This window comes from Leopardus geoffroyi, chromosome A3, assembly GCF_018350155.1.
Source record: "Leopardus geoffroyi isolate Oge1 chromosome A3, O.geoffroyi_Oge1_pat1.0, whole genome shotgun sequence".
NCBI classification, from domain to species: Eukaryota; Metazoa; Chordata; class Mammalia; order Carnivora; family Felidae; genus Leopardus; species Leopardus geoffroyi.
In genome coordinates, this window is record NC_059336.1 from 3,296,673 (window position 1) to 3,544,077 (window position 247,405).

The window sequence follows — 247,405 nt, forward strand, 5'->3', positions numbered from 1 at the left end:
ACTTCCCGCAGAACCAGCAGCAGCAAAGGCAGGGCCTTCCTGAACGTTCCAGCCCTACCCCCCTCCAGCCCGCCCACTGTCGGCCTCCCGCACAGGCTGCGGCAGTGGCTTCCTCAGCAGATTCCAGCAGCTTCCTCCGTTGCCTGGTTTCGGGGCAGCTGTCCCACCCCGCAGCTTCCAGACGTCTCCACTCCAGCAGCTGTTCCTTCCTGCTTGAAGTGTCTTGACCGCTGCGTGCCGAATACACAGGCCTGAGTGGAGGGGGAGGGACAGTTTCCAGAAAGTTCTTCTCCTCTTGGAATACCTGCTCCCAGGCGGACGCCTGCAGGAGGCGAGGCTGGCATCTGCCTCAGGACACAACCCACGGCTTCTGTGTGCTCTGCACAGACCCGGGCCGTGGATATTCCGGATGGGCCCAGGGCCAGGTGCTGGTCGGCACACGTTCTCTAAAGGTGCAACGAAGCAGACCGTGCCAGAATGCTCTCAGAAGCTGCGACAGACGGTTTTCAGAAGCAGCCTCTCCCTCTGTCACACCTCTCCTGGCGGCCCTCCACGTGGCACAGGAACAGAATCTGTTGATGTCGTGAAGCCAACAAACCTAGCCTCACCTGTGCCAGGATGCCCCCTGTTCATCTCCTGCCCACCGTTTTCTCTTCTTCTTTTTGTTAAAGGTGACACAAAGAAGCAGAAAATATTTAAGCTGCTGCCACACCATTTGTGTTTTTAATTTGACAAGAAAACTTGTGCAGTTGCATGGAACATTTGTCTTATTTCTGCAGAATTTCGCTTTCTACTATGAATAACAAGCAGGTGCTGACGGCAGAATTACCGCCACCCCCCGTCCCCAGAATCGAGCCCTGCCTCCTCTCTGCAAGACCCTCACTGCATCTGCGTCCACGGTTGCCCCGCGCACCACCAGGGACCCCTCCGCCGGCACACGGCAGGTACTGTGCACGCTCTGAACCGGCAGTCAGTTCACAGCCAGAGCCCTGTGCCCAGAACACAGATGAATGGAAAGACATACTCAAAATGCAGGGAGAACGGGGCCACGTGACTCAGGAAACAGTGTGCACACACATTTAGACAAGCGAGCCTCCCTCTTCAAGAGAGAAATGCATATGAGCATGTGCACAGACCTGCTGATGCCTCCCCTGCCCTGCTGTTGCCCACGCCATGCTTGGGACTGGAGTGACTTTAGTCCCCACCCCTCTTGTCTAAGGAATGCCACCCATCCTCGAGTTCTTCTGCAAATCACAACTTCTCTAGGCCGTAATTCTCCAGATACTTTTGTCCATCCGCACTCATCGGTCACCCTCGTGCGCGGCACACGACAGCAACAATGACAGCAGGGTGATTCAGGACCTGCTTCGGGCTGGGCGCAGTGCAGGCTGTCCCTTGCATTATCTCATTCAGTCCTTACAGCGACACTGTGAATGCAACACTGTTGTAATCCCCATCTGACAGACGAAGAAACCGAAGCATCCCGCGGTCAGTGATGTGACAGGCTTTTAGGGAACTAAACTAGCATTTGAACCCATGACTTCAGAGTTCAGCATTCTTGCACTGAGCTAGAAAGTGCGTAGTAAGAGACATAATGAACAACATAAATAAGCACCAAGTCTATGCACTGAGCTACAGAATATTTAAAATAAATGAAATGTATTGTTTAAGTCAGCAAGCGGGGTAAAGCATTCACGTTATTCCAGGTTCAACCTGCATCCTGATGAAATGGGCAATGAAAGAAAAGCATCCAATTAGGTTTATAGCAGGTTGAGCAGTGCCCAGAATCAGTTTCTCCCTTCCCCACACTCTGACTTTGGAATTTCCAGTGCAGTCCTTTCTACACCATAAATATTAAATGTGGGCTCTTAAGTTCCATCTGAAAGAGTTCTCAAATTCTCATCATTATTCTTCCAAATAACAACCAATGAGCAAGAACATTAACTGGAGGGAATTTTATTTAGGCTCATTGAGAATGTGACCCATGTTATACAGCCATGCAAAATCTTAAGGAGAAGTGTTTTACTGCCCACTTTTCCTTATTGATGCTTATCTAAGAAAGAATAAGAAGATAAAATCCTTCCAATGGTAAAACAACCATACTATGAATTATTACTTCAACATAATTTACCTTCTACTCGTTGTGGTTAAACAATACTGAAAACTGAAAGAGGCCGTCACTCACTGCTGAAAACTCAGACAATAGATTTATCTAGAGGTGGCAAGACAGAGAAGGAAGCTATTGGGAATATGTTACAACAACTCAATTTTTATCTAGGTAAAGCTTTACAATAAACTTGGAACTCTTTAAATTGTACCAACCCCACTGACAGTTAGAAGTCTAAGAAATAAGCCCTATATGACCCGCAGCCAACCACGTGTTACCTCACACGGTGACAGCGTGCCCGCAGAGAGGCTGATCTTAGAAGTCAAAAACCCAGCTTAGCAGGGGATGCCGTGACGCCAAGCTTGAAGAATGTCTAGAACGTGAGAGTCCGTCTCAGAGAGCATGAAGGTGTCCCAGCCGAGTTGAGTCGATCCCGTTGTGTCTGAATTTAGCATGTGGCATTGGCTCAATAAATATTTGCTAAGCAAACAGCACAAAGGAGAGCTAGGATGAACGCCAGGCGCCTGCCGTTATTGACTGGGGGATGGCGTCACCACTGAAGCCTCGGTTTCCATGTGTGTAAAATGATGGCGCCAGAGTAACCTCCTGGGGTAACCGAGCTGAAAAATGGGTGGTGTGCAACATGGTCTACCGTCTCCGTGCTCCCTAGCAGGGAAGTGCTCCGAGCCCCCAGCTCATCAGGAAACAAAGCAGTGTGTGTTGCATGCCAGGCAGGTTTTACTGGGAAACCATATAGTTTTCCACTCTTGTCCTTTGTTGATTTATATAATAATATAACTTCCTACCGGAGGTGCCCAGACATGATAACACATTACCCTTAAGGGGTCCAATAACTCCAATTCGTTTATACTCAGCCAGTATTTTGAGTGTCTCGCATGTATCCGGCCGGATGCCGTGCAAAGTAAGGCAGTGACACGAGAGGAAATGCCATAGCTGTGGAGCTGACCCCCGAGTTCAGTCCCACTGCATCTTGGAGCTGTGTCTCCCTGTCTTCTCAGCCACCGGACAGTGATGCGCCTCCTTTAGAGGGAGGACACAGTGAATGAGATGATGTCTAGGAAGCGCCGTGACAAGACCTATGAGAAGATGCCCGGACAGAGAGAGAACTTTGTTACCAGAAGCAATGGTGCCATGGATGATGATGACTGTCCCGTTCTGGAGAAGACTGCTCTGGAGGAAAAGTAGGCACTTAGCCAGTGGCATTCCAGGTCGGGCAAGTGGCCTAAGAGAAGTGAAGATCAGTGTTGAGTGCTCTGGTGAAGGAGAGATGACATCAGGGTGGAGAGCCAGGACAAAACCCATGGGGGTCGGCAAGTACTAGAGTGAGACTGGAAGGCAGGGCAAGAGCTTGAGGGGAGAGGGCAAGACCTGTCCAGCAGGGAAGGCCAACAGCTGGGGTCCACCCGTTAGTCTCTTGCTGCGTCATAACCCCATGAAAACTCGGGACTCCTGGGCTGATTAGGGGGCTTGGCCAGAGCTGGGTTTAGCCAGGACGCCGTGACTTCTCTTCACATGGCATTTCATTCTAGACATTTCACATCCCAGGAAGAGGTGTGAAGCATCAGGGCCTCGCGAGGCTTCAGTTTGGAGTCACTCTCACTGCATTACTTGGGCCACAACAAGCCAGGAGGGCAGTCTGCATTCAAGGGAGTAGATGAACGGAGAGGGCCGTGGCGTCACAGCACAAAGAGGTATGAGCCTCCACAGGAGGAGTGTGTGACCGTATTCTGCAGCGTATCACGTAAGAAGTATCTGGAAGGTTTATTCTGTGCCACAAGTTGGGGGACGCTTTGGGAGTTGCTGCGTGGAGCTGAGCTGGGCTTCCTACAGATGTGCTCTGCGGCATGGGGAGTGCAGGCTGGGGTAGACCAAGGCAAACCTGGTTTCGGGCTCCTGCTAGAGTCTGAGCAAAGACTAGAGGGAACTCAGAATCCCACTCTTGGGTAGATACCCAGTGGAAACGCGTTATGCGCATCCACCAGAAGCGATTTGTAAGGATATTCGTACGTAGAAGTAGTGGTCAAAATAGCCAAAGTCTGGGACCAGTCCAATTGCCCGTCAGGAGTAAGATGGATAGATTGGTTTGGTATTTGCATGTGGAGGAACACTATACAGAGATTACAAGGGGGAAATGCCACTATAAGCAATGGAAGGGTGGATCTCACAAACAGAAGCCATACACAAAAAGCAAGCGTACCGTATGGTTTCCTTTATACACAGTTCAGAGAAGGCAAGACTAATGTGGCACATTCAGCATTGAATGGAGGTTATCTTTGGGGATGAGGGCACTAGTACCTGGGAGGGGGCACAAGGGGGCCGGCAGCGTGTTATCTCCAGACTTGGGTGTAATCCCATGGGTATGTTTGCTTTGTGAAAACTTATCAAGCTGTACATTTATGATTTATTTTTCTGTGTGTATGTTATACTTGAATTAAAAACCAAAATAAATCCACTGAAGAGTCAAGACTCTGTGACTTAGCATCTGTCAGTCGAGGCTGGGAGCGGGAGGAAATCATATAGGACACTAAGGCTCCCAGGAGTTGTGGAAGAGGTGGCCAGACCAGACATACACGTAGGAAAGTCTCAAAGTCACCAGGTCTTGTGAAGGTGGAAGAAAGTGAGTTAAGAGAAGTGAGTGATGCCAGGAGCATGCTGCCCTTAAGTTCCAGTAAGATTTGCAGGGGTGGACATGGGCGAGCAGAAGAGACATTCTCAGCCTTCAATGCGTGCGTGCCTGCCTACACCTAGGCATGTACACGCACACACGCCCACACAGACACACCTGCCACCCACACAGCAAAGCACGCTTGCACACACGATCATGTGTGCACATGTTCATACATTTACACGTACACACTCATGCATACATGCAGACACATACATGCCGTTCAAATACCCAGTCACGTGTACATGAAGGCACACGTATGCACATATGCACACACTTAAACGTATACACTTGAGCACACATGCTCACACGCAAGTGTGAACACACGGACAGGCACAGGATCAGGTGCACACATACACACTTGATCATGCACACACAGACGGACAGACACACACACACTCAGCTCATGCAAACATGCATATGCATACCCTTACAGACACACAGACACACACACATACACACACTCACACACAGACACAAGGAGAGCTTGGCCACTTGCCTTCTGAGACCCTGTTGTGACGGATGTATGTGCTCTGTGTGTTAGAGAGTAAAATTTTGCAAGTAGGAAATGACTCCATCCCAGAAATCAAATACAAGGAGACAGCGCATTGCCCAGGTCAGCTCAGAGCCCGCTCCCCCTGCAGGCCTCCTCCTTATGTCCTGCCTTCCTGGAATCTCCCTCCTGGCCGCACTGGATGCCCTCATGGAAGCTCAGGGAACTTGCCTCACTCTGCGGCCCCCCAGGCCCCTCAGCAGCCTGCCCCCACCCGCGTGCCTGGGAAGCTGAGGCCTGAGCTGCCTCCGTGGGCACCTCCCTGCGACAAGAAACAAAGGAAGCCCTCAGCAGTCCGCCCACTATTGAGGATGGCAGCATCCATCCGGTGGGGCTCCATAAAGACTCCCTGGGCTAATGAATAAACCCTCAAAGCTACCAGCAGAGCATTTAAGGGAGAAACGAGGGGCCCCAGAACCTACTCAGCTGTCCCCAGGCTACTGCTTTGGGCCGGTTTATCGGGCATCTCCGTGCGTTCCCAAGAAGCCGTTGGAGCTGGTCATCAGCCAGTTACTTCTGTGTGTCAGACCCTCTTGGAGAAGGAAAACCACCTCGCCCCGTAAGCTGAGCTCCTTTCTCCAGCAGCAGCCAGAGTAGAGTCTCTGCCGGCATGCAGAATGTAACCATGAATTATCCATGGGCTTCAGAGCCGTTTGACAGGGAACGCGAGAACCGCCGAAGACAGGTTGCAGGCAGTGGGGACTTGGGGTGCTAATTACTTCTCACTGTCACTTAGCGATACCCGCGCATCTGCTGGGGGAGAGAGGGGCCTTTGCCTGTCGTGCTCGCGGAAGAAAAGAATGTATTCAAACAAACAAACCAGGATTCCACAAAGCATACAGAGTAGCAGAGCTGAGCTAGTGGAGCTGTTTAATCGTAGGGAGGAAGCGGTTTGGGCCAAAAGATTCTTCTAACAAAATGGCTAGAAGGACATTTGGCCGAAGCGGAGAGGCAGGGGAGTGGGTGCAGGGCAGGTGGATTTTGCGTGAGCCCAACTGGCATTGCACAGCTGGCCATCAGCGCCCTTTAGCGGCTGACTTCCGCTCTCTTGCCTCAGTGTGCTCATCTGTGACGGGGGGAGAAGGACGGGGCCGCACGCACGTGGCTGAGAGCCTGTGAGCCCTCAGAGAGCGCACCCAGCCTTCCGCACTGTGGCTTTTAGTTTGCATTGCCTGCTGCACAGGACACTGGGTGCTCCACCCAGACCCCCAGCCCCACCCCCGTCCCTTTCACCATTTCTGAGCCAGGCCCCCACTCCCTCTGGCTTCTGTGCGCTTTTACTTGTAGCCTCTTGTTACTGCGCCTGTTTCCAGGGAGGGCCCAGAGGCTCCCGGATCCCCTTGCCTGCACTGGCTGGGAGATGCCTGACGGCTGTCCCTAAGGCAGTGACTAACCACTGTGGATATGTGCGAGCCTCAGTCTGAGAAACCCCTCCTAGTGGCCCTGGAGGGCCCTGCTGACGCCACCTCCGTGGAACCCTGGCCTGGCTTCTCTCTACCTTTCGCATCCTGTGGCCCTCCTCCCTCCCCAGTTTTCCTAGTAACTCAGCCTGTGCACAAAGCCTGTTCCCAGGACTGGTTCACATTGGCATTCGGTAAACATTTGTTGCAAGCCCGAAGCGTTCCCTGTCGCCCCTCCCACTTCCGAGGACGGTGAGGACCAGCCTCACTGGATAGCCCCACGCATAACAGTTCTGGCTTGTTTTCCAGATCTTCCAAAGCACATCTTCAAAATGCACAATTTTTCCAATTACGAAGGCTGAGATTAGTTGTGAGCCCTCTTCGGGGGGATGACTTGACCTTTATTACTATTCTGAATCTTTGCTCACCTTTCTCTGCTGTTCTGTAATCCAGCAGGGAAAAGATAGACCTATTCCAGCCTTTTCTTTCAAATATATGGCGGAATTTTCCTTCTTCTTATGAGCTAGGGAGAGGAAGGGGGTTTGCTGTTGCTTTCCAAATAGTGTCCCAAGATTTCAAGGGAAGGGTTTCAGAAATGACATTTGAGTTAAAAGAAACTGTTTTAGGGTTTTTATGAAAGCAAAGAGACGCATTCAAATTTTTCTGCTTTTCTTTTCATATGAGGAATTTATAAAATACCTCTCCCAACAACTTTGAAAGAGGGGAATGCGTTTGCAGTAGCATTGACCGCTGACGTGTCTGGGGACTGAAACGGGCAGGGTGTGTCTTCCTCCCTAAAACACCCGCTTGAGAATAGCCCTCAGACAAGCTTTCTGTGTCTGAAGCCATCAGATCGTCTCCAACTGGGTCTGTGTGGACCCAGGAACACCGAGTCTTAGGGGGAATCAGCCATCTATGTATTAACTTGGGACTGGGGCCGTTTATAGGTTCTTTGGTCAGAGGTGTTATGCTGTTACTTCTGAACACTCAGTAAGCTTGGGAGTGGACCTTGGTCTGCTCTCTCAGAGGTTTAAAACTCTAAAGAGAAAAGAATACAGGCAAACATACACCCCTGGAAACAGCACCTGGGTAAACACCTTGGAAAAGCCGCTGTGCTCCCACAGCGCAAGCTCTCCCTAGAGAATTTATTTACAACCAAAAAAGAAAAAAAAAAAATGCTCCTTTATCCCTGAAACTGCATCCTTCAAGTCTGGGAGAACTGAAGATAAAGCTATTTTCCTAAGAGCATTGGAGCAAAACGGAAGACAAGTGTAACGTAACTAGTGACATTTTCCCAGGAGGTGTCTGCTTTGAGTGTGTTTCCATTTTAATGTCATTTGAAAGATCTTTATCAAAATTAGTGGCACAAACACTCTTTTTAAATACATGTGCATTATTTTACGTTTCTTTAAGAAGGAGGAAGCTCCTTTCTGGGCTTGGCTGCCTCTGGCTTTGCTCATTTGCCATTTGGTCATATCTTACCCTCCTAGTCACCTCCCCACCGCCCTTTCCAAGACCATCATCCACGCAGAAGGCTTTCCGACAGGCCCTTCAAGCCACTTACTATCATTCACTCCTTGTCTCCTTTAAAAGCATAATGTTGCTTTACAATTCACCTCCTGCCTATCAAAGGTGATGTTTACCTGAAGGCCTCTGAATGCATTTTGCTGGGATCAAAAGTAATTACTTTGCAAAGTTCATTTCCGACTTCCGTGTCTTCTTTGCCACTGAATAAATATTTCATAAGTCTGAAATTCAGAGGCTGTTTGTTTCTCTTAGTTTTTCAGGGTTTTTTTTTCTTAATTAGCCAATATGCCTGTATTTTTTTTCCCCTAGATTTCTTCATATAATGTTACAGAATGAGATACTTTTGAAATAGATCTACAGAGTTTTCCCGCAGAATACTAAAGATGTCAGCACACAGGGGAACAAACGGGGAGCCGGGCATTTGCGTGAGCTAACACACGCTGATAATTTATTCAGCGTTCATTCAAACCCGCACGTAGAGGGCCTGCCTGCGAAGGGCGTTGGGAATGAATGTTGGCCCACAGTATTTCTGGGGACTCTGGTTCTTAAATAACTTGGAAACTTTTGAGATCTAAGACCAAGTTTTGGAGTGCATCATTAGAAAGGTTCTAAAACTCCCTAAGACAGTAGTGTATGCCACTTGCTGCCTGCCTGCCTGGTGACAGGAATATTTGTGGTGGCAGCCAATGCTTCTGCAAAATCCTGACTTCAGATAAACAAGCTGGGGCAGCTGACTTGGAACTGACAGTCCCTTCTTATCCAGCTGGCAGAGGTTGGTGACTACAGTGAAAAGCCCGTAAGAGGAGGGCAACGTTGAGCCACAGGGTGGGCAGGAACCACAGGCCATGTGGGGCTTGTGGCATTTAGCATTTTGGCTGCCGGCATCTGGATTTACTTGGGGACATCACTGCCCACGCCATACTGAGGCTTAGGGCCTCTCAACAAGTGCACTTTACCCTCCCGTAAGGAACGGGCTGGTCACCCAAAGCTGGAGGGACTTGGGTCAGGAAAACACCAAGGCCATCAACTTGCCTCCAGTGGTAATGCCCACCAAAGCTCAGCTCTGCACTTGGAAGGCGGCTTCCCTGGTTTCCTTCCTGCTCCTGGGCCTAATTCTTCTGCATCTGTCTCCACTCTGTCTACATACCAGCCATCCGACAGCCATCTGGTAAGTTCCTTCGTGGCTCTGAAGAGCCTGAGATTGTTTCTGTTGCTTGCTACCCAAGAAGTCTAAATGATTCAGGGCCTAACAAGAACCCAAGGTGGGGGACCAAGACCTCCATTCACTTGCCGTCCATCCCCCCACCTCCTCTGTGCATTTACGCAGGGCTGCTTTCCAGACCCTCCCCTGCAGCAGCCCCAGTGAGCTCTGGAGACTCAGCAGGGTTAAGGTTGCAGACTGGTGAACGGGCATTTAGATCTGACCAAATCTGTTTGACAACAAGGTTCCACTCTCCAAGCTTCCTCTGCCTCCAAGAGTAAACAAGTTGATTTTCTCTTTTTAAATAGTTCACTCCAACTTCTCACGAACAGACCCTCCTTCTTTGAATTAATGAGTCATTTTGTGTTTTTCTCTACCAAAATCTATTTGGAATCTCAAGTTACCAAAGCACACAGGAGAGGGGAGGCGAGGGCCGGCACCCACGTGATGCCTCCACCCTGCAGAAGAGGTCACCATAGCCCCTCCAGACCTAGCAGCCAGACATGGGGCGCAGAAACTAGCACTCTGAGCAATTGGGCTTTTTCGTTAATTCAAATAGGACCATGCTCTCTGACCTCAATCTGTTTCCAATCACAGGGTCTCATGAAGCTTAGAGATGCCAGAAACTTCATGGAGCCACTCTGTATTTCTCTCCTGTGTCAGCTCAAATATTCAGTTTCAAGCTCCTATCTGACCCGTGTTCCTTAACTGAGAGCCGTTCATCTTCTTCATGTTTAGGAAACTGCAAACTCAGTATAAATGTGCCACCCTCTAGTGTCTCTTAAATTCTGTCTGGAAGAATGCCACGGGGAAAAGGGTTTAGCATATCTCCTTAGGCGTTTGGGGGCTCAGGATTCGGATGGAGATTAATGCCTATGCTGTAAATCATCGCGAAGAGAACTATAAATAGAGGGGCCTCTTTCCACACGGCTGAGGATTTTCGGGTCTAACCACAGTACTTTATAACCCAGATCCCCACACAAGGGCAAGCGTGAAAATGACCGTGCTCTGGGAGTGGATATTTTATGCATGAACTGGTTTCATTTCTGGAATCTGTAAGCTTTTAAGATGTAAGAGTCATGGAATATTCCACACTCCATCCACGTCAGACCTAGAGGTTCATCCAGAGCACCTATTAGCATAGTTTGGGGTCATAAATCCTGAGGGCCTTTGGAACACTACTCCAAAGGCACTGGGTGATTTTTCCTCAAAAGATGTGCCTCCTATTTGAAAATGAAGTCACTGCTTCGAAGGTGCCTCTCTTTCAACAGAAAACTGAAGCAGATCGTGGGGGCCTTTTTCCTCCTTCCCCCACCTGGCTGCCTATTTTGTTCTCCTACTTCCCCTCTCCTAAAATCACCACGTGCTTTCCCAGGAGCCAGTGGCCCTGTGACCTTGCCCGGTGATTTCTTGTACAGCAGGCTTGTCATTTTCAAGGACTGAGCAAAAACATGATTTGGGTGGAAAGACAAAGGACCCTCAGGCAGGACCTTGAAAAGTCAGGGCTTTGTCACTGCGGAAGTTCAGTGGCATCAGCACTTCTCAGCCGTGGTGACTGTCACCATTCGGGGCTGGATCCTTCCCTGTGGTGGGGCTGTCCTGCGCATCGCAGGATGGGTGGCCGCGTCTCTGGCTCCCACCCAGGAGGTGCCTGCTACCCTCCTTCAAGATGTGACAACCGGAACCTGTCTCCAGACAGCCGTCCCCGGGCAAGGGGATCGCTCCCAGCAGAGAACCCCTGAGCGAGGTGTCTATGTGGTGCCTGTATGACTGTTACGAAAGTAACCTTTCCTGAGCTGAGTTCGGAGACCTTCTGAGAACCGGAAACAATCCTGCCAGCGTGTCTGACTCCCTCTGAGATTTCTCAGCTCTCACAGCTGTTGCCCAGACCCAAAGCTCATGTCCAGTGACATCTCAACCCCTTTCCACCCGGCAATCCCACTTCTGGGTATTCATCCAAAAGAACTGAAATCAGGATCTGAAGAGACAGGTGCCCCTCCACATTCACTGAAGCCTTGTTCTCGGTTGTCAAGACGTGAAACAGCCCATGTGTCTGTCAGTGGACAAACGAGTACAGAAAGTGTGGTTTGTGCATGCGGTGGAATGTTATTGGGCCACCTGCAACTACACGGGGGGACGTGGAAGATCCTATGCTAAGTGAAACGAGCCGGACTAACACTGCAGGATCCCACTTATAGGAGGACTCTAACATGGCCACGCTCATAGAGTTAGAGGATGGAATGAATGGCGGTTGTCCTGGACTAGAGCAGGAGGGAGATGAGTCTCTGCTCAGTGGGTATGAAGTTTCGGTCATGCCAGATGAATGCATTCCAGAGGTCCGCTTTGTCTCCAAAGTTGTGCCCATAGTTAACGGCAGGGTGTTGCTCATGGGAAGATGTGTTCAGAGGGTAGAGCTCATGTTACGTCTCTTACCACAGTGCAAAATAAATGCGTGGATAGATCATTAGATGGGAAAAGAAGGAGGGAGGGTAGGGCTCCTGTTCCTGAGTTCTGAGTTCTAGATGGAGAACTTGGCAGTAAAAACGAAGCCTCGGGGATCACCAACAGTCACGACCTCTGGTCCCCTCCACCTCCCTGCCCTACCATTTCTAAACGCACAGTCAGCTGTCCGGCCCGAAATAAAAGGTTTATGTCGAGTTGTCACATGGATTCTTATGGCAATAACATTTGGAGCCTTTTACTGGGACATAAACTGTAAGCTAAAATGTCACCAGATTTTATTAGACAATCTAAACTTAATTGCAAATAAGTTGATGTACTCATAAAAGATGATGTAAGACCGCCATCTCAGCAGGCACACAGGGACCAGCCAGGAGCACGAGGCAGTGACTCAGTGCTGACTTGTCCTCCACTCCAAAAGGCACTGCTTGCTTCCTGAAGTACAAAGAGGGAAGAGTGATGTCGGCAGGAAGCGACATTATTACTTAATAATCACAACACAGAGAGCCAGAAGTTAAAAGAGGTCGGTGTGAACCATGTTCCAAGACCATTTTCTCTGGAATAAAATTTTCGTAAAGAGCTCTACGTCTTTTTTATGGCCAGCGAGAACGTCATTGGGAAATTAATGATGGATCTGAATGATAAATCTGCCTTCATATAGAAGGGTCGGCTTTATGAAAATATGCTTTGATGCCTCGAAGGCTGTAAATGAGAGCAAGACAAGAATACATCCAGAAGGATCATTATTCCAAGTCAGGCCACCTGTCCTACTGCCCGATCCCGTCAACTTTATTGGAAATAAAAATACACATTGGCAAAAACCTACTTGTCATGCAAAGGTCCGTAGTTTTCTTTTTCTTTTAAGCTAAAATATGCTTAATATTGTGAAGACCCCATGGCTTGGGTCAGAATCTTGTGTTTTCACCATATGGCTTCCGGAGGATTCACCCAGGGTAACACTTTGCGAGAAAGAAATCTTAGGGATGTCAAAATGCTCACCAGTGTGCTGCAGAAGGCCATTTTTCTTAATCATTAATTCACCTATTGATCGGTTTTCAGTAAGTGGTTGTACACGTGTGTTGCCGCTGCTGTAACAAAGCGCCACAAACCCGGTGGCTGAAAACAACAGACATTGGATCTCTCACGGACCTGGAGGCCGCCGGTCTGAATTCAAGGTGTTCGCAGTCCTGCCGTGCTTCCTCCAAGCCGCTGGGGGCAGGTCCTTCCCGCCGCTAGAGCGGCTGGCCGTCTTGAGCATTGTGTGGCTGGCAGGCACGTCACTGCACCTTCTGCCTTTTGTTGTCACGTGACCTTCTTCCCTTGCCTGTCTACGCATCCAGATCTCCCTCTGACGAGGACACCCGTCATTGGGCTAAGATTCACCCTACTCCGGCAGCAACTTCGTCTTAACTCATCACATAATGCAAAGACCCTATTTCCAAATAAGGTCGCACCCTGAGGTCCCCAGTAGACATGACTTGGGGGAGAGGAGAGAGGACACTATTGGACTCGAAGAATGCTAACTAGACTATCCATGGTCGCTGTCACAAACTCTCTTTCTCTGGATCGCAGGTTCAGGGCACTGCCAGATCGTCTTTGTAGCATGCTGTGGCTGTGGCCGTGGTGTCCCACCCTGCACCGCCTCCCCCCCCCCCCCAGCCTGGCCCTCTCTCTAGGCCGTCTGTTAGTTAACATTACCTAATTAATTAGCTTTCTGTTTTTTTTTAATGGACTCACATTTTTTTTTAACTTAACGCATTCTTAGGAGAAACTTGACATCGCCACCTTAAAGAAACATGAACCTCCTTTGCCTGCGATACCAGATGAGCTGGGGGGTCCGTTCACAGAACCCAGTGATGTGATGCGTCCAGCCGGTGCCCTGTCTGCAAGGCTGCTATCTTTGTGCAGAAGGAAGATTGGCAAGTGGAAGAGAGGCGCCCGAGACAACATCACACCTACAGGTGTCCTTTTGCTTTCTGTGCTCAGGACCGATGGTTGGAAAGGCCAGTACTCACCTGTCTTATGGGAGTGTCACTTGGTGCCATGTCCCTGGGCCACCACAAAGCATCTTCCAAACACATCCAGATACTTGGGAAATCACTGTCAGAATGACCACAGCCACTCTGTGAAGGCAGGCAGACATGGGTCGACTTGAGCAAACTTGACCTTCAGATTCCCCTTGGTAAATAGGATTTACTGCTACAGATCCAGCAGTCCGGAAAGTGTCCCCTCAGTCTCCATTCTCCCCTTAATGCTGTCTTCTCTTTGCTGCAGTTTGACTTAGACCCACCAGTCACCACGACAGCCTCTGGTTCGGGCCGATAGCCATGCTTCTGACCCTTCTTAGCCACAGAGCGACAGTGACTCGGTTGACAGAGCCCTTGGCTGGCTGTGCCTTTGCAGCTGGGCCCCAGCCCTCCTGGACTCCGTCCTGCTTCTGGGAGCTGCTGCTCCCCTCCTGGAGGGCACGTCTTCCTCAGCCCCTTGTGCATGTTGCCTCTCTGTCCGTGGCCTCTCCCTGTTCACCACACACATTCTCAGGGCAGTCCCGCCTTCCAAGGCCGCTGTCCCTACCTGCACACCTGTGCCTCCAGTTCCAGGCCTCTGGCCCCGGCTCGCCAGGCTCCAGCATCACTAGCCAGTCACTCGACAACCGGTTCACCTGGCTGGTCCCCGCTGGACTCGACTTCCCGCCCAGCCCCCCCCTCCCCCTGGTCAGCTTGCTTCCTGGGGCTGCTTGCGGACCCTGCACTTCCCACGGGAGGACCCCACCAGCTCTTATGATCTCCCATTTCCCCTGTGCCAGGTCCCCGCGGGGTGCTGGCTGTTCCCAGGCAGGTGGAGTGTGCGTCCTCACACAGCGGGAGCTCTACGTGGCTGCTGCTCATTATTCATTCATCCATTTATCGAGAAAACCAGTGTGATGAGTACCAACCATATGCCGGACACTGAATCAGATGCTAGGGATCCACAGTGAACAAAACGAGTGGTCACCCTCTCCCCCTGGCTCCAGTGGCATTTGCAGTCGTGGGAAGGGAGACTGTAAGTGAATACATATCAAGTATGTCACCAACAGGTGACAAGCGCCAGGACACGAGACCATGCCAGGCAGGGTGAGGGGTGACGGGCCTGGGCGTCCTCTTCAGAGGTGGTGAGGAGAGAAGATGAGCTGGCAGACGGGTCTCCGTGGAGAGAGGGAGCAGCCGTGCAGCCATGTGGTTACTGGGGGGCCGGGGGCACTCAGGTGCTGGAAAGGAAGGGTCAAGGCACCGACAGAGCTGGAGCGGTGAGCAAAAGCGAGAGCAGCAGGTGAGGAGGGCCCGTCTGTAGCACCCTCTGTGGCCACAGTCATGGGTCATTACCTTGCAGTCGCCTCAGCTGGGCTCCTGAATGAGGGGCTTGAGCTCCATCCACCCGCTGCCAGTGAAGGCGTGACGGGTCAGATAAGCAAGGTTCTAAGGCTGGCGGGGTGCCTTCCAGGCCCCAGCTCCACACTGCACACACCGGCAGCCCTCCCCGGCCTCCCAGACCCCGGTGCCAGGTCAGCCAAGAGCCCACCCAACTCTGAGCAGAGGAGCACTCCTGAGAAGGAGCCACTGCCGGACTCCATGCCAAGTGGTGCAGCGAATCAAAGCCTGGCTGAGTCCGTGGCCCACGGTGTGTGCTTTGCATTTGCAAGAAGGCAAGTTCAAGAAATAGAGGGGGACAAGTTCAGAAGCTGATGATGGCTTGCTGGTGTGGAGAAGTTCCTCACTTCCTAGCCTCCAGGTAAAATAAATTGCTTCTTTTAAAAGGTCTTTTTTCAGGCAGGTGAGGATTTTTGTCCGGTGGTCGTCCTCAGCATAAATTATTGGTTTCTTTCCACATGGTTTATTTACTTAGCAAGTAAATTGGGTTAGATCATCACTGAATTTCGCCATTTGGCACATATGATATTTATGCACTTAATAGCTTCATTAAGGAGGTTTCCGGGAGTATATTACTGAGCAAGCCTATAGATCATCGGGCAATAAATCTAGAGGACTCTCCTTAGCATGTATCTAATTTGGCCATGGCTTTAATTAAGTGTTTCAGCTAATGATTCCCATTTATGTTTAATAAAATTTATTGTGTAAAAATAAGTTATCAAACCCCAATTTATTCAAGTTCATCCAACTGATGTGCGGCCGAGAGCAGCATGTGCTAATGGGTGGCAATTCACATTTAGAGTCTCGCCAGCTCTGCCAGAGGCATCGGCAATGGTGTCCAGCCGGCGCATCGCCTTAAAAGCCATTTGCCTTGAGGGAGAGAAAGCTGTGCTTAAGTTACCCGTGTCTGGGCGGCAGAACTAACAGAGTCTAAGTGCTTGTGAAAAAGGGCCGTGCTTGGAGATGGCTACAAAAATGCAGGTGCGGCCCTCGCTGAAGATAGCCAAGGCTTCAGCCTGGGGTTCTCTTGACAACGTCTCCTCCCTTTGAAATCAAGCGATGCATGGTCTTCTCGCTGGACCACCTCCAAGCCCGTGACCCCTAGAGGCCATCTCACATGCTGCCTGTAGGACGTGTGGCCTCCGAGGGTCCTTGGGGCTCTGCGTCATGACCCCACCTCTCTCTCCATCCCTAGGCTGCCCCGGGTGTGGCTGGTGGCCCCAGCCGAGTGCCCACCCCGGTACCTCTGCCTCCTCAACCCCCCTGGGATTGCTGAAGACCAGCGCTTAGGGCAGCCCACATTCAGCGACCGATTGATCTGAGTGCAAACACCCAGCCCCACGGCCCCAGCTCAGAACAACTCTGAAGAGCTGTTTCTGCTCCAGGGCTTACCCCCAAGCATGGGAGTGACTGGGGCCTTGGTACAACTTCATCACATCCAGGGTCCCCCCATCCAGTCCACTCCCACTGCCTCTGCACCCCAGAGGTATGGATCACTCCCCACTCAACCGTCTCAGAGCCCCCTTCGCAGGGACCCCCAAAGTGCCATATCCTATGGCCTCCTAACAGTTTTGGGGGATCCATGCTGACCAGATACATTGTCATCAAAGTTGTGTGCAGCGATGTCCACATTGCTGATTGTGTGAAATACTGAAAACCGTAAATCAACTGAAAGGCCCAGGGAGGCTGTATAAGATGTGGAACACTTCTGTGGCACCAACGCCTGCTGTTAAAAGGGCTTGGTGGGGGGCGCCTGGGTGGTGCAGTCGGTTAAGCGTCCGACTTCAGCCAGGTCACGATCTCGCGGTCTGTGAGTTCGAGCCCCAAGTCAGGCTCTGGGCTGATGGCTCAGAGCCTGGAGCCTGTTTCCGATTCTGTGTCTCCCTCTCTCTCTGCCCCTCCCCCGTTCATGCTCTGTCTCTCTCTGTCCCAAAAATAAATAAACGTTGAAAAAAATAAAAAAAATAAAATGGCTTGGTGGGTCTGCATATGATTACACAGAAAACCCACCAAGCTATGTTGAGTTTGAAACAGTGACAAGAGGGGCGCCTGGGAGGCTCAGTCGGTTAAACGTCCAGCGCTTGGTTTCGACTCAGGGCATGCTCTCATGGTTTGTAAGTTCAAGCCCTGCATACGGCTCTGCACTGACGGCGGAGGGGGGGGGGGGGGAAGCCTGCTTGAGATTCTCTTTCCCTCCCTCTCTGCTTCTCCCCTGACTCATGTGCACTCGCTCGCTCTCTTTCTCTCTCTCGAAATAAATAAACATCAAAAAACTGAAAAGAAGCAAATATGATGATGCCCTTTAGCTCAAAACAATGTTTTCAATATTTTCTGTGAGTATCCACGTGCAGATAGATGATAGCTATCTAAATGCATAGAACATTCTAGAAGGAGATGCAGAAGTGCTGACAGTGGTTTTATCTGAGAAGGGGGCAAGGCTGAGAATGAGTGGTCAGAGAGTGGGTCAAGAAGGACTCTAAGCTTACCTGGAATCCTTCCACTTTCTTCTCTTTTTTACTTTTTATCAGAGTATTTATGTATTGATAGCTAAATTAAATATCAATTGCTTTTTTGGAAGCTGGACCATATACTTTTTGCTGAAATCTGTACGGATGGGACCATGTATAAGGATGGAAAGGAAGCACGTTAGAAATACTTAGATGCCAGTTAAGTGTCTGCTTTTCTCCTCAATTAGAGAACAATAATTAGGTTACTTTTATTTCTTTAAGACTGTATTTTTTAAGTAATCTCTACGCCCAACGTGGAGCTCGAACTCACGACCCCAAGAACAAGAGTATCATGCTCTACTAGCTGAGCCAGCCGGGCACCCCCGTTACTGGGTTACCTTTAAAAAGAAAGCAGACTAAGAAAATATGTCTAATCCACTACACCAAGCTGTTACCCATTTACAAGAATCTTTTTTTTAATGTTTATTTATTTTGAGAGAGTTAGAGAACGAGCACATGCATGAGTGGGGGAGGGACAGAGAGAGGAGAGAGAGAATCCCCAGGAGGCTCTGTCAGCACACACCCTGACACGCGGCTGGAACTCTTGAACCGTGACACGATGACCCGAGCCGAAATCGAGTCGGACACCTAACCAATGAGCCACCCAGGCACCCCTCAAGAATCTTTAAAAAGCACTGCTCTAAACCTTAGGATTTTCCTGTTGAAAATTCCCCATAACTAGGTGGTCGCTAAGACCTAAGTAAGGCTGGGCCCCACCAATTCAGCTTTCCATTCTGGTAACGGAAGTTTTTCTTTTTCTTTAAATTCAGTCACTTTTTAATACCGGTACAGTTGAGGCAACTTATATTTGCGAATATCATCATGTCCATAAACTTGGTACAAGGTACAGATGAATTTTCACAGCCTCACGGAGGCAGACCTCATTAGGAGGAGAACATCAGAGCAGTAACACCATTGAAGACCATGTCACCCAGTCCCATCATTTTACATACAGGGCACGGGATTAGAGACGGCAGGTGACAAAACTGTTCAAGGGGAAAGTCAGCCTGAATCATATCAGTTAGCACAGGCCACTGCAGCGAACCCTTGTGTGCTGTTGCCTTGGCTGTATTCCCCCTTTTCCTAGAAACACTCCAGTTCCCATCTATGACTGGCTACACGGTTTGCAGAGCCCAAAGCCAAATGGAAGCATGGGGCTCCTTGTTCAACAATTGTTAGGAATGTCCAGATGGTGACAGCAGAGCATTAAACCGCACACGGGTAAACCCTTCTGACCGCGGGCGCAGACCCCAGCCGCACACCTGTGAAGCCACACTCGGCCAAGTGTGAGCAGAGGCCACGGGCGGCCACGGGGCCAGAACGTGTGGCCCCAGTGCCAAGCCACCACTGTGTCACACTGCCCCAACCACACCGAGTGGTTCGGGGGGAGCATGTGAGCCAAATGAGAGCGGGCGGCCTGGGCTTAAGCGATTCCTGGGCTTGTGCCCAGAAGTTCTTCTCCCCTGCTGTGGACCGGGGACCACGCAGCCACCTTTTGCTGGTCGCAGCCTTCCCGTGACCATCGGGAGAGACCAGCCTGAAAATAGGGCACATGCACAGCAGACAGCAGGGCTGAGCCAGGACCCGGACACAACCAGACTCCAAGAACACCTGTGATGTCCCTCCAGCAGACTTTCCCTTCGCACAAGCCCTTTTGTTTTTATCCGTTTCCACCATTTCAAGTGGGGTGTTCTGTCACTTCCACCCAAAAGCATCCTCTCTGCTCTGAGTTCTCACTGATTGTTAAGAGTATACGTTTTTCACAGCCTTTCTGTGGATGGCAATTTGGCAATGTCAATTAATATTTAAAATGTTCGCACCACTCGCCCCTTGGATTCTATTTCTAGGAAGGAATTTATCCTACAGAAACCATCACCCAATTACGCAAGACCTTTTTTTTTTTTAATGGTCTCTGCAGCATGGTTTGTAATAGTGAAAAATTGGGAACGACGAGATCTCCATCAACACGGGATTGATTAATTAAACTATGGCCGTTTCGTCGTTTGCAACGAAGAGAGAAGTTAGTGAGGCTGAGATGTACTTCCCTAGAAAGCCAGCCACGACTGGTTAAGTACAAAAAGCAAGTGTACAAAAATGGTTTTGTTTGCTCTCATTGTTGTAAAGTAAGTTAATAAGATGCTAGCATGTATCCACAGAGAAAATAAGTTGCTGGAGAATTTGGGGGATGAAACGGAGGGGCTTTCGCTTTGACAAAACACATAGAAATGCAGACGGTGTGAGATTTCAAAGATTCCAAAGAAAAGCCACGTAACTCCCAACAGTGTGACCTGCCTTGAGGTGTTTGGCCCCAAGTGGCCCCATGATGCTAATGTTGAAGAGACACTTACGACCCTGTCTACCACTGCTAACCCCAGCTTCTCATGCACATTCTGTCCTGGGTGAGGACCACTCCAGAAAGCTCAAGAGTGCGTGTGAGGGCCATTCTGGGCACGCAGGATTCACATTCAGTGCCAGTGTTAACGCTTGTTTCCTGTCTCGCCCACCCCCCCTGAGTTGGGGGCCTGTCTTCACATGATCATCATAATCTGTTTCGAATGTGCCATTGATACAGGAGTTGCATGTTTCTAAGACACGGTGGGTGCCCTATCTTTCTAGCTCTCAAGCCTTTATTTCTCCATGAAGAAGTGACTATTTATTGAGCAGCTATTATGTGCCCCACACGGAGGTGGAGGTGCTGAATATGTCGGTCATGGTTGTGTCCCCCTGGAGACCCGTGGGGACGACAGACATTGGGAGTGCTGGAGAGAGACATGGAGCATCTTGGCCACGTGTGCCAGGCCGGTGTAGCTCCTGGGGCCACAGAGGCTTCCAGAAGGGGTAAGAGTCCACCAGGGTGCGTATCCACCTGCCAGAGACACTCGCATATGTGAAGGCCTTTGAGGGAAAAGGGAAAGGAAGCAGAGAAACTGCAAGGCACCCAGTGTGTCTGAATGTGGCGAGTTAGCAGGAGAGGCAGGCACTTGGAGGGGAAGTGCAGGGGGCCAGGCCTTGCAGACGGTGGTAAACATTCGGTCACTTCTCTCAAGAAAAGATGAAGCACTAGAAGTAAAGCAAGGAAGTCGCAATGGTGTTGGCACCAAGGAGACCCTCCAGCCACAGCATCGGTGGTGGGTGGTAGAGGGACTGATTTGTTTGGGGGGGGGGGGCCGGCATAGAAGCTGTTGAGCAAAGACAGTGGAGGCTGCGGGGCGCCTGGGGGGCTCAGTCAATTGAGCGTCCGACTTCGGCTCAGGTCATGATCTCGCAGTCCGTGGCTTCAAGCCCCGCGTCGGGCTCTGTGCTGACGGCTCAGAGCCTGGAGCCTGCTTCACATTCTGTGTCTCCCTCTCTCTCTCTGCCCCTCCCCTGCTGGCTCTCTGTCTCTCTCTGTCTTTCAAAAATGAATAAACATTAAAAAAAAAAATTTTTTTTTAAAGATAATGGAGGCTGGGGGGGAGGTTCTGCAGGGGGAGCAGACAAAGCAGTCGGACTCACCCGGGGTCAGGAGGACAGACCGGCTTGGGTTGGTGGGGGAGATGGCCTGCTCCCCTGGCCTGGCACCCCTGTTGCACTGCCGTCCCCAAAGATGGGCAACCTCTGTAATGCCCCCCTACTTCCATACAGCCAGCTCCATGCTAAAGACCACACCAGGCTTTGCAGGTCCCCCCCCACACCCTCCAACACCCCATTTGATGCATGATGAGACACAGGGCCCAGTGACCCCACCAGCCAGCGTGCAGGATCAGCCACAGAACTTTCCAGATGTTACTAGTGCAACATGAAAGCATGGGCCCTTACTCCAAAGGTACAGAGGATCTCAAGCGGGACAGCAGTGTTTCCACGGGAGCACAGGGCCCCCGTGAGCATCCTCAGCACGGCCCCCCCAGTGACGCAATGTGCAGGACTCCTGGGTCGTGGTGAGGGGTGGCCCGTGGGCGGATTCCACCACGCCAGAAAGGAGGGACCGTGGGGTACCATGCACACACGTGGTTTCTCCAAGCACATTAATGGCTTGAAGCAGTCAGGGGCAAGCTTTCTCCCACTTGAAAAGCAAGCCTTATCAATTAAAAAAAATACTTAAAATCTATACAAATGCCTTCCTTTAACGCAAGCAGTGGCTGCTTAGTGGCTTCAAGAGCCACTTGGCTCTCTGCTGGCCGGGCCACCTGGAGAATTTGCACGTGCACAAGAAGCCACAGCCACATCTCCCTGCCTCAGAACAACAGATTAATATATTCAGGCACACCCTGCGTTCGCTTTTAATTTTCATTTTTAAGACCATCTCTGTTCAAAGTGAATACCCTCCAAGACCTCCATCTCACAGAAGGAGGTGCCCGCTGGGAGTTTTAAGCCTTGAGGGATTCTCTGACCATGATCCTAGATCGAATGCAGCTCGTGTTTTCATTGCCATTGCTATCTTTCTGTGAGTGCTTCGGTTCCAAAATTCCATAGGTTTGGAGAAATCCGTCCTGACCCTTTCTTGCCCATAGCCCTGTTTTGCTTTTAATTGCTGTTTTGTTTTGTTTGTTTCTTAATGCATGATTTCATACAACAGGAGGGTTTCCAGGACTGTTTGTGGAACATGATAATAGAAAGTCCTGTGTTTGAACTTCGGGGAACCCCTCAAAGGGGTCAGATGACATCCGCAGGCAGTATCGTCACCCTGTCTGCACAGGTAAGAGCTGGGCTTTCGTCTGTGTTCTCGCTGCCGCCAGTCACGCTCTGCCTGGGTGGCTGTCCCTGTATCAGGGGACTCGGCCAGGAGATGAGAAGACAAGCACAGGCTGAGACAGGCAGGAGGGCAGCCCACTGCAGAGTGTCCACATTGCTCTTTCAGGACGAGCAACTGGAAATAAAATCCACAGAAGATGGGCGGGTGGTGGAGAGAAGGAAAAAGCAACTCCAAGGATAGGGAAGAGTCTGAGTCTTCAGACATCAAACTTCTGATCCATATAGTAACAGACCCCTGTCACCAAAAAGAACAGATGGATCACCAAAAGCAAATGTCATTTATGTGTGTGTGTGGCTACTGAGTGCCTCACCCCTGCGTCTCTACACCTCCACCAGCCCTGAAGGCGAGCAGTGAGCTGGCCTCCCCTCTGACTTCCCAGAAGAGGAACAACTCTCCTCCTCTGCTCAGAGCTGGCCCCCAGGGCCTCCCCCAGCACCTGGGACACACCAAAGGACAGGAAGCCCTCGGCAAATGTCTGCTCTCTTCGGACACTGATACCGAATACCAGTAAGAGCTCGAGAGCTGTTGTCACCCAGAGCTTATTCTGGGCTAGACACCAAACCGACCAGTCGACTGCAACACCACCCACCTCACCCAGGAGGGCAGTGTGTCTCTGATCCACACCCTAGACACGAGTGGACTAAGATGCAGAGGGACGACGTGGCTTGTCCACGGAGGTGGCAGTGCTGGGGCGGAGACTCGGTCAGATGAACTCACCAGCCCCTGCTCTGACTCCGTCTGTGAAAGTGCAGGTGGACACGCCGATTCCCACCTTGCAAGGTCAAGATCATAGATCCCGGCTTCACCAGCTGCAATCCTGGAAGGAATGCAGAGCCTGAGGTTCCCAGGGAAAAAGGCTTTTACACCTGTTGGCCCCAAGCAGTGTTTCTGCTCAAGACCCACTCCAGTCTCTGTGGACACATATGGCTTTACTCCTGCACCTTCCTCTCTGATGCGCCGCATCGAAATCCTTCTGCCCCCTCCCCCACCATCAAGAGCCAACAGAAGCCACCACCGATTCCAGGGGCTCGCTTTCAGGAGAGTCTCAAGTGCATTAACAAGGAGGTAACAGGAGCCCTTTGATCTCAACAAGGCACGTACTGTTTCATCCCATGGTTTATGAAACAATTTTAGACTAATTATTTCTGACAACTTGCAAATGTTTATAAACTTCTTCAAGGAGGAAAAGGCACAATTAGGTGTTTCTCTGACAAACAGAAGGGTTTCCTTTGTGCCGTGTGGCTGATGTCTTTTCCCCCAGGAGAGTTCTGAAACCTTGATCTTCTAAGATGCTTCGATTTCCGCTGAGATACGGAATTAATCAAACCGTCCTCCCAGCTTTTTGAGTTAAATTTAACTGAGCAGGTGAGAAGCGGCTGCGGTCAGGCCCCTTTCCCAGTGGGTTACGTCTTCTGCCAGGTGGTTGTGGCAGTCCTGGCACTGGCCTCGCCGCTCTGACGGCCCTTTGTGCAGTTTCAGTGTGTCTCAGCCGATAACTGCATGGCTGGCCATGAACAAGCCTAGCAATTAAGTGGAACCTGGATTCTTAATCAACTTCGCCATTAAAGAAAATTACCCCACATCATGGCTGTTTGCAGTGTGCCTGGAAGTGTGGCTTTCAGAAGCCCCCAGACCCCTGGGTGTTATAAATTCAAAACCACAGAATTCCAGTGAGGCCCAGTGGACCTTGGTACAACAGAAAGATGAGTACTGGGCTGTTCCTCTGTGGCCCAACTCACATTTTAATACCCTTTTGATTATTTACCATTGTTAATTCAAGAATATGCACAGCAGGCAGGTAGGAATATTGCAAAGTCAACCGGCCCTTAATCCCTAGCTAATCCTGGTCAACTAACTATATCCTTCCTTTATTAAAAAAAAAAAAAAAAAAGAAAGAAAGAAAAAAGAAAAGGCATTCTGAATCTTTTGTTGAAAACAACTTGCCAACGAGAAGAAAGACCTTGCTCTCCTCTTGAGACCCAAGCATGAACTTGTACAATCTGGCCAATAAAAGAGATTTCTGTCCCCCCTTTTTTCACATACTGTGTCAGGGCACCAACAAAGCTCCCATTATTTCCAACATAAATCTGTTTTGTCATTTTTGAATGAAAAATTCCTTTTCACCCCTCTGACTCTAAGAAGAAATTCTTAATACTCACCATTAGGAACTGGGCACAAAAGCAGCCATAAAAAAACAGAAGCTTTGCCAAGCCGGTTTCTTTCCAAAAAGGGATCAAAGACAACCTCCGAGTTCCAAGTTTTTAAACGTGAACACGAGTGGATGCAACAGTATTTCTAACATTACCTATCGGGTTGCTTCCACCTGGGCAGGCATGACACGTGTCTCAAGGTGGCTTCACGTAGAAGGAAAGAAGGCCACTCCAAGTTGCCCAGAAAGGAACTTATTAAGAGGAATCTGGGGGCGCCTGGGTGGCGCAGTCGGTTAAGTGCCCGACTTCAGCCAGGTCACGATCTCGCGGTCCGTGAGTTCGAGCCCCGCGTCAGGCTCTGGGCTGATGGCTCAGAGCCTGGAGCCTGTTTCCGATTCTGTGTCTCCCTCTCTCTCTGCCCCTCCCCCATTCATGCTCTGTCTCTCTCTGTCCCAAAAATAAATAAACGTTGAAAAAAAAAAAAAAATTAAGAGGAATCTGTCGGAGTCCAAGAAAAACGCAGCAGCCAGTCTGGGACAGGACAGGCAGGAAACAGGAGTCCCCTAGGAACTTGGCCACCTCTACCTGGACACCTGGGTCCCTTCCCACCAGGCCAGAGTCCCCCTGACACAGCAGCCAAAGCTCCCCACCCCCATTGCCCCCCAGCTGATTCTGTTCATCCTTCCCAGACACAGTAACGAACATACCAGCACCACAAGCTTTACCCCCATCTGTACATCACCTGCACTACTCAGCTCCAAATCTTCTCCATAAACCTGTAACGAATAAAACAATTAAAAAAAAAAAAACCCATAGCCCTTTGGGAGGCAATGCCCATCAAAATTACAAGTGAACACTCTCTTTGACCCAGAAATACCTAGCAGTGCTGACTCCCAGATAGCTCACACGTATATGGGTTGATGGAAGTCCAAGTTCTTCCCAATTGCACAGTGCCTAATATCAGAAAATCAGAAGCAACTTCGCCGTCCGTCCGCTGGGAGTGAATGAGTGAACTAAGGCACACCCACAAAAATGGAATTTCGTGCAGCAGCACAGAGAATAGGGAAATTCACAGATAAGGAGAGATCCACCAGGGTACGGTATGCAAAGAAAGGATACAGGGCGGTATGTGAAATGTCGGAGGAGAATGCATGCTGATACCAGGTGGTGTTTCATTAACTCTTTGGAAGACTTTGCAGAACTAGGAGTGATGACATAATGTGGGCGGGAGCTGGGCAGTAAGAGGCAGGGCTGGGAGGTGAGGCAGGATTTTTAATACGCACCCTTGTATGCACAGCTGTTTTCCAGCCAGATGAGGGTCTCACCCAGCCAAAAATAAGCAAGTAGATGATATATTGAAAGGAAGTAAGGAGACGCCTGGGAGGCTCAGTCGGTTAAGTGTCCAACTTCGGCTCAGGTCATGATCTCACAGTTCATGGATTCAAGCCCCGCATCGGGCTCTATACTAACAGCTTGGAGCCTGCTTCGGATTCTGTGTCTCCCTCTCTCTCTGCCTCTCTCTCTGTCTGTCTCTCTCTCTCAAAAATGAACATTTAAAAAAAACTTTTTAAGGAAGTAAGTTGTACATTCCAAAGAACATTCACTCCTCTAAATGGAAAACTAATACCACTTTCCTTAACTGGTTGTAACCTTAAAAAGGAATGAAACCCACCAGTGTTGCTAACTCTTCAGCCCAGTTACTTGCAGGAGCATCACCCCAAGGCCCCCTCTGTCTGCATCAGAAACAAAGAGGGAAGTGTGGTGGAACTCAAGACATCTGGCATCAGCCGAGACCTCTTATGTGAAGCCATCAGGTCAAGAAAGAGCTGAACCGTGGACAGTGGCAATGTGTGATGTGATGCCGTCTCATGCCCCGTCTGTGACCCTCCACCCCCAAGACGACCCTGCGTGCCGCACTTCAGGGAACTGACCCAGTCCATGGCCACAGGTTTCTTCCCCTTCCCCTCTCTCCAGAGGTCAAGGTGCCATACGAACCACAGCAGCAACGTGGTGGCAGCAGCTGTGGCCATGCGTCTGTTGTGAACGCTGTAGTGGTCGGACACAGCCCTTGAACTGCGTGTGTCATGAGTGGCGTGGTAAGTGCACAGCCATCTACTAAGCGTGCCACGGCCCTTGCTCTGCCCTGTACACTCTCCAGGGTGAACACAAGAGATGTCAACAACTGGTTTGCGATGGTGTCTCAGAGCAGTGACAGGTCAATATTTTATTTTTTTAGCGGAAGCTAACAGTCCATCTAAGCAGGTGCCTCGATCTGCTTTCCACGGACAGCTGCCCCTTGGCCTGTCCATGAGTTCTAAGTGGAGGATAGACAGGAGCCCACACTTGAGGGATCCTGCACCAGGCCCGCCTAGAACCAGAGGCTAGACTTTCAGAGTTCTCCGAGCAGTGCACGGGGAACCCCGTGTGGGAAGCCGGGTGAGGACACTGACTGCCAAGCAGCTCTGTGCCCAGTGACAGCATAGGGCCCCTGATTAGTGGCTCCCTCTGCTTCCTTTGTTATACCCATCAAGGTACTCTTGACAAGCAGCCCAGCGAGTGTGGATTTGGGCTTGTGCATCCTACAAATGGAATATTAAACACGTTTTACAGCAGGCTGCCAGGCCAGGGACACTTGAGTGAGAAAAACAGCTGAAGGATGAATTCTTTCCAGCAGTTTGGTCGGCTTGTGTGTCGGGGGGCACGGGGAGGGTTTGGTCACGGTGTGACCAGCTCCTTGGCTTCCTGGTGACTGCTCTAACCTTTGCCCGGCACCCCTGTAACCCACAGGCTGGCCTGCTTGGGGACACAAGGGCTCTGGGATCTGGCCCCACGTGAGCACAGAGCACCATCTGGAGGGAGACAGAGCTTTGTCTCCCCAGTGGCCTAGCACAGCCCCAGCTGTCACTCAGGACACACAGGCGACAGCTTTCCACCTTTGAACAGTCACTGCAGCCTGAGGCTTGTCAGAGCTCCCCCGGGGGTTGGTGGGGCAGAATTCCAAGCCCACGTCCCCTTGTACACACATCACACACACCCTTCATCGTAGAGAAGTACCACTGCACTGGCCATGAGCTTACCATCTTCAGAATCCCACAGCCTGATATCCTCACAGCCTGACCAGGAAGTGGGCATCAGGACAGAGAGAGAGAGAGAGAGAGAGAGAGGAGTGTGCGAGAATGCTGTTATTCCGGCCTGAGGAAAGAGAGGGGCACTCACTCCTAAAGCCCCAAAAGAGTGCAGAAGTCCACTCCTTTTTTTTTTTTTTTAAGTTTTCCTTATTCTCTCAGCCCCCAAGCAATCAGCAGTGGTACATAGGGTACCATAAAAGCCAAAATTCTGAGAGGAAAGATTCTCCCAGTCAGTGAACTGTGGTCCCCAGAGGTCTGAGAGGGGGTGAATCCTTGTTGTTTTACTTACCTTTCTTTGTCCTCCCCCAACCTGGACCCAGGGTGGGCACAGTCACACAAGTGCATGGCGGAATGGGGAAACTGAAACCCCAGCGTTCCGGATGGAGGGTGGAAAAGAAGATCCCCAAGGAGTCCGACAGGACCAGGGAGGTGGCAGAGAGGGAGGAAACAGGAAAGCAACCCCACAGAGATGCTTATGAATCCAAGTTGCACTCGGGAGGGCCAGGTCCTAATCCACGTACCAACTAATTTGACGACATATCTACTAGTCACTGGTCTCTGGGTATCACACACATAGGACATCTCTGAGAAGCATGTAAAGACTTTGAAGAGTGAGCCAATGATTGAAACTACAGCCCCCAGTTGGATTGGAACTTATGGCCTGAGCCCAACCTGTTCAGTTGCTGGCCAAACCAAGAATGTCCACATTCTCTATGAGTCTCCATAAACAAGACTGAGTGCCTCACAACACAATGGTCAAAGTGTCCAGGATAAAATCCAGAATGACCCAGCATATGAAGAATCAGGAAAATCTTAACTCACATGAGAAAAGATAACCAACGGATGCCAAAATCAAGATGGCACATGTGTTGGAATTTTTGACCAAGACGTTAAAGCAATTATTACAGAAATATCCACCCCCCGCAAAAGCAATCACAAACATGTTTAAGGAGACTAGAAAAAGAAAATAAATAAAAATAAATAGAACATGGAAAGAAGAACCAAATGGAAATTTTAGAACTGAAAAAAATACAATAACCAGAATAAAACCTCAATGGATGTGCTCAAAATGAGAATAGAGATTACAGAAGGAAAAATCAGTGAACTTGAAGATAAATAAACAGAAATCCTCCACTCCAAACAACACAGAACAAATGCCTTTAAAAAATGAAAAGAGCTTCAGAGTCCTACGGGACAATAGCAAAAGTTCTTGCATATAGGTGTTCAGGTTCCCAGAAGGAAGAGAGAAAGACTGCAGGGCTGAAAATTATTTGACAGAATATTGGCTGAAAATTTCCCAAATTTGGCAAATTTTTATACACTTACAGATTTCAGAAGCTGAGAAAACTCCAAGTGGGATAAACCCAGGGAAATCCACACTCAGACACATTGAAATCCAACTACTAGAAACTAGAAACAAACAAAAAATCTTGAAATAGCATCTGTCCTCTGTGAAGGAACAATGGTCTGAATGACCTCAGATTCTTGCATGGTGGAAGAAAGTGGCGTGCCATTTATAAGGGACTGAAAGGAAAGAACTCTTAACCCAGAATTGTATATTCAGAGGAAACACCCTTCAGGAATGAGGGCAAAATAAAGATATTCCCAGATGAAGGAAAACTAAGAGACTCATTGCCAGCACACCTTCACTTATAAGAAATGTTGAAGGAAGTTCTTTAAGCAGAAGGAAACTCACAGCATCACGAATGAAAGAAAAGCGACAGAAGTGGAAACATTCTGAGTAAATGAGCAATTCTTCTCTTCTGGAGTTTTCTAAAAATGTGTTCAAGGATGGAAAACAACAATTACAACTTTGGATGGGCTTTCAGTGTGCGTAAATGTCATCTCTAAGACAGCTGTGACATGGCAGGCTCAGTAAAGGAACCCATACAATTTCTGAACTCTGAGTTTGTCAGTTCACTGGTGGCTCACAAAACTCACACGGTAAATACATTCTCCTGCAAACACACTGTGCATCATCCTGAGCCCCGTTTTGGGCAACAGGAAGAGTTTGACAAACAAAGCAGGTCAGTCTATGAAGGCTCTGAGCTCTAGCTGGGACTTGATGCCCAGGTCCTACCAGAGGGAATGAAACCAGGGGCCTCCTGATTCACAGTTTGAAGGAAACCCGAGGAAGCTTTGGCCTCTCAGCTTCTGCTGGCACCTTATCGTAAGAGCTCTGAAGATCACAGATAAGGCAGAAGGCTTGGGGACCTTAGCATATTTTCAGTCATTTTGTTTATTTTGCCAGCTGTGTTTTATTTCTACAGACCATCAGTCAGAGAGCTCCCCACCTCACATACATTGATGCACAGACCGTGTACAGATACAGCACCCAAGCGCATGCACACGCGCACACGCACACTCACAGAATGCTGGCCCTCCTTTACTGCTCTCATAAGCTGGTGTTGCTGGTATGCCCGGTCTGGTCCTCAGGAGCCCTGGGACCACAGGGCTACACTCCCAGCCAGAGCCCCTACCCCTTTCCCTGCGGGAATTTTCTCCTCGCTGAGCTAGCAGCAGCAATAAATGATCTGATTTGCGATCTGTCCCTTTGCTCTTGGGACCGTAAATGCAGCCATAGTATATGATGCAAAGGGCTGGGCTGCTCCCAGCCTCCCAAGCAAGCAGCTACCCAAGGCCGTAATTTCACTTTATCTCTCTCCCATTAAAAGGCAATTGAAAGTGAACCGAGGAGAATGAGGGCTGCCTGCAACTTCGGGAACCCTTGAATGGCACTTGCTGAAGGGCATCTGGTGGACCAAAGGCAGCAGATGTAAAGGAACAGGAGAAAAGAGCATTTGCAGAGAAGCAAACAGTTAGTAGTGACAGTAGTAACAACGACAATAACCACAGCTATCCGTGGACTCAAGTCACCTCGGGCTCTGTGCCGAGGGCTGCGGGTATGTGACCCCACCGGTCCTGCAAGACCAATTTGCAGTGGAATCTGAGTGAGGGAGATCCAGTGAGGTCTCAGCCTATAAGTCAGGGAGGCAAGGCATGAATTGGGCTCTGCCTGACTTTGAAGCTCAAAACTCATGTGCGTCCCTACCTCCAGAACTGGGAGAGTCAGCAGAGCCCCTCTTTGGATCCCCTTCCTAAAACTGTGCCAGAAGGCCCAGTTGATGCTTCTCATCAGCCAGCATTTGGGATTCAGCCAGTGACAAGACCCAGGATTCAGACCCAAGCCCAAATCCCATGTTCTTCCCACTACCTCGTGCTGTCCAGGACTCCATGGATCTCTTGCTCAGGTTCTGCCAATGCAGAATCCACCAAGGAATCCACCACCCCAAATGACCCCCAAACAGGTAGTGACCACACAGTGGGAAGGCAGGATCCTGGAGACTAGAGAACAGGTGCAGGCATAGACATGGGGAAGGGCACTGGCAGGGAACGTTGACATCTGCTGATAAGACTCAGGAAGTGCTAGCAGAATTATCAATATATACAGGTTCAGATAAATCTCATGTTGCAACCACAGGCAGAGGAGAACTTTTTCAAGTCAGTGAAAATCCCCACGGATGGTACAGTGGTTGAGAACACGGGCTCCAGTGTTGGGGCTTCTATGCTGGCTCCCCCAGCCTACCGCTCTGTGATCTTGAGGAAGTTCCCTAGCTGAGACTTTGTGTTCTCATCTATTGAACCAAGGACAAGGATAGTACCCCAGGCACCTTGTTGGATGTTGTGAGGACTCAAAACATGTATATAAAGTGCTCAAGACAGTAAATGGGAAATAATAATTGGACAATAAATATTAGAGGTAAGTAAGTGCATTCTTGTTAAAAATAACGGTCCCCTGCCTTTTAGCAGGCTATGGCCACTTCCTCTTCCCTTCTCTTTGGAGCCTGCCTTTTGTCAAATTTTGATGCCAGTCAAGTCTAATGGCTTTTTTGGCAGCCTTTGCACGTTTCCCCGTCGTTCCAACCCCAGGCTTGTGATACATGCTGGTTGTGCTGTCCCCAAGGAAAGCAACCCTAAGTGGATTTGGTTTGTTGTAAGGTATGCATCCCTAGATGCAGCTGGTTCCTGAGTGGCTTCCTTGTAAAAAGGGAGGCTGAGGGAAGAGCCACGTGGTGGAGCGTGGGGCATCATGACATCTGGAGCTTTCTTATATTCCTTTTCTTAAATGCTAATCTATTAATTTTGAGGTGGGGGGCAAAGGGAGAGGGGGAGAGAGGATCCCGAGCAGGCTCCATGCTGTCAGTGCAGAGCCCAATGCAGAGCTCGAACCCACGAACCTTGAGATCATGACCTGAGCCAAAATCAAGAGTGGGATGCTCAACCAACTGAGCCACTCCTGTATTCCTCACGCTGCAGAGCACTTGACTCTCAAAGACAAGAGGTGGAAAGACAGTTCACCTCTCTGCTTACTGGGGAGAGAGCTGAGGCCCCCAGGAGGGAGAGGCTTGTTCAGTGTCAGTTAACAGGTTCATGGCGATGTGGGCACAGGACCAGTTTTGACTGATGCCATCTCGTGTCCTCCTCACCTCATCCTGTTGCCTGTGTGGTTCCCGCTTTGTGTAGGGAGACCTGTCAAGACTCCTGTTGTAAGCGATAAAGGCCAATTCACACTGGCTTATGTTTGAGAGAGGAAGTTACTGCTTTAAGCAGACTTTAGGAGCTCTGTCTCCATCTGGCCTGGCTTAGATGACGCCATTGGGATGCTGTTCTGCAGCAGCTCCTGGCCCCCATTGTCATAGCACCAGGTGAGGAAGAATGTGGTGGCTTGCCCTTAATTGAAGCAAGACTCAGAATTAAGTCTCACTGCTTCGGATTGGCTTCATTACATCACGTCCCCTTCCCTGAATGGGTCATCATTGCTAATGGGCTGGGTCCAAGTGCTTACCATGTGGATGGTTAGTTAGGGTCCGTTTAGGGAAACAGAAACCAGCCTAGATCTGCCTTGTATCCTGGCTTCTGGGTAGGGTCAGCTGGAGGTGGGAGCCGCTCCCTGCCTTTTCTAGTCTCTGACTTGTTTCCCCATCCCTCTGGCTCCTCTGATTTTCCATCACAGGCACAATAATCCTAGGACTAAAGAAGAAGTGGCAGGCGTGGCCTTATCAGGACACCAATGCCAAGGGCTGAGGTGGAATCATGGCAGGGGTACGCTGGCTGGAGCTGGGAACAAGGTGGGGTGACTACCCCTTGGGAACCAGAGCCAGTGCGGAGGCACCTCCCAAGGCCTGTGAGCTGTGAGAGAGCCCAGAAGCCAGGTGGCTTCTCTCTCCCCTCCCTCCTTCCTCTCTTCATCTGTGCCTCCCAGTGGCTGAGGCCAGTTGGCGGGAAAGGTGGTTCTTTGTGACACAGTGGGGAGCAGAAGGTGGAGAGAAGCAGATCTAAGAACAAGCAGGGTTGGGGGCCACCCCGACAGAGCAGCATGTGGCTGGTGAGTCCCCAGAGCAAACTGGGGGGAAACCCTGGGCTCAGCCCCTCCTCAACACACAGACCCCAAGCACGTGTCAGAAGGTGCCGGGGCAATTTCAAAGCTCATGCTCAAAAGGCAGTTACTGAGATCAACACTACCTTATCCCAGTCAACAGCTGGTATCAGTGAAACTGGCAATGTTGGTCTAGGACAAAGAGGTTTCTGGGGAAACTCATTTCCAAGTGCCACTCGGGAGGGAAGCAGCTTCAACCCCACCCCCAAAGCACATGGTCAGCCCCGGCATCCCTCGCCATGACTTTGTGCTTGTCCCCATTAGGCATCTGAGCCTCCCCCTCTTGTCTCGTTGCCTGAGATAATTGAAAGAATGATAGCAAAGAGGTTTTCAAATTCAGTGATACATCTTGTTGATGAAACAGCACAGTGCTTCATAAATAACACTTTGCTGCTGGCGTGGAGATGCCTGCCATGGGAAGGACTTCAGAGATTTATCCTGTCCCCCTCTAGCCACAGCCAGGGCCCCTCAGAGCCCCATGGCAAGCAGAGCAGGGATGGCAAACAGGTGAGACTTGCTGGCCACAATTGTTTTCATTACTAGCAGGTAGAGCAGTGGAAACTCCATGGTCCCATGGCCATGTCAACAGAGGGCTCAGGAAACCTGAGCAGTCGCAGTGCATCTGCCCCATCGGTTCCTCACTGCAGGGACCACAGGCACGGAGACAGCACAGTTTTTCCAGGAAATCCTGTTCTGGTCAAGACCCCAAAGAAACAGTTGATTTTCTGAACAACTGACACCCTATCAACACAACTCAGGCTCCGCCCCCCTCCCTCCCAGACAGACTGTATTTCCCTGACACTAAGCTCTGAAGCCAGCTAACTCTGGGGACAGCCAGCCAGAGGACCTGGAGAGTGAGCTGGGATCCTGAGCCTTGGGGGAGCCTTCCTTAAGTGGCCAGCTGGAAGGTTTTGGAAATAAAATCTTGAAAGAATCTCAAAAGGGCTGGGAATAAACATGGCAGCAGTGGAGCTGAGTGGAGGCCCCTTTGTGGATCCAGACACACAATGAAGAAGTAATGAAGCCAGAAGAGTGGAGACTGGCATGTTAGGAAAATAACCGAGAAATAAGACAAACAGAATTTATACCAACGAACACATTTGCCACTCCAGTTGGGCAAGTGGTCTTGGCCAGTGCGGCCCAGACTCCCCTAGTCGGGTGGCCAGGCCCGGAGAGAGAACCAGGGTGAGTGATGTGTTACATGCACGCACGTGCACACACACAGAGCCAGCCTCGTCTCTGCCTTGGTGGGGCCTCCCGCGGGTGCTGGGTGACACAGGGGAAATGGCCACAGCCTGGATTCCAGAACCTCCATATGCGGGAGGCCGGATGGCTGCCGTCTCTGTGACTAGACCCTGTTGGACTTCCTGCTGTTTGTGTTCACCCAGCCAGCAGGGGTCCAGGGTCCCCACCCTGGTTGTCGGGGAGGCTGAGGGGCTCCTGAGTGGGCACCCGCACCAGATACTGACCCATGTCTGCAGCCAATTGCCCCCAGGAGGCTGACCACCCGAGCTGCTGCTGGGCCCTGTGGAGTATGGGGGCTCCTGCGTGACCCCAACACACCACCCTGTTGGTCGGCTTCTGGCCCATCCTCTGGTAGGAACCGTGTGTCAGTCACCTGCCAGAGTGACCTTCTCCAGTAGGTGGCCCAGCACTGTGAGCCTGGTCTCCTTTCCCTCCTCTTGGCCACCTCCTTCCATGCTCAGTCCTGGAATCACAAACACACCCCCAGGGCCTCACCCCTGCTGTCCCTTCAGTTCTCTGCTCCTCCTGGTCCCCAGGGGCCTCAGAGAAGCCTTCCCTGACCTGCCAGATGCCATCTCTCCCTCCCTCGTCTCTGCCACAGCATGACACTGCTTATTTGCAGCATCTCCTAAGACTGGGGTTCTTTCTTCTGCTTTTCTATGCAATCCCAAGCAGGGGAGCTGAGGAGAGACGGGTGAACCCAGGGACACGGTGAGGTCAACGTGTTGTGAGGGGAGCCCCGCTGCCCTGCCGGATGCCCACCCGCGCCCTGTGCCCAACTAGGTTGCACAGGGGCCCCTGGCGAGTGACCAGCAGGTGGAGGGCAGATGCCATCAGCCTGCCGTCACCGGACACGTTCCAATGGCCAAACCAGACGTCCGTGCTGGGCCTCTGTGGGGACGAGCTCCCATCTGGGCAGGCGCCACAGGAGGGCAGGTGAGAGACCACACCAGGACAAGCTGGGGACTGAGCCTTTGGGACCTGGAGATGTGGAAGGAGGCAGCCTCCCCAGCAGAGGCCTCGCCCGGCCGCTGCTCCTCCTCAGCTTTTCTCCTGAGGAAACCTTCTCCTCCTAACAGCCGAAAGGACAGCAAGAGCATCGTGGAATGTGAAACACGACCGTACACAGTGGTGTGAGTACCTGCAACACCTAGAGATGGTGGAAATGGCAAATCGTATGTCATGGGCATCTGGCCACAGTGAAAACAACAAAATACGAAAGGCCAAAAACATAAACATGTGGCGCCTGGGTGGCTCAGTCAGTTGAGCATCCAACGTCAGCTCAGGTCATGATCTCACGGTTCATGGGTTTGAGCCCCACGTCGGGCTCTGTGCTGACAGCTCAGAGCCTAGAGCCTGGAGCCTGCTTCCGATTCTGTGTCTCCCTCTCTCTGCCCCTCCCCCCCTCTCAAAAATAAACATTAAAAAAAGTTTTAAATATATACATGTACCCAACCTTAAGTGAGTCAGAAGGAAAACGTTAAAAAAATATGACAAGCGATTTTATACAATAGTTTTATACAATAATGTATTTTCTATTAAAAAAGTACTATTTTAACAGTAGGAGAAAGGTTATAAACACACACTGGTTTCGTACAGTTTCAGAATTCTTCATGACGTCATTAATAGCAAAATTCTATGCAGCAACTATAAATCTTTAGTTGATAATGAAAACCTCTAGAAAAAAAAACTGTTAAGAATCACTGATACTGATTCAGTACCGTTTTCATTCATGCCACGTGGGTTCCCTGAGCTCCTGGGACGAGCTAGTTCTAGAAACAGGGAGACCAGTGACCAAGGGGAGGTGCCAGTCCGTCCTGGGGCCTCCTTCCCACAGACCAGCAAAGCAATGGCAGGAAGTGTTATGCAGAACAAGAATGCAGGTCGAAGGAGTCAAGACATGCCAGGGATGGGCTGGGGGTGTTATTTTAGATACAGTGCCAGGGACAGGCTCTTCCAAGGGGTGGCATTTGAACTGGGGCCCAAGGGAAATGAAGAAGCAGCCGTGAGGCTACCTGAGGGTGAGATCCCAGACAGAGGGAACAACACGTGCCAAGATCCTGAGGCAGGAGCCAGATCGCCACTCCAGTTGGGTGAGTGGCCTTGGCCAGTGTGGTCCAAGCCAGATCGCACAGGGTCTTAGAGGCCAAGGCATGGATGTCAGGTTTCATTCTGTGAGGTGGAGGCTGTCGGAACATTTGGGCAAAGGGGTCTCACGACCTCACACATTTCAGAAAGCACAATTCCGGCTGTTGTAAGGCAAGCAGGACAGTGGGCAAGACCGGGCATCACCTTGTTCACCTCACTCTCACCCTCTCAGGGGTCAACCTTGTGCAGCTGGCCCCTGAGCTGCCCGGTCCCAGCCCCACAGCCAGCACTGAGCTGGGATCTGAGATGAGCCTCGACCGTCACGCCCCAGTGCTTACTTAGCAATTCACAGTGGGGGCTCTGGAGACCCAGGTCCAAGTCTCAACTCTGTCACTTCTTATCGAGTGAACTTGGTCAAGTTAGTAGACAGCTCTGGAGCTCGGCCTCCTCGGCTGTAAAATGGGTCCAAGAATAGCTGCCACACTGTTTTGAGGCTTCTACTGAGCCGCCATCATACATGAAGAGGCGTGTTCTGGGACCAGACACACAATCACCTGGTGAAGTCCTGAAAGCCACGCGTGGCCTGATTTATTTAATCTCCTCATCAAAGCCCACGTCAGCAGTTATCATGAGCATCTGCTCAGTGCATGTCCCATGCTGGGTGACAGCAGTGACCCTCAGGGTGACAGAAACCACTGTCCATACCATCTGTAGCTGGTCACGGCTGATCCCACTTCATGACTCAAAACAAACCTATTTTTCTTTTCTTTTACTTTCTTTTTTTTTTTTTTTTTTTGGTTAGAAGTGTTGTGAAAATGCATTATTACCCCTAGGCATCCAATTACATGTATAAGTTGCATGTTCTAATTAAATTTGCCTAATGTCACATCTGCCTTGCCCACTGCTATTAATTATTGAATAAAACTCCTGTGAAGCCAGGTTCCCTTGAGCCGGCTCAACCCCCCCCCCGCCCCCCACAAGCCACTGTTCCTGCCAAGCTCTTGCCTGGCACCCTGGGCCCTCTCAGCATCCTGAGGCTGGATCCCCTGGGAGAGAAGGCACTCACTATGGAGGCATCCTCTTGGATCGAGGGGGTGCCTCCACAGGAGAGAAAGCAAGCAGAGCTGAATAAACACGCTCACCGTGGTCACGGGTACGGTCACTGGAGGACAGCACTCCACAGTGCCAGGGCACTCCCCTGCGGGACCTCCTCAAGGAGCTTCTGGGAGCAAGAAGGCACGGTCCTTCCCACGTGATGCTGTGGTGGGGGGACTAGCACCCAATGAGCACTATGGCGTGGTGGAAGTGAGTTCCGCGGTGTGTGGGGTACAGGTGTATCGTTAGCCATGGTCTGGGCTGAGAGACGCTGTGGTCTGGCAATCAGACCACAGGCTGAAGAGGGCAAGCCTCTTGCATTTGAATCCTGATGATTCTTAGTCTGTGACCTTGGACGAGTCCATTTACCTCTTGGCACCTCAGTTTCCCCATCTGCAAACTGCAGATACCATTTTAGCTATGTCATAGGGTCATTGCGAGGCTTAAGGAAGCTAGCGTGTGCAAAGTGCTTCGGTGACTACCTGGCACGTAGCAAGGCCTTTATAAGCATCTGCTTTTCCTATTCTTCTGGGAAATCTTCACTGAAGACCCACTTTCAAGCTGAGACCAGGCAGAGAAGCAAGAATCGGCCAGACGGGGGAACAGGGAAGGATGGCAGAGGGGCAGAGGGCACAGCGTGGGTGAAGTCTGTGTGAAGAAGGCATGCACATTGGAAGAACTGGAGGAGACAAGGAGCCTGGGTTAGGCAGGTGCAGAGCGGGGTGGGGGGTGGATGTGAAGAAGTTGGGGAGGACCAGACCTCGAAGGGGCCTTAGGCCGTGTGAGGACCTTGAACGTTGACTAAAAGGCCATGGAGGGTTTTAAGTAGGCATTGACACGATGCCATCCTGGCTACCACAGGGAGAACAGTTGACAGGGAACCAATTAGGAGACAGTTATAGCTGCCAATGTGGGACAGGATGGCCGCAAGTCCCCCGGAGTCGCTGGTGGATATGGAGAGAAGACTGCAGATCTAAGAGTTTGGGAGGACACAGAAGAGGTGTGCTTGCTGAATAAGCAGGTAGGTGGAGCAAAGGGAAATGGAAGTCAGAAATGATGCCAGGGTGTCATACCCGCACTGGGAGATTGGGAAATGGTGGTGTCATTACTTGGTCTTCACATGAAGCATCCTTGAGGGGACGTTTTCTGGTCATGTGGCACCCAAAGGTAGAAACTGAGTAGGCAGTTTGGATGGCACAGTTTCTTGAAGGGGCCAACAGCACAATGGGTGAGCTGCTGAAACTCTACTCGAATGTTTCTTTATTAAGTTAGGAACTGACCATCACTGTGGCAGCACCTGCTAGGTTCCAGGTCCTATGAAGGGCGCCAGGATTTCAGAGGTGAGTAAAACCGGTGGTCACAACTTCACTAGCCTTGCAGTCTTTCCCAGTCTGCCTTTATGGTGCAGAACATCGGAGGTTCTCGAGGAACTTGTTCACCAGAAGCCCCATGGCTCGAGCCCTGAGCCAGCCCGCACAGTGCTAAGAGACTTTCTCCACTTCCTTATCATGACGGACAGATTCCATTAAAGTACCCACAGCCCCGAAGCTCTGCGGCTCCCCCGCTGCCTCCCCCCAAGAGGCAAAGGAGGATGATTATTAAAAATTACAAGTAGGATCCTCCACACTCCATCTCCCAAACTTCATTTCACAATGGCTGCTGACATCAATAATGTCAGACAGGATAATCAAGTTTGCATAATGTAGTAGCCCTCCGGGGCCCCTCTGCACAAACACCCCTCCCAGCATGAACGCCGGGTAACAGACAAGCCTTTGATTCAAGAGAAAAGGCCCTGAGACTCTAGGACGTAAGAGTCCTTCTCCATGTGTGATCTTACAGGCATAAGCCCCATGCAGAAAAGCTGGCTTCTCATTCTAGTTTGACCCTTTGTTAGTAGGGTAACCACAGACAAATCATTTGATCATTCTCTGCCTTCACTATTCCTGCTTTAAAAATGGAGATAGCTCGGGGGCGCCTGGGCGGCTCAGTCGGTTGAGCATCCGACTTCGGCTCGGGTCATGATCTCACAGCTCATGAGTTCGAGCCCCACGTCGGGCTCTGTGCTGACAGCTCAGAGCCTGGAGCCTGCTTGGGATTCTGTGTCTCCCTCTCTCTGCCCCTAACCCACTCGCATTCTGTCTCTGTCTCTTTCAAAAATAAGTAAACATTAAAAAAAAAATGGAGATAGCTCTGGAGAGTTCTAGAAGAATCTAGATGTTGGATGTCATATCATATTGTTGAACAAATTGAGGGGATAGTTAAATAAATTATGTCACTGATTTCTCCGTTCACATGCCATCATCTACCATTTATTTGTGCAATAACTAATCTTTAGGAAACCAGAGCAACGCAAAATTTCTGGGCTCTGGTATAGCCTCACATGGACTCTAGATAAAAACATTAAAAATTCAGAAATCAATGACACACATGGGGAAATTAGGTTTAAAGTATTGCCTTTTGGTGAACTGTTCTTATAAAATGTCATTATTTGCAATTTATTGCAGATCCATACGTTGGGCTCTGTGCCGTTGGCATCTGGCTTAAGATACGGAACATAGAATGGTAGGACAGCTAAATGGGTAGATCTCTGTGACTTCTGTGCTTCCCCAGCCAGGCTTTGTTTGGCAACTGGATGTTTTCCACCGTGTTCACCTCCTCCCCCCCGCCTCCTAGCTGTCCTCGCAATGAATTCTCGCTCATCTTCCTGGAGCCTGCAGAACTGCTTCCACCAGAGGCTCTGACCACGTTTGCCTGCCTAACACAGTGCCTGGGGCAGGGTGAATGTTTTTGTGATTCCTTAAACCAGTGAATACATGAAATGATTGATTCGCTGGTAAAACTTGACATTTAGTGAATGGCCAAAGCTTAACATTTATGACAGGGGACCCAGAATCCTACTCTCACGCCGGTCGGGTAAAGCACAGCCGTAAGGACGCACACGTATAAAATCCACACCGTGCCTTTTTCATAGTGCTTGGGAGAGACTCAAAGGAGAAAATGCTTGCAAAAGCACTCTGTGAACTATAAAACACTGCCTACCCCATGGTGAAATAGCCATCCTCCCAAGGATGTTCCAGAACACCTTTGCAAGATGACCTACTACACACCAGTGGCCCAGGTGGCCCAGTCTCTGCTGGAATCACATTCAAAGAAGCACATCCCAACAGCCAACAATGATTAGGAACAAATTGCAGTCTTTTCTTGCTTCTCTCCAAAAGCATCCCTTCTCCAAATGCCTTTTCTTCCCCAATTAGCTCGTACCCTGTAGACTTCTCACCTGTCGAGCCCCCAAGTATACCTCCTAACACCCCACGGTGATCCTCTCTCGCTCTCCTCCTCCTCTGCCTCACCCTCCTCGTGTCCCCTCTCCAGCCACTGTGGCACTGGCTTCCCGTGTGTGTCACCTACAGCCCAGATTCTACGGAACACAGGACGGCCTGGAGGCTGGCCGTCCTCAGCGTCCTGATCCTTCGACCCTGGCCCCCCGAGTTGTGTGAAGCGGAGTCACGGGCTGGTGAAGGCTAAGTCATCTCTGGTTGGTGCGGAGCGCAGTGAGTAGGACATGTGAGAACCTCCTGCGCTGTTGCAGCCCTGCAGCCGTTTGCGGTGGGGAACCTCTGCCCATCATCCTTGTGTCTCCACACCAAACCCAGGAGGTGGTCTTCCCTCTGCCCCCGTCGTCTTAATTTTTACCTTTATTGTTTTCCAGGTGAGGAAGCTAAGGCTCAGGGGTACAGGAAAAACCGGACGAGAGTCACAGCAAGGAGGGAACAGAGCAGGAGTGCACAGCCCAGCCCCCGGTCCTGGGCCCTGTCCTTACCTGTTTCCAGCAGTCTGGCTGGTGCGCCGGTAAGCTGCTGCTGCTCATTGCCCACACTTTACAGATGGGTAAACTGAGGCTAGAAAGGTGACATGACTTGCGTGAGGTCTCACGGCCAAGGATTGACAGATCCCATGCTATCGGGCCGATGTGCTCGACCTCTTTGCCCCCTGTTCCTCTGTTCTTTCCCCGTGACGCGTGTGACCAAACATTGGTGTTAGTTCCTTCACTCCCCTGCTCTCTGCTTCGAGCATAGAGCTCACTGTGGAAATACTAATGAAGTAAAAAACATATGTATGTGCTCTTTGCGATCCTTCTCAGAGCTTCCTTCCGTTCATGCGCCCCCGGGACAGCGGCCTCCCCCTCCCTCGGCTCACCTGCTGGCCCCACTCTGGAGGCCACTGTCTCCCAGAGCTTCTCGGTCTGAGCGTGCCACGGTCAGGCTGCCGGGGTGAGACCAGCTGCGGGCAGGTGGAAGCCGTGGGCGCCTCCACCGCCAAAATCACCAGGAGGACTTCAAGACCAGGAGAATTCCCAAAGGGCTTAATTTTATTTGTACAGCCTCAAATGTGTTCTCTAGGTCTTTGGGGACTTTGGTTCGATTAGGGAAGAAGAACAGGCAAGATTGATTCTTCCCCTGACCTTAGCAGCGGGATGGCTTAATGAGGTTAACCTTGGATTGGGGCAGACGCGAGCTCACACCTCTGCTCCGTCCCTCGCGCCCCTCACGACCTCGGGCAGCTGCAGACGCTCCCGCGCTGTGCGTGCCTGTGCAGGGGCGTGGAGAAGGAGCAGGGAAGCACGTGAGGGGCCGAGGTGAGCTCCCCACGCGGTAGGAGAGCCGGTACCCCTGTCCTCACGGGGCGGGGGGCTGAGTAAAACAACAGACTCTTTTCTGTGTGCAGAAACCACTGTACGTCGGCGGCCTGACTCCAGAGACTCCGCACCTGCTCCGCACCTCGGGTCCCCCCCTTCCTTCCACCCCTTCCTCCTTTCCCGACTCCATTGTGCTACCAACGCTCTGAAGTGTCAAGAAAGTCTTTTTTTCCCCAATCAAAAGGGGAGAATTCTAACATCTCAAGTCGGATGCTGCCTGGCGAGGTCACCTGGCACACGCCCTTGGCTTCAGATATGGATGGCCACTTTCAACTTCTCCAGACAACCGGAGCTTTTTCCACACATTTGCTTAAAAAGGACATGCCTTTCTCTTTTTGTGGTTTAGGAAGAAGCTAATTTTAACACATCAGAGGAGATATTTAAAGGACCGAGCAATCTGCAGTCAAATGGGCCGATTACGCCTTGATGCCCTTTGCAGGTAAGTGCATAATGAGTGGGCCACGCGCACAGGCGACCGTCCGCTGAGTCCTCACACAGCCCGCGAGGGTCAGCCTTTCTTGTTCTGGATTTTGTAAAACAGATGCACCTACTCTACACGCGCACATAGAGGCCTGAGGGCATGATGAATAAAGTGTGACAGATTACATTGATCTATAGATGATAATTCTGGAAAGAAACGTGGCCATTGTCTTCCTGATCAGAAGCCCCTCGCCTGGCCAGCCTCCCGAATCGTGAGTGCCACTTACTGTGGAAGACGGCCTAAACCTTCACACATTTTTATCTCGTTAGTGGGATATCTCATAAGAAACAAAAGCATAAAGAGAAGAAAATAAGACTGGAGTCTCCAGCCGTGGAGGAGAGAAGCTTTCCCCGAGGCCCGGCCCCTGCCTTTCAGGGAGCCCCTCTGACCCCTGAGCCAGGGGCCTCCGGGTGCCCAGAAGAGCGCCGAGCCGTTGAGGCAAGAGAGCACAGGGAACAAAGATGGGCTGGGTCCACATCCAAGAGCCCGGCTCGGGAAGGAGCCTGCAGGAGACAGCAGCTCAGAGGCCGAGGTGAGTCCTGTGCTGAGCAGCCGAGGGCAGGGCCTGGGCACAGTGGATGCCTCTGACTGGGGGTGAGCAAGGCCCTAAAAAGGCTGCCTCCTTCACCGGCGTTCTGGAGGCCTCTCTCTGGCCAACCACTGAGTCTTTGATCCGCTCCGGCGGTCTGGCCCTGCTCTGCACCTCACTGCCTCTGAACGGGTCTCGACCCAGGGCATTTTTGATTTCCAGGGACATTTGGCTTTGTCTGCAGGCGTTTCTTGTTGTCATGTCTAATGGGGTGGGGAGCCACTGGCATCCAGTGGGTGGGGTCCAGGGATGCTGCTGAACACCGTGGGGTGCCCGGGGCAGCCCCACAAAAGAGAACGATCCAGTCGCAAATGTCAATAGGGTCGGAAAAGCCTGAGCCGGAGTCTTTCTTGAGATGCTTAAAATGATCACTCTGGCCCTTCAAAGTGCTGAGAAGCCACCACTTTTGGAGAATGAACCTGGGAAGTGGCCCCTTCCCGGGGCCCCTGCCACCATCCCACGTGTCAGAGGGCAGTGGCAGGGAGGGAGGCTGGGCGGGTGGCGCCCGCTGGGAATGGACAGAGCGGTGGGGAGACAGAGGGAGATGCCGGAGTCCACACGGCGCAGCAAGGCCAAGGCCACGTGGAGCCAGTGCAGCTGTCGAGCTGGGACAAGATGCTCTCTGAGACGCAGGCCGCGGGGACGGCATTCTGTCTCCCTGCGTTGTTCCTACGAAACGAGATGAAGTTGGCCGATGTGACTGGGGGAGCGTGCGCAGCAGGGCGGGGACGAGGCATGTATCGTCCAGGCAGGCGGTGAGCTCTCTCTCCCAGACACACAAGTGTTTGGTGAAACCGAGTCACCACCGGCAGGAGCTGACGGAACCGATTGGCCTGTTCCGGCACAAAAGGCCAGGAAGGTGAGGGCCGGACCGTTCAGGCCTCGAGCAACCGAACGCGCCTCCTCCGGGGCTCAGCTGCCAGCGTCTGAATGTCACCAGGGCCTACACCTGTCTGAAACACAGCCTCGGGGCACGGGGTTGCAAAAGCATTTGTGTAAGGAGGAGAGAGGTGCGGGAAGAACATCAATCCACCCGCCTCTGCCAGGCCCGCAGCCCCGGCCCGGGAGGACAGCGAGGGAACCAGCCCTGCGGGGATCGGGGTCTCTGCCCGAGGAGTGTGCTGAAGTCTGGACGTCTTGTCTTAAAATCTACGAGCATTTTCATTCAGCCGTGTGATGGAACTGCATCCGACAACAGTGTTCAGAAGCTGAAATTGCTCACCATGTGGGAAACTGGTTCTCCAGGCCGTCACCCCAGGCTTTCCGGGTGGCTCTATCCAGCCTCTGACTCTCAGCCTTGTGCCCGCCGAGGCGCGTACCCCCAGCTGGAGCAGGAGGACGCACTCACAACTGACTTGCCTTGTTCCGGCGAGAGAAAGCACAGGTGCGCCCCTCTGCCATGATTGATACTATTGTGATAATTATTATTTTATTTATCTTTTAATTAAATATAATTTACTGTCAAATTGGTTTGCATACAACACCCAGTGCTCATCCCAACAGGTGCCCTCCTCAGTGCCCATCACCCACTTTTCCCTCCCTCCCACCCCCCATCAACCCTCAGTTTGTTCTCAGTATTTAAGAGTCTCTTATGGTTTCTTAATGTTTACTAGTCGCTTAAAAAATGCAGTGAACATTTTATATGCATGCTTTTATCACTTCTGATACTCCTAAGATTAGTATCATTAGTATTTGTTGTGGATTAGTATTGTTATGCCCCCTTTGCAGATGAGGAAACGGAGGCCAAGGGAAGTCAAATGGCTTAATCAGGGTCACATTGCCAGGCCCCCATGTGCACACAGGCAGTGTCGAGTTCGGAGCTCACTGAAGTCTAAGCTCTCAGAGCATCATGGGTTCCTTGGAGGAGGAAGACCGAGCATGAATCTCCTTCACTCATTCATTCAGCACCATCCCTGAGTGCCGTCCACATGGATGTCTGTGCTAGATGCCGGGAAAATGGAGACACTGAGGCACCGTCCTTGGCCGTAAGACAAGCTCTGCAAATGGGGCTCAAGGGAAGGTTATAGTAAATGCAATAGAAGAGGAAAGGAGGCAAGACCTGTGGGTTGGAGCCTGCATGAGGCTCCAGGCAAAAGTGAGCCTTGAGGGGAATCGGGGAGTTGAGAAGCAGGAGGAACATGTCAGCCCAGCGGTTCTCAAAGTGGGGTGCCAGGATCGGCGTCACCAGGATCTTGTCTGAAATGCAGGCTCTGAACCGGAAACCCAAACTCTGATGCACACTCAGGTTTCAGAATCTCCGTTTTAGGAAAATAAATGAAAAGCATGGAGGAAGCGTGACATTTGGTAGGAAAACAGGGAGGAGAAGGTTCTGGTGTGTCAGAGCCTGCCGCTTATCGTCTTGGTTTTAGAACTCGTGTGTGTGAGCGCCAGGATGCGCAGGAAGGTGGATGGATCCTGCCTGCTCTAAGCTAGCACCTCCCATTGGTGGTTAAGGAAAACAAAAAAACAAAAAAACAAAAAAAAAAAAAAGGAAATCAGCTGGGGGCTTCCCAGGAAAATTGTGCAGTTCTGAAGGGTTTGGATAGTAGCCTCTTGAAAGACAGGTCCACAGCCTAATCTCTGCAACCTGTGAGCAGGACCTTATTTGGAAAAACAGGTCTGGTCCTTGCAGATGTAATTAAGCTAAGGATCCTGAGATGAGATCATCCTGGGTTTTCCAGGCCCCAGATTCGATGACAAGCATCCTTACAAGAGGTGGAAGGGAAGGAGACTCAGCCTCAGAGGAGAGGCCATGTGAAGACAGGCAGTGACTGCAATGGCACAGCCACAAGCCAGGGACACCGGAGCCACCAGAGTCCAGAAGAGGTGAGGCAGGACCCGCTAGGGCCCACAGAAAGAGCGCGGCCCTGCCGTCACCTGAATTACCGACCTCAGGCCTCCGGACTGTGAGAGAGCAGGTTTCTGGTGTTTTAAGTCACCAAGTTTGCCGTGATTTGTTACAACCTAACAAAACGGAGAGACCCTCTCCCTAGATACCACCCAATGCTCTCACCTCCTTCCTGCCCCACACCGTCGTCCTCAAACATGCCCTCGTTTATTCATTCGTGTGCCGCTGACCGCCCGTGTTCCTGCCGGGCCGTGCATGCCCCAGCACGGTCACGCTCTGTATCCACTGCACGGTGGGTGCTCTGTAAGTGTTTGTTGAGTGAATGCACACCAGAGGTGACATAGCAAAGGTTCGATCCCATCTCCTGACTTCAAGTCAGTATCTTGTACTGCACACAGTAACAGTTGCAGGACAGATGGAAGGCCAGTCAGCAGTAGGACAACACCACGCGCCTAGAGCGAGTGTGAAGTGATGTCAGATGCACTTGAAGAGGGAGCGCGTGTCATTTCTCCAAGGCCAAGCCAGTGGGGTAGAATGGCCGCACGAAACGGCTCCTTGACTGGGCCTAAAGTGAGGTGCTCAGCTCTGATACCAATTACACCTGAGCGGGATAATTCTTGATTGGGGTGGGACTGTCCTCTCTGCACATTGTAGGGTGCTTAGCAGCGTTCTGGTCTCCCCACTAGATGCCGGTAGCACAGCTCTCACCCTGCCAAGCCGGGGTGTGACAACCAGAAATGCCTCCAGACACTGACACATGTCCCCAGAATGCAAAATCACTCCCGGTGCAGAAACGTCGACCTAAGGAATCCACAAATGGACAAGTAAACTTGGCCTCCTCTGAAATTAGGAGATAAATCTCCCAGATACGATCAGAAAGAGATCTCAGTGAGAGGACGCCAGGGAACGTGTGTCACTTCAACTCATGAGAAAAATGTGAGGTCTGGGGAGGGGACCACAGGCAGCCAGGGTGAAAGAGAAGCCACCATAGGCTGGCTCGTTCCCACAGGCGGGCCCAGCTGAGGGAGTAGGGATGGGGGAGAAGGCACACCCCTTATTGTCTCTAACCAGGTGGGGCAGGCCCTGTAGAGTAACCTGGGATCAGCACTGCAAGTGGATGGAGAGGGCAGGTGACACACACAGGGTCCGGCAAGCTCAGGTGTCCATGCCTCAGCTCCTCTTGGGGTGCCACTCTCATGGGAATGGCCACACCCCAAGGTCACAAACCACTGTCAAAGCTTCATACCAAGGGAGGAGGCGCAGAGAATTGAGGGGGATGAGCATAGCGCCAAAGTGGCGATGAGGAGAAAGAGGAAGATGATGTCATCTCACATTTATTAAACACCTACTGTGTGTCGAACCTTGTGTTATCCAGTTCAAAATACCCAAAGAGCAACAGCCATCACTGTCCAGCGTCAATCTCCAGTTCTAAAAAGAGGATAAACAGGAAAAATGACTAGAAACGCAATAGGACACTGGAAAATCTTCTCGGTCCTTCGTTGAGAAACCACATAAAAAATGAATAAAGGCAACAGAGGCTGTAAGACTGCACATAACGTGTGGCTAATATACCAAGTACTCATGTCCCACCGCTCAGCTTCATAAATGTCATGGCTTTTCTGTGTTTACAGCAGACCTTTGGGACCTAGTGAACAAAATGAAGCCAAGACATTTGAGTGACCATTTCTGTTCCTCTTCCTCCCCTCCCTGCCAGTGCAAACCCAGATTCTTGAAGGTGATGAATATTCTTCCCTTTTGATAATGTATGTGCATCCAAAAATCATATATAGCATTGCTTCCAGTGTTATTTTTACACAGATTGTATCAAAATGGACTCTTTTTTTTTTTTCATTTTCTTCTCCCTCCTCCAGTATTTTGTTTTTTAGAATTTTCCAGCCTGATATGGGGAGATCTAATTCAGTCGCTTCAACTGCCACAGATTAGTCTTTGCATACATTACCTTATCCCGTCCCCCAATGAAAAGCATTTAGGTCATTTCCAATTTGTTAACCAAAACAACGCTGCAGTGGAAATCCTGGTACATATTTCTATGCATATAAGAGTGTTTCTCTAGGGTACAGATACGGTGCGCAGTTGTGGGGCTATAGGGTAGAAATGTTTTAGACTTAACTGGATATTAACAAATTACTGTCCAAAGTGGTTGAAAGAATTTACACTGTCAATAGTGGGTTAAGAGTTAGTGCTTGCCAGAGTCTTAGTTTCTCGAACCTTCAAGGTTCGTACACTATTTAAACAACTCCAGCACATAGAGAAAGACAAAACTCACTTGACTGTTTTTACGAAGCCAGCATCACCTGGGTGCCAGGGCCTGATGTAGAACACCACAGAAAAGCTACTTAGAGAAAGTTATGCAACAAGCTTGAATAAAGCGTGAGCAAAAAGGAGTAAATAATACATCACGACAATGAGTGATGCACACAGTCCAGGAACTATTCAGCTTAGGAAACTTTTAAAAATGGGGGCACCTGGGTGGCTCAGTCGGTTGAGCATCTGACTTCAGCTCAGGTCTCACAGCTCGTGAGTTCGAGCCCCGCGTCGGACTCCGTGCTGATAGCTTGGGGCCTGGAGCCTGCTTAGGATTCTGTGTCTCCCTCTCTCTCTCCCCCTAACCCACTCACATTCTGTCTCTGTCTCTCTCAAAAATAAATAAACTTTAAAAAAAAAAGAAACTTTTAAAAATGTCCTTACCATATTAATAGGACAAAGGGGGGAAAAAAACATACAACCATTTCTTAAAAACCATTAAAGATATTTCATAAAATCCACTTCTCAAACTTGGAATGGAAATGGTGGATACGTCCTCCTAAAGATTTTTAAAAACATACATTTCAATCCAAAAAATTACCATAATTGAAAAATACTAGAGGCATTCCATTTGTGTTGAAAAAAAGTTCTCAGTGCCCTTTATCACTACGGTTGAGTAACATTGTTCTGGAAGTACTGAACAAAGCAATCAGACAAGAATATAAAAGCAGTTATGATCATGAGAAGAGGCAAAAACAACCATAATTTGTAACTAATGAGGGTATGCTTCTGGGAAAACCTGAAATAATAGAAAAATTATTAAAATAATAAAAACAGACTAGTATGATCAGTTATAGAACAATCAGTATAATTTGCAATCTCATATGTAAATTATAACAAGTTAGGAAATCTATAATTTAGAAAATCATTTGCAATAGAACCTAAGCCCTGAAACACATTTAACAATAAATGTGCAAGACATATATGAAGCAAAAACTAAGTTTCTAATGAAGACCATTTGAAATATTTCAGTAAATGGAGATTCATATCTTGTTTTATTGACTAAGAAGACATTACAATAAGGACATAATTTTTTTTTCCTAAATTAGCCTTTTAAATTCAACATGATTCCAATGTGGGATATATTTTAACTTGGAAAAAAATAATTCTAAAATTTCTCAGGAAGTATTATAAGATGTTTTGTAAGATAAATTGTAAGATGTTTATCTTATAATAACCAAGAGAAGTCTTTAAAATGTGGCATTGAGGGACTTGTCTTGCCAAATGTTAAAAATGTATCGTATGGTGACGATAAGGAAAACAGCGTGGTTTGGCCAAGGAATCGTGAGACGGCTCAAAAGAACAGAAGTCAAGATCACAGTGATAGTCTCCAGTATGTAGGGGTTTTAATGAGGGGGCCACGGTCATTTCTAACAAAGGGGAAGGTAGTTGAATAACCATTTGGGAAACATAAAACTGGACCCCAAATTCATTCCTTACTGCAAAGTGAATTCCTAAAAGAGAAAGAGTTTAAAGGAAAAGAAAAACAGAAACCAAAACTGCTAGAAGAAAATATGAGAGAATATTTGTATAATCATAAGGTAGGATTGGACGTTCTAAACACACTGTAAGATCAGAAACACAAAATAAGACATTTTAAGTTAACAACATAAAAATTTACAACATCTAAGTGGCTTAAAAATACCAGAAACAAAACCAAAAGACAACAAAAATTTCATAATTTTTATCACAAATTTATCACAAATATACCCCACATACAAAAGAGCTCTTAAAAATGAGAAAACAAATCAATATGTCAATGGAAAATTTGGCAAAGGACTTGAACAGCATGTCATTAAAGAAGAAATACAAAAGAGTAATGGGCATGTTCAAGGTCATTATCCATCAAATAAAAAAAAATAAAATTCCTGGGGCACCTGGGTGTCTCAGTTGATTAAGCATCTGACTTCGGCTCAGGTCATGATCTCACAGTTTATGAGTTCGAGCCCTGTGTCTGGCTCTGTGCTGACAGCTCAGAGCCTGGAACCTGCTTGGGTTCTGTGTCCCCTCCTCTCTCTGACCCTCCCCTCTTCATTCTCTCTCTCTCTCTCTCTCTCTCTCTCTCTCTCTCTCTCTCAAATAAATAAACATTAAAAATAATTTAAAAAAATAAAAATCCCATTTTTCACCTATCAGATTGGCAACTACAGTACAGATGAGAACCAGTCATTGGAGAGACTTGGGAGAATGGTCTTGAAGGGAGTGAAAAGTAGGATCTGGCTTCCAAGGAAGTCTGAGAGTATTGTATAAAAATATACAATGCTCACACCTCTGGACCCAACAATCCTATTTCCAGGAACTTATCCTAAGGAGGCTATTTCAGAGGTGAGAAAGGTGCACCCACAGGAAAACTTCCCAAGTGCTGTAAACTGATCACTTGTGTCCCCCGCCAATCCGTGTGTTGAAACACCATCGCCAGGCGTGATGGTGTTAGGTGCGGGGCCTGTGGGGGAGATGAGGTCACAAGGGTGGAGCCCCCATGAGTGGGATCGGTGATCCTTACAGAAGGGACCCCACAGAGCCCCCCTTCCCCTTCTGCCGTGAGAGGACCCAGCAAGAAGACAGATGTCGTGAACCAGGAAGAGAGCTCTCACCAGACTCTCGATGTGCCAGCACCTGCTCTGGGTCTCCTCCGTCTCCAGAGCTGTGGGAAATACAGGCCACCAGTCTATGGAATTTCGAGCCTGAACACGCTAGAACATGGAGTTTCCACCCGCAGGTGACTGGGTAAGTAGACACTCTGTTGTTAAACATGACAACAGGAAGTACATTCACGGACTAGAAATATTATCTTTGACATTGTAATTGAGTAGGAAAGGCAAGTGTCAAAATCCAATATGATATCAAATATGTGACTTATATACACACATCTTCATCGTTATTTATAGAGGCCAAAGGGTTTTCACTCCAGATCTGCCCCCAGACCGTCACGTTTCACTCAGCTCATGCCGCCTATCCTTGAGAAGGCTTTCTGCGGATATAGGCACCGTGTGGACCTCTGATTTTCTTGGTGGCCACGGTCAGCACCTGAAAGTACCCATGCGTTTCTTCCTTTTCTTGTTCCCTTGTGTGCTGCCTCTGCCACGAGGAGGTGGGCACCGTGGGAGAGGAGTCTGCCTCCTTCACCCCTGAGCCTCCAGAGCCCCGCATGGAAACAGCCCAGACTTGTAAATTCCTGTAGGCTGAGTGTAGTCTTGTGAGGCCAGCATTTCCCAGGGTCCTATCTCTGGAGAGAAGGCAAACCCACATCGTGGGGAAAGGCTCTCGTGGACAAGTTGGTTTGGGAGACATGACATTGGATCAAGCCAAAGGGTTTATTTACTGCAGAAATTCTCATGCCCTCCAAGATTTCCCAACATGCTGACTCCAGAGCCCCTTTCTCCTGGAGCCTCTTTGAAGTGTCCTGCACCTTAAGACTGTCTGGGATGGAACATATCAAGGAGAATATTCAGCAAAGCATTCAACTGAGGGATGGGATTCTGATGGTCCCTAATGTTGTTCGAAATGTTCATAGCAAGTGAACATTTATCATTTTATAAACATGTCGTCACTTGCAAGATAAAATAAGAATAAACGTTTTTAAATGTGCTTATTTGTTGAATCTCAAAACCGACTTTATTTTACAAAACCATGAGTTCAGCCAAAGTTTTGAAAGATTAGAGGCCAGCTCGAACCAAATAGGAACAAGGAAAATTTCTATACTCCCAATTTCACCTCCACCATAAACTTGTTCGGAGACTTGGGGAAGTGACCTCACTTCTGAATCTCAGTCAGTAACAGAAGGAGCTTCCTCATAGAGTTGTGAGGGGTTCAGTGCGAGAGCATGCACTGAGCCCCCAGAAGACGTCAGCTACTTACGCTGTTACTAATATTGACGGACCAAAAATAAATGGTACCATCTAAATATGTTCGAGTTAGGGGTGCCTGGTTGGCTCAGTCACTTAAGCTTTTGACTCTTGATTTCGGCTCAGGTCACGGTCCCACAGTTTGTGACTTTGAGCCCCGCATCTGAGTTTGAACCCCACATCTGGCTCTGCACTGACAGTGTGGAACCTACTCGGGATTCTCCCTCTCTCTCTCTCTCTCTCTCTCTCTTCCCCTCCCCTGCTCACACTATCTCTTAAAAATAGATAAATAAAACATTTAAATAAATGAGTTTGAGTCAAACTTATTTCCACCTGCTCAGGGCATCGTCTCTGCACCCAGTCCTCCACCGAGACCCAAGGCTGCCCCTCATTTGCTGAGAAGTCCACAAAGGTTTCAGGTGGGTCCTGGGTTTTTAGTCCCTACCATTCAGCAAGCTGTGTGCCAGGCTCCCTTCCGGTTTTGTGGGCGTGTCTGCATTAGGGGCTGCCCAGAGGGACGCTGCGCAGCGATCAGGACCTCAGCCCAGGAAGAGCCTTTTGGGGGCACACGAATGCTGAGGAGTCAGTTCCTACAGCTGGGTCTTGTGTTTGTTTATGGAGCGGTTATTACAGTAACATCTGGATTCCTTCGACGATACCCGGGAAGAGCAAAGATTATGTTTAGCTGCCTGGTGTATTTTAAGGGATGTCGCTTTTATTCTGCATGATTAAGAAGTAATTAGCAGCTTACACTTGATGCCTTCACTCAGAGTTGATTCCACGGCTCTCCCACCGCGGGACGAGGAAAATGGTGGAATTTCTTTTATTAATAGCTTCCCATTGTCTATCCCAAATCTTAGTTTCAGCACAGCAGAGCCGTCCGTCCTTCTGTTAAATAATTTACCATTTGAGCTGGCTTCTTCATGGGACCCCGGGATTCTTGGGAAGGTAAAGTCGAAGTAATAAAATACCGGGAACGTTGCCCAGAAGCCTGGCTCTATAGCCAAAGAGCGTCTCAGCTTCCCTCCACCCAGCAAGAAAGGGAGATACTTGGAGTAAAAAACGGAAACGGGAAGAAAACCTGAAGGTCAGGAATAGAGAGGGACTGATGGCCTCTCACTCTCGACTGGGCTGATGGGTGCTTGGATGCCATTTCAGAGCCACGCTGCCCTCATCTGCCAAGTCGGGGGAGTCCCGGCGCTGACCGCATCGCGCTGTCTGCAGAGCCCCACGCGAGAGTCCCTGGGAAGTGTCTTACACCGAGCCGGACACGCTGTCCCCTTGGCTTGTCTCTGCCTTTTCGATGATGATGGCACACAGCGCTTCCTGCCAGCAGGTAAGAAAAGACTCAGCAAGTGACAGGCTCTAGTGAGGGGTGCGACTGGAGGGGGACACCCAGCGGCTGCCCAGGTGAAGGCTGTTGGTTCTTTACCTGAGCGCAGCTCACATCCATTTGCCTCCTGCATACTCATTACCCTGGGGATCCGCATGCACCTCTCTCTACAGGCACAACTGTCCAACATTGTTCAAGCTTTAAACATGTTCAGGGGTACCTGGCTGGCTCGGTTGGTTAAGCGTCTGACTCCTGATTTCCACTCAGATCGTGATCTCACGGTGCCTGAGATCGAGCCCCGTGGCGGGCTCTGTGCTGACAGCATGCCAACTCACCCAGGTCGGTTTCTTTCCACACACGTGCATGCACACACCTGGGCACATGCACGTGCGCACGCACAAGTGCTCAGCACACAATAAGAGGTTAAAACAGCAGCACTGAGTTGGCCGCAGACACCATGGCGCAACGCCCGAATGGCGCGTTTGCAGTGCCGTCTGCCGTGCGCACCCAGCACGGGCACATTCCCATCCTTGTAACCAGCCTCCTCGGTGACGGGGTCAAAGTCGGGGGGGTGGCGACCGGCAGGACTCCCGCGAAGACCGGGTGGTGGCGAGCCCACACCCACAGCACGTGGACGAGGGCCTCGCCGGTAACACATGCTCAGTGAAGGTCGTCACTTGCTACTGGTGTTGTCATTACCAACATTAACCTGGTCTTTGCTTGCAGACCGAAGTGTGTCAGACTCTCCCCGTGTCACCCTGTGGAATGTGCATGTCTGCTTTTAGCCAAGAATCAATCTCTTGCTCCACATTTATAGAAACCCAGCCATGACCTATTCTTGGTTTTGCAGCGTGAGCAAAGCCGCTTCTGCCCAAAAGCCGCCGCGCAGCCCTCCCCGCGAGAAAGCCGCCGGGCCCTCCCCAGGCCACCGCCGGGAAACACAGAGTTTCCTGAGCAGCTCCAGATTGTACCCGTGGACTCTCCCGATCTTCTCCAGATAGGAAGGTTTTTAATTTTTTAAACTGAAGCTCATGCGTTTAAAACCCTCGGGTGTGATTCGGCATGTTTCCCTGGCATTCTTTTTGAGATCAAGAAAAATATAATTTTCCTTCTCGGGGAAAGTCAACTTACATGTGCACTGACTTTCTCGAGGTAACACGACCTCAGTGCTATAATTAATATCGGTGCCATCCACAGCCTCATAATTAAACATGAGATGCACAGGACTGGGTGGGAGTCACGAGAAGGCAGGAGGTAACTCACTAGGCTGGTTTCTGCCACCCACTTCCTGGGAGCCCACAAGGAGGGAGGGGGAGGCCTCCGGGGAAAGGGAGCACCGGTGGAGGCAGCTGGAGGTCGCCTGTGCCCACCGGATCATTTATTTCCCACGGTGGCCTATTTCCAAGGTGCTTCATGGAGCATTAGGCAGGCGGGACCTGGTAATAGCCGCGGAGCCTCTGTCCACCTCTTAACATATATGCTGCCAGCGGCCAACGCAGCTACTCCATCACCCGGGGCCGACGCTAATACCGAGGAAATGGGGGATTTGTCCTGAGTCCTTGCCCGCTGTTCAGTGTGGCCGTTAGTTTCTAGAAGTTCACACACAGGGAACATCCAGCAGAAGCCACAGACCTTGTTTCTGTGGGGTTCTGGAGGGTTCGGCCCCTCCTGTCCCTCCGGCCCCTCCCACTCTGGGCTCCTGGCCGTATAGGTCTGCCCTACCAACCCCACCGTCCCCCACGAGTGTTCACACAGCACCCCATGTGCCTCTGTCTCCCAGGCCCCCTGCAGTACGGTGGAGCCACATGACTGTTTGGGGCAAATGGACCATGAACAGAGGCAACACGGGTGGGTTCCAGGCTGTTAAAAGCCACAAGCCTCACTTTTCTCATGACTCCTCCTCTTTGGCAAACCTTATGGGCTACACTGTTCGGATGGGGAGGCTACAAAGGGGCAAGGCCCTTCTTTAGCTGGAGTGTAGAGATCAGAAATCCCCACCCCATCCACACGGGGTGAGTCAGATGATCAAAAAAATAAGCCTTTCTGAGATAAGCCACTGAGGTTTTTAGGGTCAGCTCAGGTGCAGCTAGCAGTAATCCCTCCAGCTAAAATGAGCCCCTACTCTGGGCCAGGCATGGCCTGGAACATTCAGCAGCCGAGTAGAAGAGACAGGAAAACTCAGCAAGTAAATGTATATTAAGCGTGAGCAGTTCTGTGAAGGGCTTGAATAGAGTGATGTCCTGCATAACAATAGGGGCAACCTACCTATGTATTTTGCTGAAAGAAGGCCTTTTGGAAGGCTAACAATTAAGGCGAGATCATGAATTTCAAAGAACAAGCCATGGCAAGTGTGGGGCTGTGGGCAGAGCATTGAGGGTAGTGGGACCAGCTTATGCAAAGGCCCTGTGGTAGAAGAGAGTTGGGGACTCTTTGAGGAACAGCAAGCAAGCCAATGTGGCTGCCGATTGGCACAAGGGTGGACCAAGGGAGACCGAGGGACAGGTGGGGACAGATCAGAGGGACTCCTATTTTTCACAGTGCGGTGGGACCCCATGGGAGGATTAGAAGCAAGGGAAAGACATGACATGATCAACTTTTTAAAGGATCACCCTGGCTGCTGGGAGGAGGGAGGGCTGCACAGAAGCAAACAAAGCAGCAGGGAAATGAGAGCAGAATCCGTCACTGTCACCCTGGCGGGAGACGACGGGACTCAGGGCAGTGGCCGGGGAGAAGAGAGAAAGGGCAGATTTGAGAAAGCTGTCAGAGTGAATTATTCATGTGCTATCAGTTCTCCAGACGTTTCTGCCCCACTCCTCCCTGCATCCACACGTTTACGGCTCCACGAGATCCTACTCCCAGGGCCGAGGTTCCGGCCCTATGGCAGCAGCGAACGGCTCCCAGCTCCGGTGCCCCGGGGACCCGGCACGTGTGCATCCCAGCAGAGGACACCGGCGTCTCGGCCCTGCAGGAAGACTCAAGGCCCTGCGAGCCGGGGGAGAGCATATTAGAGGCAAGAAGTCTCTCAAGTGGCCGCCATATCACAGCACGTTTCAGGTGACATGTGGCTTTCAAGCTTCGCCTTTCCGGAGACAGATCTTAACGTGATCTGCCCACCAGCACTTAACTTTCTACCCGCCGTCCCTTTGTTCCCTTTCGTTCGAATGTCGACAAATGGCCTCCTGCATCTTCCCCGCTTTCAAGCAGATTTTCTCTGCTTGGAACGTGTGCTTGGCTTCATGAGGAAATGACTCTCAAATATGGCCCTGCCTCAGAACCACCTGTCACAGCGGTTTTCAATACGTCCATTTCAGGTTCCTGTGATGGGCTCACCAAATCAGGCGTGCTCCAGACGGGGCCCAGGCAGCTCTTGTTTCTAGAAGCCCCTCAGACAACTCAGGGGGCAGCCAGGTTAGGAAGCCACTGAATGGAAGTGTAGACATGGGAAGACACCCCCCTTCCCTCTTCCCCTGACTGCTCTGAGTGAGGCACTGGGGTGAGTGCCAACAGATGCAGCCCAGTTAGCTCGGACACGGGTTAGGGAGGGTCCTCGGAGGACCCCTCACCTCAGCCGCCAGCCCAGTGGCCACCTGCACTTCTGACCATCTGTCTACGCGTTTTGGGGGGGGGGGGGTCCCACAGCCCCACAGGTGCAGTCATTTGCCAGAGGACTCCTGTAACTCAGGGACGTACTGTGTTGAGGAACAGTGTTATTACGGGGGGTACAAGTGAGGACCAGCCACAGGGCCAGGCCTGGAAGGTCCCAGACTCAGAGCATCTCCCTTCTGGCACATCGCTGAGTGTCACCAGCCAGGAAGCTGTGCCTTGGCGTCCAGAGCTTGCAACACAAACAGATTGACTGAATTCATCCTCCATCCCGACCCCCGGGGGTCTCATGCCATGTTATGTGGGCCTTCTGTTCACACCCTTGGTCTTTCCAGCAGGACAGCCCCCGTCCTGAGTCACCTCCTCAGCATAATCCCAGGTAAGATCCCAGGGGCCCAGCAAGGATAACATCGCTACTCCTACAACCCAGGAAATTCCAAGGATTTAGAGGCTTTCTCCCAGAAGCCAGGGACAAAGGCCAGAAATCCCTTATTACACAACAGGGACATTTGTGCTGGCCTAATGCTGGTCACTGAAAGACAGCCACGTATGGATTCCGAAGTTTGGCAGAATCAGGAGGGAATGGCTTCCGGGCATCTGAGACCCCCACCTCCTTATCAGTGGCTCAAGATGCCAGGAGTGAAACAAAGACAGTAATGGGTCTGGCCACTTGTCATGGGGTGTTGGTTGCCATGGAGACAGAAGGAGCTGAACTGGGAGAGGATTTGGAGAACCTTCTGGAAGGAGCCTGTAGGAGGTGTATGTGAGTTTCTGGGAAAGCCAGCGTGCCCGGGCGCCCTCCTGGGTTCCTGCAGGGCAGGCCAGGCTCCATGGTCTCCATGCTGCCGCAGGGCTCAGAAGTGAAGGAGTCGAGCCCAGCCGCGTCCGGCACGGGGAGCAGTGTCTGCACTCAAGCCGCAGGCCCAGGCGGTGTTTCCATAGCAACTCCAGGCCCTTGCCCCATTCCAGCCCCACCGCCTTGGGCTTTAAACAGGCAAATGAAGAAGAAAGGATAAAATTTGGTTTTCCATGGACTTAGGGCCATGATCCGGAATTAAGCTGCTGGTGTTGGAGGCAGTGCTCCTCCAGCCCTGTGGGGAGAGGTAATTTCACAAATGGGTCCGAGAGCCCAGAACGAGTTTGCTCCCCGGAAGCAAGTGCCGGGCTCCCTCCTCGGCGAAGGCCTGGGCCTGCATACCCAAGATGCCTGCCGCTGCCCCGGATTCAGAGCACGCCCCTCCCTCTGGGTCTTTTCAGACCGCTCCAACTCTTCTCAAAGGAGCCAGTTCAGTGTGGCCTGAGATGCGGCCAGGTCCAAAGAGCCGTCAGCACTCAGAGCAGCTGCTTGGGCCAGAAAACATGGAGAAGGGGGAATTCTCTGTGTGATTCACAGATTCCAGATATGGCCACTCCCCACTCACTGCTGCCACGTTGAAAGCGACTTTCCAGTGGACCATAGCCATACTCTAGAGAGCTGGACGCAGAGATGGCCGGACAGGCTGAGCTCACAGACTCCTGAGTCAGCAAGTTCCAAAGCAGTTAGTCAGCACTTCTGGAGTCTTCCAAGATCTGGCCCTCTGCTCCCATCCCCCTGCCCCAGGACTGAATCTGGGGCCATAGGTGAGGGGGACCGCCCCCAACCATTGCCAGTGGTAGGCCTCTGTCCCTCCAGGCACCTGGCTGAGTAAATTAAGTCAATCTATTTGAGTTCATTTGAGGTGCACAGGTTTTCCTGGTCGGCCTGACCCCTGGTCGGCCTGACCCCTGTGAGCACCTCCAAAATAAGATTTCTATTAGGGAAAGCGACTTCGGAGTTTTTAACTTCCTTCCTGCCCCCGAGTGCCATGGTTTTAATTAACAGTATCACCAAGTGGCCCTCCCTGGCAGACGGTGGGGATGCATGCCAGAGGAGGACCGTGGAGGAGGGAGCTGAGAAGCCTCTGTTTGCACGGATCCTGCCAGCCCAGAAGCCGCATCTCAGGGTAGAGCGACTACAAGATGAGCTTTCGGGCCATGTCTTCTGGCAGGATCTGGGGTGTTTCGGCTGCCAGGCCCAGCAGGCAGGCCCGGCCCGGCCCACACCGTGATGGACAGGCGGGGCCCAGGCGATCCCCGGTTTACTGCAAGAAAGGCTGCAGAGAAATTCCAGCTGCAGCCGGCTCCCCAGCGGCACGTTGGCACAGTAGACCCATCGGGCCTCCGGGCGCCTGGCAAGACGGGCTGGGCTTGAGGAGATCAATCAGCCGTGGTGCTGATTGATTACAAGCTCTGCTCGGCCCATGAAGGACCGGCCCCATGAGGGGCGGAGCCTGCATTCTGCCTGGGTGGGGGCCTCAGTCATGACCAGCCTCCTGCCGCAGAAGGGCTGCAAAGTGCCCTCCCACTCCCACAGAGGGGCTCCTACCTGACAGCTACAGAGGGAGCCCTACGAGAGGATTTCCACCAGCCACTCAACCAGCAGGTTCTTTGGGACATTTTTTTCCCGTTAATGACAGAAGAAGGCAGGGATCTCTCAAGTCTGGTGCTGGGTGGCACCTGTTTGCTCCCTACGTGACCTGCCCCATCACGTGAAAATGATGTCCACAGCAGCTGAGAGCAAGCAAAAGGCAGGAACCTCCCATTATCCATACACTATCAGTTCCTGGAAACGCTTAGAGGAGAATAAATTTTCAGACATCGGAAGCTCAGATCCCATTATGTGAAATGAGAAGAAAAGATAACACATTCCCAGCCTATCCCAAACCCTCCGACCGATGTTCCAAATAACACTACACCATTCTTTTTATTGTTATTTTTGAGAGAGTGCGAGCATTGGAGGTGCAGAGAGGGGGAGGGCAGACAAAGGATCCAAAGCAGGCTCCAGGCTCTGAGCTGTCACAGAGCCCGACGCGGGGCTCGAACTCACGAACCTCAAGATCATGACCTGAGTTGAAGTCGGACGCTCAACTGAGCCACCCAGGTGCCCCAACACACACCCTTCTTGAACAGCAAGTGGCAATACACTAAGGTGGTTCGTGTAATCCAAGCGTGTGAAATCCCTACTCTCTGATTCGCCCTCACTGCATGGGCTCACGAAGGGGGGTGTTTCTATGCAGATTTTAACAGAGTCAGATTTGAATTCTGTCTCCCACTCCGCAAGGAACACGGCTCCCATGAAGCAGAGGTTAAAGCAGGATCTGAGTTGAATCCGGGAGAGAGCCCTCAGCGCCCGGCAGAGGCAGGCAGCAAACTGGCCCTGTGCAGCAGCCTTCACCTCTAGGGGCCACCAGGAAGCTTCCTGTTCAAGAGTTCAAGGAGGCTGAGGGCCCCTGAGCCCCCCTGCACAGGACCTGATTTCCTGGGCACCTGCTGTCAATGGTGAACACGGTTCACAAACATCTAGGTTAAAACTCAGGAACTTGTCCCATCGCATTTCCTCATTCACTCTCTGCCTATTCCGTTTCCAGGTCCCCACCCTGCCCTCCCCGGGGCCTCGTTCTGCCTCTCCCTGCCCTCAGCTCCTGCTTCGTGGGTTTCTGTTTCACCAGGGGCCCCAGGGAGCCTCTGGCGGCTTCCCAGGTGGCCTCCGATGACACAGGAGGAGCAGATAGTGAAGGGCAGGCTGGCTGAGGAACGAAGCTGCACCAAACAGACGCTGGCGGTGGAACCAGGGCCGCTGGAAGGACGTGAAATCCCTTCTCACTTAACAGCTTAATAAGGATTTGAACCTGAGTCTGCAAGGAATTGTCAGTTTAACTGTTTTCTCAGATGTGAACAACATGTCTCGGCTTTCACGTGCGCCCCGCGGGGACCGTGACAGGCTGGACACTCAGGGACAGAGGCTTGTGTACAGGCTCCACCTGCCCTGAGTGTCCCTGGAAGGCCCCAGGAAACAGCAAGGGGCCTGGGGACCTGGGGGCTGGGGGGCCTGGCTAGGCCTGGGGGTCTGGGGGCCCTGGGGGGCCAAGGGGCCTGGTTAGGCCTGGGGGGCTTGGCTAGGCCTGGGGGGCTGGGGGTTCAGGGGGCCTGGCTAGGCCTGAGGGGGCTGGGGGCCTGGGGCCTGGCTAGGCCTGGTGGGTGGGGATGCCAAGGGGCTGGGCAGGGAGCCAGATACAAGGGGAGAGATGGCCAGCCGACCATGGGAGCTCAGTGCTCACGGGAGAAATGATGTCAGCGAGACGCAGTTGCCTTGAAGACATTTCCAGCTGCCCTGGGGAGTGGATCCACCTGGAAGGAGGGGCTGCGGAATTAGGGGGTCTGTGCAGCCCAGGAACCCAACCCCAGTGACGTTGCTCGGCAGTCAGGCTGAACCATGGAAATCTCTGCATCTGGCCATTTGGGCAATCTCACATTTTCTACCGAGCAGCATCCCAACCTCGACCCTGCCTGCAGGTGACCACACCCCTGCCCCTTCCCCTCCCCCTCACACATTCAGCTCAGCCACACAGGCCTCCTTTCTAGGTCTGAAACAGTGGAAGCCCAGCCCCCTCTCCCCCTGCCTGGACTGCCCTTCCCAGGCCCAGCTTTCCCTGACCCCCCCGCCCCCGTAAAGTCCCTCAGAACCCCCTGGCCGCCTCTTCCCCTATCTGGTTTTCCTTCTGCACCTGGCTGAGTTCTGTCTCTCCCGCTGGAACGTGAGCTCCCTGTCAGGCGTGGACCTAATGTGTGCCTTTTCACCCTGTGTCCCCAAACCCCGGAAGGGGGCAGGCATACAGTCCACGTTCCATAAATACCTGCGAAATGACATCCCCAGAACTGGCCTTGTGGACGTGAGTTACAATCAACGACCCCCAGTTTCATGACAGGGACACGCTGTCACCACGCCCGTCCCCAGGCCTTGGCGCACCGGCCAGGAAGGTCTCTGCGGTCAGGGAGCAGAGACGAGTGGCCAGTCCTCTCTGCATGAGGCTGGCGGTGGGAGCCCCTGGGCCCTCGGTCTGTGCCAGCCACAAAGCCAGTGCCGAGTCTGTGCGGAATCCAGCCTCAAATAAAGGAGAGCGCTCACACTGTAGATCTCTTAATACGACCAGCAAACACCACGGGATTTTCAGGGCTGCTGCTACAGCCCCGCAGTTGGGGCACCGGCCCCGTCCCTAGCTCGCTCCTGCCATCTGCTGGCCATTCATTAAAGTGCACCAGAGAAGAGGGGTTTATTTTCCAGTCTCACGGGTGCTTTTGTTCCTTCTGGGAACAAGTAATTCATCGCCAACTTTATTTCTCTCTGGGCAAAAGCCAGGAGCCTGGCTGACCCATCCCTTGAGTAGGGCAGACTCTGGGCCCCAGGTGGGTGGGGAAAGTCGCCTGGCCCTAGTCCCATGACTTTTCTGCATTTTACATATATTATTAACTCTATTAACAGTATCAAACCTATGACTAAGGAGCACTACTTACAGCTGAGGCTGTTAAGGCTCAGAGAGGTTAAGTAACTTGCCCAAAGCTGCATAGGTTTGGTGAGAAAGCCGAGATTTGAACCGAAGCAGTAAGGCACTTGCGGGCAAATTCTACCACTGCACAAGCAAATGGCCCCGGTTGTACAGTTGGGGGAGGGGCTTGGGGAGTGGAGGACGGAGGAGAGGAATCCCGCCCTCATGCATTCAGAGGCCCAGAGAAGATGATGTGGAAGACAGCGCTGGACTTCACGGTTTCAGGGTTGCATGCAAGGGTCTCTGGACAGGACAGAGAGGCAGTGTAAGGACTAGAGCACAAGTTGTGTGGTCAGATCCACAGTGCAGACCGACGCTTCTGCTCACAAGCCCTGGGAATGGAAAAGCAGTTGTTTGTGACGTCTACGCCCCAGCAGCTCCTCTACACCTGCTGATAAAGACAAGTGAGGACAGGTGCAAAGCTTCCAGCCCTGGGATGGCTCAGGGTGAGTGCTTAATAAATGTTACCCATCATTGCAACTCTACTAAAGGCTCTGGGAAGTCCTGCAGGAAGAAATCTAGTCAACTTGGCTCCCCTGTACCAAAGCTGGCCACCTGCAGAGCCACCGGCAGTGGGGGAGGGGGGGGTGGAAGGTCACCACACAGACCCCTTTTGCCCTTATCAGTTCAAACTGCCTCCTTAGGGAGATGAGAGCGGAACCAGGCAGGAACCAGGGCCCCCGGCTCCCAGCTCTCTGCTCTCGTCCCCACAGCACCTCTCCACCCAGACAGCACTCTCACACCCAATAAACAAAAGAACCAGGAGCCATTCTCCTAGGCTTCCAAGACTGCTGCACATTTGGATTCTACGGTGCTTATTTCTCAGCTTTACAGACCAGAGGCAATTAGGAACGCGAGGCCAGGAAGGCTGTTCTTAATAATTCTGTCATTATTCGCAATTTTCAGCACCGCCACACGTGAAAAACCCATTTCTAATTTCTTTAAAGGTGCTAAATGGCTTTTGCACTGCGTTGTGAACATTTACCATTAGCCAAACAGCTGCGAAGCAGGTTTCTAGCCCCTGGGGCCATGATGACAACTGGGTTTAGCTTGACCCACTGGGGGGATGCTCTTTCTCTCAGTGTTTCATTCCCAGCGCAGGTGACTTGGACACTGTGGACTTCTGCGCATAGTCTGCGTTGCTGGGTGTGGCCATGCACTGGCGTTTCACAAGGTCCAGCAGGGGCCTGGGGCTCAGCAGGAAGTGAACAGGAAACCAAGCTTTCCTGCTCAATTAACACCCCGGAAAATGATGGAGAAACCCAGTGACCAGCCTCGCTGAGGCAAAAAGAGAGAAGTGAGTCAGCATCTGAGGCACCGTCTGCAGAGACAGCCTGCTAAGGAAAGCAAGAGTACGGGGACCCATCGTGGGGAGAGGGGTACGGTTCCTTGTCAGCTTACTGAAGCTCTTAGAGTCAGAAGCCAGAGTTTTTATGACGGGTGACCATCCTGGAGGCAGAAGGCAAGAGACCCCGCTCTTATGACCCTAGTAACAGCATCAGCAGGTGACAGGTAGCACATACTCTACACCAGCTGCTGTTCTAAGCACTTTGCATATGGTGACTCTTGCCTTCTCGTGAGACCCTGCCAAGTACCCCCATTAACTCACCCCCATTTTACAAGTGAGGGAACAGATGCAGAGAGACTGGTAACTTGCTAGCCTCAGGACATGGTCCTGGGAGGCTGTAGTGAGCAGGATGAACAGGGTCCCTGCCCTTGTGTTGATTATACTCTGCTGGCAGATGCAAAAATTAAATAAGTCACAGATGCTCCTTGTGAGACATGGGGTAATACAGAAGTGTCCCGCGTTGAGGAGAGAATGCATTACCTCGCCTGGTTGGTGGGGGACTAAGGGTCCCACTTATACAGAGAGGGGCCTGGAAGCACCTGTGTTTTATACCTAACAGTAGGGTCCACAGACCTTCCCCGGGCAGGTGGAAGACCACAAGGGTGAATGGAAATCGCCCCTACACACACGCACAGACATTCTTCATGGAGAGCAGCCCAGCTGGTGTGTGTGTGTGTGTGTGTGTGTGTGTGTGTGTGTGTGTGTCTTATGCAGAATGTTTCACTTAGTTAAAGGATCTCCAAGCTCCCTTCCAGCACAGACGCTTCATAACCTGGTACAATGAGTGTGGTGATTGGCAAACAATGACCTTTCCATAAACATTCCTCAACAGGTACCAATGAGAAGTAGGTAAGACACCTTGGCTGCAGACGACGGCTTCAGGAGACACAGCCAGCCCCCTAACACCCCAAATTCAGATACAAAAAAATCAGGGAAACAAAGATTATTGGTATGAAATGATCAAGGACACTTACCAAGTAGTAGTGGACTCCCTGAGGACACATGTGCTGCTGGGATATGGCGGGGGTGGGGCAGATACTGAAGAAATGGTCCAGCAAATGATGCATGCCTGAAGCAAATTTAATTATTTTTCCTAAGTTTTTGGCTTAGCTAGAAGTAATATATCCTCAGGGCATATTTTACTTTGTTTCTAGTCATCTATCTATGCTCATATAGATATTTTGTTGTTTTCACAAAACTAGGATAATGTTTGAAAAGTATATTCTGATTTTCCTTCAAAATATCATTGTTAGTATTCTATTGTAACAAGAAGTTTTGCCATTTTTAAAAATTTTGTTAATGTTTACTTATTTATTTTGTGTGAGAGAGTGCACATGAGCATACACAAGCAGGGGAGGGGAAGAGAGAGAGGGAGAGAGAATCCCACGCAGGCTCTGCATCGTTGGTGCAAAGCCCGATGCGGGGCTTGAACCCACGAACTGTGAGATCATACCTGAGCTGAAACCGAGAGTCAGATGCTCAACCAACTGAGCCACTCGGGTGCCCCAACATTTTTAATGATAGTATATTCCACTTACATGGATGTATTACAACAAATATTTTATTGTTGGGTTTAAGTTGCTTCCAATTTTAACGTATACAATTTGGAGGAGTGGAATTCTCCTTCCAGCAGGCTAAGATCTTTGAACCAATCCTCTTACTTAAAATACAGTCAAACCTTGCTTTGCAAGCATAATTTGTTCCAGAAGCATGCTTGTAATCCAAAGCGCTTATATAGCAAAGCAGATTTCCCCATATGAAATAATGTAAACTCATGATTTATTCAACAACCCAAAAGTATTCATGTAAAAATGATTATAATACAACATAGAATAAAAAATAATAAAGAAAATACAAAATAAAAGAAAAAGTTAACCTGCACTTACCTTTGAAAACCTTCATGGCTTGTGTGAGAGACAAGAGAGAGGAGGGTTATTGTATAGGACAACTTCCAGTATCACTAATGGAGTCACTGCCATCTATTGGCTCAATAGAATCTTTTTCTGCATGGGGCCATTGTATACACTCACATGGATGTTGACTACAGTATGGTGTTCATAAACTCTTGTCATATACTGTATTTAATGTAACTGGCAATAAGGCAGCAGAGGAAAGGGTCTAGAGCCACAGGCAGCCTGACCTAGAATGAAGCAAAGCATTCCTAAGCTTAAATTTTATATGGAAGGACAAATGACTGTCCACAGGTACTTTGAAGTGACAAAAAATACACTAGTGCCAGTTGTGGACACCTTCCGATATCCTGAAAAATCACTGATTTCTGACAAACATATTCCTGCCTGAGACCAAGCATCCAAGCAGGGGAGCTGATCACCCACAGTCCTTCAGAGAGAGAGAGAGAGAGAGAGAATCATTGGCTCAGTTGTGATCCTGTGACATTCAGTAGCATATCTTACTCTTATTGCAAGACATTGCTCATTTATCAAGTTAAAATTTATTAGAAACGTTTACTCGTCATGTGGAACGTTTGCAGAACAAGTTACTCAAAATCCAAGGTTTACTGTGTAAGAAAATCTGGACAAAAAATTTCAAAATATTTATCTGAAGGCATCAATGAGTTAAGAAAGCAGTGAGACTATGTGAGGCAGAATCTGGGAGAGAAAGAAACCATGAGATGGGAACTGAGCATCAGGTATCTCATTTCCCCTAGAGGCAATTGCCAGTTCCAAAATCAACAACTAAAAGGCTAAGAAGTTGAATAGAGTTTACAACATTCTCATAAGGCCAGGGGACAAACATTAAAATTCAAGGACTGCTGAGGAGAAGAAATTTTGAGAAATACTCCTGAATTTGGGACTGGGACCTGGACAGGCTTTACCTTAAGGGTAAGGGTTGACTGGACAACAGTCATGCTCAAGAGAGATGAAAGTCAGCTTCAAATTATATCAAACCATAATCATGTGAGGTACATTCCTCTGGGATAGCGGCTTGCCAAAAATATAATTGATTCCTTTCTGAAGGAAGATAACATCATTCAAAAAAACTGTACAGGAACTCAAGAAATTTTCATTTAACAATGCCTAATACTCAATCAAAAATAACCAGGCATTTTAAAGGCCAAACTGTGACCAAAAAAAGGGGGGAGGTTGGGGGAAGCAGACAATAAATCAGATCCTCAGGAAATCCAAATCATGGAGATATTTTAAAATAATATGATCAATATCTGGAAAGAATTAAAAGACAAGATCAATCATAGAACTGGAACCTGTAAAAAAGGAAGTAAATGGAAATTACAGAACTGAAAAGTATAATAAATTAGTTTAAAAGTGCAAGAAATGAGCTTAACAACCAAAGAGGGAATTTGTGAACTGGAATATGTGTCAGAAGAGCTATCCAGACTAAAGAATCAAGGTAAAAAGAAGGAGAAAATAGAAATTGTAAGTGATATATGGGCCATGGCAGAAAAGTAATATAAATGTAATCAAAGTTTTGGTATAAGAGGAAAAAGGCAGAAGATATATTTGAAGAGATAAAACCTGAGGTTTTTATAATTGATGAAATGCATCAAACCGTAAATTCAAGAATCAGTTAGAATCCCATATATATAAGATAAATACAACGAAAACAAAACCAAGGCATGATAGTAATAGTAATACTGTTGAAAGCCACAGACCAAGAGTAAATCTTAAAAACAGCCAGAAAAGTCCTATTACCTTCAAAGAGGCAACAGTAAAAGTACAGATGAACTCAAGGAAAGCAAGGGAAGCCAGAAGACAATAGAATAATACCTCCTGGAAGGAAACAAACGTCAACTTAGAATTCTATACCTAGCCAAAATATCCTTCGAAGGTGAAAGTCAAACCCATACCTTGCTGACAGGATTAAACATCCACTTCATGGCATGGGTATCTCAAAGCAGCCTGATAGCCAGGACCCTCCCCAGGACTGTAGATGGAGACCCAACTGCATATCCATGGCCCAATACCAAAAGTGGAGGGAATGGATGCAGAAAGACAAAAAGAACGCATGTGCATTGGGAGTCTTAAGGAGTGTTTGAGCAGAGAAATGAGATGCTGTGGCCAAGACATTTACCACACACCACATATCCATTTGCACCCCTACCTCCCCAGCCCCCATTTTGGCTAGCACCATACGCCTTATTCTGCCTAATAGGCTGCAAGCAATATTGATGGAAGCAAAGCATGGAAGAGTCAAGATTGGAAATGATGCTCCAGGTCTCTCTTCCTTTGTCACGGCAACCAGAGAGACCCCCGTGCCCCAGCTGGTGCAGCTACATGGTGGTGACTCCTTCATCAGACCACGTCTCCAGCTGACTATAGAGTCTCCCTGCATGTATGAATACACGTGTTGTGCTCATTCCATGAGTTAGAAGTAGACTATGTGCTAAGCCATTACGATTTACAGTTAATGTGCTACCACAGCATGGCCTAGCATCAGCCTGAGTGAAACAGAAGGGTAAAGGGACAAACAGACACAAGAGTCAACACACTTGAGGTTAAAGGGAGACTGGCACAAGAGCATATCCTGAATTCTGGATCACGAGCCACAGTGCAGACATTGCCAAGGTTTCTGATCTGATGCCTCTAATGCACAAAGAGTTTGGCCATCGGCCGCTCACTTGTTGGACCTATTCTGAGCTCAGTCATGAAGAGGGGCATGTGGAGAAGGGATGAGATAGAGTCCTGTCCTCAAGATCTCCACATCCAAGATGGAGAGCAGACAAAAGTACCAGAAAGAGAACAAGGCCAAGAGCATCTCCAAATGGTCTCACAATGGTGCAAGGGAAATTAAGGCACTGAGAAGCTGAGCTGGGGCTGGAGAAGTTTGGGGTGCTGTGGGGCAGCTACCTTTAGACAGGCCTGCAGAGCTGGATTGAACGGAGGTTTCCCAGGGACATATTATGCCCAAATAATTGGTTTTCAGCCATGGAAAGATGATTCTTTCAATTTTATAGTTACTGTGCCTTCTCTGACTCCACGCTGTTACAGACTTTTGTGCACACCCCTTAGCCCTTTGCTGGGCTGACATCTTTCCCTTGTTCTTCATTTCTCTATCTGTACACATCTCCCAGAGGAAGCCTTCCTGGAATCAGGGCCTTCTCTGTGCCCCCTCCCAGAGTCCTCAGTAAATTGGCACATCTCAGCACTGACACACTGCGTGGTTCCTGGTCCACCCTGCCTCCTCTTCACGTAAGTTCCATAAGGCAAGGTCCCTGACTTCCACATGGCTCTCACTAAACCAGTGAATGAATGAACAGACAAACAGTCTAACGAGGCAGGAGCAAGTGGACTGAACCTGAGGGGCCTTTGGGCCGAACCCTGCTCTGCCTTCTGGAGCATTTGCTGCTCTCACCTGGTGACCCTCCCTCATCCTGTTCTTCTAGAAGCAGTGTGCAGGAAGCAAGTGCTTGTCTGTGCTGGCTCGGTGTGTTTACATTTAGGATGACGGAGGTTACTGTATTAGGAAATAGAGTGCAAAGGAGACCCTCTATTTGCCAGATGAAAAAAAACAAAGCGAGGAGAGTGGGGGAGGTTAGGACAGCTTATCCCTGCTCTTAATCTTAAAGAAATAACCAGCTTCGCTAAGACATGTTTCCTGCTTCAGTCTTGCCCTTCTGCCTACACGTGACAGTCTGACCTCAGTCAGAGAGCTTCTGGCCAGGTCTCTGCTGCTCCAGGAATGGCCCACGTGCACCTCCATGTTTGGAGCTAAGCTTGTTGAATGTTACGTGAATTTATTTGACCTTCACAACAAGCCAGATGGTAGGAATCGGTATTGTCTGCATTACTCAGATGGGGAAGCCGATGCCCAGGGAGGAGATGTCTCTTGGTCAAAGTCACACAGCCACAAGGGGCAGAGCCTGGGTGTAAACCCCCCCTCCCCACAGCCTAACTCGATAGCCTGTGCCCTTGATCACCAGCCACTCTTCAAAAGCCAACAGGCTGATTTCTAAAGAAATTCCAGCACATTTCTGCCACGTTTAACCTACCAGCCATTCCCAGTAATGTATGTGCTGCGGGTTTAATTTAATGAAAACTATTATTGGAAAAGATATGATACAATAATGCATTATTTTTTTTAAGTTTATTTATTTGTTTTGAGAGAGGGAGAGAACGTGAATGAGGGAGGGGCAGAGAGAGAGGGAGAGAGAGTTAGAATCCCAGGCAGGCTCTATGCTGTCAGCACAGAACCTGACGCGGGACTCAAACCCATGAACAGTGAGATCATGACCTGAGCCAAAATCAAGAGTCCAATGCTTAGTGGACTGAGCCCCCCACGCACCCTGCTAATGCATTCTTTAAACAGTGGGGATGAGGTTCCCCTTGTGTCTTGTTGTTTTGAGCTAGGCTTGCCCTGGGAGAGGGGGCACCAGAGAGGGGAGGCCACCTGAAGAGAATTTGCTGAGGGGCACGCCAGTGTGGAGGCTGCACTGGGCCTCGGGGGCATAGAAGGTGTGCAGGTGTCAAACCTGGAGGGGTTCTGAGACCACAGAGAGCCCCGGGAGCTGGGCTAGACCTTTCTGAGCCCCCCACCCCTGCTCAGAGATGATATGCCCAACCCAGGATGTCTCTCCCGGAGCCAGTGCAGAGAGAGCCAGGGCGAGCCCTTCAGGCTAGGGCTTCTTGCTGTGGTGGGACAGAAGGCAGCCCCCTGGCCATGGGCTGGCACCCCCAGTGGGTGCTGTGGGAACCTGCTGCTAGTTTGGGCCTCCGAGTCTTTGATGACAGCACCCTGATTTCCTTGCAAGGAGTTGCCCCTCCTGCACTGTGGGAGATCCTGCTGCCTGCCATCCAAACAGGGAGCCCACCTTCCCAGGGCACGAGTGCGTGACCTGAGCAGGCCCATCAGACCTGCTTGTCCCCACCCTCAAGCAGACAGACCCCAGGACAGGAGAAAAGGCCGCTGGCCGTGCTCTGACTCCTCCCGCCACGAGGGGCTCCTCCTCCTGCTTTTCTAGGCCCATTTCTCCAGCGGCTGTACCAAAGCTTGTGCACCCCGCAGGCCCCAAACCCCTTTCTGCTGCACTGGTCAGAGACACGTCCGCTGCTGGGCTCTCGAGGACCCAGCCACGCGGAGACCGCACGACTGATCGCTGACACAACAATGAACTATGCTCCGGAGTGGTTCGTGAGTGTGCTCCCCGCACCGGGAGCCCTGGGGAGCCCCGGCAAGGGCCCGACACTCAGTGGGCCTCAGTGTCCCCCCTCGGTGTGATGTCAGCCCACAGCACTCCAGGACGGGACCTCCACTCTGAACGTCCTTCATCTCTGAAATGGACACTGTGTCCAAGTCGAGGGGTAGACGCAAAGCAAGACAGACAAAGCAGCACGTGGGGCATGCAGCTCTGAGCGCTGCAGGGGACCTTCTGAGGGGCCACAACAGCGACATGGTAACAAGTGACTCTCTCTTTTTGCGAAGCCCCCTTCTGTGCCTCTGGCAACAGAAAACAAGAAAATCTCCAGGCACCTGGGTGGCTCAGTCGGTTGGGCATCCGACTTCAGCTCAGGTCATGATCTCGCAGTTGGTGAGTTCGAGCCCCGTGTCGGGCTCTGAGCTGACAGCTCGGAGCCTGGAGCCTGCTTCGGATTCTGTGTCTCCCTCTCTCTCTGCCCCTCCCCCCTCTTCAAAAATAAACATTAAAAAAAAGTAAGTCTCACTTTGGTGCCTGCATGTCTTTACCGCACCCCCACCACTCGCCAAGTCCCCTTGTAACAGACGCAGGGCTCAGCTCGGAGTCCCGGGCAGGCAACACTATCAACCATCATTCAGTTATATATTATATGTATATTTTTGTAAGTAGACTTTATTTTTTAGAGCAGTTTTATATTCACAGCAAAACCAAGTGGAAGGTGGAATTGAGTAGATTTGCCACATACCTGTTGTCCCCCACCCCACGGCCTCCCTGTTATCACCACCCCCACCAGCCAGGGCCACTTGTTGTGACTGACGATCCTAGATTGACGCGTCAAAGTCCAGAGTTGACGTTAGGGCCACGTTGCTGTTGTACCTTCACTGGTCTTGGACAGATATATAATCATGTGTACCTACAACGACTGTACCTACAGGGTAGTTTCTGCCCTAAAAATCCTCTGTACTCTGCCTATTCATCCCTCCCTCCCCCTAATTTCTGGCAACCACTGATCTTTTCCTGGCTCCATAGTTTTGCCTTTTCCAGAAAGTCACATCGTTGTCATACATACTGACACGCAATATGTAGCAAGACTGCCTCCCCTCACGTCTTGCACTTAGTGGTAAGCATTTAAGATTCCTGCCTGTCTTTTCATGGCTCGATGGCTCGTTTCTTTTCAGCCCTGAACGCTATTCCATTGTTTGGATGGACTGCACTTTATCCATCACCCGCCGAAGGACATCCTGGTTGCTTCCAAGTCTGGGCGATTATGAAAAAAGCCGCTATGAACATCACGTGCAGGTGTTTGCGTGAACATAAGTGTTCAACTCCTTTGGGTAAATACCACGGAGAGTGGTTGCTGGATCATATGGCAGGAGTATGTTTAGTTTGGGAAGAAACTGCCAAACTGTCTTCCAAAGAGGCTGCGCCATTTTGCACTCACACCAGCAACGGATGAAGAGCTCCCGAGGCCCCACACCCGCGCCGGCATCTGGTGTCGTCAGGGTTCTGGATTTGGGCCGTTTCGATAGATGTGTGATTTGTCTCGTAGACAACATGTAGTTGGGTCAGGTTTCTTGATCCACTCTGATCATCTCTGTCTTCTCATTGGTCCAGTTAGACCATCGATATTTAAAGTGACTACAGATGGAGTTGGCGTAACAGCTACCATATTTTAACGGCTTCCTGTTTGTTACCCTTGTTCATGGTGCCTGCTTTTGTCTTGTACTCTTTCTGCCTTCGGTGGTTTTAATTAAACATTTTCTATCCTTCCACATCTCTCTTTTCTTAACATATCAGATATACCCCTGTGTTTTACTCTTTTTAGTAGCTTCTCTAGAATTTCCTATACGCATTTACAACTAATTCAAGTTCACTTTCTCCAGGTAGAGCAATACCGCAGAGGCATCTAACCCCTGCCCCCTGTCCCACGTCGTTGCTGCTGTCCTTGTCACTGACACGCAAGTGCGCACAGACACACGATTGAACACAGGGTTGCTGTTACTAGTTTTGAAGAAACTGTTGTCAGTTAGATCAATTAAGAATAAGAAAGAGGAAGGTTTTTATTCTATCTTCGCTTGTCCCTCCTTTCATGCTCTTCCTTCCTTTCCGCAGATCTGAGTCTCTGACCTGTATTACTTTCCCCCTTTCTAAAGAACTTCTTTTCACATCTCTGGAAGGCAGGGCTATGGCAACAGGCTTCCTCAGTTTTTGTGTGACTGAGGGAGCCTTTATTTCTCCTTCCCTTTTGAAGGATAATTTCACGAGGCACAGATTCTAAGGTTGGCGTTTTGATTTTTCTTCTCTCAACACTTCAAGTCCTTCCCTCTCCTGTTTGCGTTGCTTTGAGAACAAGCGGGATATAATTCTACCTTTGCGTCTATGTAGGCATCGTGGTTTTCTCCTGGGCTTCGTTCAGGATTTTTCCTTTACCTTTGATTTTCTGTAATTGGAAACGGTGTGCCCAGATATTGTCTTCTTAAGGCACTTTATTCAGCTCTGTGTTCTTTGAGCTTTCTGGATCTGGGGTTCTCCGTCTGACACTCATTTGGGGGAAATTCTGAGTCATTATGGTTTCAAACATTTCTTCTGCTCCTTTCTCTCTTCTCCTTCTGGAATTCCTGTTTCGTGTATTTGCAGTTGTGCCTTAGTCTTTGGGTATCCTGTGGGGGTTTCTTTAATCTTTTTTTTTCTTTGCTTTTAAGTTTGGCTGTTTCTGTTGACATGCACTCAGCTTGGAGGTTCTCTCCTTCGCTGTGTCCACTCTACTCATAAGTCTGTCAAGGGCATTCTTCGTTTCGGTTACAGTGGGTTTTTTCTCTAGAATTTCTTCTGGGTTCTTTCGTAGAATTTCCGTCTCTGCTCACGTTGCCCATCTGTTCTTGCACACCATCTACCTGGTCCATTAACCAGTGTTGTTTTAAGTTCCTGGTTTTGTAATTCCAACATCCCTGCCACATCTGAGTCTTGTTCTGATACTTTCTCTGTCTTCTCTAATTGTGGTTTTTTTGCCTTCAAGTATGTCTTGCAGTTTTTTCTTGATGGCCAGACATGATGTTGAAGACAGTGCAGTGAACAGACCGTTAGTAATGCTGCTGTCAGGTGTGGGGAAGGAAAGCAACCTATAGCCTGTGATTAGGTCTCCATCTTTGATGAGCTTCAGCTCCGGACTGTGAACTTCACAAGGGTTTCTCTGGCTTTTTTCTCTCCCTCTAGGTGGGACAGGATGGCTACTGTGGGCTGGAGTTGGGTGTTTCCCTTCCTGTAGGTCAGCTAGGCTCTGGTAAACCCCAGCATGCTAGGCTCTGGTTGACTGGTTCCTGCCGAGGGCAGACCTCGTGTAAAAGAACGCGGTGTATTTCAAAATGGTTCTTCTTCCTCTTCCCCCGCCAGAAACAAGGGCTATTTCTGATATTCACTGTGACAACCTGGTCACGCTCCTGTAGGTAAGATTCACAAAAGCATCAGGGCCCTGACGACCGGGTTGTCCTGGAGTTTTTCTCTCTCAGACTCGTCCGCACTGAGCCTCCGGCAATTTTGCAATTCAAGTTCAGGTTTCCCAGCCCTGGGTCTGGCCTCTGTGCAGTTGTTGACCGTGCGTTTCTGCTTGGCGGAGGCTGTGTCTCTCTGTTTGGGCCTGTCGGCGTCTCCAGTTTGTGGGGCAGGCACTTTCCTGAAACTTCACTCCTCGGATGGGCCTAAAAAGAGCTATTGATTTTTCAGTCTGCTCTGTGTTTGACTTGTGAGGACACAGCGCCGTCTTTCAGCTTCTTACGTGCCAGACCGGAAACCACTCCTCTCTCCATTTTTTACCTCTGACTTTTTATGGTTTTCTCCCATTCACAGCAAGGGCTGCTAGTTTTCCCTTTAGAGGAGATTTGAGAGGTTGACTTTTCAGGTACATTTAACGTAAGGGAAAAAATTAGTTGGGTTTAAAAAAAAAAAAGTGTTACCCAAACACAGCAAGGTGGTATTTGAACGACTGAATCTGGGGAGGCCGGAGATCACGGATGTAACATGGCAGGACCACGGTGAGCGCACCGTAAACCGGAGATGTGGCCGCTATTATCATGAGGCCTGTTAGCCATCTGTGGCGAGCGGAGGCCCGCTGTGCCGACTCACTTCCAGCAGCCCCCTTTGGAAGAGATCGGCTGTGAGCGCGGTGGGGATATCTGCCCCGGGGACCCAGGCCACGGTGCCTGGAGACAATTACCTGCTCTCCCCAGAGCTTGCAAACAACCCTGTCGACGGTCGGAACCAAACCCCTCAATTTGTGTCTTCCCTCCAGCCATGAATTGTGCCCCTTGAGGCCGTGCTTCCCATGTTTGAGATCCTGGAAATCACTGGGCTTGTTCATCCCTGCTCCTCAGATGAACAATACGTCAGCCCTGTCAACATTCACAAACTCCTCACTGGCTGATGAGACCGCCTGCTGCTCAGGAGACCCCGGGGGGCACAGAACATCCTCTGCCTGTGATTGTTCACTGGAGCCCTGGGCTGCCAGACCCAGAGGCCCGACAGCAGGCTGTGCTAGTTCTCTGCCCCGTCTCCACGGCGGCAGGGTCCACCCCAGCCGGTGAGGTCCTGCAGCCCTCGGCCGCGTCAGCCACGAGCAGGAGCCGGAGACCACCGTCCAAACACAGCCTGACGGGGGATGCACACAGGTTGGTCCTCGCGGTACCTGAAAACAAGATGGTTTCACTTACATGAAAACGAAACTGAGGCAGAAGCCAGCGAAGTGTGGCTCGGACTGGGGCTGAAGGATATCAGCCTCCTGACCCCGGATGTCGACGGCACTGCCCAGCGCTGTCCTAAGAAAGCTGTGAGCCTGGGAGTCTTGAAAGGGGCTTTGGATTATAACTTTTAAATGTCCAGGAATGGAGCACCTGGGTGGTTCAGTTGGTTAATCTGACTCTTGGTCTCAGCTCAGGTCACGGTCTCAAGGTTTGTGAGTTCGAGCCCTGCATCAGGCTCTGTGCCCACAGAGCCTGCTTGGGATTCTGTCTCTCCTTCTCTCTGCCTCTCCCCCACTGTGCTTTCTCTCTCTCTCTCTCTCTCAAAATAAAAAAATAAACTTTAGAAAAACGAAAAATGTCCAGGAGTATCTGCATTACATGAGGGTGCCATCGAAACAGTCAATGGACAGGAAGATGAGGAAAATTTGGGGTGCAGGCGAGCAAGGGAGGAAAGTGGGGAGTCCACAGGGGGGGAAGGAAGCATGGAAGGAGGGGGAGGGAGGCAGTCAGACAGAGGAGGAGGGGAGGAGTAAAGAGAGAGAGAATGTTTCAGTCGGGACCCTGTTGACTGGAAGTGGCAAAAAACAAACTGAAGTGCACTCACAAGAATTACAGCACGCATGACTTTGGAATGGAAAAACAAAAGGCGTGTGGGCTTCAGGCAAAGCTGGATGCAGAAGTCTAAGCAACGTGATCGGCACGCGACCCCTCTCCATCTCCGGAACCGGCTGCCGTCCGCATCTCCGGTGGACCCCCATGGAGCAAGGCTGGCCACCACCCGCTCACGGGTCCATCAGCCCAAAGCCCAGGGACCCGGGGAAGGACAGACAGCCAGCATCCCTATCAGCCCTCTCCAGAGACTCTCCCTGGCTCGCTCGGGTCACTTGCCAATCCCCAGACCAAGCACAGGGTAGGGGAACTGACCAGGTTCGGGCCAATCCGATAACAATCCCACCTGAAACACGGAGAGAGGAGGAGGAAAGTTCTGAAAGTGAATGATAAGTGCTTTGAGATATTTTTTTTCACCAAATTAATCCTCATCTTAATCCTGCCAGGTAGGCATTTTCATCCCAGGGTGCTGATGAGACAATGACAGCAGGCGTGGAACCTCTCCACCTTCAGAGGTGCAGACGCATCAAGCGCTGACATAGGACGGTCGTGGGTGGGCCCCAGGGTAGTGCTGTTCCTGAGCCCCCTGGGGCGCTGGCTGGTCAGATCCCCGGGTCTGCCAGGGCCGTTCACTCAGGCGGAACCGGGGCTCAGACGCAGCCCTGGGAATCTGCATGGACTTGTTCCTAAGCCGCTCTCTGCCCACTTCGTCCCTCACCCGCAAAAATCCCCTCTGAGCCCCACCGCACACGAGGCCCTGTGCCCGGGGCTGGAGACGTGTGGGTCAGCACAGACAGCCCCGGTCCTCGGGGAAAGACAGGCAACGCGGAAAATTGGAAACAGACATTTGTAAAATTATTCTGAAGAGGCAAATCTGGGGAGGCCTCCGCTGGGAGGAACGCGCCATAAATTTAGCTAATCCAAGAAGTCAGCCCTTCTGGAGCGCTAAGGTCTTACCTCTTTAGGAATAAAATCGGGCGGGGAGGAGGGGGTGCTCTTTGTTAGAGCTTCACCCTTCCAGAGTGGGAATATCTCTTCCGGCAGCACGCGCGCTTCGTGGCGGCCTGAGCGGTATGTGCTGCTCACAACTGAAACGTCCTCGGTGGCTCAGCATCGTCATGATCAACGTGGGGGACATAGGGAACTGAACGGCCTTACAGTTGACCTGGCAGCTCAGGAGCAATTAGCAGGAAGTGTCAAAGGTCCTCCTGTCGGGGCGGGGGCGGGGGGATCTTATAGGCAGACTGAAAAGATGGGGGGATTCTGCAGGGATCTCAAAAGGGGGTGATTTCAGCCCCCGGGGACATTTGACAGTGTTGAGAGACATCCTTGGTTGTCATAACCAGGAGGTGGGGGGACGCTACCAGCACCTAGTGGGTAGAGGCCAGGGACACTGCTTAAATACCCTAAAACGCACAGGACGGCCCCCACAACAAGGCGTTCTTCTGTACACCTGAAATTTACACAATGTCAGATAGCACCCATAATATGTCAATAAAGCCAGGGGGGAAAAAAAGGAAGATAAATATGCAAGATGGTAAAGCGTTCATGGAACTCTTGAGTACAGAACTTGGTAACAAGTAATAATCGGTGAGATAAACCAGCTTCGTGGATTTGTACCTGCATATAGGTATACGCAGTAAGAATTGTTCCAGGACAATTAAGTACGACTGTGTTTGGACAGAACAATGAATCATATGTTGAACCAAGCAGACCACTTTTCCTTAAGGAAAGAAAAGAATTAAACTCTGCCTCAAATGTCAATGGTGCCCACGTTGAAAAACCCATGGAAATTGGTTTGTGGAGAGTCCAGAGATGATCCGTGGAGACCAGCTAACAGGTGCAGGGAATGTAAGGAGCCATTAAATGTGTTCAAGGTAATGTGGTGCTACCATCACCATCATTATCATTATCACCACTACCACCACCATCTCACCGTCACCACCACCTCCATCATCATCGTTGTTTTCGTTTTCGTTTTTGTTTTTGCTTTTAAGGACACTTTTAACCTTCAAGTCCTCATCATAACTACCACCATCACCACTGCCTCCACCAGCATAGCTTTTGTTCTGTTTTGTTTTTGTTGTTTTTTTTCTTTTTTTGCTTTTTGCTTTTAAGGATACTTTCAACCTTCCAATTCTATGATTTCCTATATCCTGTCTCTGTGCTGTCTTGGCCCTTCCAACCCGCTGGTTGAGCTGGGTTGAACCTACGTCACTGTTCCATCTCTGACTCCTAAGGTCCTCTTCAGAAGCCCAAGATTCCCACCTCTAAAATGGGCACCCAAACATCCATCCTTCTCATGAGGTCCTTTTGTGATGGAGGCAGGGCTGTGTATACAAGATTTTTGCTGTGAATTGCCTTTAACTTCAAAGTGAAAACCCAGGATATACATTCAAGTAATTGAATTCCCATATTCCTCTGTGGTCATTAGTTTCACTGCTGGGCAAACCACAGCCATGACCCTGACTAACCTTTGGCTGCTGCAACTCCTCCCCTGCTGTCCTCCAGCCCCTGGAGCCACTCTGTCCCTCACTGCCCGGGACAAAATAACCCACACCTGCACACCACACACTTCCCTCATGCATTGAGTCCTCTCCAGAATATTACTGAGGGTTCTAAGAGATGGGGGGCAGGGGGTGGGTGGAAGAGGGCTTATATTTTCCAACAGTGCCCTTCCTCTCCTCCTGCTTTTCTCCCTGACCCCTATTATCTCATCTCTGTTGTGGCTGGGGTCCACACACTACTCCATTTTGCCCCAAACATGGACGTGACCTCTTTCCTTCTTTCCCCACCACCTTACTCAGGTTCAGTGACATTGGTGGGTAGAAAATAGCTTGATGGTCTTGACGCAGGAGGGATACACTGAAAGCACGTTACGGCCCCGAGCTGAAATAAATAAATAAATAAATAAATAAATAAAAACAGGCATCAGACGATATCCACACAGCGCATCACCCATGACCCAGCCCAGAGACCCCTCACAGCTCTCTCCCCAACATCCCCCTGCTCTACCAATAGCACCCACATAGTGTCTCATTCTCCTAGAGCCCCCACCCTGCTTCCTTGGTGCCCCATGCCCTGCTTCAAACCATTTATCTGTGGGGCCCCTCCAAAAGAACTGAACTCAGGAGCCACTGCTCAGAGATTGCAGGAAGTGGAAATTACAGTGGGGACTGCGTTCATCCCAGAGAGTGAGAACCATTTTGCCTTGGGACATGGAAGGCTCACATTTATCTCATTATGCAGACTAATGTGACTCTTTGCCAAGATGTCCCCATTCCAGATAATGCCCCATCCGTTGCCTCTCACGACAACTCGGCCCAACAAAGTGTTCTCTTAGGCAAAACGACCATTTTATCAGGCAGTGAATTTTCCTTCTGCTTCCTAATGCAACCTAATACATAGATTACGTGCAGTTTTGAGCAGGATTTCTCCCGGTCCTGTTACTACTCTCTCTTTCGGAGCGAAGGGCTGTGGCTGCCCCCTTCCATGTTGGGAGCGATTCAGATGACCTCGGGCCGGCCTCTCTTCTGGGAGGCTGCCCAAGAAGCTGCTAATCCCCTCGATCTTGGTCACAAATCCGTCATCCACCAGATTGTCCTCGTTGGCAGATGCTCAAAACAAGCTAAATGTTAAAACCGCTTTCCTTTTGGTGTCAATACCTTGTGGGTTTGATAGGGCCTCTTCAGAAATCAGTAGGGGTGGTTTGTTTCCTTTCCCTTCTGCTCTTCAAGTACAACTTTGAAGTCTGTGCCTAAAGTGGAGATTAAACTCGTTTGTGTATTATGCCTCTGACCCGGGATGATGTGTCTGGGTGGCTGTCCAAACGTATGTCATAGCCTCAAAATTAACAGATTGCCGCTGCAGGAAGAGAAAGCTCAAAAGACAAGAATTCCCGGGGTTAAACACAGTATGCCGGGCCCTGCCCCTGAAGGGGGAGGAGCATGGGTTTCCCTAAGTGGCGGTCACGTTCCCATCTCCCTGCAAAGTCAACGTCCGGAAGTACCGTTCCTGATCTCAGAGGAAAGTGCTCAGTTTTTCACCATTGTGATGTTGGGTGCCATAGGTGTGCGATGGGCCCACGACTCTGCATTTCTTTTTTTTTTTTTTTACATTTATTTATTCATTTTTGAGAGACAGAGCACAAGTGGGGGAGGGACAGAGAGAGAGGGAGACACAGAATCCAAAGCAGTTTCCAGGCTCTGAGCTGTCAGCACAGAGACCGACGCGGGGCTCAAACTCACAAACCATGAGATCATGACCTGAGCCGAAGTCGGGCACCTTAACCTACTGAGCCACCCGGGCGCCCCCACGACTCTACATTTCTAACAAGCACCTGGGTGATGCCCAGGTGCACAGGACCAGGGACCACACTTTGAGGAGCCAGGTGTCAAAGGGCTCACGAGCTCCACGTGAGACCTCCACGGTCTCTCTTCATTCTAACGGGTAGCAGTTGCACCCATCGTGAAAAGCACCTATGTCTGAGGGGGTCTCAGTTCCACTAAAACCCCTCATGAACTTCCATGCCAACCCACACACAAAGCCACGGTGAGAAAGGCCGCAGCTGGCACCGTGGGGGTTGGGGACTGCTACCAGACTGTTCGCCTCTGGCAAGGCCTTGCCTGTGGTCCCAGGTGGCCCAGCGGCTGCAGACTTGATGCTGTCCTGGGCGGGAAGCAAGTTCAGACAGAGGCCTTGGCGACGTGAACTTCACTCCCCACCACCCACGTACGGTGGGTCAAGGGCTTCAGCCTCTTCCCCTTCCCATCAGATCCAGAACCCACCAGACCGCCATCTGGTCTTGTGATCTGGTCATCCCTGCTCGCCTCTTTGCCCCAGCACCCGACACTGCCCCATACACATAGTAGGTACTCAACAAATACATGCTGAATGGGTGAATGCGTTTGCAGTTTGCACAACACTTTCTTTTAAAAAAAATTTTAAGTTAATTTATTTTGAGAGAGATGGAGACAGCGTGAGCGGGGGAGGGGCAGAAAGAGAGAGAGAGAAAATCCCAACCAGGCTCTGCACTCTCAGTGCAAAGCCTGACGCAGGGCTCGAACTCATGAAACCGTGAGATCATGACCTGAGCCAAAGGCAACAGACACTTAGCCAATTGAGCCACCCAGATGCCCCATCACAATACTTTATCTTAGGTTGATCTCCCTTGGCCATCCAGACATTCTAGGGCTCCCTATTACCCTGCCCACTAATTATTTGTCCAAAGACCACAGACCCATAGCACCAAAATACTCAACACAATCTAGATAGAAAAGCGCCTGTCCCTCAAAGCCCATAGGCATGTCTATCCAAGGCAAAGAAGAAAGGGGAGAGGCGGAGGTTAGCAAATCTGTTAAATGCAGATTCCCAGGGTTCGAGCCCAGACCTGCTGAATGAGCTCCTGGAGGTGAGACCCCGGCATCTGCATTTCAACCCGCTCGCCCGGAGATTCTGGCACAGGGGAGCTCAGGTCCCGTCTCTCATTACTGTCTGGCCCTCAGCCTTCCCTCGTTAGTATGAATCAGCAAGGGGCTGATTCACTCATCAGTTGCTTCGAGGACACACACTGATGAAGCACCGACCCCATACCAGGTGCTGCGTTATGTGTGGAGGCCCCCCAAGAGGCCTTGTCCCCAGGGGGCCTGTGAGAGGGGACAGCAGACAAGCCAGAAAGGGGATTATGTCCCCAATGCCACGCGAGGGGCTGGTGTGAGAAGCAGAGCAGGGTGCGGGCCCAGGCCGTGCAGGATGAGAAGGGCACAGCCAAGGACAAGCCCAGTGTGGCCGGGATACGGGATACGGGATTCCAGGCAGAGCGGGGCAGAGACGGGCTGAGCATCACTCTGGGGACCTGCTTTTCCAGCCAGGAGCGCAGCACCTGAACTTTGCGCTTCAAGGTTGAACCCTGACACAGCAGGTGTGAATTGCCCACATTCCACGAATGAATACAGGGTCAGGTGCCCTGGGAGGCTTTGGAATATCACCTGCACTTTAGAACCTAAGTGACTATCGCCCATCTGAAGATGGTTTGAAAAAAAAAAAAAAAAAAGGTCTTTACGGTAATTGAGCGTTTGCCCCAATCCTGCCAACCCCCATGCTTGATTTAAAATCCTTCCACCTGGAATTACTAGTTAAGGGCACTTTATCAAAGTAAAGATGGATGACGGTGTGATTAGATTTTGCTGCTGGCATTCGGGAAAATGTGTTATCCCCTCTCCGTTCAGCAGAAGTTCTTTAATCACGGTTGATTGAAGGTTACCAGCCTTGAATTATTCGTTAATGGCATCGCTGCGAAGGCGTGATTCATGGGGCGAGTAAACTTTGCAAACGAACGCAGATCCTGAGTTGCTGGGTGTTTCATCCAAAGCTGAAATGTGCATTATTTCGACTATCTGTCTTCACCGTGCAAACAAAATCTGAAGCAGAGGCTAACATGTAGCTGTGATCTCAGCTCTCTCGTGCACTCGAGCTGCTGAGAAGACAGAACCCAAGGCACAGTAGAGTCCCCAGATGGCCTCCTGCGCCCCGGGGGGCTCCCTCGCAGCCGCCTAGCCCCGCGGAATCGCCTTCCCCGCGTGGGTCACCTTCTGGGCGGAAGCGTGCTTTCGGTGGCTGCAGCTCAGTCACCCTTCGCTCCGGACCTGTCCCGAAACACCAGCCCAGCCTGGGCGACACCGCTCACCACCCCTGGGGATCCCAGCTCCCACTTCTCCGTTTGTTTGCTTGAGAGCAAATTACGTTGGTTCCAAAGGAAAAGACTGCCCGTTCTGTCACATGCTACATTGGGGGACATGCCCGCCTTTGCCCTCGTTCTGGTTCAGCCTCAGATCCTCTGAAAGGCAAGGTCGGGGGAGGCAGGATCGCTGTGGACGTCCTCAGCCTGTGCCCCAGCCTCACGGAGCCTCCTGCTGGGCCACTCAGCCTGTGGTGCTGCCTCCTGGTCACTGCTCCCTCAGCAGCACCGACCCCCAGATGAGGCCAAACCCCCTGTGACACTCTCCAGTCATCACAAACTCCTTTCTGTAGCAAGGACCATAGCTGTGGTTGTGTGTGTGTGTGTGTGTGTGTGTGTGTGTGGTGGGGGAGGGGGTGGAGAGAGAGAGATTGCTTGATTAATTCTCATCTTTCTCTCAAGTGTCTCTGTTCCAGTAGAACAGAGATCATCGTTTCTGCCCCCCACCCCCCGATGTCCCGGGTACCCTGTGCTGGGGTTTTAGCGGGTTACTAAGAATCGCCAGGGTTTAGAATTAACTGAGGGAGAAAGAGGCCTGGGGGAGGCAGGCAGGTGGGGAACACTGTGTCAGCTTTACGTCCACGAGGTGGGGGGCTGCCGTGGAGTGCCGCCCAGCAGGTTCACCAGGCCGCCCTGTGCACTATACAATCTGCCAACTAGACCCTGGGCAGCGCACCCTAGGCAAAACCAGGCTCTGTTTGTCCCGGCTTGCTGCCTCCTGGGTGGAGAGGAGAGAACAGAGAACGTCTGGGACTCTAGGCATTCAGGGAATAGGAAATACAGGTTGACTGCAGCCACAGACAGTCCATGGAGAGGTGCAGGCAAGGTGCGGGCAAGAGGCTCGTAGTTCCAAATTAGTAGTGGTCCCCCTTACGGGAAAGTGAGGAGCTGGGGAAAAGTGCCCTGCAAGATCCAGCACAGGGCCTGGCACAGAGCAAGAGGTCAATGGATAGAGGGATGGATGAATGGAGGGACGGCTGGAAGGATGGATGGATGTGTGGATGGATGGATGGATGGATGGATAGATAGATAGATGGATAGATGGGTAGATGGCTAGGCAGATGGATGGACAGATGGGTGGGTGGGTGTGTAGGTGAGTGGGTGGATAGGCGAGTGGGTGGATGGGTGAGTGGGTGGGTGCCTGGGTGAATGGACAGTTGGTTGGGTGCATGGGTGGTGGGTGAATGGGCAAATGGACAGATAGGTGGATAAATGGATGGGTGGATGGATGGACAGGTGCATAGGTGAGTGTGTGGGTGGGTGGATGAATGGGCAGGCAGATGGGCGGGGGGTGGATGGATGGGTGGATGGACGGACAGGTGGACAAGTGAGTGAGTGAATAACCCAGGAGAGAACCGGAGAGAAAGATGTGGTACTCAGCAGACACAGCACAAAGTCATGGAGGGAGGACAGCCCTTCCTATGCTGGGAATTATGAGCAACTGCGCAATGACCTTCAAGTAAGTCCTGAGGAAGCAGCTGGGGAGGGATCACTCAGGGCCCTATAGGTCACGTCTGAAACTCTGGGCCTATAAAACCTAAATCGTACTGTCGCTTCTCTACCTAAAACCTTCAAGTGGTTTTTCATACCCTAAGAATAAGCCCCCAATTCCTGCCCTGAGAAATCAGCCCCCACCAACCTCTCCACCCACTCTCCTCTGGCCCGTGCCCTCCAGCCTTCCCTCCCCTCCTGGTCCCTTGAACCAGTGTAGCCCTTTCAGACCCAAGCCCCACTGCTGCTTCCCTGCCTAGGGGGCTCCTGGCCCCTCCTGGCTCCCATGAATCCCTCAGTCCCAGCTCAGCGTCAACCCTCCACCCGCACACGGCACTCCCACACACAAGCTTGCACATCTGTGTGTATTTGCTGTCTTTGGCCCTTAGACCTTGGCCCCCTGAGTGCAAGAATGTTCTGCTCTGGCCAGGGAGCCAGATGGAGCCCCACATCAAGGATGGTCATCATTGCCGGGTCAACGAATAGGAACCCCAGGACAACAGAGCACCATTGCCCATCAGGAAGATACAGCAAAGTGCCTGCCATGAGGAGAGGGCCCGGAGGATCAGAGCCCACAGGCAACCTGGGCAGGAAGAGGAGACCATGGACAAGGGCCATAGCGATGGCCGCAGAGGCCAGAGAGTTCCACTGATAGGAAGGGTGACAAGGATCCAGGAGGAGGGAACAGCATGAACAAAGGCCTGGGGCAGCCGGGGAGGTGTCTGGGGTAACAACATAACTGGGAGTTGCTGGAATTTCTGGCTGGAGGTAGAGATCAGGATCAGGATTTGAAGACCACTGCATGGAAACCCATAGGCACTGGGGAGCCACTGAAGGTTTCTGATACAGAGAGAGAGTGTGGTGGGGATGTTAGTACCCGCTGGGTCAGAGGTCCTGGAAGCAGGGAGACATTTCAGGAGGCGGGAAGGAACATGTCAGTGGGGACACGCTCTGGGGAGGTGATGCTCACATTCTTCACAATGTGAAGAAGGAAACAGAAGGTGATGGTTACTCGAGGATAAGAGACGGGCCGTCTCAGTCTCTCCGGCTGCCCTAACAAAATACTGCAGACGGGGTGGCTTATAAACAACAGAGATTTATTTCCACAGTTTTTTTTTTTAATGTTTATATATTTTTGAGTGAGAGAGACAGAGAGAGAGAGACAGAGCGTGAGCAGGGGAGGGGCAGAGAGAGAGGGAGACACAGAATCCGAAGCAGCTCCAGGCTCCGAGCTGTCAGCACAGAGCCCGAGGCGGGGCTCGAACTCATGGACTGCAAGATCATGACCTGAACCAAAGTTGGTAGCTTAACCGACAGAGCCATCCAGGCGCCCCTATTTCTACGGTTCTGGAGGCCGGGAAGTCCAGCATCAAAGCACCAGCAGAGTCAGAGTCTGGTAAAAGTCCCTTCCTGGTTCGGAGTTGGCCACCCTCTCACTCGTCCTCGAATGGTGGAAGGAGCCAGGGGTTCTCTGGGGCCTCTTTTATAAGAGAAGTAATCCCACCCATGAGCCACCACTCTTGCGACCTAATTGCCTCTCAAAGGCCCCCAACGTGCAGCTACTATCACACCGGGAATTAGGATTCAACATGTGAATTTGGGAGCAACACAGACATTCAGTCTATAGCGTGGAACACCAATCACATGCAGGTGAAGCATGCGGCCTGTCGGGGTGATGTGTTCTGAGACCAAGTTCCGTTTGCTCAAGGGCAGGCAGCTGGAGAGGTTTCTCCTCAGCCCCTTTTGTGCCCACTCGGAAATCAATGTCCTCCTAAAGCCATAAAGGAAAAGACTGATATATTTGGCCACATGATGTTTTAAATTTCCACGTGGAAAAAGATATCAACGAATGACACCTTGGGAAAATATTTGTCACACTTGTGACTGACAGAGATGGGAACCTCACATATAAAGAGCTCTTACAAATAAACAAAAAGGACCGCCAAGTCGTTAGAACGAGGGGTAAAGAGAAAAAAGCAGGCAGTTCATAGGAAAATCAGTGGCTCATAAGCATTTTCATAAGCTCAACTCACTGCATTTGTAATGAAAGACATGGAAATGAAGAGTGCAATTACAAACATTTAAAAAAAATTTACTTAGACTCGTAAAGATTAAAAATTGATGAGAAACACTATTGGTGGAGTGTTGGAGGACAATTTGCCAATAGGTATTAAAATTTAAACTGTATATCCCCCTTGGTCTAGGCATCTCACTTTGAGGATTTTACCTGAACGATACATCTGTACATGTGGGTAAGGAAACGTGAATCGGAACGCTCTCGGCGGTATTGTTTGTTGTAGCGGGAGGCTGGAAATCACCTGAATATTCTCAGCAGGAAGGCACTTATGTAAATTCCAACATAATCGCACAAAGGAGTGGTGTGAAACTTCTAAAAAGTTGGATAAAGATGCCCATGTTGATAAGACACAATCCTTGAGGTGGACGTTTAGGTGAATAAATGGAGGTGCGTGCAGTTGGCACATAATGAAAATATAAAAAAATCTATCTACACACCTATTCACAAGACAATGAGTCATAATCACTTCTGGGAAGGAGGACCAAGGGACTGGGATGTTGGACGGGAAGGAAGCCACCTTTTCACAGATTCTTCTTTCAAACTGTTCAAGTTTGGTCACGTCCTGATTATACCTCCTCTTAGTTGCTGGCGTTCCCCTCTGTCTCGAGTCTTTACCGTGACGCTCAGGACCCCCATCAGCCTTTCATACACCTTCCAAACCCACCAGACTTTACTCTCAGCACCCGTGACTTAGAAATACTGCTGGAAAATCTATTTCACACTAAAGTGTTAATGACTCCTGCAAAGATGCTACACTGTGGCAAGAATAACGGCAGCACTTCAGGCACTGGGACCATGTCAGAGAGAACCGTCGGGGGGTAGAAGGAATCGGTCTACAGTTCCCAAACCTTGCTACCTGCCTAGTTCCTCTACGAGGTAGGACAGCCAGGCAGGTATTGAGAGCTCTAGGAGACCCATCTATCGGCACTGTCGGGGGCACTCCAGGGAAGGGAGGGTGCCCTGGTCGTCTAGAATGGAGTGACTAGAGGTCAGAAGTAGCTGAGCATCTTCCTCAGGAGTCACTTCCTGGCATATGGCTTGGTCGCACACACAGGGACCTGACCCGGGGCCCCAGCCCCACCCTTCCCATGAGGAATGACTCAGCCCTCGCTGACCCCCTCTTCGACCCTGACTGTGGGAACAGCCATTCTCAGGGGCAGTGGGAAAGGACGTGAGGGGGACCTGTCATCTCCCTGGGCCGTGGTTCTCAGCTTCCCGAGCATCCAGACCCTCAGGGGAGCTTCCTAAGACGGAGTGCTGGTCTCCACCCCCAGCCTCTGATTCTGCAGATCTGGGGCTGCACCCGAGAACGTGCCCTCCCCAAAAGCTTCCGGGGATGCTGAGGCTGCCGGTCCAGTGCACCCCACTTTGAGAACTGCTGCTCCAGTTGGCGAGTGCGGTTTCTGCTCCAGGACAAAGGGCAGCGGGAGCCCTGGATGGCACCCCACGGGGATCCAAGCGCAGCTGCTATTTCAGCCACAGGATCCTGGCCAAATCCTACCCTCAAAAATAACCCATCCCAGGATCATGACCCGGCCTTTTTAATCATGGCCCAGAGAGCCGTGAACACTCAGTCTACTGAACAAGGGCTACCTCCGTGCACAGCCCCGGGGGGTGAGCCCAGGCAGGTGAGTGGAGTGGCCGAGGAATCCGGGATCAAATCCCTGCTCTCCCCTGACCCGCCGGGTTAGCCGAAGCACCCCACCTAGCCCTGCACCCCTGTGTCCTCGTGAGCAGAACAGGGGCAGTGGCGACCCTGACGGGTGCACTTGCCGTAAAGATTACACGAGACGGTGCACGGTGCCCGGCGCATGCTAAGTGCTCAGTGACAGCAGCGGCCGTGAATAGCACTGTTCAAGAGAGGCTTGACCCAGTCCTGGCCCCCACAACTGACAGGCCCTTGAGGACACAGCACCCTGCAGGTGGACCGGCGACAGGACAGGCGCAACTGTCTGTGTGGTTTCTCAGAGTCAGGTGCTTTCCTTGCTCATCGCTTTGGCATGGATCAGCCCCCCCCCCACCCCCAGGGCCAGGCTGCCGAGGAGGAAGTTGGGCACGACCTCCGCCCCCAGTCCCCTTCCCCAAAGAAGTGATCCGTGTCCCGCCCATACCCGTCCCTCCTCGGAACCCACGCAGGAGAGCCTGATGGCACTGGCTTCTGCGGTGATTTGAAGCAGAGCGGGCCCCGCGGCGCTGCGGGAACATTTCTCAAGCGCTGGCGGGTTCAAGCCCTGCCTCCGTTCCTGCACACCCAGCCCACGCTTGCGGTTAAGGCGGTAAAGGCAGGGAGGTCTCCGGCTCTGAAGACCTCGTAAGCGAAGGAGCCAAAAGTGGTATTTCACTGGAGCCCGAGCCCTAAGAACCACCTGGCTGAGGCTCAGATCCGCAGGCCTCCAAAGGGCTGGCTGACCTTTGCGGCCGGGCGGCCTGCCTGGGGCCCGTGTTACCCTCGGCTCTTCCCCGAGGCCGCCTCTGGAAAGCAATTTTCTAAAAGTAATTTTCTAGGCCCGTAACCAAGGTATTTTTAGCCACTCTCTGTGGCGGTCACAGCTCTGAGGCTGTGAGCAGGGACTCCGAGGGCAGGGCCAGAGAACATTCCTGAACCTCGGGCCCCTGCTCTGGGCTGGACCGGTTCCCAAGGCTAATTTAGAACTTGCATGACCCTTCCCCCAGAGAGCACAGCTCTTCCCGAGCGGCCCGAGGACAGAATCTGGCCCTGTGATTGCTGGTATCTGTAGTGCGTTATCTTTCCCGGCTCAAAGCGGCAGAGGGCCACGGTTGCCCCGCTGGGAACAGCGCCGCTTTCTGGACACGCGCAGACAGACTTGAAGAGTGGGGCTCCTAGGCTGGGACAGATGGACACGCTCTGGCCCAGGGCTCCCCAATCTCCAGCTCCCCTGCGCTTGCGGTCTTCGCCGTGTTTGCAATTCCTCTCGTGCTCTGTGATGTCGTTTACACGGATTCATTTTCTCGACCCGCATCCTAAGAAATACCATGAGTGCGACCTCGTGAGTTTGACATACCACTTACTGTCTCTCTAACGTGCCTTAAAGGAAGTTCTATTAAAATTTGTAGAAGACGGAGAAAACCTCGTCTGTGGGACTTTGATAAGCAGTGACGAAACCGGCCGAGAGAACGTCACACTTCAGGAGTGTCAGGACACGGCGGGCCCCAGCTTGCAGAGGAGATGCTGTTTATTGCCAGGCCTCTGCACGTGTCCTTTCTTCTGCCATGCTCTCTCCCTCCCTCTCTCCTTCTCCCTCGTCCCTCTCTCTCTCTGTGTGTCTCAGACACACACACACACACACACACACACACACACACACACACACCCCTTGTCCTCCTAGATAACTGACTTGACCTCCAGGGAGACCTTTCCCAGCCCCTCACCACCCAGCCTCCAAGAATGGACACACGCCCGTCCACACATCCTCTATCCGCTGTGACTCCTGCCTATTGTCCTCCGTCAGCTCCGGGAAAAGACCCCTTTTTGCAAACGGATGTGAAGAGTGTGACCTCTGGACCCGCTTCCCAGCTGTGGCCTGGGGCAGGTCACTCGTGTGCTATCCCCAAGCTCCATGGTCCTCAGGTACAGGATGGGGTGGTGACAGAATGGGAGAATCAGATACAGCGGCCAAAATACCCAACATGGCGCAGCACGCGGTTAAGTGCTCGACAAATACTTGATGCGTGCATGCAGGAATGCAGTCTGTATACAAGGCTGAGCTTAAACAATAATGCGTAGCTTATTTAAGAGTCACTGAAAATCTTATGAAAAATATAGGTTTTCAGACCGCAGCCCAATGTCCCAAGCCAAGCCCAGAAACCGTACTGGGACAAGATCTCCATGTGGTTGTTTGGAAGCCCCATAGCCGACCTCTTTCCCAGGGACAGTGCTCCGTCGCAGAATGGCCACACAGAACCTACAGATGGCTCCACAGAGTCCCCAGGCCCGGGCACAGTATCCCGCTCCCCCCACTCCTCAAGCACCACTGCTTAAACGTGGAGTCGGCCTCTCTCGGGAGCCACATGGTTTAGGACACGACAGAGCCAAGTTTGTTGACCTTGCTGCTGCTGACCCTGGTGGCCTTGGTGACGATGGTGACGGTGAGGGGGACCGCAGTGCTGACGACTTCTCGGAAACCCTGTAAGAGATGCATCGATGTTTTCCTCCTTTCGCAGACAAAGCCGCGGAGGCTCCAAGTGTGGACTAGACTTAATGAAGGGCACCCAGGAGGGAAATGATGGAGCGGACGCCCACGTGCATCTTCATAGCTGTGTTTTGATAGTCTGTGGAACCCCGGGGCTGAGGCACGGTTCTTGGGGAAGGGCCACACTCGGTTCTCCACAATTCTACCCTCGAAATCAGAACCTCTGCTTGCACTTCTAACAGGCACAACGGCAGAAATCCATCTAGGGCTTTATTACCCACGTGCCCCTCTCCAACCGCCAGCCTCCCATGAAAGCAGATTGTGGCCGTGGGGCCAGTTCTGATCAGCAGAATTTAAGAGCCGCCATGCCCTCTTCATCTGTTCCCGGCCACAGCGAACTCGGGGTCCGCTTCGTGCAGTTACTGGACTATCTCTGCACGAGGAACAAACCCTTATTAGTTAAGAGAATTGGTGGATTTCTTGGTGAAAGCTTCTCACGTTAACTTCCTTGACTAATATCAATTCAGGGCTAATTTCTCCAACTTCCATCATCCACTGCAAAGCCCAGGCCTTCATGGTGGCATTTGAATAATTATAGGTATTGAATCATAATACGGTTACATTATTATTTTTTTTTTTTCTTACGATTCTTAGCCTGCTTGGCCCCTGGAGGAACAACTCAGTTTTGTTCCATATTAAAAACTGACTTTCGGAAGGAGGCAGGTCTTACACTCAGGGTCACCAAGGCTATTAAAGCTAAGAAAGCAGACAGCTCCTATTGGGGTCTTGATGTGCAAATCACACAATACATTAAGTCAAGAGGCTTCCAAAATAGGAGGATAAAAGCTTCAAACATCAAATCAGAAAGTGAAAATACAAAGACAGTGGTCACCACGTGGTTCCTGAGAAACAGCGGGCAAAGCCCAAAGCGAGGGCAGCCCTCTCCCCGCATCCTTTGCCCACTCTTTCCGCCTTTCCTACAAAGAACCTTCCATGCCCCATAAAGCTGCTCAAAAAAATGCAGCTGAATCATATCAACTACTGGAAATTACAAACAGAATTTCATGAATATTACACTCCTTTCATGCAAAGAACCTGGAGAAGTTTTTACAAATAATTTAATTCAATTAATCCTTGAGTATTGAATTTCAGATGCTTGAATCTATAATTGAATCTTTTTAAGGAGGAGAAATCTATTACATGCACAAATACACTGACTCAAACCTTTATGGTCATAAAGAACCTTCTGGAAAGGGGGTGCTTGGCTGGAAGCTAGGTCACTCTTGACTTCACCGTCTCCTCATCAGTATCCTGCCGCAGCCCCTGCCCTTCGCTCATCTCAGCAACCCTCCACGCTGCCCACAACTGGTGCCCCCACAGTCCCTGCAAAGCGGCTTCCACAGTCCCTGCGTTTAAGACACGGCCGGCTTCCAACTCCTGGACCTGACCCTCATTGGCTCAGACCCAGTGATGTACTCATCTCTGAGCCAATCATGGTGGGCAAGGGGAGGGGCTAGCTGAGGGGCTTAGACCATTCCGGATCCACGCCTGGAGTGCGCATGGGCTTTCCCAGAAGTTGGTGCAGTCGCAGACGGACAGACAGCTGGAGACCTGCCGTACCAACCCGCCAACGTTCCTGTGCCGCAGTCGATTCTGGATCATCCTGATGTCCCTGGAAACTGAGGCTCTTGAATCCATGACACTTTACAAATAGACTCTGAGGCCCTGACCTGGGACGTCCCCAGCAAGGGAGAGGCAGAGCCCCGCAGGTTCGTGAGCTGGACCCCCGCTTTGGGCCACGGGTCTGCTTGTGGCCTGGGGCCTGGCACTGGGCTCTGCTCACACGGAAGTTTCCAGGCCCACCTCCTGCTAAACAGAGCGCGGAGTGCTAGGAGTTGATTGCGCTGGGCTGAAAGCATTCCACCTGTGAGTTCGTCTGCTCCGGGTTTGTCTGGATCAGGGGCGAGCCGCTCCCGTCTAATTACCTTTGTTCTACTCCCAGCCCCCTGGGAGCTCAAGAGTGCTTCCATAAGGGGACACTGTCAACCCAGAGGAACTGGTTGACGGGCCAGGCCAGGGGGGGAGAGCGGCGGCCTGGCCCAGGGTGAGTGCCCTGGGCGCAGGGTTCAGTCCGCTGCTGGCTGTTTCCTCCCCCCACCCCCGCCCATCCAGAGCCCTTTGTTGTTTGGATTAAACTGAGGTCATTAGCTTCTTGGCATCGGAACAGCATTTCAGAGGGGGTCCGTGTGGGTCTATGAACCGGGTGGTTCTCTGTGGTGGGTGTCGTGTGCCCTGCACCCCAGCATCCACCCTGCCTGTGCCTGCACACCCACCCCCTGGGTTGAAACAACCAGAAGTGTCTGTAGACATTGCCTGGTGTCCCTGGAGGCACAGCCGCTCCCGTTGGAACCACTGACCTGTGAACAGGCTGGTAAAAACAGCCCTGGACAGGCACCTGGGTGGCTCAGTCGGTTAAGCCTCTCTGACTTCAGCTCAGGTCATGATCTCAGTTGGTGAGTTTGAGGCCCAAATCAGGCTCTGTGCTGACAGCTCAGAGCTTGCAGCCTGCTTTGGCTTCTGTGTCTCCCTCACTCTTTGCCCCTCCCCTGCTCACGTGCACGCTCTCTCTCTCTCTCTCTCTTTCAAAAATAAACATTTAAAAGCAAAAAAAATTTTTTAATTTAAAAATTAAAGAACAAAAACAAACAAAAAAAACCCTGGAGCTCTCAGTAGATACCAACTGAAAACTTCGCCAAACTGGGTTTTTCCCCCAGAGACTGGCGCGTGGGGACCGTTGCAGGTGGCTCATTAATGTAACGTGAATAACCCTAACAGCAAAATCATTCTCCTTTCTTTCCCCTCAGTCAGGTCACCGGTTAGTTAACACGGACACTGCAGTGTCTGGAAAGGGAACAGTGGCCCCAACGATATGGTTCTGAGAACCTAGGACCTGCTCACCGCCCTGTGCCCAGTGGGGGCCTCCTTCGTGGGTTCAGATTCATGTGTGGATTTTTATGTCTCCAACCGCATGACATAGCAGCCTTGAGAAATTTCCTCTTGGTTAAAGCAGAGACCCTGGTAACACCACCCCACCAGGTAAGCGTGCTCATTTGGGATCCAGGGGGCCCGACCGAACGTCTCAAGGCACAAACTGTAGAATGAAGCTCCTGGTCTTAAAATAGGGCACATCGGGACCTCAGAGGGCCAGCTGGGCACGGTGAGCCCACCCAGCGCGGCTGCCCAGGGAGCCCACAGCTCAAACATCTGATAGGTCCCCTTGAGAACTTCCCCGGACCCAGCTCCTTCCCAGTCTGGCCACCTTCACCCCTACTCCCAGCTCTAAACAGAATCACTGACACCCATCACTCACCTGCTTACCCGGCAAGGTCCCGAATGACTTTTGGCAGTTTCCAAAAATCTAATCCAGTGCCAGAAAGAAACTATGTAACCTATGCACTATGGGTCCTTATATTTTAAAGGATCTGCCACGGAATAGTGACAGACATTTTTGTGTGTGTTTATTTATTTATTTTTGAGAGAGAGAGGGAGAGACAGAACCCAAGCAGGCTCCACAGTGCCAGTGCAGAGCCCGACACGGGGCTCAAACCCACCGACCGTGAGATCGTGACCCGAGCCGAAATCCAGAGTCGGACGCTTAACCGACCCAGGCGCCCCTGAACAGACATTTTTAAAAAGAATTGTAGAAACATATTAAGGAAAAATGCAGCATGTTATAACTGCAAAACATTAACCGTACAAAAATGTGTTTGAACGTAATGAAAAAATATCTCTTCGGTGGGTAAGACGAACTAACAAAGGTAACTTCTCTAAAGCATAACGCACATTAGTACACACACAAGGGCTTTTTCTATTTATAGGTTCATTTCTCAGGTCATGTAATTTAGGTGGCTTGCTATTCTGCTTGGCTGTAAGTGACAGACAGCCCCCCCCCCCCCCGAAGTAAACAGTGTGCTGAGTTTATTTTCCTCTCCCGTAAAAGTGCGCTGATCCGGGCCCTCGTGGCTGCCGGTGTGAGGGTCTAGGCTCCTCCCAACACGCGCTGCACGGTGGGTAAAGCTCTACACGTACATTCCAGAACTCGGTTACCTGGTCGCATCCAGGTCAGGCAAGTCCGGGAGATGTTTGCATTTGAGGAAGCCATACTCTGGCTAAAACTCAGGGACTTTATTTCTTAGGAGAAGGAAGAGGGCATGGGGTTGTGGGCTGGGTAGCAGTCTCGGCCACTGCCCACCCTGCAGCCACCCACATATCGGCGCTCGCCCTTCTGCTGCACCCACGACCCACCCCCGCCGCACCCCCGGACACAGCGGCAAAGCCCCAGCCAGTCCCCGCATCTGCCTCAAAACGCAGGGTCCCAAGGATAACGCGGAAAACCTCCCCACCAGAAACGGTTCGACAAGCTACGCACCAGGCAGTCCCCGGCTCCCAGTCCACCCAGCATAAGGCGGGTGAGTGGGAAGGAGACGCCGGCACGAAAAACCCCCCTCTGGAGCAAAGACTGGGAAGCACAACCTCCCCTGGTCCATCCACGTGCGCCAATCCGAGCAGGAGGAACAGCCAGGACGCCACGGCCCCCCGCCGGGGTCCTCGCCAGGTGCGTCTCTGCCACCCCTGCCCCAAGTGGGCGTCAGAGGGCGGGTCGTCCTGGGGTCTCTGTGGTGGTGGCTCCAGGGATTGCTCTGGGGCTGGACAGGCCCGGGCTCTTGCAGACCAGGCCGTGGTTTCTTTGGCAGAGTGTTTGTTCCAAAACGTGTGGACCTCGGGTCCATCAGTTGCCCATCAGCTCTAGCCGTCGAGGCAGTTTCTAACCCTGAAGTGTCCGGCCGTCTTCACTCACTGGCCTGCACGCGCCCCCCCCTCCTCCGGGCGCGATGTCCTGGCCACCCCGAGCCTCCGGGGGCCACGGGCTTTGCTGCGAACTTCACACGTCAGTGGGACGGGGCTCGGTTTTCTTTTCTGCTAAGTGTGCTGCTTTGTGGAAAACCATCCCAGTTCCGGATGCCGTGGGAGAACCTAGCAGTTGCTTTCTCAACCCTGCAAGGCTCCAAATTACCAAGCTCTCGGTCACTTTCGGTGGCAGGCTGCAGGCAGGGAGCATCTCCATCATCACAGGGCGTCCCCTCTTCCCACGCCTACGCCGGCCGCTCTCTTGTAAAGCTTTGCTAACGGCAGCAAGCAGCAGCTACCACGCTTCTGCGTCACGGCTCTCTCCTGTCATTCCCTCCCTCGATCCGAGCTCAGAACACGAGCCGCTTTTCAAAAAACAGTAGGGGACAGCTGTTAGCAACTGCTTCATTTCTCCACGCTGTCACCAGGCCTCTGGCCCACAGTGTTTGAGTCCCTGACACCTGCCAACATCCACGGAGTCAGTGCCACATATCTCTGTTCTGCTACTCACAGCTCACCTCTCTTGGTCCTTTTTTTTCTATCAGTTAAGATTAGATTTGCCCGGAAAATCCAAAGGAGCAGTGGCTTCAACGGGACTTTTAAATCTCCCGCATTCTGAGCCCACAGTAAGGTGGTCCATGGACGGTCCAGTGGGACTCCATGGTGGCAGGAACCTACCCGTCTTCTCTCTTGCTGGCGTGCCATATATCAGCGCTAATGGTGATGCCCAGGATGGCTACCTCAGCGCCAGCCATCAAATCCTCATTCCAACCCAGTAGAAGAAGAAGAGTGGGAACAGACAGACACATCTGCCCTCATCAGGGACACTTCCAGGAAGTTGCCTTCCGTTGGCCAGAACTTAGTCGCGTGGTCATACCTGGCTCAAGGGAGGATGGAAGGGTCACTTCCATTGTGGATGGCAGAAAAGTCAAGTTTCTGTTGAGGAATGAGAGGTGATGGATTTGGGGGCAATTAGGCTCTGCTTATGTGGAAAATTCAGTATCAGTGTCTCTCCTATTCTAGCTCCAGAATTCTCTAGCCTCCTCCTTCTTCAGGACAGATTTATGCCTCTGACATGCACCTTGCAGAAGAGACAATGACCAGACAAGGTGCGCAGTCTTCTGCCCACACATCATTCTTGAGGATGCTTTTGCTACACCTACTTCACGGGGACATAAAGTGAGGGTCTCCGGGCTACTGTTTCTGTTGGGGAGGTTTTAACAGCTAGGAGGGCATCTGTGCTCAGTGAATCACAGAAGTGACCAAAACAAACACCTCCGATGAGAAGCACCCATAAAACCAACGAGACTATTAATGCAAATGGAAAACCAAAATTGACGAAATGCAAAATATTTACCTTCCCAGACTGCAGCTAGTCTTGGACTACTAAGTCATTTAGAGGCTAATGTTCTTAATAAAATCACATTTTCCCTGAAAATATTTACTATTTCTGTTTTTATTGCCTTCTTCATTGCTATTAATAAGATTTTGATTTAGTTCACGGATATATGTAAATTCAGCATTTTCACCAAAACCTCCTGATGCCAGTGTTTCTAACAGAAACTTCTTATTTAAAAAATTTTTTTTAAATGTTTATTCGTTTTTGAGAGAGAGAGACAGAGTTGGAGCCAGGGAGGGGCAGAGAGAGAGGGAGACAGTATCCGAAGCAGGCTCCAGGCTCTGAGCTGTCAGTGCAGAGCCCGACATGGGGCTCGAACTCATGGACCGTGACATTGTGACCTGAGCCGAAGTCAGACACTTACCTGACTAAGCCAGTAGGTGCCGCAGAAACTTTTTAAGTCATGTACACAGACTTGAGAAAAACCTTGTGGTGAGAACATCCATGAATCATGTCAGTCGGGGAAAGTGATCATACATAATACAGATCGGCATCCGAAAGGGAGAGGCTGTATGCCTCGTGTGTGTTGCACAAACATCATCTCTGCTGGACACCACGCGCCCCCCACGCTCGAGACCTATGAAAATGGTCAAGATCTGAAAAAACATTGCCTTCAAAACACACTGAGGGAGCAGCAAAATTAAAATTAATAAATGTCTAATTAAGCATCTACAAAATATAATACTTTGTTCTCCTCATTAATTGTTAAGTTCAGCATTCATGAATTTTTCATCGGTATTTTATTACTTTTGAAAACAATTAGTTGCAGAGTCTCTCATAATGCAAGAATTCACAAGTATACGCAGCTGCCAAGATTTCATAACCAGTAGTAAATGAAGCAAGCTGCCTGTAGCCAAAAACAAACTTATTTAAAACCTTTCAGAATTTATACGGCAGTGTGTCTGTTTTTAACACAGGCTGTGGATACAACTTCAAATGTGTGATACGGGTGCGCATCCGCCTTAAACGCCTGGGTGGCTCAGCCGGTTAAGCATCTGACTCTTGATTTTGGCTCAGGTCATGATCTCCGGGTCCGCGAGATCGAGCCCCTGCGTCGGGCTCTGTGCAGACAGTGCGGAGTCTGCTTGGGATTCTCTCTCTCTGCCCCCTCCCTGCTTGCACACCCTCTCTCTTTCTCTCAAAATAAGAAAATAAACTGAAAAAAAATTTAAAACATAAAATGCAAATGTTTGATACGATACGGAGTTTCCACTAAAAAATGCCTTCACCAAGCGTTGGCACGCGTTAAATATGTTTGGCTTTGTGGGCATACAGCTCTACCGTTACAGCACAAAAGCAGTCATAGATGATACACAGACACTGCAAGAACATAGCTGTGTGCTAATAAAACTTTATTTACAAAGGCAGATGGTGCACCATATCCGCCCCACTGCCCTGGTTTTCTGGCCGTTGCCTCAGATCCAGGAAGGTCTAATGACCACCTACTGATCCTGGCAACAATTCAGTCTCAAAAGGCGTAGTTTTCTAAAAAGTTACTTTTATCCCTAATTACCCAGAAAATGTCCTGGACTCTCTCCTGAATCATTGAAGCATTCGCACACCTATCGTACACACTCAGGTGCCACGTCGATGTCCCAGTGTTTCCGAGATGGTTTTTCTTCCTCTTCAGTTACCCAGAGCCCTAGGTGATGAGTGAAGTAACCACGTACAGACCCTTGAGATTTCTTTGAAGGAGATACTTCTTCAGAAAGAAGGGGAAGTTGTCACCCTGAGTCAGCTGATTCCACAGCCAACGTGTTTCTCCTGATACTTCCCGGGGCGCGAGAGGGCACGGCAAAAGATGGTGCCCATCAATTATATACTTTTTTTTTTTTTTTAATTTTGGCCCTGGGCTTTTAGATAGCCAATGTATTTATTAAAGTGTCCTGATAGCACTAGCCTTTTGCCGAGCAAAATTACTCACACAAGAAAACTGTCTTGTTTTTATTCTGTTACTATCAACATCATCATACTACTGTTACTCTACTGCTTGGCGGTTCGCTTCTCTTGGTCCTTTCTTTTGTTTTTGTTTTTGTTTTTGTTTTTTTTTTTTGTCTTGTTTTGCTTTTATTTTTTTTAATCTTTATTTATTTTTGAGAGAGAGAGACAGAGCATGAGCAGGGTAGGGGCAGAGAGAGAGGGAGACACAGAATCCGAAGCCGGCTCCAGGCTCTGAGCTGTCAGCACAGAGCCCGATGCGGGGCTCAAACTCACAAACCGCGAGATCATGACCTGAGCCGAAGTCGGACGCTCAACCAACTGAGCCACCCAGGTGCCCTGCTTCGTCCTTTCTTTTGTATCAGTTAACATTAGATTTGCCCAGGAGTGGCAGAAAATCCGAAAGAGCTGCGGCTTAAACAAGACATATTTAAATCTCCCTCATTTTGAGTCCAGAATAAGGTGGTCCAACGATCGGTCCAGCAAGGGCTTCCTCGTGTGAGGAACATACATTCGCTTCTGTGCCACACATACATCTGTTACCCAGACAAGAGAACTCTTTATAGGGCAAATGTCCTACTATTTAAATTTTTTAAAAGAATTTTAAAAGAAACTGCCCTCCCCCCCACACACACTCACACACACACACTTAAACTAGCAGTAAGTAGACAAGTGAAAACTCAGTTTGGGGTTTTTTGTAATATTTCTTTTTTTTTTAAGTTTATTTCATTTATTTTAAGAGAGGGAGAGATAGGGCACGAGGGGTAGGGGCGGGGAGAGGGAGAGAGAAGCTTAAGCAGGTCCATACTTAGCATAAAGCCCAGCTCGGAGCTCGATCCCACGACTCCGGGATCATGACCTGAGCCAAAATCCGAGTCAGGCACTCAACCGGATGAGGCACCCACGTGTCCCAAGTTTGAGTTTTGCTTAAAGATAAAATCTAATTGGAATGTATTCATTTCATGGCTACTAAATTCTGTTACATATGTATATAAATTCTTTCATATGTAATAAATACAAGTTAAATTATACCTATTCATGTTTCAAAGTATGTACAGCTTATAAAGTGATAACCATAATCCTTTGTCTTACGATAACATATTTCTTTACTCAAGAAGTGCAAAGGAACCAGTATTTGGTTTTTGACCATCACTAAAAATACTGCTCACAATTATTCCAAAAACATTTCCCTGTTTATCTATTTTTTTTACTTAAACTGAAGCAGAATCATACTTATAGAAATAAATAATCACTAAAAACTATCTAGTTTACATTTTCCCCCAGTATTAACCTGTTGTCACGAAATTGCTGGCTAATCTATAAATTATCATTTCATTTCCCCTCAGAGCTGGGCTGTTAACAGAAGGAGGGAGTCTCTCTTAAAAAAAAAAAATCTGACAAGTCACATTTATAAAAAAGCATAACCTGTTGTTTTGCTTTGGCTCAAGATGCACCTGTTGTTTTGCTTTGGCTCAAGATGCCTGGTCTGAAAATATCAGAATCCAGCCTCACAGTTTACCCTTAGTTTAGGACTAGGAGGAGGGTTGGGGAGAAGAAAAGTCCCTTGACTAGCATAGCAGGCGAACTCCCTTGAATACCCTCCACGAATTATCCCAGTTGTCCAAAATGGGCTGTTTTAGGCAGGACCACCTGACTCAGCATACATTTCTTCAAGCGGAGCAGCCTTTGAAGCCCGAGTCCGGTTCCGAGCAGGCAAGAGAACTGAGGCTTTCCGCTCCTTCACACTCTCCCTCCTCCGCGTAGATGTGAGGCCGGTGACCAGTGTCACCTGCTAGGGCGTCAACGCCACAGAGCTTCTGGAGAAAAGCCAGGGGAAGAGAAGGTAAGTGCCAGGTTCTTCCACACGCCGTCCGTTTTCTCCAGGGTCCACGGGGGGCCGGGGGGTTGGGGAGGGGAAGGTGGGGGGGGACTGCCCCAGTGCAGTGTTAATAGCGTGCTGTTCTTTGTCCCCGGCTGTCTCAGAAGTTTCTACAGACTCAGAAACGGAAGCCGAGGGGAAGGAGACCACCCTCCCGCTCCCCAGCTGCTCTCCCGGAGGGAACCGTGGCGAGCTCGCGGTCTGCGCGTCCTGGCTCCCCCCCCCCCGACCCCCGCCTTGACCCCTTGGGTGAGCCTCGCCACCCACACCCCGATGCCCCCCCTCCTGGCTCCTGCTGTCCCGCCCCCACCTGCCAGCCTCCACTGAGCAAACTCCCGCTCATCCTTCAGGGCCCAAGGCATCTCTCTGCGAAGACTTCTCTGGCTTGTTCTGGCCCGAGAGACTCACTAAGTGTTTGCCGGACAGACTCCCACCTGCTTGCTTTCCAGCACCTCGGGGAGGGTGCCGTCTGGACCTGAGCCACGTCAGCCCAGGTGGGAGCGGGTTTAGTGGCAGATCCTGAGAGGGCGAGCTCACAGAGGGCACGGGGACGTTCACGGCCAGAGGGCCCAGAGCCCGAGGAGGAGGCGGGAGAAGGCCAGAAAGAGGAAGTGGAGGGGTCCTGGACACCATCCCTGTCCCCAGGCTCCCCACTGTACCCAGCTTCCTGGGGCTCACGGGAGCCCCTCCCAGGCTCTGTGTTCAGCGGGAGACGCAGCGTCTCAGCCCCGTGTCCACAGGCGCCCGCAGGTAGGCCCCTGCCCGCGTCCGCTCGCTCGGGGACTGTGGTCACCGTCTGGCCATCACCCCGGGGGGGGGGGGCGGGGGAGGAAAGGAAGCTCCTCCAGCTGGCGACATGCACACGCTCTGGCCGAGGCCTCACCAGTCCCCTCACGTCCCCCCAGGGGCGCTGGAGGGATCATGAATGACGACCCGCAGCGGGGTCCGCGCTGTGCAGGCTCAAAACCCCCGAGGCTGACGACGCGGCAGCGGCCCCTGGGCCCTGATGCAGCGGTTTCAGAGGCCCCGCAAGATCAACAGTTCATCATCAAGCCCCAACTAAGGTAGAAGGCTCATCGGGGAAGGAACCGGGCCTTTAGTCTGCTGTTTTCCTCCACCGATTCCACCGAGCACAGCGCTCCGGGCTCGTACCCAACACAGGCCGCCTTCCTGCCTGGAGGATGGACCCAGCGGGCAGGCACCTTTGGCCCATCCCCTCGGCCCCCTGGGTGCAGCTGTGTGCCACTAGGGGCTGCCAGATGCCACGTGACCATCCCCAGGTGCCGGTGACTCTACCCGCCGGGTGTGCAGTGAGCCGCTCGCTCGGGTCTCCCTGCAGGCGGGCGGATGGGGGGCCCCCTGGACGTTGCTCAAAGCCGGGGGTGGCCATTCAAGGAGAGGGGCCCTCGGCGGCCCCTGGTCCAGCCTTGGGTCTGAGCACCCGTCACCCGCTCTGTCCTCCATCCTTGGCCACCGCGTGTCAGGCGTGACGCGGCCCTGTCCCCACAGGGAGAGACGGGCAGACGCTGCGGTCTGGGTGGCCCGTTCACCGTCCTCCCCGCCCGCAGCGGGGCCGATGACGCAGCCACGACCGTGCGGGACACTCGGCCCCCTCCCAAAGGCGCCTGGACCGTGTGCCTTCGCTCCCAGACTTGGACACATAAAGTATTTGTGGTTTTGTCCGTCCGCTGGGCTGGGGAGGGACCACGCTCCCTGTGGCCTCAGGGCCTCACCGAGGTGTGGAGCTCCCATCCCAGGGACTGGCTGGGCCCCAGAGGGACCTGACACAGGGCAGGCCCCAGGCGGTGACTGTGGAGCGCCAAGGTCTGGTTCCTCAAGCCACAGTGGCGCCGCCCTGCCTGCCACCCATCCTCCCGGCCAGGGGAGCATCACTCGGCTTCACCAAACAGGGTCTGGGGACCTGGAGTCAGAGGCAGAAGCGGAAGCCACACTGACAAAAGGAAGCCTTTCCCACCTGGCTCAGGGTCTCCGCCACCGTCCCCGCGCTCGCTTCCGGGCATCGTCTGGGCACCACGGCATCCCGGTACACCTGCGAAGCCAAGCAGCAGAACCCCAACACCAGTGAGGGGGGCCCTTCACCTTCCTGACCTCCGCTGCCCGGCAGGGACAGGGCCACCTCCCAGCCGGAGGGCCACCCCAGGGACTGGCAGGCCAAGGACTGTGTGCACACATGTCCCCTATTTGAGCGTTGGGAGAGAGGGGAGGCCCGGCTGGTGCCGATGCTGGGCCTTTCAATGCAGCGGCTCTGGGGGGCTGGGGAAGGGAGCCCCAGCAGGACCAGCCAGCAGGCTTTAGGTAAGTTCGCAAACTCCGTTCAGTGAGCAGATGATTCTGGAAGAGCTGGTCCTGGCTCTCAGTGGCGGGCGGGCACCCTTCACTCACTTGGCAAGTGTCTGCAGGTCTGGGGCTTTGGGCCTGGCAACGGCTGAGGCGCCGCGGTGGGGAAGCACGCTAAGCCCGCAGCGTGCACAACCGAATCGTGGGAGTCGGGGCCGCTCGGGGCCAGGCGGGCAAGGCGCCTGGGGCACGAGAGCAAGGCAACCTCGCTCCCGTGTTCACACAGGTGCAGGGCCAGCACCTGAGGGTGAAGAGGAACAAGAGTGAGGCGCTGGGGAGCAGCGGTGAGGGGGACCCCGCCCAGCCGGGGCCAGGGAGGCCTCTCGGGAGGAGGGGGAGCGGGAGGAAGGAACACCAGGGCCACCGAGGAGGAGGGCCTTCCAGGTGGAAGGCCCAGCAGAGGCCCGGAGTCCAGGGGGAGCACGGAGAGACTGGAGCCCGAGCGGCAGGTGGAGGCCAGGGGTGAGTGGAATATCCCAGAGGACCCTGGGCCACAAGGCTGCGGGCTGTTTCCCAAGTGCGGCGGGAGGCCGTCGGGAAGTTTTAAACTGGACGCAATTCCATACGATTTGTGTTTTAAGACACTGACGTGACCCCTGGCCGTCCCTGAGTGCAGGGGTACTTGTGGCGGTCCAGAGAAGAGGGTGAAAAATGGGAAAGTCTGGGACAATTTCATGTATATATAAAACCTCACATGTCCACATAGGATATAAGTTGTACAAGTTCATGTATAACACACACACATGTACACACACACACACACACCCATCTACACACATATCTGCCTACCTGCCACATCACACCGACTGACCTGAACTAAACTCACTTAGCCAGAGAGCAAGTGTGGACGGCTACAAATAGTGCTGAGGACCCGTGGCCCCGACGAGGGCGCTGGCTGGGGATGCTGTGCCGGGTTTGGCTCCTGGAGATAGAGACCTCTCCTGCCACCCGGGCCCTTCACCAGGTGCTCACTGGTCGGACACTGGTCCTTCTCCGTCTCCAGGGAGACTCGGGGCCATTCTGCCCTAGCGCAGACAGCACGTGCCCCCGCCCTCACCAACAGGACAGCTTCCCGGCCTCGCACTGAGTCACTGGCTTCAGCCTGTGTCCCCGGGGCCACGACTCCCCCAGGACACTCCAGCGAGAGTGCTTGAATTTCATTTTAACTCTGTGCACATTATTTGAACATATTATTGAATGTTATTTTTATAATATAATGGAAAATCGTTTACGTCTTTTTACTTGAGTCCTCCCCTAACATGTTCATAAAAGCAAAAGTGTCACAATTTGCTTTCATGAACTTGGATGAAATTTTCATCTCCTGTGTGCTTAATCAAAGGAGATATTGATATTATAAATCGATCTACCTAAAAACTTAATATTTGAAACTGCCTGTTGGCGTAAATTCAGATTTTCTTGATATTTTAACAACCGATTTACAACAATGTGGGGCAATGAATCAGGTGCTGGGATAACATGATTTTGCATTCTTCATCCACAACGTCTCACTGGTATTTTTTCTTTTTCAGCAGAACCACTGTTTCCACCGATTGCTCTGGCAATGGGTCTACGTTGTGAGTGTCAGCATACTCGAAGTGGGTATTAATAAGAAGCCTCCCTTATCTGTTTTACTTATAATGGCATTCTTCCCAGGATCTTAGATGAACAGAAGAATTTTGCTGCTAGTAAGGTCTAGGAACAAAACGAACCAGAGGGCCTCTGGGGCCCTCTTCGCTCAAAACTTCTGTAAGCCTGTGAAGAGGATGGCAAAAGAATATTCGGGCCTTGGCCAAGTTCTTAGCAACTCGGCAGCAAAAGGAATTTGCCAGGGACTGAAAAACTCTATGCTTCCAAGTCTAGATGTGTGGTTTTTTACTTATTTCGAATTCATTCTCCACACTCACGCCTCCTTTTCGTTCATTTGGGTGTTGGGCAGAATTTCTCAAATTTCCAATTTTCAGGGCTTTCCACAGCTGTTAGCAAGGTAAGGGAACCCTCTCCCTGGTGACACATCCATCTGTACTTACGGGAGCAGAATATTTGTTCCTCGTGCCTCTTGGCTCAAAAGGCATGTCACAATCCTTAATTTTAAAAAGGATGAAAAATACATAAATCAGTAAAGGAAAAGTAACACGGGTGGAACGTCTATTGGTTTCATATTAATTTTCCAAGGATGCAAACGTGTAACTAGACATTCTTGCAATCACATTGCTTCTAACTTTTGTACTACAGGCATAACAATTCCAGTGATGGCAATGTTGTTGTCCATAGCAAAAATCCACAAGCCAGCTACATGGTGCTTTGCGGAGATGGAGGATGAAAACGTGAGATTCTCAAGCCCAATCTTTGGTCTAGGAAGGCCCAAGGAAGGCTCGCTTTGCGCCATGGGCGTAGGCTCAACATCTGCGTATGAGGCACATTCATCCCTGGGACCCAGAACCGGCTACACTTTTTGCAGGGCCCGCTGCAAAATGAAAACGTGGGGCCCCTTGTCCAAACAGTAAGACTTTCAAGGTGGTGACAACAGGGCTTTAAACCAGGCACGGGGCCCTTGTGAGCACAGGGCCCCGTGTGACCGACCAGGTCCAGGCCCACGAAGCCAGCCCTTCCAGGGTGAGAGGGACACGTTCACAAATACACAAGCCCACTCAAGGGTGGGTCCACGGCATCATCTTTGTGCAAAAAAGAACAGCACGTTTTTATCTTAGCTCAAACACAGCCTGAGAAAAGAGAATGAAATGATAGAGATCATGAATTCTTTTATAGAAGTTTTCCATCATAGAAATTGTGGCTTTTTGGACCTTGAATACCTCTTTTAGTTGTCAAAACTGTACATTTTTTGTTAAGGTCGTACCTAGTTATGCTGGTGAAGTCCAAATAAGGTCTCTATTTGAGACCCGTATTAGTAGTGTTGTACCGGGGCACGTGGGTGGCTCAGTTGGTTAAGCATCTGACTCTTGATTTCAGCTCAGGTCATGATCTCATGGTTCCTGAGTTCAAGCCCCACATCGGACTCTGCACTGACAGTGTGGAGCCTGCTTGGGATTCTCTCTCTCCCTCGCTCTCTGCCCCTCCCCCAGTTGTGCCTGCTCGCTCTCTCTCTCTCAAAAATAAACATTAAATACAAATTTAAAAACAATAGTGCTGTACCAAAGTCAGTTTTCTGGTTTTGATAAAATGTTATGGTTGTGTTATCTTTGGGGGAAGCTGAGTGAAAGTGTACACAGAAACTCTCTGGCCTATTTTTACAATTTCTTCCAAGCCACATGATTTCAGAAAAAGCACTTTTTAAGGCCCCACGCCCAACATGGGGATTGAACTCACAACCCTAAGATCAAGAGTCACATGCTCCACTGACTGAGCCAGCTGGGCTCCCCCTCCCCAAGAAAAATCTTTCCAAAAATCAAAGCAATAGTTCTAGAATTTGTACATAGAGGGCATGAAGACACGATGCAGGAGGATGTCAGGGCTCAGTCGGCAGGAGGGCTGAAATGTGATTGGGGCCAAAGCCACGTGTTTGTAATCTTATGGGTTATCTCAGGTACCCTTAGATGGACACAAGAAAATGTATTTCTTTGTGGGTGTTCTAAAAAGAAGCATCATATTTGATCAAAACTATCAAACAACAACTCTTAACAGCCAACAATAACCATAGCTAGTTAGGTAAATGAGAAGGTTTTCATTGACTGTGTTTGTTCTACCAGCATCACAGAATCTTCTAGAAGGGCTGCCTCTCAAGGGAGCCAACTGTCAAACATTAGGGGTTCTTACCGCAACAGGCAGTGAGCTTCTGTAATGCACTGAAGTCCCCAAGACAAAGTATTCCTGCTCTGCTGTTCTTGACGCAGGTGCGAGCATGTCGTGTGCATCCTGGGGGGCAGGGGAGGCATTTACTCGGAAGATAACGCATTTCCCTCCAGCTGCACGCAGAGCGCGCATGTGCGTCCTTCCGCACCTTTCCCTCGCACTATACTCACGTGCAGATAGAAGCTAGTGTGGGGAGAAGGGGGGTGGAAGGGGAGAGAAAGGTGGAAAAATGCAAGAGCAGAACTGGGGACAGAGCAGGTGGCCCACCATGACTGTAGGTGGGGACTGGAACATTCCATCCGTAGTGCGGCAGATGCCCGAAAACCAAGGGTGTGCGTGCACAAGACCTAGCCAGTGACACAGACCAATGAAGCTGGATTCAAGGGTGGGGCTGTCGGCAATTTCTGCTTTGGGTGTCTGTTATTCTGTTAGGCCCTTCGATGGTGAAACAAAATTTCTAAGAGAATAAAGCAGGGAGTGGATCTTAATGGTGGCTTTAACAAAGCTCATGCTTTGCAGCAGATTTTAACATATCAGGTTACCCAATAAATCATACGTGACACCTTGACTGAGGGAAGGTGTGTGAATGGCGCTGTATTTAACCCGTCACCACAGGGGAAGGTACTATTTGCAGGACTTTCACTTTCTGGGTGAAAGGAACCCAGAGGCACATGGAGAAGCAGAAGTGGCAGGCCTCGATCACCCTCCCCCGGGGGTTCTGGGAAAGAGTCAGCGGGTGGGGCCTGCAGGGTGCATGCCTAGGACACGCTCAATGCTTCTGGCCTCTGGAAGCTGACAGGCCCACCGACGCAGCTCACACCGTATCGGTGTGCAAGGTGTGCAAGAGAGGAGCAGTCCTCCTCCCCCAGGGGCATGGATTGGTGGGCGGGACGCCCGTGGACCGGCCCCTGCTCACCCCCAGCCAAGCACCTGCTCAATAATTTATGGCAGCCCGGATTAACTCGCTGTCTTTGAAGTGGGATCATCTATCACGTAGAGAAGGGAAGATTTGGCCGGGTTGGGAACACGGGTTTAAATGACATTGAGTGGCAGGGTGAGACGACGCTTCCCCTCTGACTCCTCGTCCACACTCCTGATGGCATCGGGGGTGGGGGGTCTCCACCCAGTGACAGCGTGGCTCTCCCGTCTCTGCCTTCTTCAGAGACCCGAGCCTTTGGCAGGTGGCATTTTCCACCCAGAGTTACGGGGTTCTAGTTCAATTGTACCTACTTTCCACTTCGCAGCTCTTCGTACAGGTAAAACTAGTTTTTTGTTTACCGTTGAAATATAGGATTTCCGGTTTAAAGAAACGTGCTTTATCCGGACAGAAATCCACTGAGAGAAAGAAATATTGTAAGAAGGACACTGGCCCGGGTGGCATGTGCGTGTGGCAGAAGGTCGTGAAGGTGGCACCGCTGAGGCTGAAGTCCGGGCGTGGGGTCACCGGATGCTGCTGACCTGTTAGGCCGAGTGGAGTCACAGGGCTTTGCAGGTGAGGCAGGGGGCAGGCAGGCACGGAGCGGGCTCGCGGAGGGGCGTGAGGGATGTGGGCTGGGGGCTCCCTGCCTCGGGAACCCTCCGCAGAGCCACCCTCCGTCTAAACCCAAGCAGCCGATGGGCCGTGCTTACCTGAGCACCGAGCTCGGCCTCCGCCCCCGCGGTGTTTAGCAACCGGACTGACATCTGATCCCTGACATCTGGCCTTCCCTGTGGGCACACGGAAAGAAATATGACGGGGTTGAAATTACAGACGGCAGAAATAAAGGCAGAGAGCAAGGAGTAACATCCCAAACACGGATCAGCACCCTCACAGGAAACGTCCCGACTCTGGAAAATACACCTATCCCGTACATCCAGACCACGGCTTCGGAACTGCTGGTCAGGAGGCAGAGTTTCTTGTTCTGTGTCTCACAGGAAATGATGGTGAAAAAGACTGTTGTGATGGGGCCTCAGAGTTCCAAAGCTCGTTCTCTTCCAAGGCTCGCGGCGACGCTCCCGGGGTCCCCGGGGTTGGGCCGTGCTGTGTGTACTGGAGAGTTTGTACCATACCTCCTGCCTTCTCGACCCCACCCCGGGAGGGCTCAGAGCGGTCCTTTGTGGGCGCACAGGCAGGTGCGCCCACACCATGGCCCAAGGCGGTCGCTTCCCTTTCCCTCACGCCAGGAAGGAAGAGCAAATGTGAGAAGAAGCCGAGGGGTCTGGGTCACCGCCAGCTTCTCCAACCACCCATCACTTCTGAGAACATCTCCCTGTTTACTCAAGCACGTGGCCAAAGTGAATTGGACTGTCTTTTCCCAAAAACGTCTCACTTGGCGCGACAAGTCTCTTGTTCTCCCAGGAGAAAGCTGTGGGTGGAGATCCGAGACGAGAGCAAGATGGGGCGTCCCGTGTCCCCCGCGCAGGAAGGGTGGTGCTCCCTCCGCGCGTTTCTTGGCTTTCGGTTTTTAGATCAACCACCTCTTCCAGGTGAAGTGAGGCAGGAGAGCTCGCGGCGCCTTCCTTGCGCTGCCCGGCCGACCCCAGCCCAGGGCTGCCGTGACGACACCCAGCAAGGTCAGCGGCGGCGGCAGCAGCTTTGCAAACCCAACGGTCACCTGCCGATTGCCTTGTGTCTTGGGGAGGGTGAGAAGTTTCCACGGCAGGTCTTGCTTGATCCACAGCCGGTCTCTAAGGTGGACTTTGCCATCCCTGGTGCGCAGGTGAGGACGTGAGGGTGAATGGCGCGCTCGCTGTGACGAAGAGAATGAGAAGTCCCTGCCAGGCTGGTGAGCTCGGTGCCCAGCCTCGGCCGGGAGAGGGCGGAGGGGCGGGTTGTGCCTCACCCCTGCCCCAGGCGGTCCACGGGTGAGCCTCACACACTCTCCATCCAGAGAAGCTCCACGCGGCAGACACCGTCTGCCTCTGAGCAAGGCTTCCGCACCTCAGCGCGGCTGGCACCTCGGCCAGCCCCCTCCCTGTCCTGTGCACTGGAGGACATTCGGGAGCCGCCCTGGCCTCCCTCCACCCCCTGGAAGCCAAAAACACGTCTCCCCGGCCCAACCGGTTACGACCATCAGAATCGTCTCCGGACATCGCCACGCGTCCCCCGGGGGGGCTGAATTGCCCCTAGTTGAGAATGAAATCGATGTAGTGAGCTGGACAATTTTCACGGGATTTTTTTTTTTTTTTTGCCCATTTTCCACTCAAACATGCGTGAGTTTGAACACATGAGAGAAGGCACGATGAATGAGAAGGTGTGCCTGTGAATTGCGGACATCACCAGCATGAAACACGACACGTGAGGCCCCGTTACCTGGGTCGAGATGGCTTTGCTCTCATCGTTATACATGATCAGCGTCTGCTGGCCTTGGTCACGTGGGACAGACCGTCCGTGCCCCGTGGCCTCGGAGCCACAATAGCACCGCAGCAGGAACAGCAGAGCCACTACAATGAGACCAGGCAGGACAATGAGTCGGACGGGGGTTTTGACGGGATCTGGTTCTGATAACTTGCAACTCGGCCATGAGTGGACACGGCCAAACTGGGCCGCAATCGTCTCTGTAGCTGTAGGACTAGTGCGGCGTGGGGCCCGAGCAGGTGCCAGATAACTATTGGTTGAATCGATTCATACCATGCGATCGATAATATCGTATTGTTTATTTGAAAAGCTAGCGTCCTCGTCAGCCTCCTCCCAGCCCAGGAGCCTAGATATCTGTACGCTGTGGCCCCCGGCGTTACTGCAAAGCATAGCGTTCGTCTACGGGCTCCGTTGCTATCAACAGCCGCCGGCTGAATAGAAGCTGCTCTCGCCAGACGGGCAGCATGTCCGACCAGGTCGGGAAAGTCTGATCTGAGTCCGTGACTCCGATGAGCCTAGGGGCCATTCTCAAGGCATCCCACGGATCTCTGCCATCTTCTGCTCCCCGCCCCGGAGGGAGGACTCCACACTGCCGGCTGACAGGCCGGGGAGAGGAGCCGCACCCCGAGGACAGTTCCGCAGACCACTGACCTGCTAGAGCCACGAAGGCTGCAAAGGGAGGGACCAGGGCCCCCACGAGGAGCCCAGCTCCTGTGACCGACGGCTCCGCACATGTGACTCCATCAGGGCAGGAACAGACCCTCACGTGGACGGTCTGCTTCCGGGAAAGTCCCTGTTTGTCTCTGATGAAAAGTGGCACTGAGTAATTCCCAGGCGGGAGGCTTCTCAACATCCAAAGTTCAACTGACCGACCTGCAAAAGGAAACAGACCTTGCGTGCAATTCACTCGTTCAGTTGCTTATCTGCTCAGCAGGTATTTACCAGGTGCCTACCATGTGCCAAGGCTCTGTACAAAAGTTAGCCAACTTCGAAGTAGAGAGGGAACAGTCACCAAGACCACCCCCACTTCTGACACCTGCTACAAGTCCGCGGCTTCTCAACCACACTCAGGTTTGAACGTTTTCTCCAAGGACCCATAGAACTCCCTGACGGCTGTGTGCTCAGTTATGGTTTATCACAGCAAGCGGAGAGAGATTAAAATCAGTCAGGGCAGGAAGCACATAGGGCAGAGTCCAGAGAAGTATCCGTGGAGTCAGGACGCTGTCACTTTCTGTATCTGTCGGGACAGCGTCACTTCCCGCGTAGGTAAGTGACAACATTCTTGGAGCAAGGCCAACCAGGAAAGCTCACTGAGCCTTGTGTCCAGAATCTTTCTCGAGACTCAGTCATGGAAACCTGGCCGGCCACCCGTACGGCTGACCTCCGGCTCCAGCATTTTTGGAGATGGCCAGATGCCCACAGGACCCATCGCGTCCACCCTAAATCCCAGTGTTCCTATCCGATTGGCACAAGACCCCAGGTAAGCAGAAACACTCCTTTCAGGCAGCACGTCCCAAGGGCCTAGACAGCAACTCCCGGAAGCCAAGGGCAAAGGCCAGAGCTCTTGTGGGAAAAAGTTCAGTGTTTCCCTACACACTCTGGGTCTGGGAACCATAAACATGCGCTCACAGTGGCAACTAAAAGACATGCGACATTCTGCAGATACGCTGCTAGAAGCTCAAAGGAGAATGTTGACAACGGATGCCAGTGGTTCCTCCCGGTAACAGCACCCCCGTTTTCCTTTGGGAGAGCCGCACCTCCGGAAGCCTCAGCCCAGGTGGGTCAGGAGGTGTAAAGCCCAGATGCCAGCATGGTTCTGCGTGGACTCGGAAGCAGCCAGTCCACATATCTGCCCTTCCCAACTCCCAGCAGGCGACCCAGGTCACACAGTGACATACGTCTTCTTGCCAGGTGCTAGGATGGGTCCTAGGGACTCCCGGCAGCCACCCTGCCACCCCAGAGGAGAGCCCCAAAGAAGAAACCCGGAGAAAGGCAGAGCCACAGTAAGGACAGACCTTGTCCAGGGATGTCCCTTGAGCACCTCGACCCAGTTCTGCTGGAACACAGGCTTACCTGGCCTCTTTCTCAGTTACATAAGCCAATAAATTCCTTTTTTGCCTGTGTCTGTGAGAGTCAGGTTGCCTTCAATCCTTTATCCTTGGCCAGAACAAATACTCACCCCGATTTTCCCCCAGTTTCCATGCGTCTTCTGCATTTCCCCACAACTTGTCCAATTCAAACGTGAACGGGTCTGCGAAGGGCTCCAGATCGCCATCCTCCGCCTCCAGGAGGAGCGTCTCGTTCGCCGCAGACTCACAGACCTCCATGTATCCAGAGTGCGGATGGAGAGCGGGGGCGTTGTCATTGATGTCGGACAGGAAGAGCATCAGGGTCCCCGTCCCGGTCTGCGGCGGGAGGCCTTGGGACACAGGGATTCCAGACAGGGTTGCTCATTCATGAAAGAACCTTTTCCACATGCACAAATCCCTGGAAAATGAGCCCTGCCGCCCTCCGGGGAAGAGAGCCGATCCACAGAAAGACGGACTCCATTTCCCTTTCAAAGTCGTAAGCTTTACAGTAGGTGTTTGACCTGTCTTCCTGCTTTTTGGACAATTTGGAATCTCTGGGAAGGGTACGTGAACAAAACGCTTGCCACCCAAAATCATTTGTGGAGCCAGGTGGGATAGAATCATTCGTTTTTCTGGGTGTCGATCATGCCAGGCATCAAGAAGGGGGTGGGACAGGAGTGAAATGGTGTGAGGTGGTGACGGAAATGGTCTGTATCTTGGCTGAGTCCACATCAGAACCCTGGTTGTCACTACAGTTTTATAGGGTGTCAGCCGCCAGGGGACACCAGATAATGGGTACTCTGGACCCACTACATCATTTCTTCAGATCCCTGGAAGATGGACCCCCTTTCTTTCTCCTCACTTAAGACTGATTGGGGGATGCCCGGGGGCGGGGGAGGGGCTCAGTCAGTTAAGCATCTGTCTCCCGATCTCAGTCCATGATCTCACAGTTCATGGGATCGAGCCCCACATGAGGCTCTGCACTGACATTGTGGAGCCTGCTTGGGATTCTTTTTCCACACCCCCTCCCACTCAAAATGAATTAAAAAAAAAAAAAAACGATTGGGAACACAGATTTAATATCTTCCTAACCTAACCAACATTCTACTCATTAATCGTGCAAATGGGATATACACCTACATTTCCCTTAAAACCTGGGTTTGAATTCACAGAGTTCCTTCAAGGCAATTAACTAAAGTTATTTGAAAGTTGTGATTTATTCAACTTTGGTTTCTGCAGGTTTTTAAAAATTTTTTTTTAATGTTTTTATTTATTTTTGAGACAGAGAGAGAGCATGATCAGGGGAGGGGCAGGGAGGGAGGGAGACATGGAATCCTGAGCAGGCTCCAGGCTCTGAGCTGTCAGCACGGAGCCTGACACGGGGCTTGAACTCACAGAGTGTGAGATCATGACCTGAGCTGAAGTCGGACGCTCAGCCGACTGAGCCACCCAGGCACCCTGGTTTCAGCAGGTTTAAAAGTTCAGCCATGGGAGATCAGAGACAGTAGTGTTGTAACACGCTCACAGAACTGCCCGGCCAGGTTTATGACAAATTTGTCCCATACGGTCACACTTGTCAGAGCTTATAAGCCATTCCCAGTACAGAGACACTGTGCTAAGTATTTATCACCCACCACCAGCTTTGAGAAAGAGCGAAAGAGCTGCTTTATGTCTAGATGGAACAGACACTGGGTCCGATGGTGGCTTCCTCATCGGCTCAGTCATCTTCTGAATGAATACTGCCCCTCTTCCCATGGCATTTGCCTCTAGTCTGCCATTTCAAATATTATCATCAAAAATAGTTGCCAGTATTAAAAAAAAAAAAAAAAAAAAAAGGAGGGTGCGCCTGGGTGGCTCAGTTGGTTAAGCGTCCGACTTCAGCTCAGGTCATGATCTCACGGTTCATGAGTTGGAGCCCCACATCAGGCTCTGTGCTGACAGCTCGGAGCCCGGAGCCTGCTTCCAATTCTGTGTCTCCCTCTCTCTCTTCCCCTCCCCTGCTTACACTCTGTCTCTCTCTCAAAAATAAATAAACATTAAAAAAAAAAATAGGTGCCAGTAGCTGCGTAGTGATGAAAAGATTTACAGTTTTCCAGGTTGGGCTGAAAGACTGTCACTAGAATTATTTTCCCTCAGGAAGCCAGGAAACACACCTTCCCGCCTGATTTGGGGTCAACACTTACCATCGTCAATAGCGTGAGCAATGATTATGTAAAAGCTATCATTTACGTAAGGAGATTCTCGGTCAATTTGCTTCCTGGTGGTGACTGTTCCTGAGAGTTCATCTACTGTGACCCAACTTGCCGGGTCACGAACCAGTTTATACCTTGTGGAAGGAAACACACACGATTTTAAAAAGTAAAAAGTTACATCAAAAGGCAAATCAAAATATATCACGGCAGACACAGATTCTATCGCAAGCAATGTGGGAAATTGTAAGTGAGCTCAAATAGAATTTGTCCTTTTGTGTCTGGCATATTTCACAGAGCGTAAGGTTGACAAATTCATTCATCCGTGTTGTGGCATATTACAGAATTTCCTTCCTTTTTAAGGCTGAATAACATCCCATTATATATATATACCCCGTTTTGCTTCTCCACTGACCCGTCAGTGAGCACTTGGCTTTCCTTGGCATTTTAGCTATAGTGAATAATGGAGCTTTGAGTGTGGGTGTACAAATATCTTTTCGAGGTCCTGCTTTGAATTCTGGGAGCATATAGCCAGAAGTGGAATTATGGGTCACATGGTGTTCTACTTTGAATTTTTTGAAGAACCACCGTCCTGTTTTGTGCAGTGGCTGCACCGACTTCTATTGTCACCAACTGTGCACAAAGGTTCCAATTTCTCCACATCTTCGCCAACACTTGTTTTCTGGCTTTTTGATAGAAGTCATCCTAATGGGCGTGGGGTGGGGTCTCATTGTGGTTTGGAATCGCACTTCTCACATGATTAGCGATGTTGCGTATCTTTTCACGTGCCGACTGGCCATTTGTAGATCTTTTTTGGACAAATGTCTATTCACGTCCTGTCCACTTTGGGACTCGCTTGTTCTTGGTTTTCTGTTGCTGAGTTATAGGAGTTCTCTGTATATTCTGGATATTAATCCCTTATCAGATATAGGACTTGCAAGGACTTTCTCCCATCCTGTGGTCAGTTTTTTACTCCATGAATAGTGTCTTTTAATGCACAGGATGTTCTGATTTTCGTGAAGTCCAATCTGACTCTTTTTTTCCTTTGTTATCTGTGTTTTTGTGTCACATCCAAAAAATCATTCCCAAATCAAGGTCACGAAGCTTTTCTCCTATGCTTCCTCTAAGAGCGTTTATTGATTTTGGTCTTACATTTAGGTCCTGATCCATTTTGAGTTAATTTTTGTGTATGGTATCAGGTGACCTGTTCGTGTATTTGGATCTTCATGTGAGTTTCCTATAGATGGCATCTAGTGGGACCACATGGTTTTTTTTTTTTAAGTGATTTATTTATTTTGAGAGAGAGAGAGAGTGCATGAGCATGATAGCATGTGCAAGTGGGGGAGGGGCAGAGAGAGAGTGAGAGAGAGAATCCCAAGCAGTCTCCATGCTGTCAGCACAGAGCCCAACTTGGGGCTTGATCCCACAACCCTGGGATCATGACCTGAGCCGAAATCAAGAGTCCGACTCTTGATTCAACCGACTGAGCCACCCAGGCGCCCCTGGACCATATGTTTTTCTACATGCTGTCGATCTCTGTCTTCTGATTAAAGCGTAGAATCTGTAAATGTGTAAAGTAATTCTTACAGTAAGTCCCTCATCACCTTTCTCGTTTCCTGTTATGTTTTCTGTGTCCGTGTTGACATTTCCGTCTTGTTTACACATGGCCTTTGGACTTCCTCCACAGCTTCCTTATCTCTTGGAGCGTTTTTAAGATAGCGGTTTTGAAGTCTTTGTCCAACCCATCTGCCATCAGGTATTTTTCGGGAACAGTTTCTGTTGATCTATTTTCTTCCCTTTGAATGGGCCTTAGTTTCCTGTTTGTTTATGTGCCTTGTGATTTTTTTTTTCCTCGAGCACCGGACATTTGCATCTAATAATGTGATGATTCTGGAAATCAAATTCTGCCCCTTCCCAGGGTTTTCTGATTTTCCTTATTGTTTTTATTTTCTTTTATTTTCGTTTGTTTGTCTGACTGTCATAGGCTGTCTCTGTGCTGAGGCCCAGCCTCTCAACCTCAGGCCCTCTCACGCGTTTTCCCTGAGCCTTTCCTTGGGGGTGCGTGGTCCCTTTCTAACTTTCCTCCTATCTGTGCTTCATGTTGACTATCCTGGCCTTTAATGTCTGGCTCCTGAAACAGGAAAAGGCAAAAAATGAAGAGGGGGAAATAAAGGCATCGGACCTTCAAATCCCCTGAAGGGGGGAAGGGATTTGTAGCAATGAGGGTGGGGGACCAGAAACAATGGCCGCCTGCCTCTTCGTCTGTACCTCTGGGACTGAAAGCAGCAATCAGTGAGCAAAGCACGGACCCCTGACATTTGGAGGCCAGAGGTTTTTGTGCCCACTCTGGCTCCTGCAAGTTGTACAGTTGGCTGTTCCAGGAACACGTGCTAAGAGCTATAATTGACCAAAATTAACCTCGGTTTACCACCCAAGCCTTTCCCTGGGAGTTGCAGCCCTTCAACAGAATCCAGAGCTGCAAAACAGGTACATGAGACAGATTCTTCTAGCGCCCTTGCCGGTGGGGAGGCAGATTCCTGCTACTTCTGACGCCACCATCTTCCTAGGGGTTCTGGCAACTTTATTTGTAAAAGCAAAACACTGAGCAACTCAAGTGCACACCCACAGATGAACGGATGAGCACAGTGTAGTCTATGCAGACAAGGGAATATTGCTCGGCCTTGAAAAGGAAGGAAGGTCCGCAACATGCTACCGTGTGGACGCACCTGGAGGACAGAATGGTCAGCGACATAAGCTGCCAGAAGACAAACACTGTATGATTCCACTTCTGTGAGGTTCCTAGAACAGTCAAACCCATAGAGATGGGAAGTAGCGTGCTGGTCGCCAGTGTCTGGGAGAGGGGCAGACAGAGGGGGAGGGAGGTTCTTGTTTCATGGGGACAGAGTCTCAGTTTTATAAGATCAACACGTTCTGGGGACGGACAGCGGGGACAGTTGCACAACAGCGTGAATGTATTTAATGTCACTGAACTTAAAAATGGTTAAAATGGGGGACACCTAGGTGGCTCAGTCGGTTAAGCATCTAACTCCCCTGATTTTGGCTCAGGTCATGAGCTCACAGTTCATGAGTTTGAGCCCCAAGTCATACTTACGCTGACAGTGTGGAGCCTGCTTAGGAATCCCTCTCTCTCTCTCTCTCTCTCTCTCTCTCTCTCAAAAATAAATACATAAACTTAAAAAAGAAAAAAAGAGGCCTCCTGGGTGGCTCAGTTGGTTAAGGTTCTGACTCTTGGTTTCAGCACAAGTCATGATCTCACAATTTATGGGATTGAGCCCTGCATGGGGCTCCGCGCTGCTTGGAATTCTGTCTCCTTCTCTCTCTGCCCCTCCCCACCTCTCTCTCTCTCTCAATAAATAAATAATAACCGAACAAAAAAATGGTTAAAATGGTAAACTTTGTGTTAGATATATTTTACCACAATTTAAAAAAACAACCCCTTCTGTTGCCAGTTTACAACCTTTAGTAAAAAGGGAGATCGAAATGCACAACAAATTATTTTAATACAAGAAAACCCGTATAAAAGCGAGGTATGCTAAGTGCAAAGGAAAATGAGCAGGTGAACCCCGCCTGGGGAGGGGGGGGCGCAGAGAAAGCTATGGAAGGAAGGTGGCATTGAACCCGGGCTAGCGGGCCTCCGGGTGTCTTGAGTCGACCTCACCAGCTGCCCAACGGCAGCGCCCTCGGTGTGACTAATTCTGTTTAAACGACCACTCTTCCGGGCCCTCTCTTCTCACCTTATCCGGCCAGCGGCTCTGTCCGGATCTGTAGCGTTAAATGTTCCCAATTGAATTCCAGGCCCGGCGCCATCGACTTCACTGACGACAAAGCTCCTGGGGTGAAAGGCCGGGGGGTCGTTGACGTCGGTCACCTGCACACTCACGGTGGCGCTCGCCGCTGCCTTCCTGGGCTCCCGGAGCCGGCCCCCCTCACAGGAGAAGAGGGTCTCCTCGTTCTCCACCGTGATGACAAGGCGCCACACGGGGTGAGTTTCATAATCCAAGGGCTGCAAGTCCCAGAGAGAGGATCCCATTAGCACCTGCCGCTGCTTCTCTGGCCGGAGAAAGTTCCGTGCCCACTATCACGCACACCCCGAGCGTGGGGCTTTTGCGTTTTATTTATTATTTACACTGCCTCTGGTAGTGATCAAAAGATCACAGTTGCCAGCTCATTTTCAAGTCATTTATGGAGTTCTTTTTTTTTTTTTCCTCCCCCTCTCCTGGTTGAAAAGAGCCACCATCCATCAGAGGGGAATGAAAAATGCAACAAAAACCATAACCTAATGAAACATTAATGTGGCGACTCTGCTATAAAAAGGGGGTGGGGGAGCTTAAGGAAATACAGATACTAATGATCGCTGTTACTCAGGGCACTCACTGCCTTAAAAGGATTGAAAAGCCATGAGTATTTGAAATATTCAATCCCAGGCGTCTGAGATAGAGTCCCCCAGAGCCCTGCTATTCACAGTGTGGGAGGGTCCCAGGGGCATCACCTAGGAGCTTGTGCCTCCGATAGACAGAAGCTCAGGCCCCACCCCAGACCTACCGACTCAGGGCTGTCTGTGAACCTGACCCCCAGGGTGACTCACCTGCCCGGACCCAGAGGCACTGGTCACTCCAGGCTCTAGGTGAGAGTAAGACTAAAAGCAATAAAGTCAGACTGCCTCAGTCGGAACCCCTACTCCAGCTGTGAGACTTTGTGAAAACAACCCAACCTCTCTGGGCTTTGGTTTCCTCATCAGTCAAATGAGAAGATAATATAGTTTCCTGCAGGGCCAGCTCCTCATTCGGCACAGCAGCAAAGTGCCAGGGGCCCACGATACTTTCAGGGGTCTGTGCAAATGTTCTAATGTCTTTTCAATTCAGAAGAAAAAAAAAAAAAAAAACAGACTCCCAGGATTAGAGAAAATGTTTTAAATATTTTTAGCATATCAGAAAAAAAAAAAAGTTTTAGGGCCCATATAGATCTATTAAATTTTGTCTCAAACAATAAGAAAATTAAATGTTGAAGTGCTTAACACCGTCTCAAAAAACTGACGTGTAGTATTGATAATATTTTGGTGAGAGGAGCCACGAAGTCCAAAGGGCCGAGGGCCCACGGCAGCAGGGTTCACGACACAGCCTGCCGTCCTCACTGGGACACACGACATGCCACCCCTCATGTGCTCGGCACACGGCAGGCATCTCGCTATCGGGACTCCCGCGGCCCCTGGTAGGAGCACATCCCCTGATGGCTTTACCTTGATAACATTTAAAATCCCTTCGTTGGTCTCGGGCTCAGTCAGAATGTCAAAACGTCCTTCTTCGTCGCCTTGCGATATGTTAAACTTTACCCTCCAAGCTGAGGTAAATGGTAAGTCAGCATCGTGGACCGGGAGACGCAACACGCCCCAGCTGGCGCGGCCTTCAGAAATCTGAATCTTATACTGGGAGCGGCCATCGTCATTTCCGTGTCACGGAGACAAAAGCAAGAAAAAGAAAGCAAGGAAAGGAATGCACAACAACAACATGAATATTAAAGATTCTTAGGAAAATAGTGCATTGAGTTTGATTTAACATGGGTATTTATTTCTCTTGCCATTGAACTTAATCTCAAGTGATTTGAAACTCTGCCTGACCCAGCACGCCCAGGTCCTTCCTCTGTCCCTTTCCCCCGTGACTTGTGTCTACAGCTGGATGGCTTTTTTTTTTTTTAATTAATTTATTTATTTATGTTTGAGAGAGAGAGAGACAGAGACAGAGACAGAGTGCTGGTGGGGAGGGGCACAGAGAGAGGGAGACACAGAATCCGAAGCGGGCTCCAGGCTCCAAGTCAGCACAGAGCCCGAAGCAGGGCTCGAACCCACCAACGGTGAGATCATGATCTGAGCCAAAGTCGGACGCTCAACCGACTGAACCACCCAGACGCCCTGACAGCTGAATGACTTTGAAAGTACTCTTAAATCCAACTCAATGCACTATTTTTCTAAGAATATTTAAAATAGTAATACACATCCTAGTTTGTGCTGCTAAAAAAAAAAAAAAATCCTAGCTCTTCTCCTAAGATGGAACTCTTACGGTTACTTAGATTAAGGCAATCATTTTTCTAACACATGGAGATCTCGAACTTGTTAGTCAATACTGAGGTGACAAGATAATTTCTCTTTGACAAGTATATCGAAACTGGGTGCATTTTCCCCACCCCTACTTCAGAGCAGAGCTTTTTACTAAACCAGAGAAAGATTTTGAAATAAGGTTGAAACATAGTAAGTATTTTTTTTTTTCAGTTATTCTATACTGTTTGCTGAGGTGTTTTCATCTGAAAACATTTCAGCTTTGGTCTATTCTATTTCCTTTCAAAGATTTTATTTTTTATTTTTTATTTTTTTTAATTTTTTTGATGTTTATTTATTTTTGAGACAGAGAGAGAGACAGAGTATGAACGGAGGAGGGTCAGAGAGAGAGGGAGACACAGAATCCGAAACAGGCTCCAGGCTCTGAGCTGTCAGCACAGAGCCGGACGCGGGGCTCGAACTCACTGGCCGCGAGATCATGACCTGAGCCGAAGTCGGACACCCAACCAACTGAGCCACTCAGGCGCCCCTCAAAGATTTTATTTTTAAGTAATCTCTACACCCAACATGGGGCTTGAACGTACAACCCCAAGATCAAGAGTCTTACGTTCTACTGACTGAGCAGGCCGGGCTCCTCTTGTCTAGACAATTAAAAAAAATTTTTTTTAATAATACTTTCTCAAATCATTGTTTGTAGCATTTATTTATTCAACAAAGGTTATGATGTGCCAGATTCTATCTTAGGTGCTGTGAACGGGATTGGCAAAACTCCATCCCCAGGGAGCTGATGATTAAGAGTGTGTGTGTGTGGGTGTGGGTGGGTGGGTGGGTGGGTGGGTGTGGCTGGGTGTGTTGGGTTGGGGGGTGGGAGGGAGGGGTGCTGGGTTGGGGATCTTGCTAGGTCTTCCAGAAAGTTCTCACTGAGAGGGGTCAGGAGAAAGGAGTACAGTGGATATTTTTCTCAGAAAAATTCATATAGAAGAGCACAAAATACAAAATAGGGGACAGCTCCTGAGTGTTTTTAGCAATCTTGCAGATCTCAAATGGCGTGGCATTTCCAAATGGTCTGGAACAGTGGGTTCCAGTGCTTTCTTCAAGCATGGGGATGTGTAGCATGTGAAATCCCATGTCAGTCTATAAATCAGATGAGCTGAGAAAGGCAAAGCCAGAACCCACCAGCTCATCTTCCCTATTCTAGAGCTCTGGATGTTGGTTAAACGCTCAGGTCTAGATTCTCACGAACTTGCCCCCCCTGCCCGGGGAATATTGGGCAATGTCTGCAGACATGTTTGGGTGTCACAATTGGGAGGTCCATTGGCATCTAGTGGGTAGAGGTCGGAGATGCTACTAAGCATTGGGCAGTGCGCTGGGCGGCCTCCCCTGACCCTACAACAACGAATTTGCCATCCCACATCAACAGTGTGGAATTGAGAAATCTCGTGGACAGTGAGCACGGATTCTCTATCTTCTCTGTGCCTCAGTGTCCTCATCTGTCAAATGGGAATTGCGTGCTAGTCCCAGCAATTGAAAATGAAAGCATGCCTGTAAAAGTTCTGAGCACAGGATCTAGCCCAAAATAGTAAAAAAAATAAAAAATAAAAAATAAAAGTAAGCTCCCCAGTCTATTATTGGGGGATTCTGTATCAGCATGGCTGGTGTCTTCTTTCTAGTTTAAGTTATTTTGGAGAATGACATGTATCTTTGGGGGTATGGCCAATCCCCTCAGCAACACTGAGCCTAGCACTTGAGGCTGTTTCTGTACGGGCTGGGCATTCGGGGCAAGCCTGGGTGCCTTACGTTCTCCTGGGTAAACGTGGGCATGTGGTTGTTGCCTTCTTCCACGTTGATGTGAACCGTGGCCGTGGATGACAGTGGTGGTTCTCCAAAATCCCTCGCACTGACTAGCAGTGTAAACCGAGGAGCCGTCTGTGTGGGGAGGAAATGAACAGTCAAGCCCTTCAAATGCGGCAAAGGGAAATATTAAAAAAACAATCCACTATAGGGGCGTTTGGGTGGCTCAGTCGGTGAAGCATCCGACTTCGGCTCAGGTCATGATCTCACGGTTCGTGAGTTCAAGCTCCACATCGAGCTCTGTGCTGACCGCTTGGAGCCTGGAGCCTGCTTCCGATTCTGTGTCTCCCTCTCTCTTTGCCCTTCCCCTGCTCACGTTCTGTCTCTCTCTGTCTCTCAAAAATAAATAAATGTAAAAAAAAAATTAGAAAAAAAAATAATCCATTCTAACGATCTCAATAGCAAGCCTAGCCACAGAGGGTTTTCTGCTGCAAACATAAATCCTAAGTCTGGGGCTCAGAGATAGAGAACACATTTCATTTTTTTTAAATAATAAAATCCACATAACCTCATAATCTAAGCATCCTGAGAGTTGTATTTCTCCACTGATACGGTTGATATGGAAGCCACTTTCTTTCAGTATTGGCGTTTGAGAAATAAGGAAATAAAGGACTTCAGAATTTGGAGTATTTTCTTGATCCAAATCAACTGTTAGCATCCGGAAAACAGGTTGACCTGGAAAGAATTGTTTTAACGGTTACTATTGACCAAAGGCAGCCTATCGACCCAGTAGAATGACGATCCTTTTGCTAAATGGCATTGAGGCATACACCAGAATGGATTAAATATTTATAAAATCAAACTACAGACATAGTATAAAAATAAAGAGGAATATTTAAATAGTCATAAGAACTTTCTCATCACGATTGCAAGCGTAGGAGACAGGAAGGCCTGAATTGATAGATCAGACAGATTTTTAAATGTGTGGCAAAAACAAAAAAAAACTGCAGACAAAACTTAAAAAGAAACGATAAGCCAGGAAAACATATATAGGGCAGACATAAACATTCTTCATATAGAATAAGAAGGTTAAAATCAAGGAGAAAAACGACAGGCACGCCAACAGGAAGTAGACAAAAGGAAGGAACACGTGGACAGGAAACCTATCGACACAAGCAAGCACTCAGTAATCAAAGACGGACAGCAGCCAGGCCCCCTGGGATGTGCTGGGAGGTGACTGGAGCAGAATACTCAAATGTCGCGTGCTGTCGTTCTCTGCATTTATGCCAAGTAAACGACGCTTGAATGGGATGCAGATTTAGCTCAAAAACATTCACGGAAGCATATTTTGTGAAAATAACATGAAGTGGGGACAAAACATACATGTCTAACAATAGGAGGTTAGTTACTGTAAAAACACATCCATGAAATAAAGTATTACACAATAGGATGCTGTAGGAGAACACTGTTAGTTTACAAACAGCAGAATTGCACTTTTAGAAGAGAAAATTCATAAATCTACCCATGTAAAAAAAATACACCCATACATTTGTAAATATTTAATACACAGCCATTTACATTTTGCACTATGATAAAGATGAAAAATGTATGTATATATACATATATGCATTTGTGCTTATATATAAAAATCCGGGAATATATACACACAGGTAAATATAACATACAGTGTGTTTACATGCACACATATATAAAATGCAAAGAAAAATACTGAAAAGAATATAAACGAAAACATTAATGATACTCATCTCTAACTAGAAGTATTAAATATGCTTTCTATTTCAGTCTTAATTTCTTGGAATTTTCTGAGTTCTCTAAAGACTATTTTGTGCAGGAAATCATGCTTTTCTGCTCTATTAAAATAGATGCACACTCTAGTATGAGTGGTTTGGAGTTAAAGACTCACAGAATCTGTAGCTCAGAAACTTTGGATGGCATCTCATTGCCATTTTACAGGCGAGAAAATACAGAGACTATCCGGGAGCCCGCCGTTCAGCTCGGCGTTCTCCCTCGTTGCATTTGGCTTATTTTATTTTATTTTTAATTTTTTTAACGTTTATTTATTTTTGAGACAGAGAGAGAGAGCATGAGCAGGGGAGGGTCAGAGAGAGAGGGAGACACAGAATCCGAAGCAGGCTCCAGGCTCCGCAGCTGTCAGCACAGAGCCCGACGCGGGGCTCGAACTCATGGACCGCGAGATCGTGACCTGAGCCGAAGTCGGCCGCTCAACCGACTGAGCCACCCAGGCGCCCCTGGCTTATTTTAGACTGGTCTTTACCTATCGGCTTTTCCGACAGACACGATTTCCATATCATTTTATTGCCAATACGAAATGAGGCTTACAAACCTCCAAGCATTTCGCTGGAACCCAGGGCCTGCAACCTTCAGGATGTGAACAGTAAACCGTCTCCCTGAGGATCAAGCACCCCCTCAGAATCAAAGCAGGAAAAACCTTTATGGAGCAGAGCAGAGAGGACGCCCCACTGCACACACCTGCAGCGTGGTTCTCCTTCACGCTGATGTTAAATTCCTTCTGAGGGAACTGGGGTGCGTGATCGTTCACATCACTGATCCTAATGTTGAAAATCAGGGAACTGTCCATGACTCTTCCTGATAGGCGATCCAGAACATCAAAGTAAACCTAGGAAGCAGAGAACCGTATTAACCTTGCAGGATCATTTTCTGGATGCTGCTGCTCAAATCACTGTTCGCGTGCTCGTATGTTTTGCCTCCGCTCCTGAACTTTCCGGGAAGTTTCTGAGGGTAGGGATCACGTCGCTGTCCTTCGCCATGTGACCCCAGGGACCGAGCACAGGGCTGGCACAAAGATTGTGGGACAAACCCAGGCACTGACTGGAAAAGTACACCATGAGTTACAATTAGGTTCTAATCTCAGTCTCTCTACCCGGGTAGTCGTGGCCAGATTGCATAGAAGCCTCGGCCGTGTCAGCACGGTCATGAAAAATACATACGCTAACCAGTATTGCTGAAATGTCGCGGGGAGCAGACACTTAAGAGTTTTGGGGAAAAGGAACGTTGAAAGTAATTGGCACCGCTGTTGACCTGCGGTGGGTTCTCAAAAGGCTACTGCTGTTACTTTCGTGCTTGAATAAGGAGGGTGCATCACCCCAAACAGGCAGCAGGAAGTCTTTGCTTTCAAAAGATCTCAGATTGATACTTTAGGCTTCTCTCCCTTCAGTTTCTTAAGAACCTTGGAAATTAAACTCAAACAGAAAGAAGGAAATGATAAAGATATATCAATAAAGTTCAAAATAGCAAAACAGAGCCAAGAGAACCAAAAGCTGGTTTGCCTCCCCATGTAAATTTTGGCACAGCTTCTTGATATGTATGAAAAGTTCTGCTAGTCTTTTGATCAGTCTTGTGCAGAGTTTACAGATACACTTGGAAAGAATTATCCCCTTAATACACCATCTTTCAATCCATAAACTCAGTCTATCTTTTCATCCAGTTAGACCTCCCTTGATTTCCTTCATCAGTGTTTTATAGTTTTGAGGAAACATATACTGCACAGATTTTAGATGAATACCTAAGCACTACATCTGTTTTGGTGATATTATAAATGATATGGTTTTTAAAATATTGATTTCCAACTATTCATCGCCAGGATACAGAAATATAATTGATTTTTATATATTAACTTTATTTCCTGGGACCTTGCTAAAATCGAATTTCAAAGGTTAAAAACAGGCAAAGTTTTGAACAGACCCGTTTTCTCCAGAGAAGACGTACAGGTGGCAAAGAATTCTTCATTCCTTTGGTGGTTTCTTACAAAACTAAACATCCTCTTACTGTGCAAACCAGCAATCATGTTCCTTGGCATTTATGCGAAAGAGTTGAAAATTTATGACCACCCCAAAACCTGCACACAGATGTCTATAGCAGCTTAATCATAGACCTCAAACATCGAAGCAACCAAGATGGCCTTCACTAGGTGATTGGATAAACAGACTGTGGTCCATGCAGACAATGAAATATTACTCAGCACCAAAAAAGCATGGAGTACGGAGGAATCTTCAGTGGCCGTTGCTAAGTGACAGGAGCCAATCTGAACAGGCTCTCCACTGTGTAATCCCAACTATACGACGTTCTGGAAAAGGCAGAGTATGGAGATCGCTAAAGGATCAGAGGTTGCCGAGGGCTCAGGAAGGAGGGATGGATGGATATGGGGAGCACTGAGGAATTTTAGGGCAGTGAAAATACTCCGTACGATACTGTAATGGTGGATACGTGTCACCACACATTTGTCCAAACCCACAGAAGGTGCAACACCGAAAGTGAGGCCTAAGTGAACTAGAGGCTTCGTTGATAACGACGTATCATATTGGCTCATCCCCTGTCGTAAACTCAGCACCCATGCACGATGTTCATAAGAGAGGAAGCTGGGGGGGTGGGGAGGGCATGAAGGGCAGACAGGCGCTCTGTACTTCCCAGTCTACTTTTCTGTAAACCTGAAACCGCTCTAAAAAAAAAAAAGGTCTACTAATTTTAAAAAGCCCCTACGTATAAAATAAAAAGTGGGCAACCATATATATTATGTATTTATGTGTTTCTAAATACGGACGCTTCACAAATATGCGAGCCATCCTCCAACCTCACACAGGGGCCACGCTAACCTTCTCTGTGTCGTTCCAGTTTTAGCCTGTGTGCTGCGAAAGTGAGCACCGTATATAGATAGATAGAGATATAGGTATAGATACAGATACAGATAGATATAAAAATATATATAACGTATATCTATCATATACGTATATATTTTAAAGTAAGTCTAATGAGACTTGCTGTTGCATCTCTGTTGCTCTAGGATAAGCAGTGATTTGATCTGTTGAAAGCTGATCGGTTGTGGGGAAAGAATCAGCGGTGACAGAGAAGTTCAGAGTCCCAGGAACAGGAGTGGGAAGGGGGACATTGCCCGGAGGACCTCTCAAGGCAGACGACCGTCTGCCACGGGAACATTGGTTTCTCAAGGGTTGGCCGGTTGTAGGTGCGGAGCCCGGCTCGGGGACGCCGAGCAAGCACGGGGTTTATTCTGGAAGAAGCAGCTGCAGGGAGGCCTGGGGCTGAGCTCTGACACAGATCACCTCCTTTCTATCTCAGAGAAGCCCTAGAGGGAGGCATCCCCAGCGCTCCACTCTGCAACGCCGAGAGGCTCTGCGGCTGTCCGCTCTCAGCTCGGCCCAAGTTCATTCCAAGAAGGTGTAGACTAGACTACACCGCCAGCCAGGTCTTCACCACTCCCCTCCGTGGCTCCCCCAGGGCCCAGAGCAGGCAGCTTCACCAGACAGGGGTCTCGGCACCTTGATAGCATCGGGCAATGGTCTCTCCACCCCTTTCCCAGAGCCCACGAGGTCTCCGAGGCACGTACCTCCCTGGGCGTCTTTTCTGCAGACACGTTGCTTCCTCATCGGCATCCGCCATGGTGGCCCCGCCAGGTGTCCTGCAGAGTGGCCTGGGCGTGGGCTCTCCTACTTCAGCTGTCTCCTCTCCCCTACAAGACTACTGAACCAGTCCGCCCCGGGGAATCCAACATACATTTTTAAATTTTTGAGCAAGCAAATTGGCTTTCTCACACACCATTTCCACATGCTCTTCCATAATTGATGACTGTGCTGGCTGCCGAATCACGCGGACTTCTGGCTCCGAAACGGCGCCACCTGTAACCCTTCCACTTAAAACTAAGAACCGCGTGTTTGTTTTATGTTTATTATTTTACGTTCCATGTATCATCCTAAAAGCGACTTCTGAGACAGTGAGTTCTGTAAGATGCCCGAGAGGCAAAATAACTGTTTATTCTTTGACAAGATGCTAAGAGTTTCTGGCGCCTCAGAGCTGCAATGGAGAGAGGAAGTGTCATGGATATTTTCTGCACTTGGGAAGGGTTTTCAGCCTTTTGTTATGGCCTTAAGATTTAGATCTTGGATGACACACCATAGAGCAGTGACGTGACGGAGGGGTACATGGCTGTTTAAATGGCACGTGCAAGATGCGTACTCTAGTCACTGGTGAGCACGCGGAAATACCTTAAACGCCGAACACACAAGACAAAATCACTTACGTGCATGGGCTCTAAGTAGGCAAAGATGGGTGCGTGGAGATCAAGACCCACAAATGACTATTTCAAGGAAATAAAAGAATGATTTTCTTGAGTGTATCTGTAGCCTATGGGATTGTGCATATTTTGATATAAACAGATGAGATTCCTATATAGAAAAAATCTGGTTTCCCCCCCCTTTCCATCTTCCAGCAATTCTCAGCCACAGTTACCGCCCTCTTGTAGGTTTACGGAATTAACCAGAAGATAGCCCCTCAACCTCCCCTCAGCTCCCAGTCACAGGTTTCTAAATGCTCTGGCTGGTTCCAGTGACCCCTCGCTGCCCCCCAAGAACACACCAGTGCTGCCGGGAATGGGGCTTTGCCACCTCCTCAGGCTGACTACGTGCCTAACACACCCCGGCTTTCGGGACAGCCAAGACCCAGAAGTAGGTGGTGGACCTGGAAGGCCTGGCTTGTGTGGTGTTTCGGTGACATTTGCTTGTCCCACTCTTTGCGGCTGGGAGCCCTTCTCATTGGCCTGTCTTGTGGCTCCCTAACGAGTAGGTTAACCCCTGCGTGCCAGTCTCCTACATCCGCTGCAACAACTTACCCCAAACCGGGCGCCTTACGACAAAATGTGTTCTCTCGCCCTTCTGGAGACCGGAACCACACCCGGGGGCAGCGGGCATGGCTCCCTCCATGGGAGGCTCTTGGGGAAATTCTGTTCCGGGTCTCTCCCCCAGCTTCGGGGGGCTGCTGCCAATCCCGGTGTCCTCGGCCTGCAGGTGCGTCACCCCAGGCTCTGTCTCCTGCTTCTCCCCTGTGTCCTTCTTGGTGTCCAAATTCCCCTCCCCTTATAAGGAGGCCAGTCACTGGATTAGGACACGCCCTGATCCAGTATGACCTCGTCTTAACTTGATGACATCTGCAAACACCATATATCCAAATAAGGTCATATTCACAGGTACCACGGGGAGGACACGAACCCCTCTCTTTGGAAGACACAGCTCAACCCATAACAGCCTCGAAGCAGCAACCACATGCCACTGTGCTCATTCATTCATCCAACATAGTTAAATGAAAACCTACAATGTGCAGAGCCCGATTCCTGACCCTGGAGGTAGTGGCACTGGAAAGGACACTCCCTCCTCTTAGAATGTGCCTCCAGTGGGGAGAATGGCCACCCACAGAGAACCAAACACGTGTCAGGTACGCGCGCTTCAGGCGATGAAAAGTATCAAGGAGACCGTGAACCAAGGGCGTGAGACAGGGAGCCACAGGGTGGGGGCACGCCTCCAAATCCCCACCCTGAGTCTTCCCTCATGCAAGTTCACAGTCAAATGAGGGGCCAGCTAGCGGGCGATCGCAGAACTCAGTGTGAAAGGACGGCCGTGATAGTGCATTGGGGGATCGGGCGGAGCGTGGGCTGGGTCTCCATCTGGCCGGGCAGGTCCAAGCACAGGCCCGGAAATCCTGATAGAGCAGGACCCAGGGGGACACCGCTCAGGTCCCCACGTCTTCCCCGTTTGCTCGAATTGTTCCCTGGGACCTCCCTGTGACGTGCCAAACTATTCCATCTGGGCCTCACGTGTCAGGAAACACTCTTACGGATTTGGCTTTGGCATCATCTGCTGCCCGCACGAAGTCCCACGTTAAACCTTGTGAAACCCAACCCTCGATAGGTCAGTAAAGACGTTAAAGGCAAACAACAGCAGCCATATCACAACAGCAAGACCAAGAACACAGCACTAAATGTTTTGTTTCCTCCCTGCACGGAGTCACGCCCACTATTTGTGGGAGCCGCCCCACCCCCCGCCCCCACCGGGCTCAGAGGGTAGAAGCCACGGACCAAGCTTCCCTCTCCTGGGAGCTTCTTGGAGACACAGAGTCTATGCTCCACGCTGACTTGCGGAAACAAAATCTGCATTTTCCCAAGAATGCCTCGGTGACCTGTTTGCTCATTCCAGATTTAACGGTGCTGCCCCACGGTCCCCCTATGACCACTCTATATTGCTTCTTTTTAACAGACAATGCACGTTCCCTAGATGTGCAAGGGTTTCTATGAATAGTGAAGACCCGGAAAGTCTTCTGCGCAGGACTTTTGGAGTTTGGGGAGACTTTCTGCCTGTTTAAAAATTAGAGACTCAGAGCCTGTCAATGAGTTAAGGGCAAATATTCTATTATGTATATAAATGGTTTGAGATCATTGGAGACAAGGTATGTAAATTACGTCTTTCGTTGTTCTTTCCCACCCTGAAGGAGTTAATGTGCAGACAAGCTCAGTGTCCAGCAGAAGTCACAACATAACAAAGGCGAAAATGTCCTACTATCCCCGCGAGGTGAGGCTGGTAAAGTAACACACCACCATGTGGTTTGGGCATTTTACTTTACAATTTCCTTTCCTGGCTTAGAGCCTGGATTTCAGATTCATGGTAGACCATGGTGTTGGGGTTATGAGATCATAAGAAACACGCGGGCTCACGATGAGAAACTGCCACCAGGTATACAACTGTTCATCCATCAGTCGTTAGATAACTGTGGACTCTGCCTGTAGCTTCTGCCCACATATTTCAACGGTGACTCATCAAAAATCAGATTAGCCCATTTTGTAAACATCCTATAGCCCTATCTCCAAGTGCTTTCGGATATCCTGATCGTGCTGGGAATCCAGTCATTGGAAGGAAGATCCGTAGCAGCTCCCATGAATCCTCTGAGTCCAGAACTTTAAAAGAACATTACAAAGTCAGCCTCTCTGCCCACGCATACTTTTAAAGCTCACCATGGTGTGTAATATACGGTCTCCCAGGACGTGACGTGTGGACAGCTTCACTAATGCCTAGCTAATACAATATTCCCACAGCAGCTTCACAATAAACCCAAGCTTAAAATATATCAAGTTTTAGGTACCGTGAAAGATGGCGTCGTCTCTCGATCCACAGGGCGGTGAACATACACTTGTCCGTTCTTGTGATCTTCTATAGAAAATAGCCCAATCTCTGGATACTCATCCACACCGGGTCCACGGACCAAATACATTAATGATGTGTTCTGAGACATATCATTGAACAGCTGAAAAGGCCAAAAAAAAGGGGGGGGGGGAAGAAAATGAGAATAAATCACAAGGTGCATTGAATATCAAGGCTAAGATGCCAGGCACATTGGGGCCCAGAAGCCTCGGGTCCAGCCTGTCCCACGCTAGGGGCCCAAGCAGGTGCATCGCAGCCTGGGTTCTGAGGCAAGCACCTGACTGAACAACACACATGTCCCTCCCCAGGGAAAGAACCCTAGAACGGTACCCCCTTCACAGGGCACGGGCCCCCAATCTTTCAGGATTTACACACCCTGCCCCAGGGAGGGGGCTGTGCCTTACTGTTGAACCAGAAAGGCGACTTGCAGAACAATACACGTATGGCAATCCCATTTGTCAATACAGACTCACATTAGTTAGGCTATGGAGAAGAATCTGGAAGTGTTAACATTGTGTTAACCGATGTGTTAACATTGATGATCCCTTCAGGGAGAGAGGAGAAATACTCATAAACCTAACATTTCGAAAGGCCATAGAGTGAGCCAGGTCACTATATGCCTCACTTGCCCTGGCCTACTTAATCTTTAAAACAACCCCATAATGGAGGTGCCATCATGGCTTGTACTGGGCAGACAGGGAGCAGCGAGTGTATCTAACTCCTATACTAGGGATACGGTACCTCGGGAATAGGAGCCCACTGTGTTCCCCTCACTCTTATGAGGATACAGTTTTAACCACTGAGCCCTGAAAACTTTCTGTATGGTTTTTTTTATATATATAGCATCTACTATCTTTATGAACACTGCAAAAAATACAAATTGTTTTCATTTGTTTCTTGAGAAACCATAGGATGTCAGAGCTGTAGGGACTTAGTGACTCAGTGCATAAGGCACAGGCGCATCAGGTCAGGACTGTCATGGGAGGGAATGACACGGGCCAGGCGGAAACGTTCCGGCATTGCGACACCGTCAGGTGACCGCTTTGGCGCATCGGCTGGCGCTAGGCCTCAGAGTGCGGGAGGCAGCAGGGAGCGGTGGGGACTGGGGGTAACACGAGCCCCACCTCGTTGTTGCTCCGTGTGGTCAGATTTTCCAATTTTCAAAACACCTCTAAAATTACACAATTTCTAATACAATCTTCCTATTTTTTGTATTATGGTAAAATACACATAACATACAATTCACAGTCTTAATCACCTCGGAGTGTGCATGCCGGCGGTACTAAGCGCTCCCGGTTGGGAGGCCACCACCACCATCTGTGTCCACAGTGCTTTTCATGTGACCAGACTGACACCCTGTCCCCATTAGACAGCGAGTCTCTATGAACCTCCTCCCGCCAGCCCTGGCTGCCACCTTTTCACTTTCTATTTATTTATTTTCTAATCTCCCTTTTGTCCCCACTTCCCACCTCCTGTAACCACAATCCCCTTATTTTTAAAGAATACTTTTTTTTTTTTACCAAAGACTTTGCCTGGGCCGAATACAGCAGGCCTGTGGGCTGGAATTAACCAGCCCGCTGCCAGATGTGACCGACGTTCTCAGCACCCACTCACGTGAAGGGACTCGCCTGAAGTCGCCCCGTTAGGTAGAGGCACAGTGGGTTCTAGAACCCAGTCCGGTGTTCCTCCCATCACTGACCTGGCCCCCCTAGCACACAGCCTTTCAAGACTTAACCCGCCTGCCAATCAGAGAGGATGGTGGGGGCCTTCCTTACCTCACCAACAAGTTTGGGAAAGGGGCCTGGATCTTCCTCCTCCAGTTCCAGGGTGGTAATAACCCATCTCCTCTTGGATCGCCGTAGGGGCCGGTGGCTCTCTCCCTGAAATTACAGTGACGGCAACAAGGAGGTGATGGCGAGGTGGCAGGCACTACATTTGCATTATCTCCCTTGTCCTCACAACAGCCTCCGATGCTTAGGAGTCAAAAGTGCCTGTTCTGTTCACAGCTGCAGAGTCGTTCCTAGACGGCGGGGCACGGGCCACCCAATGATTTTACGTGGATCGTGAGATCGTCTTAAGGGCTATGCAGACATAACGTTGAAGACCATTGTCTACTATGTGCCAACCCCTGTCCCACGGCAGACACGCAAACAGTCGCTGAATGAACGAGAAGGTTATTTCCCCCATTTGTCTTTCCGTCTTTTGGAAATAGTTGATGAACAAACTGAGGGTTGATGGGGGGCACGGTGGGGGGAAATGGGTGATGGGCATTGAGGAGGGCACTTGTTGGGATGAGCTGGGTGTTGTATACAAGCGATGAATTGTGGGAATCTACCCCCTAAACCAAGAGCACACTGAACACGCTGTATGTTAGCCACCTTGACAATAAATTATATATAACAAAAGGAAAGAGTTGATGAGAACATCTCCATTCGGTGCTGATAGTGTGGATAAAGCTCTGGGCTGGCACTTCGTCTATTACTCTCCCTTTTAAGAAAGACAGGAAGAGAGAGAGACTCAGACTCAGGTATCAGGCTCAGAGACTTGTCAGGCAAAACACCACAGATGGAATTTAACCATCTATTTATTATAAGTGAAGCTGCTTTCTAGCCCTATTAATTTTTTTGTCCACAAACATGTAAGCTTTTTAAAAAATTACAGTTGATCTTTGAACAATGTGGGGATTAGGGTGCTGCCCCCTGGGGCAGCCAAAAATCCACATGTAACTATTGACCCCCCCCCAAAACTTCACTACTAACAACCCTACCATTGACCAGAGAAGCCTTACTGATTACATGAACAGTCGATGAACACATATTTTGTATGTTTTGTGTATTATATGCTGTCCATAGTAAAGACAACGTCATTAAGAAAATTATAAGAAAGAGAAAATACATTTACAGTACTGTCCTGTAAAAAAATCTGCATGTAAATAGACCCATGCACTTTAAACCCATGTTGTTCAAAGGTCAACTGTATTCAATTAGAAAATGAGTTGATCACAAGACAGGAAGGAGATATTCATAAGGTGGCACAAGGTGATTGGGGGGTGTGGCTGCATCCCTGGACTGTCCAAAGCTCACATACCGGAGAATGTTAAGTTCAATATATTTTAATTGCATAAAGAAGAAAACAGTGTGGGTAAAGCTCTGGGCTGGCACTGGATGGCTGATTTCTGATGTTCACAGATTGTTCCTATTCTAGCAGACATAAAAGCACCTTCTGCAATTCTCTGGCAATCCCTGAAGATTCCAAAAGGCCACATGTAGTTACTAATTTATTTTCTGCAAACTGAATATCGACTGGGAACTAAAAACCTTAACATTGCAACGGAGTCCCTGAGTGAAGTGTGGTCTCACGTGGCTTAGGAAGAAAGTGACCTCCGAACCCCACCTTTGTTTGCTGAGCGAGATCATCATTTTCTTGTCGGAAGCTGTTGACGCTGTTGACCTTAAAAATAAAAATGGCATGAATTAGTAGGGGATACACTTATCAGGACCTGCCTGAAGTCACACTCGTCTTCTGGAATGAGAAAAGGAAGAAAAGGAACTTTATTTCATTTTGATAAGTATAATTTCTTTCTCTTGTCGTCTCAGTTCGGAATTACCACGTTTCCTCTGCAACCGCAGGGGAACCATGCAAAAGGATTTACACAGAGTATCACTGATACTGGGATGTCTAAAACTGTAACTCGGGAGCTCACCCTGTCTATTCCGGATGAGCATAGATGTCCTGGTATGTCACACGTAAATGCCAAACGTTAATTGGAGAGATCCAACTGGGCCTTTTCTCCTGTTCTTTCTTTCTCCCCCACCCCTTAATTTTAGACTCTATCTTGTAATAATCAATAAGATAATAGAACTTGGTACTTTTTGTTTATATAATGATTTACAATTGAGAATTATTTATTTCCAACTTACATCTCAACAAACTCTCCCCCCCACCCACACACACACAAAATAAAAATAAAACCCACACACGTGCAGTGAGGTTGTTGAAATAAGACAGACCCTGTAGAGGATGTCGGGACCAACACTGGACGAGCATGTGTGTGTTGACATGTACGTCCCTAATCCACTCACTGTCACTACCATATACCGTGTCATTGCCTGAACAGAGACAATTTATTCACTCATTCTTCTGGGGATGGTCGTTTAGACTTTTTCGGTTGTTTGTTATTACCAAAAACAACAACAAGAAAAAAACAAAAATGCTGTGGTAGTAAACATCCATGTGCATAGAGAAGTTTTCTCCAGAGTGGCAGTTTTGAAAGTGCGGTACACCGGGGTCCCTGACCCTGTTACAGGAGGTGGGGGAGACGCTGGCCCCTGTCTCACGGAGTCAAAGGATGAATCTCGCGGACAAGAGAGAGTGAGCGAAGCGTTAGAGCTAATTGAGGGAAGGTACAAAGCTCTCAAGAGTGAGAGGGGTTCCTACTGGGGAGCCTCCGAGGACTTTTGTCACCGACCTTCTATTGGGACCTGATCTGAAAGGTTGTGAGTCTCCATGCATGGCACCGGGCCCAGGCAGGTCTGGCATATGTTTATCCTTTTTTTAATTCCAAACCTCGCTGCTTCTTCTGCCTCCCACTTGCAGCTCCGGTCAGCCTCCCCGAGGGCCCCTGGTCTCTCCCTGCCTAGCGTCAACCCTTCCCCTCCTCATCCCCATCAGAGTCCACAGGGCCACACACTTCCCTAATGACTCTAGGGTATCGTTTGCCTGTTTTACTGTATGACGTTTGCACCAATGGGACAAATCACTGGGGCCTCGGCACCGAGGAAGCCAAGGGCACCAGCATCACCCGCAGTATCTTCATCGGTACGCGTGGGCAGGAAGAAAAAGGAAGAAGGTAGAAGCCTGTTGCATTTAAGAATGAATTGGTGAGGGGCGTCTGGGTGGCTCAGTCGGTTAAGTGTCCGACTACAGCTCAGGTCATGATCTTGCGGTCCGTGGATTCGAGCCCCATATCGGACTCTGTGCTGACAGCTTGGAGCCTGGAGCCTGCTTCAGATTCTGTGTCTCCCTCTCTCTCTCTCTGCCCTCCCGCCCCCCCCCCCCCCCCGCTGTGTTCTCTCTCTCTCTTTCTCTCTCTCTCAAAAACAAATAAACATTAAAAAGAAAAATTAAGAAAGTGTGTGTGTGATCGTTGGAGGTACCAGGTGAACGGGCCACTTTTTTATAGAAGAGCATTTTACTTGAAAGAATGACTGACAAACCGTGTTGTCCGGGATCAGGCCCTCGATGGACAGCTCTTTGATAGTAGACAAGCCAGCCGATCACTTCAAGGAAAACAGTGGATGGTGTCATGTTGCCAATGATAAAACAAACATAAGCTTTCAAGCAAAAATTAGAATTTTGGAAAACTTCTGTCTGCTACAATGGGCTTGACAGCTTCCCGATACTTAGAAGAATTTTCTGATGATGCCAGTAGAGCTATTAATGAATGTGATTTTCTGATTTTGTAGAATGAAATATGTCAACATTTGGAAGATCTGCATAACTCAATGAGCCAAAAGGGTTTCCTAATGATTAATGCATGACCTCCAAAATCATACTCTTGCCAAAAGGCAAGAGAGACATGGTTTTAACGTAACGGAGCAGGGCAAGTTTATTAACATGTGTTCAGATTCCACATGAGAAGCAGTTGTTAAAAAATTCCACTTTGTCAAGTTTTGGTGTAATATCAAAGAAGGATATCCACAATGATCCATCGAAGGCTATTCAAATATTCCTCCCTTTCCATGTGCGTACCTGTGCGAGGCCAGAATTTCTTCATTCTTTTAACTAAACAACATTTACAATAGACTTCAGACTCAGAGAGGAGAATCTGGCCGTCTTCTTTTAGGACAAGAGATTTGCAAAAATATAAAACGGTGGGGCGCCTGGGGGGCTCAGTCGGTTCAGCGTCTGACTTCAGCTCAGGTTATGACCTCCCAGTTTGTGAGTTTGAGCCCCACGTCGGGCTCTGTGCTGACAGTGTGGGGCCTGCTTGGGATTCTCTTCCTCCCTCTCTGCCCCTCCTCTACTCACACTGTCTCTGTCTCTCAAAATAAATAAATAAACTTTTTTAAAAAAGCATTGAAAAAAGATTTACATAATGCTTGTAGAATGAGGGGGGAGAAAACTTCTTAGAGGCTGCTGTCTCTGGCTGCAGTGGCCACCTAATGCTGTGTGGCAGGCAGGCATTTGGCTGCAAGGGCCACGCACAAATCATATGACAGGCAGTGCTGGGCCTGGGGACGTGGAACCAGGACTGTTCAGGCTGGCCTGCATGAGTACCTGTGGCATCACTGGTGGGAAATGATCTGGGTATACAGAGGCTTTGTGTCTGCACGAGGCTACTAAAGAACTAAGAAGCCTGCATGGAAATAATTCCTTCCTGAAAATATTTATTTTTGTTAATGTTTATTTCTTTATTTTGAGAGAGAGAGAGAGAATATGAGCAGGGCAGGGGCAGAAAGAAAGGGAGAGAGACTTCCAAGCAGGCTCTTCATTGTCAGCACAGAGCCGGACATGGGCTCGATCCCACAAACCGTGAGATCATGACCCGAGCCAAAATCGAGAGTCAGACATTTAACTGACTGACCCCCGAGGCGCCCTGAATATATTCCATTTTTCGTTGCGAATTTGCATTCAAGGAGAATTTTTTTTAATAGAGGTATAATTGGCAAACACCACTGTATTAGCTGCAGGTGTACAACAGAATGATTTGATATTTGTACGGACTGCAAAATGATCACCACAATGAGTCTCGTTAACATCCGTCACCACACGTAGTTACGGAATCGTTTTCCTTGTTCTGAGAACTTGGAAGATTCACTCCCTTAACGACTTTCAAGTATGCGCTACAGTGTGGGGACTACCCGTGGCGCCATGCTGGACCCTTCTGTGGCTTGGAGCCTTCCCGTTTGGGGCACTTTGCCACGGCAGGCCTAGGAGATTGACACGCTTCCCAAGCGCATCGTCTACACAGAAGCGCAGGTGATCTTTAAAAGTGCAGACTTCACCACGTCACTGGCTTCCCAGCGCTCTGTCCAGCCTGCTCTGTCCCTTGAGCGCCCAGCTTCAGCCCTGCCACCCTGTCCCTCACCTTCTACAACCCACGGACTGTTCATCTTGAATGAAGGGCTTAGCAAATTAATCGGGCAGACCAGTGATGCTGACAATTTTTGAAAGATAACTCGGTGTGGAATTTCCCAGATTAAAAACCAGCAACCACGACGTGACAGACTTTGCTCACATCTGATTTCATTCTCTCAGTCCTTCCCTCCTCTGTGATCTGGGGAGCTGGCCACAGTCCAGGCCTGAACACTCCCGAGTCCTTGGGACCAGAAATTACCTAAGAGAAGGGGGCAGGACTCCCCTCCGAGGCTTGTGGCTGAGTCTGGAGCAAAGGTGAAAACCTGCCGGAGGCTCACAACGTCGTCCTCTGCTTTGTGCCCCCCAGACAGCGAGGATGTAGGGGTTCACGAGAAAACCGTTGGAGACAGCAGTGCTCCAGCAGTGCGCGTACTGACTTTGCATTTGGAGATCAGAGAGGGGCAGTGGGTACCTGTTTTGGAGGTCAGGGATGGTTGTAAGCCAACCCGGGGGGCGGGGGGACAAGGGGAGGAACGGGAAGGAATTGGGTTACTAACGGCCGATGGCCGATGACTGAGCACCCAATGGGCGGAAAGCTCTTTGCCCCGTTAAGGGTCCAGAATGGAGATTGCTAACTCCCCCCCCTCTCCTGGTTCCTACTGCAGCACGTTCTTTTTGTCTGTCTCGGTCCCCTGGAATCAGCAGAAAGCTGCTTCCAACAAACACTGGATTACTACCCACAGTCCAATCGCCGCTGCCCACCCCGACTCAACACGCCCCTGGACGCGAACTAACTTGCTTGGGCTTGGTCAGAAGACGAAAACGCACGTCTGTTTTCTGATGAGACCGGTCAGGGGCAAGGGCAGGGGCAAGGGAAAGACGGAGACAGGGTTTGATGATTAAAACCGGCTATGAATGGGATTCAACAAAGTCTCCTGGAGGTAAAAGGAGTGCTGTTTGTTTAAGAACATTCACAACTGGATGTGGCAACGAGGAACCAAGAAAATCCTCCAACTTCCGTGCCCCTGGTGCCAAACATGATGCTTGCGTCAGGAGCCAGCTGCACTGGAGTGGGCACCACACAAGGGGTTTCCGTCCACCCCACCCCCACCCCCACCTTGTTTGCTCGGCCCAGAGCAAGAATCCAGTAGATAGCAGCAGAGCGGGCGCTGGATGCGTGTTACCAACCATTTCCCCGTGGCTAGAAAACCAGGAGGACACAGACATGCGGGCACGCCAGCCAAGCCCATCTCCTCATTCACTCTTGTGACCGCCAGGGCAGGGGAGAGCAACTATTAGCCCCGTTTGCAGGTAAAGAAGGCGAGGCTTAAGAAGATCAAGTGAAAGCCATAAGGGCCAGGCCACCCCCCAGATCAGCTCAGTCCGAACCTCTAGGAGAGGTTCCCAGGCCTCGGGAGTTCTGCAGCAACCTAAAAGAGTCCACCTCGAGCCAAGGTGAGGACCGAGGTCCTCAGGCAACCCGATCCAGACGCACAGCTGGCCCGCGGCCGGCTCCTAAGGGAAAACTCCGTGGCAGAGTCTCGGGGCTGTCCCTCTCTGTGGCAGAAAGCCACGGAGCAGGGGGTAACGACAAGCGTACCCAACGGTGAGTCTCCCAGGGTAAGTGCAAATCCAACAAGCCCCTGTACTTTCTAACCTTGAGTCCACTGTTTGTATTTCCACTGGTGCTAGGGGGCAAGAGGTGGGGGGGCAGGGGGGATTACGCCCTCCCACCCTCCTCGTCTGCTCAGATTGTCCGCAACACACACAGCTGACATTTTCTCAGCCTTATACGAGGCGTGAGTAGAAGTGCCCTTAGGAAGCTTGGGTCAACACAAATCTAAATAAAACTGCTGTGTACTATTGAAACCAGTTTTAAGATGAAGTCACACCTTAGCCCATCTCCACCACTGCCCCGAACAGGTTGTGACCCTAAGCCAACCCCTCCCTTGTACACATTCGGGAGCCCTGCTGCCAACGCCCCCCTACAGGTGCGCAAACCCCGGGCTCCCCCGACACCTGCCCTCCTCGCAGGGCTTGGCCAGAGAGCTCTCCTCGGCCCCTCTCCCAGCCTGTCACCGCAGCAGGGGCACGGCCAACTTGAGCCGTGCCTTCAGTCCCACTGCGCGTGGATCCCCGCCCGGGTTCCCAGCACCTGCCCAGCTCACCTGCAGCAGCAGAACCAGCAGCAGCACTGGAAGAAGTGGCAGCGAGGGGCGGGTCCCGGAGCCCATGTCCAAGTGGGGGTGCACGCAGGCGACCGCAGGTCCGCCCCGAGCCTCTGGTCCCCGATCACTTCCTCCTCAGCCTGGTCCTCCGACCGCTCTGGGGGCACTTTGTCCCAGAAACCCTCATCTCCTCTCGCTCCTCCTCTATTTATCACGGCGAGCGGCTGGGCTGAGCCTTAAGCTTTAACCTCATGATGACAGTCCAGTTCCCGGGAAGGGAGTGGAGGGGAATAAAACTGCCCTGCCTCACACACATAGTTGCCTGCTGGGTCACGGGCACAGAAACCCGGCTGGGGCCCGACCCCGGGGGATTAGATCAGCCCGAGGAACATGACACCGGCACCTGTGGTTGGTTTGTTTGACTTTAGTTCCAAGCGGAATGTCCCGTGACCTCTTTCTGAAGCAGGATATTTCAACGACCGTTTCCTACAGCGCCTGTGCTTTGAAACAGAAGCAGTGCCAAGGGACTCCAAGAAAGAATAACCTTGTGAAGCGGGGAGAAAAACGCAGACACCGTCCACTTTCCGAAGCACCAACCATCTTTATTTATCCCAACCGTGTCTCCGGGCTCCGCGGCGTGCAGACCTTTTCTACCGAAGTCTCTGCTAGGCTTAGCTGTGACTTTAGGATTGGAGGAGGAAGAGATAAAGAGAGGCGCCCTGCGGGCAGGGGCTCTGTGCCAACCTGGGGGGTTTTGCACTAAACTACCAGAAAAAAAGCGTAGGCAAGGGTTCTACCCAATCCGCACTTCAGGTTGCAATGATTGAGTTTTAGATGAACTCGGAGCTCCGTTCACCCGATCACTAGTACTGTGGGTACTAGTAGCTTGGTACCCCAACACCTTTAAAATAGCGAACCGTTCTTTAGCAAGTGGAGAAGGTAGCCTTTCTTCCCACCCATTCATGGTTCTGTGAGATGCTGCTGAGCATTATACTGTGAGTAGTTTGTTACCTTAATCTAAATTAGTAGTTTCTTATTAAACACAGTAACAAATGCAATTTGAAGGTCTGTCAATACCTCCCGTGCATAAACAGAAACAGAATAATAATTATCGAATTTACGACTTCATGCTTATTTTCAAAGTGGGTATTTTTATTCCGTTTGCTCTACTGAAATTTTGCTTACGTTAGAATCCCTAATTCAGAATTTCTAGACCAGGTAAGCTAAACCATGTGGAACATTTGGGGGAGAAACAGAAGTTGCAAGCTGGGCACCCCTTTGCTGGAATAATGCTGAGGGAGATAATATAGAGCCGGAAAGACAGTGTGCTGACCTCCAGGTATCTGGGGAGGGGCTGGGGAATGCTTATGATGGATTCTACTTTCACATTTGTTTTCAGTTGAAAGAAATGGGTATTTTAATGTATTAGAAACAGCCACATTTTCAACATCCTCAAACATTTAAAAATAACCGAGCAAGATGCCAGTTTCCCGTAAGGCGTCCCTTCTCTCATTTGGGTTGAGAGACGCTGGGCTTCGCCTGCCACACGTCCCCCGTGAGTCAGAACTAGGTGTCAGTTCCCTTTCCTCATGAGCATCTGATTGCGGAGAAGACTGTCCAGGGTTCCTGTGCCCTCACAAGTGCACTAACGCTTTGAAGCCACAAGGTGGCAGCTCCCGGATCCACGTACACAGTTGAATGAAATGTGGTTGAAAGATAAATGGCGTGGGAGGGCGAAAAGGAAGGAGTGAGCCACAGCGAATTACCTGGACTTCACGGTCTCACCTTGGGGTGTTCAAGGGGTGCCCAACCCAGCACAAGTTCTCAGCATTTAAAAAAAATATTTTAAATATTTATTTGGGGGAGGGGGTGGGCAGAGAGAGAGAGGGACAGAGGATCTGAAGCAGGTTCCGTGAGATCATGACATGAGCCAAAGTCAGACGCTTAGCCGACTGAGCCATCCAGGAGCCCCAGAAGCAGGTTCCGAGCTGTCAGCACAGAGCCTGCCCCGGGGCTCGAACCCACGAACCTCGAGATCATGACCTGGGCCAAAGTGGGCCGCTTAAACGACTGAGGCACCCAGGCACCCCTCAGCATTCATTATAATGATAAGCACACCACGAGTGCTGCTAAGGATTAATTTCATCTTGAATTATCCATGTCAGTTAGGGTTCCCGCACCCGCCAGCCTTCATTTTCAGGGTACTTAGGGACGGCAACTTAAACGTATCCCTTCTCCGTCTTTGCAGAGAGAAGCACGTGGCACGGAAGCTGTGTACTTGCCCAGGAACTGGTGATTAGGACCCCGAACTGAAGACAAGGAAGTGTTACATTCACTACATTCTAAAAAGAGACCCCAACAACTAAGACCAGACGCTTCAGGACTCTAAAAGATGATGGCAGGACTGGTCCTGTGGACATGAGGGGTCACGGGGCAGGGGGTCGGCTGCCTTCCGCTTGCCTCAACCGGGGAGGGATGGGAAGCTTTCTTTCCATCTCTGGAAATCAGTGGGTGGGGTTTTCCCAGTGAGTGGAGTCACTGGGAATGGGGGGGGGGGGGGGTGACGGTAAGGCCGAGGGCCTGGTGCCCTGTCCCGGCTCTGCTCGGACGGGGGTGTGGCTGACCAGGCCCTGTGCCCGGCTGAGGACACCGGGCCCTAGAGAGGGCACGGGAAAATGCTCTCCATCTGGCGTGACAGGAGGCGGACTCTCCCACGCGGTCAAGTAAATGTCAACGGAGGAAAACAGTGGGACGGGAGCCTTCTTCCTGCCCCCTGAGGGGGCTGCTGTGCGGACAGGTGGAGACGGGTCTGGTGTGTGACGAGCGGACGCCTTCTGCCCAGAGGCGAACCAGCCTCGGTGAAAGTGTGGAGGGAGGTCTGTGAAAGAGGAAACACAGCTGCTTCTGCCTCAGTGTCCCCTGTCTGTGCTGGAGGATGCAGGGCCTAGGAGAGGGAGGGAGTGGAGGAGGCCCTCCTCTCTATGCCGGAAGGGAGGTTGGAGAAGAGCAGGCCAAGCCCCCACACCCACCCCCGACCGCTCACCTGCTAACCGGGAGGCAGATGCCCCCATGCTGGGGAGCCTGGGGAGGAGTGCCCACAGGAGCTGAGGGAGTCAAACACCCTGCTTTAAAGTCAGATTCGGGGCACCTGGGGGGCTCAGTCAGTTGAGCATCTGACTCTTGATGATCAGGTCATGGTCCCAGAGTCCTGGGATCAAGCCTCGAGTTGGGCTCCTCTCTGAGTGTGGAATCTGCTTGGGATTCCCTCTCTCTCTCTCTCTCTCAAAAATAAATAGGTAAAACTCAGATTCAGAACAGATTACGTGGCTCCTGGTTAGGCTTTGCCTTGGTTGGGACTTCTCCATGTATGTCCCCTCATATAAAATTTATTTTCCCGCCAAAGGATTCTCAATTCAAGGTCCTGTTTCTCCAAAGTCATGAGTCTTGGAATAGTCTCAAGTAGAGTTAAGGAACGAAATAGAACAGTAACAAAAACCCAAGGGAAAGGCTGTGTCCCCAGTCATGGGAACTGGTTCCCCAGCCCAGGCCTGCCACAAAGAATGACCACCGCTCACCAAAACACAGAACAGTGACGCCGGCGCACTGGCGAGCGACCAGAGGCAGGTGGCAACTGGAGGGCGGCAGGTGCTTGGAGGAGGCAGGTGGGTGGGTGCGGGGCGGGGTGGGGGCACAAGGCAGGGAACGAGCTGTGAGCTGTGGCATCTGCACAGTGAGAATTAGGTGTTCGCTGGACGGGTCTTTCGACTTCTCTGTATGTTTGAAGATGTGTATAACACGATGTTGGGGGGAAAATATCAGAAAAGCGAATTTGACTCCCGCATTGAAAAATGCAACTTATGACTAAGCGTACTCTGAGCCTACAGTCTAATACTGTGTATCTAACACTGTACCCCGATACCTGCCATGTGTGGGAGTGAAGGGGAGACTTCACGTGAGAATAAAATTATTCGTCATTTGTATTTCCTGATTTGCTGTAAGGGACCGAGACATTTTTGTCTGTCCTGTGTTGATGCTTTCGTAGTCACGTAGGCTGGCTGATGAGAAAGCGTGCTCCTTACGTTTTCGTATTTTGTCAGCCACCAAGAGCTGGCCAGAACATTTCCTTGGAGAAATTTCTTGCCCCTATTTGTTCAACTAGTAACTGTAGATGAAAGGGTGGGGGTGCTTAGAAACACTGCCAAATACAACAGATTGAAGTGCTTCTCGCTTTCTGCAAGTATGTTTTATACTAATTATATTGATAGCAGACGCACTGAGCTTTTTTTTCAGTGATTTATGTATATAAATATTTTTATGCTTTTTCGGGAAAGAAGAGAGAACTTTGGGGCTATTTAACCTCCTCCCACATCAAAACTTGTCCTGCTGAGGGAAAAAGACATACTTCCTTTAATTAGAACATCTTCAACTAAACTTGGGAGACCATTCAGCTCATTTATTGTGTGAGACCTATAAGTAAAAAGCATTTCATTCCAGTATTTAGAAAACTGAGCAACATGGGACAAAAGCAAAGCCTTCCTTTTCCTTCTCCTTACTGTGCTGGGGTGGGAATGTTGCGAGACAGGGTTTCGGAGGAAAAGCTTGGTGACAGGCGGCAGTGAGTCTTGTAAACGTGGCCAGCATGATGAAGGCAGTGGGAAGGCGAGCTGAGGGCACGGTGAGGTTCTCGCTCCTGAGTTTAAAAGCAGAAGTGTAGGGGCACCTGGGTGGCTTAGTCAGTTGAGCGTCTGTTGACTTCAGCTCAGGTCATGATCTCAGTCCGTGAGTTCGAGCCCCGCATCGGGCTCCGTGCTGACAGTGCAGAGCCTGCTTGGGATTCTCTCTCTCTCTCTCTCTCTCTCTCTCTCTGCCCTTTCTGCCCTCCCCCCCTCCTCTCTAAATAAAAATAAAATGTTCACACTCTTTAAAATAAATAAATAAAGGTGGAAGTGCATGAAAGTCGAAGTGTGTTCAAGGTGGACATGTTCTGAGAAACCTCAGTTCCTTGGCACTCGCTTGCCCCACAGGATATCAGAGGCCATAAATCAAGCCACTTAATGACCTGTTCTTGGGCAAAGAGATAGCAGAGGGCTTGTAAGCTCCGGAGAAAATAGCATACAGATAAGCAGACACACTTGTTAGCGTGGCCAGAGTGCAGGGGGTCCAGCCAGGGGCGTGTGGTCAAAACAGTCGTTTCAGACCTTTGTTTTTTAATGTTTATTTTTGAAGGAGACAGAGACAGAGAATGAGCTGGGGAGGGGAAGAGAGAGAGAGGGAGACACAGAATCCGAAGCAGGCTGCACACAGCTGGACACGAGTTCACGGACTGTGAGATCATGACCTGAGCTGAACTCAGACGCTTAACCAACTGAGCCACCCAGGCGCCCCTCAAACTTGCAGATTTTTAAGTGCCACGAATGTGAGTTTTGTCAAACATTACCTGCCAAGGATCTTGTTCAGATGCAGACCCTGATTCTGTTGGGGAGGTAAAATGTTACCCTTACCTTCACAGGAGACGAAAAATTAGTTTACTTCTACCCATCTAGGTTCTTGACGGAGACCTCTGGACGCGGACAGATTAACAGAGGAACACAAACAGAAGTTTAATAACACGTATGCCTCCTGCATACATGGGAGAGACCCAGGAAATGGAGAGTCCTTGAAATGCCTCGCGTTGTCACCTTCAATGTCACCTCCACCAAAAAACAAAAGATACGAGGGGTGGGGATGGGGGGGCGCTTATATGAGGTTAATAGGAAAAGTACAATAAATGGCTGTGGTTGTTTTGCAGATGTAAGTCCAGGCCTTAAAGAGATAAGAGTTGATAAGTGTTTCTAGAGATTTCCTCATCCTCTTCCTGGTACAAAAGGGAGGCACCCTTACAGATGGAGATCTCCCCCACGTGTCTCTTACAAAAGGGTAACTTCTCAGTTCTCAGAGCTTTTCCTATGTGTATGCTGTTTCTTAAATATAAGGAGCCTAAAATCATCCTTATGTCAAAGAGGTGTATTTTGGGGCTGCAAACACGGCTCCCCTTGTACCCTCTTAGGGTTCTGTTTGGCTGGTCCTGAGAATTAAGTTGACAGAAGACAGATCAGCGGGACAAAAGCATGCAAATTCTAGAATACAAGTTTTCCATGATGCAGACTTCCTAAGGAACAAAGACCCAAAGAAATGGCCACGGTTACCTGCTTTGGTATTAGGTTGGACAGAGGGAGCCATGTGGGGAGACTAAGGAAGAGGAGGGAGCGAGAAAGACAGAGAGACTGAAGGCAAGTGGGGGAGAGCCAGAGACATACATAATCCACGAAGCAGGCTCCAGGCTCTGAGTCGTCAGCACAGAGCCCGACGTGGGGCTCAAACCCAAGAAACGTGAGATCATCACCTGAGCCGAAGTCAGATGCTCAGCCGACTGAGCCACCCAGGCGCCCCAGATAAGGGTCATTTTAACAAACAAAATGCGTGTAGAGTCCTCTTGGCCTCAGCCTCTCATCCCTGATGAGAAGCACATTACTTCCTTTCTGGCGCAGGGAGGATGTCTTTCATATAGGAATTTCATCTCCTGCTTTGAAGAAAAAGAAAGGGAAGAGTGTTTTCCTTTGAGTTGCTGTTTCTCAAGTGCCTTTGGCTCAAGGCAGTCAGTTCGCCAGAGTGTCACGTTTTGGGGTGGCGTGTGCTGAACTCCTTCACATGTAGCAGGTCTGAGGTGGGGCTCACAAGCTTGGGTAGCACGGCATGAGACGGCTCTGGTTGAATGTAATGTACAGAGAAACGTACACTGGTTTCCTCTAAAGTATCACTCACACGAGGACAACTGTATTCATGACTATTCCATTTTTAAAGTCCCACTTATATTTTCCCAGCATTATCAGAGTTAATTCCTTACATATCAAACCGCCGAGGACAGGGCTATTTGAGGCCTATTTTTTGAAACAGGGTCTCTAGGAAGATTTTTACAAATTATTCATCCATGAGCATTATTCTACACGAGATATAGTTGTTTTAAGGTGTTAAAGCAATCAAACAGGGAGACGGCAGACTGAGGTTGTTTTAGGTTAGGTCTAGAGGTTAAGTTGCTACCTTGTGGATAATAACACAGCACCATCCAAAAACAATCTATCATCTTATGTACAAATTTATGACTTAAAACTTCCACCGTGGTTAATTTTCAAGCTACCAAAACCTTATTTTTAAACCCCCGGATAACAAGCCTACCGGCCCGTCACTGAACCCAGCTTTACTCACAGTCTTGCCTCTCCCAGAGCAGGATCTTAAACCAGATAGTCAGGAGTCATGTGATCAGCACTAGTGAGGCCATCTGCCTGGTATGACCTTGGCCACCCCAGAAGTGAAAGTGACCTTGTACAATTTCCTCGTGCCCACTCCCTTCTGCCTATAAAAGTCCTTCCCTTTTGGACGTCCCTTGGGGCTCCTTTCCATCTGCTGGATGGGATGCTGCCTGACTCATGCATCATTAAATAAAGCCAGTAAGATCGATAAAATTTTCTCAGTTGAATTTTTTTTTTTAAATTTTTTTTTTCCAACGTTTATTCATTTTTGGGACAGAGAGAGACAGAGCATGAACGGGGGAGGGGCAGAGAGAGAGGGAGACACAGAATCGGAAACAGGCTCCAGGCTCTGAGCCATCAGCCCAGAGCCCGACGCGGGGCTCGAACTCACGGACCGCGAGATCGTGACCTGGCTGAAGTCGGACGCTTAACCGACTGCACCACCCAGGCGCCCCTCCCAGTTGAATTCTTAACACCCCCAAAATTATGTTTTAAACCACCACGATTTGGGGGCGACTGGGTGGCTTAGTCGAAGCATCTGACTTCGGCTCAGGTCATGAGTTCAAGCCCCATGTCAGGCTCTGTGCCGACAGCTTGGAGCCTGGAACTTGCTTTGGATTCTGTGTCTGCCCCTCCCCTGCTCACACTCTGTCTCTGTGTCTCAAAAATAAATGTTAAAAATTTTTTTTCTAAATACCACTATTCGGTAGACTCCAAAGAATGCACCTCCTTGCCAGATATGAATTTAGAAGAAGGAGCAAAGAGTTTAGATGAAGGAGCAAAGGGCCTTTTGGAACGTCTGCGACACCCAGGTGCCCTCCTTGGGACAGCGGGCGCTCAGTCCTAGACGTGCAAGCTAAATGTGGGCCCCTTCTGTCACATGCCATTTTGCTTTACTGAATTTCCAACCCGGTTCCCTAAGCGTTCAGCGCCTTCTGGGGGCATAAGAGGAAGAGGGACTCAAAAACACACCGGCAGTGGTTCTCAGGTGCATCCAGTCATGTTGCCACATACGTTGCTCAGTATTAAGAAAGGATTGGGGGGCGCCTGGGTGGCGCAGTCGGTTAAGCGTCCGACTTCAGCCAGGTCACGATCTCGCGGTCCGTGAGTTCGAGCCCCGCGTCGGGCTCTGGGCTGATGGCTCAGAGCCTGGAGCCTGTTTCCGATTCTGTGTCTCCCTCTCTCTCTGCCCCTCCCCCGTTCATGCTCTGTCTCTCTCTGTCCCAAAAATAAATAAACGTTGAAAAGAAAGGATTGGGGCCGAGTCCCCTCCCCTGTGGTTCTGTGAGGTGATCCGGGAGAAAAGAGACAAACAGGAAGAGAACTGCACGAAAAGCAAAACAAAACCATATCCAAAAAAGGCAGACGATATCTCCTACTGTTTAATTGATCTCAAGGAAAGAAATCCAGACTCACAAAAACTTGCACGCACTCTGTATTATTATGTACAAAACCAAGCATACGATAATCGTAACAGCAAATAACAAACATGCCCCACAGAGTCAGGCCATTTGAAACGGAGCTCTGTACGTGCACGTGAATACATAATAAATACTGCTTCTCTGTTACCATGAAATTCACTACCACCTACCCAGAGTTTTATATTTTTTACCACTCAAGTAGGTGAGCATAAAGAGGACTTGGGCAATATTTAAAGCACGAAAGGTAAAGATTCTTCCGTTTCTCTGGAAACTAACCTAATAGCTTAAGAACCACTCCAAACCTTCCTCCCTTGAGCCCGTAGCTGCCATGAGATCAACCACGTCCCCCGATCTTTGCTGACATGGGGCACCCACCCTGCCCTCGTAAGTGCCCAGTCACTTACGAACCTTTGGCCAATCGAGCCATTGAAGATTTGAGAAGTAGTCTCAATCTAAAGAACTGTACTAATACTGATATATTTTTGCAGTTTGTTTTTGTATGTTTTTACATTTTCCACTGGTTCTGAGCCGGAAGCAATTAATTCTTCTTACATTCTCTACATTTTTTTTTTACCTTGCATCATTTTAATTGGTTGAAGCATAACATGGATGTAAACAATTCCCCAGAAATGAGAGGCACTTCTCTGAATGCTGAATGAACGACTCATGTCCCCAGACTAGCAGGACACTCAGTGGCTGCGACCGGACCAGCCAGAGGAGGTCCCGACTCCCACTTGCCAGGGCCATCTGCGTGAAAATGTCTGCTGTCTGCAGCGTTTACAAAAGGAGGCTATGCTGGGGATGTGTACCAGAAATCACAGAATTCAAATTGTGCTTACGTTCTGCAGTGAACCTATGCGGTTCATCAGGAGCCCCGATCCCGTTGCAAGAATACTGGTTAAAATAAAGCATCAACCTGAGGCAAAAAAGTAAACAGGCAAAGTCACTTTCACAGGCTTTTAAAATGGTCTCAACAGGTGACATTATAACTATTCCCCAAATTAGGCAACTGACTTCAAGTCAAAGAGCAAGGAACAAATGGAACATCTCAGGTGCCACCTGTAAATTTCTGAATCGTGTTGGCTCCGACACAGGCGAGGCAAAGAAGCCCGACGGCCTCACCCTGGGGGGTGTCCAAGAGTACCCAAAGGGAGCATTACCAGAGAAGGCAGCGACGCAGCCTAAACCCCGTAGTATCGGTAACAGGAGTATATATATGTGTGTATAACGTGCTTACAGAGATTTATCGGCCCTGAAATGTTATCAAGAGCTGTGTAAAAATCTGAGTAGAGAAAGGATTGTGCACGAGGTGCACTACCAGCCGTGTATAAAGGACCAGTCCGTGTGCACTCACGAGCAGCAGGTAGGGTGCAGGATACACGGGGTGCCACTCAGGAAGCACAAAAAGGTGAAGATCAGCGCTGTTTTCAAGTTACAACACAGACACCAGGTGTGGAAGTGACAGCGTCACCGAGAACTCGGGAAGGGATGCCCGCTGGATGCACGTCTTTGTTCACATCCAAAGGTACGAGATCTTCATGTTAAGAGCATACTTTCTCCCATAGGGGGCTGTGAAAGGTAAAGACTCTAACAGGGAATCCATAAAACTCTAGACATAAACTCTTGGAAGAAAAAAATGACCTTGAAAATGTGTGTATGTTGTTTAACGTTATCAAAGTCAGATTTTAAAATGGCACCGTAATATTGAACTTCTACCCATGATTATTTTATTTACAAATGCATCTTGTCCTTAGGCTATTAACTTAAAGCATCTTAGATGGCGCTTGGATGGCAGGGTCCACGGAGCCTGCAGGCCGGTGTACATTTTCAAATGAAAAGAGCCAAGTTTTTAGTTTGCCCCAAAGGTGAAAAAATTGAAACCCATGTGTATGAAAACAAAGAGAGTGATCATTTAAAGACATAAAATCAGCTACAGTCATCAAAACATACTGGATATCCAGCAGTCAACCGAAGGTTTTTTTTTTCTTTTCTTTTTTTTTTTTTTTTTCAACGTTTATTCATTTTTGGGACAGAGAGAGACAGAGCATGAACAGGGGAGGGGCAGAGAGAGAGGGAGACACAGAATCGGAAACAGGCTCCAGGCTCTGAGCCATCAGCCCAGAGCCTGATGCGGGGCTCGAACTCACGGACCGCGAGATCGTGACCTGGCTGAAGTCGGACGCTTCACCGACTGCGCCACCCAGGCACCCCTCAACCGAAGGTTTTAAAGATATTCACAGTAGCAACAGAATTGAATCTGTATGTGACTTGTGTCACAGCACAAGTGTATGGACAAGCAGGCATCACTTAAGGACAGTTAAATAAGCAGCATCTAGGATCTAGGAGAGCCAGGGAGCCAGGGACCAGCTAAGGATGTTAAGAAGACACTCAGTAATCCCTATCATTCCTATCCAATTCCCCTGTCCATTCTGAAACGTGTCCTCACTCCTCTGCCCCGAAGCAAGGTGGTAAAATCCTGCTCTTGCGAAGTAAAACAGATCCTTATACTGACTACGGACAGCAGGATATCCAAATCAGTAATGGAATGACTGTGACAGTCACATGTGGCTCTGTGTGTGTCTGATCGTAGGCCTTTCATGCACAAACTCTAAAAAGGTGGTTTTTCTGTGCACCTTCTTCCAGAAGCCATACGTGCACTGCATGTATGCACATGCATACAGAAACACATGTTTATCTCCCACCAAACAGTAGCGGTCCCGCCGAGACCCGCTAACTTACAGCCGGACAAAGTCTTGGCACCACTTTAACCGCAAATACAAAGACTCCAAAGGCGGACTTCCCCACCACCTCGACATTTAAAACACTTTAAACAAAAAACAACAACTGTGAAAAGTGCTAGATTCCACGGTCTAGAAACAGCAAGCAGCTTAGTGATACATAACTTTGCTCAAAAGAGATGGCTCCCAAACTTGAGAAAAGAGCTGAAGCTTCTCCTCGGGCTGAAGTGGACACAACTTCTGTTTGGACAGCTCATGAGGAGGACACCAAGAACTCGATCTCAAACGTTTCAGATCCCACAGGGGTTCAAAGCAGTACGTATGCGCTTTCTGCACGCAGGCACACTCCAAGTGGGGAGCTGAACGTTACCGCCTGCCTTATGTTGTGGGCTGGCTGCTGTTTCCAGTTCAGACCTCTCTTTCCCTGTCATTTTCTTTATATGGCACAGATCTTGGTTAAATTTTCCTCAAAAGGGCTCTCACTTGCTTAAGACAGTCAGGACAAAGAGAGGCTTATTGAAAGACACCTTTGTTCGGCAATAAGCCCAGTGTGGCTGGGGTAAGGGTGGGGATGCACTTAAAGGGCCAGTCAACGACTTACATGTCAGTCATCATAAAATGTCCTAAAATGCACCGTATCGTGACTTGTGCCAGAGCTCTCGTGTTTAGGTATCCGCGGGCCTTTGCAATTCGTTATTTCAGTTATTATTTGAATCTGTATGTGCTTTGCTTTACTCCATTGGTTTTGAATTTCTTCTCACTGGATGTGGTGGCCTGAGAGCAGGTGCTGGCACTGCCCTTCTTCTTCAGGTTCCCGTGAGCTTGCGCTCTGGGGGCCCCGCAGGAGTCCGGGGTGGTCACCGCCTGCGCCGAAGCACCGCCACCGCCGCTGTCCGCGCGGGGGCCGCTGTCACTGCAGGGCAGGTCCCGGCGCTGCGGCCTGGGGCTCTTAGTCCATTTCTTCTTCTGCTCCTCCGTCCTGCCCTCCAAGGCTGGCTTCTGCGAACTTGGTCCGCCGCTCCGCGCCACGTGGACAGCTTTGCGGGGGGTGTCAAAGGCGTAATAGGATGGACGGGCTTCCTCGAGGTGCAGGTCTCTCCTTCGGGAAGCGCCTGACTTGGGAGCCCCCTCTTGGTGAGGCCTGGCTGGAGCGCTGACCACCAGCTTGCTTCTGCCTGGGCTTTTCAGAGCCCCCGCCATGCCGGGGGCGGTGGGAGGCCTGGCCTTGGCGCCCTTCCCCTTCTCACCCTGCACGGTCTGCATCTGCAGCCACTCGAGCTGGAGCAGCCTGTCGATGTACCTGGCGAGCAGCCCCGCCGCGCCACCCTGAGCCGCTGGCCTGGGCTCGGCGCCCGGTGGCACGGCCAGGTCGCGGAGGTCCCAGGAGCTGAACGGGGCCGGGAGGAAGTCCGCGTAGCGGTAGGGGGTCTGCGTGCCCCGCGGGTCCGGGTCCGGGTCCGGGTCGGCGGCATCGATCTCCTCCGCTCGCAGGTGCAGCTCCGGGGGCGCGAGCGCGGAAGGTGGCACCGGGACTCTCTCCGAGTCCGACAAGTCGCTGGCGCTGTCCTCGTCCTCGTCTGCGCCCTCCTTCATGATTTTCATGCACTGAAGGTCGAGAAACAGCTCGTTCCCCGAGGCGCCCCGACACCTGGGGTCCAGGGGGCTCCTTTTGGGTTTGCCTTCCGGGGAAACGCTTTCTCTGAGTCTGTCCACAGGCAGATGGGGGGACACCTGGGGTGCCTGGGATTTACTCTGCCTTTTTCCTGAAGAGTTTTTTGAACGTTGTGCTTTATTCCAAGATGGGCCAGCATTCATATTGCTGTGAGAGATAAAACTGTAATTCTTAGTTCATTGGACAAGACCTGGCCTGCCGGTGATTAAACAGACAACGGGCACCCGCCAGTGGCGTTCCGGTTGTCCCCAGGAAGGCCCGCACGGCCCCTGCCCAGCCAGTGGTGCTCACAGAGCAACTGGGCACACAGGACGCCACTCAAGAAACGTGACAGGACACAGGTGCCCAGAGTAGATGCATGGATTTTGTCGGATACCAGATCCCTTTAGGAAAAACACTGACGGTTCTTAAAGTGCTTGTAATTTTAGACCAGTCGTGTATATTCCAAAACAAACAAACAAACAAACAAAAAAAACCCCACCAGTTTGGAGAAAATCTGTTGTAAACACTCAATCTGTTCTGTTAATGATGAACAGTGTTTAACAACACTGACAAGTAAAAGCCACAGCTTTCTTTGACAAGCCTATTTTCAATGAAAAGTAAACAAGGTATAAAATGCAAGTTGTATAGAATTTAGTCACTGATTGGTGGTGATTCTGAGCCTGAACCACCTAAAATCTTAACATGAAAGGGGCACCTGGGTGGCTCAGGCAGTTGAGCAACCCGCTCCGGTCATGATCCCAGGGTCGTGGGACTGAGCCCTGCAGCGTGGAGTCTGCTGGAGATTCTCTCTCTCTCTCTCTCTCTCTCTCTCTCTCTCTCTCTCTCCCCCTTTGCTCCTCTCCCCCCTTTCACTCTCTCTCTCAAAATGAATAAATAATAAAATCTTTTTAAGAAATGTTTTTAGTTATTTTCGAGAGCCAGAGAAAGTGAGTAGGGGAGGGTCAGCGAGGAAGAGGGACAGGATTCAAAGCAGACTGTGTGCTGACAGCAGAGAGCCCGAGAGCCCGATGTAGGGCTCGAACTCACAAACTGTGAGATCCATGACCTGAGCTGAAGTCCGCTGCTCGACTGACCGAGCCACCCAGGTGGGCCCAATAATAAATAAATAAAATCTTAACATGAAAGAGTGTAGCATATATAACCTGTACCTCACATCGAAAGCTTATTCATGTGTTTTCAAATAGGAAGTGCACTCAGAAAAACCGTATTTAAAATGAGAGAGAAAAAATCGTATGGTGCCTTAAAACACCATATGAATGAAAAACATAGGACTCGTGCTCCCTTGTGAATGGCAGGAAATGGGAATGACGGATTCTGTGTGCATTGCCAGCACGGCTGCAATTCCCCCGGAGGTGATTTATTCCCAGGCAGGATCTCATATCAGAGTGGAAAATACTTTCTTTTCTTTTTACCCAACACACAGCATCTCACTAGGATTCATAATGCTTCTCAGGAACATTAAGTCAGGTAGGGTAAAAGAAAATGGGCAGTAAACAGGCCTTCTGGAAAGCTCAGAGGTCACCTGTCCAGTGGTTTCTGCCACACTAAGCAATTGTTTGAAAATGTGTTACTTTTTTTAATAAATATGGAGGGTGTTGAATCATGTGCAATAGCTAACACGTGCTTAATATATATTGGAAAAATGAATAAAGGAATTGTCATTACTTAGAACTCATAACCAAAACCGTTATAACTTCTGTTTACTCTGTCAGTGTATATCAATAAAAGTTATTATCAATATCCATTTTATAAAAAAGGAAGCACGCATAGAAGGATGATTAAGGGGCTTACCTAAAATTATAGATTCTGCTAACAGTGGCAGAATTATGGCCCCTGGAATTACTAACTGGTACTGTTTAAAACCACTTTGCCCACTCATTTCTGATGGGTCAAAAACATAAGTACATATTTCGTATCCACAGACATTACTTTTTTTCCAACCACACATATTCGGTCTGGAGAACTGATATAACGTGCCATTTGCAAGAGAAAGCAATTAAAATTATTTACCTGCTTTTCTGATGACACTGATTCACCCGATTCCCTTTCTTGAAAAAATCACATGGCTGATCATCATCTAGGGTTTGATGGACTGTCTAAAAAACAGACATGCAGTAATAAATACCATGAACACACACACACACACACACACACACACACACACCAAACAAAACAGCAAAACAAATCTAAGATTTCCCCTCAAAATTTACATCACCTTTTCTGTAGTGCTTGAAATATTTTTGCTCAATCTGTTGGCAGATGATGACAGCTGGGGAAGTGACTTCTTTATTCCTCTTATATTTGGAAAGGACTCCTCCAGGCCACCGGAACTAGAAGTAACAGAACATGGTAGGTAAGTATGGATTGCAAACGGCTCTGCCACCAGTACTGGGCTGGTTTTCACTTGTTTGTTTTGAAATATTTGCATAGTGTTGAAATGTTGGTGGGGGGTATTGCCTTCTGTTTATAGTTTCATCTTTCTTGTTTATTTTTCACGGTGGATATTAGATACAAAATTAGACCACTATAAATGCTGCCAGTGGAATCCTTCTCTCTCTCCTAACATACACACAGAGTCTCCTCGGAAATAACACCTTCAGGAAATTTGCAGGGCTAATTAAGGTCAGGTATTACTCCAATCTCCCATGTTCACTCACTCATTCATTCAACAATTACAGGAGAGCCTAGAAAATGCACATATCCCTGCTCTCAGAGAACTAAAACTATTAGGGAAGCTCCCCTTTAATCCTCCTGCCTTTTCTTTTTTTTTTTTTTTTTTTTTTTTCAACCTTTATTTATTTTTGGGACAGAGAGAGACAGAGCATGAACGGGGGAGGGGCAGAGAGAGAGGGAGACACAGAATCGGAAACAGGCTCCAGGCTCTGAGCCATCAGCCCAGAGCCCGACGCGGGGCTCGAACTCACGGACCGCGAGATCGTGACCTGAGCTGAAGTCGGACGCTTAACCGACTGCGCCACCCAGGCGCCCCTCCTCCTGCCTTTTCGATCACATCAATCCAGTAAAAGATTGTCAATCTAGTAATACCTATCACATAATGCTATCTCTGTTGACTCACATGGAGAATGCTACTTTCCCTGATTTTCAGTGGGTGGCCTACAAAAAGTGCCCTGATTTCAAAGTGAATATTGTCTTCCATAATATCCCCTCCCTCTGTAAAACAGAAAAAAGGTGGGATTATAGAAGACTCTTTTGTCCTCCTGAAATTCTGCTGTATTACTTTTCATAAGTATGTGTGCCTTTTCAGGCTCTCACAGTTAATGACTTCTATCACAATCAACAGGCTGGCTTCATCTGAGATGTAGAAAAGGTTCTTCCCTTTACCAGCCCTCCTTCAATAGTTTGGTTTTCCTTCTGCTTTCTCCCTCCGGACAGCGAAAAGGGCCCCTCTACAACGCCTGGCCCCAAACTGCTGTCGGGAACGTGCACTTTCACCTTTCCCCCCGCTTCATTTCACCTGGCATGCTCTGCACCATAAGCGGCAGCGTTTTCTGGGCACGTTACTGAGTGACACAGGAAAGGACCGCTTGTAGGGTCCTAAGATGCAGAAAGCAAGCTCCCGGGTTCCCTGATGGTTCAGGCTTGCATTGGAACAAAGCTACAAGTCTGAGACTGGCTACAAAACTGCTTCCCAAGCGCCAGCGGCTGAATAAGGGCAGCTGCATAATTCATCACAGGGCATTAACGCGCCTTCCAACATCTTCCTCTCAGGCTAGGCGCCAGGAGACGGACAGAGGCAGCACCGCCCCTCCCCACCCTCCAGGGAACTGGCCGGCCGTCTGGGCGGCAAAGCATTGTGGGTGATGTGTGGTCAGGTCGCCTGTCCTCTACGCAGCGAGGCTCCCTGGATCTGGACGGGGTTCCAGGTTGCATTGCAGTGCACACGTCCAAAGAGCTGGCTAGCCCAGAGACTTCAAATTGGCCCGGGGACCAGCTCCCGGGGAGGCCACATTTTGCCTTCACCCCCCACCCCACCCCCAGTAACCCAGAAATCCAAGGGCCCGCCGCATGCATCTTCCTCGTCCTCCGCTTGTGCAGACACAGATCTACGGTCGATAGGCGCAGGGGCCGGGCAGACGCAGACAGAAATGGATCAGACCTGTTCCGCGGTCGCCGAGGACACGTGACGAGGCCGTCCGCCGGCCTTCCCGGCGCCGGGCGCGGAGGTCGGACTGCGGCGCGCTGCGGCAGGGCCGGGGAGGCGGCGGCGCGCGGCACGGCGGGCTCCGGGGCTGCGCCCCACCGGCGGGGCGGGCGCGCGGCGGCGTCACGAGGGGCGGGGCGCAGGCTCGCCGGGAAGTTGCGCCCCGACAAGTTGCAGCCATGTAAGTAACGCAGCGGGCGGGGAAGGCGGGAGGGGCGGCTCCACGGACGCAGCCTTCCCCCCCACCCCCGCCCCCGAGAAGCTCCGAGGCGGCCAAAGGGAGGCGCCACCCCGCGCTCCCGGGGGCGCCCGGAAAAACCTCCTCTCCCCTGGAGAAAAAGCACTCCTCTGTCTGCAGACGAGCTCCTTTCTCGCTGCCGGAGGCGGAAGACCCGCGCCAGGACTCGGGGGGCGCGGTGGCGGGCGAGGGGAGAGCGCAGCCCGCCCCAGACGCTCCCTGCACGCTGCCGTTCCGGCCCGGCGGGGACCCCGAGGTAGGGGGCGCGGGGTCCGGAGGCCGCCCCTCGTTTCCCCCTCCCCGTAGCCCGACGGCTGGCCGGGCCATGTCCGGAGGTCTCGGCCCGGCGACGCCGGTCCCGGGGCCCCGGAAGCCCGCCCCGCGGAGCCTCAGCTGCCTCTCAGACCTGGACGGCGGCACGGCCCGGGAGCCACGGCCCTGCAGGCCCCCCGGGAGCCCGGGCCGCGCGCCGCCGCCGCCTCCGGAGCCGTCCGGCTGCGATCCCCCGCTTCGACCCATCATCCTGCGGCGGGCGCGCTCGCTGCCCAGCTCGCCCGAGCGCCGCCAGAAGGCCGGGGGCGCGCCGGGAGCCGCCTGCCGGCCGGGCTGCAGCCGGCAGCTCCGCGTGCGCTTCGCCGACGCGCTGGGCCTGGAGCTGGCGCAGGTCAAGGTGTTCAACGCGGGCGAAGACCCGTCGGTGCCGCTGCACGTGCTGTCGCGCCTCGCCATCAACTCGGACCTGTGCTGCAGCAGCCAGGACCTGGAGTTCACCCTGCAGTGCCTGGTGCCCGACTTCCCGCCGCCCGTCGAGGCCGCGGACTTCGGCGAGCGCCTGGGGCGGCAGCTCGTCTGTCTGGAGCGCGTCACCTGCTCGGACCTGGGCATCAGCGGCACGGTGCGCGTGCGCAACGTGGCCTTCGAGAAGCAGGTGGCGGTGCGCTACACCTTCTCAGACTGGCGCAGCGCGCACGAGGCGGTGGCCAGGTGGCGCGGGCCCGCGGGCGCAGCGGGCACAGAGGATGTCTTCGCCTTCGGCTTCCCGGTGCCTCCCTTCCTTCTGGAGCTCGGCTCGCGCGTGCACTTCGCGCTCCGCTACCGAGTGGCCGGCGCCGAGTACTGGGACAACAACCACGGCCGAGACTACAGCCTCACGTGCCGCAACCACGCGCTGCACATGCCTCGCGGGGAGTGCGAAGAGAGCTGGATCCACTTCATCTGAGCGAGTCCCCTCTAAGGCCGCCCCGCAGTGGTTCCCGCGCTAGGCACTCCGGGCCAGGCGGCGACGCTTCCTCACATGCCACCCCCTGCCTGAGTCTTCCGACCTCCTTTCCCGCTGCAGGGTCCCTGGGAAGTGGCCCTTCCCATCTTCTACTTGAACTGCCTGTGTCGCTAGGTCTCAAAAAGTAGCCTCAGGTGGCCAGGAGGCCGAGTAGTGTCACGCCCGGGGTGGGGGGAGGGTGCTCGGGTGGGGGGGGGGGGGGAGATGCATGGCAGTGTTGGCCCCTCCGGCGAGGGTCCACATGGGGTCAGTTGGTTTGTTTTTTGGAAAGGCCTGTGGCTTGTGCATGTGTCCTGATTGGGTCTCTGTAAACATAGCTGTTATTTATTATCATTGTGATGTTGGAACATTTTACCCTTACTGGATGCCTTCTCAGGAACATTCTGGGTTTAACAAGCTAAAGAATAAGTCAGTCTGGTGTGTTTGTGCCCATTTTAAACAGAACGCATGGTGTGACTCCCACCGTCGTTCCTTGAGGCATTTCTGCCCTGGGACAAGGAAAACCTGAGACTAGGTTTGCTTGCCAAAGCCTGTAGACCTCTAACAGTGGGAAACTATTAATAGGCAAGAAATTTATGCCTCATCAGTCATCATACAACCATTCCTGGGAGTTCAGGCTGCCCTGGTTAGGCCGTGGAAGAGGAAAGGAAGAGCCAAGGAAGAGGGAAAAGCTTAACTTTTAAACTAGCCAAACAGCCCCTTCTCTTGGAGTCTCTCTTCTCTCTTTGTGAGTTTCCCTTCTTCGTGTTTGACAGTTCTGTATCTGCATGTGATCAGGCCATTCTGTTTAGGTTTGAGACTACCTAAACATTTTAAGAAATTCTGCCTTAAGTTATTTCAATTTCCAGGCAGCTCTATAGAGTAATTTCAGGCAACAACGCCCTTTGCAATTACCTTTTTGATGATTAAGGTGACTCTTTTTTATGTCTGCTTAAGTGTCAGAAAATTCCCAGCAGTCATCTTTCAGAAGTCAGGTTACCAAGTGGAACTAGAAGGTGTTTTCATCAATAGCCAGAGCCCTAGAGGAAAAAAGTCACAAACATTTATACTTGTTTTAAGTTGTATTTATATATGCCCAGTTTTATCAGCTATCTGCCAACTTTATTCAGATAGAGTTTCTAACATCCTTGTGCCTTCAGATAGAGTTTCTAACATCCGTCTGGGCTCCCCCCCCCCCCCGTTTTTAAACTGTTAAATGCTTTGTCTTCTTTGTTTTGTTTTTTAAATCTCCAAGAAGTCAAGGCCTTTGTCCCCTGCTGAATGCCACAATGACTTCAAACACCCAGCAAGGCGCTGATCATTTCTTTTGGTGCTGAGTGGTGGTTTCTGACAGCAGATGCCAGCACTGAGGGTGTGAAAACCCAGCTAATATGAACAGGGTCTCCAGCTTGTGACGTTTGGTTCTGATACAGCTGAAACCGGTGGGATGAATCTGTGGTAGCTGTCACCAATAAGTTCACTCTAAATTTTTGAATACTTACTGACATTTATCAAATCAATATGTAAAAGATGTGTTTTGCCTTTTAACCAACTTGTTTATATAACTGCAACTTCTGGGTTTCTGAAATTCCAAGAAGAGGGATGGCTTTCTTTGGTACCTTTTGATAATAACAACACTGAATTTTGATTTAAGGTATTGTAATTAAATTGAACAACCTTTGGCTATTAGCACTGTGCACTACATTGATATGCAAGAGAGACCGAAGCCTGGTTCCATTTCCTGCTGTTTAATAAACTGTCCAATTAGGTCAGCAAGCGTGTGAGAGCCTTGGCTGCTGTGTCCTTGGCCCCAGCCCAGAATGCAAGACAATTGTCCAGAGTATTCAGGTGTAAGAGTTAGAGCTGCCAAATGTATTGTTGTGTAAAGGCATGTAAGAATCTTATCCATGTGACAGTCACTTGCCAAAAAGGTTCTGGTCACGGCATATAAAGTAAATGTTTTGTCTTAGATATTAAGAGAACCTCAACGTGCCTTTAAAAAAATCAACATTTAAAAATTTAAAAACTTAAATATACCTGCCTAGTTGATTCAGGAGTTGATAAAAGTTCAGCTTAAGGAGAACTTTCAGACCCTAACACAGTTATATTGCTTACATGTTAAAATTTTGCAGTGGATTGTGCAATTGTGGGGTTGTCTCCCCAAACATATTTTAATGTCACTTAAGATGATTTCACTCAAGCCTAAATATTAAAGTATGTGCATACATTGTTATCTGATGAGTGTTTTTCTTGTGGTCTAATACAGAAAAAAGACTTGAGAAACTTCTTGTTTGTTTAAATCATTTCATATTTGTGTTGTCCTTCCTAAAGCACTATCAAATTTAGGGCCTTACCAAAAAAGAATTGTGATTGTACCTCAGCTTCAGCACAGTTGTGTATGTCTTCGAGAAACTGAGATACAGTTTTTTTTTTTAATTTTTTTAATGTTTATTTCTGAGACAGAGACAGAGCATGAGTGGGGGAGGGGCAGAGAGAGAAGGAGACACATAATCAGAAGCAGGCTCCAGACTCCGAGCTGTCCGCACAGAGCCTGATGCGGAGCGCGAACTCACAAGCCGTGAGATCGTGACCTGAGCCGAAGTCGGTCGCCCAACCGACTGAGCCACCCAGGCGCCCCGTGAGATACAATCTTTATGCCAGCTCGATGCTAACATAGGAAGAAAGCTCTAAGGGAAGGTAGGGTATGGGATAGTTACCCTACTGTTCTTTCAGTGCTTACTGAATCCTGTGTATGGAGTGATGAGTGTGTATCTGCCTTCCCTCACCCGGTGCAGAGCCTGGCACGTAGGGGAAGGAACCTGTGACATTTATTGTGCACTCACTCATTCTCACTGGCTTGCCCACACTGATAGCTACTGCATGTATTTGATTTCATTAGACTCTGAAAATTACCAGGTAGATAATGCCCCTATTTTCTTAGCTGATGAGAAGGAAGCTCAGAGAGGCTTAATTCTTCAAAGACCCACAGCTGGTAAGGAGCAAAGTCAGCATTCAAACCTATACCAGAATTTACCTGCTCTGCCCTGTGATGGGGTGTTCCCAATAAGTGCTTGTTAAATTTAACTGGAAGTCCAATTGTGATTGATTGATGAGGTTTTTCCATCTAACACCACATTCTAAAAACCCATTTAAAAACAATTCAAGTAAGATTAAGTTGATCTGCTTTGATCTTCCATGTGGTATTACTAAACAATCCTTACGCTTTCCAGACACATGAAACAATAGAAAGGACAATTATTTTTTTCTCTCTACTAAAAAGTGGCAAGATGAGAAATCAGTAGTTTAAATTTTGAAGTGCTTGTCTGCTGTATCCATGCATCCATGCATGTTTTTAAACACCAAGCATCCATTGATCTTATCGTTTAAATTGACACTTCAAACGGAAATGTTCTAAAAGCCTGGAATATATTGTCGATGATTGTGCCCAGTACCGCCCCTAGATGGCCTGGGCCTGGTGCCCCTCAGGAGTCTGGGGTTTGGCTAATGAGGACAGCAGAACCTGGCACCTCCTGCTTCTAGGAAATGAAGATGGGGGCGGGGCGGGGGCGGGGCGCCAGGGGGCGTGGTCTTCAGGGCGTGACCTCCGGGGGCGTGGCCGGGTGGAGCAGGTGGCCGGCCTGTAAAGTCAAGCAGCAGGGGCAGTACGCGAGAGTCAGTGGGGACCCGCCCGCTCTGCCTCTGCGGTCGTCCGCGGGCCACAGTGTGTGTTCCTCCAGGGAGTCGGACCCTCGCCCCCCTCGCAGGTTAGGCTGGTACCCCGGGTCTCTGCGGCCCCGTCCAGCCGTCGACGTCCAGAGTGGTGGTGGATAGCCAGGGGGTCTCCTGGGGCCGACCGGCATCCTGCAGAAGCAAGTCAGGGCTCCTGGGGCGCGTCCGCGAGGCCGGGGCAGGGACAGGGCTCGTGGCCTAGGCGCGGCAGTCCACCTACCCAGTAAGGCCGGGAGTCGCGCCCCCCCCCCCCGCCCCCCCCCCGCCGCCTCAGGCGACCCCGGCGTCGCTGACGGCCACGAGGGGCGGAGCCTGGCCTGCGTGCCGCGCTGATAGGACGGGGTCCCGCACGCAGGCGGCGCCGATTGGGCAGACGCTTCCCGCTCTCCGTCGGCCTCCTGAGGTGAGGTGCTGAGGCACGAGACGCGGGGCGGGGCGGCGACCGTAACGGCGGCTCCGTGGGCGCGACGCGGAGGCCTTCTCCAGCCGCAGGTTGAGCCGGGGGCCGTGGCGGGCCACCCTGATGGGCGGGGCTGTGTGGGGAAGGACCGCGGCACCGGGCCGGCCTCTGGCGGCGGGCGGAAGGGGGGGCGGCCATCTCCCGACGGTTGAGGCGGAGCCGTTGTGAAAACGACTTGGGCGGCGCGGTGGCGGGATTGAGAGGCGGACCCCGGCCGGGCCGGCCTCGCGCAGATGGCGGAGTGGGCCGGGAGGAGCTGGGCGGGGCGGAGCTGGGCGGGGTCGGGTCCGCGCTGCGCCCCTCGAGGGACGCCGGTGGGGGCGTGCCGGCAGCCCAGGCGTGGGTGTGGCAGGTGTGGGCCGGGAGGGTCTGGGCGGGGCCGCGCCGGGTCCGCGTGCCGCCTGTCGGGGGGCCGGTGGGGGCGTGCTGGCCGCCGTTGGCGTGGGTGTGGCGGGGTGGTCCGCGCTCCCCGCTGGGGTGCGGGGCTGGGCTGGTAGCGCTCCCATCTGCGGGTGCCGTTTCCGCGCGCCGGCTAGCCGTGGCCAACGTGCTCCCCTCCCTGGCCTTCCGTGCCCCGTGCGGCCTTCTTCCTGAGCGCCGCCTGCCCTGCTCGGATAAAATGGGAGCGCGCGCTGGCCTCCATGGTAATACCATCACGGGGGTTTGATGACACAGTTGGGGTAAACATTTCAGAAAGGTGGTGCTCGCTCCTCTCCCGTCCTTTAGGCCCCCCGGCCCGCCCACCCCGTCACCCCCACCCGGCCCCCCCACCCGGCCCCCCGCGCGCACCCGTCCTCCCGTTTCCCAGACCCCCGACCCTACCCCCAACCCTTGTCCTCCCGTCTACCCTGTTCCCCACCCCGTATCCTGGGTCTCCGGCACCCCTCCCGTCCTCCTCCCCCTTCCCCCGTCCTCCCTTGTCTCCATCCCGTCGCCCCCGCCCCCGTCCCCCGTTGCGCACCACCCCCCCCCCCCTTCCTCGCGTCCCTCGGGCGGGGTCGGCCTCCCATTTGCGTTTGTAAATGTGAGCCGTCGGGCGGGTGCTGGAGGGACCTTGTGTTGATCCCAGGCTGCTAAGTGTCTGTTCAGCTTTGCGGGGAAAGTACACGCCCCTCCTGTTTGTCAAGTTGTCTGGCCGTTTCTCAAACCTCCGTCCTAATCCGCCTGCGTGTTCGCATTCATCACCTCACTGGTTCTGTCTTGCCCCTAAGTGGACCGGGGTTCAAAGCCTGCTTGGACACACAGCCCCACACTCTCTGTGAAAAGTGTTCTGTGCCGGGTTTCTTACGTCATCTTGGTGTTCCCGTTCTGTTGCGTGGTACCTCGGAAGGATATTTTAGGAGGGGGTCACTCGTTCTGGCAGTTGAGTGTATCCCCTTTGTTTCCTTCTAGAGTCGGCCTTAATCGCTCAGCTGCAAATGTCTGGCTTGTTTAACGAATGGTACTCAGTTTTTGGCTCTCTTGAGGCCAGTAGGCATTCAGCCTTGCGACGGAGGGACAGGTCACCGGATTGTTTAGTTTTCTCACTTTCAATCGACCTGCGTAGATACTAATCAGTTTTCCTTGGCTGACATCTTGCAGGAAGGTAGTCTAGGAACTAAACCATCTTGTTAGCATTTTTGTGCCTCTTGGCCATAAGTGGTCTTTGCTGTATTTCATGTCTCAAGAGTACTTCCTAAAGTACATTTTAGATTCAAATCCAAATTGTTTTATTTGTGGAGGCAGAAAAGCAATAAGGAACATAGGCATGCCTGACCCCAAAGTTGCTGGCCCTAGGAAAAGAGTACAAATTGATGTCCCTAAAATATATTTTAAGTATTTAAACTTTTTAGCCAAGTTTTCAAATGTTAAATAAAATGTTCTAGTCTTCAGTTTTACAGATATACCTTCATCGCAATAAAATAGACAAATATGTGTAAAGCTATTATTTTTATGATTGAATGTTGGCAAAATATCAAAGATTAACTGAATCTTTGGTGATGGACTGGTGAATTTTGGATAGGTAATAAAATATCGATCTATGTAAGTCAGAAGTTATATATGCCATAATTTTTAATTTTGGATAAATCACCAATATGTTACAATCAAGACTTTTACTTTTGTGTTTTATGGACAGTATGATTTAAGGATTAAAACAATATGTAATTGCTTTCAAAATCTAATTTGAGAATATTGTCATAAGAACATGACATAGTATAAAAATATTTTTCCTTAAAAAGTTTTGAAATATTAAAATTCTCTTAAGATAAAATACAAATTATTAATGAACATTAATCTTAAAATTCTTTTAATAATGCTGGAATTATTTTTGAATAATTGAATCTTACTAAATTTTTTATAAACATAAACTTAGTCATCATTCTAGTGTTTACTTGCCCTCTGCTATGATAGAATCCATATTATGTTCATGCAATTTATGTCTAGATTTACATGTGTACAAATTAAAGAATACTATGAATCGCTTAGAACTACAAGATGTTCCTCAGTCACCATGCGCAGCTGTGCACTGAGTTGCTGGTACTTGTAGCCACAAGTTGAAATGCAAAGAAAAGCAAGAAAATGGGCATTTGGCACTGTTAAGGATCAGTTCTTCATTATGCAAGAATCAGCTGTATTCTTGTTCTGCTAACAGAAGGATTTGACAGTGAATTAATGTCTTTTCTCATACTTGAGCACTTAGGTTTCTCAAATTCTACCTCCATTCTAAAGCAAAAACAAAAATGTCAGTGTCAGCACAACCTGCAACCTTCTCAGCATTGTTTTAGCCTCCCCCCAAGCCTTTAAACTTTTAAAATGGTAGATTCTAACCTATATAAAATAAACAGAATAGTGTAATTAACTAAAGTCCCCTTCTTCCAAGGGCATAGGCAAGGAAAGTGTTTCTCTGGGGCCTGAAGGTGGTGAATTACAAGAATTAATGTGTTGGTGGTTCTAGGACTTGCTGGGCCAGTACTGGATTCTGAATGAATAGAGATTCCTGTGTGCTCCTTAATAAAATTGTGTGTGTGTGTAAGAGAGAGACAATGATGTACACAAAGCTCCTATTTTTATGCTTTATACTTTTTGTGTCTTAGATGCCTCTGTATTTCAAGGTCATTGGGATATTCTCCTGTATGTATTCCTTCTAGTAGTTTTTAAACTCTTACTACATTGGATAGTTAATTCATCTAGACTTTATTTTTGTGAATGGTGGGAGATAGAGGTCTAATTTGTTTTCACGTGGTAAGTCAGTTTTCCTAATACCAGTTATCAACTAGTTTACCTTTTCCCTCTGATTTATGAAGCTTTATGTATACATGAACTTACAATATATGCATCGGGTGTGCATTTGCATTCTGTTTGGTTTTATTGGTCCATTTGTTTCCTGTTCTTAACACTGTTGTTTTTTTGTTTGGTAATTGTGACTTTGTAATGTGTTTTACCATCAAAAAAGATTATTCTTCCCTTTAATTTTATCTTTTATCTTACTTAAAAAATTTTTTAAATTCCAGTATAACTAATGTGCAGTGTTGCATTGGTTTCAGGCATAAAATATAGGGATTCAACAATTCTCTATGTTACTCAGTGTTCACCACAGTATGCGTACTCTTGATCCCCTTTACCTGTTTCACCCATCCCACCACTCTCCTTCCCTCTGGTAACCACTAGTTTGTTCTCCATATTTAAGAGTCTGGTTTTTTGTCTCTTTTTTCCTTTGTTTGTTTTGTTCCTTAAATTCCATGTATGACTGAAATCATATGGTATTGGTCTTTCTCTGACTTACATCACTTAGCATTATACCCTCTAGATCCATCCATATTGTTGCAAGTGGCAAGATTTCTTTTTTTTTTTTTTTTTATGGCTGGGTAATATTCTACTACATACATATGTATGTACATATATACATACACATACATACATACATGTGTATATATACCACATCTTCTGTATCTGTTCATCTATCCATGGTCACTTGGGCTTTTTCCATAATTTTCCTACTATAAATAATCCTGCGGTCAACATAGGAGTACATAGATCTTTTCGAATTAGTGTTTTCGTACTCTGGGTAATTACCCAGCATTGGAATTACTGGATCATATGGTAGTTCTATTTTTTCTTTCTTTCTTCCTTTCTTTTTTCTTAAGGGAGAGAGAGAGAGTGGGTGAATGGGGGAGAGGGATGGAGAGAGAGAGAAAGAGAAAAAAAGAATTGCAAACAGGCTCCATGCTCAGTGTGGAGCTTAACATGGGGCTGAATCCCACAACCCTGGGATCATGACCTGAGCTGAAACCAAAAGTTGGGTTGTTCAACTGACTGAGCCATCCAGGCACCCTGATTTTTACTTTTTTGAGGAACTGTTTTCCACACTGGCTGCACCAGTTTGCATTCTGATCAACACTGCAGGAAGGTTCCTTTTTCTCCACATCCTTGCCAAAACTTGTCATTTCTTGTGTTGTCGATTTTCACCATTCTGACAGGTGTAAGGTTATATCTCATGGTGGTTTTGATTTGCATTTCCCAAAGATGAATGATATTGAGCATCTTTTCAATGTGTCTGTTGGCGACTTGTATGTCTTCTTTGGAGAAATGTCTATATTCATGTCTTCTGCTCATTTTTTGACTGGATTGTGTTTTTGATGTTGTATAAGTTCTTTATATATTTTGGATACTAACCCCTTATCAGATAATATCATTTACAAATACCTTTCCCCCGTCCAGTAGGTTATCTTTTTGTTTTGTTGATTGTTTTCTTTGCTGTGCAGGCCTTTTATTTTCATGCGGTCCCTGTAGTTTATTTTTTATTTTGTTTTCCATGGCTTAGGAGACCTATCTGGAAAAATGTTGCTATGGCTAATTTCAGGGAAATTACTGCCTGTGCTCTTTTTAGTATTTTTATGGTTTCATATTTCACATTTAGATCTTTAATCCATTTTTGAATTTATATTTGTGTATGGTATAAGAAAGTGGTCCAGTTTCATTCTTTTGCATGTAGGTGTCCAGTTTTCCCAGAACCATTTGTTGAAGAGACGGTCTTTTTCACATTGCATATTCTTACCTCCTTTGTCAAAGACTAATGGACCATTTAATTGTAGGTTTATTTCTGGGCTTTTTTTTTTAATTATTTTTTTTTTTTTAGTGGGGAGACAGAGTGCACACAAGCAGGGGAGGGGCAGAGAGAGAAGGAGAGAGAATTGCAAGTAGGCTCCATGCTCAGTGCAAAGCTGGACATGGGGCTTAATCTCACTACTGTGAGATCATGACCTGAGCCAAACAAAACCAACAGTGGGACATTCCACCAGCTGAGCCACCCAGGCACCCCTATTTCTGGGTTTTCTGTTTTGTTCTATTGATCCGTGTGTCTGTGTGCCAGGACCATACAATTTTGACTTCTCTTTTACAGCTTTGTAGTGTGCCTGGAAATCTGGGATTGTGATACCTCCATTTTCCTTCTTTTTCAAGATTGATTTGGCTATTTGGGGAGTTTGTGGTTCAATCACATTTTGGGATTATTTTTTCTAGTTCTGTGAAGAGCGTTCTTGGTATTTTGACAGGGATTGTATTAAATCTGGAGATGACTTTGAATAGTAAGGACATTTTAATAATATTTGCTCTCCCTATCCCAGTATCATTCCATTTATTTGTGTCTGTCTTCAATTTCTTTCATCAGTGTTTTATAGTTTTCAGAGTACAGGTCTTTTACCTCCTTGTTTAAGTTTATTCCTAGGTGTTTTATTATTTTTGGTGCAATTGTAAATGGAATTGTTTTCTAAATTTCTCTCCCGCCACTTTGTTATTAGTGTGTAGAAATGCAACAGAATTCTGTATGTTGATTTTGTATCCTGCGACCTTACTGAATTCATTTATCCGTTCTAGTAGTTTTAGGTTGAGTCTTCAGAGTGTTCTATATGTACTACCGTGTCATATGCAAATAATGAGAGTTTTACTTCTTCTTTGCCAATTTGAATGCCTTTTATTCTTTTTCTTGTCTGATTGCTGTGGCTAGGACTTCCAGTACTGTGTTGAATAAAAGTGGTGTGAGTGGACATCCTTGTCTTGTTCCTGACATTAAGGGAAAAGCTCTCAGTTTTTCACCATCGAGTATGAGGTTAGCTGTGCATTTTCCATGTAGGAGTCTTTATTATGTTGAGGTATGTTTCCTCTAAACCTCTTCCCTTTAATTTTGAATAGTATTTTTGCTGGCTGTAGAATTTGTGTTTGTAGTTTCTTCTTTCAGTACTTTGTAATTTCTTGTAGTGTCATTGTCTGGCTTTGGTATCAAGAGAATGCTAACTCATAATTGGAAGTGTACCTTCCTCTTCTGTTTTTGGGAAGAGGTTGAGAAGGATTGGTGTTAGTTCTTCTCTAAATGTTTGGTAGAATTTGCCAGTGAAGCCTCTTGCCCTGGACTTTCCTTTGTTGGGAGTTGTTTTGTTTTTGTTTTTTTTTCCTCAAATTTTTTTTTTAACATTTTGTTTATTTTTGAGAGATAGAACACGAGTGGGGGATGGGCAGAGAGAGAGGAAGACACAGAATCCGAAACAGGCTCCAAGCTCTGAGCTGTCAGCACAGAGCCCAAAGAGGGGCTCAAACCCACAAACCACAAGATCATGACCTGAGCTGGAGTCTGACACTCAACTGACTGAGCCACCCAGGCCCCCCTGTTGGGAGGTTTTTACTTACGGATTCAGTCTCCTTACTAGTGATTGACCTGTTGAGATTTTGAATTTCTTCACAATTCAGTCTTGTATTTTTCTAGATTGTATGTTTCTTCTAGGTTTCATTTCTTCTAGGTTGTCCAATTTATTGACATGTAATTGTTAATGTGTCTTATGATTTTTTTATATTTCTGTGATATCAATTGTAATGTATCTTTCATTTATAATTTTATTTGAGTCCTCTTTTTTTCCCCTTGGGAACTCTAGCTAAAGGTTTGTCTATTATGTTTATGTTTTCAAAAATCCAGCTCTTATTTTCATTGATCTGTTGTGTTTTAAGTCTCTGTGTCCTTCATTTCCACGCTGATCTTTGTTATTTCTTTCCTTCTACTATCTTTGGGCTTAGTTTTTTCTCCTTTTTCCAGTTCTTTGAGGTGTAAGTTTAAGTTGTTTATTTAAGATCTTTTTTTCTTTTACTGTAAGTGTTTTTCAGGTAACCTTATCTTTTAAAACTGTTTTTGCAAACATTTTTAAAAATGGGGCACCTGGGTGGCTCAGTCGATTCTTGATTTTGACTCGGGTCATGATACCAGGGTTGTGGGATTGAGCCCCAGGTCAGGCTTAGAGCCTACTTGAGATTCTCTCTCTCCCTCTTGCTGCCCTCTCCCTCATCTCAAAATAAAGAAATATTTTTAATAATTGTTTTTGCTGTGTTCCATAATTTTTGTTTTGTTGTTTTTCCATTTCATTTGTCTCAAGGTATTTTTTTTTAAATTTCTCCTTTGATTTTGTTGGTTGTTCAGAAACATGTTCAGAAGCATCTCCACATAATTGTGGGGTTTTTTTTTTTTTTTTGGTTTTCTTCTCATAATTGACTTTTTTAAATGTTTATTTTTGAAAGAGCGAGAGAGAGAGAGAGAGGGAGAGACAGAGCATGAGTGGGGGAGAGGCAGAGACAGAGGGAGACACAGAATCCAAAGCAGGCTCCAGGCTCCAGGCTCCAAGCTGTTAGCACAGAGCCTGATGCGGGGCTTGAACCCACGAACCACAAGATCCTGACCTAAGTTGAAGTCGGATGCTCAACTGACTGAGCCACCCAGGCGCCCCTCTTGTAATTGATTTTTAGTTTCATATCATTGTGGTTGGAAAATATGCTTGATATGATTTACATTTTTAAAAATTTCGTAAGACTTGTTTTGTGGCCTAACATATGACTTATGCTGGAGAATGTTCCATGTGCACTTGAGAAGAATGTGTATCCTGCTGCTGTTGGAAGAAATGTTCTGTATGAATCTGTTAGGTCCATCTGGTCTAATGTGTAGGTTAAGTCTGATCTTTAGACACTTAAAATTTTTTTTTTTTTTTTTTGAGAGAGTGTGAATGAATGGGGGAAGGGCCGAGAGAGAGGGGTTCAGAGGATCTGAAGTGGGCTCTTCGCTGATAGCAGCTAGCACAACGTGGGGGGCTCGAACCCACAAATTGCGAGATCACGATCTGAGCTAAAGTCAGATGCTCAACTGACTGAGCCACCCAGACGCCTCCTAGGCACTTTAAAGAAGATACTGTTCTAAGCCTTCTGGCTTTCATGGTTTCTGTTGGTCGGCTATCAGTCTTATCAGGCTACTTAAAAGTAAGCTGTCTTTTTTTAGTCTCTGGCAGCTTTTAATGTTTTTGTATTTGATTGTTAGCAGTCTTCTGTGGTACACTTGGGTATAGTTTTTCTTTTTCCTTCCGGGGTTCATAGGGCTTTTTGAATCATTCGGGAAATTCTCAGTCATCCTTTTTTAGCTATTCCCTCTGCCCCATTCACTATCTCCCAGGGATTTCATTTACAGATACATAGGGCTTTATTATTTACCCTCTGTGTTGTTCTGTCTTCTAGTCTCCCTCCCCATATTTTTGTGTATCTTTGTTTCTTTGTAGATATTTTTTTCTGATATGGCTCCCATTTCTGTAATTTTTATTCATCTGTGTGTCTTTCTATTTTGTTCTAAATAATTTTGTTATTGACTATTTTTTTGTGATTCTTGTTCAAATTACTGTGGCCTTCCTTACTCCCCACCCCAGTTTCTAGTTCTCTGCCAAAGTTCCCAGTCTTTTTAAATAATCCTTATGTACACAGTACTTATAGTTACTGTAAAGTGTTTAATAACTTTACCATCTGGAGGCCCTGTGACCCTGCTACTTTAGGCTACTACTGTTGTTTGTCGCTTTTCAGTAGATTGGCCCAAGTCTATGAATTTCACTTTAAATACTGCTTTGGTTGCGTCTTACAGTTTTTTGTAATATACACATTTTCTCATTCACTAAATATTTATTCATTTCTCTGTTTTTATATCATGAGGACTATTCACATGCACATATTTTAGTTTCTAAATAGATGAGAAGTTTAAAGCTATCTTTGTAGCAGATGTCTAAATTTATTGTATTATGAAAACAGGGTATCATATTATTCTTTTGCATGCTTTTGTTTTTGCTCTTGTGACTTAAGATTTTTTCTTTTATTATTCAGAAATATCCTCACAATGTTTATAGATGTACTTTTCAAAATTTGTCTTCTTTGGGATTCAGTGGACTCCTTAAATTCATGGATGTGTATGTTTATTTTGGGGAAATTCTTGCCTGTTATTCTGTTATCACCCCCACTGTCTTTTTAAGATAATTTTTGGCATTCTTATTGAATAGATACTGGAATATCTACCTCTCTCCTTCATATATCAACTTTTTCTTGTATACATTTTATCATTTCATTTCCTTGTGATATTCTGGATCATATTACCCAAGGAATAGTCCCTTATACAGAGAGCCACCCCCCTAAGCTTTAGACTTATGATAATAGTGGCAGTAATGGATACTTAAGGTTCTCTAGCCAGTGCTGTTCCTCATTAACCCCCATTTGGTTGTTGACCTTCAGTACTTATTTTTTACTCCTGTGTTTGAGATAATATTTTTCATGTCTTTCCCCCACTATTTTCTATATATGAAGCAAGTCTGTGGCGGGGGGGGTGTACTAAAATCTTGGAAGTGTATAGTAAAACTTTCTCTAACAGGACCAACCTAAATTTCTATCTTCTGTGATGGCCTGGGGAGAATTAAAGAGTTAAGCCAAATAGAAAATCGATAAACCCCTTCTTTGGAATTGGGGAAGCAAAGAGTGAGTCCCTGCATTTCCAATATTTTCTGGGTCATATCTCTCTGAGTTAGGCAAAGTGACAAAATGACTACCAGCTACTTAGAGATCTTGGAATCCTTGCTGGTGTATTGGAATTCCCAGCTAGCCACAGACCTAGAATTGCCCCTTTAGTATACAATAGAGGCCAGAGCAGACAAGCACAACCAGGGGGGACAAAATCACAGCTGGCCCCTGAATAGGTTTGGATGGAGCCAGCTAGACTTCCCACCTGCTTAACTATCGAGGCTGGCCTTGGTCATTTTTGTCCCCTCACTATAACCCCACCCACATTTTACATCTCCCGTGTTTTGGATTCCACTTACCTATATTTTGGCAAGAATTTATTGTATTTTTAAAAAGTCATGTAAGTATAAATTACAAGTAAAGCCTGCCTCTGACAAATAGCAAGTTACATTTCTGTGGAACTCACTATTCCTCACCAGTAAGCTAACTTTCCAACTGTCCTGAAATGGTACAGGTATCTATCTCTCTCTCCCTCTCCCTCCTCCTCTCTCCCTTTCTCGTTCTCTCCCCCCTACCTCTCTCCTTCTCTATCTCCCCCTACCACACACACAAATACACACAAACATATGTGCAAATATGTGTATACTTACACCTAGAGATATAATCATACAAAAGACGGTGTTTCTTTTTTTTTACATAAATGCCATTACACAGTATGTATCATTTGGCAACATTGTTTTTTAATTTAACTTAAAATTGACTGCAGATATCTAAAATTCTGGTTCATCTGTTACGTTTACAAAATTGATTATCATATACCACATTTTATTTATTCATTCTTCACTCTCCCTCCCATTCCCAACGCCTATCTGGGTACTTTTGAATTGTTGCCACTTACCACAGTGCTGCAAAAACATCATTAGACTTGGCTCCTAATAAACATGGAGCGAATGTTTCTCTGAGGATCAGATATTTCCCCCTAGAGTTAATTTGAAATTATAAGAGATTTTTTCTCATGCCTTTTCCGTGCCTGATATGTGTGCCCTTGTTGGCACTTAAATTTCTCTACTAGCGTGTGCAAGAAAGTAGACTGTGACTAATGCCACTCGTTCTCTTAGGAATACATGGTCCTGTATTCACCTTGGATTAATTAATTGCCTCTCTATGGTGGATTTCCTGGTGTTTCTGTTACAGAGCTCTTTAAGTACAGATTATTTTTAAATTGTTCCACTTATAATGTCTAGGAAAGATGGTATTTCTTTTCCTTTATAGAGCTAACATCTAAGTTACATTTGAAAATGTTAGATGCTTTTGTGAAAATGTTAGATGCTTTTGTGAATCAATCAGGGTAACCCGATTGATTCCTGTTTTCCATTCTTCTTTGAAGGGACAATGTTCTTAGGTTTTCTTTTCCTCATTCCCTTCATTCTGTATTTGTCTATTCTCTTATATCCTGTTCTTTGGTAACGTACTGGGATATTCCCCCCTTCTTATAAGAGTATTAGGTTACTAGACTGAATTTCATTTACACGTTGATTAAAGATTAGTTTTCCTCTTGTTCCCAAAGTTGAAACACATACAGCAGGAATTGCTCATGAAAGTCCAGGTTTGTATTCTTTCACTAACTAGTTTTGTGACCTTTCGGCAAGACTTTGGACATTTATTTAAGTAATCTACGAAAAGAGAAGGCTTGAATAAATGATCTTCAGGCTTTCTTCCAGAAACTTCTTTGGTCAAATTCAAACGTGTAATTTCATGTTTAAATGGTGAGGAACTTGAAGAAATTATTGATTGCCTTTGGTATAAGCTTATTTATGTGTGTTAAGATTTTTGAACTGTAAATAAACATATATAGAATAGATTATAAGGTATTGAAAGCATATATTTTGTTTTATAGGTGTTTGTTTTGTCTTGCTGTTTTAAAATTACATCAAAATGCCAGTAAGACCAGATCTCCAGGTATGTAGTCCTAAACCAAAAGGAAATATTTTAATTCCTAAAATCATTTTGGTGTATTTATAAGTGTTAAGTGCTATATTTTTAGGAAAGACAAAGCCTACTTCTTTTTATGAAATGGTCAAGAGTAGAATAGTTTAAGATTTTTTAACTAAAATTTTTTTTAATATTATTTATTTTTGAGAGAGAGGGAGAGGAAGCGCAAGCTGGGGGGGGGGGGGTGGACGAGAGAGAGAGGGAGGCACAGAATCTGAAGCAGGCTCCAGGCTCCGAGCTGGGAGTCAGCATAGAGCCCAACGGAGGGCTTTAACCCATATGAACTGTGAGATCATGACCTGAGCTGAAGTTGGATGCTTAACTGATTGAGCCACCCAGGTGCCCCTCAAGAGTAGAATAATTTTTTTTTTTTTTAATTTTTTTTTTCAACGTTTTTTTATTTATTTTTGGGACAGAGAGAGACAGAGCATGAACGGGGGAGGGGCAGAGAGAGAGGGAGACACAGAATCGGAAACAGGCTCCAGGCTCTGAGCCATCAGCCCAGAGCCTGACGCGGGGCTCGAACTCCCGGACCGCGAGATCGTGACCTGGCTGAAGTCGGACGCTTAACCGACTGCGCCACCCAGGCGCCCCAAGAGTAGAATAATTTAAATGAAATGTTATTCTTTCATTTTTTTTGATAAATTTGTTTTCAAAACCTATTATAACTTGTGAGGTATGAAAGATGCTGGTTATTTACATATACCTTTTACAGTGACAAGAATTACACAGTGATTCATATATAACCAGTGCCTGGGTATTTTTATGTTAGGATTTAAAATTGTAAGATACTATCATTTAGGTAAAAAGTTTTAATATATGTATTTAATGTGTATGTAGTTTACCACCAAATCTGGGGTTTAGATTGTAGGATAAAAATTCCTTATTCGTGATTTATGCTTTAGTAGTAAGGATGGTGGATTCTGTAAAAGTTAAAAAATGCACAGGATAATAAGTAAATTCTTAAGGTATATTGATTTGTGGTTTCCAAACAGTGCTTTTATCTGTCTTTAAGCATTTTTAAAAAACTAAACCTCATTAAGAAATTTATAGTCGGATGTGTTAGGGTTTTCTCCATGGTGTTAAGTATTAGTTACTATATAGTTTATTTCACTTCTTTTATTAATAGGGTCTTTGTTTTAAACTTAAAAAAAATTTTTTAATGTTTATTTTTGACAGAGAGACGGAGCATGAGTGGGGGAGGGACAGAGAGAGAGAGGGAGACACAGAATCTGAAACAGGCTCCAGGCTCCGAGCTGTCAGCACAGAGCCCAGTGCGGGACTTGAACTCACAGACAGCAAGATCATGACCTGAGAGCCGAAGTCGGACGCTCAACTGACTGAGCCACCCAGGCGCATCCTAAACTTTTTTTAATGTTTATTTTTTGAGTGGTGGGGGGGGGGGGGAGAGAGAGAGAAAGAGGGAGAGTGAGTGTGTGAGCGGGGGAGGGGCAGAGAGAGAGGGAGACACAGAATCCAGAGCAGGCTCCAGACTCCCAAGCTGTCAGCACAGAGCCCGACATGGAGCTCAAACTCATAAACTGTGAGATCATGACCTGAACTGAAGTCCGACTCTTAACTGACTGAGCCACCCAGGTGCCCTGGGGTCTTTTTTTTTTTTTTTTAATTCATCGTACTGATGACTTTAAAGGATGTGAAATGGAAAATTACTAGAATATATATATTTTATATAGAATCTTGGCTATTATCAAAGAAACTTGATCTCTGTTACTTCAAACTTAATAGTGTACAGGTGTTTTTTTTTAATAAAGTGAATTGACATAAGATCTGTTGAGAATTTTCATGTGAAGACTAGACTGCATAAGGTGATAATTTTGGTTTTGATTCAATATGTGTGCCATTAACTATATTTCTCTAGCAGTTGGAAAAATGCATTGATGATGCTTTAAGAAAAAATGATTTCAAACCTTTAAAAACACTTTCACAAATTGGTGTTTGTGAAGATGTAAAGATTAAATGCAGCAAGCAATTTTTACACAAGTTGGATGACCTTGTATGCAGGGTAAGTACTCCTTTTCTTTGAATGATTATTGAAATTATTAGATAGTACTCTACTTTCTAGGAAGAAATATTCCATTGGAAAAAATGAATAAAAAGGCTTTGGCAAATTCGGTTATAGTTATAAATAAGTGCTCATTTTTTAAAATATTTATTATTGAGAGAGAGAGAGAGAGAGCATGCATGGGCAGGAGAGGGGCAGAGAGAGAGGGAAACACAGAATCCGAAGCAGGTTCCAGGCTCTGAGCTGTCAGCACAGAGCCCGATGTGGGGCTTGAACTCATGATCCACGAGATCATGACTTGAGTCAAAGTCAGACACTTAACTGACTGAGCCATCCAGGTGCCCCAGTAAGTGCTCATTAAAAACCAAAAAAAGCCTGAGGAATCCCAAATAACATATCAGTCTACTGTTTTCTAAATACAACGTACACAAAGCTATGTTTACATAGTGATCCCATAATTATTAACTGTTACCTAAACTGGGGAAAAATAGTCTACCTGTTTGAAGTTTGAGCAACTTTTTAAAAAGCCATCAGCATATTCTTCATGTTATGGGCCAGAGCTTGGTGTTTTCAAAAATAAAACAAATAAACAAAAATTATCTACAACCTTGGACTTGATTTATCATATGTAAGGTATTTTTGTACATGAGAAAAAGTGAGTATTGACAGTCTCCCCCAGTAGGAGACTTGTTATCATGAATCTAAAAATTGAGTAAAAATTTCTTTTATCCATTAGTTACATACCTAGAGCTTTGTAGAATGGAAGGTAACTGATGCATTGCATCATAGTCTAAAGTTTCAGGAATTTATACAAATCTGCATTTTTATACTGAGTTTGTCACTCACTGGCTGGGTGGCTTTAGGCCACCCTAGTGCTCTCCTAAACCACACTTTTGTACTTTGCAATATGGCCATTATGATAATGGCAAACTTACAGGATTTGTGAGGATTATAAAGCTCCTAGCACAACGCCAATTCTGTACTGTTTTGTGTTTACAGATGTTTACATGTATCCTTTTGTTTCAGGAGCTTAATAAAAAGGACATCCAAACTGTTTCAACCATTTTTGTTTCTTTTGGAAGATGTGGTAAAAATATCAGTATATTGGGGCAAGCCGGACTTTTAACTATGATAAAACAAGGACTAGTCCAGAAGATAAGTACGAAATGTGTGATGTTGATGTGAGGGAGTATGATTAAAGGTGTGTCGTTTAATAAAATTAACAGCCCAAACAGTTGAAAAATAAATTTGAGAACTTTATAAAAACTTTTAGATAAAATAAATGTTTCTATAACCTGTGCTACGTGTTACAAAGATGAAGATCAAAAGGACATTCTGTACATAGGGTCCTTGATAATCATGTGAATTTGAGATCACAAGACTCCCTCAGGCCTTTGCATGCTTTATTTTATCTGTTTACTATCTAGCATTATTTGTTTTTCTTTTTATATTATTTTCTACTTCCCATGCTAGAATGTGGGATATTGATTTTTATTTGTGTTGTTCATTTCTGTGTACCTAACACTGAGAACAGTACCTGGGATGTAATATCTACTCAAATATCTGAATTCATTAAAATAAAATAATTCATTAAAACAAATTCATTAAGGGGCGCCTGGGTGGCTCAGTTGGTTAAGCATCTGATTTTTGGCTCAGGTCGTGATCTCACAGTGCATGAGTTCGAGCCCCGCGTCAGGCTCTGTGCTGATAGCTCAGAGCCTGGAGCCTGCTCTGGATTCTGTGTCTCCCTCTCTCTCTCTCTGCCCCTCCCCTGCTCACATTCTGTCTCTTTCTGTCTCTCAAAAATGAATAAAATGTTACAAAAATTTTTGAAAATTCAATAAAATAATACTAAAACTTTTCGAATAGTGATAATGCCAAAATAATCTAATATATGATGATAATTTATTTTTATCTGTTAATGAATGTACCTGAACTCTAGGTATTTGAAGGGGAAAAGAAAGGTGGTCTACCTAGAATTAGGATTAGTTCATCTATTCCCATCTAAACAATGGAAAAATATGGTGAGATACCAAAAAATGAAAACAAGAAAGATGTTTAAAAACATAAACTTATTTTCATATAATACTGGAATTTTTTTTTTGATGTTTCTTTATTCCTAGGTTTACTGTTTATGCAAAGATAAGTACATTCTTAAAATTATTAAAATTGAATTCAAGGTAATTAATATGCACATTTCTTTTTTTACATGGTTGCCTGGTTTGAAAAATCCAAGGAGATTATTCTCAGTCGAGGAAATTCAAAAGATGAGGCAGCTATAAATATGATAGAAGACTTACTTGATCTTTTGATGGTAAAAATCACATTGATTAACTAATCTTACAAGTCTGTTTACTTAAAAAACAATTTGTGTTCTATATGTTCTGAGCCTAAAAGTCACTAACAAATTGGCTAGTGACTTGATTTAATTACTCTATTCAGATTGTTTAAAGCACTTATCCTGATTAATATAATTAAATAGTTAATAAATAAAAGCTAAATAATTACATGGTGAGTTCCAATGTGATCTGTTATTTTAATACTATTTTTAATGGCTTATAAGATAGTAAATTACAAACTAAATATTATTCACTTTTTTTTTCAGGTCATACATGACATCAATGATGAAGGTATAATAAGCATTTTACTTCTATTAAAACAATAATTTCCTATTAGAGTTTTAGTATAATTTTGCAATCTTCATAGTATTGTGCTAATATTAGGAATCTACTAGTTAATTTGGGGATCAACAACCTTGTTCTGTAAAGGGACAGATAGTAAACATTATAAGCTTTATATTAGGACCAAGAAAAAGAAAGTGAGAATATTATATAGCCACTTACATAACAAGAAAACAAATATCCACAGATGTTTTATTTATACAATTCAAAATATTATAAAATTGAGTACAATGTTTCTGTAGTAGGTCAACTAATGAGAATAGTACTCTTGAGGGGATGACATTTCACTTAATTACGGTTCAGAGTTAGTGTTTGCTGTTATCAGAATTCATTGCAAATGTTCATTTTTTATGCTTATCTGTAATGAGATTTTATGTATATTGCATTAGAAACTGTCTCTTCATGTGGATAATGCCAAATATCAGTTCATGAGCATGATTTTTAATTGAGCGTGTTCATCACTTGGAAAGCATTTGTAGAAGATTAGATTCCTTTCTTAATATTTGCTTTTTAGAATGTCATTGCATGCAGATGAATGACTGTCAACTGAAGGTTAGGTAGACGCCCCTCAATTGCACATTTAAATGGGTTTTGAAATATGGGAACATCCTTTGCACTTTGTCAGTGTCCAAAAATGCTGCTCAACCTGTAGCTGGAGCTTGGAAAAAATGTACTCCTGTAAATTTGTGTGAGAATGGAGATGTCACTCCTTGTTTTAATTTTTGACAGCCTGGGAAATGTATAAAACAGTTTAGCATAACTTGTGATTCAGATAACCTTAGTTTCATTGAAATGACTTCAGTGAAGTATAAGTTTGTCATATCAGCATGATTTTGCCTTGTAATTTTGTGTCAGATTCATTAAGAAACATCAACTCTGCAGCCCATGCTAATTAATTACAGAAACCATTCAGTGGTAACTGATGTTGGCTAAGTTCATGAGAGTAGAATGAAATTCACTTTGCTACTGCTGGTTCAGTGAATCATGACTGAATCAAATATTTCCACAGAGTCACCTGCTGATGAGCAATACAGCCATACAAAATGGGCAGTGGGGTGGATTTGGTTTGTGGGCCATAATTTGCCAACTCTTGATCTAATGGGACAAAATTTTCAAAATAGAGAACACATTACAACTCATCCTCACTTGTGAGTAGCCCTTTTGTTGTGCCAAGCAATCAGTCCAAATTATTTTATCTCTGTTGGTTGAGGAAGAATTACCTAGGATTAGTCATTGAGGCTGGTGAATTGTTTGTAAATAAAGGAACAATTTGCCTTCAAAACCAAAACCTTTGAAAAGCTCAATTGCTATTTATTTCAATGGTAGTTGATGCTACCTTTTCATTGATTGCTTTACAGTTGATTTAACAGTCTAGTCTAAATTCTTAAGTTTTTAGGGAAGAAAACCATCCTAAGGCACCAGTGAGTATGAAGTAATCAAAAAAAATTTTAAGTAAATCATTATATCTTTTTATCTCATTGAGTGATTTTTTTTTTACCTTCAATGTAGTCACTTTGGAAATTTGTATATTTTCTGTTGCAGTATTGCCATTATTTAAAATTATTTTTTATCTTTGCATTATAAAATAGCATGTGGCAAATTCCTCTGAATATATTTAGTATTGATAAAGCCTGCTCTTTTGAGAATAGGGTTAACTTTTAGAAAAAGCTCAAATATTTAGATCTTTATATTGACAAGAGTTTATGGCCATTATGGAATTTACAATATACAGTAAAACCTTGGTTTACGAGAATAACTCAGTCTGAAAACATGCTTGTAATTTAAAGCACTTGTATATCGAAGTGAATTTCCCTGTTATAAATGGAAACTCAGATGATTTGTTCCACAACCCAAAAATATTCATATAAAAATGATTATGATATTGTAATATAGTACAAAATTATAAAATACAAAATATAAAGAAAAATACACAAATGAACCTGCATTTACCTTTGAAAACTTTCGTGGCGTGGATGAAGGAGACAAGAGAGAGGAAGGTAATTGTGTAGGACAGCTTTCGCTATCACTAACTGAATCACTGCTATCTATGGAATCTTTTTCTTTTTGTGCAACTTAATCAAGGAACCTATCCAATGACACTTACTTTTGCCTTCTTTAGAGGATTTTGCAGAAGTGTGACATTGCGTTGTCGTTAAACGGATTCATCGCTTGCACTGCTACAGCCTTATTCGGGTGGTGCTGTTCTACAAAATCTTGTACTTTTTCCCACATTTTACACATCTCCCTAATTTCATTTGAGGTGAGGGATTCCTCCGCCTTTTCTCCTCTTCCTCTTCTCCTCCTCTACAGACGACATGCAGACGTAGACTTCTTACAAAATCTTGCAGTTTTGGCCACTGCATACCTCATTCGTACTTCTCTATGGTTTCCTTCTTAACTTCCACCATAATCCCCTCTTCTTCTAACCACCTTTCTTCTCAGCCTTTTTCTGCTGGGAGCCATTGTATACGCTCACCCAGATGTTGACTACAGTATTAATAAACTCTTGCCATATACTGTATAATGTCACTGGCAATACGGCAGCAGAGGAAAGGATCTATATCTGCAGGTAGCCTGACCTAGAATGAAGCAAAGCGTTTCTAGGCTCACTCTTGCCTGGAAAAGCAAAGGACTGTCCATAGGTGCTTCAAAGTGACAAAAAATACACTAGCACCAATTGTGGGCACCTTCCAATGTCCTGAATAATCACTGATTTCTGCCAAATACCACGTCCTGAAACTGAGCATCTGAGCATGGGAGATGGTCACCCATGATCCTTCAGAGAGAGAAAGAGAGAGAAGAATCATTGGCTGGTTGTGATCAGGTGACATTCGGCATCATGTGCTACTCGTATTGCGTGACCTTGCTCATTTATCAAGTTAAAATTTACTAGAGATGTTTGCTTGTCTTGTAGAATACTCGCAGAACAAGTTACTTTTAATCCAAGGTTTTACTGTATGACTAAGGTGCCTTAGGTGCCTTAGGTGCCCAAAAGGAGAAGCTGAATCTGGGGTTTTTCCTTTGCCATTAAGATGAGTCATTCTGTTGAATGGTGTTTCTTCGGAGCCACATAGCTAGTTCATAGAAGAGGTAGGATTGGATTTCATGTTTTCTGATGCCCATCTAGACAGTGGGCCATGTCTGAACTAGTGCATTCTTTCATTAACTCAAATAAGAAAAGACTGTCATTTAAAATGGTTTAAAAATATACATTTATTAATGATTTAACACTTTCAGGTAAAAGGCAAGTAGCGGAAAATTTTATACCTCAAATCTGTGTCCTGGTTATTGACTCAAGAGTGAATATTTGTATTCAGCAAGAGGTAAAGTCATTTGTTAGATTTTCTTTTAAACCCTAAAAATGAGAAAGTGAAGAAAATATAGTAGCAATTCATCAAATTGAATAATCATTTTATCTTGGTATTTAATTAATTATGTATTGTATTTCTGCTGTCTTAATTTATTGCCTGAAATGATGAATAAATATTACCTAAATATTTATTGAATAGTCATAGCCATCTGGGTTTATGTACACATAGCTCAGATGAAAATAAGTTCAACCATCCAGATATTAGGAGTTCTCAGTATTTAAATCCTAAAAATAACCTGTATTATTATATGTATGTGTGTACGTATGGGTAACCATAAGAACAAATCATAATTTTGCTTCTTCAGTTCTTAAAATAGAGTAATAGAAAACCTATGTCTTATTGCAAAGAGTAGAACTGGTGGATAGTAGATAAGTGTAGGTATCATGGTATATTTTATTTTTGATATCCTTGTCATGTTTTTTTGTATTCACTGTTTTAGTTTATATTCTTTCCTCCACCCTTCTCTATTCCCTGCATAAAATGCTGTGCTAAATAGGCTCCTAAGTTTGTATACCTAGAATATTTCTTTAAATACTTAAATATACACAAGTATATATTTATATAACTGAATATATAAAGTTAATGGATTATATTTTTTTCTTTTCTAGGCTCTAAAAAAAATGAATGTTATGCTTGACAAAATGCCTCAAGACGCCAGAACAATACTCTCTGACCAAGAAATGTTTATTCTCATGTAATAATTTGTATTATATTGCTTTCATTAGTGATTCAAGTCAATAATTTAAAGGATATTTTACAAGGCTATAGGGAACCATGAGTTGCATTAATAATTAAAACTGATAAGCTGTTTTAGATTTGTAATGTAATTTATGGCTATATGTCCTGCAGAGGTCTGTGATACTAGCCAATTGTAGATTTTAGTGAAAATTTACCCCCCAAATACATGGGTTTTCTATTTAATTGATACTAGTTTAGTATATGATCTGTTATTTTGCTTTACAGGAGTAGTATGGGAGAAAGGATTTTAGATGCTGGAGGTAAGTATGTTTTTTTCAAATGTTCATATTTGAAATTATTCAAGATTTATTAATAGAATATAATATCTCCTTAGTCAAAATAACATTAACATTTTAATGTAGTGAGATTATGTGAGGAAATTATAAACTGTACAACTGAGCAATTTTTAATTACTAATAAGAAATTAAATGATGTATCTATGGGGCTAAAATAATAATTAAGCATGATAATAGGAGTTGTTAAATATAATTTGTGCCTGTTGTAGATTTATGAATAATAATTTAATTTTCTAATAGATTTGAATTACTTTTCCTAAGAAATTCCTCAAATAGTGTTTTATATTTGGAATTGGGAGTTTTAATATTTTGGGGACTAATAAGTTTGTTTTTAAACAATGTGTTATTAGAAGAACTCAAATTTTCTTTTGTAAGTTTCATATGAGAACATTTTGATGTAGTGATTTACATATAGAACAAACCACTGGGTAAAGTACTTTGGAATAACTATAAACATAGTACAAAAGTAAAAGATTCTGTGATTTATAGATTATTGTATGAGTTATTTTGCAATTCACAACTCTAATAATGGAATGGCAGAGCCTTTGAATATTTAGGAGTTTCTTTTAAATATCCTGTTTTGGGGAAAAGTTTTACTCCTTTTTTCTGCTGGTAAACTTATTATTTGGACTGTGTTCATTTTTGCGATGATGGGATAGATCTAATTCTTATAAAGAAAATGGCAAAAAAAAAGAGTGAATTACACTAACGTTTTCTTTCTTTCTCCTGCTTGTTCTAATACCTTATAAATGATGACGTGCGAGCTTCTTTTTCACAATTTCAAATAACATATTAACGATTTTTTTCAAGATTATGAGTTACAAGTAGGTATCGTAGAAGCACTATGTAGAATGACTTCAGAAAAACGAAGACAGGAACTTTCATGTCACTGGTTTTCAATGGATTTTATTGCTAATGCATTTAAAGGAATTAAAGACTCTGAATTTGAAACAGTGAGTAGTATAAAAAAATATCAAATTAACAACAGTTTTTAAAAATCACTCTGCTTTTTAAAAGTCTCTCTTTTTTTTAAAATTAGGATTGCAGAGTATTTCTCAACCTTGTAAATGGCATGCTTGGAGACAAGAGAAGGTAAGCATAATACAGTATTCAACCATTTACTGACAAAGAACTAGAGCTCAAGAGGGAGTACACAGTGTTGAACCTTTAAAATTTATTTGTTGTGTTGGAATGTAAAATGCACAGAGATACTTAAAACAATATCCTATTGTAACACTGTGTAATAAGGTACTACCTTGGTAGGCTGAAATAATCTTCCACTGGTCTTATTTTACTTCGTACTTTTTAGAGGAAACATGCATTTTTAGTTAATATTAATAACTTTGAGTGTCTGAAATTGATTTACTATAATTTAGAATTCCATTTGCATTATTATAAAAATCTAGGTATAAATATTACTTGAGCTACCTCCTTTCTGCACGTACTGTAATAAAAATATACGACAAACAAATACATTTTTTTATAATTAACATACACAGAAAGGCTAACCTTTCTGAGGTTATCTAATCTCGGGAATGGGCATGAATGAAAGGTAATTATCATAATTATCACTTTTGTTAGTAACAAAAGAATAGTATTTGGAGTTCAGTGTCTTACACTGTATTTTAGGTGCTCAGGATACATTTATTGGATGTGTGAGTTCACATTTACTTTAGGAAACAAAAGACAGGCTGAGGGTTAAGTGCAGGGACTCATGCTATTTGGATTTGAATTATAGTTCTCCTCTTCCTGTTCTAATGTTGGGCAAAGTACTAAACTTACTTGTCTCAGTTCCTTAGCTGTAAAATTATACTAACACCTACCTCGTACGTTTGTTGTGAAAATTAAGTTAGATGATCATATGCTAAGTGTTCATAATATTATCTGCCCAAGAAAGCGTTCTGTGAATTCAGTCTTTTTTTTTTTTTAAGTTTATTTATTTATTTATTTTTTTGAGAGCGACCATGTGAGCTTTTGTGGGGGAGGGGTGGAGAAAGGGGGAGAGAGAGAATCCCAAGCAGGCTCCACGTTGTCAGTGTGGAGCCCGATGTGGGGCTTGGACCCACTAACTGTGAGATCATGACCTGAGCTGAAATCAAGAGTTGGACACTTAAACAGACTAAGGCGCCCCCTAGGTCATTTTTATCAGCAGTATTATTTATTTCTACTCTTCTTTTCCCACGTAAATCCTATGGGAGCTTCCACTGTACTGAAAGTATCTGCTAAATTAGGAATTTCTTCTCTGAGTCGATGGCATGAAAAGTAAATTGGTACACTCACTCGAGTCAGAATGGAAGGTTGAGTAGTATCCTCAAAATAATACACAGAAACAAATTTCCATTAAACTCTTGTTTTAAAATGTAATAAAGAAGGATAAGGGTTGGGCGTCTGCCTTCTGCTCAGGGTCATGGTCTTGCCTCTTGTGGGTTCAAGCCCTGCGTTGTGCTCTGTGCTGACAGCTCAGAGCCTGGAGCCTGCCTTGGATTCTGTGTCTCCCTCTCTCTGCCCCTCTGCCACTCGTGTTCTATTTGTCTCTCTCAAAAATAAGTAAACATTAAAAAAAAGTAGTAAGAAAGAAAAGATGATTTGATTTCAGTCGTTATGCCTACTTCCTGATTTCCTTCTGATCCTAGATATGCTCTCTATGGCTGGTCAAGATTACACTGTGAAGGCCTATTAATCTTTAGTGCAAACTACTTTTTTATTTCAGGGTCTTTACATTTCCTTGTTTATCAGCATTTCTTGATAAACATGAGGTGAGTTTTGAATTTAACATGTTTTAGTTATTGGATGAATTTTGATACCAGGGTCAAGTGAATTACAGCTTATAAATTGACAAGAACATTAAAAATAGTCATAATTTGATCACAGATACAGCTAGTCTAGTCTAGTATTCTGCGTGTGTTTTCTGAAGTGATATATTTATAGCCAAGGATAACTTAAATAAAAGTCTGTGCTTCAGATTTTCTTTTTTTCCCTTAATCAAGCCCACTAATTGATTTATCATTCATTAATATATTCAGACTGATATTGTTAACCTTTATTTGCACTTGGAATATTTGTGATTTCTTAGAGCTCATTTCTGTGTAAAATATTAAAGAAGCATTTCTTTTGATTGTTTCTAAATTGGTTTAAATGCTCTACTTGTCTGCCCTTTATCTTCCTCACCTTTCTCTTTTCTTAAAAACAAACACACAAACAAAACTGAACCATGAACATAACATAGGCCTCATTTTCTGTTGTTGTTTTTAAAATCATAGTCTATAACAGTTTTATATATTTGTTTTATTAGTTGAAAATACCTTCGGATGAAAAACTTGAGGAATTTTGGATAGATTTTAATCTTGGGAGCCAGGCTGTATCATTCTACGTTGCTGGAGATAATGACGTAAGCTTTATTCCATCTACCATTTTATATGTTTGTTTATGTATGTCTACAATGTCTTAATTTAAGAATGTGGATTTTTTGGGGTGCCTGGGTGGCGCAGTCGGTTAAGCATCTGACTTCAGCCAGTCACGATCTCGCGGTCCGTGAGTTCGAGCCCCGCGTCAGGCTCTGGGCTGATGGCTCAGAGCCTGGAGCCTGTTTCTGATTCTGTGTCTCCCTCTCTCTCTGCCCCTCCCCCGTTCATGCTCTGTCTCTCTCTGTCCCAAAAATAAATAAAAAACGTTGAAAAAAAAATTTTTTTTTAAAAAGAATGTGGATTTTTTTGTATGTTTATTTTTCTAGCTATTTTAATAGATTTTAGTATTAGCCCCATAGTTTTGATGAGCATGGTAACCCTTTAGCAGTTAATTAGAAATGAAAATTATTTCTGATGTTTTATTGCAACAGAAAATGCTAAATTTTAATACTAGTTTTTCAATCTAAGCTTTTCAGAAATAAATTACATGTTAATGATATAACATTTAACATTCATATGAACAAGAGTGAAATTTAGAAAAGACACCAGTTACTCAAATACAGAGGCACTCACTTAAAAATATTAACAGGTAATGACGAGTGGTCTTATACCTTCTAAAATCTTCTGTTTGAAAATAGAGAGGGATTGATTCTTATGGTGGTATTTGGAAGAGATTTACTTCTTTATGTGCTATATTAATAGCTATGTTTAAACTTTCCAGCCAGATGGTATATTTTCTACTGACTTCTTTTTAACCTGAGCAGAATTCTTGAGTCATTGTTTCCAAATAGCTATCCTTAATATTTGGTCCGTAGGCAAGCTTCTAGTCCTAACCATATAGTCACTTCGTAAACATCCAACTAAGAGTTGATCCGCATTTACTAATCAGATGTGGCTGCGGATACTTTAATGAGGATTTAGTCATTTTAGTCTGCTCTTGTAAAATACTGCTTTTTGTTCCAGGTAAACTATGGATAGACCTTAACAAAATGCTCCTGAAGATTTCCACATTATTTCTTTTTATGTTAGAGTATCTTCATAGAATACTTCATTAAAATTGAGTTCCAGATACTAGCACTGCTTCTCAGGGTCACTGACGGTTTTTCTTAGTGTATTTATTCTTTTAGGGTTTGTAGGAATATTTTTAACTGGATTCTTAGGAATGGGATTTCATTTTGGAAGAAGATAGAATAGGATTGATATAGTCCCTCCTTTACTCAGTTTGATGTTATGGATGATTCCAACAAGAAAATAAGCACTTATAGTATGGTACGTGGTAGGGATAGTATAAACTGCATTTATAAGTGTTAGATCCTGCTGTGTTCCAGATACCGATCTAGAAATGTAGGGAGATTCTTCTTCCAAAACATATATTCAGAATCCCCTCCTTTCTGGATTTCTGTGGCAATAGTACATTCTCCCTGTATTCTCTCTGACTTTCTTAGAATCCATACTCTGTAGAGTGGCTGCTTAAAACCCATCTTTTGTCTCTTTAACATTGTATATGAGGGTCTTTATGATCTGGCCCCTGGCTGTTTCTCTGACATCTCAGGACCATTCTCTATGCTTACGATGTTCCAGCCACATTCATTTTTTTTTTTTCTATTTCTTTAACAAAGATCATGCCCATTTCGGATCTCTCTACTTGCTGGTTCTTCTGCCTAGAAGGTGCCAGATCTTTGCATCTTAGTTTCTTCCCATTTCGGTTTCAGTACAAATATTGCTTCTTTATGGAGATATTCTCTGGTAACTCAATCCAATGTCTAAAGTTGCCTCCCAACCACATGATATCACATTGTCTTGTTTTATTTCCCTTACAGTAGTAATTGTTGCTTAAAATCATTTTGTTTGTTGTTTGTTTTCCCCCAACAGTATAAGATTTATGAAATCAAGGACTTGTGTCCTCTTCTTTATAGCTAATCAAGGACTCAAATTTATTGCAAGAATGAGTGAATAGAAAACTCACAGAACTGAAAGATTTATGGTATTGTTAGTACATAGAGTGGAAAGGCGATTGGAAAGAAATAAAGCAGTGTGGAGCCAAAGAAGGGTTACAAGTAGGAAGTAACATCAATTCAAGGAACATTAAGTAAGAAATTACTATGTGCAAGATTTATGCTAGGCACTGAGGCTCACCTTCTTGTTAAAGATTCTTCTGGGGGGGGAGAACAGATTAAAAAGGGACAAGACCAGTGGCAGGAGACCTGTGGTAATGCTGGTGAGCAGTCATGCTGGTGTGATCTTGGAAAGTGACAGTAGAGATGAATGGAAATGAATGGATTCCAGAAGACTTGAAAAGAGATAGAATTGAGCAGACCTGATTTTTCTCTGGCAAAAAGAGAAAGAAGGATTAATAAAGCTTGAGTGGGTGGATAGAGCTGTGTCACAGGAGGATGCGTTCTGTAGCAGAAATAGGGGGAGTTCAGTTTTGCATGTTTGACGAGGAGATCCTTGTGGGACATTCGGCAGAGATGTCTGCTAGGCAGTTGGATATACTGATCTGAAGTTCAAGTGAGGGAAGTGTGCACAGTGGAGATTTAGAAGCCATCTATGTATAGATGATAAACACGATCATGGGATGTAATGACAGAACTGGGAACCACAGATATACGCAGCATAGGTAGAAGGAATGCTAGCCCGAAGGACACTTACAGAATCAGCCAAAAGAGAACAGACTGGAAGGGTGTCATGTTATGAAAGTGAAGAGAAGGGTGTTTTTTATGAGGGTGGAAATGGTGAACAGTGTCAAATCAAGTGTTAACTGACATCAGAACTGGTGATCCGTGAGACAGCAGTTCTATGGAAGCCATGCGGTTTGCGCATTCCTGGAATGTTTGCCTGTCTGTGCAAGAAGTCAGGACGCCAAGTCGGGAAGGCACAGTAGTCGCTAAAGTGAGATTGGATTCAAAGGAGGGCTTTTGTGAGGTACTTTGTTTTACTTTAAGAGTAAGAGCTTTTCCAAACCGATGGCCAGGATGATAGATTAAATAAAAACCAAGGTCGTGGTGCCTGGGTGGCTCAGTCTGTTGAGCGTCCGACTTCGGCTCAGGTCATGGTCTCGCAGTTCGTGGGTTTGAGCCCCGCGTCGGGCTCTGTGCTGACAGCTCAGAGCCTGGAGCCTGCTTCGGGTTCTGTGTCTCTCCACCTCTCGGCCCCTCTCCTGCTCATGCTCTGTGTCTCTCTGTCTCTCAATAATAAATAAACATTTAAAAAAAAAAAAAAACCACAAATAAAAACCAAGGTCAAGAGGAAGAGCATATGATGGAGGGAGGGTAGGCAGTGAAGGTGAAGCAAGATGTGCGTAGCGTACCGGGGCCTGTGGAGGCTCGGCGAGGGCACAGTTGGTTTTGTTATACGAGGACTTGTACTTTTAACCAATATGAAAATGTCCCTAAGATAAAAATTTCTTAAAAAGGAAGGCAGTAAAGCAGGAAGCATCACTTTGGAGTTAGAACCTGAAAATGGTCAGCTGCATATGCCTCACGGGAGCAAGTTTTTTTATACCCAGAGAGACCTGAAACTGCTTGGAGTGTCAGGCAGAAAAGACAAGACCGACCCTTTCCTCCCGGCCCTGAGGTTTTGTGGTATATGGGGCAGCCAGCACCGTAGCCAGAGATGTGGTTGCAGTAGCGGTAGCAGCAGTGGGGCCCTCAGCCTGTGCACCGGTTTCAATCCAGGCCGAGAAGTGGAGGCAGTTAGCAAACGGAGGGTTCAGGTGAATTCCCTAGAATGAATTGTCCCGAACCACCAAAGGACTGGGTCTGTTTTCCTCACCAGATTAGTGGGAGGTTTTCGGATCCCATCTCTTAGCAGTGGAATCTAATTTTTCCTGTAGCTTTTGTGCATGTGTGAAATCAGTGTTACCCCGTTATACAAATTTTCAGCAAAAGCACTGGGAAGGGAGAAGGGGGAAATATTTCAGCTATTATTCATATGCATTCCGTGTTCGAATCTAAGGACAGTCAATGATGGGAATTGATGAATGTGCATGATTTCGCACAGTATTTCAAAGGCAAAATAACAGGATTTGGTAACATTCTTAAAGAGGATATTCTCCAATATATGTTAATGGTAGTTACTCTTTTTTTTTTTTTTTTTTTTTTGGTCAAGAATAGAAAACCAGGAAATTATACCATCAAATTTTGTTTTAAAAGTGAACAAGCAGGGGCGCCTGGGTGGCGCAGTCGGTTAAGCGTCCGACTTCAGCCAGGTCACGATCTCACGGTCCGTGAGTTCGAGCCCCGCGTCAGGCTCTGGGCTGATGGCTCATGATGGCTCAGAGCCTGGAGCCTGTTTCCGATTCTGTGTCTCCCTCTCTCTCTCTGACCCTCCCCCGTTCATGCTCTGTCTCTCTCTGTCCCAAAAATAAATAAACGTTGAAAAAAAAAATTTTAAAAGTGAACAAGCAGATTAAATGTGGCCTGTAATGTATTTATTACACAATCAATTGATGGAGCAAGAAATAGGTTGTATCAACTGGTTACTTAGTGGTACTTAATAAAAAATAAACTTGTTTGTATAACTTAAAAACTGGTGTTTAAAGAGGGTGTAAAGCAGGGGTAAATTATTTATTTATGGTCAAACCTGTTTTTAAATTTAAGGATCATCAATGGGAAGCAGTGACTGTGCCTGAGGAAAGAGTACAAATATACAGCATTGAAGGTATTAAGCTTATTTTCTACTTGATTCTTATCACATGGCAGTTATATGCTCTCTGGGGTAAAAAAATACTCATGAAAACAAAGTCAACAGTTTCTTGTATTCACATTAATAACAGAATTCCCTGAACCCACATTTCCCTCACCCCCAATTTCCTAACTCCTTTTGGTACTTATTTTTGTTATCTAGTCTAAAACCCATGATCAGTCACTTTATTGTCAATATATTCAAGGCTCTTGCCTTTTTATTCTATTAGTATGATTAGATCCAGACATCTGGTTCCTGCACTTGTATGACTGGCATTGTATAACATTGCTGGACAAAGTCCTACAACTTGTAAGACTGGCCCCACTACAGATTCACATATCAAGATATATTTTAGTCATTTCAGTGGGGATGTAGTGGTATGTCATGATAGTCTTTTGTTTTTAATTAAAAAAACTTTTTTAATGATTGTTTATTTTTGAGACAGAGAGAGAGACAGAACATGAGCTGGGAGGGGCACAGAGAGAGGGAGACACAAAATCCAAAGCAGGCTCCAGGCTCTGAGCTGTCAGCACAGAGCCCAACGCGGGGCTCAAACTCATGAACCATAAGCCGAGTTGGACGCTCAACCGACTGAGCCACCTAGGCACCCCAGTCATGATTGTCATTAATTGCAAATAACTGGTGACCAGAAATGCTAAGCGCTTTTATTATTTTTTTAATTCAAATCCAAGTTAGTAAACCTATAGTGTAATAATGGTTTCAGGAGTAGAAATTAGTGATTCATCACTTAAGTATAACACCCAGTGCTCATCTTTAATGACCATCACCCATTTAGTCCAACACCTCTCCAGCAACATTCAGTTTGTTCTTGGTATTTAGGAGTCTCTTATGGTTTGCCTCCCTGTTTTATTTTATTTTTCCTTCCCTTCCCCTGTGTTCATCTGTTGTGTTTCTTAAATTCCACGTGTGTGAAATCATATGATATTTGTCTTTCTTTGACTGACTTATTTAGCTTAATGTAATACCCTCCAGTTCCATCCATGTTGTTGCAAATGGCAGGATTTCAGTCTTTTTGATCTCTGAGTCGTATTCCACTGTGTGTGTTTGCGCACACGTATACACACACACACATAATAACACACACACACACACACATACACATAAACATCACATTTCCTTTATCCATTAATCAGTTGATGGACATGTGGGCTTTTTCCATGATATTGGCTATTGTCAGTAGTGTTGCTATAATAAACATTGAGGTGCATGTGCCCCTTTGAATCAGCATTTTTGTATCCTTTGGATAAATACCTAGTAGTGCAACTGCTGGGTTGTAGGGTAGCTCTATTTTCAATTTTTTGAGGAACCTCCATACTGTTTTCCAGAGTGGCTGCAATAGTTTGCATTCCCACCAGCAGTGCAAAAGGGTTTCCTTTTTGAACACTTCGGGGTGTTCTCTCACCAACATCTGTTGTTGCCTGAGTTGTTAACTTTAGCCATTCTGAAAGGTGTGAGGTGGTATCTCATTGTGGTTTTGATTTGTATTTCCCTGATGATGAGTGATGTTGAGTCTCTTTTCATGTGTCTGTTAGCGATCTGTATGTCTTCTTTGGAAAAGTGTCTATTCATGTATTTTGCTCATTTCTTCACTGGAATATTTGTTTTTTGGGTGTTGAGCTTGAGAAGTCCTTTATACATTTTGGATGCTAAGCCTTTGTCTGATACATCATTTGCAAGTATCTTCTCCCATTCTGTCAGTTGCCTTTTAGTTTTGTTGATTGTTTCCTTTACTGTGCAGAAGCTTTTTATCTTGATGAGGTCCCAATAGTTCGTTTTTGCTTTTGTTTCCCTTGCCTCCAGAGACGTGTCTAGTAAGAAGTTGCTGTAGCTAAGGTCAAAGAGTTTGTTGTTTGTTTTCTCCTCTAGAATTTTGATGGTTTCCTGTCTTACATTTAGGTTTTTTATCCATTTTGAGTTTATTTTTGTGTGTGGTGTAAGCAAGTGGTCCGGGTTCATTCTTCTGCATGTTGCTGTCCAGTTTTCCCAGTACCACTTGCTGAAGAGACTGTCTTTTTCCATTGGATACTCTTTCCTGATTTGTCCAAGATTAGTTGGCCGTACCTTGGTGGGTCCATTTCTGGGTTCTCTGTTCTCTTCCGTTGATCTATGTGTCTGTTTTTGTGCCAGTACCATAGTATCTTGATTACAGTCTTGTAGTATAGCTTGAAGTCTGATACTCTACGTGGAAAACCCAAAAGCCTCCACCAAAAAACTGCTGATACTGATACATGAATTCAGCGGAGTAGCAGGATATGAGATCAATGTGCAGAAAGAAATCAGTTGTATTTTCTGTATACCACTTATGAAACAGCAGAAAGACAAATCAAGGAATCAGTCCCATTTACAGTTGCACCAAAACCCATAAAACACGTAGGAGTAAACCTAGTTGAAGAGCTAAAAGATCTGTATGCTGAAAACTATAGAAAGCTTGTGAAAGAAATTGAAGAAGACACAAAGAAATGGAAAAACATTCCATGCTAGTGGATTGGAAGAACAATTATTGTTAAAATGTCAGTACTACCCAAAGCAATCTACACATTCAGTGAAATCCCTATCAAAATGTTACCAGCATTCTTCACAGAGCCGCAACAAACAATTCTAAAATTTGGATGAAATCGCAAAAGACCCCGAATAGCCAAAGTGATGTGGAAAAGGAAAACCAAAGCTGTAGGCATCACAATTCCGGACTTCGAGCGCTTTTACATATGCTTGGTTGTCATTCATATATATTCCTGTGTGATGTATCTGTTTAAATATTTTGTCCTTTTTTTACTGGGCTGTCTTTTTTTATATTAAGTTTTTGGATTCTTACAAATATTGTGCATACCAATCCTTTGATAGATACATATGTGTATTCTCTCCCCATCTGTGTCTTGCTTTTTAAGTTTGTTAATGGTGTCTTTAATGAGCAGAAGTCTTTAAGTTTACAGTCCACTTTATCACTTTTTTCATTTGTGCTTATAGCTTTATGTAACTTTTGCCTACTACCAAATGATAAAGAACTTTTGTTTTTCTGTCAGAACTTCGTGGTTTTAGCTTTTATGTTTAGGATTATGATCCATTACAAATTAATATTTGGTTCTGGTATGATACAGGAGTTGAGGTTCATTTTTATTTTTCTATGGACGTGCAGTTACTTCTAGGCCTATTTGATGAAAAGGCTTTCCTTTCCCCACTGGATGTCATTGATTCCCTTCCTGAAAGTCAGATGACAGATAGAAGTTCACATCTTATTTCTTAAAGCCGTACTCCATCCCACGGATCTATTTTTCCATTCACTATGCCAGTCCCACACTGTTTTAATTACTGTAGATTTTTAGTTAGTCTTGAAATTGGGTAGTACAAGTCTTCTAAAATTGTGGGTTTTTTTTTTTTTCAGGAAATTCTAGATCTTTTGTATTTCTATATAACTTTTAGAGTTGACCTACTACTTGCTACAAAAAGCCTGCTGGATGTATGATTGTGATTGTAGTTTGAGAGGGGGAGAGGCAACATTGTGACAATAGTACGTATTTCAGTCCACAAACGTGGTATATCTTTACATTTATTCAGGTCTTTAATTTCGCTCCCCAGTGCTTTGTAGTTTTCAGTGTAGAAATCTTACACACCCCTTGCTGAACTTATTCCTGAGTCTTCAATCATACCTTATATGATTGTAAATGGAATGAATCTTTAATTTCATTTTCCAAATATTTTCTATTAGTATATAAAAATATAACTGATTTTGCAATACTTGCCTCATATCCTACAATCTTGCCAAAGTCACTATTTAGTTCCAGTGGTTGTAATGTGGATTCCTGAGGTTATTCTAGGTAGTCGGTCATGGTATCTGCAGATAGAGATAGGGTTTTACTTCTTTCTGATTCTAAGGCCCTTCCTTAACTAACTTCCTTTATTCCTCTCTTCCTCCATTCCTCCCTCCCTTTCTTTTTTTATCCTTCTTTTATTCTCCCCTCCCTCCCTTCCTTTATTCCTCCCTTTGCATTATTGCAATGGCTAGAACTTCTAGTACAATACTGAATAGAAGTGGTAAAAGTGGTCATCTTTGCTTTCTTCATCATCTTTGCTGAAGGAAGAATATTGAGTATTTAACCATTAAGCATGACGTTAGCTGAAGGTTTTTGTAGATAAACTTCCATCAGGTTGAGGAAGCTGGTGAGTCTTCACATGTATAAACACACATTGAAACCATTAGGGTATTCAAGTTAGTAAATATATCCAGTCTCCCTAAATGTTCTTTATGCTCCTTTTTTTTTAATTTTTAATTTTTAGGGGCGCCTGGGTGGCTCAGTCGGTTGAGCGTCCGACTTCAGCTCAGGTCACGATCTCGCGGTCTGTGAGTTCCAGCCCCGCATCGGGCTCTGGGCTGATGGCTCAGAGCCTGGAGCCTGCTTCCGATTCTGTGTCTCCCTCTCTCTCTGACCCTCCCCCATTCACGCTCTGTCTCTCTCTGCCTCAAAAATAAATAAACATTAAAAAAAAAGATTTATTAATTTTTAATTTTTAGAGAGAGAAATAAAGCATGAGCACGGGAGAAGGGCAGAGGGAAAGAGAGAATCTCAAGCAGGCTCTACATACAGTGTGGAGCCCAAAACAGGACTTGATCCCGTGACCCTGGGATCGTGACCTGAGCCAAAATCAAGAGTCAGACACTCAACCCACTGAGCCACCCAGGCACCCCTATGCTCCTTTTGATCTGTTCATCCCATCTCCTACTCTATCCCCAGAAAGTCACTGATGTTTTCTGTACCTTGGATAAGTTTACATTTTCTGCAGTCTCTATAAATAGAATTATACAGCATGTAGCAATTTTTTTCTGGCTACTTTCTTTTAGTAATGCATATGTATATACATACATACTTGTATCAGTATATGATGTATTTATACTGTCTATGTAATATATAATATACAAAATATACATGTAGAAGTATATATTCTACATATTTTACATGACATATATTACACATAATATATACATTTATATAGGACATATTTTGTATATACATTTGTATTTTTTTTTTATTTAGCCACATCACATGTATCAAGAGTTTAATCCTTTTAATTGCTGAATGGTATTCCAGTGTATGGTTTTACTTCAGTTTGTTCCTCCCATTCCCCTGTTGATGACTATCTGGAGTGTTCCCTGTTTCCAGCTATTATAAAATGCCACTGAAAATATTCATGTATAATTATCTTCATGTATGTGTGATTATATATATGCTTTTATTTCTCCTGGCTAAATGCCAGGGAGTGTGATCAAAAGCACAGGTATAGGTTTACCTTTTTCAGAAACTTTTAGACTTGTCCAAAGCAGTTTTATCATTTTACATTTTTACCACCAGTGTGTGAGAGTTCCAGTTGTCCACATCCTTGACGACACTCCGTAGGGTCAGTCTTCCCTCCTTGCCGTATTACGCTGCCGGGAACCTTCAGTACCATGTTGAGTAGAAGTGATGGGAGCCTATGTCTTGACCTAGCTTCTGATGTTAAGGGGAAAGCATGTTTTTCACTATGACCTATTTACGGTGACACTTTTTCATGTGTACCCTCTATCAGACTGAGGAAATTCTCTTTTATTCCTAAGCTGCTGAGAGCCCTCCTTGATAATAAAGAATGTTGGATTTGGGGAAATGCTTGTCCTGCATGTGTTGATGTAATACATGGTTTCTCTTATTAGGTTCCTAATAGAAATACATTGATCTTCCAATGTTAGACTAACTTTGCATTCTAGGAATAAACCCCACTTGGTTTCGGTACGTATTCTCCTTTTCTGTATCATTGGCACTGATTCCCAGAAGTCAGGCAGAAGTTTGATGTTCTGTATGCTAGGTCTATGTCTTTCTGTGGCAGAGTGCAGGCAGTGTTACTAGCCTCACGGAATGAATTGGCAAGTTTTCCATAGTCTTCAGGTTTCTTTTTTGTTTTTAAGTTTATTTATTTTGAGAGTGGGCACAAGCAGAGGGGAGCAGAGAGAGACAGAGAGACAGAGAGAGAGAGAGAGAGAGAGAGAGAGAGAGAGAGAGAGAGAGAATCCCAAGCAGGCTCCATGCTGCTGGCACAGAGCCTACCCGGTATGGGGCTTGAGCTCACGAACTGCAAGATCATGGCCTGAGCCAAAATCCAGAGCTGGACACTTGACCGACTGAGCCACCCAGGCACTGCATAGTTTTCAGTTTTCTACAAGAATGTGTGTAAAATTGGTATTGTTTCTTTCTTAACTACTTGCTAGTATTTGCACCTTTCTTTGTTGTGAAGGCTCTTAACCACAAATTCAGTTTATTTAATAACTAAGGGGTTTTTCATGGTACCTATTTCTTCCTGAGTAAACTGATAATTTGTGTCTCGTAATCTCTCCATTTCATCCATATTGTCAGATTTATTGGTGTTAAGTGGTTTATGGTGGCCCCTTCCTGTCTTTACTGTCTGTAGACTACAATGATGGCCTCTCTGTCACTTCTGATGTTCATAACTTGTATCTTTTTTTCCTGATCAGTCTGATGAAAGGAGAATATCGATTTATTGATATTGTCAAAGAACCAGCCCTTGGTTTTATTGATCTTTCTCTTTTGTTTTCCTGTTTTCAATCTTGCTGACCTCTGCTCTCATGTTTATTGTTTCTTTATTTTCAGCTTACTTTAGTTTTAATTTGCCTTTCTGTTTCTGGTGTCTCAGGGTGGAAGCTGAAGTCATTGATCTGAGACTGTTTATTCTTCTAGTATAGCCATTTCAGCTTTATTGTATTGTACTTTATGAAGATGCTTTTAAAATTTTTATTTATGTTTTATTTTAGAGAGGAGGGGAGAGGGGCAGAGGAAGAGAGAGAGAGAATCCCAAGCAGGCTCCATGCTCAGTGCAGAGCCTGATGCAGGGGCCCAATGTGGAACTAGACACAGGGCTCAATCTCACGACCCTGGGAGGATGACCTGAGCCAAGACCAAGAGTCAGACGCTCAACCGGCTAACTGAGCCAACCAGGTGTCCTGCCATTTACAATTTACAGCTTTAAATTCTCCCCGAGTACTTCCTAGCAGCATCCTGCAAATTATCATATGTTGTATTTCCATTTTCATTAATCTGATTCTTTTTTTAATTAAATTTTTTTTAACGTTTTTTTATTTATTTTTGAGACAGAGAGAGACAGAGCATGAACGGGGGAGGGGAAGAGAGAGAGGGAGACACAGAATCGGAAACAGGCTCCAGGCTCTGAGCCATCAGCCCAGAGCCTGATGCGGGGCTCGAACTCACGGACCGCGAGATCGTGACCTGGCTGAAGTCGGACGCCCAACCGACTGCGCCACCCAGGCGCCCCTTCATTAATCTGATTCTTTAAGATTTTTCTTTTGATTTCTTTTTTGACCCATAGTTTTATTTAGAATTTTTTTATGTAGAGTCCATGTATTTGGGATTTCAGAGATAACTATTTCATTGTTATTAGAGGGCATACTTTGTATGATTTGAGAATCCTTGTAAAAATCTTGACACTTATTTTATGACCCAGCATGTGGTCTGTAATGATAAATCTTCTGTGTGCACTTGAAAGGAATGGGCATTCTATTGTTGGGTGGGAGGGTGGGTTGACAGTGTTGTTTGAGTCTTACATATCCTGTTCATCCGCTTGTCCTGTGTTACTGAGAGGGGGGTATGGAAGTCACCATTGTAATTGTGATTTTTTCCCTGCTGAGTTCTATCATTTTTTGCTTCAGGTATTTTCACTCTCTACGATTAGTTGTATAAACATGTAGTAGAGGGGCGCCTGGGTGGCGCAGTCGGTTAAGCGTCCGACTTCAGCCAGGTCACGATCTCGCGGTCCGTGAGTTTGAGCCCCGCGTCAGGCTCTGGGCTGATGGCTCAGAGCCTGGAGCCTGTTTCCGATTCTGCGTCTCCCTCTCTCTCTGCCCCTCCCCCGTTCATGCTCTGTCTCTCTCTGTCCCAAAAATAAATAAACGTTGAAAAAAAAAATTAAAAAAAAAATAAATAAAATAAACATGTAGTAGAATCTTTTCTTGTTAAATTGACCCCTTGATCTTTATGAAATGACCCTGTTCTTCCTGTAGTTAAATTCTTTGCTCTGTAATCTACTTTAATGTTAAGATACCTTCTCTAGCTTTCTCTTGGTTAATTATGGCATGGCATATCTTTCTTTATTTTTAACTCATTTTTGTCTATTTAATGTGGGTTACTTGTAGGCATTATATACTAAAGGCATTGTTTTTTAAATGCAATTTGACAGTGTCTGCCTTTGAATTAACGGTGTTTGATGTGATTTTGAATACGCTTTAAATTTACCAGCTAGCTCTTGTTTTTTCTCCCTACCACTCCTTCTGCCATGTTTGTTTTTCTCCCTTTCTTCTTTTGTATTAATTGATTTTTCTAGTGATTTTATTATGTCTCTTTTGTTGGCTTTATACCCCCTTCAATGGTTGATTTGGGGTTTATTTTATACATCTTTAGCTTGATAGTGTGTAATATTATACCCTCTTATGTGTAGCATGGGAACTCCGTAACAGTATACTCCCATTTTTGCTTTCCTGGCTTTTGTGCCATTGCTGTCAGTTGTACAAAAAAGTTTTTTGTCTGTCTGTCGTCGTTGTTTTGCTTTTGTGTGTGTCAGAAACTTTGCAATATGAGTAAGATCATGACCTGAGCCAAGATCAAGAGTTGCACATTTAATGGACTGAGCCACCCAGGTGCCCCTCACATCTTATATTTTTATGGTACCCATATTTTTATGATACATATGTTACTGCATTTTAAAACAAAAACCTACTTGGATCCTCTGTCTTCCTCTAGCCCTCTTACTCTTTCCATTTATAGCCAACTATGAGAGTTTTTACTAAATCTTTTTTCTCCTGCTTTTCAGTCCTGCTCTTACTACATTCTGTTTTCTGTCCCACTCCACTGAATTTTAGATGTCCAAATAATAAGCTTTATTATTAGTATCAGTTTGCACACTTGCAGTCCTCGTACTGACCCTTCCCTTACATTTGACACTGTTGACTACACTTTGATTTTTGAATCTTTTTTCCTAATTTCTTAACTAAGCTCTAGATAGAGATGTGAGCAATAAACTATCCCACCTTTATATTTTTGCAGATGTCTAAAATATCTAAACCCACGTCTAAAACTAAACTCGATTAAAAATAGAACTACCCTAAGACCTAGGAATACACTAGTAGGTATTTATCCAAAGGATACAAAAATGCTGATTTGAAGAGGCACATGCACCCTGATGTTTATAGCAGCACGGTCAACAATAGCCAAATTATGGAAAGAGCCCACATGTCCATTGACCGATGTATGGATAAAGAAAATGTGGTACACACACACACACACACACACACACACACACACAATGGAATATTACTCAGCATCAAAAAGAATGAAATCTTGCCATTTGCAACAACATGGATGGAACTAGAATGTATTATGCTAAACAAAATAAGTCAGACAAATAACCCTAACCCTAACTCACTCGTATGTGGAATTTAAGAAACGCAACAGATGAATGTAGGGGAAGGGAAGAAAAACTAAGATAAAAACAGAGACGGGGGCAAGCCACCAGAGGCTCTTTTTTTTTCTTTTTTTTTAAATGTTTATTTATTTTTGAGACGATGCAAGAGACAGAGTGCAAGCAGTGGAGGGGCAGACAGAGGGAGACAAAGAATCTGAAGCGGGGTCCAGGCTCTGAGCTGTCAGCCCAGAGCCCGACGCGGGGCTCGAACCCACGAACCGTGAGATCATGACCTGAGCCAAAGTCGGACGCTTAACCGACTGAGCCACCCAGGCGCCCCCAGAGGCTCTTAAATACAGAGAACAAACTGAGGGTTGCTGGAGGGGAAGTAGGTGAGCGGATGGGCTAAATGGGGGATGGGCATTAAGGTGGGCACTGTTGTGTTGACCAATTGGTGTTATATGTAAGTGATGAATCACTGAAACCAACGCTACACTGTGTGTTAACTAACTTGAATTTAAATAAACTTAAAATTGATAAAAATAAAACTAAACTCATGATTCTATCCCGCCAAACTCCTTTATTTCCTGTTTTGACAAATGGTAGGATAACCTTCCAGCTCCCCCCGCCCCATACAGAAGCCACTCTTGATGGTTTCCTTCCCTTAACTGATCTTTTTCCATGTCCATTTTTTACTGTCTCTTAAAATCTTTTCAGTTTCTTCTCTATCCTCTATTTTCACGCCAATCACTGCTGCCACTTCTTAATGCGGTTCTGTCTTGCATCTTGCCAAGTGTAGCTGCACATAATTGGGCAAAAAAAAGTTATTTTCATTGTTTTAATAGCATAACTTAAAGTTGATTTTTAAGATTTTCCGATATAAAACTCATCCTGATTTTACGAGGATACTTTTATTAAAAAAATTAAGTTCTTTATATGTGGATTAAAAGTGTTTGGGGGGGGGGGCTTCCTGATTGGTGAATGAGAATGTATCATTGTGCCAGGAGGGTGGTACAACCTAAAATTCACAGGGATAGGAGCTCCTGTCTCCGGACCCTTCCAGACCTCACGCTACTTATCTCTCCACCTGGCTGTTTGTATCCTTTAATATCCTTCATAATAATGTGGTAATCTAATGTAACCTGTATGGAGCAGGCAAGACCGAATTTTTACATGAATGGCACCCATGGAAGTAAAAAAAAAAAAAAAAAAAAAAACAACAAAAAAAGCAAAACCTGGAGATCAGTTAGTATACTTGCAGACTAGGGGATGAGGAGGCAGCACAATGGGGTGCGTGCAGTTAGACCCTTTTGTATATAATATGTAAGAATTTTTATTTATTTAGTCTCCATGGACGATCTTAAAAATTTTTTAAATGCCTTTGCAGGAGAAAACATATTATATTCATGTACCTATAGTGTATTGGAATCTCCTATGGGTATGTAGATAACATAAGGTCCAAATATGTTTATCTGTAAATACTTGGATTCTTTAGCAAGCAATAAAATGACTTTTCTGATATCTCAGTAATATTGCTAATTAAAAACAAGCCATGACATAGTCCACGCAGTCAAAGGAAATACCAGAAGTTTCAACAAAGCTGACAATAAAAGATAACAAATATCAACTAATTCTTATATAGTTACAATATATGTGGAGGATACTTTGCACATAAAGGCACAAAGCATTCAGCAACATTGGAAGTAATTTCTAAGACCATGGTTATGTAAGCAGGGAAGTAAATGTTTCATTTACTAGTTCATAGCAAGCTGCAGAAGAAAATCAGATCAGAGCGATACAATAATCAGCAAAAATATACATCAGGATTATAAATTTTCTAATATTCATCATCAGCATTCAAAACGTTATTGTCTTCAAAGTCACCAAAACTTTCATCTCTAAAGTCTGAATACCTGTTCCTGTTGACACACATGACTTTTTTTCCCAAAATAAAATCACCGCACTCTTTAAATTAGAGACTGTCACCACTGTCTTCAAGCAATTAATAATTCTTCTTACCATGACAGATGTTACTCTGGAAGCTTTCATGACCATATCGTTGCAAAAACAACCCATATTGTGCTGGAGTAAGCCTCATAGCAATCAGAATTTTATAGCCAATGGAGACAGTTATCCCGTGGGTTAGGTAGAGCTTTCCCTGATGTAGAGAAATTTTTCTACGTGGTGTGCTCCATTTCCATCAGGGTGTTTTCCTCCTGCCCCAAAGTGTACACTGGGGGCAGGCGTGACGACTTGCCAGTCCACAGGAGCACTGGCAGAGTAGGACAGGACCCTGGTGGCCTGTAGTCCATAGTACAGGCACTTGAATTGGATGCCAAGTGATTCCGAAGGGAGGTAAATCCCTCTTACAAACTGGCACTAACTTTTTTCACTGGATCAGTGAATTCATGAGGAATTGCACCGTATTCTTCTTCAGTTTCCTGGCACTCAAGTTTTTTGACCGTTGTTGACTGTCAACTTGTTTGTAACAACTGGCTTTAACAGAAATGTTTGAATAGATGCTTTTGCCTAAAAATATACTTATTTATGTATGGAACTGAAGTTATTTTGTTTGCCTCTTTTAAATTAAGCAAATAGTTCCCTTAGATGTGTTCCAGAAATATTTACTAAGAACCTGTGAGTGTCCAAAACATATTTACGGCTTTAGCTTATTAGCCTATAACTCATCGATCAGAAGACTCGGAAAAATAAATTGAATTGATTTGTTTGCATAGATAGTTAGTCCCAGAATTAGTTAAATATTGTTAGATCCAGAAGTTAATGTTATTTCGATTTAATGAGTATGCTGCATGACTTTCTTATTTATACTGTACCTATAGAGTGGCAGCATAGAAATGAATGTAAACTAATCAGTATGATTTGTCTATGTGCAGTGAGAGAATCGAAGAAGCTACTGACCATAATCTTGAAAAATATAGTAAAAATTAGTAAAAGAGAAGGGAAAGAATTGCTTCTGTATTTTGATGCATCATTGGAAATTGCTAGTGTGACACAAAAAATCTTGGGTGCAAATAAATACAGGGTAAGTGTTTTAATTCTTTTTAATACATACTTTCATCAAATTCTTTTAAATAAATATGTATTTTCATAATTCTGGAAACTTTTAGTTATTTGGGGCTATAAGTTTCATTGATTTTTTTTTCCCTAGAATTCTTAAAATGACATGTAGATTTTAGTTTTTAAAATTTGTAATGTGGAATAGCCATCAGATTGTTAGTTGTATCCTTGAGACACCTGTTTAGAATCTCAGATCACAAAATAAGCTGCAGTACTCAAAACATCTAACAAAATTCCTGCTAGGTGTTTAAAAAGTGAATTGAGACAAAACCCTGTTTTTATGATAGTAAACATTGTGAGAATTACAGACTGTACCCCAGAAGAAGTGAATGAGTGGCATAGGGAAAATGGGGTATAGAAGTTGAGGAAAGAGAATGCTCATTAAGAGACTTAAAGGAAAGGCTTTGGAGACGGGGCTTGAAATGGCTTTGGAAATTGATGGGTGTAATTTAGATAAGGTGCTTTCTAGAATTGTGGAAGACATCATGAGTTCATAAGGTGACAATTCATGTTAAGTTTGAGGGAGATATCCCGTTGACAAGCTTGGGTAATGCATGTCTTAGTCTGTGCAGGCTGCGGTAACAAAAATACCATACACTTGGTGGTTTCAGTGACGCACATTGACTTCTCATAGTTCTGGAGGCTAGAAGTCCAAGATCAGGTGCTAGCAGACTTATTTTCTGGTAAGGGCCCACTTCCTGGTTCACAGTGGCTAGCTTCTCGCTGTGTCCTCACATGGCAGAAGGGGGTGAAGGAGCTCTTTGGGGGTCTCATGAGGGCACTGATCCCATTCATGAGGGCCCTGCCCTGATAACCCACTCACCTCCCAAAGGCCCCACCTCCTAATACCACCTCTTGGGGATTAGGTTTCAATATGTGAATTTGGGGGGGGACACATTCAGTTTATAGCTGTGGGAAAGATTTATGGTAAAGAAAAAGAGACTATGTTTCTGAGGGACCCTCACCAAAATGGCAGGCTAGGAAGACTGATTAGTGAAGAGACATTATGGTATTCTGAGAAGGGTATTTACATACGCAAAATAATGATTTGAGATAATACAGCAGTTTTGAAAGGAAACAGGAAATAATTGCATTAAAATAGAAGGAACTGAGAGAAAATGACATCTCTTTGAATTAATTTTAGGAATTTACCAGAAAACAAGGTATTTCCGTTGCCAAAACATCTGTGCATATAATTTTTGATGCAAGTGGATCACAGGTATGTGTCTGACTTACTTGATTTTTATCATTGGGCTAAGCTGAACCGTAAGTAATAGGACAGTATGATGTTAGAGGGTGAGTATCTAAAAGATATCTTGTCTCAGCATAGAGAGTGCCCCAATAAGATGTATGGGATTTTTAAAGTATGTTATTATTTTAGTACAGAAGATAGTTATTAGTAGTTTTGATAACTTTAAAAATTAGAAGTGTATGTCCTGCCTCTAATGCCAAAGTTGGTTTTGTGTCTATTGACATTTGAAACGTGGGTGCTTTTTTGTTGGGTCAATCTGTAGGACTAAGTACATGGAAGACAGAAAGAATTGACGCAAGTGTGGGATGAGTAGGCGCTTGATTAAGACATCCAGTGATTTTTGAGAACTTTGTGTGGTTTGGAGTTTGAAATACTTTTTTCCACATTCTCCCCAACAGATTCTGGTGCCAGAAAGTCAAATCTCACCCATGCAAGAGGAAATCATTAGTTTGAAGGAAAAACCTAACTCCCAAAAGGAGTTCACTAAACCTCCAAAATGTATCAAAAACAGCAATCAAGGGGACAGAAAGAATAGTCAGCTTGGGGTAAATATGGTGTCAAAATAGTTGTTTATAAAACGGCATAGATCAAATCATTGCTATATGTAATTATAGGAAAAGGTATCTAGAGTTTACATTAATGGTCGTCATCAATAACATTTCAGAGTATTTTCCCCTGCCTTTTACAAATGCAAACAAAAGCATTTTGCTTTAGCAATTCTGTTTACGTGTAAGTGTAAGAGAGTAACTACCACTTTTTACATTTATCCCCTCTGTTTTGTATTTGCTTTTGGCCTTATGCAGAACACAAATCTATAATGCAGTGTCTCTTTACTCACACAAGGACAGAAAGCAAAGTATTAAGCTCTTCCTCCTCCTCCTCCTCCTGCTCGTGGAGACTCCCTTCTAGGCCACGCTCAACAGAACCAGCACTCCACCTTCTTCCCTCGCTGTGACACTTGACATGGCCAACAGCCCTGTCTTTCCTACTGTCCTCTCCTCCTCTGATTTCTGCTAGCATTTTAATTGTCTCCCTACTCTGTCACTGCGTTAGAGGTACTTTCCCTCCCTACATTCTGGATGTAGATTTGCTCTAAAAGCGTGGCTCAGCCTCCTGAACACGTGTGTGCCTTCTCGCTTACAGAGCTCCTTCACGTGCCCAGTGTAAACTCTTGAAATGTACCAGACCTCTCTTCAAAGTGCCACAGTGACGCCTCACTCTTCTAATGTTTCCTTTGGTGTGTCCCTCCAAGTCTTTTCCTAAAGTCTAACTTCAAACTCTTTTATCTTTTGTGTCAAATTTGCATCTGTCTGCATACTTCAGTAAGGCTACCGTTAGTGTTTGGATGGCGTCCTGAATCCAGCCTCCTCTCCTGTCACACCTAGGACCAAGGTACCAGCGGTGGTCCTTTCACAGCATCTCTCAAGTCCTTTCCTCCTCACGCCCTTCACTGTTGCTCATCTTCGCATACCTGGCTTAATGCAGCCACCCCCTCATTGTTCTTGGACACGGTTGCTTCATCCTGTGAGCTACCCCTTGTGGTGTCCCATGCTTTTCTTAATACCAGCGTCCTGGTAGCATTCTTCTGCTCAGAAACTTTGTGATCTCTGTGTTTACCTTCCTGCACCTAAACTTGGACTCAATTCTGGGACCTTCTACGTCTCATTTTACTCTAAAGGCCACTTTATGAGTAAGGTCAGTTGCTTTACTGCCTCTTTTTTATGTCGCACTAATTTTTGCGCCTCTACGTTCATCCGTGTTGTGTGTCCTTTTTTTTCACTTTTCCCCATTTCCCCCTGGCCCTTATGTTTGCAAGGCTTGATGATTAATTTCACTTCTCTTCATGGACCTTTTCCCGCTGCAATTTTTACTAACTGCTCACCTTTACACAACTGGAACTCTCATAGGCTCCCCCATACACTTCGACGTGTTGGTGCTACTGTCCTTTCCCGTTAGTCTTGTTTCTTCATTAAGTGAAATGTCAGTTTTCCTTAGACAATTCAGTTATAAAAGCCATTTGCCATTTGCTGTGCCTTTTGGTTTTTTTTTTATGTAATATAATTTATAGTCAAATTGGTTTCCATACAACACCCAGTGTTCATCCCAATAGGTGCCCTCCTCGATGCCCATCCCCCATTTTCCCCTCTCCCCCACTCCCCCATCAACACTCAGTGTGTTCTCAGTATCCAAGAGTCTCTTACGGTTTGCCTCCCTCCCTCTCTGTAACTTTTTTTTCCCTTTCCCCCATGGTCTTCTGTTAAGTTTCTCAAGATCCACATATGGGTGAAAATATATGATATCTGTCTTTCTCTAACTGACTTATTTCACTTAGCATAATACCCTCCAGTTCCATCCATGTTGCTGCAAATGGCCAGATTTCAAATGAATAAAGAAGATGTGGTTTATGTATACAGTGGAATACTACTTGGCAATGCTGTGCCTTTTATATCCAGGTTGTACCTTGAGTAGTTATTTAAAATTCTTAGGACCCCCACCTTAAACTCAGCAAGTCATAAACTCTGGAAAAGATCTCTTTAAAAAACATTGCACCGTTGTGAAATACCTACTGTGTTTTCGTTCAGAATTAACTGTGAAGCATTTATATGAATAAGTAACTTTCCAGGTCCCGTTCACTATGCCGCTAGGAACTATCCTTCTTTGCACAAGAATCCATTGGTTCAGTAGTTTGTTTTCTGGTTGATCTTAGAATTCCCCCTTTTCCTCTCCTTTCCACCTTTCCTTCTCACCCCATTTACATACCTATTAAAATACCTGCAGTATTTTTTCTTTAGTCTCAGGGGCAGGTGCCTTTAAAAAAAAACAACAACAACACAGTTCTCCTCTGCCTCTTTGCAGTTTTTCATCATCTCCTCCTTTATATGACGCCCCCTGAAACTCCTGTTCCTGCAGCCCTTGCCTCTGCTTGCCTCCCTCTGTTCAGTCACTCTAGAATGAAGTCAGAAAATGTGCATCTTTATCAGAGCCACTAGCTCGTGCGTGTGCTGCTGAGTCTCTGAATTCCTGTAGCTACCTTTACTCCAAAGTCTGTTTGGTCTCCACAGATTATTAATACAATTTTTTAAAATATGTGAAAGTTTTGAGGAATGCTGAACATTATGAAGGCATTCACGAACAAATTTGCCTAAGTCTGTATCCAGACATCACGCCCTGAAATAGAATAAGAAACTGAGCCATTGGTTGTAAGATACACCCAGTATCAGTAAAATATTTTCAGCTGGTATATAAAGGTGCTGTATTCCATATATCTGGATACTCTATAACTACTTTTTAAAAATTATTTCTTAGAGAGCATGCGAGCAGGGGAGAGGCAGAGAGAGAGAGAGGGAGAGAGAGAGAATCCCAAGCAGGCTTTATGCTGTCAGTGTAGAACCTGACGTGGGGCTTGAACTCACAAACCATGAGATCATGACCTGAGCAGAAATCAAGAGTCGGACGCTTAACTGACTGAGGCACCCAGTGTCCCTCTATAAATACTTTTTAAAACAACATTCCTTGTTTGGGCTACCTATTCAATACCAAATATTTAGGATAGAACCTCTCAAGTCAGCCTAAAACAGAAATTTCTTGATATGATGTCATGTATAAAATACCATATGTCTTTTGGGTGTAGTCAAGGTAAATGTTATGAATAAAACTGTAGGACAGTTCATTTCAAAAGAGGATGTGTGTTTACTGTGGCTGCTTCTCATGGTTTCAGATAATTACTCCTAGCAAAAGAAAAATGTCTGAAGCATCAATGATTATTCCTGGTGCAGATAGATACACTGTGAGAAGCCCAATACTTTTAATCAACACATGTAAGTTTTATATTCTTGAAAGATTTCTAACATACATATATGTATGTCCATATTTTTGTGCATATATATATATATATATATATATATATATATATATATACACACACTTTTTTTTAATGTGTTTATTTTATTTTTGAAAGACCACAAGCAGGGGAGGGGCAGAGAGAGGGGGACAGAGGATCTGAAGTGGGCTCTGCGCTGACAGGGTGACAGCAGTGAGCCTGATATGGAGCTTGAACTCACAAACCACGAGATCATGACCTGAGCTGAAGTCGGACACTTAACCGATTGAGCCACCCAGGTGCCCCAGACATTATTCTATCTTTAAAGCAGGCATTTTTTAATTCAGAGATATTCTGGGGATTTAATTTACACAGAGGATAAGTTAGAGATATGGAAATTGTTAAGATACAAACCACAAACGTCTTCTAATTGCCAAGAAATTTCAAATTTCGAAGAAAGGTCTGACAGGTATTAACATATAAGCATTATTCAAAATATTAATACCCAGATTAATAACTTGTAATTTAAGCGGGAGTCAGCCATAACATAGCAGCTAAAACATTGTGTCCCTCGGGCTGCTTGGGCTTGTTCCCCTGCTCCCAGGTGTGTACTTTGTACAGATTATCCTCCAGGTGAGTTTAGAACCAGTTTTCTTAATGTGGAGCTAAAGTGTCTACCTCATCAAGTTGTTTAGAAGACAAAATGAAAATCATTCATTCAATGAGGAATATTGTGAAACATTTAGACAGTGCTGGTACATACTAAGAGCTGAATAAAAATGAAAACATAATGCTATGTACTAGCTGCTATAAAACAGTCATATTTATTATTAGTCTTATGACAATTTAATAGTGACCTTCTGTTCCCAAAATCCAGTTGCCTCCTGGGCAATTGTCTAATATCCAACAGGCTCCTCAATTTTAACAGGTCCCAAATAAATTGATTTTTCCACCCTCCCTGCTAGTTTTTTGTCCATTTTTTTACCTTGGTAAATGGCATCTGTATCCACTTACTCATCTAAACCAGAAGTCTTGGGCCCATCCCAGCACCTCCCTTTTTTACATTCCTCATCTAAAAAGTGCCTCAGTAATAGCATATGTAATTTTAAAAATTTTATTTTGAGAGAGAGAGAGAGTACACACGGGGTAGGGGCAGAGAGAAGGAGAAACAGAATCCCAAGCAGGCTCTGCACCATCAGCACAGAGCCCAATATGGGGCTCAAACTCATGAACTGTGAGATCATGATCTGAGCTGAGACCAAGAGTCAGACGCTTAATCGACTGCGCCACAGAGGTGCCCCGCAATATGTAATGTTTAAAACCCTACAAATACGGCAGTCCTTTGTCCTCCTTTTTAGCAACACCACGAAGAGGAAGAGTTAAACCACCGCTGCACATGATGAGTTCTGCAGAAAAACCTGATATTCCTAAAACATCCGAAAGTGGGGTGGATAATGCTGAATCACTTACATCCAGACCATCTGAAGAAAGAAAGAGCAGAGATAATACAGACAAAGTAATTTTACTTTGACCACATTTTAAAAAATTAATTTTATCAAGTTACTATAGAAATACATATTGAGCTAATTTCTTTTGCAAGTAGTGTCTCACTTTGTTGAAAATATTACTGTATATATATATACACATATATATATACATATATGTGTGTGTATATATATATGTATATATATATGTGTGTATATATATATATATATATACACATATATATATATGACTTCTTGTTCTTGAAAGTCAGTCCTTATGACTTTTATTTATTTTGCTACCAATAAAATTTAGGAATATCCATTCAATATAACTTTGATTAATGTGTTCAGTATGAGAAATGGACTTGCCATCATTCTTTAGTTTATTATACAAGTTAGTGTCTGCTAGAAATGTAAAATACAAGTGGACTCTGTCCTTAAGTATCTCAAAGTCTATTGTGGAAATTAGATAGATTAATAAGATAATTATAATATTGTCTAAATGTTCTCAGACTGTACATAAAGGAAGCAGTAGGAACCTAATGGAGGGGCAGGTGCCTAGCCCCAGAGCTGGAGGCGTGGGTGAAGACCAGGAAATGCTCTTGAAGAACAACAGATAAGAGAATAGGTAAAAGAAAGTTATTTCCTGGGAGATGTAGGAGGTAATGAGAGATACAGGTAAGTTAAGTTTGTAGATGAGGAGCACCTAACAGGTCTGTTTTCTCTGAAGTGTCAGGTGAGCTTGGTGAATTTCTGTCGCATTATGTTGCAGGAGAGGCTCAGAGACCTGTAAAGATTGAAATAGCTACTAAGAGATAATGGAGAGAAGGAAGAGTAAGTAAAGGTGTGAGGCAAAGTGAAGGCCTTCTAAATTTAAGGTTGAATTCTATCACATGTATTAGTTCAGAAATACGTGTAATTTTCTCCAGCAAAGCTTAACAGCCTTGTTACTGCAGTAAAAAAGAATAGGTGGTGGGTTTAAGAAAGATGAAATGGTATGTGGCAGAATGATAAACGGTACTAAGAAAAGAGTCAGAAGGAGTTGTTCCGATTTTCAGGCTAAGTGTTCCTTAATCCGGGCACTGTCGTTCATTCAGTGGTGTGGCATGGTCCTGAGTGTTCTAGGCCTGTGCTTTTTCGTCAGGGAGCCCTTCAGTCCTCGTGACAACCAAACGCACCAGCACGTGTTCCCACTGCTCCTCTCTCGACTTAGAGACCCACTGGCCGGATTCAGTAGGGGAGACAGGCAGGACGAGGCACGATGTCCCAGCCTGTAGGGTGTGTTTTTCTGATAGTCATGGCAGGTTTTTATTTGATCTGGGTACATGTGTATCTGTGGCTATGGAAAGAAGGAAGCTTGGTGTAGGCCACAACTTTACCAAATCCTTTAATGTTTCGTAACTTCCCAATCTTTTAGGCATGTTAGTGAAAAGACCAGAATAGGTGCAGGCTGTGAGAGCAGCTGCAGAGCAGTAGACGTGCCGTGGTGATTCTAGGAAGTGTCGGCTACAGATGGAAGCTGAATTACTGTACTAGCCCTGGATGAGTCCAGAAAATTTGTAGAATCTTCTGCCTTGTCTGCAATGAAAATGGTTTTCTTGTGTTTTAGGATAAGCAATATTCTGGAATGGGCATCATCTTTATGAAACAGTAGAAGTACTATCCAACTTTTAATAGCAAGGCAAATTTATTTTAAAGGTTTTAAACATTAACACGGTGACTTTTAAGGGTTGTTTTCATATAATACCTTGTCCCCTATGTTTTATAGCATATCAAAACTGCTAAAGCTGTAGAGAAGATGGAAAACAAGGACACTGAATTCCTAAACCAAAATTTTAGTAAGTACTTCTTAAATTTAATTTTACTTTCTCTTTAAAAAAATATTTTATTCTTTTTATATTATATTATAATATTATAATATATATTTATAAAATTTATATATTTATGTATATAATATTTATAATATTTATAAAAATATTCTTTTCGTATTTTCCTTTAATTCCACTGACTTTCGTTGATTTGAAAAAGAAAGATTCATAATGCATGCATTTGGCTTTATGCATTTAGAAACTTCGAGGTTACAGGAAAATATTCTACAGTCTCTATTTCCAAGAACATCAGTCTCTCCTTCCTAATATGTGAACCTTGATCAAATTGTATACCGACTCCCATTTTACCCTGCCAGCTGCATACAAAACTGAAAATGCCATAATTTTGGTTTTATTTAGATAAACTGCAGGATGCTGTTCCTGATTCACAGACAGTGGGAAAAAAAGATAAACCTGTGTAAGTATCAAAAGCCATCAAGTAAGTCAGCATATATGAATGTTGTTTTAGATTAATGTAATAAATTTAAAAGAAAAGGCCCACGTATTCTTAGAAGGTGGTATTGGCTGTAGCTCTGATCATCACGTGTATTACTATGACTGCACAATGGGGAGTAGTCTGCTTTTCCATAGCAGCCAACAGAACTCTTTTTCAAATTGACTCAAAATGAATGGGATTTTTAAAAGAATAAGGTATGAATGTGAAGAAATTTAACCTAGTTTAAATTACTGTAAACCTAGTTTACAGTAGTACATGTAAGATACGAGACATATTAGTAGATCTCAAATAGTGGCAATGATAGACCTTTTGTAATAACATTTTTTAATCTCATCAGTTATATAGTAAATTTTAACTTTCATCATGACTTACCAAAATATTTTCATACTTGACTATTAACAAATGACCATCGATAAACATTGACTAGATACAAAAAAAATCAAGGTCTCAGGTCAGAGTCCTAGGCTAATGTTTTATGATCCGTTAAGCAGGCTATTTTATTTTCCAGGTTATCTGGTGTGTTGGACAACGTCTGTGGAAATAAAATGAACTCCAAATGGTCATGTTGGACCCCTGTAGCAAATATTAATCTATGTAACAACAAAAGAGCAAGTACTTCATCAGGAGATACATTCAGTCAAGGTGAAACATCGTTTTTTCTGTATATAACAGTAGCTCAGGGAAATACTCATTTCTTTAAATGTCTAACAAATATCTTTGATGTTAACAAATTTATGTGTTACCAGTTTATTAAGTTCATAAAGATAAATGTTTTATTTTTCCACTAGGTATTATTGTCAAAAAACTTACTAAACAGAAATCATCCTCTTCAACATCTGGTGATAATTGTGAAGACACAGAAGAGGTGCCGCATAAGAAAAAAACAACGCAGCATAGCGAAATAGATAAAGTGGAAGTAGCAGTTTGCAAAAGAGACAGTCAGCAACAACTAAATCATCCTAAACATTCAGAGCTGAAAAACACTGAAAATACCAAGCAGAGTGATTGGCGTATTGAATCTGAAACTACTTTCAAATCCGTTCTCTTAAATAAGACCGTTGAGGAATCTCTGATCTATAGGAAGAAGTACATATTGTCAAAAGACGTGAATACCGCTATTTGTGATAAAAGCCCTTCTCCTAGAAAAAATGTGAAAAGTCACAGAAGATCAGGGAAAAGATTAACGTCTGAACTTAATTCCTGGGATCTGAAACAAAAACAAATGGTGAGCTTTCAGTGTGTTTGGTTTCTGCATACTTACAATATGCCTACCTAATAACATAGACAGTGAAAGACGCTTTCTTGAGTGCTGCAGACTTAACATTCGTGAGACCTCGTTCTTTAACTCAGGTCTCCAGTGTGCGAGTGAGTACCTCCCGACTCCCTCACCTCGTCCTGGCACCAGCCCCCACCGAGCCAGTGTGCCTGCAGGCGCAGGGCAGGTGTGTAAATGGGTGTAGCAAGAAAGCACCCGGCAGCCCCTTGTCTCCTCCCATTGGCTCTCCTTCACTCTGCCCCGCAGGTGCTCTGAGCATGTGTATACAACCGTCTGTGCCTCTCTCACGGTGCTTATCTTTGTTTTAAAAACTGGTTGTCTCTGTGTGTTCTTTTTCCTCCTGCTTTAACCTCTTAGAGTTTAAAGATTGTGTTTTATCCGTTGTTATCCTGAACGGCCTAGCAGTTTTGCACACGGTAGCATCTACATTTCTTGAATTATTGCATCAAAGTTTAGCAAGATTTTTCAAGAAAAGATGTAGGTGGAGTGCAGGAGTTGATCTTCTGTCCTGTTGCTCATCCCCTTTGGAGCCTTTACCTCCTACGTGAGATCAATCCTCTGTAGGACATCTCTAGTAGGAGTTTGAGCGGCGCCATACTTTAGGCTGAAAGTTTACTTTTTGTAGCAGTTACAGGAAATCTTTTTCTTGTCATTGCTGTCAAGATGCAGATTAAGAAAACTTTGTAATTAGAATACATTTCCACTGCCAGTAATACAGTCTGTTCCTCACTGCTCCTTAGAAGATCCAGGTTTTACAGGCTTCTATTTTCATTTATCCAGAGTGGTATTAATACCTGGATAGCCAAATATCTAGAGCTGATGTAAAATGTTCATGTGTTGGGACATCTCAACATGCAAATGAGATACTTAAGAGATAATTTCCGATTGTTCTTTTATGATTAGACATTATTTCCTTCGTCTCAAACGGCCTTTGTATTTTGTCTTTCATCTGTATTTCACTTTGCCTGCTTTAGCAACTTTCTTCTTTGACCAAATCCTTTTGGGTCACTTTTTCATGTTGCTTAGTATGCTGTTCTTTCTAGTCTTAGCTATTTAGTTCCTTCAGACCCAGGGAAAGTAGGTTCTTTTTGTCTGAGTGCTGAGCTTTTATTTTCAGCTGTTTTCTTTGCAGTTTAGAATCATTCCACAGAATTTCCCTAAGCCGGCTACTTATTTTTTCCTGGGAGCATGGAAACTGATCATGTCTTTTAAGCTGTGCTCTGATTTTTTAAAATCCACTTTCCTGTCTTCGGAAGTTCTCTTCAGTCTCACACAGTGGTGCTCCCTGTGTTATAAGACTTTCTGCCACTCGCATACATGGATGACTCTCTTTTTAAGGTAGGCATCCGATTCTGCTTCTTGTTTACTGGGTTAATCCAGAGAAATAGAACCTCTGTAGCACAATGGTACAGATTTCCCAAGTTGGCTCTAATTATGCTGGAAGTTCTTAAATCACATGCTCGCTATTTTATGGGAAGTTCATTTTTGCTACATTTCGAAGCCAAGTAAAGTAACCTCAAGAAGAGATAGTAAGTAATACTTACTATCTTTGTTACATATAAAAACATACACGTAGGGGCGCCCGGGGGGCTCAGTTGGTTAAGCATCTGACTCTTGATTTTGAATCGGGTCATGATCTCGCGGTTTGTGAGGTGGAGCCCTGTGTCTGACAGCGTAGGGCCTGCTTGGGGTCCTCTCTCTCTCTCTGCCTCTCCCCCCCCCCCCCAAGTAAACTTTAAAAAACGAAACAAACCCATAAACTTAAAAATGGTTAAAATAGTAAATTTTGTATTTATGTTCATGTTGTATTTTACCATAATTAAAAACAAAACATATGCCTGGTTCCCTGAGAAAGGTAAAACTAAAGTCAAGACAAGAGAACTCATGTCTTTATTATAGGGAGTTTTCTTTTAGCCAAATTACGCAGATAATAATTCTTTGTAGTCCTTCCATTTTTAGAGTATTATTCGTTTTTACTTTTTTTTTAAGTAATCACTACACCCAGTGTGGGGCCTGAACTCACAACTGCGTGATCAAGAGTCGCACGTTCTACCAACTGAGGCAGCCAGATGCCCCTAAAATAATGGGATTTTTTAGAGCAGTCTCAGGTGTATAAGTATACAGAGTTCCCATATGCCCCTTCACCCACACCCCAGTTTCTCCTATCATTGACATCTTACATCAGTGGGTATATGGGTTACAAATTATGTACCAACATCATTACATTATTATTAACTAAAGCCTGTAGTTGAGGTTAGAGTTCATTCATTGTGTTGTATGTTCTATGTGTTTTGACAGATGTATAGCAGCCTTTACCTACTGTTACGTTATCCTACGTAATCATTTTCCTGCCTACGCTTCCCCTGTGCTGCCTCCCTCCTAAAACTCGTGTTGATCACTGATCTTGTTGCTGTCTCTGTAGTACTTTTGCCTTTTCCAGAATGTCGTAGAATTGGAACCATATAGTATGTAGTCTTTTCAGATGGCTTCTTTCACTCAGCGACATGCCATGACGTGTCTCTGTGTCTTTTCAGGGCTCGACGGCTGATTTCTTTTTGCTGCTGAGTAACATCCCATTGCATGGTGTACCGAGATTTGTTTATCTGTTCACCTGTGAAAGGACATCTTGGTTGCTTCCGTGGTTTAACACTTAATAAATAAAGCTTCTGTAAACATTCACGTGCAGGTTTTAGGTGGACGTAAGCTTCCAACTCATTTGGGAGAATTGCTAGATCGTGTGTTTAGTTTTGTAAGAGACCGCATGTCTTCCCAAAGTGGAAAAAGTGGCTGTACCGTTTTTGCCTTCCAAGCAACAGATGAGAGAGTTCCTATTGGTCTACATCCTTGCCAGTATTGGGTGTTGTCAGCGTTTTGGATTTTAGCTGTTGTTGTATGTGCTCGGTGGTATCTTGTTTTAATTTGCAGTTTTCTCATGATCTGTGATTTTCAGCATCTTTTTATGTTTTTATTTACCCTCTGTATGTCTTCCTTGGTGCATTACGTATTCAGATCTCTTACTCATTTTTTAAGTGAGTTCTTTGTTACTGTTGAGTATCAATAGTTGTTTGTATAATTTCGATACAGGCACGCCAAACTTTATCGCACTTTGTAGATGTTGCATTTTTTACAAACTGAAGGTTTGTGGCAACCCTGTATTGAGCAAGTGTATTGGCGCCGTTTTTCTAACATCATTTGCTCACTTTTGTCTCTGTCACATTTTGGTAATATTCATAATATTTCAAAGTTTTTCATTATTATTGTATCAGTTATGGTGATCTGTGATCAGTGTTTTTTGTTCCGATTGTGATTGAAGTGCCACAACCCAACCACACCCCCACACCCAGAGAAGATGGCAGATGTGACAAATGCGTTCGTCTCCGCTCCACTCACTGGCCACTCCCTCGTCTCTCTCCCTCCCCTCAGGCCTCCCTATTCCCTGAGACAGCCAGTAGTGAAATTTGGCCAGTTAATAACCCTGCCGTGGTCTCTACGTGTTCATGTGAAAGGAAGAGGCACACGTCTCTCAGTCTCTCACTTGAAGTTGAAAGCTAAAAATAGGATTAAGTTTAATGAGGAAGGCAAGCAGAAAGCTGAGATAAGCAAAAAGCTCAGCCTCTTGTGAAACCATTTTACTGCTGACCTGGAGAAGGTTTTAGTGGCCCGGATAGAAGCTCAAACCAACCGCCAAATTCTCTTCCGCCAAAGGCTAATTAAGAGCAAGGCCCTAACTCGCTTCAATTTTATGAAGGCTGCGAGTGGTAAGAAAAGGTTGAAGCTGGCAGAGGTTGGTTCATGAAGTTTAAGGGAAGAAGCTGTCTCTAGAACCTAAAAGGGCAAGGTGAGGCAGCAAGTGCTGACGTAGAAGCTGCGGCAAGTTCTCTGGAAGATCCAGCCAGAATAAAATAAGTAATAAGTTTGGCTCCATTAAACAGTGGATTTTCAGTGTAGACAAAATAGCCTTATCTTGGAAGAAGGTACCATTTGGGACTTTGATAGCTAGAGACAAGTCAATGTCTGGCATCAGAGCTTCAAAGGACAGGCTGACTCTTTAGTTAGGAACTAATGCAGCTGGTGATAGGAAGTTGAAGTCAGTGCTCATTTAATGTAAAAAATCCTAGGACCCTTAAGAATCATGCTAAATCCCTTCTGCCTGTGCTTTATAAATGGAACAGCAAAGCCTGGGTGACAGCATATCTGTTCATAGCACAGTTTGCTGAATGTTGTAAGCCTGCTGTTGAGACCTGCTCAGAAGAATATGATTCCTTTTAAAATAGTATTACTTCTCAGGGCACTTTTGTGGCTCAGTTAAGTGTGTGACTCTTGGTTTGGGCTCAGGTCATGATCTTGCCATTTGTGAGTTCGATCCCCACATTGGTCTCTGTGCTGACAGCTGTGGAGCCTGCCTGGGATTCTCTGTCTCCCTCTCTGCCTTTCTCCTCCTCCTCCTCCTCCTCCTCCTCCTCCTTCTTCTTCTTCTTCTTCTTCTTCTCTCTCTCTCTCTCTCTCTCTCTCTCTCTCTCCCCCTCTCCCCCTCTCCCTCTCCCTCTCCCTCTCTCTTTCTCTCTTTCTCAATAAACACTTAAAAAATAAAACATTATTTCTCACTGACATTATATCTGGTCACTCAGGAGCTTTGATGGAGATACACAACAAAATTAACATTTTTATGCCTGCTAACACAACATCCATTCTGTAGCCGGTGGATCAAAGAGTAATTTCTACTTTCAAGTCTTACTGTTTAAGAAATACATTTCATATGGCTACAGCTGCTGTAGATAGTGATTCCTGCGATGGATCTGGGTAAACTAAATTGAAAACCTCTGGAAAGGATTCACCATTTGAGATACCATTAAGAACATTTATGATTCGTGGAAAAAGGTCAAACTATCAACATTGACAGGAGTTCGGAAGAGTTGATTCCAATCTACATGGACAACGTTGGGGGATTCAGGACTTGAGTGGAGGAAGGAGGTACCTAAGTAGCTACGGATGTGGTGGAAACAGCAGGAGAACTAGAATTAGAAGTGGAGCCTGAAGAGGGGACTGAATGGCCGCAATCTCACAGTCAAATTGAATGGATGAGGAGTTGCTTCTTATGGAGGAGCAAAGAAAGTGGTTTCTTGAGATGGAATCTACTCTTGGTGAAGATTCTGGGAAGATTGACCACAAAGAGTGTAGAATATTACGTAAACTTAGCTGAGAAAAGCATAGGCATCGCTTGAGAAAATTGACTTCAATTTTTGAAAGAAGTTCTGCTGTGAGTAAAATACCATGAAGCAGCGTTGCATGCTACACGGGAATCGCCCATGAAAGGGAGAGTCACTCAATGCAGCCAACTTCATTGCTGTCTTATTTTAAGAAATGGCAGGGGCGCCTGGGTGGCTTGGTCGGTTGGGCATCTGACTTCGGCTCAGGTCATGATCTCACGGTTCGTGAGTTCGAGCCCCGCGTCGGGCTCTGTGCTGACAGCTCAGAGCCTGGAGCCTGTTTCGGATTCTGTGTCTCCCTCTCTCTCTGCCCCTCCCCTGTTCATGCTCTGTCTCTCTCTGCCTCAAAAATAAATAAATGTTAAAAAAAAAAAATCAGGGGCGCCTGGGTGGCGCAGTCGGTTAAGCGTCCGACTTCAGCCAGGTCACGATCTCGCGGTCCGTGAGTTCGAGCCCCGCGTCAGGCTCTGGGCTGATGGCTCAGAGCCTGGAGCCTGTTTCCGATTCTGTGTCTCCCTCTCTCTCTGCCCCTCCCCTGTTCATGCTCTGTCTCTCTCTGTCCCAAAAATAAATAAACGTTGAAAAAAAAAAAAATTAAAAAAAAAAAAAAAAAATCGAAAAGAAATGGCCACAGCCGCCCTAGTCCTCAACAGCCACCGCCCTGTTCAGTCAGCAGCCACCAGTGATGAGGCAGAACCCTCTACCAGCAAAAAGATTGCCATTTGCTGAAGACTCAGGTGATTAGCATGTTTTAGCATTAAAGTATTTTTTAACTAAGGTATGTACTTTGTTTTTTTAAGACATAATGGTATTGTGCATTTAATAGGCTGCAGTATAGCATAAGCATAACTTTTATATGTGCTGGGAAACCAAGTTCATTGGACTCATTTTAATGCATTACTCGCTTTATCTCTGTGATCTAGAACCAAACCCACGGTATGTTGTGGTATGCCTGTCCAAATCCTTTATCAGATATGTGTTACACAAATATTTTCTGTTTATGGCTTATCTTTTCATTTTCTAAACAGTGTCTTTTACAGAACGGAAGTTTTTAATTTTAGTGAAGTTCTACTTACCAACTTTGTGTTTTGTGGATTGTGCTTTTGGTGTTATAGACAAAAAGGCACTGCCAAACCCAAGATCACCTAGATTTTCTTCTATGTTACCTTCTAGGAGTTTTATAGCTTGCATTTTACGTTTAGGTTTATGGTCCTTTTTTTTTTTTTTTTTTTTTTTTTTTTTTTTTAATGTTTGTTTAGTTTGAGAGAGAGAGGCAGAGGGAGAGACGGAGAATCCCAAGCAGACACCACGCTCAGAGCAGAGCCTGACGTGGGGCTTGATCTCACAACTGTGAGATGATGACCTAAGCCAAAATCAAGAGTCAGATGCTTAACTGACTGAGCCACCCAGGCGCCCCTGGGGTCCCTTTTAAGTTAATTTTTGTGAAAGGTGTAAGGTCTGTCCGGATTCTGGTTTGTTTGTTTTGTTTTGTTTTGTTTTTTTGCATGTGGATGTGTGGATGTCCGGTTATTCCATCGCCGTCTGCTGAAAAGACTGTCCTTTCTCCATTGCATTGCCTTTGCTCCTTTGTCAAAGATCAGATGACTATGAGGGCTTATTTCTGGGCTGTTTGCTCTCTGTTTTGTTCTATTATTCTATTTGTTCTTTCATCAATACCACACTATAGTGATTGTTGTATCATTTTAGCAAGTCTTAAAGTAGGGTAGTGTCAATCTGACAACTTTGTTCTTCAAGATTATATTGGCTATTCTGGGTCTCTTGCTTCTCTGTGTACATTGTAGAATCATTTTGTTGATATCCACAAAATAACTTATGGGATTTTTGTTGGGATTACATGAACTCTAGATCCAGGTGGGAAGAACTGACATCTTGACAATATTAACCTTCCTATCTGTGAACCTGAAGTTTCTCTCCATTTATTTAGAGTCTTTGATTTTCTTCATTCGTCATATAGTTTTTCTCATATAGAGCTCATACATGTTTTGTTAGATTTATACTTGAGTATTTCATTTTGGGGGGAGTACTAATGTAAACGGAATGTAATTTCAAATTCTAGTTGTTCATCACTAGTTTATAAGAAAGCAGTCAACTTTTGTATATTAACCTTGTATCCTTCAGCAATGCTATCACAGTTGTATTTTAGTTCCATTTATTTTTACATGGATGGAAACTTTTCTTTTGATCTCTGCAGAGCACTCTGCATGGTTCTCTGTGTTAAGTTTTATCCTGTGTTATTTAATGCCTAACAAAGCCCAAACTTACTAAATCATTTCTTACCCGCTTTATTTCTCTTTGTAGTTATATATAAAACCAGATTTTTCTTAAACATTCCTTTCAGCCTTTATTTTCCTTTGAAGTTAGTTAACTGGTAGAGTCTTAAAGTAACTTATACATTGTTTCAGAGGGAAAAGTCAAAAGAGAAAGGATTTACCGATGCAACAGAATCCTTGATAAACCAACTCAATAAGAGATATAAACCCAAGGATGACATAAAGTCTACAAGAAAATTCAAAGAGTCTTTGATTGATGGGTATGTACTTAAATTTTAGACATAAATATTTTTTTGACAGATCCAACAAAATTATTTCACAGTTATAAGAAAATTAGTTTTGAACATGTTCAAATAGTATAACTTTCTAGTAGAAAACACCTAGTTACTTACTTTTGTAAATGGTAGCTGTTTTAATTATACAGGAAGGGAACTAAATTTGAAATTAGTCATTGTAGTATGTGATTATATTTTATAAAGTATCAAAATACCATATTGATAGAGCATACCTTTTCATAAGTCTTTAGGCTATAGACATTTTCAGATTTTATTTATTGAGCCTAGTGATGAGTAAGACTAAATACGTGTACATATGTTGCTTGAACGGAATAGGAAATCGAAATGAGCTGAGCTGAGTCGCTTTCATATAATAAATATGTTATTTTTTGTCTGCAGTCTTTCTGAAGGTTAGGTCTTTTCTTATTAAAAGATGTTTCTTTACAGGTTGTAGGTGGTTAATTCATGTCTAAATTAATTCTGGCCTTATTACAAGGCATGAAACACTCTCATGGCAGAACCATTCATTTCAAATTGCTTGGCACCTTTTGCCGCATGCGTGGTTCAGCTTAGAATTAGCAGTTATGGTTGCTGTTTACGAGGAGGGAGGTTGCAGGATTATGAGACTAGTCTTGTCACACTGCAGTTATTTACAGCATATCTAATGTAAACTTAGCGATCCAAATGTTTTACCTTATATAACATGGCTTTTACGAAGAACATTCCACTGATGATTGCTTTTTTCATTTTGACAATATCTTTTTTATAGTGGTTTTTCAAACAAATCTGATCTACAGCTCAGTAAGGTAGGTTTCATTTATTTCACTGCACCAAATGTCTAGTCAGACTCTGGTAACTGTAAACATAAAATGGAAGCACAGTAGGATGGAGTTCATGTTTTCAGCATGTTGATAAACGGGTTAAACAATCGCAAGTTTAGTGACAAGTACTCAAAAGAGTCCTTTCTGTTCTGCTTTTCAAAATAAAAGTTCCTTTTTCTTAAGTTATTTATTTACTTCTTTTGAGAGAGAAAGAGAGAGACCGAGAGAGAAGGGGCAGAGAGAGAGAATCCCGAGCGGGCTCTGCACTGGCAGTGCGGAGCCCAGTGTAGGGCTTGATCTCACCAACTGTGAGATCATGACCTGAGCTGCAGTCAAGAGTTGGACACTTAACTGACCGAGCCACCTAGGTGCCCCCAAAATGTTTCTTTTACATGTGTGAGTGTGATATTTTCACTTTCTGCCTTGTGATTCAATAAGTCTTTGTTTTCATTTGTTTTCCTTAGCTAATCTCATCTCTTCTGACAAGAAGATCTTTCTTAACTCTGTATCTCTGTTAAAAAAATTATTTATGCAGGCTTAAAATACCAGTTGCCTTTGAATTATTCCTCACAATTACTTTCTATCCATTTAATTTCAAGTTTTGAGGTTCACCTTCTGTACGTTCCTCTTAAATCACCCTCTGCCGCCTTATGTAGCCCCTTTATCCTAGTTTGAGTTCTAATTTCTAATCCCTGGATTATTGCAGTGGCATTTATGTAATTTTTTTGCCTCTAGTATTTCTCTTGTCAGTCCGCCATCCTGTTCAGTGCCAGCTCTTTCTCTTTTTAAAGCACACACTTCAGCCGTGCCATTCTGTTCAGATGCCTTCTCTGGTCCCTGTTGCTTACTGAGTGCAGACTTAGGCGGGCTCTCTAGTCCCTTTAAAAGTCTGTCTTTATTTCCTAGTATTAGTTCCCTAGACATGTCTCCTTTAGCTGAAGCATAATAACTTGAGACTCCCCGAAGTGTTTTCCCTAAGTGCCTATTCTCTTTTTCTTCCCCTCTTTATGAAAAACCGAACTGAGTCGGGATGCTCTCACACTCTTTTCTGCTCATCAGAGCTTGATTTCTCCTTGCGAGTCTTGCTTCAGAGCCCGCCTTCGTTTTGAAAACTTGCAAACCCCACATGGACAGAATCTACACGCCGGTTTCTTTGTACCGTTTTTTGATATTTTACTGAGTCTTGCAGTTCTTTTTTCTCTCTGGTGTCTTCTATCAGAGTGTGTCTGTTTAAATCATCTTTGTGTCCTGTGTGACCCTTCTGCTTACTTTTGTATCTCTTTTGATATCTTGGCTTATCTTTGTGTCTTCTGTAATACCTACACACACGCATGCAGTAGACGAGTTTAACAGATATATCTAAACACTGGTAAAAATCATACTGGAAAGGATGACTCAGATAAGCGATCAGAGGAGTAATATATTAAGGGATAAACTTTCTGGAATAATACACATAATTATATACAAGATAGCCAAAGTACATAATAAAATTGAATATAGTTAACAACTAAAATGAATGTTTTGTTTTAATATTTCCAACTTACTAGACTTCTGAGCATCTCTTTTCGGTAAGCAATCATTTAGTGATATTAGTAGTGATTTTCCATAAGCCTTAGTCTCTCCCAAAGTTTTTCTGTTGAAGACCTTAAAGCAAACGAGTCTAGAAAAAAAAAGCAGCATGTTTGTTTTGTGATTCTGGAATCACTAAGGTTCAGCTTGTTTTGAAACCAGTGAAAAGGTCATTTACCTATGTACAGTGATGGCAGTGCATATTAAAAAGTAAGGATTCTATGTTTGTATTTAATTTACTTTCAGTCATATTCTTATTTAATACCTAAGTCTTCAAAATTTATAACAGTATGGATGTTTAATACTTTTATTCAGTTTACATTAAGGCAACAGCTACAGATGGAAAATAGGAGTAGAAACAGGTAGAAAATATATGAAAAATACAATTGCGCATGTTGTTTGCCAAGTATACTAATGTACAAGTTTCAATGGTTGTATATAAACTTCTTTTGTATTTAGGAAAAAGTTCAGAAAAAAAGTTATAGGCAACTGAAGACTACTTTTGTTAATGTTACTTCTGAATGCCCACTGTAAGTAATTTTTCAGAGATCTTGCAGTTTTCTTCATGTACGAAGAATATTTATTATATAATGAAGTTCATATTTCTCTTCATTTTTACAGGAATGATGTTTACAATTTTAACTTGAATGGCGCTGATGAGCCTATTATAAAACTTGGAGTAAGCTAGAAATCAGTATTTTGTATTGGTTATTCAGTATTTATTTTGTATTCAGTATATTGTTATTACAGTGTATGTTTTTTGGTTTCCATTCTCTTGTAGATATGTTTTAAAGTATGTTTAAGTACTTTAAAGCTTCTTTTGTACCAACTTAGGTATATTTGGTTTCCTTTAAAACCTTTTGGACTGAAGTAGAGAAAAATGAGTAATGAGGACATGGGAGTGGGGACTCACCCTACTACTTCAAGAACATCACTTTGCTTCTTCATACAAGACATTTTAAAACCATTGCTCTTACTTATTTTGTTTTTAATATATTTTATAGTATTAACTTTCTTTTTATATATAAAAGCATTTTAGTAAGCTTAATTTAATTGATGCGTCTTACGATAGGAAGTGATAGAAACTAGCATTTATATGTTTATTTTTTAAAACGTATGTTTACCTTATTTTGACACTAAGAAAAAATGTTTAATGTTTATTCACAATCTAGATCCAGGAATTTCAAGCTGCAGCTACAGAAGCCTGTGTGGATAATTCAATAAAATTGTAGGTGTTTTTATTATAATCGGGTGGGTCAGAGTAAAATAAGTTTCTCAGCTGTTCTTTTTCTTCAGTATGTCCCCCCAGTTTGTGTGAGAGGCTCTACCAAACTGAGAAGAAGGATGGGGCACGTTGTTGGTGGGACTGCCCCCTGACGCTCCTGACACTTCGGCCTTTACTCCTGAAACTGACATGTGCGTCCTCTGCACTTGTCATGTTAGCTGTGCATGTCCGATGATGAAGCTGGAGGGACTCAGTCCTTCATCCAACCTTGTTATTTTTATAATGAACCGAGGTCGGAGAGGATGAGCGACTTGGCCAGAATTATACAGTGAGCTAGTGAAAGAGTAGGGCTGAAGACCCATGTCTAGCTGTTCGGTGCATGTTACCTTAAGGAAAAAGTAATTAAATTAAAATTAATGCATCTTTTTGTTTAAGGATAGGTCCGAGGAGTCATGATGAACTTGAATCTTCTCTCAAAACAAAAGATAAAAAAGTAAGTGACAATATCCTAATGTGTCCGTTAAGAACTTTATTTTAAAAAATAATTTTCTGGGGCACCTGGGTGGCTCAGTCGGTTGAGTGTCCAGCTCTTCGTTTTGGCTCAGGTCGTGATCTCACGGTTTGAGATCGAGCTCTGCACGCTGACAGCACAGAGCCTGCTTGGGATTCTCTCTCTACTCCTCCCCCCGCGTATACACACCCTCTCTCTCAAGATAAATACTTAAACAAGAGATGATCACAGATCTAGAAAACAAAAATATTTGGGTTTTTCCCCCCCTCTATTAGACTGTTCATGTGCCCACTATGACTCTGTTATGGTCTCAGAGCTATTTGTAAGTCATCTACTAACAGAAGATACGATAGCTTTAGTTACTTTCTTTGATGGCATCAGCTCGTGTCTGTGTGGAAGTAAGCTGTTTTAACTTTCAAACAACAACAAAATAGGAATCTCAATCTCTGATCTGGGTTTCTGGGTGATTCGTTTGTCTGGATATGTGTTCTTAATGCCAGGTACATTAGTATGCTAAAAAATTAAGTTAGTTTTTCTGTTGCTTGGGTTGTTTCTGTTTTTTTGTTTTTTAGCTTAACTTTAAAAAAATTTTTTTTACATTTCTTTATTTTTTATTTTTATTTTTTTTAACGTTTACTTATTTTTGAGACAGAGAGAGACAGAGCATGAACAGGGGAAGGGCAGAGAGAGAGGGAGACACAGAATCTGAAACGGGCTCCAGGCTCTGAGCTGTCAGCACAGAACCCGACGCGGGGCTTGAACTCCCGGATCGTGAGATCATGACCTGAGCCAAAGTCAGATACTTAACCGACTGAGCCACCCAGGTGCCCTTACATTTATTTATTTTTGAAAGACAGACAAGCACAGGTGGGTGAGGGGCAGAGAGAGAAAGAGACACAGAATCCGAAGCAGGCCCCAGGCTCTGAGCTGTCAGCACAGAGCCTGATGCGGGGTTCAAGTCCACGAACTGTGAGATCATGAACTGAGCCAAAGTTGGATGCTTATCCAACTGAGCCACCCAGGCGCCCCTAGCTTAACTTACCTTTAATGGTATATAATGAGACACGTTTCTTCATCTATTATATGGATTCTTTTTTTTTTTAATAGATTGTAGCAAATCATAAAAAGAAAAATCTCTTTAGTGATACTGACACAGAATACAGATGTGATGACAGCAATACCGATGTTAGCTGGCTGAAGGAACCAAAATCAAAACCACAGCTGATAGACTATAGCAGAAATAAAAATGTGAAGAAACAGAAAAGTGGCAAATCAAGTAAGAAATGACTTCAGAGAAATATTGGAAATGATTTTACCATGTCAACTACTTAAAATGCTTTGTTGGCTGACAAGTATATTTGTACGTTGTTAGTGTTGATAACTATGTAGTCTTATGAATAGAAGAGTAAATACACCACGACACTACAGTGGTTTTTTTTTTTGTTTTATTTTTAGTAATATGGTTGTGTAGAAATTATTTTTTTTTACTGGAATCTTAAAGACAGAAAATATGATTGTCATATTCTTTGGTTCATGCATACTCTTCACCATTTGTCCACTCGTGGCCTGCTGTTATACAATTGTTTAGCAATTATTGTGGATAGTGTGTTATTAAATACTCATGAACCCAACACTCTAAGCAAAAATCAAATCTTGGACATGCCATTTCCTGTCACAGCTAACACATGTACTTTTTAGCAATGCATATAAAAACATATTATAAGGAAAACCATTTTCATGCAAAAATATTTTTGCCTAAATCTTCCACAGAATGTCTTCCCAGCATATGGCTTTTGCTTTGTCTAGTGAATCTCTTAAAGCAGTTGGATAAGAGTTTGAGGTATGGGTTTTTGGCTAGACATATGGACCATTTTCCTAGCTTGTTTACTAAAACACAGAGATTTTATATATTCCATTTTTAAAATAAGACCTTTTAAGTTGATATTTAAGAGAACCAGCCTTTATTTTATGTCAGGATAAATATAACCAATAGTAGCCTCTGTGTATGTGGGGTGCATGACAGCGTAAACAGAAGTAAAAACAAAAACCTGGAAATGAAGTTTGGCACGTATTGGTGAATGAGGCTGAATCTTGAAAAGAGACGAGGCCTGTCATCTCTGCCAAGACGAGAAGCAGCAGAATCATCTTAATACGAGAGAGAGAGAGAGAGAGAGAGAGAGAGAGGGAGAGGGAGGGAGGGAGGGGAAGGAAGTCTGAGACAGCAGCATGTGCTGGTGCGGGGAGTGCAGTGGGGGCGGCCAGAGCCCAGACAGGACCTGTGAGAAGAGGCCGAAAGATGCACTGCACCTGCTCTGGGCAGCGGCGTGGTATCAGCCAGGAGCTCATAAAAGTCACATGCTCTCAGGGAGTTTATACTCATTTGTAACATCTTGAGACATTCAAGGTTAGAATACTGTAATCAGTACAGAGTTTTAAAATTGGACTTCTGAGTGAATGGTTTTGTTTAAACGGCTGCATGTCTGCAAGTCATATGTAGGGACTGGCTTATCGCCAGGATTGGAAGACCTTTCTCCCAGAACTTCATTGCTTCCTTGGCTTGGATAGTCCCATTTCTTAGGCTTCAGAGAATATTCAGAAAGTTGATTGTGCCTGAAAGGCAAAAAAAGGAATAGGGACTAAAGCTACTCTCAGGAAATATGGATGAATCTTAGAAACAATGAGGGGCGAAAAATAAAGCACACCGTAGAATATTACATAGGAGAGGATACTGTTTTATAAAGTTCATTATATTGTTTAGGGATACATATCTGTGAAGTAAAACTATTTTTTTTTTAAGACCAAATGAATGAGAAACAATTCAGGATAATGAAAATACTCCCTTTTGGCAGAGGGGATATTGAGCCTCAGAGAGAGTACACATAAATAGATAACATCATTATTCATAATCTAGCTTTTAAATTGATAGATGCATAGGCGTTCACTTTATAACTTACATTCCCTATTCTTACGCATGTTGAAGAAGTTTCATAGTGTAAAGGAGAAAATAAATTGGTCATTTATATCCTACCAAACACTACAAAGTTATCAATATCAGTTTAGCCTCAAATCATCTCGAAATTCCAATTTTTGAAGGAATTTAAATATGTATTCTTGTTATGATTTTAACTTCTATGCAGAAATATTCTAATAAATTTTAATACCAGTTCTAATCTATTTGAAAAATGTAACTTTATTTTCTTGCATTGCAGGACCATCGTTGGAAAGGGGACAACCAAGATCTAAAATGGTAAAACCAAGAAGTTGGTGTTCAAACATCCCTTGAAAATTATTTTTCTCCTAGCATGTAAAAAACCTCATTTTTCATGTTATAATTTTATCCTTGTTGTTACTTGTTTCTCCATAATTGTTCTAGCCTTTGCATGCATACTCTTACTTTCTGCCTTTTTGAATCATGTTGGCCTGTTTTAGGTCTATTTTATTTTGTGATTATAATACCTATAGCTGTTTCTCTTTTTTCCTCTCTTTCTCTTTTTTATGTAAGTTAGGTAATATATATACCAGACCCCGCAGAGCTTTAGTGATAGGAATAAAAAAGGTGATGGGGAAGTTATTTGGACAGAAGGATAAAATCCAGTATTTTTAAAATATTAATCAGGAATTTTATAAAATACAAATATTTTATGTATTGTCACAAGGCCAAGTTTCTAGCAAATAGCTTGTATTTCTTACATCTCACATATTGACCTACTAATTCAAAAATTATTTCTCCTAAAGACACCCAACAAAAACACCACCAAAAAGGTAGAGGAGACCGTTCCAGATGGGAGAACCAGACTTCCACGAAGAGCGGCAAAAACCAAAAAAAATTACAAAGATCTCTCAAATTCAGAATCAGAGAGTGAACAAGAATTTTCACATTCATTTAAAGAGAAATTGCTAGTAAAGGTAAGTAAAGAGATATAATTCAGATTAAAAATTTCTAGGAAGCCTGTTAAGATACTAAATAGAGAATGTATTTTTACAAAAATGTCGAATTTGTCACATTTTAAGATTGAACCTTCTATATGAGAAATGTTACATGCTAAAAATTGATCTTTAGGCAATATGTTAAAATGTGTGATAAGTTGGCATTAGTGTTACAAAACAGATGTTTGACTCTAGTAAAATTAGAACTTTAAGATAACATTTTGAATTAGAAAAGGGCTTGAATTTTTCCAAATGATACTTCAAAAAAGTGCAGACTGTTGGAAAGCTGTGACTCTTTCTCTTGAATGGAAGCAAAAATACTAGATCTGAGGTTCTTCCCACACACTGCCCACCTGTGTCTATCCTTGACTTCTTTCTGTCTCTTAATGTTACAGACATATCCCTAGCCATCTGTGCTTGAAAGCTTTTTTAACAAAGTAAAAAAAGAAAGAAAAATAGTGCTTATAGTTTGCCAGGTGCTATTCTAAGTACTTTATAGATTTAACTTCTTAAAATCTCTTAAGTACCATAGGTGACTAGTACTATTATTGACATCTCATTTTACAAATGAGAAATTGAGGCTCAGAGAGATGAAGGAACTTGCCCAAGGTCACACAGCTAGGAGGTGGTAAAACAAAGGTTTGAACCCAAAGAGTCTGGCACTAAAGGTAGGTCTGATCATTACACTGTTCTGACTGATTGCACATAATGAAAGTTGTACCTCCCTTTGTTTGTAACCTTGTTATTCTTTACTTGGAAGACTTTAAGGACTTCATAACTTACGTCTGCATTTTCTATCACTTCTTACTTTAATTTACTCTCCATATAGTCAGATGAGTCTTCCCAAGCTCCCTGTCATCATCTCCCTCTTCAAAGAAAAACGCTGACAGTCTCTATGTGGTCAGTGCAGCAGAATACCTTTGCAAGCTCATTTCCCCTGCTCCCCGGTGTATGCCCAGAGCTGAAACAGCCAGATGGGCTAACCTGGGACTCCCACACGAGACTGTGCAGCTCCAGTCCCTGCACCCTGTCGGTGGGGGGGGTCTCCCCTCACCGTCTTCTCTATACCTCCCGAGCATGTCAAGTACCATGAAATCCAGGAACTGTTTCTAGTTTCCCGAAACTGGATATAACCTCCTTACAGTGCTTTATTTGCATTTCTTAGGATATTATAGTCCATGTATATTTTCCTATGAATTTGTCATATGCCTTTTACACGCAGAAAGTCCTTCAGTACCCATGTTGAAGCCCCTGTTGTGCTCGTGTATAGTAATAGAAGATATTTAATATTTCAGCATAATTTTTTTTTTAATTTTTTTTTTTTCCAACGTTTATTTATTTTTGGGACAGAGAGAGACAGAGCATGAATGGGGGAGGGGCAGAGAGAGAGGGAGACACAGAATCGGAAACAGGCTCCAGGCTCTGAGCCATCAGCCCAGAGCCTGACGCAGGGCTCGAACTCACAGACCGCGAGATCGTGACCTGGCTGAAGTTGGACGCCCAACCGACTGCGCCACCCAGGCGCCCCTCAGCATAATTTGTTTTATGCATCCAAGTATAAATTTCTTGTATTCAAGTATAATTTAAAACTTATCAATACAATTAGGAGGAAAATATCCATTCCAGAAGCAAAACCATAAAGCTGCCAAAGAAACAGAAGAAAGCCTTCTCTGCCGAATCACAGAAGGATATATCAAAAGAATGGAAAAATTCATCTCTACTAAAAGATGCTGTAAGAGATAATAGCCTTGGCTTATCTCCTGTATCTTTATCTGGGAGCCCATCATCTATAGAAGTCATGAGATGTCAGTATCATTTTTTTCTTTTAAATATTCAACAAGTTTCTATTATAACTCTGTGAAAACAGAGTTTGAAGATTAATCTTAAATATGTGCCTCAAAATTATAGGTAGTCAAAACTTCATTTTGTGAACTAGTGAATGCTAGTAACTTAGTCTTTGCTAAGTAGACATGGGAACGGTGTCACTACGACACTCAAGTTTTTCATGGGAGGACGTTAAAGACCAAATGGTTCAATATGGAAAATATTTAATGTATATTTACAAATTGTAATGTGAAAGCTTAAATCAACTTTTAGGTTTTTAATCCCCAGATATATTTAATGTGAAAATAATGATGGGGATTTCTACTTTTTCTCTTTTACATTTCATTGACAAAAAAGTCTGCAAGGAATATCCTAGTCATTTTGTGGAGCCATAGTGGATTATTTTTGAGGTTTGCTTTTATTGAAAGATAACTCACAAAGAAAAATTCATATTCTTTGGAGCTCTGGTACACACACACACACACACACACACACACACACTTTTCTAATATAGTAACTATAAGTTTGCACTTTTTTTCTGTTCTTTTTAAGGATATTTTAAAGCATTTCCAAGTATCCATAAGTTAATATATACTTCCTCCAAAGTAGCTATTTTGTTCTTTACTAGAATATTTTCTCAGCGCCCAGGACCACTGACATCTCAGATAACTGCATACTGTAACAGATGCACATGCCCTGATTTTATCTGAAAACTAAGAGTCCATTTATACTAAGATTATTTCAGCCATGAATTTCCTCACCTATATATGAAGGATTTAGATAAGATGATTTTCCAAGCCATCTCCAACCAGAAAATTCTGTGACTTTATAACAGTTCTGGCTACGATGTCAAAATACTCAAGATAATGCTTAGGTTGATCATTACAGTGCAGCTCATACTATAGATATTTTTGTCTGAGCTTTTGAAAGTTCTTATAGTTACATCTTAAATGGAGCCATTAATATTTTTCTAAGCCTTACAAATCAAATGATTTTAATATAAATTAAAGTTGATTTATTAGAAGTTTATCTTTTTAAATACAAAGAAGATGAGGATTTGATAAATCATTATAGTCTTAGAGTTTCATCTTACTATTTCCAAAGCAGACATCAATGATAATACCTGTCATCTGTGTTTTGTGAGGCAATATAGGTATAGAGAAAATAACAGAGAAGGATTTTACTCAGGATTATGACTGTATAACAAAATCCATATCACCTTATCTGAAAACTTCATCACCTGAATCTTTAAACAGTAAATATAGAGTCGGAGGTCCAATAAAGTCACCTAAAAACAGTGACAAAAATGTATGTGCACGAGAACGTTGCTCACCGATTCCACGATCCTTCTTGTTGGTAAGAATATACGCTATTTTCCTCCTTTATCGGATCTATCTGAAGTGGGGAAATCATTTCCCTCTAATTTTAATCGAGTACACATTGCTTGTCCACCTAACTTAGGGTTCTGGGTTTGGTCTGTGGGACAAGAATAACGTACTGGTAAGTAGAACGGCCTCTGTGAGATTGACAGACTAATTAGCTGTCCAGGAGGAAGGGTGTGGTGGCGTGAGAAGTAGCGAGTGTGTCTCTTCTCAAGGAATGATCACTTCGACAGAGGCACTGCTCACTCGTCTATGCATCAAAACCACATAGTTCATGAATGAATGAATATTAAGATGAACAGAGTTAGTGATACAGTGGAAAATTCTTCATTCTTCTTCTCTTGTGTATTGTTACGTGTACCATTTCTTCCTAACGTGTAGGTATGTTCAAAGTGTTGTAAAAAAACATTAAAGATAGGAATCAATTATGGTCAAAGTGAGGTTAAAATACTGTGCCTACAGAGAAGAGTTTTAAGTTGTGGATACTTCGGTACCAGTTTAAAACCCACCCCACTGCCATCCCATTTTGACTTGGGTTGTATAGATGGCTTAATTTGGAGAATTTTATAGTTCTCTATAGGTCTCTCTATGAAGTTCTAGAACTGATTGCCAAGATGGTATAACTGGGTATAGGTGAAAGAGTTCTGAGTGAGACAGAACTGCATTTAAATACTTGCTAGCTGTGTAACATTTTACAAGCTAATGAAGCCCGCTGCACCTCAGTTTTCTCATCTGTACAGTAGGGTTGTGAAAAATTAGTGTGATTGTACAAGCAGAATACTTGATACGTAGTAAGTACCCAGATACATTATTCTCTTGATATGTGTTGACCTCCATATATGGACATGGAATTAACGAGAGTTCAGTGTACTCACAGCCCAGATAGGAGACCTCTGATAAAACCAAACTTCTGTCCTATCCCTTTGAACTGAATATTTGTATTTCTGCAGGATTTTAAGGTCCTTTTATTCTGTTTAGTAGTTTTCACAGAGCATATTTTTCTAACCAAATCTCTTATGAAACCTCCAGTGTGCCAAACAAATAACAGTGGATCTACACCATGTAAAGCAGACAGGTCTAAGCCCCCCTCCTGGGTAACTCCCAAAGCACCTTTGCAAGGCTGTCAATTGCAGAACACCAGTTTTCCACTAGGTCACCGTCCCATGGTCCTTTGCTGTACCATCCTTCGTGTCCCTGAATCCTTTAATCCCTCCAGTGTCCCTCCCATCTTGCAAATCTCAAAACGTAGGGGATTCCCTGCCCACTTTTCTTTCAGGCTACGCTGTGCTAGTCAGAATTTTAATTGTTACATATTTATTGGCCATTTGTTTCCCGTTTACTGTTGACTCTGAGATATTAGAAATTTGCTATATAAATTAGTTCTGTCAGCTTATAAACTCTCCGACACTCTCTGTGATAGTGGCAGTTTTCTCTACGGTTTTAACTGTTACCAGATGTTCTGTTTGTGATCACCAATCTGATGTGTAGTGTATAACTTTGATTTGCATTTTACCGATTAAAAACATCAGTGAGTACTTCATGTTTTTTGGCCATTTTGTGACTTGCCTTTTTTTGCTAATTTTTAATTGTTTGACTTTTTTTTTTTTATAAACTTGTAGTTCTTAAAATAGTCTAGATATTCTAAATTGCTTATGTATGTGCAGTGCAAACATTCTTATTCCAGTAGCTATAATTTCACTTAAATGAAAAATTTCCATATGACAAAACTTGTTATAATGGAATTTACCAGAGTCTTTCTGTGATCAAGAAATCCCTCAGCTATGGTCATATTTTCCTTTCTTGTAAAAATGTTAGTTTTAACTTCTAGGTTTTCAGTCTTTCTCGGGCATTAGTGCAGCATCATACATGAAGTGCCCTCCTTTGTCCATCGTTCGTAATGCTAATCTGGGCACAGCCTAGGCAACCTGGAGGGCCAACTGCTGGGCAGTGTTCCGTGTGACTGGCCAGTCTGTCTCTGTGCTAATGCCCCATTGCTGTCGTTGGTATAGACTTTAACACTTGCAGGCTGTTTCACCAACCCCACCCCTCTCATTCTTTTACTTAAAATCTTCATGGCCCTTGAATCATCCATGTAAATTTTGGAATTACTTTGTTTGAGGGAAGAATGCCATTTCCTAGTATTGATAGTGGGTGCTTTCTCACCCATATATTTTTCTTTCTACATTTTGGTGTTCTTGCCAAAAAATGATGCCAAATCTTCCACAAAGAAAATTAATTCCTGTATTTTATGGATTTTCTTTTTGCTGTACTAAAAAAAACCTTAAAATTTTTTTCTGGGTTTTTAATGTTTTTGCTTTGTATAGAAACACTATGGATTTTTATATCTCCACCTACCTTCACTAATTTTGTCATAATTACCTGCCTAGATTCTCTTGGATTCTGGATATAGACAGTTACTCATGATAACTTGTGCATTTCCCATTCCAGTCCTTATACTTAAGTTTTTTATTGTTAAGGTGACTGTGACCTCTGGGAAAATGTTAAATAAATACCATACTAGCAGACACACTTACCCATCGTTTTTGGTAGATACTTATCAAATTAGTGTTGTAGTTGTCCAAGGACTTTTTCCCTTTTTGTTATAAATGGGTGTTGAGTTTTAGCAGCAAATGAATTATTCCCTCGAAATATAAGTAGTTTTGGTTGAATATTGTTGTGGTTTTGTTTGGGGCTTTAAATAATTTTCTAATTTCCTTTGGGTTTCTGTAGGTCTTGCTTATTCATAGCCCAGGCATACTCCAATTTATAATACTGTTGTGCATAGAAAAAATAGTAAGTTCTGTGGTGCTTACGTAAGAAACACATAATTTTCCACCAGCTATTCAGATGGAAACACAGTTTGGGAAAAAACAGTATATCAAAGTTGAACTTGCACGTAACAAAGAAGATCACATACAGGAGCAATAGAGGTTTGAAGGACACTATAGCCATCAGACTTCAACTAAGATGGTTCTTATAAGAATCAGACTACTGGCCCTAAATAATCATTATATTTTAATATTTTTCAACGGTTATTACTTGAAAAGCTGATGTTTAAAGTATGCAGATCATGGAAAAAAGTTGAAATTTTTGAAATGAGAAGTTGTAAGTTCTCAAATAGTGAAGATATAGTTGCTGAGCCACTGACATGTATTTGTAATGGGGACTTTCTGGTTTCACGATTATTTAGGAATCGGTTGAACTTCGTGCCACTACCGCAGTCCATAGCCCATCAACAAAAATATTTTTAATAATCTGTAAGACACAGAACTGTAAATGCAAAATTTTACAGCTTGGCGGAGGAGGGCTGGGAAGGGACCTAAACAAAAGTATCTGAAAAAAGAATGGACGTTTGCAAATTGACTTGCTTTAGGGTTTGAGAAGGATGATCAAAGGTGAAGCCAAGAGGACTTACAGAATTTTTTCCCCCAATTTCTAATACCTGTTTTAGGGAAATCATTCTGCATCTCCACTATCTATGTCTAGTGAAGGAAGAGAGCAAATACGGTGCGACATTCCTTGTGACTCTACTCATGTATCAGGTTTGTAGTCACAGCATTGCTTTAAAAACAATATTGTTGAACTACTATGCAATTTCACTTTCTAAAGGAATTACATTTTAAGTCATACCATTTATTCAATGTAGCTAATGTCTAATTGAAAATAAGCTGGAGAGAATTTAATGTACAGCTGCCTAAAACAATGCAAATAAATAACTGAAAGGCTTTTTTAATAAAAGCAAGAAAATTATTAGGTTATTTTTGATCAAGATTGTAGCGCTATTGTTTTTTAACTGTTCCTAAGGCCCCACACAGCATTTTAGTCGCAAACGAATGTACATAGAAGAAGATAATCTAAGTAATGCTGATGTAGTAGAAGAGGAGGAGGAAGGGAGAGTATACTTGCTTCCCAAAAAACTATCCAGAACTGAAGACACAGATAATCACACTTCTAAAGGTAGGTAGATCAAATGCCTGTGTCAAAATGCAATTAATTGTGGAAGATGGTTTTTGAGATCTTAAATGATACACACACACACACACACACACACACACAAAATCCCCTTTGTAAAGAGAACTTTGGATAAGTCTCATAAGGATGATGCTCTATCACCAAGTTCACTTTATGTGAATAATATAGTTAGTAAGGGTCTTTGTGCCCTAAATCTTCTTTATAATTCTATTACTGATTACCACGTTTTACTAGAATGTAAATTTACAGATATATTGGTATGTCACTAAATATTTGGTTATTAACATGGAAATAGTTAAAAAAATAACCATTCCAAAAAGCATTCCATTTCACTGTTAACATTTTTGCCTCAATACCCATGCCAAGAGGATTTTCTAGAAATGAAAATATTTTTAACTACCTTTTATGTCATATTATTAGATCACACATAGAATCTGAAAATAAGATTATTGTCCTCAGCCTCATGACAAGTAAGGCTAAATTTGTAAGAATGCATATCTTCAGCTGATTGTCTCCATTTTTTAGTATCTGAAAGTATATCTCCGTTATCAACAAATGACTTGTCTCTTCCTGCGGAGAGCTGGGAAAGTGAAATTTCAGGTGTGGGGATGATGTGTGAGAAGCTCAATACAGAATTTAGGAGGAAATTTCATGTAAGTTACCATTCTTTAAATGACAATTTTATACCCAATAAAATAATATGCCACCTGTCTACTAGACTAGCAGCTCGTTTGATCCTTTGGCAACAACACACCCGTTTAGGAACTCACTTTTCCTCACGGACTGGTGAGAATCGGAGTGATTTGTCTTCTAAGCCTGGTTTCTCTTCTCAAGTCTGTGCATTTTCCATAGTCTTTCTTTTCCTAGATTCTTTATTTCCCTTTTCAGTTTACCATTTTGACCCTTCCGTGCTTTTTCTTTTGGTCTGAACAATTTTCTTTCCGCGCCTCATGTTTTCGTTGCGCAGAGATGACAGCTAGCAAGGTTGCTGCAGTCGAGGAGGAAGCCAGAGGAATCCTCTCGCACTGCTTTACCAGGTCACTGCTCGTGGAGCCTTAGCCACTGAGGCTCCAGTGAGGTGATGTTTGGAAAATCCTTTCTAAAACAATTAACTCTTGTTTTCTCCACCTACCTCTTTATCTCACATGCCTGTGCTGGGAATACTTGTCTTCCCCTCCTGTTAACCTGTGTGGAAAAACACCTTTTATCGTCAGCCCCTCTCTTGTCTTTTTCCTCCGTCTGAAATAAGATTCTGTATATTTTAATTATCAAAGGACAACCTATAAACAGAGAAGCCGCCCTGATTTATGTGTATCTGTTCTGTTCTGCATCTGGCTAGATCAAGCAAATATATGTTTTTGTGGAAGACAGTCATCCTGAGTGTGAATTTGGGCTTTGTTCCTGAAGAGAATTATAATCACTAGCATTTTTATAAATAGAGTGTGGTGTCCTTATGGAAACAATGATCAATTCAATCCTTCGAATTTTCTTGATGGAACCGGACACTGCCCTGACTGAGCTTTTTTTTATTAACACTTCAGTTTAAATCACCAATTTTTCATTTTTCACTTCTGAGTTTTTCTTAGTCATTTGCATGGTAAAGGCTTTGTTATTAACAGTCTTGGTTAAATTATTATTTTGTGAAGAGTTTTCAAGTTAAAAATGTGTTTTTCAGATCCGCCAGAAAATGATGGATTATTTTGCAAAGCAGTCTTGGAAAACAGCTCAACAACATCTGACCAACATGAACCATCAGATTCAGGAGTACAGGTCTGTACTAAAAGCCTTTTTTGCAGTCTTCTGAATGCTATAGTTTAAAATTTTTTTTCATTTTGTTTCCTTAATAGGATCAAAAAACTCGATAAATTCCAATTCATCATCATAGAGGAGCTGGAGAATTTTGAAAAAGATTCACAGTCTTTAAAAGATTTGGAGAAGGAATTTGTGGTTTGTGCTTTTAAGAATTTTTTTAAAGAGGCACACTTAGGAAAACTTCTGTTAATTTTGTTCTTTAGAAGATTGTTTTAGGGGTGCCTGGGTGGCTCAGTCAGTGAAGCGTCCGACTTTGGCTCAGGTCGTGATCTCATGGAGCATGAGTTCGGGCCCCGCACCGGGCTCTGTGCAGGCCTGCTTCGGATTCTGTGTCTCCCATTCACACACTCTCTCTCTCTCAAAAAATAAACATTAAAAACAATAGTTTTAGGTTTCATATACACACACTTATAGACTGAAGCTTATGATGAGTACCTTTGATAATATGGGGAAAACCCTGAGACAGTGTATGACGTCTAGAATATGCTCAGCATGTAGCCAAGTTTATTTACACTAGGAATAAGAACATAGGAATTCTGCAAGTTTTATTTTTTGTATTTTTAAATGTAGGAATTGGGGGAGAAGATATTTCAGAAGTACAGTGCCTATCAAAAAAGTGAGCTGCAGAGGTTGGTGTGGCATTCTTAATGACTATGACCTATATACACTTTCAACTATTAAATATAAACGTAATTGCAATATTATCGCAATTCAAAAGTGACTTCCTCTGCTAGGCTTCACCACTTGAAAGCGTCACTGGACAAAAATGTCTTCTACAACACTGATTACGAAGACACTATTTTTACATCTGAGGTACAAGCTTTTTTACACTCCTATAATCGATACAGTTTCGCTGTGAAAATCTGACGGTAAACGTCATGGATGCAATACTGCTTTACAGATGTGCTCGATGAAGGAGGACATGAAGGTGCTGCAGGAACAGCTTCTGAAGGACACGGTGGGTCGGCTGCCCCCTGGGGCTCACGTGCTCCGTCTCTTGTGGCGGCGACTTCTTCCACAGCCTTTTCTCCTGTGGGGATGGAGAGAGGCTTTCAGCCCAGTGGGTTTAGGTCTTTAAACTGGAATAATGGGAGCAAGTCTAGAGTACGATATTAATAGAGGTGACTTAAATGAGTCCCTCCTAAGGGAGTATCGGTTCGGAAATGTTTACATGAGCTAAAAGAGTAACTTCCTTGTTCTGTACCCAAGCACTGTACCCGGCAGCAGGCCTGTGCCTTCTGAAGAAGGTGTGCCAGGACAGAGCTACCAGAATCGCTGTCTGCTTGGACAGCAGGACTCCATTAACTTAGATTAGAGGATGAAAGTAGTGGACTTTGATCCAAAGGTCTAGTAGCCCAGCAGCTGCATTCTGGGGGCAAAGACCCTTGGCGGGGAGGGGAGGGGTCCAAAGGCACTGCTCTCAACGATGGCAGACATTTTCCATGTAGACTTGAAGGCTTCCTGTACACAGAGCACTAGTGTACTTGCTCCCTTAATAGAACCTCAGCAGACTGTTGTGGCGAAGACGGTTTGGAGGGGAGCAGTCTAGAAAGAAATGTCAACAGCAATTTGGGCTTTAAAAGACCGGATCTCTACACTGAGCGCCTAGAATATCCGTGTTGAGCCCTGAACTCCGGAGACACCTAGGAATAGATCCTGGGGGGCTAGATAGAATGAGCGCTGATACAAAATACCTTTAGGAAAGGGTTGTTCTGAAAAGAAGCCCTAATAACAGCTAGCTTTTTTCTTTCCGTTTGATGGTTTTATAGCGATCATTTAAAATCTAAGTGTGATTTTTCCCCCCCCCGGCTATAGCAAGAAGAGGAGCTTCTCAACGTACGCAGAGGACTGATGTCATTATTCATGGCTCATGAAAGAAACGTTCATGTGTGATGTCTGGGTGTTAGCGATTAGTTGTAGCCACTTACCCCTTTTTGTGTATACCGGGAAATCCCACAGTAGCTCTACCGAGAGAAAAACAGACATCACCCAGGCAAGAGTACTTTTGTAGGAGCCTCCAAATCCAAAGAAATTGTTGTCTTATGGATGAGAAAGAACCACTATAACATGACTCCAGCCTCAGAAGACCTTTGTCTGTACAGTACTGTTCTTTTTTTTAGGGAGAAATTTTGGGAAAACCAAATAGTGAAAGGAATTTTGCTTGTTTCTATAGGACTATTTATGTTGGACAAATCTTACTGAGTTAACTATACTCACAAAACTAGTTTCTTTAATAAACTAAAACTTACCATAGAAAATGTACTTTTAAATGAATACAGTTTGGACTAAATATAAGGTATTACTAGTTCAGAGTATACTACATGCAACAAAAACTTGGCCCTGCTGAGAAGGGGGAGAAGCCTCTGATTTCAGATGCTTACCAGAGTGTGAGTCGGTACTTCTGGCCCACTGCTGGAGAGTGTATTTATTCAGTTATGGCACCTGTATTAGAAGGCATTAAACAGCCTATAAGAGTTCCTGTATTTTCTAAATATTTTAATTCCAGGTAGATACCTTAACTCCTGAGCATGCTCTTTTGACAAGTACTTTTTAAGCTCCTACTATTCACTATAATAATATTTTGCTAGAATATAAAAATACACTTAATATATTAAAGTTGAAATAAATGCTGTGCCACTTGGATAAGGATTATAAATAAAATGTTATGAATCATTTCCCCATTTTGCGAACATCGGATCAAACAAAACATCCTCATACAATCAGACATCTGAAGTATGAAATTAAGCAGCCTCACTCACTATTTTAATGGTAGCAGAGAATTTTACTCCTACCAGCATTGAAGTAGCATGATAGAAGGGGCTTTTCTCAGTCTGGACAAGCAGAGGAAAACCCTTTCCGTCTTAGCTTTATTCCATTACTGAGAGGGTAGCAGGCATTTTATGGCATGAGACAGCGACAGCTGGCTAACAGTAAATAATACTCAGAGGAGTTGCAACTCCGTGTTTCCCTGCGAGACATGAGAGCTGCTCGCATGACGACCCACCTCCCTGCGCACCTCCTCTGCGGCCACACTCACTGTACGTGTACGCCAGCCCGAGTGTGAGCTGTGACCTGGCCAGTGCCAGTAGTTGCTCCCCCTCTGAATCTCCGTCTCCAGCCGCCTTATCGCGCTGACCTTTGTCGCGTCTCTCCAGCTTGCTGTCTAGAGTAGTCCTGGGCTGTTCACGCCACCACTGCTCCGCTAAGCCTGTTCCCTTTCTTGTCTGTCTTTCCTTCCTTACCTATTCTCGGCTCTTCAGTCGAAAAGAACTCTCTCCTCTCACTGCATCCGCTAATTCACACCCCTCATTCCACAACCTGAACGTCACTGGAGCCAAGTCATATAATCAAGCTTAAACTTAGGACGGCAGATTTCAAATGGCTGCTTGACAATCCTCACTTGCCCCTTTTAGTTGGCTTTGCCTCTTTCCCGGAGTATCATTGCATCTCAGTACCTCTGTCCTTAGTTCTTCCCCCTGTAGCTGAGGGCCTCACTTCCCACTTGCCCATCCTTTCTCCCTGAATTCTGACATGTTACCTGTCAATACCGGCATTTCCCAATTTCCCACATGTTCCAGTGGCACATGTGCCTCTTCATTTAAGGACCAGCCCCACCAGTGCTCTGCATCTGACCGTCTCTGGCATCTCTCTGCAGGGTGTGCAGCCCACACTAACACACGAAACAAAACAAGGCCTTTAGCACCAAGCTCCCCTCTGACTGCTGCCCGTCCCGTATAATTCTCTACTCACCTCCACACAGAGCATAGGGAAAGAATTTTCCCCAGTTTCTATCTCAGCTTGTACACTTCTTGCTTGCACTTCACCTTCCCTCAGCCCAGCTGCTTTACTATTTCCCCGAAACGACTTTTTATCAAAATCATCAGTGATTGATTTTACCAAGTTTAATCTCTAGCTTCTTCTTAACTCAGCTTCTCAGTGCTTTGTCACCCAGACTTGGCCTGGCATATTTTCCATTCCTTGTCTCGCTCCTGGCTTCCCCTTTACCTCTGGATGTGGGGCTCATTCCTGAATCTATACTTCCTCCTTAGGTAACTGCATCTGGTTCCACGTAATCACCATCTCTGTGTTGATGACTTCCAGATGTGTCCAGGTTCTGACCCTTGCTTCGGACATCAGCATCTCATACACACTCGTTATTGACAGTTCTAACAAGCATCTCAGGTCTCAAAACAAGTCTTGATTTCTCTCCCTTGGCATTCCTTCTCAACACCAAAGGAAAAATAAACATCGTCTCTCCATCTCAGTAAATGCCGCTTTTAGCCACCCGACTATGCAAGCCAAAACCTAGAAGGAATTTCTGATTTCTCTTTTTCCCTTAACTGAAACTAAGTGGCCACTTAGTTGATCAAATCCTGTGGATTTTACTGCCCAAGTATGTTCCAAATGTGTAATTTCTGTCACTTGCACTGTCACTACTATTGACAGTGTCACTATTTCTCACAGACTACCATACCAGCCTCCTGAATGGCTCTCCAGCACTCACACTTGCTCCCACAACACTTTATTTACTTTGCAGCCAACACATTCTTGCTAAGTCTTAAATCCTAGCGTGCCACTTCCTTACTTGGGACTCCAGTGACTGCATCCTCTTAACTAATGGGCCAAAGAATAAATCAAAGGGAGATGAGAATATACTTGGGACAAACAAAAATGCAGCATCCTGGAACTTCTGTGACACAGTGAAATCACTGAGAGGGAAGTTTGCAGCTGCAAATTTATAGAAGTTAAAAACGAAGAACTCCAATCAGTAACCCAACTTTAAAAAACTAGGAGAAAGAGTGACACCCAAAGCTGTTAGAAGGAAGGAAATAATAAAATATTGGAGATTTAAGAAAAAAACACAGAATAGAAAAGCAACAGAAAATCAAAACCAAAAGTTGGTAAACCATTATTAGACTGAGATACACAGAAGACTAAAATTTCTAAAATCAGAAATGAAAATTTGGGACATTACCACTGACCTTAAAGAAACAGGATCATGAGAATACTATAAAGAGTCCTATGGCAACAAATTCGATAATTCATGCGAAAGTGGTGAATTCCTAGAAACACAAACTACCAAAACTTACTTCAGGAGAAACAAAATCTGAACAGTCCTATAACACGTGAAGAGATTGAATCCGTAATCAACAAAGAATTCTACCAAGTATTTAAATAAGAATTAACACCAGAAGATAGAAGAGAGAACGTTCCTAACTCACTCTATGAGACCAGCATTCCCTTGCTCCCAAAATCAAAGACATCACAAGAAAACTACAGACCAGTATACCTTATGAACGCAAGGTAAAACTCCTCCACAAAATAACAGCAAGCTGGATTCGGCAGCACATTAAAAGGAACGCATTTAATGAAGGAGGTAAAAGATTTGCACATGGAAACCATGAGATGTCGGTAGAAATTAAAGATCTGAGTGGAAAGACCTCTTGTGGTCGAGTGCAAAACTTAATATTGTCAAGGTGGCAGTCCTCTGAAGTAATTTACAGATTAAATGCAATCCCTGTCAAAATCCCAATGGCCTTTTTGCAGAAATAAAAAAGCTGATCCTAAAAATCAAATGGAAATGGAAGGGGCCCCACAAAGCAAAACAGCCTCAAAAAAAATAATACAGTTGGAATACTCACATTTTGTAATGTTAACACTTAACTACAAAGCTACATCAATCAAAATAGTGTAGTGCCTCAATAGGGAAAGATATCTAGGCCAGTGGAATAGAAACGGTGGTCCAGAGGTAAGCCTGCTCGCCTGTGGCCAACCGAGTTTCATCGAGAGTGCTAAGCCATTTGGTGGGGAAACGAACAATCTTTAACACATAGTTCAGGACAGCTGGCTAGCCCCATGCCAAGCAGTGAGGTTGTGCCCTGACCTTACACACACATAAAAGATAAACTGATCCAAAATTCTTAGGAAAGTACAAATTCTTAGGAAAAAACATAGGAGTAAGTCTTCATGACCTTGGATTTAGCAGTGGAGTCTTAGATAAGACACCAAAAGCACCAGCAACATAAAACAAATGGGACTTAAAAAAAAATGAAAAACTTTGTGCAAAAATACTTTAATAAGAGTGAGAAGACAGCCTACAGAATGGGAGAAAATGCTTGCACATACCTGATTAGGATCTAATATTGAGACTATGTAAAGAATTCTTACAGCTAAGCAACAGAATGACAAATGACCCAATTAAAACATGGGCGAAGGACTTGCGTGACCATTTCTCCAGGAAAGATGTACACCTGGCCAACCAGCACACGAACATGCACAGAATATCATCAGTCGTTAGGAAATTGCAAGTCAAAACCATAACGAGATGGCACTTCACACCCACCAGAATGGCTAGAGTCAAGGAACAGAAAACACGCGTTGGCAAGCCTGTGCAAGAATTGGAACCCTTGCGTGTTTCTGGGGAAGTAAACTACTACCAGCCGCTGTGAAAACCAGTTTGGTGGTTCCTCAAGAGTTAAATGTGGAATTATCCCATGACTCAGCAATCTCACCCTTTGGTATCTACCCTAAGAATTGAAGACATATTTAACAAACACCTAAGAATGTGTACCAGTCACAAGGGCCAATGTGGACACGACCCAAGTGGGCATTAAATGAATAAACACATGTAGTGTATCTACACATGGACTATTTACTCAGCCACAAAAGGAAGAAATACTGATTCGTGTTACAGTGTAGACGAGCTTCAAGAACATTATGCTAAGTGAAAAAATAAACATGAGGTTATACCATAGAACTGGACTATTACGCAATCTCCAGAATATGTAAATCCACGGAGACAAAGCAGATGAGTGGCTGCCAGGG

At 46.3% G+C, this 247,405-nt stretch overlaps 5 protein-coding genes, 1 long non-coding RNA gene and 1 pseudogene across 11 annotated transcripts; 3 read left to right on the plus strand and 4 right to left on the minus strand.

Moving 5' to 3' along the window:
* The first annotated feature begins 93,803 nt into the window (after positions 1-93,803).
* Positions 93,804-97,449, plus strand: LOC123579915. 2 transcript variants are annotated; one of them, XR_006703008.1, is made up of 3 exons: positions 93,804-94,197; positions 95,473-95,716; positions 95,856-97,449. It is a non-coding gene; the product is annotated as an uncharacterized LOC123579915 (long non-coding RNA). The 2 variants fall into 2 exon arrangements; XR_006703007.1 differs by lacking the exon at positions 93,804-94,197 and having other exon boundaries at positions 94,761-95,716.
* Positions 97,450-100,803: 3,354 nt separating this feature from the next.
* On the minus strand, positions 100,804-141,460 carry CDH26 (cadherin 26). Its single transcript, XM_045444060.1, has 18 exons — positions 141,130-141,460; positions 135,275-135,331; positions 133,657-133,761; positions 131,823-131,984; positions 125,358-125,505; positions 123,415-123,581; positions 122,853-122,981; positions 120,243-120,428; positions 118,741-119,009; positions 114,980-115,122; positions 112,907-113,146; positions 111,379-111,600; positions 110,683-110,813; positions 109,020-109,097; positions 107,355-107,453; positions 105,611-105,664; positions 103,201-103,275; positions 100,804-101,163 (listed from the first exon to the last, which is right to left on the minus strand). Exons 1-18 carry the CDS (start codon positions 141,193-141,195, stop codon positions 101,017-101,019), a joined length of 2,478 nt encoding a protein of 825 aa, XP_045300016.1. The 5' UTR covers positions 141,196-141,460; the 3' UTR covers positions 100,804-101,016.
* Positions 127,434-127,547, minus strand: LOC123581751 (annotated as a pseudogene).
* An 8,325-nt stretch (positions 141,461-149,785) lies between the features above and the next one.
* FAM217B (family with sequence similarity 217 member B) lies at positions 149,786-158,471 on the minus strand. Its single transcript, XM_045444066.1, has 4 exons — positions 158,367-158,471; positions 156,465-156,579; positions 156,260-156,345; positions 149,786-154,393 (listed from the first exon to the last, which is right to left on the minus strand). The coding sequence occupies exon 4, from the start codon at positions 154,387-154,389 to the stop codon at positions 153,280-153,282; it is 1,110 nt and encodes a 369-aa protein (XP_045300022.1). The 5' UTR covers positions 154,390-154,393; positions 156,260-156,345; positions 156,465-156,579; positions 158,367-158,471; the 3' UTR covers positions 149,786-153,279.
* Positions 158,472-158,974: 503 nt separating this feature from the next.
* On the plus strand, positions 158,975-162,140 carry PPP1R3D (protein phosphatase 1 regulatory subunit 3D). The gene has a single exon (XM_045444068.1). The coding sequence runs from the start codon at positions 158,975-158,977 to the stop codon at positions 159,866-159,868; it is 894 nt and encodes a 297-aa protein (XP_045300024.1). The 3' UTR covers positions 159,869-162,140.
* A 1,174-nt stretch (positions 162,141-163,314) lies between these two features.
* Positions 163,315-164,750, minus strand: LOC123579779 (basic proline-rich protein-like). The gene is made up of 2 exons (XM_045443814.1): positions 163,954-164,750; positions 163,315-163,768 (listed from the first exon to the last, which is right to left on the minus strand). Exons 1-2 carry the CDS (start codon positions 164,748-164,750, stop codon positions 163,498-163,500), a joined length of 1,068 nt encoding a protein of 355 aa, XP_045299770.1. The 3' UTR covers positions 163,315-163,497.
* SYCP2 (synaptonemal complex protein 2) lies at positions 163,671-243,229 on the plus strand. Of its 5 annotated transcripts, none has more exons than XM_045444062.1 (43): positions 163,671-163,776; positions 175,765-175,826; positions 177,739-177,882; positions 178,909-179,037; positions 180,092-180,196; positions 180,488-180,512; positions 183,801-183,886; positions 184,543-184,628; positions 184,898-184,932; positions 185,779-185,921; positions 186,008-186,060; positions 187,679-187,724; positions 188,261-188,356; positions 192,974-193,034; positions 205,424-205,572; positions 206,752-206,826; positions 207,258-207,404; positions 210,578-210,677; positions 212,038-212,195; positions 213,932-214,001; positions 214,392-214,449; positions 214,997-215,130; positions 215,277-215,713; positions 223,395-223,522; positions 224,307-224,343; positions 226,387-226,457; positions 226,549-226,606; positions 227,100-227,155; positions 227,588-227,645; positions 228,771-228,939; positions 230,873-230,910; positions 231,399-231,569; positions 233,197-233,395; positions 234,559-234,770; positions 238,248-238,338; positions 238,601-238,753; positions 239,294-239,421; positions 240,444-240,538; positions 240,616-240,715; positions 241,151-241,209; positions 241,315-241,393; positions 241,482-241,538; positions 242,396-243,229. In XM_045444062.1, the coding sequence occupies exons 2-43, from the start codon at positions 175,803-175,805 to the stop codon at positions 242,471-242,473; spliced, it is 4,398 nt and encodes a 1,465-aa protein (XP_045300018.1). In that variant the 5' UTR covers positions 163,671-163,776; positions 175,765-175,802; the 3' UTR covers positions 242,474-243,229. The 5 variants fall into 5 exon arrangements, with proteins under 5 accessions (XP_045300018.1, XP_045300020.1, XP_045300021.1 ...); XM_045444064.1 differs by having other exon boundaries at positions 177,742-177,882; XM_045444065.1 differs by lacking the exon at positions 163,671-163,776 and adding an exon at positions 164,634-164,740 and having other exon boundaries at positions 234,568-234,770.
* The last annotated feature ends 4,176 nt before the right edge of the window (positions 243,230-247,405 follow it).

Excerpts from the sequence above, each read along its gene's own strand:
- PPP1R3D (XM_045444068.1), top strand. The coding sequence starts at position 158,975 with ATGTCCGGAGGTCTCGGCCCGGCGACGCCGGTCCCGGGGCCCCGGAAG.
- CDH26 (XM_045444060.1), bottom strand. The coding sequence starts at position 141,195 with ATGGGCTCCGGGACCCGCCCCTCGCTGCCACTTCTTCCAGTGCTGCTG. Across the intron at positions 135,332-141,129 it reads TGCTGGTTCTGCTGCTGCAG|GTCAACAGCGTCAACAGCTT; the intron begins GTGAGCTGGGCA and ends TTTATTTTTAAG. Across the intron at positions 111,601-112,906 it reads GAAACTGGGGGAAAATCGGG|GTCGGTCAGTTGAACTTTGG; the intron begins GTGAGTATTTGT and ends TTCCTTTTGCAG.
- LOC123579779 (XM_045443814.1), bottom strand. The coding sequence starts at position 164,750 with ATGGTATTACCATGGAGGCCAGCGCGCGCTCCCATTTTATCCGAGCAG. Across the intron at positions 163,769-163,953 it reads CCTATCAGCGCGGCACGCAG|GATGCCGGTCGGCCCCAGGA; the intron begins GCCAGGCTCCGC and ends TTGCTTCTGCAG.
- FAM217B (XM_045444066.1), bottom strand. The coding sequence starts at position 154,389 with ATGAATGCTGGCCCATCTTGGAATAAAGCACAACGTTCAAAAAACTCT.
- SYCP2 (XM_045444062.1), top strand. The coding sequence starts at position 175,803 with ATGCCAGTAAGACCAGATCTCCAG. Across the intron at positions 175,827-177,738 it reads CAGTAAGACCAGATCTCCAG|CAGTTGGAAAAATGCATTGA; the intron begins GTATGTAGTCCT and ends ATATTTCTCTAG. Across the intron at positions 241,210-241,314 it reads CAAAAAAGTGAGCTGCAGAG|GCTTCACCACTTGAAAGCGT; the intron begins GTTGGTGTGGCA and ends TTCCTCTGCTAG.